Raw genomic sequence first — 286,927 nt, 5'->3', positions numbered from 1 at the left:
TAATATATAAGTTAATTCAATAACACAATCACCGATCCTCACACAGTCTAGGGCGCTTGCTGGTCGCTTCATTGATATATAAATGACTTGAATAACACAAGCCCTAATTACCACACAACCTGGGACGCTTGCTGGTCGCTTTATGAATAAATAAATAAATCTAATAATGCAAGTGCCAACTCCTACAGAACTCAGGGCATTTATTGGTCGCTTTATCATTAAATAAAATTATTTAATAACATAAGCACCTATTTTTTTACAACCTGGGGCGCTTATCAGTTGCTTCATTAATAAGCAAATGAGCTTATTAACACAAGCTCTAATCACCACACCTTCCAGGGCGCTTACGGGTCACCTTATAATTAAATTAATTAATTAAATAATACAAGCGTTTATCCCCACACAACCCGGGCCGTTTACTGGTCGCGTAATTAATAAATAAGTTAATTTAATACCACAAGCACCAATCCCTTTACAGTCATTAGCGCTTACTTATCACTTCGTTATTTGATAAATAAGTTAAATAACACATGTGCCAATCCTTACATTACCCGGGGCACTAACAGGTCGCTTTAATAATAAATAAACTAATTTAATAACACAAGCACCAATTACTATACAACCAAGGGCGCTTATTGGTCACTTTATTAATAAATTAATTCATTTAATATCAAAAGCGCCAATTCTCACACAACCCAGGGCGCTTACTAACTACTTTAATAATAAATTAATAACTCGAATATCACAAGCGCCAATCACCACTCAACCTAGGGCGCTTGTTAGTTGCTTTATTGAAAAATAAATTAATTTAATAACACATGCACCAATTCCCACACAATTTGAGGGGCTCTTACTGTTTGCTTTGTTAATGAATTAATTAATTTAATAACACAAGCACCGATATTTACACAGTCTAGGGCACTTACTGATTGCTTTATTATTATATAAACAAGTTAAATACCACAAGCGCTATTACCATACAACCCGGGGCATGGATTAGTTGCTTTATGAATAAGTAAATTAATAACTTGAATATCACAAGCACTATTTCCCACACAAGCCAGGGCGCTTTTTGGTTGCTTGATTAATAAATAAATTAATTGAAAAACACTACCATCTATTTTAACACAACCTTGGGCGCTTTTTAGTCTTTTCATTAATAAATAAATTAGTTTGTTAACACAAGATCCAATCACCACACAAACCAGGGTGCTTACTGATCGCTTTGTTATTTAATAAATAAGTTAAATAACTAAAGCACCATTACCGTACGAACTGGATCGCTTATTGGTCGCTTTATTAATAAATAAATGAATTTAATAACTTGAATATTTGAAGTACCAATCACCACACAAGCCAGGGGGCTTATTGGTCGGTTTATTAATAAATGAATTAATTTAATAACACAAGTTTCAATCACAATACAACCTGGGGTGGTTATTTGTCGTTTTGTTAATAAATAAAATAATATAATAATACAACCACCAATCTTCACACAGTCTAGGGCGCTTACTGGTCGCTTTTTTATTCGATAAATAAATTAAATAACACAAGCGCCAATCCATACACAACCTGAGGAACTTTCTGGTCACTTCGTTAATAAATAAATTAATGAAAAGACACAAGCACCAATTCCCACACAACCCCGAGCGCTTACTGGTCGCTTTATTTATAAATTAAATAATACAAGTGCCAATTCCAACTCAACCCAGGGCGCTCATAGTTTGCTTTATGATTAAATAATTTAATTTAATAACACAATCGCCAATCTACACACAACCTGGGCGCTTGTTGGTCACTTTATTAATAAATAAATTAATTGAATAACACAAGTGCCAATTACTTCACTGCCCGGTGTGGTTATTGGTCGTTTTTTTAATAAATAAAATAATTTAATAACACAAGCACCGATCCCCACGCAGTCTGGGGTGCTTACTGGTTTGTTTGTTATTTAATAAATAAATCAAACAACACAAGTGCCAATCCTCACACAACCCAGGGAGCTTACTGATCGCTTTGTTATTAAATAAGTAAATTAAATAACACAAGCACTTATACTTACACAGTCTGTGGTGCTTACTGGTCAGTTTGTTAATGAACAAATAAATAAAATGACACAAGCACTAATCTCTTCCTAACCTGGTGCACTTACTGGCTACTTTAATTATAAATTAGTACATTAAATATTTCGAGCACTCCTTGAAGCTTGAAGCTCTTTCTGGCTTTTTTAAGTCTAATAAAGCTTTCAATTAAAACATAAGCACCAATGTAACCAGGCAACCTAAGGCACATATCTGCTTTTTCATTAATTTTATTAGAAAATGATAACTCAATGACGCAAGTGCTAATACCATGCAAATATGACCGCTTTTACTGTTGCTCATAGCTTAAATATTTAAGATAGTGACCAGTTAGCGCGTAGGGTTGCTTGCAGATTGGCGGTGGCGTGATTTTATTATTAAATTTATGAACAAAGGGATCAGTAAGGGCCCCAGACTGTGTGGGAATTGGTGCTTGTGTTTTTTTTTTTAATTTATTTATTAACAAAACGCTCAATAAGCGCCCAAGGTTGTGTTGTGAATGGTGCTTCTGATATTGATTTCATTTATTTATAATATAAATGACCAGTAAGTGACCCAAATTGTTTGGTGATTGGTGCTCGTGATATTGAATTCATTAATGTATTATAAAAGTGGCCAGTAAGTGCCCTGGGTTGTGTGGGGATAGGTGCTAGTGTATTTTCATTAATTTTTTCATCTAACAAAGTGACCAGAAACAGCCCCTGAATGTGTGGGGATTGGTGCTTGTGTCTTTTTCTTTATTTATTGGTCAACAAAGCAACCAGTAAGCGCCCCGGGTTGTGTGAGGATTGGCGCTTGTGTTATTTAATGACAAAGCGTCCAGTATTTTCACCGGGTTATTGGGTTAAATAGCTTAGGGTTTATTAATTAATTTATTATGTATGAAATTCTGTCGTGTTATCTGAATTTTCACGTCTTGCCTTACATAGCCAATTTGAACCTCGCGCTACTTTAGGTGTCACTGTCAATAGCACTGGTATGGACTTATTTAAGTGACTTTGACATGAGAGTGTTGGTGAAAACGTGGTTGGAAAAGGATAAAGATTTGGAACTTGAAAGTAAGATGTCGAGAAAGTTCGAATTGATTTTCGTATTAGTGGTAAGAGAACATAAGAAAGGGAGAGAAAAAAGTAGAATAACTACAGGACTAAACAAAATGTCGGTGAGCAGGAAATTCAAAGTATGGAATGAAAATATAATATTGCAAGAGATTAAGTATGGAGAACAGGAGTGGAAAATTATTGGAGTATACCGTCAAAATGTAACAGAAACAATGAAAATTATGAAAGAGGATATTGGAGAGAAAGATGCTGGAAGTGTATTTTTAGTAAGTAATTGGAACCTGAAAACAGGAAGAAAAGAAGGATGAAATAACGAAAGGGACTGCGAAAGTAAAGAAGTAGAAATAAGAGAATTCAAGGATGAAACAATAAATGAGGAAGGAAAAAGGTTGATTAAAGAAATTACAGTAGAAGGATGGGGAATAGTAAATAGACAGAAAGGGGAAGAAGGAAATTCCACACACGTTGGCAGCAGAAGCGGAACGGTAATTAATTATGTTATAGAAAATCAATAGGCTTTTGGTCAAATTAAACTGATGTAAATCGGTCAAAGAACGAAGTCAAACTATCTATTGATGGAAGTATACTTAAAGGAAGAAAATAAAAACGACAGACGAGGAAAAGGATGACAAAAGAAAAGCACTGAGGGAATGATCTGAAGGAATGATTGACCAGTTGCAAGAAACATGCAAGGATTGAAAGATAAACGAATAAGAAGTAAATGAAAGGTGGAGCGAAATGAAAAAAATTGTAAAAAATCAGTGCCTAAGGTTAAGGAACAGAGAAAAACGTGGAAATTGGAAGTAAAGGAGATGGTTTAACAAAGAATTGAAAGCTAAGAAAAAAGAGTTTAGGAAAACAATGTAACGATGGAGGAAACAGAAAGTGGAAAGATCGTACATCATATGAAAAAAAGAGAATAAAGAAATTGATGTGAAGCAAAAAATATACGGCTGCAAAAAATAAAGATGAAAAATTGAGGAAAGCAACATCGGGAAAAGAAGTGTGGAAGTACATAAACAGATTCCGGTGAAGGAAAAATATATAAATAAGAATATAAAAATGCACGATTGGAGATCACATTTTATTAAAAAGTTGGATAGTCAGAATAAAGGAGTAATGGTACTAATAGAATTTAAAAAAAGGGTATTTTAAGTGGAAGCACAGAAGAGCAAGAAGAATTTAGCCAAGAAGAATTTAGAACACAGATCAACAAGTTGAAACTGAGGAAAGCACCAGGAGAAAATAAGCTGGAAAATGAGATCTGGAAATATATGCCACAAGAGCTAGGGACAGCCGCATGGGAGTTGATTAAAAAAGTATAAAAAGAAAGAGAAATACCAGATCAATGGGAAACTAGAGTAATTTGTCCTGCATATGAAAGGAGATGAAAGTATGCCGGATAATTACAGAGAAGTAAAACTAACTTGCACGGCATATAAGATATACGTTAGTATGCTAAGCAGATTGTTGAGGAAAGAAATTAAAAAGAAATTACCAGAGAGTCAATTTGGATTGAGGGAAGAAAAAAGAGTAATAGAAGCAATTCACGCGCTAAATCATACATTAGAGGAAAGACTGAGCTAACCAAAAGGAAAGGTTTTTGCATGTTTTATAGATCTTAAAAAAGCTTTTGATCGTGTCGATAGGAATGTACTAAAAGAAAGACTAGTAAAGATAAAGAGGAGTGAAAGATTAAGAAGAAGAATTATGAATATTTATAAAGAAACAAGAAATGTAATTAAAGTAGATAAAGGAGGATTAGAAAAATTTTGGACTGAAAAGGAGTGAGGCAGGGATGTCCCTTGAGCCCATTTTTGTTTAATGTATACTTGGCAGACCTGGAGGAAGAGCTGAGAAAAGGGCAAATAGGAGGATGTAGTATAGAAAATGAAAAAGTGTGCCTATTATTTGCAGATGACATTGTGCTAATACTGGACAGGAAAGATGAATTAAAGAATTTGTTAAAACGATTGAAGAAATGAATTGGAAAGAAGAAAATTATCTTGAGTAATACAAAAATAAAAATCATGGTGTTTGAAAAAAGAAAAAAGAAAAACAGAGTATGGAAGTGGGGAAAAAAAGATTTAGAAGAAGTTGACGAAATAAGATGTCTTTAATATATTCTATAGAAGAATGGCACCAGTGAAAGACACATGGAAGAAAGGAAGAGAAAATCAATAATTACTATGAAGAGTGCATGAAGTATAGATGAGAGAATATTCAAAAACAGTTATAACAGGAGAAAGAAACTTTTTACAGCACTTGTGGAAAGTGTAGCACTATTTGGAGCAGAGATATGGGGGTGGGAAGAAGATGAGTGGCTAGAAAGTGTGCAAAGAAGATACCTAAAATAGATACTAGGATTAGATAGTAACACCCCTAATTACATAGTGAAGGGATAGTGTAAAATGGAGATGCGAAAAATAAAAGCTTTGAGAAGAGTACTGCAGTTTAAAGAAAAAATCAAGGTCTTTAATATAAAATTAGTGAAAGATGGTGTAAGAGAAAAAGATAAGGACAAAGTAAGAATGAATACAGGAAGAGAATCAAAGAAATGACTTAAAATTCTAAAAGAAGAAAATGTAAAATAAACAAGATACATGGAAGAAGTAGAATTTAAAGAGGAAATAAGAGAAAAAATAATGGCTAGCAAAAAACAGAAAGAAAAAGAAAAAATAATAGAGAAGACAAAGAATACAACAAGATATGTAGATACATCAAAACAGAGGAAGAACCAGAGTACTTAAAAAAGGATGTGGCAAGTAAAGATAGGAGGCTGATATCCAGATATAGATGTGGAAATGTGTGTAAAGGAAAAGAATACTGGAAAGAAGAGAAAGAAAAGATGTGTAGACTGTGTCACGAGAAAAAAGAGGACCATAGACACATACTCAGGATGTGTGAAAAAACAAGGAGTGGAAAAGAGATAGAAGTTCTAAGCCAAGATGCAAAGGAAATAGAAGTTTTAAGAAGTGTGGTCAGGCTTAGAAAAGTTCTCAAAGTGGGTGATTAATGCTTTAATTGCGAAAACCAAAAAGGATCGAGATAGATTATGAAGTAAACTAAAAGAAGATGTCAGAAAATTTATGAAACATTGAGAAGAAAAAGCAAGAAAGGAAGAGAGAAGAGAGATCAAAGTGAAAAGTGGTGAAAAGTTAAAAGTGGGAAAAGGTGGTGAAAGGATGACTGAAACAGATAATAATAATAGTGGTATTGTGTACAGTCTTGTTCTTAAAAAAAAAAATATTTTGAGTTTTGTTTATGATACTTTACAAATTCAGATTGTTTAATTTAATTGAGTTGTGTATATAATTATAATTTGATTACATTTTATATTGTTTAAAGAAAGAAAAAATAGAAAAGGTAAACATTGAATAGTATCAATCATGTAATAGATGCAAAGTTGTAAGAATTTAAACGGAAGCCCTCAAAACCCGAAAAGGACGGAGCATAAATAAAATAAAATATTGAAGTTAGTTGTAATAGATATGTTTTTTGGCACCAATTTGTATTATATACAGTTGTTGTAGAACCAGATATTTTGTGTCCACAATCTTAAGCTCAGTATGAGCTTGAAGTACCAATTGACCAAAAAGCTTATGTTAGCTTGTTTAAAATGTATAATGGTATTGGTCATCACTTGATGAAGATCCATGTCAGGTTGATTAAATAAAAAGGACTATTAATTAATACGTCGATCCTCACTTTATTCGTTTACTAGAAACGTTATGGCTGTTTCAGTATCACAGTACCTTCTTCCAGTTTTACAACAATACAACACATCTTCAAAGAAAGCAGTTACAAGTTCAGTAAAAAGATAGTTTGTAGAAGACAGAAGAAAAATATACGGCAAAAGAGACTTCATAGGTATTTATTAAAAATTTGTCCATACCGAACTAATGTCTCAACTTCACAACATCAAATTTGCAGTTTTGGACAACAACTTAAGAATTGAAGTGAATTCTATAGTTCGAAAAAAATATATGAAACCAAAGAAAAAAGTATATAATTCAAAACATAAAAAGAATTAACAGTTAAGAACCACAAATATCAATACTCGTGATACAAACATAGTTTTGGATCATAAATTTTACAGTGGATTCATTAATTTGTTAAAAGTTACATTCTCTAATAAGGAAGTGAATTTACTAGAAAAAAGTTTTAATTTTAATTTTAATATTTAAAATACTACAAAAATGAAAGAATTACTAGCAGTTAAACGCGAAACTATACTTTCGAACACCAAACTCTTACCTCATAATCTAATCAAAAACGTACAAAAAGAAAAACATCTGTTATCAAGTATTTTTAAACAACATCCATACACAACCGAAAATAACTATAAACATTTAGCACGTAGTATAGTGAAGTAAAATCAAACGATGTTATTGTGACTCAAGCGGACAAGGGGAATACCGTTATAGCAATAGGTAAACATCAATATAATTCCAAAACTTCTGATTATATATCTTCTGGCAATTTCATTGAACTTAAAAAAAACTACTAGAAAATTTGAACAAGAAATAATAACTTTACAAAAAAATTTTTCTATCCTCTCAAGCTTTCCAAATTACTCAATCATCCAAATAAATGAACTAGCACAAAAATTATATTCTTTAATTAAGCTACATAAAAATAATTTACCTATAAGACCTGTGGTCTTATTAAATAGTTCACCCTCGTATAAAATATCGAAAAAAATTACGGAATTAATATCACGACACCAAATTCATGCCTACTTTTAGCATAAAAAATTCCATAGAACTTATCAGTTAATTGAAAAATTTTAAAATACCACATAACTCAACCTGAATTTCTTTCGATGTGGAAGTCTCTTTCCAAGTGTACCGATATTTGATGTACAAAACATTATAAAAGATCTATTAAAAGAATCTACTTGTAAAAAAACAATTTCAGAAGAAATTCTACAAATACTTGAGACTTGTTTGAAACGGAATTATTTTCTACTTCAAAATAAGATTTTTCTATTGCAGACGGTCTCACAATGGGTGGTCCCATGAGCCTACTTTTAACCGAAATTTTTATGAACCATTTAGAAGGAGATATTATGAAACACAATCTTAGCAGTAAATTATTGTTCTGGTACTGCTACGTGGATAACGTAATTTGCTGTTGGACTGGTACAAATACACAATTAGATATATTTTTCAAACATATTAACTCATTACACAAAAATATTGAATTCACAATAGAACAAGAAAATAATAACAAAATTAATTTTTTAGATTTAACAATACATAGAGTTAATAATCAACTTAAATACAGTATTTTTCATAAACCCACCCACACAGACACACCAGTACGTAACAATTCAACTCACTCACATTCACATCAAATGTCCACCTACTACAGTTACATGTATAGACTTTCCTCCATACCTTTAAGCCTTCAAAATTACAATAAAGAATCAATCATTATCAAACAAATAGCATATGATAATAATTATAATCCTTTCATTATAGATAATATGGTTGAAAAAATAAAGTATAAAATAGCTTTAAAAAAGGCTTCTTCCTCGCCCACAGCAGAAAACAAGTATTTTGTTATAACATACACTGATAGACTATCATAAAAAATACAACAAAAATTTAAAAAATACAGTATAAAAATAGCGTTTAAATTTAATAAAAATTTACAAACAACTATAAAAAGTAACAAAGACAAAACAGAAAAAGAAAATAAATCAAGTGTTTATGAACTTGCCTGTGGACCTTGCGATAAAAAAAATAGAGGATAAATAGGTATAAACACATTTACAATGAAAATTTCGAAATTTCACACACATGTAATGAAAGTAAATAATTGGATTTATTAGAAACATTAGAGATTAATGAATCGAAAAATTCAGACATTTTATTAAATGATATGTTAAATCTCAATAGTTGACCATTACTAAATATGTATTGTATGTAATTGTGCCTATGTTGACTAAGTATGTTTTCGTATGTAATTTTGCGTTGTTGTGGAACTTTGATGAAAAGTCTATATATTTTTTTAATATCAGTGTAGAATATCGTTTAGTTTTGTTGTACACACGTCTGAAGAAAGAACTAGGATACCGAAACGGTCGTAACGTATCTAGTTAACGAATAAAGTGAAGATCGAATTATTTATTAATAATCATTTTTATTTAATCAACCTGACACGGATCTTTATTAAATGACGACCAATACCATTATACATTTTAAACAATATAATTATAAGTTTATTGAAAGTAATGAAACATACGCGTCACAGTATACATTATAAAAAATGTAAATGTAGCGATCGCACAAATTATAATTTAGATATAAATTTAAAACTGCAACTCTCAATTATATAGATAAAGGCTCACCACCACATGTTTTCAATTTTAAAGGATACAAAATTGTTACGTTAATAAGAAACCTGAGTATATTTCGTGGTTCGTGCAATGGAACTAGACTTCTAACAGCTAGTAACACCTAGAGAAAAATTGGACAGCAAAGTTTTTATACTAAGAATCACATTGAATACAAATAAGCATTTATCGTTAAAGTTTATATAATACATAAAATAAATTCTTTTGGTCTTAGCTATTTCTACGACTATTGTTAAATGACATTCATAATCACAATTAAAATTTTTTTTTTCTAGTCAAAAGTTATAGACAACTCTCATGCTAATAAAATTGTTTCCACACATTGTTAAACACAATATTTCCTTTTCTTTTTCACATTACTCTCTTCTAAGTATTTTGTATACGAAGTGTATCCATGGCATATCTTATTTTCGTATAAAATATGTCATTATTTACAAAATAGTAAAAAAAGATAGTAACACAAATGTGAGTTTCTAGAATTAACACAAATTCATAAGTTAATAAAACAATCCCTTAAATAATAATGTTACTGTATTTTGTTCGGTATTTTTATTATATAGGCATAAATTATGATTAATAGTTTGATTTTAATAACTACCATAAAGTGCATCTATGGGGGGCCAGAGGGGGCCATTTGAAATATAAGTAGGGTATGAGGGAGAAATCTTTATTTCCGTAGAATATTTATAATTGGGTTAGTTTAACAGAAAAATTTTGAATTTTTTTTCTTATTTTGAGGGGAAACTAAGGGAAAAATTTAAATTTTTTCGTGGGACGAGGGTGACGAGGGGCAGCAAGGGGTGAGGAGGAGTTGTGACGAAATTTAGTCTTACGACGATACAATATATAACGTAAATCTAAAATGTAACGTATATTGCATCTGAATACTTCGTGTTACAATGTATTACATACAGCATTGTATTTATTGTAAGAAATATGATAATATTGCTTTAATATCTATGTGTTGACCCGTATACTTGATTCATCTCGGATCTGAAATATGACCTATTCTTATGAAGCTTTCAATTCAGAATAGTTAAGGAACAACTATTTAGATAAAAAATTTTCAGAACAGAAGTTTAATGAAAAGTATTGTTGAACTTTATAGTATTTTTGTAACAATTAAATATAAAAATTTAACTTTTACTTATACTATTAAAAATAATTCAAGTAATTCAAATTAAAGAATTTTTTCCTGGTAATAATGACAGCAGGCATTATGACTTATAACATTATATCAATGTCGAAATCAAGGAAAAACTGAGGCAAAATTTTTATTATACTCTCAATATACATTTGGGGTCCAAGGTATGAGCAAAAACATTACCAAGATGCAATGGCAATTATGCAAAAATTCGAAAAATCTGATTTATTCATTTCTGTTACATGAAATCTAAAATGGAAAGGAATAAAGCAAGTTCAAAAAAATTTTTCTAAAGGTACCACTCCTCATCCTCATCTTATATTGAATATTACTGTCAGATAATTGCATACAAAACAAAAATGCATATAAGACGATGTAATCAAGTAAAATATTTTTGGTAAAAATATTTTTTACGTTTTTACAGTTAAATTTTGAAAAAAAGAGGAAAAAAATTCTCACATTATTTTAACCTAACATTATAACAATAAATTATTTACTACTACAGACATTCGCAATAATATTTTGGCAAATATTTTACTTAATTCATACATGAAAGAACAGATTTTAAAACATATGCTTTATGGATCTTGTCTTACCATTGATCGAAATGTTGGTGCGAAAAACATTTCAAAAATTTTTACTGAATGTACTATTACTGTATTAAAAAAAAACGATTGATGGGTAATTGGTTTATTGACAAATAAAATCCTTTGATATTCCTGAGAAATGAAAAGTTGATGACATTTGTTAAAAAATAAAGATGGTACGCTTTATAATGACCCTAACAAGGCAATTTTAACAACTCATAATTGATTACCTTACACCGTAAGGAACAAAATTCTCAGTTCAATTAAAGGAATCAAACACAAGTATTACCGTATAGATTATGCGAAATATGAAAATAGATTGCGCGCATGATGATATGGATATAAATTTTCTAATCGAAGCTCTCAATAACCCACATGAAGGGTTACCACCACACATTTTTAATTTAAAAGTCGATGCAATTATTATGTAACTAAATTTAAGTTCATCCAATGGTTTGTGCAATGGTCTCTGCATAACTAAGTTGTTCAAATATAACATTGAAACAGAAATACTCAGTAGAAAAAAAATCAGGCAATAATGTTTTTATACGAAGGATTACATTAAATATGGGTGATAATTTTTTTTAATGTTTACATTATAGTGAAAACTGTTTTATTTAGTTCTAGCTCTTTTCATCACAATTAATAAACTACAGGGCCAAAGTTTTGATAAATTAGGATCTTATTATAAAAGACCCTAGTTTTCTAACTGTTAACTCTATAAATGGCTTTCAAGATTTGAGAATCCCTATAATCTATGTATACAAGATAAATCTGAAAATAAGCCAACCATTATAAAAATATTACAGGGAGAAATTCTTTACAATTAAAATTTAAAAATTTTTTCTTTTAGTAAACAGTCACAGACAACTCTTGTAGAACTAAAATTGCTTTTTACAAAAGATTGAATAAAAAATTTCTTTTATTTTTTTTTTCACACTATTCTTTTCAGAGTTTTCTTTACACCAAGAGTATTCACTAACAATCCTACTTTCGTATAAAATATGTCATTATTTAGAAAAATACTAGAAAGACTATTAACACTCCGATAAGTTTATAAAATCAACACAAATGTATTATGTTGATAAAGGAATCACTTAAATGATAATTTAACTGGGTGATACTATCATGTTGTTATAAATTATGAGTAATAGTTAGATTCTGACAACTACCATAAAGGGTATCGGAGGGAAGGCAGAGGAGGACTACTTGAAATGTGAGGGAGGGGTCCTTATTTTCAGGATATGTATATGTTAGAGGTGCTTCGCCCCTGCGCGCTTCACGCGCCAACCCCCGGCATCAAATGTTAAAAGTTTATTTTCGTAAATCTTAATTTACTTAAGTTCATTTACATAGCTTTTATTGCATTCTTTTAATGTATTAAAAAATCACAAATGTAAGAATTAGTTTGTTTCAGTATACCTTACCAAGTATAAAAAATTAGTATCTGAAACTTTTATGTACATACTATATTTGTATTGACATGTTTAATAAAATATTATAAAATTAGCTCATAATATTATTTTTCTTTAAAATAAACTATAATAATAATAAAATCAACATTCTGAAATAAATGATATCAACATGTCCAAAAATAGGACAAATGCAACAAATAGTGAAATAATCAAATTTATTTGATGTTCGCGTTATAGTTGATTTCTTTAATAACAATATTTAAAAAATTGAAAATTCAAATATTAATTTGAAACCAAATTAATTTTTTTATGCAATTATTAATTCTAGTCATTATAATACATAGGATTTCGAAAATCTAACAAAAAATTAAATTGGTGGTATCTTACGAAAATCATTTGGGAAACAAAAAAAATATGTCGTAATAATAATAAAAGTATTGATAAAAAAAGAAATTTAAACCAATTGCTTAACAATACTACAACTCAAAAGCACGAATTTAATTTAAAAAACTTTTGATGAATCATATATGCTATAATAAATTGTTATTATTAAAAGAAAAATCTTTCTAAAAATAAAAAAATTCAAATCCTTAAAAAAAAGTGATATTCGAACAAAAGTTGGCAATTCGATAAGTAATACGTTAAACATTAAACACAAAAAAAAATCTTAAGATAACTCAATAGCTAATTGTACTAAACCTAAACAATTCAAAAACTCATTAGATAGTAGTTCATATCAAAGAGATGGGAATGGATTATTCAAAATTTTTCTATTTTTTTGAATGATAGAAACTATTTTCATTCTAAAACAAGATTCATAATAGTTTAAAATATCGTGAAAAAATAAATTTTTTATGTCAATTTCATTTTTGGAAATGAATATTTCAGAAAAGTAAGAATTCTGAAAATTTTATTGAAATATTGAATAATTTAGAAACTTATGGTACGTCAATTAAAATACGAAGTTGTGTGGATATAATAAATCTACACATTACAATTGTTGTTCAAAATTCTATTAACGTATTATATTTTGGTGATTGTTCAAATGATTTAAAATTGAATATTCAATTCTCAGGAACTGTGGACTCAGGTATACTAAAGTTATTGTATTATCACAATAGTGGTGTAGAAAACGAACTACGGATCTAATATATATATACATATATTTAATCTAAAATAAAAGATAAATCTTAGTAAAAATAAATAATAAAACATTTAATAATGAAAATTTAAATGAAATTTTGAATGGAATTCTGAATTAAAATAATTTTACTGATATGTAAAGCAAACATTGTTGTAATCGGTAACCACGAGAACTACTGAATCAATTTTGCTATTCTTAAATATATATATAATAGTGGGGCTTACGCCCTCCTGCCCGCACTGCGCGTCAACCCCCCAACTTTTGAATATTTTATAAGAAATACATTTATATAATTTTTGTGTATTTATTCTTACTTATTCTTAACTTTTTCAGTTATACTGTAAAGTAATTGTTGGAAAATTATATCACCACGTCAAATTTTACGGGATCACCAGAAAATTTTGATCTTTGTGTTTACCCTAAGGAAGTACCAGACACATATCCTACAGAAACGATTTTGAATAAGCTTTCGCATTTCATAGATCCAATAGTTTTTCCCCTATTTTTTCCTTCAGAAGATTTAGGGTGGAGTACAGGTTACTTCAAAAGTTATTCTAAATCAAACAAAAAACTTTCTATGTTGTAACATTACGCAAACAGACTGTCCTACAGACCGGATGATGAAAATTTCAGTCCCTTATTATACGGAGGAAGGTTAACTAAACAATTTTTTATACATTTATACATTATGAATGAGCATAATCATTTAAGTTATTTGAGATACAATCAAAAAAATTGAAAAATAGAGTGTTACGAAGGATTATTAGATGCGATGTCTAACAGTGCATCAAATTTATCTAAAAGTTTTGAAACAGAGGAAAAAATCAGAAATCTTTATATACTACCTTCTACGTACATAGGAAGTCCGAGATACATGCAGAAACATTATCAAGATGCAATGGCTATTATGAGAAAATGCGGTAGACCAGAGTTATTGATTACAGTGACATGTAATCCTAAATGGAAAGAATTGAAGCTTTTACGATCTAAATTTCCAAAAAATACAACACCAAATGATATTCCAAATATTACAGTTCGGTTTTTCCACACAAAATTACAATCAATTTTAGATGACATTATTAAAAAAAATCTTTTTGGTAAAGTATTAGCATACGTTTACACTATTGAATTTCAAAAACGTGGTTTACCACATGCACACTTATTAATGACATTACATCCTGATGAGAAAATCATGACACCTCAACAAATTGATAAATTTATTTCGGCTGAAATTCCTTCGAATAATATAACACTTACAAAATTAGTGATTAAACACATGCTTCATGGCCCTCATACAGATAAAAGTCCATGTATAAATAATTCTCACCAAAAGTGTACAAAAAATTTTCCAAAAACTTTTACAAACCAAAATTCATTTAAAAATAACGATTACCCACAATATATGAGAAGAAATAATATGCCTGATAAAAACACATTTACAAAAGTCTGAACATAGACAAGACTTATGTTGATAATTCACTGGTTGTTCCATACAATAAATTTTTGTTAATGAAGTATAAATGTCATTTAAACGTTGAATATTGTGCATCAATACAAAGCATAAAATATATTTTATAACTACATACATAAAGGTAGTGATAGAGCATACATTAAAAATAGGAACATCAAACGAACTAAATAAAGAAATAGTAGATAAAATTAGTAGTTACGTAGATGCTAGATATGTAAGTCCAATGGAAGCAGCTTGGAGAGTTCAAGAATATCCAATATGTGGTAGAAGTCATGCAGTTGTAAATCTAGCTGTTCATCTTAAAAATAAACAAAAACTCATATGTAAAGAAAATAATATCAAAAATGTAATAAAAAATTATCAAACACCCCTTACAGCTTGGTTTGAATTAAATAAAATAGATGATTTTGCAAAATCACTAAAATATAATAACATTCCAGAACATTACATTTTTGACAATAAACTTAAAATTTGGAAAAAAAGGAAAATTATACTGAAAAATATTGCTATAGGTAGATTAAACATAGTATCTCCAAAAGATCATAAATGCTTTTTTTTAAACTTATTTTAAATAAATTACATAGAGCTACATCGTTTAAAGACGTTAAAAAACATAATGGAATAACGTATAAAAATTTCAGGGATACTGCAATTGCAATGGGTTTACTAGAACATAATTCTGAAATTGAGAATATTTTTAAAGAAGCCATAACAATTATGTTTCCATACCAGTTAAGACAATTTTTTGCTTAGTTTTTGATGTCAGAAAACATTCAAGGAGATGAAATATTGAATGAATATAAAAAATATTTTACGGAAAACTTCGATAATGATAATAATAATTGTGCTCTTCTACATGTTAATCAAATTTTGGTATCGGAAGGTAAATCATGTGAGTCTTTCAGTTTACTGACACCAACCATTAGCAACTATATAAATAATTGCAATATTGAGGAAATATCTTTCAGAAAAAAATGTTCGATATAATGTACACAAATTTAAATGAAGATCAAAGAAAAATTTTTAAAACTATTTGTGAACAAGATAAAAAAGTATATTTCATAGATGGTCCTGGTAGATCCGGAAAAACCTACTTATATAAGACACTCATTTATTACTTTATTTCTAGAGGTAAAAATATTTTGTCAATGGCTTGGAAAGGAATTGCATCTGTATTACTACCAAAAGGTATGACAAGTCATAGAACTTTTCGTTTACCTCTAGACTTCTAGACTTAGATAATATTGAAAGTGCATTTTTAGAATTTGAAACTGAAAAAAAAATTAAGGAAAGTTGATTTAATAATATGGGACGAAGCTCCTATGATTCCGAAAAAAGCTCTAGAAATCGTTGATAGAACGTTGAGAGACTTGTGTAATACAAAACTTTGCTTTGGTGATAAATTAATAGTATTAGGAGGAGATTTTCGACAAATTCTTCCCGTTATAAAAAACGGTAATAGAACTATGATAATAGAAGAAATCATTAAATCATTATTTTTATGGATCTTCTTAAAAATTTTAAGATTACAAAATAGTATCTGTTCTAGTAATAACGAATTTTCAAAGTTATTGTTAAGAATTGGAGAAGGGAACATAGAATCGTTTAACATTCCTAAATCCTGGATAACAGATGATGTCTGTACCAAAATATTTGGTAATTACAGCAACTGTTTTGACAATTAAGTGATACGAACTTCACATAATGAATATTTTTTTTTTTTAAACAATCAGATTTTAAGTAAATTACATGGGCAAACTAAAACTTATTACAGCATCGATATTGCAACATATAAAAATGTTGATAAATTAGATGATAATATTTATATAAATTTTCCCGTAGAAATGTTAAACAACATTCGTGAAGGCTTGCCACCTCATGAACTTAAATCAAAAATCGGTACAATAGTAATGTTAATTCGAAATTAGAGTATATCAGACGGATTATGTAACGGTACACGATTGCGAATTACTAAATTACTGAAGTATAACGTAGAAGGCGAAACAGTAACGAAAGAAAAAATTTGTAGTAAAGTTTTCACTCCAAGAATTTCATTAAATACTGGAAGTACTTCATTATTACCTTTTATTTTATGTAGAAAACAATTCCTATTAGTTTTAGCATTTGCTACGACTATAAATAAATCATAAGGTCAAAGTTTTGATAATGTGGGATTATACTTAAAAAAACCTTTATTTTCTCATGGTCAATTATACGTGGCTTTATCAAGATGCAAAAATAAACATGTAATTTTTGTTTAAGTCGATAGAGAAAATAGTTTAGAGATTGAAAATATAGTTTGGAAAGAAATTTTTGAATATAATAATATATCTTGAATTCATAACATGATTTAATTATTATTTTTTTATGTATAGGTACAATTTATTAATTAATAATACATATCATGAATGTATATCGTATTCATCTATTGTACCGATTTCAGCATTAATTTAAAACAGAATAGGAATGGACGTAAGTCTTCGTGGTTTAATCAGGCTTTATAAGATGACTCATAAAGTGATGCGAAACTTTCATTGTTTCTAATAATGATACTCTAAATTTAACTTTAGTTTATGTACGTAAAAAAAAGAATTGTGTATTAAAGAACTAATTAAGTGATGATGATATAATAATAATAAGCCCCAATATATGTGTATATATTATGTGGTTTCAAAATATTTTAACTCCATATAAATTGGTTTTTAAACGTACTTAGGTGTATAAATAATGTTTTGCGCAACAACCCTCTATGAATCAATTATATGACTTTAAATTTCTTCTTGACGATGAAATAAATCATGGCGATAAGACAGTTTTGTCTAAAAATAGGTAAAGACGGTATGATCACGGTCAGGTTTCCCAAAAGTAGTATGGGGAGGCGCTGGGGGCCATGAAAAAATTCGTGGGGGTCGGTGGGAGGGCCGTGGGGGGTAGGTGGGGGGATGTGGGATGTTTTGAGAAAAAATACTATACAATATTTCCATGTGATTTGGTAGGATTGTAGTAATAGACATTGACAGGGCTGGCAAAATGCAACGTTACAAAATGGTAACAAAAAAAGTCAGCCCACCAAAAACTTTATGCTTACAAAGACACCAAGGGATCCAATAAATCTTAATACAATTGATTGTATTTAAGTTAAGCTGATTATAGTATTGTGCACTAGTCTGTAACTATTTGATTAAATATTAAAACATACATTGTTAGTATCCCATGAAGCCATACGTGGTTGTACCCCCTGGTTTGAATAAAGACTTATACTATACTTCTATACTATACATATAATATTTTGTGGGGGGCGGTAGGCGGCCATGAAAAAATGCGTGGGGGTCGGTAAGGGGCTGTGGGGGGTTTTGAGAAAAACTACGATATGTCAAAATAAGCAAGAAAATAACGGATTCTTACCTTATTTTGTGGGGGGTTGGTCGGGGGCGATGGGGAGCGGTGGGGGGTTTGTGTGGAATGCCCTACTGAGTTAACTATATAATATAGGAAGATACATATATAATTTACTAAGTGATATCTCTGTAACAGTATATTGTATTTTTAACACTACACTTTACTTGATTTTAATAAATTCCATGCATTATTCCAAACTTAAGTCCCTAAAGTAAATGTTAAACATTTTTATTAGCAATGGGCTCTAATTTTCCTACTAATGCAACACTACAAAAATTAATTCAAAATTTGTATTACAAAATTAACACAGGTGAAGACTTCAAACCCATAAGGGATGCGACTGTTGGTGATAATTGTAATAATATTGTAAAATGTCTTGTAGAACAAGATTTTCTGGTTGTTAAAAAAAATTGCTTGAATTTTGAACGTGTCTGCTTTTAACAAAATCTAAAAAATTATTTTAAAAACGATGGTATGCTTCGAACACTTAATTTTCTTAAACCTACAAATGCCTTGAATAGTTAATTTTGGAGTCAAAATTGTAACTTAATTGACGACTTTTAAGCTTATTTTCCGTTTTCAGATATTAATTTTAGATTATTAAAAAAACAGATTTTAAAACTGCTATTACGTTTTGATTTAAATAATTTAACTTTTTGCAATGTTGAAATAGATAAGTTTTGGAAAAAATTATTGATTGACAATCTAAAAAACGGAACAAAATGGAAATTTATTTACTTGAAGCGATTTGTTTTATTTGATATTATTTTTCAATTCAATGTCTTCATGCAATTAATTTTAAAATCTCAAAATGGCATCCTAAACTACTCAACTCTAAAATGTATAAGCGCGATACAACAGTCGATTCAGAAATCAAAATTCGAGAAACTTTTTATAATTTTGGTGTTTTAAAATTTTTTTAACTTCTAAATAATTAAGTTTAAAATATCTCCTGTAATTTGTGTATTTCATGCAAAATTAATTCTTAGTTGTTTCCATGATACCATGGAAGATTTTATATTTATTTATGTATTTTTGAAGCTTTGATGTTAAATAATTAAAGATGGTGGAATTTGTTGCTTTGTTTAGTGTCAATAGCAAATCAAAGTCAAAAAGTAATAGTGAGACAAGAAATTACAATTATTTTAATTATAGATTAGAAATTTTAGTAATTTATTTATTTTATTAAGTTTCTCCTACAATGATAAGTGTAAATTACAAAAGTTTAAATGAGTCATTAGATTTGTGTGACTTTATATTATTATTATTTAGGAATCTAATTTTTTTTACCATCCAAATAAGTTTACTTTAGAAATGTTTCATTAAATAATGTATTATAAGTGTTCGTATACAATAGTTGTTGTTTATCAGAGAAACGTTGATAGTCACTTAAAATAGGCTGCTTAGTGATGCAGTAATTTATTAATTATTAATATTATAAATTTGATACTTATTTAAAGTATTTATGAAGATTTCTGAATCTACGATTGCTTTAACGTAGATTTAACCCTTAGAACTATTTAATTTTAAAATTATGTTTAGTTATTCTGTTCTCGTTTTTCTTTAATTAATTGTTTTTTAAGATATAAATTCAGATATCATAAGGGGAATAGGCCCTTGCGGGATACCACTAAAAGAGAAGTTACAGTAATGATTAATATTTTTGTATTAGGTCAGTTTATTCAATGATAATTATTTTATTCGTATAACTAGTTTTGTATAGTAATATTAATAATAATAATAATAATAACAACAATAATGATAAGAAAAATAAAAGTAGTAATAATAATAATCACAATTATAATATTACTAATCACAGTAATAATAATAAAAATAATAGTAATAATAATAAAAAAGTATATTATAATAGTAATAATAATAAAAGAGGTATTATCAACTAGATGTTGAATAATATTTTTTAAAAGGTCTGGAGGGACGGAGCAAAGGAGATTAATAACATTAAATGAGATTAATCGTGCATTATGTGGGATTTTGAGATCTTTAAGTTTACTTATTAGTTGACTTGTGTTTTTAACGCTATGTTTTGGCTTAAAATTGAGTAAGAATGGAAGTATTTTGTTAAGTGCTTTTGCGAGCAGATAAGTTGGTGGATTAGTGTAAGTTACTATTGGTCTTATTGGTATGCCCTCCTTGTGTATTTTCGATGAACTGTATAGCACGGGCACCGCAGGATTCATAACAGATAACGTATGTACATTTTAATTATAGAGTATGTTCGTGCTATTCTTTAAAACTGACTTAGTATCTTTTTGAAATTTTGTTGTAGGATCAGAGCTCAACGTTTTAAAATTATCGTTATGTATTAAACATTCTGTCTTTTCAATGTAGTCATACTTATTCAAAATGGTAACGGTGTTCCCTTTGTCTGCTTTACATAAAACTAAATCGTTATTTTTGAGTTTTTTTCTTAAAGAAATAATGCTTTCGAATTCTGATCTATTGCTAAATAATAGAACTGGTTTTTGTGTTTTTATTTATTATATCAACGCATTTGTATCTAAAAAGTGAAAGTTCGTTTTTATTTATATTTTTCGATGCTATTTCTGCATTTACAGAAAACTAGATGAAACCTTTATATTTTTAATATTAGGACAGTACTTCAAAACTTTATTTAAAATAATCATCTTATTTTGTGTAAAGGTAACTTCGGATAAGTTCTTGACTCTCGGATAAAAAGAAAGCTTTTCTCCCGATTCCGCAGTGGCCAAAGACCACTCTATGAAGAAGTCCATTCTATGTAATAATAAATAAAAAGCTGGTATTTTACAGAGAAGCGGTGTTTATCAGATTGGTTGTTCCGAATGCGATGCCATATACATTGGCCAAACAGGACGTGCCTTTTCTGAACGTATAAAGGAGCATAAAAAGTCGATTTATAATGATCGCAATACGACGGGTTTTAGTAAACAATGTAACTCTAATGTGCACTTTCTAGATGTAAATAACATAAAGTTGCTACATAACTTACCAAAAAGTTCAAAATTAAATATGTTTGAGACAATAGGCATAGAAATAGTAACAAAACAAAATAAATTCATAACAAACGATTAAATTAATTTTACTTTATCTCAGATAGTAGAAAATGCAATATATAGCGTTTCACAAGGTACATATACACCAACACATATATATTGTAGAATATACGCTTACTGATAGCCGTAGAACAACAACTACATTTATAACACTTGTACTAGATTGAAGAAAACTGATGTACATAGACCATTCAGTGTATATCGAGCATCTGACAATGGCGTAACTGCCGAAACAGCTGTCTGCGATTAGTAAGGACATTGTGAAGCAAAGCAAAAAAATACTTTTTGGTTCAAAATGTTTTACTAACGCCCAAGCAAGAACTTAATTAATAAAATAATAATAATACTAACAATAGTAATACCAATAATAATAAAAAAAGTGCCATGGTTAGGAATCGAAGAGTACCCGGCTACGAGTAATGCGTTAGCAAGACAGCTAGTCCACTCGACCACCGAGAGAGATAAGGAACTACTAGGTGAGAGTACCTAAGAAAAGTGTTGGGTACATCGAACTACGGGAAGGCGAGGGGTTGGTGACTAAATTTGGTCTTACAACTATAAATTATTACATATATATTAGTGGCGCTTCGATCCTCTACGCACTTCGAATGCAAACCCCCCTACTACCAAATTTAAATTAAATGTAATGATTAACCATTCGGTAATACTTGCTTATAACGATTTACATCGCATTAAGATATTAAATCTTTCATTTTCTATATTTTAATAAAAAAAAAAAATATATATGTATATACACACACATATATATATAAACGTGACTTGGACATTTGTAATTTTACAAAGGAAGTAAAACCTTTTGCTTACTATTTTAAATAACAAAGAAATTTTATTCTCATCACTAAATTATACATTTTTTTAAATTTCATTAAAAAATAAAAAAAAATTTTATTTAATAGTTACATTTGTTTTTATCTAAATTTAGATAATATTAAGGACAAGAAACAACTTCATATGAAAGTTAAAAAATGCATAAAAATATAACGTGCGGAACCTAAAAAAGTGCTATTGCTTTAGATTTCAATCAAATAGTTTCTTAATTTGATAATATTTTCAAAAAGGCTAGTGCCGTATTTTTTTTCAATTGAAACAATTCTTTGTTCATTTTTAGGTAGAAAAATTAAAAAACGTTGTTTTGCAAAAGACTTTGATGTAAATAACAAAAGTCGTAAGCATTTTTGTATAAATAAAATTCCTTAATTAGAAAATGAACTTCGTCACATAATGAAGCTAGTAAAATCCAAAATGTATGCTTAATAGCAACATAAAATTATCCTAAAAATGACTTGCTATAAATTAAGTTTTAATACATTGTTTATAGAATGAAATAGTCAATAAAAAATATTTACGAAATAACATGTAATCCATTATTTAATATGTACACGCAGAAAAAAATGGCATTATCGCATGAAAGCGTCAATGCGATAAGCCTGTGCGGCACGCCATGCGCTTTTACTATAGCTGTTACAAGCTAAGCGCAGGCTGTTATGTAGCTATGGTATCGTCAGTGTCTATGCCGTAATGTTATCATGAGACATAAGCCTAGCGCCAGAAATTTATGATTTTAAGGCAGAGAGCCGACACCTTTAACGCATTGACTATGGCTATAGGCAAAACGCAAAGCGGCGATGGAGCTTTGTCCATTGCCGTCTTGCATTTTCTTCTCCCACTTTTTTCTTTTACACTACATGCCCTCTCTGCAGCATGCACGAACTCGATGCCAGCGCAGCTTATAAATACCTATGCATATGTATGTTCAAATGTGTGTGCATATACACAGAATATACACTGCAGCTGATAATTTTGTGCTATATATAGAAATTATATTTATTGTGAGCACTATATATATATACATCTAATTTTGACACGAGTATGGCAAAGTTGCATAGCACAGCTCAAATTTTATGAATCAAGCATGAAGACCATCAGCTGCAGTTTATATATCCACACACTTTTAAATACTCACTCTCTCTCTCTCTCTCACACACACACACACACACACACACATATATATATCTCCCTATATTATATAGTTGTATTGACGAAAGTGAGTTTCAGCCCCCCCCGCTCCCCCTCGATTTACGTAGTTATTGTCTTGTTTTAACGTCATTTTTAATCAAATTATATTTAAGTGAGCTCCTCCCCGCTCCTCCTCCCCCCTCCCCCAATAAAATACTTATTTATCTAATGTTTTACCATCATAAATGTTAAAAAACATACGCAATTTAGTACCTAAGTCGTACCTCGTTTTTAGGGTTTTTTTAAGTCACTGATCATAGGTCTCCCTCTGTCTATTCGCTTTCCCTTACTCACTGTATGTCTCTGAAGTAACACTATTTGTTTAACTTTATTGAACTTTAACATTTTAAATCTCTTTCTGGTCCACGTCTACTTTACCCAAATATAAAATTCTTGATTACTTGAGGACTTTATTAAGTAAAAGACAAAATTCAAAAGGAGGTATAATTAAATAGACAAACACAATTCAGCTTTTAAAACAATAATTCATTCTGTTAGCTTAATGTTGTGACATTTTATGAGTCATTTTAACCCATCTGTTCTTTTAAAATCCTTTCCACATTTTTCACATATTTGTTTTTCATGGTTTTTATCAATACATACGTCTGTTTTAATGTGACGATCTTCAAAGATACATATTTTTGAATTACTGAAAAATTTCTAGCTAAACAATATTTTTAATTTCTGATTTATTCTCAGATGCAATTTGAATTAAAACCATAAATTTCTGGCGCTAGGCTCATGTCTCATGATTACATTACGGTATAGACACTGACGATACCATAGATACATAACAGCCTGCGCTTAGCTCGTAGCAGCAACAGTAAAAGCGCATGGCGTGCCGCACAGGCTCATCGCATTGACGCTTTCATGTGATAATGCCATTTTTTCTTCTGTGTGTATTCTAATATAAATAAGAATGACAAAACTTTGATCGACAGTCCTGGATAATTAGGCAAAAATATTTATGAGAAAACCAGAGATTATTATTTTATTTTTTAAGGAAAAAAATATATCCATGAACTGGACTGGCATTGCATCTGTTTAACTTTTAAAAGTGTGAATACGAACAATTATTTTGTTTAGCTTCAGATTTAACAAATAGTACAACCGATTTAAAAGGATACGAATGGAAAAAAAAGTTGAAAAGTGGATTTAATTATACATATGGGGAGAATCACGTCAACTGTCCCAGCGCCGCGGTGGACGGCCCGCGCGGGCGTCAAACACGACGTTTTCAACTCGTCGTTTCGGTGTCAAAACTTTGATAAAAAAATTATCTAAAAACATATTCTTATGTATTTTTTCCTCAGCTTTCCAGTGGTGGCATCAGTTTTTCGAAAATTTTCTCCCATAACCTCGAAAAATGCACTTGTTTAAAAAACACGTTTTATCTCCATGATCTTCAACTTTTGGAATTTTTTTGATAGTCTAGATCGAAAGATGAGACATTTTTACGTAGATATCGACAATAAAAAAAGAGAGGTTTTTCGTTTTTATAACGTATTTAAACGACGAACGAGACGATGCTAGCCGCGGCGGCCGGGCCACGCGCGGCAGCAGCGCGCCGTCTGCTACCGTCTCTCTGACAGGATGTAAACAAATACACCTAACTGTGACGGTTTGCACTTCGCAAGAAGTTTCGATTAATTAATTAAATATTAGTATTTATTATTTTTATGACTTGAGGTTGTGCTATCGGAAGTCGAAGTTTTCGTAGGTTTTATTATTATTTTCAATTCGTAATGTTATTCTTTTTAACTTTTTTACGTAGGTTATGTGATTACAATAGAGAATCAAAGTGAGCTTTATATTTACGCATTCATCAGTATATTTCAGAAGGGATTTGGTTTTTTATAACTCGCTTTCAATTTCAAGTACTCAAGATGGTGAAATGTTGCAATCCATTGAATATAGATAACCATAACGTCAAGAAGAGTTTGATTACATTTCCACAATCTTTGAAAGAAATATTCCCGCTTGTTCAAAATAATGCTTTGATATGTCTAAAGCGCAAAGTAGAAGCCTGTAAGTATAAATCTGTAAAAAGTGTTCAAGATGAGAAGAATCGTAAAGCAGGCATCGCAGTATTGGAGCAAATTAAGGAGAAATTTGCATCATCTAACGATAAGCGAGAGAGAATCACGTTGCTCACCCTCGCCCCAAAATTTTGGAACCGAAGAGAGCTTATGAAAGAATTTGGTTGCACAGATAGAGAAGCTAGGAAAGCTTTAAATTTAGTTGCAGAACGTGGCATACTCTCATGGCCCGATAAAAAAAAAGGAAAAGTTTTATCTGCTGATGTTGAGGTCTGCGTAAAAAATTTTAACGAGCGTGACAGTGTCAGCCGCTTGATGCCTGGATTAAAAGATTATGTTTCTGTGAAACAGGATAATTTTCAATGTGTTCATGTACAAAAACGATTATTACTTGGAAATTTGAACGAACTATTCATTTTATTTAGAGAAGAGCATGAAAATGTCAAAGTGGGTCTCACGAAATTCGTACAGCTCAGACCTCCTCACTGTATCTTAGCCGGAAGTAGTGGCACGCATAACGTTTGTGTATGCGTGCATCACGAAAACGTAAAACTGATGCTAGATGCACTAAATTTAGAAGAATTAACGAAACCCACGGCAACACCTCTTAAAAATTCCACGGACTGTTTGAACGCCATTGTTTGCGATAATCCTTCCGAAAATTGTTTTTTAGGAAAATGTTTAGATTGTCCGAATTTCGGAAAACTTCGAAAATTATTATTAGATTTACTAGAAGCTGAAGGAATTTTTAAAATCAATTATGACGCATGGACGCAAACTGATCGGTGCACGATAACATCCAATGAAATTCGAGTTCGTGAATTTTTAGATTTACTTGGCGAGAAGTTAATGAAGTTGAAGACACATGATTATTTCGCAAAAAAACAAGCATCATTCGTAAAAAATTTGAAAAATAATTTGGTTGACGATGAATTTATTGTTAGCTTTGATTTTGCGGAAAATTACCCATTCGTGGTTCAAAACTCGGCACAGTCTTTTCACTGAAATAACAACCAGGCTACGATATTTACGTGCGGTGTGTACTATAAAGAAAAAAATGAATTAAAACACAAAAGCTTAGCAGTGATATCGGATAACTTATTGCACGACACGGTTGCCGTACAAGTTTACCAAAAAATTATCGTCGATTATTTAAAAAGAAATTTTAATGCAAAAAAAATTTATTACGTGAGCGACGGCGCATCGCAACACTTTAAAAACAAAACTAATTTTCATTTCCTGTTGAATCACGAAAAGGAGTTTGGGATTCCAGCAGAGTGGCACTTTCACGCGACTGCTCACGGGAAAGGAGGATGTGATGGGGTAGGCGCGAATTTAAAACGTGGAGCTAGAAGGTCGAGTTTGCAACTCTCTTCCGGAAATCATATTCTAACAGCACAAGATCTTTTTCACTGGGCGGAAAAACACTGCAAAGAAACGAAGGTTTTTTTTAGTAGCAAATCTGACTACGAAGAAACTTCCTTAAGATTAAAGGACGAAATTTCCAGTGCGAAACTGATTCCAGGGACACTGAATTATCATGCGTTTATCCCCATTAAGGATAATGAATTAATGTTGAAGAAAACTTCTTTGAGTAACCAGTATAAAATTTTTCCGAAACTGAAAGAACGCAAAATAAGTGTCACTTCGATTACCATGCCTAAAGAAAAAAAGAGAACAAAGTAAAACAAATTTGTTTTTTTTTTACTTTATTTATGTAAATATCTAATATTTTATCAATATTAATCATTATTTATTTCTTTATTATAAAATTGATGTATATATGAATAAATTTTATCAAAACATTTATTATTTATCCATTGTAAACCCTGGTTAACTAATTGTTGTTTACATCGCCACTACTACATTATATATTATATAGCCAAACAGACACACGGCGGACGCGCTGTTGCCGCGCGTGGCCCGGCCGCCGCGGCTAGCATCGTCTCGTTCGTCGTTTAAATACGTTATAAAAACGAAAAACCTCTCTTTTTTTATTGTCGATATCTACGTAAAAATGTCTCATCTTTCGATCTAGACTATCAAAAAAATTCCAAAAGTTGAAGATCATGGAGATAAAACGTGTTTTTTAAACAAGTGCATTTTTCGAGGTTATGGGAGAAAATTTTCGAAAAACTGATGCCACCACTGGAAAGCTGAGGAAAAAATACATAAGAATATGTTTTTAGATAATTTTTTTATCAAAGTTTTGACACCGAAACGACGAGTTGAAAACGTCGTGTTTGACGCCCGCGCGGGCCGTCCACCGCGGCGCTGGGACAGTTGACGTGATTCTCCCCATATGAGGCTTGTATGATTTTACAAAAAAATTAAGAAATATAAGACAAAACGTTACTTGATCTATTTATGTCAAAATTTTCTTAAGAAACAGCTTTATAGATAAAAAAAGAGTTTTTTGTTAAAAATTTACAGTTTGAAGAAAAAGTCATCGGAGCATAATCTTGAAACAAAATTTCTCAAAACCACTTTCGTGTATCATTGTATTTATTTCTGTATTTTAGGGTTTAATTTTAATATTTGCTTCAAAAACAAGCTCGTTTCAGATAATCAATAAACCATTTTTTTAAAGATAAGCTACGACTTATAAGTTGGACATTAAATTTCTAAAATTAACAAAACTCTACAAAAAAAAAAAAAGTACGTATAATTTACCTAAGATTTTTGCTGACTAAAATTTTATCTTTTAATATAGAGTATATTACGTACGAGTTTGCAAAGGCTTCGATTTACGAACCGAGAGGTTTACGGCACGAGCCGAAGGCTAGGGCCGTAACGAGATTCGTAAAGAAGCCTTTTCGAACAAGTTTTGTATACTATTTTTCTTCCTGAGAACCCAAAATCAAGCGGCGAAGGTGCCTATTTGAGGTTAGAAGGCGGAAAAATCATTTGTCTTTTTTTAATTATACTATTTCATTTTTTCTTAAATTATTGACGGAGAAAAAAATATAACTCAAGTTTTTAAACCATAAATGACGATAAATTTGAAGAATGCATCTTAGTTACCATTTATTTTACATACAAAACAATTTTTTTAATTCTTAGCATTTTCCATCACAACTAACCAATTTAAAGTTAAAAAAAAAGAATTGAACTCAACTTAAATAACCTTAATATTTAAATAAATGGTACTAAAGATGAATTTCTAGTATTAAAAGTTATTTAAGGTATAAAAAGTTTTTCTCAATTTTCCTCCAGTTATAATCTCTGCTTCAACATTATGTTTATGTTAAATTTTATTTAGCACTTTACTATCATCTGGTTTGTCATCGCTTTTCTGTGCTGCGTGATCTATATTGTAATATGTTATAGATTTTCTTTTTACTTAACTTCAAATCTCAGTATTAAAAAAATAAAAGTAAAATAAGATGATTTGATAGTTTCAGCAATAATACCGCTCTTATTACTGTTTTTTAAGACAAAAAGGATTTGCCGAAAGCTACCTCCAAAGACTGTTAAGTTATTATCGAATAAAATTTTAGTATTACATAAATTACAATAAGTTCTATGTACTTTTTCCGTGCTTTTTTAGAAATCATGCAGGCTTCGTCTCAAATTATAAGATTTGCTTCTCTGAATATATCTTTATCAGATTTGAATTCTCCAAATGCAACTTATACTTTAGATCTAAAGGTAAGCGAAAATAGTTGCAAAAGCGTAACTGGTCATTACTTTTGGAAGAAGCATGGATGTAATATCAGTACATTCCATGGATAATTTTTTTTTCCTTGAGAAATAAAAAATTAATTTATGTTAACGTTTTACCAAAACCTCTAGGACTATGTATAAAATAAATTTTATGATTTTGATCACATATGATTTGGAAAATTGGTCTTTATTCTCTCATTATTCAACTGACTTTTGTATAAATTGGAATATACTTTTGTAGTGTGATATTTCTTCAAAATTTATTTCATTAAGCATTGCTAAATTAAATAATTCACAAAGTTCATGTTCTGTATCAAATGTTCGATTAATATGTAGCAAAGCACAAGTTTCTTAATTGGCAATAAAATCTTTCCTTAAAATATTTTTATATTTATTAACGATTTAGTCACAATGAATAATTACTGAAAGTAAAAACCATGCAAAAAATTATTTTAACTAATTCAACAATATTAGTGTATTTTTTAAAACGTAATTGATGTGAATGCCATGATCAATTAAACCCATACCAGTTGCAGTTTCCTTGAACGTATTACAACATATTTGATTATAGGTTTTCAAATTTTAAAATGCTGTTGCACCTTTTACTACATTGAATATGAGTTTCAAATAAAATCTTTCGTGATCTTAAGTGAATACAATGTTAAATCTTCTAATAATGGTATTTTTCAGATTTTTTATTTTTGGTTAAAGTTTAGTTTGGTTCTTGAGAATATAGTACTCTAAAATGTCGACGTCTGTTAACGAGATGATTTTTTTTATTACAAAGAATATGACTATGTGCTAAAAGAAATTTATTTTCACGATTTAAATATTCAAATAATTAAATATCAAACTGTATGACAACTACATGTATAGGCATAGATATATTAACATTACCTATCTTCAGGGATCAATGTATAAAACGCCTGTATGGCACACGTTATTTTCTTTTTAAAATTGGTTACATCGTATGACCATTCAATTATTTATAGAAATTCAAAATGTACTTGCTGTTCTATAGGTATATTTTAAATATAGTTTATTTTGCCTGTAACAGTCTGGATAATTATTTTTTATCATTAAAAGAACCTCAGTCAACATGATTATTCTTAATAATATTACCATTTTTTAAATTAAAATAACAGTCTAAATAACTTTAAAGTAATTAAAATTAACAGTATGTAAGATATTTTAATTATTCAAAAGTATAAAATTAGAAAAATCTTTGTATATTCGTTCACGGGAGGTTGGCGCGTGAAGCGCGGGGGGGCTAAGTTTCACTTACATATACATACACGCAAGTATAATTATGTATATCCCTATATTATATGATATTTGTGTAGGGCATTCCACATATCCCCCGCACAGCCCCCCCACAAATAAGCTGAAATTCGACCGTTTTCATCGCCCTTAGACCCCCCACAGCCCCCAGACAATTTTGCCTGTCCCTCCACAGACCCCCCACACCATTTTTCATACATCATGTCATGAATACTTGTTAAATGATAAAACATTAACAAGTGACTTTTAATTTATTACCATAAATATTGCCGATTTATCTATAAAAATCATCAATTAAAGTCAATCAATTGTGTAAAAATCTCTTTCAAAACAATATTTTCTATTTTTGTAATTTTTTGCCTTTCTACTTAAATAAATAAATTATTTTTATCTCTGCATCTTGATAAAGCCACACATAATTTACCATGAGAAAATAAGGGTTTTTTTAAACACAAACCTACATTATCGAAACTTTGACCTTGGTATTTGTTTAGTGTCATAGCAAATGCCACAACGATTGGAAATTGTTTACGATACAAAATAAACGGTAACGTTGAGGAGTTTCCTGTGTCTAAAGTTATTCTTGGATTGAAGACTCTATTTCCAATTATTTCTCCAGTTATAATTTCTTCTTCTACATTATACTGTAGTAATTTTGTGATTCGTAAACATGTTTCATTACAGAGTCTATCTGATATACTGAAATTTCTTAGTAACATCACTATTGTACCAATTTAGAGATTTAATTCATGAGGTGGTATTCCTTCACGAATATTTTTCAACATTTTCACCGGAAAATTAAAATAAATATTATTGTCTGATTTATCAACCCCTTTATAAGTTGCGTTATCTATACTAGAGTAAGTTGTCATTTCTCCAGTTAATTTTTTAAGAATTTTATTATTTAAATAAGAGGTGTTTTTGTTATGCGATGTGAGTATAACACTACTCATCGAACAATTGTAGATATTAGAAAATATTTGAGAACATACGTCATTTGAGATCAAATTTTTAGGAATGTTAAAATTTTTGCTTCCCCTTCCCCAATTTTTAGTAATAATTTTGAAAATTCTTTATCGTTAGAACGGATATTGATTTCTAATTTTAAAATTTGGAATGAGTTCCATAAAAATGAAAATTTAATAGTTTGTTCAAGTATAATTTTTCTGTTACCGTTTTTTATCACTGGGAGAATCTGACGAAAATCACCTCCTAAAATAATTAATTTACTTCTAAAATATTTTTCAGTGTTACATAAATCTCTTAACATTCTGTCTACTACTTCCGATGCTCTTTTTGGAATCATTAAAGCCTCATTCCAAATAATTAAATCAACTTTTCTTTTTTTTTTTTATCCGACTCGAATTCTAAAAATGCACTCTCTATATTATACTCCATACTATGCCAGTCCATGTCATTGACATGATATTTTTATTTTGAGACATAAAAAAATAAATTTATGTTTTGTATAAATAAGTTTCTCCTTACCCTCCAGGACCATCTATAAAGAAGATATTATTTTTTTGTTCGCAAATAATATGAAATGTATATTTCTGGTCATTATTCAAACTTTTATACATCGAGTTAAACATTTCTTTACTGAAATGTATTTTATCATCTATATCTTTTTTTTTACTCTCCATTTTTTTTGGTTTAGGTAAATTAAAGCATCCACATCATTTTTTTTCTAATTAAAAAATTTTGTTAATATGTAAAAGAGCTAAATTATCTTTATTATTAGGCAAAATCTTCTTAAAAAATTCTTTGTATTTATTCTATATTATATCCCTTTGAACGTTTTCTGAAATTAGAAACCAAGCACAAAATTGTCTTAATTGATATGAAAATATAACCGCAATTGCTTCTTTAAAAATATCATCGATCTTTTCATCAATGTCTATTAAAACCATTGCAGTTGCAGTATCTCTAAAAGTTTCATAAGTTATTTCTTTGTATGTACTAACGTTTTTAAACGATGTCGAACCAGTTACTTTATTTAATACAAGTTAAAAAAAATTCTTTCATGATCTTTTGGAGGTACAATGTTTAATCGACCAATTGCAATATTTTTTACCATATTTTTCCTTTAAGATTAATTTTTAATTTAAGATTACTATTTCAATTTTCATATGTTTGAATTTGATTGTTCGAGAAATTAACCATAACGTGAACATGTAATAAATCTGAGAAGCTTTTAATTTTAATACTTGTACCATAAGTCCCATTTTTTGATATTATGTTAATATATTTATCACTAATATTTACATTTTGATAATAATCGTCTCCTCCTTAAAATTCGTGATAATTTTGCGATTTATTTACAACATTATTGATTACTAAGGAACGAGCTCTCATATGGGAATCTTCGTTACTACACAGAAAATAAGAAAAAGTTCTGAGTAAACAATTTCCGTCCTCTTTTACGCTAACTTTTACATTGTTCATTTTAAAAAATAATATTTGGTTTGATTTTAAATTAAATTTTTATAGTACAAAGTACAAACAAATTTTCTTATTTAAAGTGTGGAACACTGTGAAGAAATTATTTCCATTTTTGTCATTGAATCTGAAAATAAAAAATTCTTTCTAACCATTTACATCAATTGATAAAATATAAAATGCATAATGGTAACAAAAAAAATGTAATGTATATGTTATATAAAATTTAAATAATTTATATGTGATTAAAGTGTTTAAAACTTTTCGTTGTTTAGGATTTAATCTTTAAAAAAATAATGTATACCTTTTTTCTCTAAACATAACGGAGAGTTCTAAAAAAAACTCTCAACGTACCACAACAGTACCTTTTGGGTGGTGTGGAAATTTACTGATAAATATATAACTAATGCTTAACGATGTAGATCCAAAACTCTTCTTCCTTACGAAATTCTAGGTACCAACCTCTCCCCACTAACAGATGAAATTTAAAGACTCTCCTTTTAAGTTAATACAGTAGAGGGTTGGCGCGCGGAGCGCGCATGGGGCGAAGCCCCAATAGTATATATATATATATATATGTATGTATATATATATAAAAGTATTTTAACAAATTTGGAGTGAGTTTTAATTTTAAGTCCTTTGTAATCAAAGAAAAATTCTAACATTTAGAAATCAAATTTAGATCTTTTTTTGGGAACAGTACTTGCAGACGTAATAACAAACGACATTTTAAACTTACTGCAAACTGATGAGAGAGAAAAGTGTAAAAAGTAGTGCAAGTTTTTTGACGTTATTTACTCTTTAAAAAAGCAGGCAGCAAAATAAATTCTTGATGTTTCACTCCAATAAGTATGAGCACATCACGAGTTAATTCATTCTTCGACGAAGATGATAAAAACAAGCGTAAGAAGGAAGAGATGCAGGATACTGCGATTATTGACAGTACACCTGCAAAATTTTTAGTTATCTAACGAGGTTTTTGCGCTGCTGACAATGTCAAGTAGAATGATAACAACATAGTATGATGACAACATAGTAATTACAGGTGGCATTTGGTTTTCACAGTTAAACATTTTTAATCTAATGAATAATGTCTTGAGGGATAGAAAAAAAGTCACCAGTGGGCCATTGTAACTAGTTTTTCGTTGCGCTTTTTATTGCATACATCTCACAAAAGCATGTGAGAAGGTAATGAGTTTGAAGCCTACTAGTTGATGACAATTATAAATAAGAATTACTATGTATGAGAGAAAGTTAATATCTTAGTAATGAAGTGGTCAGAGAGCTCAGATACCTAAAATTTACTTATCAACGAGCTGAGGAAAGCTGATTAAGTGGACTTAAAAACCTTAAAAACTTATTATAGATGTTATGGTTATGTTCTCGTTGTTATTAATGTTGTCAGCAAACACGTTTTAAAATTACATAATCAAGAACAAAACTTCGAAAAATATTGGGAAGACTTGTTAGCACATTTAATTTGGATCGATCGCGAGTTTATTCCTCTCAAAACAAATTAAGGTACGGAATACGTTGGATGCGGAATGTCAACTACTTTATGCCAAAATAAAATTTAGTACAGAATAGCGCGCAGACCCACACAAAAGCTGCAGTAGCGACACGCTTCCTAAAAAATATTAAGGAAGAATATGCTGACATTCTATATACGCAATCGTCATTTTTTTAAAGGTTTATTTCAGAATGATAGAGGCGTACAGTCATATGAAAAATTTCTTAAGAAAGATGACGTCAGTCAACTTAACATTAAAAAATATAGCATAAGTAGGTTTTTTTACTTTAACATACTGAATGTTGACTACAAAGTCCATTGTATTTTATGGGTATTTGATTATGCCAACTGATCTTAAGCTGAGAAACTGTCATACCGAGCAATTCATAATACTTCAAAGTATTTGCAGCTAGTGCCGTTACCTATCCACCGAAGTTAACTATAATATTACTTAACACATCGATTTCGAGGATGTTCTAATACACTATACAATTTACAGACAGAATCAGTGCATCAGCAACTCGAACCTGTAATCTAACACTGTTGTACTTTTTAGGAGTTTTGTCACGGGCTAGAAAAATGAATGGGCTTATTTAGGCACATTTAATGAGTAATTTTTTTCACTTGCATACTTAGCAGGGCAGACGGATACTCAAAATCACTTTTTTGGCCAGTAGTGACGGATAACGCTTTATGAGTTCCACGTTAACCTATTCCACTCGGAGCTATCTTGGCCAAAAGAGTCCTAGCTTCTTTTAGCGTAGTTTTGAAGAGGCTGGCGTACCTGAGTAGACACTCAGCTGCTTAAACATAGCCATGTAATATCCTAGAGTTGCTGTAGATAACCAAGCGCAACCTTGTGCGCAGACAAATATCTACTTATGCACTAGCTCTCTCCAAGGTGTAAGAGAAAACGAGATGGAAGGTACGAGCCTGAGCGTAAAACTTAATAGTCATCACCCACTGCAGTGGGGTCCTTATTTAATCCAACCTCAAGCCGAACATTATATTAATACAATAACATATCTATTCAGTGCTCGTGTCATTTCATTACTCTTTTTTCCACATGACACACGACACACTCCTTGTGCAAACGGTCTATTTAAAATATGGACTCATTGTTTTTTTGTGAAACTCAAAAGAGAGTGAAAATATAGTTATCAGGCATTTTGCAAACAAAAATTTTTTTGAATTAAATAAGTTAGAAGGTGGAAAAAGAGATATGAATAGACGAAATAAATACGTATATGAATTAAAAATAATGCTATAAGTAGGACTACAGACAAATATCGAGATTTGCAAGCACCAAGAAACCGATTGAACAGTAACAGTTACTTATCGACACAAAATCATGATCAAAACTGTCGTTTTTATTTCTCGTCCTGGGCTCGTCCTGCAAAAGGGTAATGAAATGGTGCGAGCACTTAACAGATATGTTACTGTATTCATATGATGGCCAGCTTAAGGTTAGGTTAAATCAGGGAGGCAGCTATCCAGTTTTATGCTCAGCCAGGTACGCATTTAATTTCTATACATGTTAGTAAACATCATAGGGGTTTTGAGGTTGATACATTTACTATGCAATTGTATTAATAGAATAATATTAATAGATTACGAAAGAACTATCAGAAACTGTAAAGGAACACTAAACATCTGCAAAGTTCGTCTTAAAAAGTATGCAACCGATGTTGTTTGATTCTTTTGTTTTATATAAAAAACAAAGTAGGTTATAGAAAATTTCTATGCTTATAATTTGTAGTTTCTATTAGTGCAGCTACAGATGTTTATAACATAGTTTTATAAATTCCAAAAATACCGATGTTAGTGTTTTGTAATCCCTTACTCTCAATGTTTTTCAAAAAAATATCACAGTCAATATTTTGTTTACTTTTGTGTTTATTTTTGCTTTTAAGTGATATCGTCCAAAACGTTTGTTGATACAGTTTTAATAAGCTTAAACGAGATTTACCATCTTTTAACTTCTTTAATAACCCCCTTTTGAACAGCTAGTAACATACATTTGTGCTTCCAAATAAAGCAGCTGTTAGTCTATGGTCGACCATCGTACTATTCGCACATTAGAACTGAAAAAACAGAGATTGTAAAAAAATATCTTAGAGAGAGAATCCATGGATTAATCAATTTCAAAGTAACATTATTAATCATTACCCTCTCAGTTTATTTGCAGGCTTTATAGATTTAACAAATTATTGGAGATATTAAAGTTAAGGCGATAGTACCACAAAGAAGTATCACCAAAAATAAGTATTGAGAAAAGTAACATTTAAAAATTTAAACAAATTTATTGTACCTTATAGCTATTGTAATTTTCGAGCATTTAACGATATATTATATCATATGACTATCGCAGAGCAATAATTTATAGACTTTATCATGGAAAATATTGTACCATGCATGAGAAATCAATTAATTATGACACACCAAACATTGTGAAAAATGTTCACAGTTGTTTAAATGGTAATGATTAAGAGAGTAAGCATGAAAAAAATTTTTAGCATACATCGAGCACACACATACATGCAATGAGAGTCAAGTAATCGTAGTAGTGGAAGGATAGAAAGATAAATACGGATCGTAGTACCCCATCCTAGTAAGTGTACGATGACACTGTAGCGTATTAGTAAACTCTCATGAACCCAAGTTGCTTGTAACAGGCTTCTGTGTCACAATAACTACTTAAACCACTATGGATCAAGTTATGTAACATTCCATTCAAAGGTACTGTCAATTATCAGATTTAGATAAGCCTAAAAAGAAAGTAAAATTGATGGTCTGTATCAATGCTGCGTGCTATATGCAACAGCTTAAAAAATTTTTTACCTTGCGTAGGCGAAATATTGATGTTAACCGTCGCAGACCGTGAAACAGAGCTCAGTTCTAATCAGAAGACGTAGAATTCAAATCTTTTTAAAACCTTCATGACGATTCAGCATCACACGAACAATACAATTTAAAATAATTCCATATTCTCTCTATTTCAAGATGCTTCACTAAGTATGTGCATAAGAAATATTGTACACAATTTCGACAGCAACTTGTACCTAATAGAAAATCCAAAAAATCAGCAATTTTAACCATTAATTACTGTATAATTGTTGCACCATGACTGTGCTCGTATCAATCAATAGTAAATAGATCAAGTTCTCATTGGTCGTTTGGACCCCTAACCTAACGTGTCCTCTTTAAATGCAAGAGTAGAAAAACTCTTTGCATATAACAATACTCGCCTTTTTTATCAAGTGCTCTAAAGCAACTGTAGAGGTTGAAGAGCGAGTTCTGTTCTATCTTTCAAACGAATGTGAGACTTAATTCGGCAATTAAGCAGCGTGTTGGAACCGTGCACTTCAAACAAACGTAAGACTTAGTTCGGTGACTCAGCTGTATGAGGAAAGCTCGAGTAAACCAGGCCACTGTAGATTCGCTTCAAAAGTGAATAAAAAGGAAAAAGAATACAAGGATCGTTGACTTGGACTCCAACGTTAAAAGCAGCTGCCTAATTATCGTCATCGCCACGAGTACTTTCGTGTAGGATTAGAATAATCGTTGCGGTCATCTTTGTAAAATCTTGCAACTGCGTGCACGATAGCAGCGGCTAACCAATGATCATAGAGGTAAGTTAAGTTATGGAAATCTATAAATTGTTAAGACATTGTGAATGCGAATCTGGAACTTTATCATTTGTATTATTTGTAGAATTGATTGTTTCCGGCTTTACCAAATTTATTACATCATCAGATGAGACATACCTTGGTTGTTAATGAAATTTATTTTATTAATTCAAAAATTTTAAGATTCAAAATTCCAATTAATAAAAACAAAATTCGAGCTTTAATAATTCAATTAAACACTAAGCAAACATTAAATAGATAACTTACGACAAAGACTTTTACAAGGACATGAGATAAGGAGACAAATAAAATACGCTACTACTGTATTACATAATATACAAATTCAAACAGTAGGTCAACGTCAGCTCGGCGTACGACACATCAAAACCATTCCATACCACTTAGTGAAACCCAACACCATAATGCTGAGTCAACGATTTAAAAAAAAAGTATACTCTAAGTAATAGCAAGTAAGGGCTTTAGACTAACAGCAAATTTCTGATGAATAAAAATTAAATTTATTAGTTTGGGCTTTAGACTAACGTCAAATTCCTGATGAACAAAAACTAAATTTATTAGTTTGTAGATACTGAGACGTTCAGACGTTACACTCGCATGATTTAGCGTTTTATTCAAAATTTAATTAGTTTGCAAAAGAGCACAATTATCATCATCATCATTACAGTCTTACATAAAATATTTTGTATACTCCTGACATGTTTTATCTCCTTGAATATTTTCTGAAATTAAAAAGCAAAAAAACATTGTCTTACGCAGTATTCAAATTGTTATTGCTTCTTAAAAAATACCATTGATTTTAAAATCATGTTTAATTGAACTGCAATTGCAGTATTTCTAAAATTTTTATGTTATTTTATCTTTTTTTTGCGTCTTCGAATGATGTAGCTTCATGTAATTTATTTAAAATAAGTTTTAAAACAAGCGCTTGTAATTTTTTAGAGACACTATGTTTAATTTACCCATGGCGGTATTTTTCATTATGATACTCCTTTTACTTTTCACTTCAATTTTATTGTCACAAATGTGACATTTTAAAAATGTTGACGTATTTTATTGACTTTACAATATCATCTGTTTTATTTGATTCAAACCAAGCTGTAAAGGGTATTAAGTAGTGTTTTTAATATGGTTTTGGTATTATTTTCTTCAAATATGAGTTTTCGTATCTTTTCAGAATGAACAGTTACATTAACAACTACATGACTCCCACAGGTTGGGTATTCTTGAAGTCTCTCAGCTTCTTCCATTGGACTTACATATCTAGCATCTACGTAATTGCTCTTATTGTATCAAATATTCTTTTATTCAGTTCGTTTGATTTTTCTCTTTTGATGTATACTCTGTCACTACCCTTACGTATGATGATATAAAAATATTTTTAACTTTATATCGATGCACTGTATTCAACGTTTATATAATATGTATATTCAATTAACAAAACAATATTGTATAGCACAACCATTGATACATCAACATAAGTTTAATCTTTTTTAGACCTTTGGAAATATGTTTTTTAGAGATATTATTTTTTCTTGCATATTGTGGGTAGTCATTGTTTTTAATTTAGTTATATTTATACAAATTTTTGAAAAATTTTCTGTTTATTTTTTGTAAGAATTATTGATACACGGACTTTGATCTGAATGAGGGCCATGAACCGTGAGTTTTCTTACTAATTTTGTAAGTTTTATGTCATTTTAACGGAATTTGAGCCCAGATAAATTTATCAATTTGTTAATGTGTTATGATTTTCTTATCAGGATGTTTTGTTATAAATAAGTGTGCATGTGGTAAACCGCGTTTTTAAAATTCAATATAATTTTTTTTTAATAACGTCATCCAAAATTGATTATAATTTTGTATGAAACAATCTAAATCTATTTTCAGTAAATTTAAGTAATACAACTTTCAACTCTTATAATTAAGGATTACATGTCACTGTAATAAACGAGTCTAGTCTACCACATTTCCTTACAATAGACAGTGCATCTTAATAATGTTTTTGCATGTATCTCGGAATTTCTGCGTACGTCGAGGATAGTATATACAGATTCCCTTTTTCACTCGTTTTAAAATTTGATGTACTGTTATCTATTGCATCTGAAAAATTTTCGTAAGACTTTATTCTAAAATTTTTTTACTCTATTTCCAATAATTAAAGCGATCATAGTAAATCATAATGTATGAATGTCTAAAAAATTTTTAAGTTAACCTTCCCCATTTAATAAAGGAAATTTTTATCATTTAGTGTTTAAGAGAAAGAGTATTCAGGATACCTGCATATGATGTACTTCGTAATCGCCGCCAGCAGAAGGTTTTTTAGCCCAAAGCTTGTAAAAAAAAAAACTGTAGTTCCAACTCCTACAGAAATTAAAGAACCTTATAATTTGATGAGATCAAAAGTGTTTTCCTCATATTCCATTTCTATAAAAAGTTTTGTTGGTACATACAAAAAGCTACGAGTAGTGAATTTCTGAGTTTGGGATGCTAGTATTACCCCCACTAATTTTTCACTAATGTAAACGCACTCTAAGCCTGCATTGATAACTGTACGAGTGTTGTAATTTTTGTCTGCTTATTAGAACTAGTGAAATCCAGCTACCATCGTGAATAGTGATATCAGTACCTTTACCTAAGAAACTTTCTGCTAGTACTATGTTAAAATGTAAAAATGAAATGAAAAATAACAAGTAAGACTTGACAAAAATCAAACAAAGGACGATTAAAACTTAAAAAATACATTCTTATCCTAAGAAATCAAAGATATTAGAATCAGTGTAAAAATAAGTTATGACACGTAAGCAGATAAACTTTGCTGAATTTTATTGTAATATACTACACACAATAAGCCAGCATTTACGTGAAGAGTGAAACATAATTTAAACACAGACAGCACGTAAACCACGGTTAAAAGATTAAAGGTGAGCTCTCTTAACAGACATATTTTAGGAATGTCTATCAACATACAAAAGATGGACTGCCAATTGCAAGCACAGAGCCTCTGGCACTCACCTACAAATAAAGAGACGTTGAGGGCAAATCTCTTCTTTCACGTAAGCTTTACTACCATTATTTAGAATAAATATTCGATTTATTATATCTTTCTAAATGCAGCCCCGTATTTTTCTCCCAGCCTCCCTTGCAGAACGTTTTTTCTCGAGTAATTCAGAGAAATCCCATAGTTTTTCAAATTTGGTATGAATACATTCCGAATTTATCAGTATATTTCTTCAAATATTACCTAATAACTCAAGTATTTTATTTAATATCCTTATAATACTGTAATATCGTGAATTAACTAAATGATCCAAATACAATTTAATCGTTTCAGTCATTGTTTTAAAAAAAACACGTCAGTAATCTGACTTAACTTTTTCAAAGACTTAGTAACTTTATAATATTTAACTGTTTTATAATTTAATGAGACAAAAATTTGGTAAAGATTTACAGAACAATACCATAATAAAGGTATTTTCAATGCAATAAGGGTCTGAAAATGATAACAGAAAATAAAAAAAAATAAAAAAAGGGTTTATTATTTGCCAATTATCATTAAAAATAAAAATACATTATAACTTATACCTAGTAACCGTGTTTAAAAATAATAATAATAATAATAATAATAATAATAATAATAATATGTAGAAAATTATTCTAAAACGGATAATTTTATAATTATTATTATTATTATTATTATTATTACCATCCCAGTCATCATCATCATTATTATAATAATTATTATCACTCTTCTAATCATTATTACTGCCATTATTATTTTTATAATAATTATAGTTTTTATTGTTTATATTATTATTACTTTTATTATTATTTTCATCATCACCATTTTTTTGTCATTATGATCAACATAATCATTATTATTATTACGTAGCCTTATCGCTTTTCTAATAGGTTTGTTTATAAAAATATATTTCAAAAATCCTATAAGTCATCAGGAATAAAAAAAGGTAATTCAACTCGTCGAAAATGTTGACTAAATAACGTTTCTAAATAACAACGGAGATGTTTATCGACAATTTTCTTTTTCTTCTAAAATTTTTGTTTATAGTTATTAGTGTGCGTTTTCATAACATGAAACCCGTATCATTCAAGAGCAATGGATGCTTTAATTTTTTTATCCTTTTACTATTCGATAAAACAAATAATATTCGAAATAATGTAAAAATTATTCGAATTCGAACAATAAACTAAAAAAAGGTACGTATATAGTTTACAAAATGTATACTTACAAACAACGGATTTTACAGCCGGTATTTCGGGATGGAAAATTTCATCAACCAATTGAGTTACATTATAGATTGTTTTAATGTTTTGCAACATTAAATGGGAACTACATAAAAAAAATCATTTACAGTTTAAAATAACAAGGTCAAGATTGTCATTATAATCTTTCTATTTTAGTGATTCAAAGAAACAGTTCAGTTACACAATTATAATGATATTACAGCCATTAAGCGAAACCTAAATTTGAATAAGAAAATAATGAAAAATCTTTTTAAGATTTTAAAATAAGAATAAAAGACATCAAATATAAAATTAATGTTTTATGAACAGTTATAATAAATTACAAAAATTTATTATTTTACGGAATCAAAATTAATTTTCTGTGAGGAAAAAATTTAAAAAAAAAAAAAAGTTAATTAATTAAATTATTATGATTTTGAGAACCAATGGTATATCTGTTAGTGTTTGTTTCAGGATATTGGGTTGGACCACAAACACTTAAAAAATCTTAAGTGTGATGAATATACTCTGATTTATACTTGTTGTAAGAATTGGGTTTTATTGTTACCTGTCCTCTAAAATTTTACTGAACTCTCAACTCCCACATCCCGTGAGTACGTTATACACATAAGGCATAACGTGTTAGTTGAAGCAACTCAGGTGTATTTTAAGAACATCAATAGTCTCAGATCACGCCAAGGAGCGAGGTACAGTGAAAGAGGTCTGGCAAAAGTGGTTTGAGTGATATCAGAGAGAGCAGAAACTTCAACAACTGCTTTTCTGGTGACACGTTCACTTGAATAGTTTAAGGGATCGCTGAAAAATACTGCACAAAGCACTAGGAAACTCAAAGTAGCAGTATCAACTATCAGTGATAAATTTGAAACAGCTATCAGTCACACAATCAAAATTAAATCTCGTTAGTGTGACCTAACAAACTGTGATTAAAAGAATAAATTTTTATTAAGTTGATTTAGAAGAAAATATAGTATATAAATTTTATACACAACATTTTAATTGACACTTTTCATCCTATAAAAAGAACAAATAAAGCTCACGAGCTGAGAGTAGGAGACGTATGAACGACACTTTCAAAAAACGGTAAAGACCATACTCTAAACAAGTCTGATTAAACAAAAGCACTCATGGGACCGTTTCTAGGTCATACTTAGAAACCCTAGTATCAGTTACATGAGTAGGTGATAGGTTAAGATCCAACTCAGTATTTACGTGAGTGAATAAGAAAATCCAGAATTTCTTCTTCATCAATAAATTGTTCATGGTTAGATAAAAATTTTCGTTCACAATCATAAGAGAATCACAAAGAGCTTCAATGGGTTAGTGGTTAGCATACTAGCCTCCTAGCTGGTCATAGGTTCGAACGCCGTCGAAAATTATCTAGATTTTTTCTTGGGCTTTTTCGATGGGATGAGTACTCAGGATGCCGAAACACCACTTATACGAAGCACAAAACAAATAGTCGATTTTTCTGGTGATGTCCGGACCTTCAAGGGCTTCCTTTCCGAATGAAAGCCAACATCTGGCCAGCTCTTTGGGTAAAGTCAATGTTGGTTATAAAAAGGTCAGTACAGCAAGTTAGATGGTTTATTAGAAAATATTTTTACATTAAACTTGATAACAGCTGGGTTGTGCTTGAGACCATCACTACATGTCCTGAAAATAGTACCCAGTAGCATGAATGACCCAGTCATTTGCAAGGAGCCCGCACGGAAGATTCACATACTTGGGAAAAATAGGATGGTAATTACGGAAAAAAAATACGAAAATGTAGAGATTAGGGATATAGGATACGTAAAAATCCTGCAGTGGGTATATGTTGGAATCTCAATACAATACATAAGACTATCACAAATATATTTTCAACGAAAGAAACTCCAGTATCCAACAACTAAGTTTATTAGAGCAATATTTAGAACAATTATGATAACAGTAATAATACTACTACAATAAATAATAAAAAAAATTATTTTGAAAAAACATAAGAATGACAGTAAATTGTGTTAATGAGTAAGCGATAGTAACAAGATTCTCTCAGAAAAATTCATGCATTTACACCACACTGACGAAGGTTTACCCACAGGCTGTCCTCTAGGGTTGGTCACGTACATCGTTCTTTGACGACATAGAGATTTTTTCAAAACGGACAATAAGACCTGGTTAATGTTAGGAACCGCATCTGATAAAGTTGTACGTCTTGCAAAAAAAGGTGGTTTTACTACCACTAAGGGGGCTACATGGCGGCACGCCAGCCGGTGCTGTCGTATTTAAGGGCTAACTGGGGGTTTGTATGTCTGACGACCTTCCTCTAGGGCGCTTGTTGTGAACCTTAGATAAGAAATCCTCACAGAAGGGCTTCACATTCTCACGCAGCCATAGGTGTGACAGGCTGCGAAGCACTGAAAGTGAGCAATGTCAGTGCTGTCAGCTTCTTAAACAATAACACCGAGATAGATATAGAATATACAAGCAGGACAAGAACGGAGCTCCGTTTTTACAGAACTTAAAATGATAATCAAAGATATGTTTAAAGCGAAAACAACAACCTATACAATAAAGCGATGTCTGTTGAAAATGGTATGAAAGTGATTTAAAATCTACTCGATAAGTTCAAGGACATAGAGGTACACGTACAGATCGAAAAAAGAGGAGATAATCACACTCTCGATTCAATCTAGGTTTATAAAAAGCATGCTGACAGCCATGCAAAACAGGAGCTCTCAGTGAGCAATGACAAAAGTAATGACAGAAAGAATAAGAAGAAAATTCTTGTTAAGCTCGTGAAAGGGCAGAGTTTTGCGAGGGTCCTAAAAAAGACAAGATTAAATTTTAAACCAAAAGTGACTAAAATCACGAAAAAAAAGAGTTACCACAACCTAGAAGAACGATCTTTTCAAATTTAAAGAAGAAAAGAATAAAGAAGCCCTAGTCAGCAGTCGAGTAAAGACCTTGGGAAGGCTAAGATCAATGAAGAATAACCAAAAAAAAGTCACGCTCCCAATACGGAACCAAGATATAATCATGGAAAAAAAATGTCAAACTTATGCTGACCAAGATTTTCAGGTGTTCATTGCAGAGGAGAATAGTTATGCTGCTTAGAGCGAACAGAAGATAACAAAAAGTTACTATAGTAAATATCGTATTGAAGTCCTCGGATAATACAGGTGCTTGGGGTATGAACACATAGCTCGGAATTGTGACAAAAATGACCGCTCTAAACTATACTTTTGATGCGGCAGCAACAACCATTGTAAGAAAGATTGCAAGTAGGAGGCCCGATGTTTTACTTGTAGAACAGAAGGAGCAGAACACGAAGCAGGAAGCGGCGGCCGCCCAAAATTCAGGAAGGCACTAAAGGAGGCTAAAGATATAACGTTTATAACGGGTAGATAAGACCTTGGAGAACATGAGCAGAATTCCTATTGCAGAACTAATCTGCGTTGACTTACTTAAGTCCTAAGCAAGGGGAAGCAACAGAAATCGATGCACATACAAAACAGAAAATGAGCCTACAAAGCAAAGAGATGGCACTATCATATCGGTTTCGACACCTAGATAGAAAACCACGTCAACGTCACGTATGTAAAAGAAGACGGTTAAGATATAAGAAAAATCGTTTCCTTTCACTGATATGCAATGATGTGGCCTAATTCTTAGAATACAGTACGTTAGTATGTCAGATTGTCTGACAATTGTAGTGATGGTAACGAGGTAAGATTTTTGGCATAATAATCATATGACTCCTTCACGTGCAGTTAAGTTAATTGTTAGGTGCAAGTACCTATAGCCACAGCAGGAATATTTTAAGTAGGTGAAAGAGGGGCAGTGAGATCAATGTGGATTAGCTAGTTATGTCTACAAGAACTTCAAAAATTAATTTTTAAAATTCAATATTACTTCTTACAGAATCTAATTCATGTACACTTGTAACAAAAATATATATAAATCGTTTATGGAATGAAAAGTAAAATAAAATTTAAATAATGAAATTAATAATGCATTTAAAGAAATCAGCTGATTTTTTAAACCTAGAATTCAGTTGCACGTCTGTGATTGTGATGTAGGATAGGTAATAATAATTAACTAGATTTAAGTTGATTTAAATGACAAAGACAAATGGTGCGTAATTATAATAGTAAAAATAAAAAGTCTAAAGATGATTATGTTTATGGGCAGTTAATATAAGCGATTAATTATGTAAAAAATGGCCAATCTATTAAAGGTTCAGCAGCTCACTTTGGCATATCAAAAACGACTTTGAAAAATCATTCAAAAAATATTTCAAGCTTACCTGGCAGTATTGCAAAAGGTATGTTAAACTAATTTTCTTTAACTTACTTTATTTTTATTTATTAAATACTTTTAATATTAATCAGCTGACTTGATGAGAGTATTTACTAATCAGCTAGAGGAAGTATCATGTGATTATATTATTGATATAAAAAGACGCCTACAGGGTCTTAGAGCTTAAAAATTAAGAAAAATAGCATACGATTCCGCAGAAAAGTTAAAGATTCCTCATCCAATTATTATTAAGACAGGTGATAAATTTTTTTTATTATTTTCATATGTGTAAGCTACATCTTGGTACTGTGTTTACAATCATGGTAAATTTTTCATTTTTGTGTATGTCAAAGATTTCCTTGCCTTGTATTCTTATTTATTTAGTTTTTATAATCTTAATAAATACACTAGAAAAATTAAAGATGTTGAGTTTTATGCGAGAGCATGGATTATCTAATAGGAAAGCTCATAACACTTTCTTCGTTCACAAAAAAACGTTCATTTATATCTTTAAAGCGCTTTCTCTCAATGTGACTGTTCTGTTAAAAACAACCTGAAAAAAAAAAGAATAAGGAAAAAATAAAAGATTCGTTTAAAATTTACCTTCTTACCTTGTCATATCGTGTATCAGGATCGACTGAGAAGAATCCTATTCTTTCGAATTGATATTTATTGAAAGGTTTTATGAATTTTTCAAAATATTTATCAATGTATGCATACGTTTCTTTTTTGCTTCTGTAATTTATGTCACTTAAAAATCCGTTAGGTACATCGTTTATGTCTTCTGGATTTCTGTGCTGAAACCTAGGAAAAAAGGTAATTATCTTTGAGATTTTAACAATTTTCGTGAGAAACATTACGTACAGTTTATTATAAAACCGAATGCAGACTAATTTGGGTCGCGAAATCCATTGTATGTAGGCCTTTGGTTTGTTCTTTTCAGACACATCCTCTTGTGTAACAATTAAATTAACTATTGAGCCAGCTGTATTTCGTATAACTTTTTTTACTGTTATTACAATACCCACATACTTTAATCCAACTGATTGTTTTAAGGTTAATCTTTTGAAATTTCCATCAGCTTGCTGGAATTAAAGAAAAAATAATCATCTACTAAAACCATAGTACGGAAAAATAAATCAAAATACTTTCAAGTATTCAATGAAAATTGCTTTTGAATAAAAAGCATACAACAACAAGAATCATACTTGAAATAAAAATGCAGTTAAGAATTGGTGCTTGGAATTTATAAAACTGAACACTCTGCACAGCAGAGCAAACTGCACAAACCTGTACTTATAAAATTTGTGTGTAGTTCTCCTAATATTTTGACAAGCTTCGTGTAATATCAAATTAGTTCTAGTGAATGTAATAATTGCTTTATCTACACAATTTGTTAGCACATTTTTACACCACCATTGAGGTAGTGTTATGGCACGCCAGGTTTTTTCTCAAATTCTCAATAAGCTTATTCATTGTATTATTGCATTTGTACAAGAACACTAGTAGCCCCCCCCCCCCCGACTTTGCCCGAGATTCACAGAGTGGGGAACCGTATTGTGTTGGGATGCAATTCTAATTTAAGAATTCTGTTTAAAATGCATACAGTTTTGGTCGAATGGTAGGTAAGCTGTACGAAAGGTTAAAAAAATATAACGATGCTAAAAAATACCGTTTCTTACGCCATAAAATAGTGTTTGACCCTGAGAGGCTGTTAATTTTTACTTTCACACGTTACGATGAATAAAAAAGGCTGTTTGTCAAAACTGACGAGAAACATATAATTAAAAAGTAATTTTTTCTTCATTTCCGATAAAAATATCGTGAATGAAAAAAAATTACTGTAAATGGTGAAGATAATCAGAGCAATAAAGTCCTTTAGCCTTATCTCTCACCAAAATTAATACAAATACATATTATTCAATATATTCGAATAGCTAGAAAATTTAAGTAATCAATGTCAGGGTTACAATCAAAAGCTGATCTCTTACTTGATCAATTCTTCATTTGTCAATTTTTACGCTACTGTTTTAATCTTCATAAATCTTCTACGTCACCTTTTTGGGGCTTAAAATTGTAAACACTTAAAGCTATCGAAGTTGTCCTTCCAATTCGCCCTCTTGCGCCTTAAGGTGTTGATAAAACTTTTATGAGCTCTAAAGGCTACTTTTTTTTAAACTTTGTTACGTTGTTGCTCAAGTTTATTTCTCCTTTACAGCTTCACTACCAGATTCGCCGAGCACAGACCGTGGAGAGGTTTGGTGATTCCTGATTCGATGCTTAGAGTCAAGAGGGTAATGCAGGATTGTAAGTGGTCAGGGTTCTGGGCCTCGCGACGAACAACTCCGATCGTGCATCTGTCAGAAAATGACTAACTTAACAGTGACTATATATCTGTAACGTTTGCGGCGCTTATATACAATTTCACTGAGATTCGCTATTTTAAGATTGGCTAGAATTTATACTGAATAGCTTGAATCTTGATTAACTTTTATAGTTAACAATTAAAAAAACTAACGTAAATTCATCTTCTTTTGTATATTAAGATTCAAGTAATTTAGTGGATGTAAAGGAGATATGTTTTTTTTTTTAATATCTTAAATTAAGAATAATTAGCACTTCATATTTAGATATTTGGTTTAATTTTTAAAAATTCTGATTAAATAAAAATATTTAGCAAAAATAGATGTTTAGTTGCATGAAGAGAGATTTTCTAGTAATATTTCTGTTAAGTAAGAATTAAGTTAAGAAAGTATAAAATATTTGTTACGGAGGATAAGTAAATGTACATGTATGTATACGTATATAATGTTTTGTATGTATGACACATTATGAAACGTAATTTAACTCTACTTTCTGCGACAAAAATTTATTAGTTTAAACATATTATATGGACTCCAAACGGAATATTTTTTTCATATCTATTTATCTGTTACAATCTGTGTAAAGTATATCATGGTCAAAATAAAAAGTGTACAAATTGAAAACAGAAAAAAGTTATCTTTAAATAAATAAAAAATATCCAGTTGGCGCGTGGAACGCACAAGAGAGCAAAACCCCACTAGTGTATACATATTATATTATATATCACATAATATATGTACCCCAGCACTCTGTGTGTCAACCCCTACTATTACTTGTTATTTCATTTTTCAGATAATAAAGAATATGTTCACTTAGAAAATGTGTTGGTGAAATGTGGGGCAGTTCTTGCTCAAATTAAGGTTAATAATCCTATTATCAAGCTTGCTCCAATCATCGAGAGTCTGAGCTACAATTACGAAAATATTAATCTAAGGTTAATGTATACGTATAAACAGTTTTTTTTTCTATCAATTTATTGGATATTTTTAACCCGCAAAACTGTTAAAGTTTAAATCACTGATAGTTTGATCTAATTCAGATGTAAAATGTGAGGTTTCATCATTAAGCTACAGTGTTCGTGAGATCTCTTATCACAAACGATAAGGGAATGCATACTTTACTATCTCGTAAGAAATTCACTGCCTTAATTACATTCATCACATGGATGTAATAGAAATTTCGTACTACTTATTACCGCGCGATTACAACTTTTTCTTTAAGTTATTCTTTTCTTAATTTTTTGTTAACAAAAAAGTCAGTTCTAGGTGCATGACCTGTATTGTACCCCAAAAATCGATGCCCTTGACTTAGCATCGTATCTAATCTTAATCTCTGCTTTCATAAATTTTTTTTATTTATTTTCAATGCGATAAATCGATAAACATGTCATAGTTTTGTAAGAAAATTCATCAACTTTTATTGATATGCACACAACTTTACGTACAAAAAGTTCAAAATAAGTAAATATTCAATTCAAACAGGCTTGATAACAGGGACTTGATAATACATGCATTAATGGCCTTAAAGCTTAACAATACAGCCAAATAAAATTTTTTTAATTGAATCGATAAAAAATAATTATTATTGGTTTTTTAATTCAGAAAAGTTTACACTTGCAAAAAATTAGGTGAACTACTGATGTTGATTGAAACCACAGTAAAATAATTCAGTATCATTTTAACATCACACGAGTATTCTGACAGTTTTCCTTGACTATCAATAATAGGGCCATTTACCTCCCCGTACGATGATGAGAAAGTGTTTTTATCTATCTCCCACTTTCATGACGATTCCAAATATTGATATTTTTTTCATGATAGTATAAGAAGCATTCTTTCATCTTAATCTCCTTCGACATTTAATGAAATACTTGGTATGAAAATTTTTTTCCCTTCTCATACAATCCCAATGGGAATTTTTTAACTGTGTTTAAATAAATCCACTGCTTTATAAAAATGCTTTATAAAAATGTTTTTAATTTTATAACTTTTAACACAGAAAATTATTTTGATTTTATATAATGTACCTCTACGTACAAATAATTACTAAACTTCCTCATGAGCATGTATACCTGTAACAGCACGAATTTTTATTAAAATTACTTAAAGGGCTCTGTAAGTTGACCTCCTTAATAGGACAACATTTTCAAAGTTTGTGTTATTGTATAATTAGGCATTCAATGCAGTCCCTAATTGTAATCATCCTAAGCAATCCCTATTGCACAGGTCACGAAAAGTTCTATCAGCTATTTCTAAAGTTTTCTTTAGAATTATTGACGCTTCGTTCCATATAATTTAATATACCTCTCATAATTTTTTCTTGTCAGTTTCCAACTCTAAAAATGCACTATCAATATTTCTAAAGTCTAAAAGTAATCGAAGAGTTCTGTGACTTGTAGTTCCTTTAGGAAGCAATACTAATGCAATACTAGTCCAGGCCATAAGAACAATTTTTTATCCTTAGAAATAAAATAATTAAATAATGTTTTACATAAATAAGTTTTTCCTAAATTTTGAGGGCCGTCTGTAAAGTAATTTTTTTTTTTTGCATATAGTATCAAAAACTATTTTTTGATCGTAATTTAATTTAAATACATAGAATCAAACATTGCTTCACAAAATAATACTGAATCAGTGTTATCTTCTTGAAGTTTATTTTTTTTGTGGTATACGTAGGTAGGTTAAAAGATGTACATAAGTTGGCTTCTGTTTCTAAAATTTGGATTATATGTAAAATAGCAAAATTACCTTTGTCAGTTTTAGAGTCTTCTCTAAACAATTTATAATATTTTTTCGACATTTCGTCACCTATATTTTTTTGAAATCAAACAACAAGCAAAAAATTGTTTTACTTGATAAGAAAGCATAACAGTAATTGCTTCCTAAAAAACATAATCAATCTAACAATTAAGTGTAACCAAGCTCATTGCAATGGCAGCATTCTTAACTGTTTGATATTTAATTCCATGATTTGATTCCATATCTGTAAATAATGTTGCGCCACGTAATTTGTTCAATAAAAGTTAAAAAAAAACATTAATGATCTTTGTGGAAAGAAAATATTGTCACATTGTGGAAAGAAAATTTTTAAGAAAAGATGCATTAAAAAGGCATTACAATACAATTCATAAAATAGTTAACAAGAATTTAAAAAGCATGTAAATCATTATCAACCACGATAGTAATGTTTAATGTATAATTTTCTTATTTTTTTCAGAATACATTTTTTGATCGGAAGATTTAATGCCAATGTTAACCTTTTAATATGTTGAGATATTTATGTAAATAAAAAATAAAAAATAAGACTGATGAATAAAAATATTTATTGTAAAAATATTATGAGTACTATGGTAGAATTTTTTTTTATTAAGTTGAAGTCATTTGTTATGAACCTTCCTTTACCATTTACCACAGACTAACTAGAATTGATTATTTTCAGTGCCTGCTGGTTTTCCATCTCTTCCGATGTATCCCAAATTTCTGTGTCGTGAGAGCCTCAAGTAGCCGTTGGTCTGACAGGAGTAGGTGAACTACGTTTTTCTTGATTTTAGCGCTTAAGTTACCTTTAGGCTGATGACAGTTTGATGATATCTCCTTGTTCTTCTTTAATTCCTGATGGTATAGCAACAGGAGAATTATTAAAGCCGTATGTCCTTTCTCTTGTTACCCGTTTCATTTTAGTGGTAGATTCAAGCTTACTTCAGATTTGATTGTATATGTTACTAGCTCTATTAGCACGTGCAAAAGATATTTTTTTTCTCGAGAGATTTTGTGAATGTGCTTCAAAAATTTCATACGAGACTGTATTGTCTTATAATTACTGGACACACTGTTAGAGCTGGGGATGTTGGAGCCACTACTACTATTGTTACTAAATGTTTAAGTTTTTTCAACTCTTTGACACTCTGCCTTTCTAAATCTGCGTGATTCTTTATCGTATTAATTTTAAGAAAATTTACAGAATTACACGTTAATTCGTAACAATTTGGACTCAAACGTCTGAGTTTGTACTTATAAGTGTAGTTGCACCCACAGAGCTTTGCACTCAATTGTTTTAGTCGACTTATGGAGATTTTTTTTTATTCGATCCATGTTAAACACTTGTGGTTTCCAGAAACTGTAAATTTTCGTCCGTAAAAATAATGTCGAAGATGTTTTACGGCGGTCTTTACTGCTAAACATTGTTTTTCAAACGTGGAGTAATTCCTTTCGCATAAATCAAGAGTGTGAGACATATAGGTTACAGGGTGGTCTTCTCTTGGTTCTACTTGACTTAAAAAAGGACCTAGAGTCAAATTGGATACATAAGTAGTTAAAATAAACGGTTTGTCAAGATCGACACATGCAAGTACTGGAGCTTTGCACAGGGCAGATTTTAATTTTTCAATGCTTTCTTCTTGAGTTTTAGTCCAATTAAATTTTTGATTTTTTCCTGATAACAGAGTTGATTGGTCTAAACATTTTAGCATAATTTTAAATTAATCGTCCTCAACATCCTGTGTGTTTTGAAAATTCTTGAATTAAAAAAAAAAATGTGTTGGTATTGGAAAATTCTTAACTGCTTCGAGTTTCTTCGAATTAGATTTTACTTTATAACCACTTTTTTCCATCCCAAGATCGTCACTTCCGGAGTTAAAAATTCGCATTTATCTACCTATAATTCTAATCAGTATCTGTTAGTCTATTAAATAATTTTTTATTTTCATTTTATACTTTTCTAAAATTTTAGCAGATATTTTAATTATGTCTAAAAATGTTAATCGTTCTATGCCTTGTAATGCTAATAATACGGAGTCCATGAATCTTTTAAACTTAGCCAGTGTATCGCATAATCCAAATGGCATACCTGAATACTCGTAATGTTCGTATTAGGTATTGAAAGCTGTTCTGTGGGGATGTTATGGAGATACTTCAATTTGATAAAATCCGTTAACTAGATCGAATTCTACAAAAAGTTTTGATCCACCAATTTTTTCTGATATCTCTGTAATACGTATAAGGCAATAAGTAAGCATAAAGAATGGTATTAGGGTGTAACTTTCTATAATCTATTGCGAAATGATGTTTCTTTTTTGCGTTGGGTCTTGGCTTTTTGGGGACGATCCACAGTGGACTATTGTATGGGCTAGAAGAGTAGCAAATTATTTCTTCTTGTAATAACTTATCGATCTGATTCCTAACTTCCTTAAGTAGAAGGTATCGTTAGTTGTCGGTTAAATTTGTTGTATATACAACGAACGTGGAAAAGCATCGCTTTTAATACAAAATAGATGTAAATTTTCCTTCAATACTTGGCAAAATTGATTATAACTAGTCTTATCATGATGATGTTGGCGAATTTTTTTTATAATACACTAAATTTTTTATTCTGTTACGTTAGGGACATCGTCACTTAAATCTGAATGCAAAAAATTTTCCAAAGTCAGCTAAATCAAAAGGTACGAGACGTTAATGAGGGATTTTAATTTCTACTCGCTCTTATTTGGTGTCGACAGACATCATATTTTACCATTGCGTTGCTTATGAATATATCAGGAGTGGCTTTTATCAAGAGCAGGTATGCTTGGCACGGCTATTAATTTGCGTTAAAGGGATTTGTATTAAAACTATCATTCTGGTTGGCATTTTGTATACATGATTTTGACAAAAAGTTACGGGCAATAGTACAAGTTGGTTTGTCAGTGCACGCTGATTTTTGCTCACTGCTACGTCTGGGCGACGAGCACCATTCTCGTTTGAAGAATGGCTTACTTTAAAATAATTTGGTCTGAAATTTCGTTGATTATTAACAGAATTTGACCTCGAGCGAAAGCTAGTGCTGTTTTATGATTTCCGTGGTGTCCAAACATTTTTGTAAGTGCAGAGACAATTTTTCATTGGAAAAACACACGAGCTGTCAAATATACACTGCAGTAGGCTTGTTTAAAAGGGACTATTCAAAAAGAATAATTATTAATTATAGAATAAGATTAGTTATCTGGAGCCAAAATTTTGCTGATTCTTTCACGAGTTGCTCAAAGTTTGATAAGATTGCGTTTCATTTCATTTTTGAAAGAATTTTATAGAAAGATTGGTAAAGCCATTATTTCGATATCGGACAGCTGAGTGTTATACTATTTCTGTCTAAATCAAACGTAGTAGGAAAAATTTCTGTATCATTAGGATTGCAATAATAATGTATATTATCGCGATTGTACATGTTAGTATCATCATATTCAACCTGTTGTGTACTGTTTTGATTAGACTAACAATATACAAAATGTACGTGTCTTCTTTTATAGAGTACTGATATATTTTTTCTTGCTGTGTAGTGTAACAAGGAGCAATGTTCATATGTGAATTCTACTGGTACATGATAGCGTAAGTATTGGGGTATGATATTTTTCCGACTTCTCCGGCTTTTGAAGCTACCTGGAAGAGCCGGCGAAAGCTTTTGGGACGTTTAACATCATGTTGGCCCTAAATTCATCAAGTAGGCCTAGCATAAATGCTTCACGACCAACCATTTCTAGATATAATTGTGAATCAGACTATTGAAGTTCAGGAATATTGTGAGAAGCGACTTTTATTTTTGCTGCTCCAGTGCCTTGGTTAATAAGTTGTGAAATTTTCTAGTGAAAATTACGAACAGTTTCCCCCTGTTTCATCTGAGAACTATTGATGTCAGTAATGTATTAAGCGTAAGTTTTGGGGGGAGAAAAATGTGCTTTTCCGCCTTCGGGTGGTTTGGGGAGGCTGGTACTTCCTCGGGCGAAAAAGCAGTTTTCCGAAACTCGTTCGAAAAGTCTCCTTTACGACCCTCGTTACGGACCTCGCCTTCGGCTCGGGCCGCAAACCTCTCGGTTCGCAAACAAAGACTTTTTAAACTCGTAGGAAAACTACCATATCCGCCCTCGGGTGGTTTTGGAAGGCTGGTACTTCCTCGGGCAAAAAAGCAGTTTTCCGAAACTCATTCGAAAAGTCTTCTTTACGACCCTCGTTACGGACCTCGCCTTCGGCTCGGGCCGCAAACCTCTCGGTTCGCAAACAAAGACTTTGAAACTCGTAGGAAAACTACCATATCCGCCCTCGGGTGGTTTTGGAAGGCTGGTACTTCCTCGGGCAAAAAAGCAGTTTTCCGATACTCGTTCGAAAAGTCTCCTTTACGAACCTCGTTACGGACCTCGCCTTCGGCTCAGGCCGCAAACCTCTCGGTTCGCAAACAAAGACTTTTTAAACTCGTAGGAAAACTACCATTTTAATTGTATATGAAACGTCTGATGTATTTAATGTTAATCCATCTTGATATTTTATTGCTCTAACCTCCAACCTTGAAATGACTTCTTAAAAACATGGGCTCTTCCACATTTAAGATAAGGAACTTAACATTTTCAGTATCTTGCAAGAAATCTTTAGTGGTGTATTTTGAACACTATCTATAAATATGTGTAAAGTAGCTTAAGAAAGCTCCCTCGTGACAGTTCCCGAACCAAGACGAGCTGAATTTAATAGTTAAAAGTCTTCTGAATTCAATGATGTTATTATTTATATCGCTAACCCTGCAAAATTTCGAGCTATTATTAATTTAATGTAGCGCATTCTTACACGTATTCTTATGGTGGAGCTTGCACATACGATGAAAACAACTTAAAAACTCAAATAAATCAACAGTTCTCGTAATAAGAGCGCACACGTTTTGTAGAATAGAACTTCCTCTTTCGAATGACGCCTAGCAAAGTAAGTGTTACCCAGGAAAATTTTGAGATATTCTAATAAAAAATGATCAAGTCATTTTATTTCCACAGGTTAGCCTGTGTTCTTTTGCGTCAGTAATGCCAACTATACTTGAGTTTGCGAGTAAATTTGTGACCTACGACGTGGGTTAGCATTTCTGCATGAGGGAGCCTCTTTAATTGATACGTAAAGCTAAACTATTAAGGGTTAAGTTACGTGATAATTTAAAAAATTCTAGCGATTTTTCAGCTTTCCTTACTCTATGGTATTGTTCCAGAAAACTTTATACTTTTAACTACTTCAGTTACCATGTTAATATCTTTAAGTGTAAAAACCATTTTAAAAAGAATTACGAAAACAGAAAAGAAAACAATACATAAACAAAACAAAAATATGAGAATAAATAAGACAAATAAAAAAATTGTTGTCTAGTTAAATCTTACTTCAAGTAAGACAAAAGGCTTAGTTCTTCATAAGGGATGCCAATTTTTTAAGCCCCAACTTCAAAATAAGGGGCGGAACTCGTAAATTCGTTCTACAAACAAATAAATTTAATTATTATTTGTCAAGAACTAGCAGTGGGCCTAAAAGCTTTATTTTCTCTTACTTACAGTGTACTTTTCTATTAAATCGATGACTCGGCATTGTGATGTTAAGTTTTACAAATCGTACTTACGGAGTGGCGTTAGTGTATCGTATGCAAACCTGGCGTTGACCTACTGTTTGAATTTATTCTTATGTATAATGCAGTAGTAGCGTATTTTAATTGTCTCTGTATCTCACGTCTTAGTTAAAGTACTTATCATAAGTTACTTATTTAATGTTTGTTTGGTATATACTTAATTTATTCATTAAAACTAAAATTTTGAATCTGACCATGGAAATCTTGCAACATTTAGATTTAAATAATGAGCTTAATTAACAACCAAGTTTTTTCTTATTTAATGATTTAATAAGTTTTGTAAAGCCGGAAGTAATCGATTTTATAAAATAAAATAAATTATAAATTTCCAATTTCCTATTTACAGTGTTTTAACAATTTACAGTTTTACTTAACTTAACTAACTTCTATCATCGTTGGTAAGCCACTGCCTGCGTGCATGCAATCGCAAGATCTTATAAGGTTGGATACTTAGGCTACTGCTTTTAACGTCAGAATCCAAGTCAACGGGCCTTCCTTTCTTGTTCCTCTCTGATTCACTTTTAGGAAAGTCTACAGTGGCCTAGTTTGCCCAAGTTTTTCTCACCCAGCTTAGTCACTACACTGAGAAAGAAGTAGGAGCGGCGATGTATCAGCGGTGGTGAGGTTATGCTCTCATAGTTGTAGGGCGTATGTAGCGTCACTTACGGTACAACAGGTATTCCACACTCGAAGGATCGCTTGTATCCTGCATGAGTGGGAGCTGTGGCGTCCCACTGGGAGGACAAAATCGCACCATCAGTGAAATAGACACATAGGAGACAGTTGCAGTCTCGCCAAGTGAGATTGTGTATGCACCGCAAGGGGGGCTCTAGTCTCTCGCTGTGGGACAGCAGCTGCCCCACTCGAGCGGAGATAAGTAGCCCTACTGTTTGGTTAAGCAGAGATCCTTCGAAAGAGTTCTGCTCTCCCACTTCTTTCTCAGTGTATACCATAAAATCGCTAAACACGCAAAAAACTAATTATACTATATAGCTGAAATTGTACACCTGTGTTTATGACGAATGTACCAACGTAAAAAAACAAAAAAATTGATCATTGAATGGACGATGCACGCAAAATTTGAAAAGTCACTTTACTTTTTGAACACACCTCCTATATATTAAAAAGAGCTGGACTTACAGTAAACTTTTGCCTTACTCCCTTAGTCGTCTCAAACTTTTAAGATATTCCCTCACTTGCAATTTTCTTATCTATCGTTTTGTTGTGAGTTTTTTCCATCATCTCTAAATATTTTTTGTTAATCATTACCTTTATCATTTTTTACATTAAAATGCCTTATCTAAATTATCAATTGCCTCTTTAAAATCTATAAATCAAATAAAAACCATTTCCTTTTAATTTATTTATTTGTAATTATTGATACTATTCTGTACAAATATATGATTCTTTGTACTCCTTTTTCCCTTAATCCCGCTTAACTTTCATCTACGACCTTTCATTTTTTAAGATTGACCTCAAACTATTGACCATTAAATTTGTTAGAAGTTTATACCTTATATCTAACAGAGCAACTTTTTTATGATTTTTAATTTCTGTTTCATCCCCAGCCGTATGAATTGGAAAAATTCTAGCTATCTCCCACCTTTGAATCATAGCTATTTTATTGAAAATCCTGCTTAGATTTATGTTAGTTTCGAAATTCATGTTGTTGGAAGTTCCATCTTCAATTCTTTTGTTATAGCATCCTGCCCAGCTGCTTTCTTATTTTCCATTTTTTCCAATGCTTTCTGTACCTTATTTTATTTTTTCCCTACATTTAATTTCTCTCTTGCTTTCAGAAAAGTCTCTCTTTCTTTTTTTCTATCACCTCCTCCTTTTTCTCTGTCTAAATATCTGCCCTTAGAATCATTTTAAAATGCGTCACTTCATCATCTTCTTTCATCTTGTGCACTTTGCCCTCTAGCTCTAGAGCTGTTTCCTTATTTGTCATTACTTGTACATAGGTAATTCTTTAACAAATCGAACACCATTTTGACCGACCCATTTATGATTTGACTGAAACTTTGTTTACGGATTCTACATTGAAAAAACACTTGTTTAAAATTTTTTTTTTTGTTAGTAGAGAGGGTTGAAAATTTAAAATTTCGGTGATTTTCGCTTGTAGACTCATTTTCAAAGATCTATAACTTCAATTTATTTCAAGCAAGAGAAAACTTTTTTTTTCGTTTTTAAGGTGAAAGAATGAAGTTTAGGAAAAAAATAAATAAAAAAAGATTTATAAAAAATTTCACATTGTTATAAGCAATTGAAATGTTTGAATCAATTTGTATGAACAAAACCCACCCCTTAGCGTGTTTTTAAGTATGACCATCGTACTCTATATCCAATTTTTCATCTAAAATTTTTTTTTACGAATGCAGAAACGATTATTACTATTGAAAAAAAATCAAATAAATAAGCGCGGTACCTGTTGTCAGCGCCCCAAGTTACAAAGTATACCTCATATTCTCGCCTTATCCTGTTGTTTTCTGGATTATCTCACAAAATTAATAAATAGAGTTTTATAAAAAAAGTGGAAAAAAATAAATGAACAATTACATTTCAGAAAAATAAGTGATACGTTAAGATTGTAATAAAAACTGCAACACTATAAAAGAGAACATAAGCATAAAACGCTTTAAGCCACTCAATTGAAAAAATCACTGAGTAGTAAAGGGTAACTTTGTCGCACAGATTGGTGAGAGACCGGCCCCAATGCCTAATTGCAATAACAGCTAAAGTAAATAATAGATGGAGCCTTTAAACGAGTCGCAGAACAAGTTATCGCTGTCAGTGGGATATCTGTCAGCGAAAGCATGTTGGCAGAAAGATTCAGAATTTAAAAAAGAAGATTTTTGTCTTGTTAAACGACAGGTATTGTATGATAATTATTTTTTTTCTATTTTTTAAAAATTTATAATGATAAACGATACTATCGAATTAAATAATCATTACATAATAATAACATCACACGACATTTCTACATACTACATCATATATATATATATCATACTATAACCCAGAAAACAACGAGTACCTTGCAACTTGAGGCATTGACATCAAGTACCGCGCTAGTTCAATTGATTTTTTTGCAATAACAATGATCGTTTCTCCATTTATAAAAAAAGCATTTTCAATGGGAAATTGGACGTAGAATACCGTGGTCATACTTGAAACATACTAAGTGGTAGGTTTCATAGTTGACTTTAATTCAAACAACCAAAGCGTTTTCAACACCATGAAATTATACAAAAAAAATTTTTGGATGTATTTTTTTTTTAAATTCACTCTTTTACATTTAAAATAAAAAAAAGTTTTTAGTGGATTAAAATGAATCGGATTTACAGACTTGAAAATAAATCTACGAGTAAAAATTACCGAAATTTTAGATACTGAACCCTCTCAATTGGTAAAAAAAATAAAATTGCTCGAACAGGTATCTTTTATCCTTTTTTTGTCTTTTTTTCATATCTAACTTTGATTCTCTTGTTCTAAGTGCTTCTGGGATTTGGGGCTAGTCTTTTCTGTTTTCGATAAGTTCATCGATTTATTGTAAATCCCTAGTCTCAAGTACCTCTTCGGTTATTTGCTGAATTGTGTTGTTTCCCTCTCTACTGATGCTTTTAATCCTATTTTTTTTAATGTTAGTTTCACCATTTGCGCTTTTAGGAATAGCTATCTCTGTATTTGAAAATTGAATCTCGCATCTTGATTTATTTGTAGTACCTACTTGTAACTTTCTCTATTTTTTATCATATGATTTTACTCGATAACTTTTCCCTTTTTTTAAGAACCCTATCTAGTTCCACTTTTAAACTTTGTACCTCTGCGCATACTGTATTCTTGTCCTCAGTTACCATTGTTAAATTTTTCTTCAGTCCTATTATTTACCCCATCATTGCGTTTACGGTCGATCTCATAAAGGTGTATTTTTTTATACTTTTGCCGTTCTGATGCTTTTTCGGCAAGTCATTTTCCGTGCCCCTCTCTTGCTAACCCTCTGATGCTACCACTCCTTCTGCCCTCTGCTGCTCCTTGTTTAAGTTTATTTCTACAATTTCTGACACTACGAACCATATTACATAACACAAACTACCAGAACTACTCTGTTTCTTATCTTAGTGCCTTTTTTCCCCTACTTCTTCTTTACTTGTTTGTTCAATTTCTTCTAGTGACAATTTCTTCTTTTCTGTAATCTTATTTTCTGCCACTTCTTGGTGCTGTCTAGGATACGTCCCTGTGCCTGGTCCGCTTTGTACTCTGACAAGCGTGTGCTCTACTTTATTCTTCTTGCCCACTGCAATTTCAAACCCAGAACTTTCTGATGCTAAAATGTTTTCCGTATGATTTTTCTCCTCAGTCTCTTCAATTCCCATGATGCCTTTTATCGGTCATCTCTCTCCTCCTTGTTTTACTTATTTTCTCTTGTCCTTTCTCCTTTGTCTTGCCCACGATCTTTTTTGCGTTCCCGGTCACCCTCTTTACCGCAGTTAATTTTCCCATATTTTCTAGAAATATGGGCGTATAAGCTTTCAATAACAGTTCCTGCTAATAATCTCCTTCTGATCTTTTGTTAATGCTTCCTTTTCACTTTTTTCTCACTTTTTCTCACTAGGGGATCACTTGTATGCGTCGCGTCTGATCCATACGTGTTACCTGTACGATAGCGTAATTCAACCATATACTCCTATTTTCTAACATTGTTGATTTGCCATTCTCCAATTCACGTGTTAAGATCGCCTAAAATAGTCACATTTAAAATTTTTTTCTTTTACTCAACTTTTAAATTTTTCTATTTCAATATGAACTTTAACATTATCATGAACAAAAAAAAAGCTTAGCTTAGTAATATCTCTTAAAATGGATCCCGTTGTCATAATCTCATATTTTCTTAGTATAACTTCTGTTTTTTCAACAATTTTTCTCTTCCTTCCACTACAAAGTCTTCTTTTTTTTTTCTTTTTTTATTTTTTCTTATGGTCGCACAATTTTTCTTATTTACAACTTTCATCTAGTTTCCCTTATCAAGCACGTTTGCTACATTTTTTCATCCATATTTCTCGCAGTGCAATAATATCAAGTTCGTACAAGTATTTTGTAGTCATCTTGAAATTTTTTATGTCAGCTATGCACCCAGATTATATTTTAAGGGCCTTGTTTTTATAAGTTTTTATTTTATTTTAAGCCACATTTCGGTACTTTTTTCTGTCCCTTTGTTCTTATATTCCTTTTTTCCATCCTCCTTACGCCTTTAGCCAGAAGTCTCACTTTTTTGTATTCTATGAGAACTCTATACTTGTCAAATAATTAACTTTTACAACTCTATTCTTTTTCAGCAAAACTTCTGTAATAATTTTAAGTCTATATTTCATCTCCTATTTTTAAAATCTTTTAAGGGCTGTCACAATCTTTGAAAGAATTAAAAAAAAAAAAAAATTTTTGCGAATTTTTGTAGAAAAAGTCCTTTTTTTCTTCGGTAAAGAACTTCATGTATAACGCGTGATTAAAAAAAAATTAAGTTAAATACTATTGATTTTTACGCACAGACAAGCAACTGACTCTATTTACATATGCAGAGACATTATAGCATTAAAACCAAAATAACATTCAACGTAAAAAAATTAACCAAGCTTGAGGGGTCCAAGGATATCCGGTCAGAACGAAGTTTTATTCGCATTTTTGTAGACGTTGGCGACGTACAGTCATAAAGTGTAGGATGAAATATCAGTTATTTGAGTATATTATGTATTTGAGTATTAGGTTCGAGTACAGTAATACATTTTTTTGTGTTAGCACATGTCCTACGAAAGCAGAAAAAAAAACATTAATTGTGACTGTGTCAACACAACAGCATAATTATTTTTGTATACCAACAATTAGGTTTTTAATGACACTTAAAATTATCACTATAAAAAATTAATTAACAAAAACTAATAATTATTCCCTAATTTTAAAAATAACTTTTTATTGTGCAACGCTATACTTACGTTTTCTCACGGTTACTTTCAAATGTGGTTCATAGACATGGTAGTTTTTTTTTCTATACTGATCAAAAAAAATTTTTCACCTTCTGATACTATTAGTGTGTTATAATAATAAATAATGAATTCACAAAGACGTTAATTAAGTAAAAAACTTGATAACAAACAGATTGGCGGTCGTAAAATTATTCTGCAAGTAACAAAAGCAGAGATAAAAGCAAAAATCTAAATAAAAAATTGGCAACTAATCACAAGTTTTTAAATAAATAAATGATGTGAACTTCTGATTCGGACAAAACTACTTTTCCTGTATTTCTGGGGAAATTCTATAGGAGAATAAGCAATTTGTTCTTTACTAAAAAACATGCGATTGAATCGTATTTTGTCTTTTCGGGCAATAAACTAAACGGCCACTTTTACAGCCAGTGAAATCATGTACGGTGCAATAGCGCGAGGTGAAGAAAGTGAGAGAGAGAGAGAGAGACAGCTGCCTGCAGCAATGTATATAGCTTAATACACGGCTGTATTACTATAGTAGGGTCGGAAAAAAGTCTTGTTACACTTTTTCGGTCTAGCTTCCATGCGCCCAAAACTCATGACGCGATAAAAGAAACTTCGTTCTAAAAATTGTCAAGCAAAGGCTGTTGCGCGTGGGGCAAAACACTGACTGCCGATGGTTTTTGAATTTCAGTTAGTTACTGTACATAACTATACAATTATGAACATACTATAAAAATATAGGTATGTAACATGCTTCATCAATTAATTAAATAGAAAAAATCATTGTAACAAAAAACATATTTATATAAATTTCTGTGTACCTTTTTAATGTGACTAACTTGTAAATTCAAGACGAAAGATCTCTTGAATTGTTGTCTATTTTTATTTATGTTTGGTGTTGTGAGATGTAAATTTTGTTATTAATTTTAGCCTAATAGGCTGGCATATGAACGAGAAACATGTCACAAATAATTATATTCTGGGACTATAATAAAAGATGTATTCAGAAAGGACGCCACTATGCCCTTTTTTTATTAATAAGTTTTACTTTTTGAAAACACAAATTAACAAAGAAACTTTATTTTTTATTCGCTTTCCAACGCAAGTTTTGGCAAAAGTTAATTATCTGATGAAGATTAAAGGACTATGTAGGTATGTTGGGCTATTTAAAATTGTTTGTTTTTCAAGTTGTTTTTCATACAATTATCTTTTATATGAAAAAATTATAAATATTTTAAGTTTTTATAAATGATATTCCTTGCCTCACGTTTAGAGAAAGAAAGCATTATAGAAGGGTTATTGAAAGATTTTTTTTTTAAATCGACCTTTCGATAGCATCGTAAAATGTTAAAAATTTCTATGATTGAAAAATAGGTATGTTTTAAGTCAGTCAATTTCGAAATAAGGAGTAGATTTTTGAGTTCATTACTAAGGTATTGAGTTATTATGTTCGATGAAAAAAAAGTTGTCCAGGATCATGTTTACTTATTTGTAATGAGCCAGCATTTCAATTTAAAAAATCACAATTCTTAAGCTAAATAAAATACAGGATAAAACAGCCAATATTTTAGAAAAATTAGAAAATAAAGTGAGCTTAACCTCCAGAAAATCAGAAGAATCAATGTAGATGACGTGATCGAAAACAGCTTGATGACTGCCTTCCTTAGTTCCAGCGGGAAAGTCTGGTATGTTCAAAGTTTTAGGTTTGCTGTACGGGTAGTTGCATATTGTCAATTTAAGGGGTTCTATAACGGCCATGTATCGTTTTGCCGTAATATTTAAATAGTCCCTAGCGTTTGCTTCAAGAGCAGAAGGATCGACAATAGATTGTGCTCCACTGACGCCCTGTTGAGCACAAAACTGATTAATAGCTTCAGGAGGAAAACCACGACGTCGTAAGGCTGAAAGGGTAAACAGTCTTGGATCATCCCAGTCATCAACTACTTTTTTTTCTATCAATTTAGAAATTTTTCTTTTTGATATAACAGTATAACTAACATTTAATCTTCCATACTCCCATTGCACTGGACAGTAGATATCAAGAGCATTACATAACCAATAGTAAGAAGATCTTCTTGATTGAAATTCTTTTGTACACAATGAATGAGTAATATTTTCAATGCTATCACAAAGGCAGTGGGTGAAATCATACGTAGGATAAATGCACCAATCATTTTTCGTCCTATGGTGATAAGAGTACTTGATTCGATATGCAACTGGATCTTGCTTCCCTTCTTCAAGAGTAACTTTCATACGTAATGTTGCTTCACCCTCGTCTATCAATCCATATTTCATATCTTGGAAAAGATTTAAGCTTTCTGATGTAGGTCTGTATCGCCAAGGACTTGGCTGTGGGTTGAATCCTTTTATTTGAAGAATACTCTGATGACACACGTAAGCTAAGTCTTTTTCAATTAATTCAATTGCCCATTGAAATAAAGTAATAAAATTATCAGAGGAGTAAGTAATATTCGCAGGTTCATAACCAAGCCATTTTACAATATCTAAGATTCCAGTAAAGAACTTTTTTTCTTCCTTTTCTGGATTTGTGTCATCATATCGTAAATTACAATATCCGTTAAATGCCGCAGCGTATCTGGAAAAAATTATGCAAAAGAATAAATATTTTTCATCAAACGAGAAATAATATGCAGTTTTCTTATGTTATTTTATCATTTAAGAAAGCAGCTTGAATGATGCAGTTAAAAAAACGAATAAATATTCTTGCACAAACAGACCCTTTATACTTTTTACGCAAATAATGTAATACTTATGGTTCTATAATGAGAACTACTTTAGATCTTCATCTCCAAGTTTTCATTAAAAATTAATAATTGATTATTTTTAAATTCATGTAGCTTAGATGTCAAAATGTTCGTTCAAATATTCAGTACATCAATTTGTAGATGCTAATATTTAACATCAGATGGAACTACAACATTGAACGTTAAAGAACCAGTTGACACACCCTAGTAGTACTAGAAAAATAAAAGTTGGAAAATAGTAACTATGCCTAAGGACTAATTAAATAGTTAAATAATTTTCATAAGCCTTACAGTGTCAAAGAATACGTCTTTTTTTTTTTTTTTTTTTTTTTCAAAACATTCAGTTTCGTGAGGAAATTAGGTACCTTTATGAAACTTTTAGTAGGTTGAAAATAGTAGTATTTAGATTACACGTATACTGAATTTTCAATTATCTTGTGTTCCTAATTTGTACCTTCCTTGTTTTTTTTTTCCATACTTATTCTCCTTTTCCCCAAGTATGCGAGCTTTTCGTGCGGGCACCTGGCAAAGTTCCCCTCAGATGACTTGATCATTCATCTTTGTGGGTACTATTTACGAGGTGCCGCAATTTCAGCAAGATCGGGTGGATAGTTTTTGCAAACCGCAGCTAAATGCAAAAAAATGAAGGTATATTGGCAATCCAGCCTAAAAAAAAGTTGTTTACAACGTTAGATGCAATTTTTTGCAGGATCATATTCTTTAATACTTACTCTACAGGTTACTAAAGTATCGAATTTGTTTGCAGTGTGGAAGTTGGTTATTCATTCCTGAACTATCGTTATTTTTAAGAGCGCTTGCAGTTGGAACGTACTTGGTCGACAACAACGGACTCAAGCTTCAGAGAGTGGAAGTGGTTTATGAACTAGCGGCTACGGCGGCTCATTGCTCCTCACGCGCCGTACCGCCGTGCACAAAAAATTCCCAAGCGGATTATCATTTTTTAAGCAACTTCCACATAGCAAAAAAATTTGATACTTTGGTAAAGTTGTAGAGTAAGTATTAAAGAAGAATATGATCCCATAAAAAATTTCATCTAACGTTGTAAACAAGTTTTATAAGGCCGTTTTGCTAGAGTACCTTTTTTGCATTTAGCTGCGATTTAAAAAAACTATCCATCCGATCTTGCTGAAATTTGGTGTGGTTGTTGAAGACTACTAAAGCTACAACTCTGCCAAATTTCAGCTCTTAATGTTAATGCAAAAGAGAGTTATTAATTTTTGTAAATCGGCTCAAAAATGAGGTTTTTGCCTAGAGAAAACCACTGGACCAATTGGGATCGATCGAAGCTTATTTTATTTGTCTTTTTGGAACGCATACTCCTATATTTTTTATTTTTTTTTGTATTTTAAGGGTTATTGTTCGTTTACGACCACAAACCGTGTTTCACCATTTTTGTCATTTTTTTAAAAGTCTTAGCAGAAAACATTTTTTGTTCGATTTTATTACAAATGATTGGCATTGTTTAATTCTCTACAACATATTTTTTTCGAGCTAGTCTAAATTTCCATTGCTGAAAACTTAATTCAATCTCACTACAAGCACACCCTAGCTATAATAAGGTTTAATAAAAGAATCTTTTCCAATAAACCATCTGACATGTTGTACCGATCTTTTTGAAATCAATAGTGACTTTAGCTGATGAGCTGACCAGGCATTGACTTTTCTTCAAAAAGGACTCCCCTAGAGATTCAGACATCACCAGAAGAAATCTACTTATTGTTTTTAAAAGTTGGAAAAGTGAAAAAGGTAGATAATCAAACGAGGCAACGGTTGGCTGTAGAAAAAAGTAGATAGCCACAGTCCAATGTACATATGCTTCAGGAATTCCAAAACTTCATGATTAGAAGAGATCCATAGTATTTTCCTTATATTCTATTTCTCTATAAAGTTTTGTTGGTACATAAAAAATACTATCAATAGTAAATTTCTTATTGTAAGAGAACTGGTATCGAAACCTATAAATTGTTTTTAAGTTCCACTGATGTAAGTTCACTCTCAGCATGCATGAGTAGTTATACAAGTATAGTTGTTATTTTGGTCCACTTATTTATACCAGTAAATCAAAGGTACAATTGTGAGTAACAACACCAGCACAGTTAGTTAATTGCAAGAAGATTGTTGTTGGTATCATTTTTCGATGCAACAACTAAATTGTAACGACAAGATTTGAAAAAAAAAAAAAATAAATAAAATAAAATAATGTTTAAAAAAAATCTTCAGAAATACGGCAACCTCACTTTTAACGTATCAATTACATCAAAGGATCAGTGGTTAAGACTTAAAGAATTTTGCTAGCTTCATTATTCAACAAATTCATGGAAAAAAAAAAAAACAGTTTATGGGTGTACATTAACCTTTTATTAATATTTCTGTAACTACAGCTCAAACCATGATGTAAGAATATAAGGTGTGGCGTTCCGAGGTCTCATTTTCGTGCCGTTCTGCGCCTTCTATCACGACGCCATATTTGAGGGAGATGTGACTACTACAGCGCCAAAAAGTCTGTTCAATGAAACCAAGTGGCCAAAGTTGAAACTAAAATCTGTCCCCCGCATCCACCTCGAAGTGAGACATATATATAGATATAGACATACGTATGAATATACATGTACGTCTATTAATGAATGATTACCTATTTAGTCAGTTTTTCTGTGTGAATATTCACGAATTGTACGTTTGGTCACTGAAACAACTTGAATGAAAATATTGAAATAAAAAACATATATTGTTTCACGAGTTTCTTGATGTTAATATGCTTTATATTTTAAAAGCTTTTGAAATTCGCAGACAGACAGGGCGGCACGATGAAAGCGTTCCTGATTGGTCAATCAAAATAGATGCGCAACGCCACACCTTATATTCTTACATCATGGCTCAGACCCCCCAATATTTGGGATAGGCTCCATAGTAGAATTATCAACTCTATTTTAAATAAGAGTTCTCTCGTACTGCACAAATGCACTATTTTGCAATTATATTTTATATCACCTAAAAAGGCATGGAATAACCAATAATTACAGGGTATGGTATGCAAAGTGCATAGGGAGGCAGAGTCTCATTAATTAGTGCGTGTGTGGATGTATGTATGTGTGTGTTTCTGTTGCATACTCTGAAAACGGCCAATGGCCGAATTAAACGTTTATATCTAGGTATGGATATTACTATTTTACCACACCTTGGTATGGAGGTTTAAAAACGTCCATATCTAAATGTGGCCAATTTTCGGAGACCATATCTAAAAAGGGGAGTATCCAAATTGTCAGACGCCAATTTTAATAAAATTTCGATATGTGGTGAAGTATCCAGAAATATTAGACAAGTGCGTTTTATCGGCTTATACGCAGTTTTAAGGGGTATAAGAAACCCCTTAAGTTCATCCCCAAAAATCGTTTTTCCTAAATATCTCGGCTTTAACCCTATATTTTATTGTAAAAAAAAAAAAAGTGATTATTTCTCATGCAAAGGACAAGTATTTTATATTGTTTTAGGTAGTAGGGGTTGCATCCCTTATTTTTAATTGGGTGAAACCCTACTTTTTTTGTGACAAAAAAATATCTAACAAAAAATTCTAAATTATAAAAAAGCTTAAAAAAAAAAAAATTTTAAAACACAAAATTAAAAAATAAAATTGACATGTTTCGGCATTTTAATGACTGTTATCCTACAGAAAAAAATCGATGAATACATGTTTCAAGTAATCCAAATTCGTTTAAAGTTTGGATATAGGGATTTTTGAGGTCACTGATTACGAATCCGTCGTCAGCTTTTGCAAATTCTAAATGGTGGATCCAATATGGCAGACTCAAAGTAAAAAAAGACTTAATTTCAAAAACATACTGCATACTAAAATTTTTTAGCTTACTGATTACGAAATTTTTGAAAATTTGAAATATTTTATGCTTTAAACCGTTATTGTATAATATCTGAAACCCCTGAACCCCAGATAGGCAGAAGGCCCCAATTGATAAATCTCAAACCCCTAACGCCAATAACCGCAGGCAGGCCGTAGGCCTGTGCACTTAAAACGGCAAAATCCTTAACCTCTAAACCCCAGACAGGCCGAAAGCTGATGAATTTGAGTTATAAAACCTGTAAATCATGAGCCTTAGACAGGCCAAAGGCCTGTGTTTTTCAATAGCGAAATTCCAAACCTTTCATGGCAGACAGGCCGAAAGCTTTTGACTTTAAATAGCAAAACTTTTAACTCCTAAGCTACAGACAGGCCGGTGGCATGTGTTTTATAACCATACATCATGGGACCCTTATATCCCACACAGGACAATGGTGTGTTATTAAAACTGCACACCTTCCAAATTACAGATGGAGAAAAAGCCTATTTTTTGTAGTACACTGGAAAATAGGCTTTATAATTCACTTTTTTTTCTTAAATGTTTAAAATATTTATCGTCTGTATTTATTTGTCTACTTATTTATTTGTTTGCTAACGGGAATCACTTATGTTTTATGAAAATAGTAACAGAAAGAAATTTGTGAATAGTGCCAAGTGAATCAGTGATATTAGAATTTTTCATTTGAACAGTGTTAAGTGTACTGCTTGGCTCACCCAAGACTTATTTTGAGGTCTTGAGTAGGTGGCATTAGCAAGTAGTCAAAATGTGTTTTAGTATGGAATTTGAGATGCAGGAATAAAACAATAAAACCAACGTGCGAGGGTCTTATTGTGATAAAATCAACTCAATAGAATATTAATACACAATAATAATCTGTATTTAATAAATACAATGCCAAATAATACTCCATAAGAGCACATATTTTTTAACAAGAAACAAAGTCAATGAAGGCTTGTTTTATCTTATAATAACGGATTATGGCTCACCAAGCTGAGGACTGGACTCAAGCAGCAAATTGTAGTAAGGTAAGACAGACGAACTGCACGAAGAAACGACAGCTCTGGAGCTGCTTCTGCAGCAAGTTGCTTCTTACGTAAGGTACTAAGGTATGTCTCCGACACAAACCTGAACGAGCGAGAGCAAAGAAGAGAAGATAAGTACGGGACGAAGCCTCAGAGAAAAAGGGGAGAGCACTCACGGTGTCGGGGCGGGAGGCAGCGCTCGTGTGTAACGCACGCATATGCGGCTATGCAGCGTAAGAAAAAACTGGTAGGTTGACTACTACTGCACTCGTAGCACACACGACAGCCTCCCTACCACCAGCCTAGAAAGAAACAAAGTTAAAGCTGCTTGAGATCACCATCGACTTGGTGGCACAGGGTCTTTTTTTCAATAAAAACTGAACAAATAGACCTTAATACATTTAGAGAATCACACTTGATGTGTAAATCAACTTATTTGTTTATTTTTGCACGCAATAAACGGTTAACATCATTGCAATACAATCATCAATTCTATTATGTTCAATGAATCTGCGATGATCTCATTAATAATTATAGAATTAAAAAAGAAAACATATCTTGAACTGCATTAATTGTTTTTGTTGACTCGTATGTAGCTAGTTTAATTCTTGTGTACAATATGTATGTTACATTATGTTAGAATTGTTACTTATCATAACTTACAATTACTCATTATATTATGTACAATGATGATAATCATTAAAAAAATGGATTGAACATAATGTGTTTTTGTGTCACAAGCACGTTATAATAGCCTTTTTACCACATATGTCACATTTTCATAATCAGAGTTGAAACAAAATTCTTTCGGATTTAGTCCTTTCTTTGGCCGATCTTCAATGTAACCTGCAGCGTACCAAGCATATAAGAATGATTTTTTTTATGTGGGACTTGACAGTTGGTTATGCATAGGTGACTGCATTTTATTCATGTTGTTTCTATCATGTAAATTAACATCTTCGCTTAAGAGTTAGACAGTATCTTAAAAAGTACGTATAAAATTTTTCTACGTACGGAAGCCATGCACATTAAGTGGTTGAAATTGACCTATTGTACCTGCAGGAATTTATAATAGTATTAAAGTATTTGTTTCTAGTTTTACTTGGTAAATTACATCTTGGCAGTAACCTCTCAATAAATCTAATAGTAATACACTTGTTGCAGTCATTTTTTGAAAATATACATCTCTGGCCCAAATTTTTAAATTTTTCTTAGTTAATTTACTAGATTTTGAAGTCATGACATGCACGTTCTCAATTGGAAATAAATTACTTTTTACAATTGATCCGGATTCGCTGTTTGTTTCTTGCAAAACCAACAGAATAGGACACAAGTTTTCCTTCAGCTGATATGACTGGTTAAATTGTGTAGGAGTGGGTTGTTCAATGCACTGATAGAACGATTCCTTCAAGATGTTTTTTGTTTTTCAACATTGAGTGCACAGGCACTGTGTACTTCATAATTAAATCCACTTCGGTCTGAATTGTATACTTGCTTTCAACCATATGTCTTCATGGAATTTTTAACAGCTATGGGAAACACTTCTTTTTAATCTAAAAAAACTTTGTGTACTATGAAGAGCTTTTTTTGTATTTACTTAAGTAATCTTCTGCGACAATATATTACATCGATATTTAAATTGCTGCAGCCATTTTTTTGGTGCTTTAAAATCTTTTAATGTCGTTTTTGAAGCTGTTTCTAGCAATTCTATTATCTCTTGCTGCATTAAATTTCTCCAAACATTCTTTCTCAATTATCCTTAAACAAAATCTATTCTATTGCCATTTGCATCAATTTCATCTTTTCATCTATATAGTTGTCTAGATGTTTTCAATTTGTTAAATCGGTGTTCAACCGTAGCAAAACTTTTTATTTGAGTACCACTTGTCAAAAATTCCACAGCTTTTTAAAAATATTTTAATCAATTATTTGTTTTTCTACATATTAGTCTTTTCTACATAGAAATATCATCAGATGGTATAAACTATCGTCAGATTGCAATGACTCTTCCACTTTAACATCCATACCTCTTACTTCTACAGAACTTAAAATAATATTAAACAATACCTCTGCTACAATTTTTTCTTCGTAATTTGTTGATAAATTATTTTCTTGATTGAAATCTTTCAACATTTCTAAAATGAAAACTACATTCATAACGTTTACTATTTGAATCTTATTTTAAAAACTGCTAGTTTTCCTTCCATAAATAATTTTAATGCCGATGTAAGGGTAAAAATTATAAATTAAGAATTAATGAACGATCACTTGAAGACCATTACGTAGAATAACTATATTTCAATATTGCATTTCAAGAAAATTCGTTAAGAAATACGTAAGAATGAGAAAAATATCCCCCCAGGGTGTGGATCGACCGCACAACCTCCCGTCTTCCACACAGTTGTTCTACCGCTTCAGCTACTGAGGAGCCGCATGTTCACTCGCACCGTAGGTTTGGATATGTTCTCATTCTTAATTTTTTCAGCTGTTTTACTCCAAGTTCGATTTGGAGTAGGTATTTTCGAAAATAATTCTAATTTTTGTTAATAAGTTCGAAATTTGATGCGATTTCAAGAGATATACAAGAAATCTTTTTAATACAATTATTATCGTATTTCATCTCATTACATATATACCATATGTAGATGGCGGCACTTTTGTTTTTAAGCACTCTTGAAACCATCCATGCCCTTTTATCAATAACAAGTATACCAAAGATTGAAAATCAACAAACACACATGTGTGTGTCTTGGCTTCCATGAGATCCAGAGCCATAAAATAGATTAGTTAAATTATAGTCGTCCTCCAAGTTAACACTAAATAAGAAATTGATAAGCGATCACTTGTGGATCAGTACGTAGAATAACTATATTTCAATATTGCATTTCAAAAAAATTTATTAAGAAGTACGTAAAAATGAGAAAATCTTTACCTATTCAATCGAGCTTGAGGTAAAACAGCTGAAAAAATTAAGAATGAGAACTTATCTAAATTTACGGTGTAAGTGGATATAGGGCTATTTTGCAAGGCTTAAATGCTCCTGTAAATCGGCTTATAAACAACGAGAATTCACAAGGACTATGTATATTATCTCAAAAAATAGGTGTTTCTCGACAGCAAAATAAAATTTTTTTATCTTTGGTGAAATACTGATCTTTTATTTACCTATTAAAGAAAACCTAAGTTTAACTTCAACTTAACCATCTATAACTACTGCACAGTCGTTTCAGACGGTACATGCAGCCGTATAAGTGTTACGCTTGAATCGTCTCAAGGTAGTCTATTCTCTTTTTCGATAAATAAATTTCATTACAAATTTATGATAGTTGTTCATTTTGTATTACAAACGGATGAAGGTGTCCCTGTGACATGCCTTCTACTGCACTAATAAACGTTTTGTAAGAATTTAACTTCAACAATAGGGATTTTTTAAGAAATCTGGTCTACTTTAATTTTTCTATTTTATATCAAATTTTCAATTGTAATTCTTCAAACATCATGCTTCTTCCGTTTAACTTGCCAATTTTTAAAACTTTTTCTTTATATATTTTAATTTTCTCTAACTCCATACATATTTTTTTGACATATAATTGTATAACACAACTTTGTTTTGCCTCTAAATATGATATTGTTTGTGTAGAGTTGGTAAGTTTTATTATGTTTTCAATTATTTCATCTTTATCATCTGCATCAATAAATCCCAATAATTTGGTTAAAACCCATCTTGCCAATTCTAGTGGTGCTTGTCTTATGATCATGTGGCTAGGAATAATTTTTACTGTATTATTTGAATTCTCTTTCTTGCTACGTATTTATATTCTGGGTACAAAAAGAAGTTTTAAATCTTATTTCGTTAATTTTGTTTAGTTATTTAATTTAATAGAATCAGTATTAAACATATATTTATTCTAACATATAGGAAAAGAGGTGTTTGAAACATTGTTTATTAATTTAAATAAAACATAAATGAAAGAAATTAAACCAGAATGATGAACTGCACTAAAAAAAAAAAAAAAAAAAAAATTTGCCGACAAGTGGGATCGATCCTAAGATAGCAAAAGAATTGGAGCAGCAGCATAAACCGTAACCATCTTAGCTATCGGAACATTGTTTAAGATGGATCTTCAAGTCGCATATGTTCATTGACAATCTCTCAAGATTGTCCTACAGTTCATAACAATTATAATGAGGAAAAATAATAAATTAGTGGTCATAGCCGAACTGCCATCCTTAAAAAAGAAGCTGAACTTTTTTTCAGAATAGTACTGGATTTGAAAATAAGTGTTAACGTACGGAAAAAATAAAAAAAAAGAAATGTTTGAAATCAAGAGTCTGTGCATATAATTATGAGTATTCAGTTCCACGATTTAATTAAATGTGATTGATAGACAACATTAAAGCAAGAGTCAGTTTAATATACATAGGATATACTCGTCGAAAAAAACGTACAACATAGGATGACTTCTTTTAAACGAACCACTGGATTGTCGGTGGTATGCACTAGTGAGAGCTGAACGAAATCGAAAATGTTTAGAACGAAGTTCTTTATGTCACGTACTCGGGGGGCTGGAATTTTAAAAACGACAGATTTGATGAAACGGAAGTGGTTTACCGGAAGTCTCTTCCTCTTAAGTTTCCCCCTTTACCCCGCCGCCCTCATCATCAGTCCCCTACACACTTCCCCTCACCCCACCGTATATCTTCTAACCGTGCCGCCCTACTCTCCTGCATACCTTAGCCCAACATCCCCCTTCACACTCCAAAGCAATTCATTTTTGAACGAATTTTAATTTTATTTTTCCACAATAGTTTTTATTTGACTTTGAATTTTTTTCTTTTACAATTCGAAAAAAAAAAAAAAAAAAAAAAAAAAAAAAAAAAAAAAAAAAAAAAAACACTTTCCATTAGAGAGATTTGAACCCTCGACCTCTGCATACGAGTCGAGTACCTTACCCACTCTGCTACGACCGCTGCTGACTACAGAAATTCGATTTCTTGTACTTCGTATATCGTGTGATTCGTAACTTATTTTTCATTTTCATATGCATTCACTGATAATACATTCAACTAATGATAAATAATTTGTTGAATTATTTTTTAAAACGAAGTTCTTTATATCGCGTGCTTGCGGGGCTGAAATTTAAAAAACGGCAGATTTTCATAAAACGGAAGTCGCTTACTAGAAGTCTGTTGCTTCTAAAAAAAATTTTTTTTCTAAATATAAATTTAAAAAAACAAAAAATATAATCAGCATAAATATGATTATGTAGATTAAATCGAATAAGGCGCTTCATTCCGCATTAAATATAAGTATTTTATGCATTTGATGCATTTGATGCATAAAATACCAACTAATTTTTTTGAAACCTGATGTTTTTTTGGCATTAAAGTAATGCTAATAATAACTGTTATAAGTAAATTATTTAATAAATAAATAAGTTATTGAAATAAACATATACAAAAGAGTTGAAGAACGTATCAATGGTTTTTAAGGGCACTTCTTTCGAATTCGACAAACAAACTATGTTACAATGTCACATAATCATATAAATACAGAAAATTATTAAATCAATAATAAATAAATTATCTAAGATCATTACATATGTATATTTCGAGTTAAATATCATTTTAATGGTTTTTAAGGGCGCTTATTTTGAATTTGATAAATAAATAATGGCAAAATGTCATTAAGTAATAATACAAAAATAGAACAAAACTGTTTAAATTGGCTATACAATTGCAAAAAAATGAAAGTGAGAAAAAAAAAAAATTCAATGAAATGAAATATAAAAATAAAATGACATGAAATCAAAACAGACATGAATCAATTCAATGGAATGAAAAAAAAAATGAAATACAAAAGGTAAGGAAAAAAAAAAAAATCTAAAAATAAAAATAAATAAAACAAGAAATGAAAAAAAAAAAAAAAAAATTAGAAGAAACAAACCAGGGGGTATAAATGGGTCGTGGGACCCACGGTAAGAACGAAGTTCTTTAAAGATGACATGAGTATAAAGACACACAATTTCTCAGGTAACAAGGGGGTCCCCAGACCCACAGGAGGAACGAAGCTCTATAAAAATAAGTACTGAATTCATGTAGTTCACTTAAACAAAAACTTAAAAAACGAATAAAAAAAAATAAGAAAATTTAGTTCAGTACTTGCGATGGTTGAGCTTCGTGAGTACCGTATTCATAAGACAATGTAATTCTTCAAATAAAACTAATAGCACTTATCCTCTAGTGTGATTATCAGTGATTTAACCTTTTCTTGAAAAACATAGTGTTAACTTCTTTTGCTTAGATAGAACTTTCAATATTTTTTTCGATACGCTGTGCGCGGGGATTCGATTATGAACCATCTGTTGTGGCTCTAAAGACCTCGGTTCACACACGCTACTCACAGCATGTGCTGCGTACTCGTGCGAGTGAATGTGTTCGTCAAGGTCTTTGCAGATCCACATTAGATGGCTCTAAATCTCATTCTTCGTGCATGGCGTGTCGAAAAGTTGCATACACCACACATGCGAGAGGTTATGTGACTGACACGAATGCGTCAATCGCCTTCCCTGCGCACTAGTATTGTCATCTACTATAAAGCACGTTCATAAAGTGCTAGGTGTTGTTCAGACATAAAAGTTTTTATTCAATACTAGTGAAAATGACATCTCGTAATTTTGGTTTTTTATCAAATAATTTTTTTACTCAAAATAATGTCTGATTATAAAAGTAATTTATTGTTTCTTGATTTTAGACCTACAGTTTCTGAAGTAAAATAGGTGTAATTATCTTTGGTATAAGTTAAACCCCTACGGGTACTTAAATACTACTGTATGGCTCGTTTCAAATAAAATATTTTCATTAAAAGTTTTCTTGGTCAGTTTCATTTTCTACGTTTTCTGAATGAAATTGACGGTCGTCTTTATTTTCTCTACTATTTTGTTCAATAGGTGATAAAGTAATTTTGTACAGTTCATCGTTAGAGTTGCGTAATTTATTTTTGTGGGACAATTTCTGTTTTGTTTATAGAAAACTTGGCTCTCATAGCATTCCGTTAGCAATAAATATGTACATTGTTTTATCAATTAATTTATTGACTTTACTAGGAGAGATTAAATTTTAAGGAGATGACGGAATCAACTTTATTTGTTTTTGATTCAAGTAAGTGCCATCATAGTATTCAGTAGGGGGTGTAGGTGCAGTTTGTATTTTCTTCAGAACGCTAAAATTTATTCTCTTATTTTTTTTATCGTAACTAACCGACCATAATAACCTTCAATTCCATTCACCAATAAATATGTCTGTCATAATCCTTATCACTATAAGCATTTGTTTATGTATCGGGTAACTTTTCTTTATTTTTATTTGTATGGTTCACTTGATTCTGAACTATTCATCGAAAAGTAGATTGAAGTTAAGGTTTTATTGTAACAAACTTTGAAGTTTTTTTGTCAGAACAGGTAGAGTCTTTTTTATAATTGAAATATCTCAAATTTGCCATTAACGGCATTATCTTATAAGGTAATTGCATGATTCCAATTAAATAATTATTTGTTTATTCCAGAAAACAAGTTGATGGTTTCTTAATGAAAATAAAATTCTATATTTCTTTAATGTAATTAAATAGAATGTTAATTAAAATAAATCATTAAAAAAAAAGTAAGACTAAAGAAGTAAGTGTTTGTACTCATGTCTTATTTATTATGCATAAGCAAAAATCTGCCAAAACTAGGTGACGAGGAAAATTTTATTTCTACTGTTGAACCTTCTATTTGAGATTAACCTACAGCTTGGACTTTGATTACTTTTTGTCTTTAATCTTTGCTAAATCTTTGACTTGCAAGATTTCGTCAAAAAATGATGTATTTTAATGGTATATCTCTATTTATCGTTACACAAGGCACGAAATAGACCTAGAAAGTTACAACTTTTGATAGAGGCAGTGGATGAGGCGGGATTGGGCCATGTTGCTTTCTGCAATTGCGTGACATGTAACTTCTTTTGAAATAAGCTACCATCGCAAAACTCGAACTACACGTGAAATTATTGCACCACGACTGTGCTCGTGTCAGCCGAGGGTGATTAGGTTAAGATCTGATTGGTCGTTTGGATCCCCAACTTGAGGCGTCCTCCTTGAACGCAAGAGTACAAAAACTCCTCGCACATAAAAATATTCGCATTTTCTCTTTCATCAAGTGCTCTAAAGTAACTATAAAGGTTGGAGAGTGAGTTCTGTTACGTCTTTTAAGCAGATGTAAAACTTAGTTCGGTGATTAAGCTACGTGTTAAAAGCGTGCATTTCAAGCAAATGTAAGACTTAGTTCTGTGACTAAACTGTGTGAGAAAAACTTGAGCAAACCAGGCCACTGTAAACTTACCTAAAAAGTGAATCAAGGAGAAACAAGAAAGAAAGTACTGTTGACTTGGGTTCCAAAAGCAGAAGCCTAATTATTGTCATCACCACGAGAGCTCTCGTGTAGGATTAGGAACATCGTTGCGGTCAACCTTGTAAGATCTTGCGACTACGTGCGCGCTAGCAGCGGCTAATCAACGATCATAGAAGTAAGTTAAGTTAAGGCAACTACAAATTGTATGACATTGTAAATGCGAGTCCAAAACTTTATTATGTATACTATTTGTAAAATTAACTATTTCACGCTTTTCTAAATTTATTAAATTATCAGATAAGACATAACTTGGTTGTTGATTAAATTAATTTTCTTAATCCAAAAACATTTCAATCACTCAATTATATGAAACATTTTAAGATCTAATAATTCTAATTGATTGACACATAATTCTTACCTTAACGAATAAATTAAATATCGAGGAAAAATAAAATAGATACTGTATTACAAAGACCTTTACAAGGAGGTGAAATAATAAGACGAATAAGATACGCTACTACCGTATGACATAAGACATAACCTCTATCAATAAGTCAACGCTAGCTCAGCGTACACCATTCCATACGTATTGCTCGGTGAAACCTAACACCACAACGCCGAGTCAACGATTTCAAAGAAAAGTATACTGTAAGTAAAAGCAAATAAGTCCTTTGGGCCGATGGCTGGTTGCCGTCAAACAAAAAATTAAATTTATTTGTTTGTAGAACGAATCCACGAGTTCCGCCCTTCACTTATAGAAGTTCGGATATAACACTGTGACCGATGATTCACCACTTCTTACTCAGGCGTATTATGTACCAGCATGATATTTTTTTTTCTCGAAAGCAGGCACAGTGGATGATGCGAGTTGCCAGAGAAAATATGTATGCATTTCATTACCAAATGCGTATCTTAACGTTGGCTTACTTATCTTCAACTCGGTACCCCGCCAGCGAATAGAGTTAGTTAATAGGGTTAAGTTACTTTAAAGGGGTTTTGTCGTTGCTGCTCTTTTAAATTCTATTTTTTTAAAGCCATACCATTTCGCGCAGTCCAATTAGCTAAATTAAATTGGTGATTCACGCATTAGATATCATTCACACGATTTTTTTCTGAATATGGACACTGCTTGACATCATAAATTTACCTACAAAAATAGTTATATTACTCAAATAATTAGTAAAGCTTATGGATCATACTATGAGTAATGTACCTATTAAATAGTACACGGCGCAACCATTAAATTTTTTAAGACCTTTTACGTTAATAATATCATCTTCTCTAATAATTGCTCGAAAGGTTATAGCTAGAATCCTTGTAGGGAACTTCTTCCGAGCTGCAAGGAAGATCGTGATTAATTAAACTCCAACCATTGATTTTTACATTTGTTCTTAGGCAAGAGTTATGCTCATGAATATGGGTGCTTAAAGACAAAAACTGACTGAATAGAATTTTCTTGTGAAGGTATAATAGCGACCTCTTTGAAAATAAATTCGTTGTGCATAGTTTAAAAGCCTTGAACTTCAATCTCGTGTTTTGACATCTCAACGTTGTGACAATTATTAGTCAACTAAGCCCTCTATCGATATGTGATCTCTTTATATACAACTGCTAGTCACCACTAGTTATCACTCGTATCGCTTTTGCAGAGGTAAATAAGTATATAAGAAAAGTTCAAGCAGCGTGCCATTTATTTGCATGCGTTAAAGCAAGCTGTAAGCATGATGAAGCAACTCTGCGAGAATTTTGCTAATGCCGACGCCATGAAGCGTTTTGTGATTTTTTGTGACATAGCATGAATAGGATGCCAACGCTTGTCATACAGTGATAATATGACTGAGATACAAGATTTTATTGATAATAGTGAAATAGTGTTTTAAAGTATTTCCAACTTTAAGCTGTCTGCAAAATTGTCATTGCCAATGAAAAAAGTTGTTGAATATTGAGTGTCAATATTCACGTTCTTGGCAGCATTTTATAAAATGCTAGAAGTACGAGGATCAGGACTCGATGAAGAATCAGCCACTTAAGATGATGATGAGTCTGTGACATGTAAAGATCTTACTAGTACTTCTAAAAATCGCATAAGAACGGCTTTTATGGCAAATAGTAGGCATTTAGATGTAAAATCCCTTACGTAGTGTCTATTCGCACCGTATATTCACGTACTTACGTGGATATAGTGGACACGCACGCACGGTAGGCAACTCTACTGTCCGGTACTTATAAGGTCCAAGTTTTTTTTCCGAGCGAGCGAAGCAAGCGAGGCGCATGCGTACATGTGGATGTAGGGTGCGAATAGACACAGCGAATTCAGCAAAGTCTGCAAAAAAAATGTTTATTTTAAAAATGCGAAAAATTCTTGAAAAGCAGAATGTTTTAAAAATTAATACAGTATTAGCAGCAGAGTTTTTGATGGTGAAAAATGACACAAAGTCTGTCAAAGTTAAATATTTAAACACTGTCAGATTGTAATTTTCATACAACAAATCTACATTAATGGTTCGAAACAAATGTCAAGAAGCCCATTTTTACAGGCATAAAAGAATTTTAGGAGCGCGATTCTGGGTGGACTCCACGCTCAATATTAAATTTAGTAATAAATGTCAATAAGAACAATGTAATGAGTGGTAGTTCTGACATAGAACTGCCTACTACTATCGAGAAAAAAAACCTTGCGTGAATGTGCAGAATGCAGATCAGCAATGCTTTTAATGGGGCACTTTGTCAGCTTTACGTCCAGTGAATAAAAATGCACAGAGTGTCAAATTATATATATATACAATACGGGAACAGTTACAATTTAGAGGGGATCACCTTTCCAGTGCAGCCTAAGCAAGTTACAAACATTGGAAAACAGAATAATGTGTCTGCTAACGTATATTTTTTGGAGAAAAGTAATAATAGTTATGAAACTTTACCCCTACATTTGACATCAGAAAAAAGGAAGAAATATATTCACTTGCTGCTTTTACAAAATTGTTATATTGATACACAAAGTAAAGAAAAATCAAAAAAAGCAAGAAAAAATATTAACAAAAAACATGGTGATTTTTTAATGCTGAGGCAGTGAATGAAGATGAGGTAGAAGAAGGTGGGGAAGAACATTTAGAAGAAAGCCAAGACAGTGATAATAGTGCTGATAATGATATAAAATACCATTACGTTTGGATCAAAGACTTTTTTGGCCCGGTAAGAAGTTCTATAACAAGACATGAAAATAAAATATATATATTCGTGACCGCTCTCTTCATTACTTCACAACTGATGAAAAGTTCAAAATACATACAATGGAGTGTGTTAAAGTAAATAAGTGTTAAATAAGCTTGCCGAGATATGATAACAAAATTTTTAAATTTGAAAATCATATAAATAAAAATAGTGTACCATTCATAATGTATGCAGACTTTGAGTGTTTCTTAAAACCTGTGCATAATAGTGAGCCTGCAATACAACACCTATAAGTATTAAGTGTTGGATAATATGTAAAGTGCAATTTTGATAACGCGAAATCAAGATACATTTGAAACAGAAAAAAAACTCAAAGCAGTGAAGATCCGGCTACTTGGTTTGTGAAAGAAATGCGAAATCTCACCTTAGATTAAAAGCATGCAAACAATCCAGTGCGAATGAGATCATTAACTAAAGAAGAGGACCTTGATTTTTTCGATGCTGATATATGTCACACATATAAGAAGTCTATTAAAAATGATGAAAAAGTTTATGATCATTATCATTTTACTAAATTGTGAGTATTACATGTATTACTTTTTTAACTGAGAAAATTTTTCTCTGCAAGCTAAAATTCATTTTTTTTAACGCAGATATTGAGACCCAGCTCAGAATGTATGTAATCTCAAATATCATGACTCACGAGCAGTATCAGCAGTTTTCCATAATCTCAGCAATTATGATGCCCACTCACTTATACAAGAACTTGTAACTGGCTTTCCCAGAAGAGTACAAGTTTAACCTCAAACAAAAGAAAAATACATTTCTTTTACGAAGTACGTTAAGGGGACAAGTATAAACTTACGCTTCATTGACTCGCATAGATTTTTGCCGACGTCGTTTGATAAGTTGGGATCTTACTTAGAGTAGTATGATACTGTAGAAAACTTTAAAAATAACTTACTTAAGGCTAATAAATCAGATGCTGCTCACTATTTTACTATTCCAGGCTTCATTGGGATGCTATGTTGAAAAAAACGAAAGTAAGTTTTATGAACAAGAATATAATGTCAATTGTGTTTTAGTTATTCATCAAGAATTTTTTTCAGATTTTACTAGAACTTATTACTGATATAGATATGTTGATGTTTATTAAAAAAGGCATACGAGGTAGAATGAGCCAAATATGCAGAAGCTAAGAATCACTATTTGGAAAATTATAAATAAAATAAAACTAAAAGACATATAGCATATTTTGGTGTAAATAATTTGCATGGTTAGGCAATAACTCAAAAACTTCCTTATGGTAGCTTTCAGTGGATCGAAAATGTTGAGCAACAGCCTCATGATTTTTATAATATTGGCAACGAAAGTGCTTACGAATATATTTTAACTAGTCTTACGTGAGAAAAGTGTATTGTACAATCCGTTACATGTTTGGAGTTTTTATTTATCTCAATGAATCTTATGTAAGATATAACATTTGAAAGTATAGTAAAATATTTCATTAGCACACGTAGTTGATTACATTAAAAGACTATAACAAGTGTTACATAAATTTTTTACAATTTCTGAATTTTAATAATTTTTTAAGTATATATCATTTTAATTCTTTGGTATTATCAACTTAACTGTTATGGGTATTATGAAAGCCCATCCATTAGACAAATATTTGATTTCCTTATCGACAAAGAATTTTTTCAACAAGATAAGTATGAGGATATTTGGTTTTCTGCAGTTCCTGTTCGTAAAAGTCTCCAAAAATTGGCTGATTTTGCTAATCTTTCAAATGGTAAGTTGATGGATTTAGTGAAGCTACTCGTGCTATAGTGAATACCTCAGTCAACCAGTTAGGTGTGTATCCTTTTTAAATACTTGCTTAGCATTGTTTATTCGCACTTTATCTCCTACTTTACATTTCAGTTGTTTTCTCATCCCTATTGTTCTTGATGAAAATTTTTTAAAATTTCATTTTCATTAGCAGCTGACATCCTTTGATTTTATAGCTATCGTTTGATGCTTTCGATTATTATAAGCCATTAGTAACTTAGACAAAATGTCAATCCACTTATATCTGCCACATAAGCTGAAATTTTCCCACATGTCGTGCTTTGGTGTACGATGAATCGCTCATACATAGACACTTTCAGGTGACTGTACGTCGAGTATTAGTTAATTTTGTTATTTGGCACGAGACTTTGAAAATTTGCATTGTAAAATTCTTTGCCACGATCTGTTTGCAAATTACTTGGTACTCATACCTCTGTTAATATTGACTTCATAGCTGTACTCACATCTTTACCAGTTTTATTCTTTATGGGTACAGCCCATGCATACTTGGAAAATACATCTATAACTGTAAGCAAATAATAATAACTTTTATTTTCCTGAGCATAAGGTATCATCTCCACAAGATCAGCTTGCCATGTTTCATCTACGCCGAACATCAAACTTTCGGCAAAGATAGTTGCGTCTCTCAGGTTTATAAAGCTCTTCCACTACTGCTTCCATTCCTAACTATCTTCTAAAGTAATATTAGATATGCGAGCTACCATCTCTGTAACTATATTTATTTCACTCCGCAAATTTATTATTGTTTCTGAGAATACATCACTTAAATTGTTAAATAGTAGATTTATTTTCTCCTGTTCATCAAAAATGTAACTTTTTTCTTCCTGTAAAGTAGTGAGATTTACAGCATCGTGAGATTTAATAGCTAATGCAACATTACAAAATCTTTTATTTTCCAAGTCAACTTGACTATCTGTGGTGAGTTTGTTTCCGACTTAGCTGATCCACGTCCGAATACGTCGATGCTTATTTTGACACTGTAGTAAAATTCATAACGAAGCTCAATATATAATATCAGCTTCACGAAGCTCCTTAACGATTGAATTTATTTTATTAGTGCGACTAGGATTAAAGGCTAATTTTTCTGCCACTAGTTATCTTAGCCGATTGACCAGTTCGTAAGGGTCATCCCAGAAAACGTAATCCATTTTTCATCCTAGCAATTTTAAATGAAGGTATTAACTTTATTTTCTTCTTTATTTGTGTGGGATTAAATAATGGGGCTGTAACATTATTGAATTTATTACTATTACATGGACAAATTGTCTTATTTTTTTTTCATTTTTTTTACGCTTATTTGAAGTTTCCAAGATTTGTTTGTATTTAACTATATTATCTGGTGCCATATGCTTTTTATATGCTTTTTTACAAAAAACTTCATCAATCCATAGTTCATTGGATATTTTTTATTTGAATTTGATTATTTTTTAAATATATTGGCAAATCACTAAGTATATGTGGTCCTTTTTTTTCTTTTCTCATCCCATAAATTCGATCCAGTTCTGGCTCTTTTCTATCAAGTATTTATAAATATGGAGTCATAGGTACATGTTTATCAATATCATGGGCTACATCATCATCTTCGCTATTTTTAATAACAGTATCATAGTCTTTGATGGAATCATTCGATGAAAAAGCATGTTCATCATCACTGTTACTATTAGCTGATTGGTCCATTGTTATATCGATTTTTCTAATTTTTAGTTTAACAGGCTTGAAGGATTTTTTAGGTAAAGATTCAGAGCTAAGTGGCACGTTTTTCACTTTCTTTGTGTCATTGATAATTTTATGAAGCGGGTCAGTTACGGGCTTGAAAGTCTCTCCAATCTGCTTTTCAAAATATTCTCTTCCCGGCTTGAACAATTGATACTTACATCTCACAGCTTCTCTAGCTTTTTCAACCTGCTGAAGAACGTATTTTTCCTGACGACAAGCGTCCATATTGACCGCCGGGTGGTTTACAAAAGACTAATTCACACTTAATAAGTATGAGGCATATTTATAGCAAAATAATCAAATCCTCTTCTATATCGACTATCATCGATATTTCTTTCCTCATCCATCACGATAAATCCATGTTTTCTAACTCTCCAACAGTTTACACATAATTTTTTGAATTCATTGTACGTCATATCAGTATTAACATAATCATTATAGATGTGTTTCAAATTCATATCATCTTTTCGAAATATCATTAAGAGGTTTAAATTATCTCTGTTTAAAAGCTTTGGAACTTGATCATGATCATAGGATTGGCAAAGATAAAAGCAGTCAACGCTTTTGTGACGTCCTATGCAGAAAAAGGCTTTCACATTATCTTGTTTTTGACAGGTAATGTCATCGATTATCATTATGGAGTTTGGTAGTGCCTTATTTGGATATATGACTGATTCATGATCGCTAAATGAAAAATACTTTACACCATCTATGGGATTCAACGATTGTTCTAGAAACTTATATTTTGGCTGATTTAGCGACTTTAAATATATATAAAATATATAAATCTCAATCCGTTGGGATGAGTAATTAAAGCCAACAAACTGTTAGTTTTTTCACAGTTGAACGGACCACGAAAAATAGCTTTTGTCGTATCGGGTAGCAAATCACCATGGCGTTTGATTTTTTTATCTTGCTTAACGATATTATCGAAATTCACGACAGGAAGTTTTGTATTTTGTTCTACGAAGCTCATGTTTATGGTATGCTGACTTAGCTGAGACTAAAACATGATACCGTAGATGGTTTGCCTTTATATTTTCAAACTCATCTGTCATCGTATTTTCTAATCTTTTTTATTATTTTGTTGAGATTACGATAGGAAGTTCAGTATTATGTACCACGAAGCTCATGTTTGCTGTATGCTGACTTAGCTGAGACTGAAACATGATACTGTAAATAGTATGCTTTAATTCTTTCAAGCTCATTCATGATATTTTCTAATCTTGCTTATCAGTTCGTTGAAATTTATGACAGGAAGTAAAATATTCTGTTCTCGGAACTCGTGATGACTGTATGCTAAAATATGAAACTATAAATAGTGCTCTACTTATATTTTCAAGCTCATTTATCGTTAAACCCTTGGAAAGTATTGATCATTCATCGTCGTAATGGTTGTGGACTTATAAACATACTTATCAATAAACTGCCTGTAGGACTGCACGTACCACCATATCAATATTGCGGGCCGGGCACTAAACTAGCCAAGAGATTAGCTCGTAGAGATCCAGGTATCAATCCATTGGATCAGGCTTGCAAACAACACAATATAGCCTATTCTCAGAATCGAGAAAACACTGCCGCAAAAAATACCGCTGACAAGATTCTCGCTGAAAAGGCGTGGCAAAGATTTAAAGTCATGGACGTTAGTTAAGGGGAAAAAGCTGTTGCTTTTACTATTACCAGCGTCATGAAATTAAAATCCAAACTCGGCATGGGATCATTCCCTAGTACGAATTCTGGTCAAGTGAGTAAGAAGAAAATGAAGCCAAAGAAGTCAATCTCGATAGTAAGGATGGTCCTGCTACTTACTGGGTTGCCCATAGACACCGAGGCCATACGTGACGTATTTCGACAGTTTTAGTAACCTATGTTCCCCAATTGATCTAATGCAATACTTTGGTGTTAATGATGTCATATATAATAATGAGAGGTACCAAGACTTTGGTACATATAATTGCGGTCATCTTTGCTCAAGCTTTTTTTGTAAAAAAAAATCCATCATCAGCCTAAATAAACGTATCCTACTACTCAAGTGAAATGAGTCATTGAAAAACTGTGACGAAAGAATCATTAACATTAAATTTATCAAGAACATTATCTATTCTTAAAGTACAATATTTTCCACCTATCGAGTAGTCATCAGCACATAACTACGTTCTTGGTCTAGTATAATTTTTAAATTTCAATTTAATTCCAAATATCGATGAAGGTAATAATAAATTTTACGCAGGCGATCAAGTAGTTCTTTTTCCAACCAGAAGCTACGAAATTCAAGATATTGAGTCATTTTTTATCGACGTATTACAATCCAACGATATAGCTATTAGAGATAAACCAAACAATAAAACTCTTCGCAGTGTGATAATATCTAGTCATACTATGGACTTCAGACCAAAAGATTCTACAGGCCGTCTTTTAGGCTTTACTGAACAAATTCTTAGAGATACCAGTACTCGCAACTCAGATTTACCAGTTGCTACTCTCAAGATTAGGAAGTAATAAATATACAGCTACACTTAAAACAACTCAACTGAAATGCACATAGTATACAACAACATTAAAGTTGGACGGGGCTGTAAAAGAAAATTAGCAGAAGTAAGGAAAATTACTCATCCGTGAGGCGACAAAATTGAAAAAAACTATAAGAATAAACAGAAATAGATAAGACGGATCAGTCATCAACGAACGCCCAGAAAGTTAACACGTCAAAACGTGCAGTTTTTAAAAAAGTTGGGCCTGAAAGAAAGAACTTTTGGTAGCGATTAACTTATGCTTCCGTTTGCTGCCTGCAAATGAAAAAACGTCGTGATGAAAAAGATTCTGGGGATTCACTATGGTATTAAATAAGTCGGTTGTGCACCTCGGGATTCATGCACATTGAGCCTACATTCCATCAGCATTTCATAGCAGTGATAAAATTACCCTCTTAATTCAATATCAAGATTTGTCTCTTACCTTCCCAAAGTTTCATATAAGTTTCTGAAAGTAAAACAACTGAAGATAATGGTACTTTTAAGATAACGAAACTAAATAATAACACCATCTAAAGACTGTTTAAAGAAATATACAGCGTGGCCAGGATAGTAAGAAGTTTAAGCCCAGTCACTTACTTCAAAGCCCAATTCTGCCAGCCACTAATTTCAGCGCCAACACCTACCTATCAATTAACTAAGGACGTTGTATATATAGTGACACTGCAGACGACTAAATAGTAATTATGTACTCTCTTAACCATATATGTATAGGTAGTAGAAAAAGCAACGTAACTTTGGACACTGCATATTACTTACTGTCTGCTTTTATTAATCATAAAGTAAAATAATAACACAAGCGCCAATCCCCAAACGACCAAGGGAGCTAACTGGTCGCTTTGTTAATTAATATAATTATTAAAATGATACAAGCGCCAATCACCACACAACCCGAGGGGCTTACTGGCTGCTTTAATTAATGATAAAATAAAATAATAACTCAAGCGCCAATCTCCACATAACCAGAAGGGCTTACTGGCTGCTTTAATTATTGATGAAATAAAAAAAAACACAAGCGCCAATCCCCACACAACCCGTAGAGCTTACTGGTCACTTACTGAATTCAATAATAATAGAATAATAATGCAAGCGCCAATCCCCACGCCACCCAGGGTGCTTACTGGCTGTTTTAGATATTGATAAAATAAAATAAAAACACAAGCGCCAATCACCACACAACCCAGGGAAGCTTACTGGTCGCTTACTCAATTCACTATGAACAAAATAATAACACATCGTCAATCCTCACACAACCGGGGGAGCTTACTGGTCGCTTACTTGATGTATTATAAATAAAATAACAACACAAGCGCCAATCCCCGCACAACCAGGGGCACTTACTGTTTGCTTTAATTAATGATAAAATAATATCATAACACAATCGCCAATCCTCACACAACCGAGGGAGCTCACTCCTCGCCTACTCAATATACTATACATAAAATAATAATGCAAACGCCAATCCCCGCACAACCTAGGGTGCTTACTGGCTGCTTTAATTTTTCATGAAATAATATAATAACACAAGCGCAAATCACCACCCGACCCGGGGCACTTTCTAGTCGTTTTCATTATTTAAGCAACGAGTAAGCTCCCCCGGTTGTGTAGAATTTGGCACTAGTGTTATTCTTTTATTTTATCAACAATCTAAGCAGCAAGTAAGCAACCCAGGTAGTGCAGGGACTGGCAATTATTCTATTATTTTATTCATAGAAAATTAAGTCAGCAACTGGTAAGCTCCCCAAAATGTGTATGGATTGGCGCTTGTAGTATTATTTTATTTATAGTAAATTGAGTAAGCGACCAGTGAGCTCCTTCGGTTGTGTGTGAATTGGCACTTAAGTTATTATTTTACTTCATTAGCAATGAAAGCGGCCAGTAAATGCCCCGAAAAGTAATAGGATTGGCACTTGTGTGATTATTTTATTTCATCAATAATTAAAGCAGACATTAAGCGCCCTGGGTTGTTTGGAAATTAGCGCTTGAAGTATTATTTTATTTTATCAATAATTTAAGCAGCCAGTAAGCATCCCAGTTTGTGTAGGGATTAGAGCTTGAGTTGTTATTTTATTCATTGTTAATTAAGTAAGCGACTAGTCAGCTGCCTTGGTTGTGTGAGGATTAGCGCTTGTATTATTATTTCATTTTATCAATAATTGAATCAGCTAGTAAGCTCTTCTGGTTATGTGGGGATTAGCGCTTGTGTTGTTATTTTATTCATAGTAAGTTGAGTAAGCGACCAGTAAGCTTCTCCAGTTGGGTGACGATTGGCGATTGTGTTATTAATATTTTATTCATAGTAAATTAAGTGAGCAACCAGTAAGCTCACACGGTTAAGTGGAGATTGGTGCTTGTGTTATTATTTTATTTATAGTTAATTAGGTAAGCAACCAGTAAGCTCACTCAGTTGTGTAAGGATCAGCACTTGTGTAATTATTTTATTCTATCTATAATTCAAGCAGCCAGAAAGCACCCCGGATTGTGTGGGGATTTGCGCTTGTGTTATAATTTTATTCATTGTAAATTTATTAAGCGACCAGTAAGCTTCTCCATTTGTGTTAGAATTGGCTATCGTGTTATTATTTTATTTATAGTAAATTATGTAAAAGACCAGTAAGATCCTCCGTTTGTGTAAGGATTAGCAATGTGTTGTTATTTTATTTTATTAATAATTAAAGCAGCCATAAGCTTTTCAAGTTTTGTGGGGATTGGCGCTTGTGATATTATCATATGCATAGTGAATCAAGTAAGCGACCAGTAAGCTCCATGGTTGAGTAAGGATTAGCGATTGTGTTATTATTTTTTTTATAGTTTATTAAGTAAGCGACCAGTAAGCTGTCCCAAATGTGTTAGAAATGGTGATTGTGTTATTATTTCATTCACAGTCAATTTTGTGAGCGACCAGTGAGCTTTTCCGATTGTATGCGGATTGGCACTTGTGTTATTATTTTATTTATAGCAAATTAGGTAAGCAACCAGTAAGCTTACACGGTTGAGTGGGAATTGGCGCTTGTGTTATTATTTTATTTATAGTAAATTAAGTTAGAAACCAGTAAGCTCTCCTGATTGTGTGGGAATTAGTGGTTGTGTTATTATTTCATTCATAGTAAATTAATTAAGCGACCAGTAAGCTTCCCCGGTCGTGTCAGGATTAGCAATTGTGTTATTATTTTATTCATAGTAAATCAAGACAGCGACTAGTAAGCTCTCCGGGTTAAGTGGGGATTGGCACTTGTGTTTTTATTTTATTTATAGTGAATTAAGTAAGCGACTAGTAAGCTTATTAAGATGTTTGAAGATTGGCGCTTGTGTTATTATTTTACTTCATCAATAATTAAAGCAGCTAGTAAGCACCCTCGATTGTGTGGGGATTCGCGCTAGTGTTATTATTTGATTCATACCAAATTTAGTAAGCAATTAGTAAGCTTCCCCAGTTGTAAGAGGATTGGCGATTATGTTATTATTTTATATAAAGTATATCAAATGAGCGACCAGTAAGCTGCCTGGTTGTGTTAGGATTGGTAATTGTTTTATTATTTTATTCACAGTAAATTAACTAAGCGACCAGTAAGCTCTTACGGTTAGTTGGGGATTTGCACTTAAGTTATTATTTAATTTTATTATTACCTAAAGCAGCCATAAGCTAATCCAGTTTTGTGGGGATTGGCACTTGAGTTATTCCTTTATTTTATTATTACTTAAAGCAGCTAGTAAGCACTTTGAGTTAAGTGGTGATTGGCGCATGTGTTATTATTTTATTCTAAGTAAATTAAGTAAGCACTCAGTAAGCTCCTCAGGTTGTGTGAGGATTGGCGCTTGTGTTATTATTCTAGTTTATCAATAATTTAAGCAGCCATAAGCTTTCTTGGTTGTATAGGGATTAGCGCTGGTGTTATTTTTTTATATTATCAATAATTAAAGCAGCCAGTAAGCTCTTCTGGTTGTGTGGGGATTCGAACTTGCGTTGTTATTTTATTCATCGGAAATTAAGTAGGCGACCAGTAAGCTGCCTCGGTTTTGTGAGGATTTGCGTTTGTGTTATTAATTTATTTATAGTAAATTAAGTAAGCGACTAGTAAGCTCCTACAATTGTGTGAACATTGGCGCTAGTGTTATTATTATATTCATAGTTAATGAAGTAAGCAGCCAGTAAGCTCCTCCGGTTGCGTTAGTATTAATAATAGTGTTATTATTACATTCATAGTATGTTAGGTAAGCAACCAGTAGGCTTTTTTGATTGTGTGAGGATTGGCGCTTGCGTTTTTATCTGATTCATAGTAAATTGAGTAAGCAACCAGTAAGCTCACTCGGTTGTGCGGAAATTGGCACTTGTGTTATTATTTTATTTTATCAATAATTAAAGCAGCCAGTAAGCACCCCGGATTGTGTAGGGACTTGTAACTTGTCTTATTGTTTTATTCATAGCAAATTTAATAAGCGACCAGTAAGCTATTCTAGTTGTGTGAGGATTGGCGATTGAGTTATTACATTATTTATAGTAAATTAAGAAAACGACCAGTAAGCTCTCCCGGTTGTGTTAGGATTGGCACTTGTGTTATTATTTTATTTATAGTAAATTAAGTAAGCGACCAGTGACCTTTTCCGGTTGTGTTGGGATTGGTACTTGTATTGTTATTTTATTTTATTAATAGTTAGTGCAGCCAGTAAGCTCTTCTGGTTCTGTGGAGATAAGCGCTTGTGTTGTTATTTTATTCATAGTAAAATAAGTAAGTGACCAGTAAGTTTTTTTTATGTGTGGGGTGAATTAAGTTAGCTACCAGTAAACCCTTCGGTTGTGTTGGGATTGGCGCTTGTGGTATTATTTTATTTTATTAATACTTAAACCAGCCAGTAAGCTCTTTCGGTTTTGTGGGGATTTTTAATTGAGATACTATTTTCTCTCACAACTAATTAAAGCGGCCAGTAAGCTTCCATCGAATGTGTGGGGATTTACGCTTGTGATATTATTTTATTAATAGTCAATTAAGTAAGCAATCAGTAAGCTCCCTTGGTTGTGTAGGGATTGGCACTTGTGTAATCATTTTATTTTATTGATAATTAAAGCAGCCAGAAAGCACCTCCGATTGTATGGGGATTCAAGCTTGTGTTATTATTTTATTTATAGTAAATTTATCAAGCGACCAGTAAGCTTTCCTGGTTGTGTGAGGATTGGCGATCGTGTTATTATTTTATTTAAAGTAAATTAAGTAAGCGACCAGTAAGCTCTTTCGGTTAAGCGGGGATAAGCACTTGTTTTAAAATTTTATTTATAGTAAATTAAGTAAGCGACCCGTGAGCGCCTCCAATTGTGTGGGTATTGGCGCTTGTGTTTTTATTGTATTCAAAGTAAAATAAATAAACTACTAGTAAGCTCTCCTGGTTGTATAGGAATTGGCGCTTGTGTTATTATGTTATTTTATCAATAATTAAAGCAGCCAGTAAGCTCCACTGGTTTTGGCGGGATTAGCACTTGAGTTATTATTCAACGTTATCAATAATCAGAACAGTCAGTGAGCATCCCGGGTTGTGTGGGGATTAGCACTTGTGTTGTTATTATATTCATAGTAAATTAAGTAAGCGACCAGTAAGCTTTCCCAATTGTGTGGGGATTGGTGGTTGTGTTATTATTTTATGGATAGTAAATTTAGTAAGCTACTAGTAAGCTGCCTCGGTTGTGTGAGGATTTAAGTTTGTAATATTATTTCGTATATAGTAAATTAAGTAAGCGACCTGTAAGCGCTCGCGATTGTGTGGGGATTGGCACTCGAAATCTTATTATGTTTATAGTAAATTAAGTAAGCGACCAGTAAGATTACCCGGTTGAGTGAGGATTAGCAATTGTGTTATCATTATATGCATAGTAAATTAAGTAAGCGATTAATTAACTCTGTAATTAGTAAGCTCTTTCGGTTTAGTAAGGATTGACGCTTGTGTTATTATTGTGTTTTATCAATAATAAAGCAGCTATAAGCTTTTCTGATTTTGTGGGGATTGGCACTTAAGTTATTATTTTATTTTATTAATAATTAAAGCAGCCAGTAAGCGGTTTGAGTTAAGTTGTGATTGGCGCATAGTGTTTCTATTTTATTCATAGTAAATTAAGTAGGCGACCAGTGAGCACCTCCAGTTGTGTGGGGATTGGCGCTTGTGTTATTATCATATTTATAGTAAATTAAGTAAACGACCAGTAAGCTCCCCCGGTTGTGTTGGAATTGGTGCTTGTGTTATTATTTTATTTTATTAATTATTAAAGCAGCCAGTTAGCTTCCCTGGTTTTGTGAGGATTGGCGCTTGTGTTATTATTTTATTTTTAGTAAATTAAGTAAGACCAGTAAGCTTTTTCGGTATTGTGGGACTGTGCGCTTGTGTTATTATTTTATTTATAGTAAATTAAGTAAGCGACTAGTTAGCTCCTCCGTGGGTGTGGAGATTGGTGCTTGTGTTATTATTTTATTTTATTAATAATTAAAGCAGCCAGTAAGCACTTCAGGTTGTGTGGAGATTAGCGCTTGTGTTGTTATTTTATTTATAGTAAATTAAGTGAGCGACCATTAAGCTTTTCCGATTGTGTAGAAATTGGCGCTTGTGTTATTACTTTTTAAATAGTAAATCAAGTGAGCGAACAGTAAGCTTCTTTGATTGTATGGAGATTGGCGATTATGTTATTATTTTATTTATAGTTAATTAAGTAAGTGACCAGTAAGTTTTCCCGATTGTGTGGGGATTGGCGCTTGCGTTATTATTTTATTTATAGTAAATTAAGTAAGCTATAAGTAATCTCCTACGATTGTGTGGGAATTCGCGCTTGTGTAATTATTTTATTTTATTAATAATGAAAGCAGCCAGTAAGCGCTTTGAGTTGTGTGAAAATTTGCGCTTGTGTTATTATTTTATTTTAATAATAAATAAAGCAGCCAGTAAGCTTCCTCGGTTTTGTGGAGATTAGCACTTGAGTTATTATTTTATTTTATTAATAATTAAAGCAGCCAGTAACCGCTTTGAGTTAAGTGGTGATTGAAGCATAGTTCTTCTATTTTATTCATAGTAAATCAAGTAGGCGACCAGTGAGCACCTTCAGTTGTGTGGGGATTGAGGCTTGTGTTATGATCATATTTATAGTCAATTAAGTAAGTGACCAGTAAGGTCTCCCGGTTGTGTGGGGATTGGCACCTGTGTTATTATTTTATTCATAGTAAATTAAGTAAGCGATTAGCAATCTCCTTCGATTGTGTGGGGATTTGCGCTTGTGTAATTATTTTATTTTATTGAAAATGAAAGCAGCCAGTAAGCGCTTTGAGTTGTGTTGCGATTGGCGCTTGTGTTATTTTATCAATTCTATTAATTTAAGTAAGCAACCAGTAAGCTCTCTGGGATGTGTGGGGATTGGCGCTTGTGTTTTTATTTTATTTCATTAATTATTAAGGCAGCCAGTTACCTCTGCTGGTTGTGTGGGGATTGGCGCTTGTGTTTCTATTTCATTAATATCAAATTAACTAAGCGACCAGTAAGCTTTCCCAGTTGTGTGGGAATTCGCGCTTGTGTTATTATTTTATTTCAATAATAATTAAAGCAGCCAGTAAGCTTTCTCGGTTTTGTGGTGATTAGCGCTTGAGTTATTATTTTATTTTATTAATATTGAAAGCAGCGAGTAAGCCCCTTGGGTTGTGTGGTGATTGGTGCTTGTGTTATTTTAATAATTATATTAATTAACAAAGCGACCAGTAAGCTTTTTTAGTTGTTTGGGGGTTGGCGCTTGTGTTGTTATTTTATTTTATCATTAATAAAAACAGACAGTAAGCAATATGCAGTGTCCAAAGTTACGTTGCTTTGTCTACTTCCTATACAGATATGGTTAAGAGAGTATATAATCACGTTTCAGTCGTCTGCAGAGTTACTATATACACAACGGCCTTTGTTTATTGATTGTTTGGTGGTGGCGCTGAAATCGGAGGCTGGCAGAGATGTGCTCTGAAGTAAGCGACTGGGCTGAAACTTTTCACCATCGCGGCTGTTGCTGGAAATATGGTATGAACATAATGATATCAAAATTGACAACTGTAAAAATGTTGGATTTAGAACTTTTATGAAAGGATGGTTGTCTTTTTTTTTAGTCACAGTTTAATGCTTGAAAATGCTGGTTGAATTGAAATTAAAGAAAAAAAAAAATCTATAATTAATTACCATTTTTATTTTAAAGTGTCAATATTATTGAGTATGATATTTGATTTTGTTAAGAATTATCGCAAAGTTGTGGTTAATGCAAGATTAATTTTCATAAGATGGAAAGATGACGTTAGCGACGTTAAACAAGTAGCCAACAATTAAACTTTCAAATAGTATACGCTTATATTGACTTAGATTGAGTGGCTTGTTTCTTTCATAACTGTATTAGACAGACGAAAAATTTGTTTGCCAATGTTATTGCAAAAGACTAGCCTATTTCTATAAGTTTCTGCAACTGGAAGTTGTACGAGTATCCTCTTTCGCCAAAAACTTCTAGGCATGTGTAGACTGTCAATACTTCTAATCAGTTAAAAAAGCCTCGTTTTGTTATTTTGGGCTTTCAGAAAAAGTAAAAAAATGAGCTTGCCTTTAATGCCAGTCTCTTTGATCATTGTAATATCAGCAATGCAAAGCTTTTCTTGAAATCACACAACTATTCTTATGGAAATCTTAATCTTGATATTAATGAAAATGAGTGTTCATATAATATGTGTTACGTCTAAACTTCTATAAGTGAAGGGCAGAACTCATAGATTTGTTTTACAAATGATATAATTTAATTTTTGTTCGTCAAAAACCAGCCGTTGGTAGAAAGGCCTAATTTTCTTTCACTTACAGTACACTTTTTTTTATATCGTTGACTCGGCGTTGTGGTGTTAGATTTCACCGAGCGATATGTATGGAGTGGTGTGCGACGAGCAGGCGTTGACCCACTATTCAATTTTATGTCTTGTGCTATACAGTAGTAGCGTAACTTATTCTTTTTATTTATCTTACGTCCTTGTATAAGTCTTTGTCATATATTGTCTGTTTAAATTTTTATTGATATTCAATTTATTCGTCAAAAAAAGAGAAACGATTTTAAAATTTTTAATCTTGAACTGTTTTGTATAATTTAATGATTAGAATGTTTTTAATTAAGAAAGTAAATTTGAATCCAACCACCAAGTGATGTCATATCTGACAATTTAATAAATTAAGTAAAGCTGGAAGTAGTTGATTTTACAAATAATATAAATTAAAAAGTAAAGATTCGCATTCACAATGTTTGTATAATTTATAGTTTTTCTTAACTTAATCCACTTCTATAATTATTGGTTAGCCGCTACTTGCGCGCACGCAGTCGCAAGATCTTACAAGGTTAACCGCAACGATGATCCTAATCCTACACGAGAGTACTCGTGGCGATGACAATAATAAGACTGCTGCTTTGAACGTTAGAACCTAAGTCGACGGTTTTTTTCCCTTGTTCTTCCTTGATTCGCTTTTTAGGCGAGTTAACAGTGGTCTGGTTTGCTCGAGCTTTTCTCACACAGCTTAGTCATCAAACTAAGTCTTACATTTGCTTGAAATGCACGCTTTTAAACCGTAGCTCAATCACCGAACTAAATTTTACATCCGCTTAAAAGAAGCAACAGACTTTAACTTTTATAGTTACTTTGGAGCACTTGATGACAAAGAAAACGTGAATATTCTAATGTGCAAGGAGTTTTTATACACTTGCATTTAAGGAGGACACATCAGATTGGGAATCCAAACGAACAGTCAGAGCTTAACCTAATTCCTCTCGATTGACACAAGCACAATCGTGGTGCAATACTTACACAGTAATTGATGGTTAAAACTACTGATCTCTTAGATTTTACATCAAGTACAAGTTGCTGTCAAAATTGTGTATGATATTCTTTTATGGACATACGCAGTAAAGAATGTTAAAATTGTCAATTATTTATATTCTTGGATGTACCTCAGCAGATGAATGTTGTTAGATGAGCGCTTTATAAGATTAACGGAGGTTGCACGCGTAGTTCGAGTTTTTTGACAGTAGCTTGTTCCAAAAGAAGTAAGTTATATGTCACGCGATTGCAGGGTACCGCTCAACGTTTGGAGATGGCTGAGCTTTTGCTCTTTATAATTTAAAAACAAAACTTTGTATTTTGAAGTAATAAGTATTAAGTATATGACATGGAATGTCGCACTAACCCCCCTCCCCTTAGCTGATTGCCACCCTCAACACTCATAAAAGCAAAAAAGAGTCGAACCTATGTCAAGTACTTAAAATAAAAACACATTTTTATATATACGCACACACACACACATACATATATATGAGTGTGTGTGTATATATTTCTAGTAATATTAAGTCTTTTGTTAAAAGAATAAGACATAAAAATTATGTTTTACATATGAATCAATACAATTTATATTATCAATTATTTTTTTAGGTTTTGCTGTTGTAAGTCTTTCGTATTGAATTAATTACAGGTGATGTTGTACTGCAATAATGATTGTAGGATGGTTTGAAATTTGGAAATGGCAGCCTCATAGTCACGATTTTTTCTAAGTTCGGAAGGAATGATGTTCGCATTTATTTTCACCGTGATTTATGAGAAAGGTGATCCAAAATTGTTGGTCAGCTCTTTTTTTTCTTCCCTTTGCTTAAGGCATTACATGGTACAGTGATGCGCCTATATTGTAACTGGAGTATATGATAAGGTTAATATGTATCTGTTATATGGAGCAAATTAGTCGCTGGGGGTGTTGATTAAAGTATTTAGAGAGTCGTCGGTTATTTTATTTCTTGATGGCAGTTTTGATTGGTAGTGTTGTGCAGAAAGCATGGATACTTTGCATTTTATGAAGTACCCTAATGGCGTAGATATTTTATGCGACATTTCTGCGGGAACTGTAATGCTTCATTAAAATCAAGTGAGAGGAGGTACTGCAGTGTTGCTATCACGCTTTTATTATGTCATTGTTGATTCTACTTAAGATTGTGTTATGACACTATGAGGTTTATTATCATTGTCCTTTACCATGTTTAAAAAACTTTTTGTAAGCTATATGACATTATTTTTACGGTAGATATTCGTCACAAAAGCGTAATATGACCGTAAATAGTATCTGTATCCTTCGGGGAGCACGTTCTTTGAGTAGGTATAGGTTGCATCAATGGTCTTGCTGAGGTTGCAAAAATCTTGGGCTCTTTGACTGGTTATCTTATGTTTAGGGATATTGTACAATCCATATCGTGGATCTTTGGTTTCTGATTTTATGTGGCCAATTTAAACACAATTGGTAAATTATGAGTATAATGATTACGATGAGTAGATTTTTTCTAAATGCTTTAGCAAGATATACTTTTTCTAGGGATTGTTCTCTTTTATGGTTTCAATTTCTCTCAATTCTCTTCGACATCTTGTAATGACCGGGTATCCTTTGATCCAGCCCATTTTGTTATTATTATTTGCTCTTCTTCCTCTAAATCAAGTGTGTTATTCGTAAAACAAGAAAATACATCTTAAGATAATAGTATGGATAGATTTAGGGTTAACTCAGGTTTGTATATGTAGGTGTAGTTTACTTTTATTAAGCTTATGTCACATCGGAAGACATCACGGGAAGGCATTGTGCACTGCCCACTTAATGTTCAAATTCCGATGCCCTTGAGCGTCAATTCTTGGCGATGATCATGATCACAAATTAGATGAAGTGTAAAAAAATCTCTCGTAGAATACGTATAGACATTCCTGTCTGAATTTTAACTTGGTCGAATAGGATTTTCCCAAATTATATAACATAATTTCACATTTTTTTAGGGCCTCTTCTGTAGGTTTTGTATCATACTTTTCCAGTAATACAATTCTCGTATTCTTCTATAAGATTCATTCATGCCTCTATGCCCACCAAAGAGACTGTTGTGGCATTCTATTAATTTTTGTTGTCTCATTTCGTTTGATAACTAAGCAAATTCTTCAAAACATACAGTTATTTTAATGTTTATATGACTGAGTTCTTAAGAATTGCTTTCGGCAATACTTCTCTGGGCAAATTGTCGGTTATTTCACCCTTTCTGGATACTCTTAACGTTTTTATATATTTTTTTTTTCTATTGCTTTTGTTATGCCCGTGAAACATGGATGAAGATCTTGAAGCAATATTTCATCTTCTTTTCTTTTTTAACAACCAAACAGAATACTAATTTATTTTTATAAGTGGTTGTTAATACGTCGCCTACTTGTATTTGCGTTTTATTAAGTTCGTGTTTTAAAATATAAATAAAATCTAATAACAATTTGTTGTTAGTAGAGTTAAGTGTCAAGTCGGCTGAAATAAACGTTGCAATATTGTCTTGTGCATATGTTAAACATTCTTGTATGCTTAATATTATGAGGTGCTCTATTTCTGTTCTTATCAAAGATCTAATAATAGTGCTTTTTTACGAGTGACTTAGTCATCGCGTTTAGTATTCAATTGCTGTTCGAACATTTCGAATGCGGTTATAGGATGAGTGGACGGTGTCAAGTTACTTTGCTTCGGAGCGTCATGCTGTTTTCTAAATGTATCTTGCTAGTTAGCATTCGAACGAGAAGGTGTATCGAGTATACTACAAAACGCTTATTTTTCTTTTTGGCTTCTTGACTATCTTTTTTTTTAATAGCAGAAACATTAGGCTTTTTTTTATACAGTATCGACATTGTCTCCTGCTAGCGAAAATGCAGCCTTAAAGCGTCTTATATGAAATGAGTACTTGGTGAGCCAGTGTCAAACTTAGTGCGAGGCGCAGTTTTGATTTTTTATTCGTAGAAGTTCTGGAAATTGGTGGTTGTGCTAAGGGGTACAATATTTCTTACAAGAAACTTGCTTTAATACTGACTTTTTGTTGTGACTTATTATCTGTTGTGGTTGAAATAGATAATAAATCTGGTTTAGTGTTTAAAAGGTTAGGAAGAAGCGATGTACCTCTTTGGAGTGTCAGTGCTAGCTAGTTTTCTTCATCTTCCGATGTATTTAGAATCTGTGCTGTCAGAGTCTGAAGTGGTCAAGGGTCTGTCAGGACCAGGTGAACTTTATTTTACTTGAGCTCAGCGATTAAGTAACCTTTAAGCTATTGATGGTCCAGTGAGATATCCTTGCCTTCCTCCTATTCCTGGCAGTATAATGAGAGGAGAATTTTAAGAGCCCTTTTTTCTCCCTCTCGTCACCTGCCTCGCTGTAGTAGTGGATTCAAGCTTATTTGAGTTTTGATTATGTATATCACTGGCTCTATTAGCACGTGCAATAGATGTTTTTGTTTGTTGGGGGATTTTTAAAATAGGTTTTAAAGGTAGCATATGGGACTGTGATATTTTATGCTTACTATATCAAGCTGTAAGAGCGACTACTGCTTCTGTTACTGCTGGATATTAACATTTATCTAACTTTTTTACGCCTTCCCTTAAAATTTGTGTAATTATTTACGGATTTTATTTCATGAGAATCTGCGGGGTTACGCGATAAACCGTCAACATTTAAATTCAAACGTCTGAGTTTGTACTTATAGGTGTAGTTATACTCGCAGAGTTTTGATTTCCATTGATTTAGGCAACTCATGGGGTCTTTTATTGATTCTATCAATGTCAAAGGCTTGCAGTCTCCGTAAACTGTAAATTTTCGTCCGTACGAAGTGTCAAAAATTTTGTACGGCAGCTATTACTACTAAACACTCTTTTTCAGTAGTGGAGTAATTTCTTTCACATTTATTTAGAGTGCAAGACATGTAGGCTACATAATAGTATTTTCCTGGTTCTCCTTGACTTAAAACAGCACTAAAAGCTGAGTTGGATGTGTCGGTAGTTAAAATAAGTAGTTTTTCAAGATCGAGACATGCAAGTACCAGGGCTTCACGCACGGCTAATTTTAATTTTTTTTAGCTCTTTTTCTGAGTCTTTGTCCAATCTAATTTTTGACTTTTTCGTAATAAAAGGGTTAAAAGTTCTGCAACTTTAGCATAATCTTTGACAAATTGTCAATAATATCCCGTGGGTCCTAAAAATGTTAAAATTTTTGTACAATTTATTGGAATTGGGAAATTTTCAACTGATTCAAGTTTTTAAGGATCAGATTTTACTCCATAACTACCCATGCTATGTCCTAAACATGTTACTTAGAAGTTGAAGATTCATATTTATGTAGCTGTAATTTTAAACCAACATCTAATAGTCTAATAAATGGATTTCATACTTTTAGTTCATGTTTCTTACGACGGGGTCATTTTTAATTTTGAGCCAAAAAACACCAAAACTGGACTCTATGTAAAATTTGATGTTTTAGGCTCGTTTTAATGCCCTGTGTATGCGTGTTTGTTTTTCGTTATGCTTCATGCGAGGAAAGAGGAGAGGACGACGGAGACATATAGCTAGTGAGACGAGAAAAGAGAAGCGCGAGCGGGAAAAGCGAGAATAGTAAGAAATGTGTAATTAAAGGACTATAAGTGGTGTTAAAGTTAATACTGTGCGCGCAGGTATATCTACGTGTAAATTTTAGTGTGAATCTGAAGATTGGTGGAAAAATAGATGGGTAGTCGATTAGTGGCGATTATTGTAATTATTGATTGTATTTTTACTGTGTCTTTTGTAAAATTGTTATGCGCCAGGAATATAGGGAGTGTGTGTATGTACGTGTAGTAAGGGGAAAACGAGACGTGTGCGAGATAGGTCGTATGAGAGAAGTAGGGGAAAGAAAGAGATAAAAGAGATTTCAAGGCAGTAGGACATGAGCAGTGAGACTGAGAGGACTTCTTGAAGGGCCTTCGAGAGGAAAGGATATAGAGCGTGTGCGCCATCGAGACGTCGTCCAACCTACGTCCGTCACCAGTTCTTGGCGACCTACGGGAGGCATCATCAGCAATTATGAGAAACAGGATGGCAGTGGGCTACATCGCGAGGACACGACGCCGATAACTTCCTGGAGATGGTGGCCTGGAGGTATTTCGCGTAGTGCGTGGTACGGTAAGCGACTAGTGGAAAAGTGAGGGACATAGTGTGTGGCGCCGAGGTGAGGTTGTTCGGGTGTAGGATGCGTCGAGAGTAAGGGTAAAAATCGGGCGTGTGGATGAGTGTGTGGTTGAAGGTACTGTGGATTTCTTTGAGGTTGCGGAGAAGAGTAAGAAGTGTAAATGAGGGGTCGAGATGGCTAAGCGAGTGAGAGAGTAGGAATAAAGTGGAAGAAAAGAGAGAATGCGTATGTGAGAGCGAGAATCAGAGTGTCCGATGGGAAGACGTTTGGGTCAGGGAAGGGAGTTTGGCAGGAATGATCGCTTTAATCGCGGGTAAGTCGATGCATTCGGGATGACGGGAAACTGTAGTACTGCGCGTGAAAGAGGTATCGAAAGTGTGTGTGGGTGTGCGTATTCGAGGAGTCATCTGAGCCTCGGTAGTCGGCGAGGGGCCGCCTCCCTTTGTCAATAGGACAAGGAGAGAGCGTGCGTATCCAGAGTCACCTGAGCCTTGGCAGTTGGCAAAAGGCCACCTGTCTGTTGCAATAGGACGTAGTAGAAAGTATGTGTGTGTGCGCGTTCGCAGCGTCGTCTGAGACTCGGTAAACTGTCGGGTGAAGCCGACGGCAGGACTCCCTGCGACAATAAGTGTGCGCGTTCGTAGCGTCGTCTGGAATTTGGGAGACCAGCTGGCGAGGCCGCCGGTAGGACACCCTGCGGACAACGAGAGAACTTGTAGTGTGTGTTCTCGTCATCGAGTTTATGCGTAAGGTAGCTTGTAATCGAAGGCGTTGCATTGTGACCAAGTGCTCTCATGATCGAACCGGGATGTCGTTACCTTGGAGCGAGCCATTCTCTAGGTCAAGTACGGGAACTTTAGGTGTGTGCGTGTGCGTGTGCGTGTGCGTGTAGGTGTAGATAGGTGTTCGAATGCGGGGTATGAGAGTGTGCGTGTACTGCGAATTGCAAGTTAGCGCCGGAGGTTGAGTCGATTCTTTAGAAGTGTTCATCTATTGTAAATGAAATGAAGAGTAGTCTGAAGGTGAAATTCGTGTTAGTCTATTTATTTTTATGAGTGTGAAATATTCATATCCTGGTCATTTCCCTCGGAAACTGTGCGGCTCCTGACGGACAGTCTGCGGCGGGGCCTCCTCTAGGTAAGGAGTCTACATCGGGAGAGCAGAGCCAAGCCAAGCCAAGGCGTTCGAAAGAGTATTGGGTCGCTAAGTTTGTCGTTTTAGGTGTCGTATGTGATCGGAGGTATTTTAGTGCGTTTTATCATTAAGAAAACGTCGATTCGGGGCTGAAAATGCAACGTTACATCTTCTAAAGTTTTGGCACATACATTATAATCATGTATTATAATATCATCTAAAAATATAAATAGTTCTGTGCCTTGTAATCTTAATAATACAAATTCCATCAGTCTTTAAAATGTAGCTGGTGCATTGCAAAATCCAAATGGCATACCTGTATACTCGTAATGTCAGTAAGGAGAAGTAAAAGCTGTGTAGGGACTATCTTCTAGAAACACTTTAAGATGATGAAATACGTTAGATGAATCGAATAGTGAAAAAATTTTTGATCCACTAATTTTCTCTAATATCCCTGTAATAGTAGGCAATAAGTAAGCATAAAAGACAGTTTGAGCGTTTCATTTACTGTAGTCCATGACGAGACGATGTCTCTGTTCTGTGTTGGCTCCTGGCTTTCTAGGGACAATTTACGGCGGACTATTGTATGGACTAGAAGAGTAGCAAATGGTTCCTTCTTTTAAGGAACTTTTTTGTAAGGATTTATCGATCTGATCTGTAACTTCCTTGAGTAGAGAAAAAGGATATCTATATTGCTTAGTAAAAACAGATTCATCGTCGGTTGTCGGTATATTATATTGTACATACGATGTACATGGAGCAGCATCACCTTTGATATAAAATAGATGTGAATACTCTTTAACTATTTAGCAAAGTTGCTTATAACTTGTCTTATCATGATGTTGCTGGCAAAGTTTTTCCATAATATATATTAAATTCTTTCCTCCGTTGTTATCTTGGGAATAACGTCACTGAAATCTGAGTCGAGAAAATTTTCTGAATCATCTAAATCGAAAGGTACAAGATTTTGCGGAGGGATCTCAATTTCTAGTAGCTCTTTTTTTAGTGCTTATAAACATACCAGGAGTAGTTTTTGTGGAGCGCAGGTCTTGCTCATGGCTATTAGTTTGCGTTACAGAAACTCCTATGGAAACTCTCATCTTGGCCGGTATTTTGTATACACGATTTTAACTAAAGGTTACTCTTGTAGGCTTAAAACGTTGAAAAGTGGGCAGAAATTCCGAGTTTCCTTTATTCATGCTAATTTTATCTATAATTTCGTAAAAATTATTTTATTTGTTTATAAATTCATCCGCTGTATCGAGTAACTCAAGCCGACATTCTTTATCGTTTATTGTTGAAATTCTTCTTATAAATGGAATGGGGGTTATAGGGCTTCCTTTTAGTATCAAAGCTTTTATAGCATAACAAAGCCTGGCTCGTTCTTCAGCAAGAAAGAAGCTTCCGAATAGTCCTGCCTCACTGAAGAGTATTTCTTGTGATACGACGTAAAAAACGTGATTTTTTATTCATTTCATACTCTATCCCTTTCGGGTTTGGAGGGATTCCATTACATTTCTTACAACTTTGCATATTCTGTATGCTTAATACTATTAAATGTTCATATTTTCTCTTTTTTCTTTCTATAATCAACATAAAATAAAATGTCACCAAATTATAATAACAAATAAAATAAAATAAATTTAAACAATAAAAATTTATTGATTATTATAAACAAAACTAAAAATAATTTTTTTTTCTAAGAACAAGACTATATTCACTACCACTGTTTATATTGTCTGTTACAGTCAACTTTTATCACTACCTTTTCCAACTCTTTAATTTTCACCACTTTTCATTTTCTTCTCTCTTGCATCTTTTTGTCATTGTTTCAATAATTTCTTGGCGTCTTCTTTCAGTTAACTTCATAATTTATCTCCATCTTTTGTAGCATTCGCATTTAAAGCTTTAATTATCTGCTTTTAGAGCTTCTTTTCTTAGCCTGATCACACTTCTTAAAACTTCTATTTCAAATATCTTTAGTATTTGTCTATGGTATGTGTATGGTCCCCTTCTTCTTCTTGACAAAGTCTACACATCTTTTCTTTCTCTTCTTTCCTGTATTATTTCCCTTTACACTAATTTCCGCATCTAAATCTTGCCATCAGCCATCAATCTTTACTTGTCACCTCCTTTTTTAGGTACTCTTGTTCTTCCTCTGTTTTGATGTATCTATATATCTTGTTGTATCTTGAACTCTTCATCTTCTCTATTCTTTTTTCTTTTTCTTTCAGTTATTTGCTAGTCAATATTTTTTCTCTCATTTCCTCCTTAAATCCTACTCTTTTTATGTATCTTGTTTCTTCAAGATTTTTTTTTTAGAATTTTTAGCCTTTTTTTGATCCTCTTCGTATTTTCATTCTTACTTTGTCTTTGCTTTTTTCTTTTATACCTTTTTTGACTAATTCCATATTAGAGTCCCTGATTTTTCTTTAAACTTTAGCGCTTTTCTTAATGCTTTTATTTTTAGCTTCTCCATTTCACACTCTTCTTTTACTATGTAATTTGGGGCGTTACTATTTAATTCTAGCATCCACTTCAAGTATCTTCTTAGCAAATTTTCTAGCCTCTAATCTTCTTCCCACCCCATATCTCTACTCCAAATGGTGCTACACTTTCTCCAAGTACTGTAAAAAGTTTCTTCTTCCTATTAAAACTGTTCTTGAATATACTCTTACCTATACTCCATGCACTCTTCATAGTAACTATTGATTTTCTTTTCCTCTCTTCCATGTGCCTTTTACTGCTGCCATTTTTCTGTAGAATATATCTCAGATATCTTATTTTGTCAACTTCTTCTAAATTTTTTTCTCCCCACTTCCATACTCTGTTTTTATTCTCTCTTTTCTTAAACACTAAAATTTTTGTTCTTTTTTCACTTAAGATCATTTTCTTGTTTTCAATAGACTTTTTAAATCTTTTTAACATTTCCTTTTATTTCTCTTCCCTGTCAGTTATTAGCACAATGCCATCTGCATGCAAGAGGCGCCACACTTTTTCATATCCTATACTACATCCTCCTACTTGCCTTTTTTTCAGCTCTTCCTTTAAGGTCTGTGAAGTATACGTTGAACAGAGTTGGGCTCAAGAAACACCCTTGTCTCACTTTTTTTTCAGTCCCAAATTTCTATGATATTTTTTTTCTTCTGCTTTAATAACATTCCTCGCTTTTTTCTAAATATTCATAATTCTATTTCTAAATTTTTCACTCACCTCCATCTCTACTAGTCTTTCTTTTGGGACATCCCTATCAACACGATCAAAAGCTTTTTTAAAATCTTTAAAGCATGCAAAAACCTTTCCTTTTGGTTTGCTCAGTCTTTCCTCTAATGTATGATTTAGCGCGTGAATTGCTTCTATTACTCCTCTCTCTTTCCTCAATCCAAATTGACTCTGGTAATTTATTTTTTATTACTTTCCCCAACAATCCACTTAGCATACTTACGTATATCTTATATGGCGTGCAAGTTAGTGTTACTCCTTTGTAATTATCAGGCTAACTCTCATTTTCTGTCTTATATATTAGACAAATTACTTCAGTTTTCTATTTATCGGGCATTTCACCTTATTTCTATACTTTTTCCATCAACTCCCATACGGCTGTCTCCAGCTCTTCTGGCATATATTTCCAGACCTCATTTTCCAGCTTATCTTCTCCTGATGCATTCCTTTGTTTCAGCTTGTTGATCTGTATTTTAAAATCTGTTTGACTAAATTCTTCTTGCTCTACTGTGCTTTCACTTGAAATCCTCTCTTATTTTCTTGATTCTTCTAGTACCATTACTCATTTATTCTTTTCATACATATTTTCTATAAAATGTGATCTCCAATCTTTCATTTTTATCTTCTTATTCGTTTCTACTTTCTTTTTCTGAATCTGTTCATATACTTTCACACTTCTCCTTCCGATATTTCTTTTCTCAATTTTTCCTCTTCATTTCTTTGCAACCTTATTTTTTTTGCTTCCCACAAGTTTCTGTATTCTTTTTCTTTGCTTACGAAGTATGATCTTTTTACTTTCTGTTTCCTCTATAGTCTTATTGTGTTACGTTACTCTTTTTTCTTAGCTTTCCATTCTTTGTCATACCATCTTTTTTCTCCTAATTTCCATGTTTTTCTGTTTCATAACCTTAGGTACTTATCTTTCCACTATTTCATCATTTCACTTTATCTTTTATTTACTTCTTTTCCGTTTATCTTTTAATCCTTGCATCTTTTTTGAAACTGATTAATCAGTTATTGAAACCATTCTTTCGGTGCTTCTTTTTTCTCATTCTTTTCCTCTTCAGTCGTTTCTACTTCTTTCTCTAAATATACTTCCATCGGTAGGTGATCTGACTCCATTCTTTGTCCGATATTTATCAGTTCAATTTGATCATAAGTCTCTTAATATTCTATAACATAATCAATTACAGTTTCGCCTCTGCTGCCAACATATGTGAAATCTCTTTCTTCCCCTTTTTGCTTATTCACTATTTCCCATCCTTTTTCTGTGATTCCTTTAATTAACTTTTTTCCTTCCTTATTTTTGTTAACCTAACTTACTTCTATGATCGTTGGTAAGCCGCTACTTGTGTACACGCAATCGCAAGATCTTACAAGGTTGACTGCAACGGTGATCCTTACCCTACTCGAGAGTACTTGTGGTGATGACAATAGTTAGGCTGCTGCTTTTAACGTCAGACCATACGTCGACGGACCCTTCTTTCTTGTTCCTCCTTGATAAACTTTTTAGGCGAGTTTATAGTGACCTGATTTGCTCGAGCTTTTCTCTCACAGCTTAGTCACCGAACTAAGTCTTACATTCGCTTGAAATGTACGCTTCTAACACGTAGCTTAATCCCCGAACTAAGTCTTACATCCACTTAAAAGACGCAACAAAACTCACTCTCCAACCTTTATAGTTACTTTGGAGCATTTGATGAAAGAGAATAGGTAAATATTGTTATGTGCAAGGAGTTTTCATACTCTTGCGTTTTAGGAGGACACCTCAGATTGGGAATCCGAACGAACAGGCAGAGCTTAACCTAACTACTTTTGATTGACACGAGCACAATCTCAGTACAATAATTACACAGTAATTGATGGTTAAAACTGCTAATCTCTTAGATTTTACATGAAGTACAACTTGCTGTCGAAATTTTGTATGATATTCTTTTGAGGACATACGCAGTAAATAATGTTGAAATTGTTAATTATTCACACTCTTAGATGTACCATTGCAAATGCATGTAAGATGAGCGCTTTGTAACATTAACGGAGGTTGCACGCGTAGTTTGAGTTTTTCGACTGTAGCTTGTTCCAAAAGGAGTAAGTTATATGTCACGCGATTGCAGGTGTACCGCTTGACGTTTGGAGATGGGCTTTTGCCTTTTTTAATTTAAAAAAACGAAACTTTGTGTTTGGAAATAATAAATATGAAGTATATGATATGGGATGTCACATTAGTATAAGAATTTTTAAGCAGCCTATTCGGGAAAGATCCAGAACTTATGTTGAATAAAAAAGATTTTGTCACACTCATTGTAATTGACTGCTCTAAGCAAAATGAGAGTTTGAAAAGCACACCAGTAGACGTACGCTGATAATTTGAAGCACGAAGAAACTTTTCAAAAAACGTATTGTTTAAGCACGCATATGAAATTTTAAAAACATACAAGCAGTAAAGTCAGTCTTTATTGTCATTGAGTACGTGGTGGACATGCAGATCCAAACCTACACGCGGTAACTCGGCTCACCATGCTTTTTGTATATATATATTGGTTAACATGAACGTGTAGAGTTGCTGCGTGTAGGCTTGGACCCTTGCCGTGCAGGGCTTTCAGAAGCCTGTCAACGATTATGTGCTTAAAGAGTTGGCGATTCTTTCCCTTCACAAAGATGATGAGCCTCAAGTATTTTTCTTTAAGCCACCATTTTTTTGGCACAAAAAAACCAAATGATAAATGTAAACGTGAAAATTTATGGCTTGAGCTATCCTATTACGGATAAAATTAGTAATCGGGTGATGTTGACTACACAGAAATTGGTAATGTTCTTAGAGAAAATCTCAAGGATGCTAATAAGATTTAATTGGAAATTTAAAGGAAAAGTGGCTTGAAAAGTTTAATTTTCAAGTTAATAGTATAGTTAATTATCCAGAGTTGGAACACTGAACATTAGCTACTGCATGTCCCCATCATAACGGCGCGTATAGATCTGTGTGTCCCACATATGAATGAAAAAATTCTACTTGCATACGGAATGGGAAGATCTCGTTAATTCTGTAGATGTATAATAAAAAAATTAGTGAAATTATGTTTTTGAAACTATGTCACTAATAAATGTATTAAATTATATTATTGTTACTATTTATGTAGTCTTTCCCTTAAAACTAGCTTAAGATTAAAACATTATTTATCAATAATTCATTCCGATAACACACACACACACACGCGCGCGTGCGCGCACGCACACTTCAGCACAGTGTCGGGCATTTGTAAGCGAATTTTAGCGAGAGTACTGCTTAGTTTATCACGCATCATTAAACGTGATGGATGTGTGTTTATGTCATAGTTAGAACGACGTTTTTAAGCTAAAAAATAAAAAAATGGATTTATACACAGATTACGTTATACAGATTGAAGGTTTTCTTGACGCTTCTCGACAGTTTTTACTAAAAGAAGTGGCTCTTGTGTCTTTTATCATGCTAGCCACCAGTAATTGGAATGTGCAGCCCCCGTGCAATTTTTCTGCCTTACCTATGGATGTATGGTGAAATAACAATCATTAGTTGAAGAAAGTGCATGGACTTCGCTGGTTCGAGGGAAATTGTTCCATTAGAAAATCACAGCAGCACTTGTACGCTGTAGCAGAAAATGCACACCGAATTTACGTGTATAAAAATGATACAGTTACGTATTTGGAATCTACCATAGAATGTGCTGTGATTAACATTCAGCAGTATATAATGCTATCACGTCTTATTTTTAGTATGTGGAACACAACAAAGGCGTTAATGTGTGGCAGTCATGAGGCACAAGAAAGTCTACGTGGAAAGAAATTTTGTGAGCTTGGTAAAGCTCATCAAATTTAATTATTTCTGTGCTATTTCGTGGAAATCAGCATTTAATCAGACACGGAATGTTTTACAGACGCACTCAATAGTTATAAGAAGAAAATTTATAAAATGCTTTCCAGTTGGGATATCGTTGATGGAACTAATACGGTCAATACGGATAGTGACTGTTAAAAACAATGACTGTGTGTAAGCAAAGAAAAAAAAAAGAAAACATAAAATTTAAGATAAAAAATATTCAAATAAATTTTGCAGCGTAGTACAAAGAAATCGGTGCCTTCTTATAAGTTAATAAAAATTTAGGTCTAACTTCAGTTATCCTGTGACGATTGAGCAGTCAACATCAAAAACATGGGTCTGTACATTAGCAAACCAAAATACAAGAGCTTCAGTAAGTAGGAGGAGGATGACAAAAATAGCCGAAAACCCCTAACAGAAAAGAACGTTAAGGCATCCAAACCAAAAGTCAAGGGAAATCATTATTCCAAAAATATTCGCTTTCATCTAAAAAAAAGATACATAGAATACATTTAAAAAAAAAATCAATAATCGATCCTTGATAGGACTATCCAAAATTTTATATATATATTTTTTTTTTTGAAGCTACTACAAATATATGTATTAAATTTAAATTCTTGTTATTATTCGAAGCCATTTACATACGATCCTAATAAACTCAAATTTTAATTCATTAGTTGTCTGTATTCTTTGGTATGATACTGCATCGAGCGAGCCAGTGTTGGTCAGTTGAAAGAGGGGTCTACTTTTCGTAATGAAAGAGTATACATTTTTTTCCAACAACTCCATACGCCCGCTCTCGAGAAGAAAAGATTTCACTGAGACGTCTAAATGATGAGTGGTAGAAAAAACATTCGATGATAAGAAATACTCGTTCATGCTTTATCATCTCCATCTCACGATACGCTGAGATTGTTAGAACACCTCTCGAACCATCCTGACGTTAGAGGTCGATTCGCAGCCGCAAACGAAGGCAGTCGTCGGTACCATCCAACATCACAGCTACCAGCATCTGGATCACATGGCCCCCTCCCGACGTTACCACCCGAGTAATCCTCACCACCCACTGCCTGATTGCTTTATTTCCCCCACCACTAAGTGGCCCAATCCCGCTTCATCCACTGCCACTCCCCACGACCCGGTCGTACTATAGCTCAAACCTCTCCCAGCCAGCCGAGCCGCCTGGCCAGGCTCTCCCCCACCACTGACTCTCCTCCACCCACAGCCCAATTATAGCTAGAGCCTCTCCCTCATCACTATCCCAGAGGGGAGCTTTGGGGAGGGAGGGGGCTTAAACCCTAATGGTTTACCTACTTTATTAATAAATTTAAAATATTAAAGGTCAGTTATGCAAAAAGTAGTGTATTCACCAAATACATGTTTTCACAATATTTTCGAATGAATTGAGAAGCAATCACGAAAAGTGTAAATGTAAAGGTTTTTCTTAAAAATCGTCTTATTAAATTTATTTTGTAAATAATTAGTGCATAAAGCGAAGGTGAAGTTTTAAAATACAAAAGTATTTGTGGAACCTAAGTTATTCCCTCGTAAAAATTGTAATTAAAAAAATGCCGAAGTGTAGAAATTAAACACTATGATTCTTAGCAAAAAAATATTCCAGCTCAATTCCAATTATACAGAAATTTGAAATAGCTATGAAACACAGAAAAGTACTTATGGTGGCCGTGATCAGCTGTTTTTCTAAGAGCCTTATAGGAATGTTTTTGGATGTTTCTAATACTTTTAATTCTTCGCGCTTCGCCGTTATGTTCTTGATTATGTCAGTCTATATATATACTGAGAAAAGACTGGACGCTCTCACAGCACAGAGTGTCACAACTGTATAAGCTGTGTCCAAGCCTATTAGCTACCCCGCCTCGCCCCTCACCAACACACCAGCTTATTACAAAAAATCACGTAAAATTTTGCCTATTTTTACGTAATTAAAAAAAATTAGTACTAAACAAAAGCCGCCCTGAACCACCTCTCACCGACCCAAGACACCCCTCAGCCACTCCGTAGAGATGTAAGCCCTATGGTAGACAGTCATGTTAAACATGCCTATGATACTTGGGTCTGATAAGTCTAGTAAGCCTGTTAGAAGTACTAGACATCTGATAGGTTTATTGGACCAATATCGAATTAGTTTAGTAAGTCTTTTGAAAAGCCTTCAATGGATAGCCGTTAGACTAGGATCTTATATTTCTGCCAAGGTATAATTGAGGGTCGAATCGGCTGTTAATGGCATTAAAAGCTGTAAATTTGATATTTTACGGACAAAAACAAGCTAATCTTTTAAGTTTAGCACACTGCGTATTGAGATACTATTTATTATAAAAATAACTCTATAAAATTCTTAAGCTTTTTGTATAAAATAATAATGGAATTAGCTAAAACAATTGGTGTTAAGACCATAGTACTAATTTTACACATTTCAGACAATTTTTTATGTACAATAATCTGATAATGCTTCTTTTTTTTTTCATTCGATTAAAGATTAACAAATAAGATTTTTCACATTGACCAACTATATTGCTGTTAAGATAAATAAATTATCCTACACGAAATTCTTATTTGATCTACATCGTTAAGCATTAGTTATGTATTTATCGATAGATTTATCTGTAAATTTCTACAACACCGAGGAGGGACCACTGCAGCGTGTTTACAGTATTTAAAATAAAATTCTTCTCTATGTTTAGAGAAAAATTTTATGTGGTGCTTCGCTTATTTTAACAACTTTTAATTAATCTAATCATAATTGAAAAAAAACTCATTAACTTATATGTTAAACGTTAATACTACCATAAAATACAAGGTAATTTTATCATTAAAAAATTCTTTTTTTTCTTGTTTTTTTTCTGCGGGTTATCACGACAGCTTATTGGCCTAGACACCAGGACTACCAATTCACCACCTATGTCTGCGAGTGTATTGCCGCACCCAATTCAAAACTTATTAATATGATATCTAAGTATATCATATGGGCAAGTGTAAGTGAAGCACCTTGTCAGTTAAGCTGACACTCTCTGCACTAATGGTTCATCAGGTCCACTCGTCACTGTGTAGCCTTTCCCCGAAGAAGACCCCATATTTCAAGGCGCCCACTCCTCGCCAGTTAAGCCAGCGCTCTCTGCCAAAGCATCGGATGAAAGCTAATTAGCATCCCCGGAGAAGCCCTGTCTCTTATAAACTACTCCTCACCGGTACGGACGGCGATTCCTACCTGGCATGGGATCTGCTAATCTCTACTTATAGCCCTAATACTTTGACACTGTTTCGCATTTTCACAGGTCTGAAGACCTGTGAGGCAAGGAAAAAACCCTGGAACTACTCTGAAGGAACATTCCATGGAAAAAACTCACCCCGAAACAGCCGGGGTTGCTAGAAATTTTTTCCGGTGATGAAAGTTTTTGAAAAAAATCTGCACTCACTGGGAATCGAACCCACGACCCGTAGAACAGCGTTATACCACAAAGAATCATGCTTACTACTGAGACAACGCCACTCTATAATGAAAATTATCATTATACGTTACAATATTTTTTGATCGTATGAAAAACATTTATAACGCAATAAAGATCTCAATAAATTAGAGAATCTTAACAATAACTTAGTGTTTTTAAGAAAAAATGGTCAGAGAATGCACTATTTTTTTTTAAATAGCCACATAAATTTTCATAATTTTACCGCTTTATGAATTTAACTAGGAAATTAGTATTCAAATAGATATGATGATTAAATGCGAAGTACTTACAAAATAAATGCTAGATTTATTAAAATTTCTTTATAAATTGAATACTTTTTTATACACTACATTTTGAATTTCAAATTTGTTATCTTATTCATTTTGAACTAAAATGTTATTCCAAACTCTTGAAAAAGCCAGATATGCTTGGCCGTGTGAAAAAATTGTTCTTTTTTTAAATACATCCGATTAGTCAATTTTTGACCTTGAGCTTTATTTATTATTATAAAAAATGCAGATACTAAAGAAAATTGTTTTCGGTAAAGTATAAATGGTAGGTAATAATAAATTCATTTGTTCAAATTTATTCTTGGTATTAACACTTTGTCTCCTACTTTTTTTTGTTAAACTATTTCTGCTTTAATGTTGTATTTAAATAGTTTATTGGTACGAAGTCTTGTACCATTGCATAATCTATCTGATATACTGAAATTTTAAATTAACATAACATTACCAACCTTGCTCTAAATTTCGTGTTTCCATCTTTCTCTTTCTTTCTCTTCAGGACCTATCTACAGTCAATGATGTTCGGCTTGCCTCCTTCAGCATTTATGGTTGGGCTATCTACAATTGTCTATACTTGATTTTCACACATTAACTCTAGTTCTTTATCAATTGCTCTGAGCCATTGATCTCAATCTAGAGCTGCAACGGCTTCATTGTAGTTTGCGGAATCCTTGTTCGATTCAGGAATCAGGGCGTCACTTTATCTTCAATCTCTGCGATCAAATGATCAACATTACCCACAGACCAAAGCAGCTTATTCAACTTGGTTGTGTCAATAATTCCTGCAAAACTCGTGTCATTAATAGCATCTGGTTGTCTGAAGTTTTCTTGAATAAGTTCTGTATTCTTTTGGGGTTGTTCTCGCTTTCTCTTGACTCCTCGTTGTTTCCCATTTTTAATCTCTTCAAGACTATCTTTATCAAACTTAATAAGCCATTCATCTTATTCAATGTCCATCTTGTGATTATTCCAGTTTGCTATTTTATCTTTCTTAGATATCTCTGAGTAAAAGTTTTTTATGAAACATTACATCTCGACTCTCGTAAGATTTTTTGTCTTCTGGTCTCAGGAAAATATAGCAGGTGGTAGTATACTGTAGTACAGTATAGGTTATAACTAACCAGCACTACTCGTATATCTCGTGGGCTGAATTTATGTCCAGTGTTCCTTTGTATCTTGATACATGCCACACAACGAAATCTTCTGACTCGAGTGACATGTATCTTTAGACTGGGGACGAACTTTTCTAAAGGGGCTATTATTTTATTAGACCGGTATGGTGTGTGACTGTAGACATCCACTAAAGCATCTTAGGCTCAATCTTACATATTCTCCCTAAACCCGGAGTCACACATACAGGCTTAAACTTCTTTGATATCCAAACAAGCTCTTTCAGATACGTTGTTCGAAATTCCAGGGCAGCTCCTATCATTAGTACTGACTTGCTGAACCTTTTTGGTCCATGAGGCAAAGGTATTTTTAATTATTTAACAATCTACAATTTTGTTACACTTCTTTTTGTTACTTGTCCTCTGGCCATCTTGCACTACTTCCATTATCCAGTAAGGACTTTAATAAACGCCAGAAATTGACGACTTGTAAGAGCACGGGTCGAATATATCTAACTTTTTATTATCTAGGTAGATTCTCATGCCTCTCTCAGCAAACCAGCGAAGCAACAGAAGATTTCCAGCGAGCGCCTCATCACATGTTACTATTTAGAACTATCTTGTTTTTATTATTATTACACAAAACACAACCTTCTGCCTCCGCTCTCAAGTCCACGGAGTTATCTTTATTCACGCATTTAATAACTTTTCTTTCACAATCTTTAAAATTTTTGAAAAAAGTTTGGATATAGCAAGATGTTCTGTAGCACCTGAGACTGCTACAAACTCAATTTTATTTTTGTAACAATCATTTTTAGGTGCTTCTTCAGTGTGCATAAAGAGCAGAATTTCGAGTCAACAACAAGCAAACCATTACATGCATTAGATCTAGGCAATTTTATATTATTCTTACCTTTTTTGCCCTGTTACTTGTTATCTGTCTTGGCTTTTTTGTTGTTATTTTTCGCATGCTGCCTATCATCTTTCCGTTGATTATTCAGTCTACCTTTGATATTATTATTTTTATTACTATTATTACCATCACTAATAGTGCGATTACAGTCCCAATCGTAAATCTTATTTAAGTTACCTCTGCATCTTCTAATCTAGTTTTGAACACACCGTTGGCAAGTATCGCTCTGCCTGAGATTTTCTTGGGCAGTCCATCGAGTAGTGTCCATTGTCTTAACATTCGTAACATACAGTGCTGATTGCGGCGTCATTTGCTGTTACGGGGGCCTGCTGAACCTTGAACTTGCCCCAACCTTGCTTGACCCAGCGCCTACCCCACCTTGATTTCCTCAAGCGCCAGTCCCACCTCGGCTTGTTTCTGCACCCACTGATGGTTGTAAGAGTAATCTTTTAGCCTCCTATTTCAAAATATATTGACGTAAATACTCAAAAGATAAGCCATCCTCGCTTGAAACAGTCTTATTGATAGCCAGGAGTTCTACTAGTACCGCCCTTTTTCCATCAATCTCTTAATCTTTTTAATTTCTTTCCTCGAGACTTTTGAAATTTCATTTCGTGAGTTTATAAAGCTATGGGATAAAGTGTTTTGAGAGGTTCTTTTTATTGGTTTTATCTCAAGTTCAGGATTTACGCACGCCATTTCTTTGTGTCAACGATCTAACTCCTACTTTAGGCTATCTTCTGTATCTTGTAAGTTTTTTAATTTGTTATCAATTGAATCTATATTTCTTTTTTTCAAGTCTTTTAACTTGTTATTTTTAGTTGAGGTATCAATCGATTTTATCTTTCTATTTTTCAAGTCTTTAAGCTTGTTATCTTTAGGTGTGGTATCAATCGAATCTATTTTTCTATCTATGGAGCCTTTACTTGGAATACGCTGTTGTTTAGGGAAGAGTCCAATTTTTTTATCAAATTAAACAAATCTAGCGAATCCTGGCTTTGATGTGCAGCTCCTCCTAAAATATCACAACAGCATAGTTCCCGCACGTTGAGACATAAATTTAATAAGTTTTTTAATTTAAATTATCTATGTATGCAACGGTCTCATTTCATCAAGTTTCCCTAGATCGCCCTCAATTTTTTTGTAGGCATCATTTAGCATATTTAAGGCATTTTGATCTAGAAGTAATCAGGAGTAAATAAGCACAGCTACTTTACTTTTATGCGTCCACGTGCGTATAAGGGCAGTAAATTATTTGTGAGAGTAACATGAAAGGCGAGCGTTAGTATATCCGAAGGAAAATGGCATCTGCATCATACATGACAGGCATAGAAAAAGAAAAAATGGCACTAGCTATTTAACGAGCACTACCAGCCACAACGTGAGAAGACGTGCATGCCCAACTCGGCCAAACGCAAGCCGTAACCGTTACGCGTGCCTCCTTTCTCCGCCTCAAGGCGTCCCTCTCGGCGATAACCGACTACATTGGCAACAGCGTATTTCTCCCCTGTCACGATGACGGCCAACCCTATGCAAAAACAAGTACGTGTAAGCTCTCGAGTTCCACGACTCCTCAACAAAGAAATACTAAAAAATAAAACCTCTATCATGCAATTTTGAGTAAACTATCTCAATCGTACTAACTTTAAATCAAATCATAAATCTTTCAAAATATAAATTAAGTACAAAAAACGAACAAAAGAGGAAATAACGTCAGTTAATATAAATACAGAGATTTCAAGCCACTACTACTTACTGCTACTTATTTTCTTTTTAGTTTGATCATTTTGATTACTTCGCATAAGACTCCCAGCGTTATGCTGACATCTTGACCTTGCGTCAGTTCAGCCACTGCACCCTTACGATCATCAGGCCACTCTAGCACCTTCTGGGGCAAACCCTCAACCAACGAAGGAAAGCTTAGATTGCTAGGCTCACTCTCGTCCTTTGTCATACGTCGCTTGTCACCCTACAATATGTTTTCAGTATCCTCTGCCATCACGATTGCACGAAAGAAAAGGACACAAAAACATTGAGAGCAAAAAAAGACGAGAAAACGAGCAGAGGCTTGATCACAGAAGAAAAAAAAATGGCAGTTAGAGATGTCTTAAGCCCGCAACCACTCCACATAATTTTGAGGCTTATACCCTGTTAGCAATACAAGTATAGGTGTAAGGGCGTGCAAATAAAAGTTCAACACACATATTCTGATTTTAGTGGAAAACACGTTTATTTAAATAATCTTGAGTCTGTACAATCTTAACTGTCTTTATTTTTTAAAAGCAAAAACTGAAGGACAGCAAAATCGAAATAATGGACAGAAAGAACAAATGCAAGAGTGTGTTTCAACAGACTGACCGCGCGGGAATGAACCAAACTGTACAATTTTTATGTTACAATGCATCGCCAATGTCTTAACTTCTTCCTACTGCGCATACGCTAAAATTCAGCTACGAGCGCTAAATACATAACTCACATTTATTGATTATAATTTTTTAAATTTAATTACTAAAAATAATTTGCTATATTCATATACTAACTTGACTTTCTAAATATTGCAAAACGTCTAAAATTTGAAAACAAATGTGAAAATTTTTTTTCATCCACGCCTACAAAAACTTTTATAAGAGGAAATAATAACTATCACTAATTTTTTTTTACTAAAATTATTCATTCGATTATAAAAAAAATTTAGTAGAGTTTAAATCACATTTTTTTTAAAATTTTATTCAAACAAAAAACTAAATTATTTTCATTGATGGCATATAATGGTATATATATATATATATATAGCATCCACATCACTTCCGAATGAAATAATTAATCATAGAATGTTACGTTTACTATAAGACTTAAGCGATATAGAAAGTTCGTTCGGGGAATTCGAATATGAGAAAAAATTGAGAAAAGAAGATTTAATTATAATGGATGAGGCTTACAAAATCTCAAAATAAGCCTTAAAAATAGTTGAAAATGAATTGTGTGATTTATGTGATACAAATATCCATTTTGGTAATAAATTAATCGTTTTAGGAAGACATTTTAAATAGATGCTTTTAGTTTTAAAGAATAGTAATAGAAACATGATTTTACAAGAAGGTATTAAATCACTATATTTTAGCTCATTGTTTTGTATTCCATAACTAAGTTTTAACATTCGTTCAAGTGAAAAAATTTTTTTGAAGTTATTATTAGACATGGAAGAAGGACAAATTGAATTATTTAAGTGCTCAATAAATAGAAAACAACTGACGTTTGCTCCAAAATTTTTGATGAGGATACTAACTTTTTAATTATTAACTTCGTACTGACTTCTCTTAAAAAATATACTTACTTTCTTAATAATAAAATTCTTATTATTTAAAAGAAAAAATAAGAACATAAATCAGCATAGATCATGATACGTACAAGGGTGTTAATAAATCTAATAGTAATATTTATATAAATTTTATAATTGAAGTTCTAAACAATACTCGTGAAGGCTGACCTCCAAATAACCTTAATTTAAAAATTGGAAAAATTGTTCTGTTGATACAAAATTCAACTATAGCTGGTGGCTTACGTAACAATGCAAGATTACAAATTACAAAATTACTTGAATACAATATTAAAGCAAAAAATACAACTAAAAAAAACAGAAACTAAACTTTTTCTACCAACAATAACTTTAAATACAGAAAATTCATTGTACGTTACGCATGGTCTAGATTGTAGACAGAGACATGAACTTCATTTAAATATGTCAAATAAAAAGAGGGAAAAGATACTTCCGTCTTCTTGAGGTAGATAAAGCTATGAGCAACGTACATGGTTTAAGTATTCTATAAGCTTATTTGTTGTTTCTTGATAAGTATAAAAATATCATATTACATTCTCATACGTATTAATTATACAATTTATAATGTTATTAAGAATTCAGAAAAAAAAATGCTAACAAATTATAAGTGAAAATGTGCGAACAAATTATACAGAAAAAATAATTATCACATTTAAATGAAAATTTATAACGTGTACTTACTCAAAAACTATAACGGAGTAGTAGATAGTAGCTGAGACGGGCTAAAACCAATATTCATTTTGATAAAAATAATATAAAAATTTAAACAATTTACCTTGTACGAAGAGTGGCTATTACGGTGCTGAGAGAGACTAAGAGAAGGTACTAATAAATTAAGAAAGGAGCTTGATGGGGTTTTTTAGAATTGTAAAGGTAGATAAGGGGACGGAGGGGGGGGGGTGGGCAAACAAAAACTGAACCCAATCGAAAAAACACGAAAACCAATAGAACTTTACATAATGAAGAGAATGTTAGTGAGAGGGGGGGATTCATTCAATTTTTCAGGGAGGCTAGAAAAGGGGTTGAGGGCGATTGGGAGAGAGGACAAACAATAGTTAAATCCAATCAAAATAACGTGACAACCGAAAGAATTTTACGTTATTTAGAAGGGGCTATGCGGCATCTGGGAAATCAAAAAGGGTAGAGGTGTATACGGGGAATGACCCTTAAAAATCACTATTTAATATAGGAATATGTATGTACACACACACACACACACACACACACACACACACACACACACACACATATATATATATAATGATGAAATTAATTGTTAGTATAAAAATAATATGTTGAAGTATATTTTACAGAATTCGGAAGACTATGGCATTTTTCGAAAATACTCGGGAATAAATTTTCTACGCTGGGGTATAATTACTGGTCTGCTTTTAAGGAAATATAAAGAAGAAGCTGCTAATTTCGAATAAAAGTGGTAAAGTTTATATAGACAAAGAGATGTGCCCTTGAATTTTTGTTGGTGAGCTTTAATATTTCTTCTAGTGGCTCCCTTTTTTAAATGAGCTGTCTATCCTGTATGTGTCAATAGATATTTCTAAGCTCTTATAACTATATATGCCCCCTGCGCGCTCTGCGCACCAACCCCCGTAATTGCAAATTAGATTTACGAAGTATGGAAAAATACCCGAATTATATTAATTGTTACTTAAAATTTATATATGTAATAAATGTATATTGATCATAATTAATTACATGAATTTTTAACAATCACTTTTTATTTTCCCTGACTAATAACGGCTATTTCTATGAGATTAGTAGAACACGATTTTCAAAACGATATAATTTTTGAAGAAGCATGTGATGTTATGCTGCCTTTTCAGCTACGAAAATTTTTCGCATGGTTCATTACGTCTGAAGATTTTTTTGGTAATATTATTTAGAACAAATACAAAAAATTTTTCATTGAAGATTGTAAACATGATCAAAATAAAGCTCTTTTACGTTTAAACGAAATTTTTAATTCTGAAAATATGTCTTGTAAAGATTTCAGTTTACCAGAACCAACAGAAACAATGAAAAAAAATATTGATACTGACAATGATGAAAGAATATTTTGTAAACATAAATTTCATGAAATGTTTTTACAACTCAATCATGATCAACGTCGAATTTTTCGAGAAATAATAAAATTAAAAAAAAAAATTTTTTTCATCGATGGTCCTGGTGGATCTGGAAAAACTTTTCTATACAAAAGATTAATTTATTATTTCATATCAATTAAAAAAAAATTCTTACAATGGCTTGGACAGGTATTGCTTTTATTCTGCTTCCAAAGGGAATGACCACTTACAAAACTTTTAGACTTCCTTTGGAATTAAGCACTATAGAAAGTGCTTTCTTCCAGTTTGAGCCAGATGAACAAAAATTACGAATTATAGAAGTAATTATTTGGGATGAAGCTTCTATGATACCGAAAAAAGCGTTAGAAATCGTTGATAGGACTTTAAAAGATTTATCTAGTAGTAATAAAACTTTTGGAAATGAAATAATAATTTTAGGTGAAGACTTTTGTCAAATTCTCCCAGTAGTAAAAAACGGAAGCAAAATTACTATTGTTCAAGAAACCACAAAAATTTTCAATTTTTGGCCTTTATTTAAAAAATTTTATACGTTCGATTGATAAAAAATTCTCTTCATTGCTACTGGATATAGACGAAGGCAAAATTAAAACTTTTATAATTCCTCAGACATGGAAAACAAATGATGTATGTTCTAAAATTTTTAATAATGATGATGATTCTTTTATAAGTAAAGCTATATTAACATCTCACAATGAATACACTTATTTTTTAAACAAAAAAATTTTAAATAATATGGTAAGAATATTAGTAACGTACTGTAGTATTGATAAAGCAACTTACGAAGGAGTAGATAAATCAGACAATAATATTTATATTAGTTTTCCTACAGAATATTTAAATAGTATTAAAGAAATTCTTCCTCCACATAAATTAAATTTGAAAATTAACGCTATTGTTACGTTGATACGAAACTTAAACATATCTAAAGGACTTTGCAATGGTACAAGATTACGAATTACAAAATTATTTAAATACAACATCAAAGCTGAAATAATCACAGGTGAAAAAAAAGAAAATAAAGTCTTTATTTCAAGAATAACACTACAAACAAACAATTCTTCTTCGCTACCATTTATATTGTACAAAAAACAATTTCGATTTACCTTAGCTTTTTCTATGACTATCAATAAATCTCAAGGTCAAAGTTTTGATGCCTTAGGAGTGTACCATAGAAAACCATTATTTTCTCATGGGCAATTATATGTTGCATTGTCTAGATGTAGAAACCCAAAAAAAGTTTTCATCCAAATTGAATAAGAAAACAAATTTGAAATTAAAAATATTGTTTGGAATGAAATTTTAGAGTAACAAAAAAACTATTCTATAGTTCATTACTATTTTTATACTCTCTTGCAAATTTTGTCTTTCATCAAAAAAGCAAATTTCAGTACCGTCTAGTACCCAGATTTATGTAATCATAAACAATCCGTTTTTTGTTACATGTTTTCAGATACACCATCATGGATGCAAAATTTCATCAGTGTGACAAATGTAACTCAAAATTTTATAATCAAGAGTTTCTATCATCGCACGAAAAAATTCACAAAAAAAAATTTTTTGTATGTGATCTGTGTAGCATTATAATATTAGACAAGTAGAACTATTTGCGTCACAGAAAGGAATGCCAAAACATTGAAAAAAATTTTAAGAGTATTAAATGCGAAAAAAGTTTAAAAAGAAATCATCACTTGCAGAGACATTTGAAAAGTCATGAAAAAAACTTTAAAAAAAAATATTTGTCAAAATTGTGGAAAAGGTTATGTAAGAGCAGAGCACCTAAAAACATATTTTAGAGTATGTAATCAAAATAAACATGGTAAGTAAGATAATTGTAACAAAATTTGTTGTTATGGTCAAATAAAATTATATGTGAAAATTAGACCACTTGTAACAGTTAATATACAAGGCTATATACAAGGCTTTACTAATATATTTACATTATGTATGGGGAAAATGGGGGGAGCGGGGGGCGGGAGGGGGGGCGGGGGGAGCTATCAAAAAAGTAGGATTACTCGAAAAATGCAAGAAAATGAAAGAATAACTACCTTATTTGGGGGGAGTGGGGGGAGCTGGGGGGAGCGGAGGGGAGCAAGACCTCGCTTTAACTCTTACGACTATATAATATAGGAAGATATATATATATACATCTTCCTATATAAATTAGTTAACTGGGTGGGGCATTCCGCACAACCCTCCACGCACTTTCCATGTTCTCCCACAACTTATATCATAAGAAGTTAATTAGCCTTCAAGATTTGTTCATTACACGCTGCAAACAAATACTATTTTAAATGAAAATTTAGAGTAAAAAAAAAAAAATTTTACAAACTGCAAACAGTTATAAAAGTATTAATAAAGATTTTTTTCTTATTTGTCAGACTTGACAATAGTGAAGCAACTATTACACTTTAATGTAATGCTTTATAAAAATATGTATTTACAGTTATAAATATATTATCTACTATTTAAAAAATATTGGCGGAAGGGGCTGTATGGATCAATCAGATGAGGCTAAATGGTACGAGATAAGCATAGCAGCAGACGATTTCTATCTTTTTCTCCGACAGACACTTGTCTGATATTTCGTGTTTCAAAGCGGTAAGGTTTATTAATTAAAAACAAACTGATGGTCCGGTCGTACAAAAAAAAAACCAATCGGCAGTCCTCGTCTGCTGAGGTATCGCGAAAAGAAGTAAGTACAATTTCAGCTGGGGAGACACACCGACGTATGAAAAGAAAGTATGGTATACCTGGTAAAACGGTAAAGAGAAAAGCTCGAACTATTAAAGGAAAAACTAAAAAAAAAAATTTTAAGTTGTGTATAAACCAGGTTCTTATATTGTCGTTTTGTTCGTTAAGTATTGTCTTATAAACAAACTTTTCTATTATTTAGTTCAATTGAAATTTTGTGGTTAAACAACAAAAATTTTTAATTTTTTTCATCAGGATGAGGTCATTATTTCAGAAAATTTTTTAATAACTCATTTTTCATTATTTTTTCTTTACAGCCTTTTCGGTGATAAAATAAGACATAAATAACCATTGATAATCACGCTCAAGGCAGCCATATAAAATACATTGGCTCATTCAGCCCCAATGCAAGACCCAATCAGCCCCATACCTGGGGCTGTAAGAGTCGTATGACTTTTTATCCTTTCACCTTATTTTTTTAAAAAGCTGTTTCATATTGTGCAATTAAAAAATTTGGTTTTAATTTATGAGATGTTGAAGAGTATGTAGTCGTCTTTTATTGCATTTAAATAGATAGGATATATTAAAAAAATTATTAAAAACAACGTCCAATGTCTTTTTTTCTCGATGTCTCTTTTGTGTTCTGAAATGCTAAATATACATTACTTTAATAATAATATTAACAGACAACAAGATACAGAAAAATTGAAAGATTGTTATAGGTCTCTCGTTATGTCAATTAAGAAAGGTGACTAACTTTATATACATGATTCGAGGACCCCTTTCATTCATAGTATTAAGAAAACATGAACTGTTTATGTGCGTCTCAAGGAACTGCTTGCGATTCTTATTCGATTGTATTACGTGCGTGTACTATGTCATTTGTGTATGTGCAGGGTATAAAAGCAACTTAGCTTGAAACTCTGACTAGATTACGATTTTACATCCCTTTCGTAAGAGTCAGAGGTATGTTATACATGTAACTTAATTTGCGTTTATTATATTTTACTTAAATTTGTATTGCAAAGAATTTTATTACTCATAGATTTTTGTACCTGATGAGGGCCGGGACGTTGTCCAAACGGCCGAAACGTCGTTTTGTTTTTTAATAAATTCAAAATTTGACAGTACTACCATTGGACGTTGTTTTTAATTATTTACCAACTGTCATTGGACGTTTTATTTGAATAAAAAAATTATTGAAAAAATGTGGCCCATACAGCCCCAGGTTCCCCTAAATATACATATGTGTGTGTGCATACATTTCATTACCATTCGTATAATTTTTTTTTAATTATAATCGAGAGAGAGACATATATATGCATATAAATACATGTATATTAATCTATGTTCTATAGTTATTTGTGTATGATATTCTATACGAGCCCCATAAAACACAACCCAGCCCTATTATGAGATACATTGATAGATTGATTTTTGAAAAAACTAAAATCTTATCAAAGGGGCCGTGCACAAACTACGTTATAAATTTAAGGGTGGGAGGGGGTAAAAGCAAAAACTACGGTTGTCATCGGGGGGGAGGTTAGGGGTAGTAAGCTTTTTTTACGTTACCAACTTCGAAACAAGTATCCTTAATAAAACCAAGAATAAATAAAAAAAATTATGTGCTCGCACTGCGGCCTTCAAGGGAGAGACACTGAGAATATATAAATTAATAAATTGACTTATTCAGAAATGGACTGATGGACGTGGTTTATGAGACTGCCTTGTTTGGTGATTCACTTATTTATGGAGACGTTAACTTGTTAGTTTTGTTACTAATGTTACTGCATTGATTTAAGATTTGAGTAGCGTAACATCTTCAGTCATATAGTTTTCAAAAATTTTAATTTTGCGCCAGTACTGACCAGCAATTGTGCTATTTTTAACAGCTTTCTGCTTTGTGTTCTCGGTTGTCATCGTATCACGTTACGTGCGGAAAAAAAGCTGAGCAATAAAGTATCCTCAAACAAATGAAATTCCATACGATTTGTATTGCCCGTCGATAAAAGATGATCTTAAAAAGAGAATTTGCACTGAATGTGGTCTGTATTTTGCATCAAAAAAGTCAGTAAAAAATTACACGTAAGTAATTTTTACAACATAATTATATTTATGTTTGCTATTTAGTTTCAATAAATATTTATTGTAGGAAAAAACTACACTCAATCAACCTAAGCTCATCATTAGTTCGTTCTCCAAGTTTTAAGAAAGAGACCAGGAGAACTTCTATGTAGCCTTTCCGAAGATACAATTAAATGGGTAGATGTTGATTCCATTGAAGATATTCTGCAGATTTCAGAAAATCCAACATCTAAAATCGCTATGCTGATAATTTCAAATGCCGTTTTGCTGATAACAAAAGAGACTCTACATATTTATCAAAAAAATCAATTCTTATTTATTATAATAAAAAAATTGGTTAGACAGTTTTTCACAGGCGTAAAAATGTAAAGGATATTTAAATTATTTCTAAGAAAATCATAAGTTTATGAACAATATCGAATATTGTTAATTTATATTACATAATTTATTTATTTCTTGGGATTTATTTGTAATTAACTATATTCAAAAAGTAGTAAGTTGCTTGTCATAGTAATATAAAATGAAATATCTACGTTACTTTCCGGAAGGGGAGAATGGGGTACAGCGAATGTCTATGGTTGTCAACGAAGGGGAGGGAGGGAGTCAAAAAACAGCTTGAAATTGGTAACGTAGTTTGTGCACGGCCCCCAAGGAGCATAAACTTTGAGAAAGATTACAAAAAAAAACCAAATAGCCAAAAAGTACAAACATTTACATTGAATTACATACGTCCAAAAAACTACCAATTTATAAAATATTTTATTTACGAAAATATGGTCACAAAAACATACATAGAATCAACCATTAATAGCCAGATGTATGGCTGTAAAAGTTTTGAACTCGAGATATTTGGAAAATTTTGATTTATGACTATACCCAAAAGAATTACTAGATAACTGTCCTAAGCAAATATTTTTAAGTAAACTCTTTTATTTTATTGATCAGATAGTAAATCTATGATTTTTTTCTTAAGAATACTTTTAATAAAATACTAGTTATATTAAAAATAACTCAAGGAAGAAAGAAAAACTTACAATATTTTAATATTATGGATACAGACTGTCTTACACATAAAACTACGAAAATTTTAGACCATTATTATGAATTCTTACATCGTTATTAAATACATCCATTTTAATTAATTAAGATATGATCGGCAAAGGTTTAAAACTGAATCTCATAAAAAGTTATTACATTATTTCTAAGAATTTTTAAACGAAGGGAAAAAATTGTAAATCTCTTTATAATGCTATTTAAATCTATCGGAAGTCCAAAATAAATGTAGAAGCACTATCAGTATAAAATAGCTATAATGAGGAAATGTGGTAGAGCAGAATTATTTATAATAGTAACGCATCATAAATGGTAAAAAAAATTAAAGTTTTATCTAAATTTTTAAAACATGTCACCAAATAATATTCTGAATATTACAGTTAGATTATTTGATTTTAGATAACTATTAATTTTAGACGATATTAAAAATAATATTTTCGGTCAAGTGTTGCCATACGTCTATACAATTGAATTTCAGGAACGTGCTCTACCATATGCACACATTTCAATTACTCTACATTCTGTTAAAAAAATATTACGCCTTAACAAATTGACACAGTTATTTCTATTAAAATTTCTTTAGGTACTGCGGAACGTACAAAATTAGTCATAAAATACATGCTTTACGGTCTTCATACGAAATTTAGTCATTGTGTGGTTTATTCTACTCAAAAATGTATAAAAAAATTTCCAAAACCTTTTGCAAACGTACTACACTTTAAAATACATTTCAAACAAATGGTTATCCGTAATATAAAAAAAACACATATATATGATAAACATATTTACAACCCTTGTACAAAAGATAAAATTTTAGCAGATAATTGAATGGTTGCACGTTATAAAAAAGTTTTATTAATAATATGTGAATGTTATACTAACGTTTAATAGTAAACATAAATCAAAAGCACAAAATACATTCATGACTACATTCACAGAGGTAGTGAAAAGCATCCATTAAAATTCGAAAATAAAAACACAAAGGAACAGAAAAATTTATTTTAAAAACTAGTTGTATTGATGCTAAAAACGTAGGTGCAATGAAAGCAGCTCATGAAATATAAGAATTTTCAATTTATGTTAGAAGTCATATAGTTGTAAATTTGGCTTTCCATCTTGAAAACAAATAAAAACTTATAGTCGATAAAAATAATTTTGAAAATAGTATAAAACTATCAAACGCAACTAATAGCTTAGATGTCATTTAACAAACATAATTATTTTGTGAAATCAATAGAGTATGACAACATTTCTGAGTACTTCATTTTCAGTAACAAACTAACAATTGGGGGAAAAAGAGAAAACGTAACAAAAAACATTGCTTAAGGCATTGCAAACAAAATATCTCCAAAAAATGATAAAAGGTTTTTCAAAAACTTATTTGAAATAAAATAAATGGTGCAACATCCTTTAAAGACATTAAAACATATAAAGAATTTATACCATCAAAAATTAAATACCAGACGTTTAAAGATATTGCAATCACAATGGGTTTCATCGATCGTGATTCTCAAATCAATAATACTTTCAAAGAAGCAATTACGTTCAGGTTTTCTAATTAATTACAACAACTTTTTCTGTGGTTCTTTATTCCAGAAAATATTCAAGGTAATAAAATACAAAACGAATACTAATACAATACTACAGAAGATTTTATTGATTGTAGAGATTGCACTCTTTTCAATATTAACTAAATTTTAGAATTGAGAAAATAAATCCTGCAAATGTTTTCATTTACCTATACTAAAAAGAATTTAAAATACACAAAATTTTATAGATAGAGAATATCAACTGTCATATACTTGCAATTTATGAATGGACTCGTTCTAAATTGTGTACAGACGGCATACCTGGAAACATAAGCAAGACATACCCAACAACAATATTTGTGACCGAGAGGTTGACTATTTCTTCAAAAATACTATCGTGTAGAGTGGAAAAATTCCTACTGACATATGGTCTTTTACTTCAATTTGAGGGAACATTACTAAAGTATAAAAATTTAAAGATGTTTTTGTCAAACATGAGAGAGAGAAAGACAGTTAGCGCGTGGATAAACAACTGACAACATAAGGAGCAGATAATATTTACCTTTTAGCATCCAACCTTAAAGTTACCAGCAGTAGCTGACGCTCTTGCGTGCTCACATAGATATAGTTCTCACTGCTTACCGACTAAGCTCCAATAACAATGTGGCAACGTCGCGAGTTCATGCGGGCGCACTATAGCCTTTCAACCCCATTTAGGGGTAGTTTGAAACGTATTTTCAATCGGCTCCCATTTAAAAGCTATTAGCCCTAAAAAATCAATTCCAACGGGGTTCGCGTCAGAAAAAATCGCTCTACACGCGGTTCTCGGGAAATGCTACCGTTACATATCATGCTGTATATACTGTTCGCTCTTGATGCACACAAGAAAAAGCTAGATACACGATAAGTTTCTTGACCCCCGTTCTTGGTACAACCTAGGCAACTCACATAGGCCCCAGCTAACTAGCTTGGGAGCTCTGGTAACTTTCCAATTGGGTGGATATCAAATAACGTATGTTCTAAAATATTTGTTGATAAATATAGTTGTTGGATTACTAATGTTGTACGTACGTAACATAAGAAGTATACCAGTTTCTTAAATAAAACAATTTGTTGAAAGTTAACTGGAGACACTAAAACCTGATACAACAAAAATAATACAACGTATAAAAAGGTTCATAAGTTAGATAATGATTTTTATAATTATTTTTTAATAGATACGTTTTACACAGTTCAAGAAGATTTACAGCTCTATGAACTATGTACCTAATGGTTATTAATAAGGAATTACTTAATCATTGAAATACAACGTATAAGAAGAAAGAATAAACCGTGGACCTCGTTTGTAGCCCTATTTACCACGAAAAGATAGGAATCGTTTTTTCCTCTTTATTTAAATATGTCAAATATTTCAATAGAGATTATCCTTTTGTCTTTAATCTAGATAATAAGCTACGTACGATAGAAAAGAATTAGTATGCAATAGAAACTTAATAATAATTTTAAATATGTTGTACAGACTACTTCAATACATATGAACGAATGTTTTAATTTAATGTTTAAGTATTAAAAACTTTTTTATAATAAATCAGTATTTGATAGAAATTTTATTTTTAATTGATGATATTTAATGGAACTAAACATTCATCATAAAAGTGACATTTTCGTATATTAGTACAAAATAATTTGATTTCTTATCTGCTTTAGATATGTAAACGATAACAATTTCTTTTCAAACAATGCTTTCTTTTCCCAAATTACTATCATGTTCTATTGAAATACGGATTCCATTGTTATATTTGCAACCTGATAACGTGACGTACCATGCGAAAGCAGTGGTTTTTTCGAATATAATCTAATAATATCAAATCTCTAACCTTCAGATTTATTTATAGTCATGCATAACGCTAGGACTAAAATAAATTGTTTTTTGTATAAAATAAAAGGTAATGATGACGAATTTTCTGTAGTAAAAGTTATTTTTGGTATAAAAACTCTTATTGTAATTTTTTTTCAGTTACAATTTTTTGCTTCAATATTGTACTTGAGAAATCATTTTTTTGTAATCTTGTACCGTTACACGAGCCATTAACTTTACTTAAATTTCGTGTTAACATAACATTCAATCCAATTTTTAAATTAGGCTAACGCATAGGTGAGCCTTCACGAATATTATTTAGAAATTCAATTGAAAACTTTATGTAAACATTACTATCAGATTTATCAACACACTTGTAAGAAGCAAAATCTGGGCTGTAATATGCTTTCATTTCATTTTTTTAACGATTTAGTACTTTCTCGTGAAAACATGTTTTTATTAACATTTTTTTAAACTAGAAGAATCTGTCTAAAACCTTCTCCCAAGACAATTGATTTATTTTCAAAATAGATATTTAAATTACATAAATTATGTAATTTTATTTGAACTGTTTCTACGGATTTTTTGGGATCATAGAAGGTTTGTCTCATTTAATCAAATCTACTACTTTTTTTTTTTTTTTTTTTTTTTTTTTTTCTTAGATATTAATTCCAAGAATGGACTTTCCATATTGTTAAAGTCTAATAGTAAACAAAATTTTCTGTAACTGATCATTTTTTTTAAAAGTAAAATTTATTTTATACCATGTCCATTGCATAGTATTGCTGTTGTGTGGAGGTACATATTGTTAAAGATCAATTTTCGAGTAGAAGATTAATTTTAAGGTGGCTCCTCACTAAATCAAAACACTGTAGTATTAAATGATATTTTAAAGGATGATTCTTGAAGGTGCAAGCAGTTTTTTCCCAAAATTTTAGACCTCGTCACCACCAAAATTTTTGAAAAAAACTAACTGGAAAATAGACTCTGTAACATAGCCTCTTATGGATGGTCGTCAAATTGGTGGCACAGGTTGTATGATATCTAAGAAAAGATACTGTAAAAACTATGTAGCAGATAGAAGAAATCAGAATCTTTCCAACGACATTCAGGTACTTGGACATTACCATGGGTTTTATAGGATATTTTGTGAAAATAGTAGATAACTGTGCAAGTCACGGAACAGATGAAAAGTGTGGGGCGTCTGCTACACCGAAGAGCGGTAGCCCGCGTAGTTTGAATTGGTCAGAAAGTTGTACGTAAAATGAATTGGAGTTGTGGGGAATCGTAATTATAATAAAAATAAATGAGACGCTGAACTAAGAAAATAATTTAATGCGGGGCTGACTTATGTACTTTTTTGACTAATAGATAAAATTAATAGAATATATCACGATAAAATTAGGACACGGTTGTATTTACGCATCACTAATAAATAACTTGTAGATTTTTTCTAAAGTTTTTGTATCTTTGGTCACCCGTGGCTTATTATTAACATTTTCAGAGAGTAAAATGCGGAGACCCTCTTTACCGTTTGTGCTGAATGCTTCTTGTAAAACGGTATTAATAATACCAGTTTCTGCTATTTTGTTTATTATTCTTGAAGACAAGTTGTCTTTGTACTGTGATAAAGTACCTTTATTCTGTACTTTAAGTACTTGTCTTTTTTGTTAGGTACTTATCGTCAGCTTATTATTATTTACATACAAGGGTTATGTTGTCAGATTTGTATACATACGTCTGCTCGGGTCACTGTATTGTACGATATAGGTCAACGGTGTAGATGTGACTAAACTTTTTTTGAAGGGACTATAGGTACCTATCCATTTTTAGTCAAGAACCACCACAGCCAATGAAAAGCTGTGTTGCAGTATGCTTACTCTTCTTGTGGGATTTGTAGTGAGGAGCCACCTTAATCTTGACAAAAATTGCACTTTCTTGTTGCGTCATTTCATTTTCTATCCAACCAAATGGCATTACTTAAATACCCATGTCTTTACCAGAATGAAATGTAACAAAAATGTTTATTGATCTTCATGAATCATAAGGTTTAGAAATTCTGGCGAGATTTACGGCTGGTCTTGTTTTTCGACCAAATTCGTACATCTGCTTTCGGTTTAACAGCGATGATAGATAATGGTGATGCCACATAATCGGGTGACGCTACTGTCAACGAGTACTATCGCACGTATTTTACGGCCAAAGAAAGAAATCACAATTTTATCATTATTATGACTTGTTTTAATATTTTCATCTTTACTTAATATCAGGGCTGATTAGAATCCGATGCTAGGACAATAAAGTGAGGTAAAAAAAACATTTTAGAATGATTTCCCGAGAACAGTATCGAATTCATAAAATTATTAAAAATGTTTTCCAAATTCGTTTGAATTTTTCTTAAATCCTTGGATAACTTTTGAGGTTAGAAACTAGATGAAAAATTGTCTTATAAATTTACAAAAAATTATTAATTAAGTTTACACTACCTCTGTTTTGACTCTTGAACTACTTTACAAAGATTTTTGTACTTTTTAAGCTTTAAAAGGCAAGCTGAAAGAATTAAGTATTCAACTCATGTTTAAGAATTGGGGAATTGGCGCGCAGAGGGGCGAGCCCACATTAGTATACATGAATACGTTAAACAAAATGTATATAAAATGCACAAGTTACTTATGTTTTTGACACATTTAGAGTTGTAAATATTGAGGAAAAGGGACGTTCAGCACTTGTAAATCTCAACTAAGACTACTTGCCATGAAAAAACCACGTCTTCAACAATAACTCTTCATATGCTATCAGAAATCTTTTTGCAATAAGAAATTAAATACATTTGAAATTGAATTAGGAAAAAGTACATAGTTAATGAATTAAGTAGTTTTTTCCAACTAAAATTTTTTTGCAATCGTATTATAGAACTAAAAGAATATGTGAATTATAATTTAAGTTAAAGATGTACGAATATCTCCAAAGAGTAAAGTGGTACTTTCAAGCTATCTAACCGCTTGATATAGTCGCGACTATTCAAGTATAGCCACAGGTGTGAGTCTGGCACTCAGAGAGGCTACATGTTAAACTCGTTCTGATAAAGAAACATTACAAAAACTAATTGCATTTCATTATTTTCTCAGTTTTACCAATGTAACACAAGTAGAAACAGCAATGGTGAAGAAGAGATCCTCGTCAAATAAACAAGACATTGAGAATTATAATTTTCAACCTTTATATTTACAACTTAAACATACGTATCAAACGCATCATAGATTTTATCATCAGAATCTATGGCTTTTAGTATACACATAAATACTTCATACGAACAGAATAAATAGTGGTTTCCTTGCAAGGCTACATTACTGGACATTGGATAATCAAGCCATTTGCTATTTCAATAATCTACTGACTGTTGCGTATAAAAAGTGATTTAAAGTATCATTGTATAACTATAGTTAAAAATTTCAAAATAATTTATACGTACGGAAGTAATAAAGCTGAGTTTCTAAGTTTAATCATAACCCACGAAAATGATAATTAGTTCCAAATTTGTCATTTCAAAGACCTCGAAGATAAAGTATTTTTTCCCGTATGCCTTACATATAAGCAGAACCGTTTCAAAAAGAAAAAGCTATTTTGTACCTTACATAAAGCGCACTTATTCAAACAATAGTTTTTAGTAGCACATCAATCTAGTCATCAAAGCAAGACTTCGATTAATATTATTTAACATATGAACGCCTGAAGCGCCAAAAGCAATAGTCTACATGATTGGTTACAACGTGGTTTGTTAAGTGTAGCATATGATAAAAACGATAGTAATAAAATTTATTACTGCATATTCTCATGTATTTACAGAATAATATGTTTAACCAAACCATTTTGTGTATCATGCGTTTTTTGTGAGTCTAGTTTCGTAAATTAACATTTTTCTATTAAATATAAACTGGCTTAACAAAAAAAATTGTATATGCATATAACTACCACGTGCACAAGCTGCACACGATTTCGCATATTTAAACATCGCGCGTAAGACAACTTACGCACATTGCAAGGCGACTTATGCACATTACAGAGCATGCAAACTTAAGCAGCGTTGCAGGTCAGCAAGTAGGGCACAGAACCTCAAGCAGCGCACCCAGAATAAGTGCAACAAACTCACAGGTTCTGTTCGCCTACTGACAGCAGGAGCTACTTCGTTTGAAAAGAGAGAGTTGCTCACCACGTACAGGAAGTTGTTACCTGGGCTAGAATCGCCATAGCCCATTTATTACTCACAAGAATTTTACCGAAATTATGTGCCTAAACGTTGACCTTTAAACGATATTAAAATTTTGTTTCTCGTATGTAACTATGATTGCCAATAGACTTATAAAGGTAGTTTTGCTAGTGGAGCATACCTTTTGTTGTGAATGGACACTCATCTGTCTACAAAATGGGATTCACAAAATTTTTGTGAGCACGCGTTTGAGCCAGCAAATCACGATGAAAATTCACTTAATTCTGATAATTTCACAGCAACAACTCCTCTTTATAACATCACGGTAGTGGTATATTTACTAGTATCACTGATTACTGTTTAGACGCGGCTGAGTGAAACACCACTTGCTGAGCAACACCACTAATTGAGTTGTTCAAGCTATCCTGGAACTTATCCTCGATCATCTTCATTTAAGATACTAAAACTTCTCGGTATCGACCAGCGTAGACGTGTATTAGCAAAATATTATTTGTCTCAATAAACAAACAGTAATCTGCACTGATTATCTCAGAATTAGAATGATATGCATTTGGGTATAGATTCCGATGCAAAAGCAAAGCTTGAGCGAGATTTTTGTTACTAAGGTAAAAATGGACCATCTACGTATATTTCTTCACAGTGTAAATTTTTATTTTTTTTATTTTTTGTTATTTTATAATTTTTTTTTTTCGGGTTACCGCGACAGCTCTTAGGCCAAGTCACCGGGGCCACCCACTCACCACCTATGTGTGGGGATATATTGCCACACCCATTTCCAACCCTTTTACTGATATTATACCTTATCTATGAGCACAGTGCGAGTATCTCTGGTGAAACACCTTGCCAGTTAAGCTAACAATCTCTGCACCAATGGTGCATCAGATCCACCTAACACTGTGTAGCCTGAACCCGGAGAGGACTCCATATTTTAGAACGTCCACTCCTCGCCGGTTAAGCCAGCGCTCTCTGCCAAAGCATCAGATTCAGGCTAATTATCATCCCCGGAGAAGCTCCATGTTTCCGGGACCCCTCCTTACCGGTAATTCCAGCGATCCCTACGTGGCATATCTCTAGCCCTAACACTGTTTCGCATTCACCCAGGCTCGAAGACCCGTGGGGAAAGAAAAAAACCCTGGAATTACTCTGAAGGAAAATTCCACGAAAAAACCCACCCCGAAACAGCCAGCATTACATAGGAACTTTTCCCGATGAAAACAGTTTCTGAAAAAATCTGCATTCAACAGGAATCGAACCCACGACCCCTAGAACAGCGTTGTATTACTAACAAGCACGCTTACCACTGAGCCAACGCCGCTCTTCTAAACAGTACAATTATTACAAGCTTGCACGCCATTCGTACTTACTATCTCGACATACTGTATGGAGTACTACACTATAAGCAGATGCGTCACAGTTTGAATTTTGTTTTAAAAAAATCAGACGGAGACGGTTTTTCACTACTCAAATTCAACATCTTATATCTTGCATGAGACAGTATGTTGTTCCTTTAAGTACTATGACAATTTCAGCTGGTACTTCGGAAAAGAACAAAGTAATGCAAGAAAATTGCCAAAAATACTATCTGCATAGAAATGTATATTAAATCCTGTATAAGAAAGCTCATGTGATTTTCAATAAATAAGCAATAAAAAATGTTACTTACAATATTAGAAAATATAAATCTTAACCTTATACAATTATTTATCTCTTTTATCCCTTTAATGATATTAATGTAAGTAATTATTGCATTATTAATTACCAAAGTTTCAAGTAAGTGCAGTAGGTTATTTAGATAAAGGCGTTTTGTTTATTGCCTTATCTATTAATGACTCGTCGAGTAAGTGTGCTCTGGCATTTATTTTAATACTTTTGTTACCCATTATTGCTTTTTTCGTTAAGAATGTTACGAAAGTTATAAGTGAACGCTCTGGATAATATATAGAAAGGCTTTTTTTTATTGTTAATGTTCAACATATATAGTCACGCGTGAGCATTATGAGTAAACGTGAGTGATGCGTGGTGACCGTAACGAAAAAGCGTTACGGAAAATATATAGATATACATTTCATACATAGTATGCTATACAGGAGTGTGCAAATGAGAGAGTAAATGGAATCGAAGAACACGCCCGATCTCCGGTTGAACTCGGCTCGGCTTTCTGTCTTTTTCTTCACACGCTGACTGCCACCCTTCTGTCGTTTGTAAAGTATGCTACCCGTATTATTATAGCTATATAAAAAAGTATAAAAGAATGAAATATCATATATGTATTGTATTATACAGCTTGTACATACACCTACACCACACACACACATGTGTGTGTATTTATGTATGTGTGCGTGTGTTATATTATATATGTGTTAGTAAGATTTTCAAATTACACTGGCTCCGAGAATCGAACTACATCTTTAGGATTGGTAGTAGGGGACCTTATCGATTGTGCTATGCAGCACGCTAATCCAATCTTTATTATTATTATTTATGGACACCAACCAAGAAACTTCTGAATTAAAAAATTGATCTATAATTGGGCGTGTTATTTATATTATATATGATTGAGGTCGAACTTGTTTACTCCTCAGGAATTGAATACTTACTATGTTTCGATCATGGATAATGTTCTACCACTAGCGATGCCTGACCTAGCTGATGCCCTATTGTTACCACTTCCGGAAGATCCTAACATGATCTTTTTACTTAAAAACGTAACTAAAACTGATGTTTTGATTGCTCTTTCGAAGGCGGTATCTAGATTGGGTGGTAAAGACGGTATTTCTGTAAATATGATTAAAATGCTCACACCAAAAATTGCTTGCCTATTACAATACCTTATGAATCTCTCAATTAACACATCAAAATATCTTGAGTCATAGAAATCAGTGATTATTATACCCTTTAGTAAATCCAAAGCCCCAACATCCCCATCTGATACTCGCCCTATTGCTCAGTCATCAGAGTATTCCAAAGTTTGCGAGCGTTGTATTGATTCACAACTATCAGCGTTTATTGACAGAATCAACTTTCTTGACCCGTACTAATCTGCGTTTCGACGTAGTCACAATACGCAAACGGCTCTTCTGAATCTTACTAAGGATGTTAGATACGGGATTGAAAATGGTTGTTGTACGGTCGCTGTTTTATTTGATTTTACCAAGGCATTTAATCTGGTAAGTCATCCAAAGCTTCTCAGAAAGCTCCGAATACTTGGTATGAAGGTAGCATTCTCGGGCCTAAACTTTTTTCTATATTTATCAACGACCTGCCTCGATGTCTGAGTCATTTTAAGCACATTCTGTTTGCTGACGATTTTTAAATTTTCTTAACAGTGCCATGTAAGAGTGTAACGGAAGCAATAAGGCTGATAAACGAGGATATCTCTGTCATTGAACGGTGGGCTCGTGAAAATGGTTTGCACATCACCTTGGCAAGATTAAGGCAATAATTATGAGTAGCCATACATTTGTTTCACGTTTGAATCTGGATGCTCTCGATAAGATTAGAGTCCTGGGCCATAAAATTGAGTACGAGACAAAGATCAAGAATTAGGGAGTTTGGCTAAGCAACGATTTATCCTGGTCTGCTCATATTGACCATATTTCCACACAGGTGTATTCCACGCTCTCTACACACGTTACGACAGCATCGTTACTCCCTTACACTGGAACTACGCAAGCATCTGGTGGAATCTATGATACTGCCCTATTTTGACTATGCTGCTGCAGTCTACCATGGTCTTGACGAAACTCGTGAACTGAAGTTACATAGGTTACTTAATGTATGCGCAAGATTTGTCTTCAGAAATATTCCGTATGATGCACATGTATCGCTTTATCGTCTAAAGCTTGATTGGCTCAAACCCAAGCATAGGCGCGAGTATATGTTAGCATCGTTCGTATATAATTTAATAACTCACCAAAATCCAGAGACGCTTGCTCGGCGCTTTACTCTACGGTCGGAAATTGATTTGCGCCACTCCGATAGACGGCAAAATGAGATCTTCTACATTGGTAACCATCGTACTCAGGCTTGGACAGACTCTTTCGTTGTCGCTGCAGCTTACCTCATGAATGGCTTACCTTGCCCTGACTTTGCGCCTGACGGTCTTTCTAAATACAAGAGTGCTATCTTCCAAGAACTATTACGTCATGACACTGGCGAGTGGGAAAATCGGGCCATGACTCTCTGACTGGTCACACTATCACGTGCATATTTTGTTTTATTTTATTCTATACCGTATTATATTATCTTGCTATATAAATATATATATATATATATATATATATATATTTATACACTAATAATCCTTTATAGTTACTGATTATGTTTATTTTACTGAAGATAATACTGCTTGGCTGCTTATAGTTCGCACAATCTTTAATCTTGAATCTTTAATAAACAAATAAGGATAATTCTAAAGATAGGGATAATGATGGATATCAAAATAATTTTTCTCAGTATCATTGCTTAGTGACTTAGTATATACCAAATTATTACTTATTGAAAGTACTATACTGTTAGTTTTAATACGCCACTTTTTAACAGCTCACCCATGGAGTGATACTTTTCAGTTATCATATCGCTATTGTTAAAGAGAGAATTATGTTATTACACTAATCTTCTTAACCTTTAATCAAATTTTACATGTATTAATGAACACTATATAATTATTGTTATTGGAATACTTGGCGAATGTAATTTTGATACTGGCCAGATGGGGTTTTACCCCATGGCTCAATAAATATATCTAATCTAATCTAATCTAATCTAATTTCTCTATTGTGCTTAGTTATTGTTCGCATCATTTAAATGCAAATGATTTCTGTATGTATATTAGTGGCGCTTTTGATGATATACCTGATTTTGTTCATCGTGTCAATCAGGACCTGGGCAATGTCTTATCTGGAGCAATGTCAAATGGACTTTGGGTCAACAAAGAAAAAACTGGGGCTATGTGGCTTGGATCGTGCAACTTTGTTGAGAGACTTTCTCACATGAATGTACCAGACATATTTCTTGGTGGTATTAATATTTATGTTTCTGACACATTGAAGATCTTAGGTATTACGCTCGGCTCTACATTAAGCTTCAGAGTGCAGTGCGGCATAACATCTAATAAATGCAAAGCTGCACTTTACCATTTCCAGAAATGTGGTGCATCTTTGCCCTATGATTGTAAGCTGATGCGAGTCAAATCTTTGATCATTCCATACTTTGATTATTGCTCGGGTCCGTTTTTTACTTTGTCAAACGAGTTAGAAACAAAACTCCGAAGAAGTATTAATGCCGCAGTTCGATTCGTAACAGGTACTCGGAAGCGGGCTTACATCACCCCTGATTACAAGAGGCTTAAGATGTTACCTTACCCTCTTAGAGTTAAGTATCTCACTCTCACTTTTCTGGCAACCATTTTGCAAGCTGGTGAGCCCGAGTACCTTGCAAGTCGACTCGAATTTAGATCTTGTCATAGGCCTGCCACTAAACGAGCAACAGACGTCGATCTAATTGTTCCACGTGCTAGATTGGATTATTTGAGCAATTCATTTTTTGTAGGAAGCGCGAGCGTTTGGAATAATGTTCCTGCAAATGTGCGAAAATTACATTGTCGACCGTGCTTCAAAGAAGCACTTAACAATTATCATATGAGCAAAGTCTAGCTAACGTATGAGTTATTTAGTTTCAGTTGATGCTAGTATTATTTAATATAGTACATTTTTTTAGTTTTATACTACAATTGTTAATTTTTTTTCTTTTATTTTACGCGTTATTACAATTTGGGCACTGTTTTAGCCCTAATATTACTTCTGTAAACAATGTACTGTAATTACCTTTTTGTATTTTGCTTAGGCTATACAGGAAGTCGAGTATGTCTCGCTGAGTCCTTAGCCTACTTAAATAAAGAATTCAATTCAATTCAATTCAATTCTCTCTATTGTACTCATGTAGGTAGGCCTTTTTCATTGCTTTTTTAAATATTTTTGATTGTAGAGTATGATTGATTAATATTAGAATTAGTATCATTTTTAAAACATTTCTTCTCTGTAAACAGAATTATTTTAAAATATCAATATTTGACCATAATGCAAAATATTCCCGAGTTTTTACAATTGTGTTTATTCAAACTACATATCAACCTGTCTTTAGTAAAGAGCCAGCTCAACTAAATTTGCGTACGTGCGCAACTACGCACAGTAAACAGGTATCCGAATCCAAAAACAGACAGAGAGACAGAGAAAATAATACACACGAACGATTGTTAAACTAATGTATGTACCTTTATGTAGGTAGTTACTGTGATAGTTACTTAGACAATTTTGAATGTATAATAAGTAGTGAAAAAATCAAATTTACTGTTTAACTTAAAAGAAAAAAAGTCAAAAATAAGGAATTTTAAAGTATTACATGATTGATGTTCTTTTATGAATCGTACATTTCGTTTAATCTTTTTTTTTTTAATGTTATGTTATTCTACAAACTCTATTTAGTGATGAAAATCAAGTGTTAAAATATTACTCCATTTCATTAGTTTTGTACCCCATATCTTAAATATACGTATTAGATTGTTACAAAAAGGAAGCTCAGTAAAGATAAGATGTCTTCAGGAAGTTGGTACGCAAGCTCAGCTCAATAGTTCTTCTTGATCTTTTTATATTTTAACGCAATATATTATGAAATAAAAATTGTATTAGGACATATAGTAAAGAATGTTTGTATACGAAGGGCGAAAGGGGTGAAGTCAAACTTATATCAGGACATCCATAAGTAACCTTTTCAATTAAAGTTCTGTATATGCAAGAGCACAAAAATAAATATTAAGTTCATCAAAATTTATAAAGGCTTTATTATTTGACCTTATAACTTGCTGACTACCTCTATTACTGTGACATATTAATATCAATAACTGTCAAAATTAGGCGGCAATAATCATTCAATTTATTATTTTTTAATCGTATGGATTATAAAGAAATATATAACCGTAATCGAAGTGTTCCTTAAATATTTTAATATGTAGGATCTAGTGTTTTAATTATAAAAAGTAATTTAAACTTTATCAAAAGCATTTTAATCATGTTTTAAAAATAAAATATTTTTTTTTGAATTCTTAGAAAAAAATTAAATAGAGAGATATTTAATAATAAAATTAAAATGACAGTAACGATTTAATGGAATAGTCTGCAAAATTATGAGAAACTATAAGCTACTTTTTGTTAAAATAGGGAAAAAAAGAGTATTCATGGAATATTAAAGTTAGTTTTTTTTCGGGTTACCACGACAGCCTACTGACCTCGTTACCGGGATCACCCACTCACCACCTATGCGTGGGGATAAAATGCCACACTTATTATGATATAACCTAACTGATATCTTTCTTATCAAAGCATAGGCACTGTTGGAATATTTCTAATGAAACCATAGTCACATCTTACTAATCAGGTCAGCACTCTTTGCACGAATGGTGCATTGAGTTCACTCTTTTATGCATTAAAATGCATCAAAATTCTTTGGAAGTGATGTTAAAAAAAAAAAATAATAGTACCATACCCAAAATTAATGTTGATTGCCTTTGCATGTCCAACATGTAGAATTCCATTAGGCTCTGGAGGAAATCGTGTGATCACTTTTCCTTCAGTTGTAAGTAGATGTTTCTTTAGTAATTCAAAAGTATTCGAGGTGATAATGTAGCCCTCAGTTTTATAGTTTTCTCCAGGTTTATGAAAGTGTATTTTCGATTTAATCATGTCCACAATCTGTGTTGTTTTGGAAAATTTCTTAGTGACCGTTTCAGGTAATTGATCTACACCATGAGCATAAAATGAAAAAATAATTATAATTACAAAACATAAGTTAAAAGAGTTATGTTTAGAATACTTTTTTATCATAGATTTCAAAAAAAATAATTTCTTGGTATGAATGATATAATAACGTGACTTAAATTATAAAAAAATAAGGTACTCAAGGTTTTGAGCATCAGATATTCTCCATCCTAGAAAAATTTTATTATAATAACAGAAGAAAAAAGTATAATTGTGGTGACGCAACTAGGTTAATCTTTAGCGCACTATTAGCTTGAGCAGGAGTTGGTGCCTAGAGAGCTCTTTTGAATAGACGACGAAGGTCCTGCCTCGGTTGCTCGAACGAGAAGACAGCAGGAGCGCCGCGCTTGACTTCCGCAGCGCTTGACTTCCACGGCTCTACGAATATCTCCCATCTCTTTCTGAGTACTACAACATCATCCAAGGGCAACTGCAGCTGAGGAACTCATAGTCAACGCCTCGTTCTGTTCCCTCTTGGCCATTAACTGGAGGGTACACTACGGTCAACATAATCTGCACGAAGCAAGTGAGAAGAGCTCCGGCAGCATGGAAGCTCAAAAAGAAACATTGTTGAAGACGATCTTAATTTAGTTACACAATTATCAGTGCTTATATGATTAATTAATGTGATGAAACAGGAATCAATTTTTGTACGTTAATTTTAAGTTCATTATACTAAGTTACTTATGCAAAGTCATGTTTTCTTATTTTACCTCTTACTCGTACAAATACAACCTTCGCATAGTAACAATAAGTGGTGACCCCAAAGGTGGAAGAAGTGTGTAAAGGTAATTAGCATCTTTTAAAAGTTTCGTTTCAAAAATTCTTGCATACTTTAGTTAGTGGTGAAGTTTTGAGAAACAATTGACAATAGTTTCGTTTTCATAAGCACAAATTTTTTTTCTTTTCTCTCTCTCTATCCTTTTTCATACCACACACCACAGTACATGACTTCCAGCCTATAAACATCCTATGTGCCCTTGGAAAAATACTTAAGTCACTAGCACTTTAACAAATTTGGAAAGTTATTGAAAACAGAAATATTTTGGATCGTTTTCAATTAGGATTTAGAAAGCTACACAGTTGTCATACTGCTATGATCTGAATAGTTGATGATATTGACACAGCGATGAGCTAAAAACAAATCACACTCCTTGTCATTGACCAATTAGAGCGTTCGACTTAGTCAACATCAGCCTACTTGTGAGTAAGCTCATTGCTATTGACTTCTCTGATACAGCTGCAGAATGGGTTAAATCATATCTCATAAACCGAACGCAAGTTGTCCGATTACCTGATGGTAAATTACCTCAAACTCTCTTCCGTAACTCAGATGTTCCTCAAGATGGCCAACTTGGTTCGATACTCTTCTCATTGCTCATCAACGACTTCCCTGAAATTTTTAAAGACGGCTGTTATTATTTATATACAGACGATTTCTGTTTCTACATCCATGAGAGAGCTGGAGAAGTTAATAATTCAATTCTAATGGCAAATCATATTCTCTAAGAGATTTCTTTCTGAGCAGAGCTGAATGGCTTCATCGTCAATGAGAGGAAAACTCGGGCAATTTGGTTTGGTATTAGAGGTTTTTATAACAGGGTACTAGCTGCCGGTAAGCTGCCTGACTACTCTAAATTGCATTATTATCAAACCTAGCGACACGATCAAACTGCTTGGTGTCATGCTTGATAGCTTCCTGATATTAAAATTACATTGTGCTCAGGTAGCTAAAAGCTGCTATTCGACTCTTACTTGTCTCAAGCGATTTGAACGCAGCTAACTAAATGACACTAGATTACTTTTAGTTTACCCGTTAGTATTTTCACACCTTAATTACTGCGCGTCTTTTCTGTATGGTCTCTCAGATACAATGGAAACGAAGATAAACAGATGCCTGAACGCCGCGTTTTGCTATGTTGACAATCCATGCAAATCAGATCATGTCCCTTCTACTTACAATATATACAATGTTACATCTTTTTTTGACATTCAAACCCGAATCCTTTTAACTCAGACAGTTCAATACTCTAGAGCTGCGACTGGCTTACACTAAACTTGACATCTACAAACATTCATTCGCTATTGGTACTGCTAAAGAGTAAAATTCGCTTCCTACTAGCCTGCGGATCAGTTTACCGCTCACCAGGTGTAAAAGTCGACTTTTACAAGCCATTAAGAAAAAAGACCATGTTTTAAACTCCTAGTGAATTAGCTTACTATTCTTATTATATTTCATTCAAATTATACTCTTACATACTTGCTTATGATTATTGTTACCTACCAATGTCATGAAATTGGACCTGTGCGTTCTCTTAAACTTTATCTCATATATTTAATGTGAAGGTAAATTATCTAGGATACCTGGTGTCCAAGGACAGGTTCCAGCTACGGTCAACCAAAATGGCTACCTTCACTTGGACACTGGAGGTGATCAAGGCTTTTCTTTCCTGCAAAAGTGGAATCACCAAGGCAGCGCGCACAAGTTTTCTCCAGCCTAATGCATCCCTAGCCCATCAAGCGGATGCGTCGGATACAGCTATAGAAGCAGTGCTATGACAGCAGCATACTCCAGATGGTGTTTGGCACCCACTTTGATTGTTTTCGCAGAAGCTCGTCCGATCAGAAAATAAGTACTCTACGTACAACAGGAAACTGTAAGCAATCTACTCTCTGGTAAAGTATTATGAAAAAATTTTTGGAGGACGCATTTTTATGATCTACACTGACCATTGGCTAATCACTTTCGCTCAGAACCAACTATCGGCCAAGGCTTCACTGAGACACGCCTGGGAGCTCGAGTACATTTCACACTTTAATGACAAGATCGAAAATTCACCAGATAAAAAGAACATTGTCGCTGACGCGCTCTCATGAACGCTACATATGAACTACGGAAACAAGCGCAGCAGCAGCAAGGCAGCCAACTCTGACAGAGCTCCCGATACTTCAACGGTATTAATACTGTTCAGTTTGGAATTGATATTCATTGTGCTACATTTATATCCATACTCTCTTTTTCAAAATAGCAACGCTTTTCTTATCTTTACTATCTCTTTACATGTAAAATCAAAACAAAGACTTTCGCCTGTGTTAAGCTTATGTTCATCTTTTTTTAACCGCTAGCCATTTCCACTGTATTATTTAAATGTACAGGCCCAAAAAGCTTTAGACATTCAAATTTAACTGTTCTGCGCAACAGTCAGTAAGCTCACGACCGCTGTTACGAACGCTTCTCTCACAGCAAGCATTTGTAAGTAATTTTCTGCCAATAAATGTGTTAATAGTTTTAAGCAACGTGACAATTTATTAACCCACGGATCCCGATTTCTACTCGCAACAACTGTCATCCTAGCATTACTTCCCGGTGCAAACATTTGGTAGCAGAGCATAGTTTCGGGGACCATTTAACCGTCGATGTAGGATCAGGACTTGCAATGTGTGCTGACTCCAAGTTCGGCTGTGACCTAATTGGTATTGGGCGTGTTGAGGGTGTGTGCTCGTGAAAGATTTCACGAGTTCAAGTGTAGTGCGGGCGACTTTCGTCACTGAATCGTCAAGGTGGGCGGTTGTTAACTTAAACACACTTCGGCTCGTTTGTCACGAGCGCTTCACGACAGTATTGAGTTTGCCATGTCGTTGGACTTGAAACCGCTTTACAAAACACAAGGCTAGTTGTTCCAGATAATCAACAACGCACACGTGAATCTGAAAAAGCTAGGCCAGGAAAAATTTAAACGTACTATAATTTAAGGACGCTTAGAGCAGTTGAGAGCCATTTGGGATACCTTCCAAATAAATCACGATAACATTCTCGCACTTAAAGACGATGCTGAAAAAACTAGCTATTTTAAAGTTGATAACTATGGTGCTACGGAGGCCTATCTCGATTCGTCTGCACTTCTTTCTGAGAAGCCGCAGAAGCTTCCTGCGCGATCAGAAAGTGACGAAATTGTACCCTTGGCTGCGCCAAGAAGTCTCCCACCAATAGCTGCAACAACCTTTTTCAGGCAAATTTTCTGACTGGCTAGAATTCAAGGATCTGTTCGGGGCTATCGTCGTGCATGATTCTCGGTTAAGCAACGTCGAGAAGTTGCAGCACTTGAAGACACATGTCCAGGGTGAAGCAGCGGAAATGCTGCGTACGGTGCAAACGGTTGATGCGAACTTTAAAGCTGCATGGAAGATGCTTGATGACCATTACACAAACAAGCGGCATTTGGTCTCAAAATGTACCAGGAATTTGCTTTCTGTGTTAACTGCATCAGATTCCGCAAGAGCTAAAGGCATTACTGAGTGGCACTGTAAATGCCTAAGCTGTACTAAAACAGCTAGACCGCCCTACTGCTCATTTGGATGAACTTGTGGTGGTGCTTATCATCCGGAAGCTTGATGCACGGGCTTTGCAAGAATGGGAGTCCTCGCAGAGCTCTACCACCGAACCTCCTACCTTTTCTGCGATAAAGCTCTTCATCAAAAAACGCATTTCAACGCTTGAAATTGTCAGCGCCACTGCAGAGATATCGACATTTGTAAGTAATTTTCTGTCAATAAATGTGTTAATAGTTTTAAGCAACGTGACAATTTATTAACCCGCTGATCCCGATTCCTACTCGCGACAACTGCCATCCTAGCATTACTTCTTTAGACACAGCAATAATTATAGAGGCCAATGCCTTGAACGATGAGCAGCAGTCACTGCAAGGATGGACTTTACATATATCGTCCAACAAGTGTCAATTAAAAGGCACCTAATCTACTACAACACCCAAGGTGAAATTGTTCGCCCATACCTCCCGGATCCTCTCTAACGCATGGCCTTCAACGTCTGGCATGGGCTTGGAAACTCCAGTGGTAGAGCAATGACTAAAATGCTGTCACAAAAAATTGTCAGGCCAGGTATCACGAGAGATTTCATCAGATGGGCGCGTCAGTGAAAGCTCTGCCAGCGCTCCAAGGTCAGCCACTACAACAGAGTCGCTTTTGGTAAGTTCATGGAGTTGGGAAATCACTTTTAGCACATGCATTTAGACATTTTAAAAATGTCTTTAATCTGCGGACTAAAATGTTGCCTCACTATAATATATAGGTACACGCGATGGCCCATGGCAATCCCACTGGCTAATGTCAAGGCTGAGACTGTAGCAAAGGCGCTTAGCGATAACAGGTCAGTATGTTCTTTAGCATGGACACCACTCTCCATTAGAGGAGCCCAGTTTGAGTCGGAACTTTTTAAAGGATTTTGAAGCCAAGGTCATATATACCATGGCCTACCATCTAAAAGCAGCGCTAAGATGCTGCATACAATCGTGGCTGGACAATCACCCAATAGTGCTACTGGGACTCAAAACGGCATACAAACATGACTTGGAGGCCTGTCCAGATGATTCGGAGTCTCTTTACAGATTTCAGGAGAGTTTTTTGTGTAAGCAACACTATGATCAAACGAGTCTACGTTTGTCAAGAGTCTGCAACAGCTGTTGAGATCAATTCGCCCGGTTCCTGCTTCTAGACATACAGCACATTGTTCGGTCGTTTTTAAGAAACTACAAACTTTGTCGCGTGTTTTTATAAGAGTGAGTAGAATTAGAAAGCTACTGGAGCAGCACTATTCGGGCTCCTACCGAAAAACTTATCGCACAATACAAAGGACCTATATAATCGAAGAGAACGGGCAGAAAAAAGTCGTCTCCAATGAACAACTAATACCTGCCTACCTGGAGGCAGCTCATTTAACCACCAAACAACCCATTGAACAAGGAAATAAGCCTATGAAACAAAAGCATCCTATTCGTCAAAAAGAGTAAATCCATCAAGTTGGTATCAAGGTCAGGGAGCCATCTCAACCTACTCTAAACGATGTTCAACTGGCTCCACCTACTCACTCTAAGCCGAAGCAGCATCTGGGGTCACCGGGGCGCTACGCATATCTTTTATCTCTCTGCCTACTACTACATCATCTATGGGCAACTACAGCTGAGGAACTCAACGTCGACGCCTCATTCTGTTCCCTCTCGGATATCAACTGTAGAGTAAAAAAACTTTGACATATTTCACTTCAAACTGTGTGCTCGAGTTCCGTTGTGGATGCGAGAGAGAGCGGACGTGTCGAGTGAGCGCTCCAGAGAATAGAATATCAAGAAGGTATTAAAACAAAAATAAAAGAAAATAAAAGTACGAATAAGTGTAGAAAGTGGAGAAATAGCAGAGAAGAAAGTGTAAATTGAACAAGTATAAGAAATTTAAAGGATGAAGTGAGATTAGTAAGGTCGTGTCAGTGGAAAGGGAATGGTACATGTGGAAGATAAAGAGTAGCGAGTAGAGAAAAAGTTAGATCACAAACGAAGGTGATAGTAAGCGGAAAAACAAGTGACAAGAGGACAGGAAAACAGTGTTAAAGCAGTGGTGGTGAGATGAGAAAAAATAAAAAGTGCAGTGAAGTGCGAGAGAAAAGTGAGGTTGGTAAAGTATAGAAAAATGAACCGGCAACTTAAGAGAGAGGTCTATAAGAAGGAGTAAGCTGAGGGGTAGATAAGGAAGGTCCCTGGCCAAATAAAAAAGAAAAAAGGTTAACCAAAATACGGGTCGATAAAAAAGATTTCTGTAAGTCGGACACTAGATAAAAAGGATGGATCCCTAAAGGGATAGATAAGAAAGATTCCTACATTATTGATTAAGGTCGTTAAAAAGGATTTCTGCTGGATCAACGTGGAAAAGCTGGTCCAGAAGAAAACTGCGGTATTGACAAGAACCTGGAAATGACCGGAAAAATGACGGGTGTAAATGTGAATACAAGAAGTAATGCAAATGTGAAACCAAAGGAGCAGTCTTTATTAAACTCCACAAAAGAAAGTCAAGAGAATCAAGATTTAAACGACAAGTTGAGCAGATTGGGAAATAAGTTTGACAGTATGATTAGTATTCTAGGAAGCAGAGAAGAAGATTGGAAAGAGGAAAAACAGATGTGGATAAAAGAGAGACAACAGTGGACAGAAGAGAAGAAGGCACTAGAAGAAAGAATAAGCAAGTTGGAATGGGAAAAAAAGATGAGAGAGAAAAAAGGAGACCGAACATTATGATCAAAGGAGCAAGTATTAAAAGAGAGAATTTGGAGAAGAATATGGAAGGATTCATTGAACAAAAGATCAAAGTGAAAGTAAAGGTAGAGAAAGCTATAGTAATAAGTGTGAACGCTGGGAAAAATGTGAGGAAGATAGTTGTAGTAAGGTTGCAAAACAAAGAAATGAAAGAAGAAGTAATGAGTGACAAAAAACATATAGAGAGAGGAGTTTACATAGATAGCGATTTAACAGAGAAAGAAAGAGAGATTCAAAGAACTATTTTAAACAAGTCAAAAGAGCAGAGGAGTAAAGGAAAGAATACAAAAATTGGGTTTATGAAGATGATGGTTGACGGTAAGTGGTTTAGGTATGATGAACGGAAAGAAGAGTTCACTGAAGAAAGAAGCAGGAGGCAAAAATGAAGAGAACAAGAAGATAGAGAGAAGGAGGGTGTGAGAAGAAGGAATGTCAGTATTTGTGCGTGGAACGTTGCAGGAGTGTTAAACAAAAACAGTGAAGTGTGGAAGTATTCGAGTGATTTTGATATAATAGTGTTAGTAGGAACGTGGTTAGAGCAGGACAAGTGGACTAGTGTAGAAAGTAAGTTGTCAAAAAGTTTTGAGTGAAAGTGTATAGCAGCGACAAGAGAGCATAAAAAAGGTAGAGCAAAAGGAGGAATAATATTAGAAATAAGTAAAAGATGGAAAGCAGAAAATACGAAATATTAAGAGAAAATATAATAATGCAGAAGATAAAATACGGAAATCAGGAGTGGAATATCATAGGAGTATATAGTCAAAACGTAGAAGGGACGATGTAAATTATAAAAGGGAAAGTAAAAACGAAGAAAAGAGAAAATGTACTAATACTGGGAGATTGGAGTGCCAGAACCGGGAGAGAAGGAGGACGGATTCATGAAATGGATGGCGACAAGGAAATAAAGGAAAGAAAGTCAAAAGATGATAAAATAAATGAGGAAGGGAGAAGACTAATAAAAGAAATAACAGAAAAAGGATGGTGTATAATAAATGGGCAAAAAGGAGAAGAAGGAGAACTTACATATGTTGGCAGCAAAGGGAAATCTGTAATACATTATGCCATTGGGAATCAAGAAGCCTTAGACCAGGTAAAAGAAATGAAGATAGGATATTTAACGGAATCGGATCATATGCCGTTGGAGGTGTATTTAGAAAAGGAAGCAGAAGTAGGCGTTATAGAAAAAGAAGAGAGGATAACAGTAAGGAGGGACTGGACTCAAGAATTGATCGATCAGTATGGAGAAGGATGTAAGGACTGGAAGTGAAAAGAAGAAGAGGTGGAAGGAAGATGGAAGGAATTGAATGAAAGAGTAGAGAGTGCGGTACCTAAGGTAGAAAAACAGTTCAAAGTGTGGAAATTGGGAGATAGAAAATGGTACGATAATATATGGAAAGGGAAAAAGAGAGATTTAAGAAGAATAATGAAGATGTTGAGGAAGAAGAAAATAGAAAGGAGTTATTATATAGATAAAAAAAGAGAGTACAGAAACTGGTGCAAAGCAAAAAGGAAAAGGTTTGAAAGATTAGAAGAAAAAAAGATAAAAAACACTACATCGGAAGGTGAAGTGTGGAAGTACATAAATAGGTTCAGAAAAAAACGAAGGAATGAAATAGATAAAAAGATTACAGTGGAAGTGTGGAGAAGGTATTTTATAGAAAAGTTAGATGGGAAGGGGGAAGGATGAAGAAGAAATGGGGAGAGAAGATACAAGAAAAGAAGAAGAAAGAACAAATACAGAGGATCAGGAAGAGTTGAGCAAGGAAGAATTCGAGAGACAGATTGCAAGGTTAAAAATAGAAAAAGAACCAGGAGAAGATAAGCTAGAAAACGAAGTATGGAAGTACATGCCTAGTAAAGTAAACGCAGCCCTTTGGAAACTGATTAAGAAAGTATGGGAAGAAGTAGAATTACCAGAGCAATAGAAACGAGGAGTGATATGCCTGATTTACAAAAAAGGTGATAAAGATAAGTTAGAAAATTATAGAGAAAATACATTAATGTGCACAGCATACAAAATTTATGCAAGTTTGTTGAATGAGATGTTAAAGAAGGAAATTGAAGGTAAATTAGCAGAAAGTCAGTTTGGATTTAGAGAAGAGAAACGAGTAATAGAAGTGATATACACAATGAAACACATTGTGGATGAAAAATTAAGCAAAGCAAGAGGAAAAATATTTGCCTGTTTCATAGACTTAAAGGAAGCATTTGATAGAGTGGATAGACAGGTCTTAAAGGAAAGATTGATAGAGATGAAAGTGAACGAAAAGTTAAGAAATAGGATTGTGGGTATTTATTAAGAAACTAGGAATGTAGTTAAAGTAGTTGAGGAGGAATCAAAGGAATTCTGGACAGAGAAAGGTGTGAGGCAAGAATGTACACTAAGCCGGACGCTGTTTAATATATATCTAGCGGACTTGGAGGAGGAATTAAAGAGAGGGCAAGTGGGAGGATGCAGAGTTGGTAATGAGAAAATATGGAGTGTGTCTTACGCGGATGATATAGTATTAATAGCAGATGGAGAAGAAAAATTAAAAGAGATGCTTAAAAGATTTAAGAGGTATACCTGTAAAAAGAAAATGATTTTAAGTAAGAAAAAAACAAAAATTTTTGTATTTGAAAAAAGAAAGGGAAAAAATAGAAGATGAAAGTGGGAAAGTAAGGAATTAGAAAAAGTAGATAAAATAAGTTATCTAGGATATATACTACAGAAAAATAGGAAGAATGATAGACATATAGAAGAAAGGAAGAGGAAAGAAGTAATCGACATGAAAAATGTATGCAGCGTAGGTGAAAGAATATTTAAGAATAGCTACAATAGAAGAAAACTATTTACAGCACTAGTGGAAAATAACAGCGTTGTTAAATGCGGAAGTATGGGGTTGGGAAGAAGAAGAAAGGCTGGAAAGTGTACAAAGAAGATATATGAAATGGATATTAGGACTAGTAGCAATAGTGCAAAATTATATAGTGATGGAGGAGTGTAGATTAGAAAAGATTAGTACAAAGGCGCTTAGGAAAGCGCTAAAATTTGAAGAGAAAATTAGGGAGTCAGACATATAATTAGTTAAGGAATGTATAACAGAAAAATATAAGGACAAAGAAAGATGAAAAATAGGAAAAGAATCGAAAAAAAGTGGAAATGCAACGTGATAAAAATATAAAAGAAACAAGATTAATGAAAGGGGTGGAATTTAAAGAAGAAGTAAGAGAAAAAATATTAAAGAACAAGGAAAGAAAAGAAAAAGAGAAGAGAATGGTGAAGATAGAGAATTCTCGGTACAACAAGGTATATTAAGATAAAAGAACAGAGAAAGAACCAGGATATTTGAAAAAGGATATGCTATTAAAGGATACGAATTTAGTAGCAAGATTTAGGTGCGGAAATAAATGTAGGGGTAGAAAATATTGGAAAGGAGAGGAGGATAAGAAGTGCAGATTATGCAAAGAAGAAGATTATAGATACATATTAAAGAATTATAGAGATACGAGAAATGAGGAAGAAATAGAGAAAATACTAAGCCATGATGCAAAAGAGATAGAGTCATTAAGACGTTTTATCCAAAATAGAAAGGAAGCAAAAAACAAATAAAAGACAAGGAGAATGAAGAAAGTTTATTGTAAAGAAGAGAAATAGATGAATTGCAGGAGAAAGAGGTCGAGAAGAAAAATGGAGTGCAGTGAAGAAAAGAGAATTTAAGAAATTAAAAGGACAAATTAAAGAAAGGAGATTAATATTTTTTTTTTTTTTTTTTTTTTAATTTTTTTTTTTTTGATTTTTTTTTTTTGAATTTTTGAAGGTTATAAATTGATCTTGTTTGTTTTTATGAATGATTATATAGTATAAAGGTAAAGTAGAATATGAAATATGTGCAAATAGAAATTAAGATAATATAAGATAATATAAAAATTATTAAATTATTATGTTAAAAGAATGTTAAATGTTTAACGGAACCCCTTGAAACCCGAAAGGGCGGAGTATGAAATAAATAAATAAAAATGAATAAAAATAAATAAATAAATAACTGTGTGATCAATTAATCTAGAACATCCTTCCCCTAATACAAACTTTAGGTTTATACCATACAAATATATGATGTAAAAGGGTCTGAGTAGCTTTATTAATTCAAACTTATAATCGTCATAAATTATGGACTACATTTGATAAGTCAGCTACTTAAATTTGTAAAAGACAAATTGATTTAAAAAATAAATAAATAAATAAATAAAAGTTTTTCTAGAATTTCGAATACGCAAAGCCAATCGCATCACAGCTAACTGTTGGCATTTATGTTAAAGACAAGATGTGCGTGATAAAATTACGCAAGATTCTTTCAAGACTTTGAGAACGATTGGTTATCATGAGAAAAGGTAATTATTATGAAATCGAGCTTCTGGCTCCATTCACCAGGTGGTTAACCCTTAAATGTCGCTTTCCTACAAGCATGTGGAAATAAATTAATAGCACTGTTCTTTTCTAATCACGGCCAATCGTTTTCAAAGTGCCGAGTGCAGGCGCGATTTCGGAATTGCGCTTAAAGTGAATAAAATATCGTTTATTTATTTGTATTTTTCAATGCATTGAAAAACTTTATACAATACAACAAACTTTATTTTAAAAAATTCAACGCAAATAGACTTATGTCTAATTTATGTGGGCCCGCGACTGAAATCTTCAATTGATTGCTACAGTGACATGTCTGCAAAGTCAAAGGATACCGTCTACTCATCTTCCGTTTCTTACACATGTTTGTGCTTTTGGAAAACCCCTCATGACAGAGAAGGAAAACTGCCTGCTCCCCTCTTTCTCCATTATAAACACTGGCCGCGACAGAGAAGAGAAACCGCCAGCACACCCTTATTCCCCTCGCTAATTCATCTGCTCCACAAGTACCACCCATGCGAGAGAAGGGAAACCGCTCACTTACCTTTCTTCTCACTAATTTTTTTCGCAGCACAAACAAAGAATAATCATCATCATTAGAATCCATTCGGCACATAAGACCACACTGAAGGTGCTCGAAGTAGTATCTTTACTCCATCATCAGCCATTGGCTCAGAATCGACAGGGCATTGTGAGACGTGGGATCGTGTTGACAATTTTCAGTACTAGAAGACGAAATCACAGGGATTGTACTGTTGTTGTGCCGCTTAGTAGAATCAGGATATTGAGGATACGATGGGTACGAACGCACTGTCGCACACTGGGGTCAAACGAAAAAAAATTATTCAAAACCACCTACAGCTCACTATTATGAACCAATTTTGGATTTTTTTTTTTTATTGTAATCTTCAGATGATTTGCAACGATCGCTCTTTGCCCGATTTTCTTTTTTCAATTTTACAAATTGGTAACCTAACCTCTAATGTAGAAAAATCCCATTCTATGCCATAATTATGACTGTATTGTAAAGTTAAAATTTAGAAAAAATTAATCAACCCTGGTGAATGTGTTTATAAGCAATGTCAGTGGAAATTTAAGATTGAAAAATTTTTTTTCAGTATTTTGAGGTTATGTTGAATAAAAAAGCGACATGTCGCTTCACAGGATCTGGAAGTTGAGGTTACGGCGTGCGTGAACGCACTGCCGCTTCACAGGATCAGGAAGTCCAGGTTACAGTGTGCACGAACGCACTGCCGCTTCACAGGATCAAGAAGTCCAGGTTACAGCATGCACGAACGCACTGCCGCTTAGCAAAATCGAGAAGTCCAGGTTACGGGAACGGCGTTTGACCCTCAGGTGTGTAAAGCTGCGCCAACAAGATGAAAACTCTTCGTCCATTCCGTGCAAAAAATCAGTGTGTCGACGTTCTTAGGAACGCGGTTGACTTCTTCATTCTTGCGGGGGGAAATCGAGATTGCTTACAACGAATTCCCAATGGCAACTCTGTTTTTTTTTTTCATCTCTGCTTCCTTTGCGCGACTCACAGGTTTAATTTCTTGGCCAATGCACCAAAAAATGTAGCTAACAAAACTACCACGCACCAAAAGATGAGAGATAAAGGTATTTTCAAAAACGAAAACTTTACTTCATTGAAACAACTAGTATGATCCTTACAGATTTAGTATTTTTTCTGAACCGAGGAGGACGTACGCTTATTTTTAAAGAACAAAACAACTTTTTTTAATATCACAACGCTTGTCATTTTACATTCGAACGCATTATTTATATTTTCCTACACACACTAAACGAAAAAAAACTTTGACATATTTCACTTCAAACTGTATGCTCGATTGATCCGGAACAATATATATATATATATATATATATATATATATATGTATACATCCTAGTAGGGCTCTACGTTCTGCATGCCAAGCCATCACCCTTCAAACAGATAATTCCATTAGTAGAATCTTTTCTACATAAGTTAGTTAATTAATTGTTAAGCAGGCACTAAAAATACGTCTAATTAGATCTTACTAATTGTAGAAAACCACGTCATTTCTTGAAAATACTTGAAAAGAAATGTTATGCGAGGGAGGCTGGCTAAAGGGTATGTGGCTGCTTTTTGAGAGGTATGAAGAATAGACAGCTTATTCTAAATGAAGGCAGTCAGACCCATGTAGAAAGAGTAATCTGCTTTCGACTTCTCTTTCTTTTGGAGTAAGCTTTAAGGCCAGGGGTCTGCTGCTTAGGATAAACAGTCTATCCTTTGCATGTTGATAGACATTTCTAAAATTTACTGTTAAGTGTTTGTTAAGTGAGCACATCCTCAATCTTGTAACTGTACTTTACGTGCTGTCCATATATTAAATTATGTTTCAATAAATTAACGTAAGTGCCACCTTAATGTATATTTTTCATAGAAATGAATTAAGAAAAAATGTATCTATTTATGAATTATAACTTATTTTTAGACTTCGTTTGATGTATTTGATGTACTGGAATAAAAATGTATTTAAAAAGTTTTAATCGTATTTTGACTTTGATAAGTCTTGTAGTCTCAGTTCAGCTGTTGCGTTTTAAAATGGTACCAGCAACAAAATTCTTAGTTAAAAATGCTGGTGTCAACATTCTTAATTGTAGCTGGATTTAACTGATATAAATAAGCAGACAAAAATTACAACAACACTTGCATAATATTATCAATGCAGGGTGATAATGCGTTTACATTAGCGGAACTGAGCGACGAATAATAGATTATGATACAAGCGCCTCTTAACTAAGAGATTCACTGTTGAACTTGACACAATTTGTGAGTACTATGCAATCACATTTCATGTTATCACGGTGGTTTTGCTGAAATTTTCCTTAAGAATAATAATCAAGCATACACAATGCAATACTGCATGACTTAAGCTATCGTAAAATATTGAAAAATATTTTTTTTGTTGGTTGAAACTTCAGTAATCGAATATAAAAGTGAATAGTAAGCAGTCGCTACAGCATGCTTTTCAAACTCACTGCTGTATCGCTACCACGCTACTTGATGTTAAAAATAAACGTGCTTTTCCGAAAATGAATTAAATTATTAAATATAAAGAAAATCATACTTATCGTTTAATTCACTATTTCAAAAAAATTAACTTAATACAAAATCGTAACACTCATAAAGTGGCACTTTGTGAGTACTTATTAAATTTTTATTGAATATATTAAATGTAATATTTTAGTAAAATAATAATAAAAAAAATTTTTTTTCGATCATATCTGAGTAATTTTTTTATTGATTGTCCTGGAAATTCAGAAAAAACCATTCTGAAGAGAACAGTAATTTATCATCTTATTTATTAAAGTAAAAAAATCATATCAGTAGATTCGACTTATACTGCATCTCTATTACTTTCATACAAAAAAGCAGTCATAAAAGCTTTCGTTAAACTTTAGATTTAAACGATAGTCAATACCGTTTCTATCAATTGGCCTGAGAAATAAAATTAAGAGAAATAGATTCGTCGATCTAAGATGAAGCTTAAATTATTCTGAAAAAGCTTTCAAATTAATATCTATGTACAAATATTGAGAATTATATGCAAACATCCAAATATCTGATATGAATCGTTTAACAAAAAGCGTGATATTTAATTTTCATAACAAATACACTTGAACGATACAAATTTTAAACATTTATAAAAAGATGTAAGAACTTATTACATCATAGTACACGCAACACATAAAGGTATCGATAGGTATGATAAGAACATTTGAACGAAATTTCCTACTTAAATTCTAAGCGGTATTAGTTGAAGCCGTCCACTCCATGAACTGCATTTAAAAATAAGAACCATAAATATATTGATAAGAAATTTTAGTATAGCTGATAATTAATTCAATGGTACGAGATTAAAAGTAAGTTAATTACTAGATTATAATAATAAAGCATAAATCAAAACTAAACAAAAATTGTACTTCAAGTTTAAGTTCTAAAAATAGCTTCTTATACACAAAATACATTGTCATAACCGCATAATCTATACAAGAAGCAGTTTCCTTGAGTTTTAGCATTTTCAACGACTACAAGCAAATCTTAAGATCAAAGTTTCGAGAAGACTATACATAAAAAAATCTTTATTCCACTATGGTCAACTGTATGTAAAATTTTTAAATGCAAAAAAAAAAACGGAACTTTTATAAGAATGTGACGTGAATATGATTTAGAAATCAAAAATGAAGTTTGGAAAGAAATTTTTTATTTTGTATAAAATAGAAATAAGTACGTAAAAGTCAAACAAAAATTTGCACTACTTAAACTTAGTAGTTCTAAAATATTTAAAATATTTAAAAATGTATGAACAAAAGTTTTTATTTGTAATAGATTGAAAATACATTTTAAATTTCCATCATTTAATTGGTTTTGACGTGATGGGAGTCTTTCTAATGCTGTTTAACTCTAATGTTTTAAATAAGATCAAAGACTCGGGTTAAAAAATAAACCAAATACTTTTAAGCAAATAATAATTATTATTTATCCTCATAATATTTTAATCACACAGCTAAGGTTAAAGCCTTTGTAAGATAGCATAGGAAAGAGTATCGTACGGAAATCGATCTGTTCCGACTAATTCAATCTAGAATAACACTTGCCACCATGACAAAAAACGTTTAACAGCTGCAGCATTCAACGATAAAAGTAATATTTTCTATATACTATGTGTCAAAATTTAATCGTCAGACAAATTTTTGTTATCTATTTCAACAACATTATACTATAAATAACTAATTCATAAATACTCCGGAGGCCTTTTGTGAAAATTTGGTTTTTCATTTAATATTAAAAAACAAAATTCGGTTTTTCTATAAAAACTACTTTATTAATATTAAATTGAAATATGAGTATTGTTTTATAAAGAAAATAAGAGTTTCCGTCAAGTTATAACTTGTACGTTCAGCTAAGTAGATAGAGAGCTAGATTTTGTACGAAATACGGGTATCTTGACGATTCTGAGAATTGTGATAAATTAAAAAGGGGCAGTGTATTTCTCCTTTAAAAAGTATGCGGTTAAATTATAAATGAATAATATAGGGAGTTATACAATAAAAGCAGTGAGTTTCCATAAAATAATAATGTCTGTGCTTATAGCCGAGCTGATGTAGAGCAAAGGTTTAACAAAAAGGGCTGTTTTGAAGCCTCCATTTATCATGTAAAGGGTAGTGTGGTGCACACTAAAAAGGTATTGGGTTAAGATTTAAGAAAAATAAAGCGAATTTTCCCGGTTTTTGTGAGGCAAATATTGTTGGAGCCTTAACTTACCAAAAGAACTATATAAAATAGGAATATGTACATAGTGGTGGGTCTTTGTCTCCCTGCTTGCTTCGCGCGCCAACTCCCCATCAACAAATTGTAACTTTATGTTTAAAACTTTTTCAGAAAGTTTTTTTTTCGGTCTTTAATGATCTTACTAGCTATTATTTTATTATTTTAATCATTACTATTATAAATTATACATTACAATAATTGAAATAAACTGTATTTTTAATTTTTTAATTTTCTTTCGTTGTATGAAACTTTATTTCTACACATCCACTTAATTCTTCAAAAAATATTTTTTAATGTTTTGATAAGTGTATATGGTCAATCTTAAAAACTTCTTTTCTTGATTGTGTTCATGAATTTTGGGAAAATTTATTTTCACAGTTTAAACATATTTCAAAACTCTTGGGATGAATTATTATAATCATACAATATCTATCACTTCAATACCACACAAAAGGCAGATAGATCAACTTTATAGTTATTAATGATATTTTTCAAGTCAATATACAGAGTTTGTTAACTATGTAAATTGTTTGAGAATTGAGTTTTGACAGTATTCTTAATTGATGAGTTTCCAGTGCGTCGACTTTTTAAAATTTATGTTATTATATAAATATGGAAAAAAGTATTAAAATATATCTCACATGGTATACGTCATAACTTTATGTAATGCACTTATCACCAGTAGCGCTCTTGACTACGAAGATGTTTGCTTTCTCTGTACCCTGTAAATTCTAAAAAAACAATAGAAATTTGTGCTTCAGCTTTTTTTCTTCTTTAAACCATAAAACGGTTGTACCATTTTTGTATTTAACATAAATAAATTATAAATATTTCTTATAAACATTTTAAATAAAATGGTTTTACCCCACAACATTGCCTTTTTCTTAGAAATTATCACTTTTAATTCGTATAAATATGTCATTTTTAGTTTTGCATCATAATACCACCACATACAATACAATAGTCCGTCGGCAAATAAAAATATTTTCAAACATAAATCAACACTGTTAAAACATTATCCTTGCAATTTATCACTGTCATGGCCAATGCTATAAATAAAAGAAAATTGCTTTATGTACAGTACAAAAAGTAACGATAAAAAATAACCTGTATCTCAAGTGATTTGTGGTATTAGAACTCTATTTTCCAATTTTTCTATAAATACTATTTCTACTTCGATTTTGTAGTTAAATAATTTTGTGATTTGCAATTGTGTAATATTGCAAAAACACACATATACTTAAATTTCTTTTCAACATAACTATTACTCGAACGGTCAAATGAAATGAATGAAGTGAAGGACCCTCACAAATAATATTCAAAAACACCATCAAAAAATTTATATGAATAATGCTGTCAGATTTATTACCATATTGGTAAGTTGCGTGACTTATGAAATAGTAAGGCGATACATTCCCCGCTCAGTTAATTCAAAATTTTGGCTCCACCCTAAAGTAATGCTAACGCAGTTCCAGGGTGCAACAAAAGCCACGCGGCATAAGGGGGGTTTTAGTGGATATGGCTAGTCTAATAAAAAAAATCCACCGAGTCTAACACTACTACTGTCCCTGCAGTGTGTCTCAATGCATTCACCCTCCTTCAGCAAAAAAAAAAAAATAAATAAATAAATAAAAATAATAAAAAAATAATAAAAAAAAGAAATAAAAAAAAAAAAAAAATTACTACTACTACTACTACTGCTACTGCTAGTGCCACTGCATTCGCCCTTTAGGATCTGCAAATACCTTGTCGTTGGTGGGGGTGCCTGTCATGGAATGAGGTAGGCTCTGAAGAAAAAGGTGATCATTCGTCTGAATGTATGAGAGACTGGGTTTCCCCGAAAACAAAAGAGAAAACAAAAAAGGGGGAGCTTTAAAAAATGAATGAGAGTATGAGTAGTGTATGCGTGTAGGGACTAGAGCTCGAAGGGAGCTGTTTGGATCCCCGAATGAAAACCAGCCGATTTGGAGGGCCAGTAGAAGATGATCCCCCGTCCAAGCCACTTAGAATCAGCCTGCTGTCTTGATATGGTGGTAACCTTGACAAGTCTTAACCACTCTCCACCCCGTCATGTAGAGAAGTAGGCGGTGGTTATACCATTCTTCTCAGATACATGCATCACACTCTTACTAAACAAACACAGGTATACTCCATAGTCGTTTCGGTTTGCGTGTGGCAGGGTCTCTCACGAGCTGGCGTGGCGGGCCTGACAGCGGATAAAGCCAGACGATGAGGCTCAGGTAAGTCTGGGTAACCGCATCTGATTTGGCTGCACGCCTCATTAAAAAAAGATGTGGTGGACTGACTAATCTAGGCTTACTACCACTGAGGAAGCTACATGGTGGCACTTTAAGTGCCTTTATACGCCAGCTCGTTTTGGCAGGTTGTCTGCACCGGTCGTGGGATTGTATGCCTGGCGCATGTCTCGCTGCATTGACTGTGATGTACCAACATATACATACACTACACACATACACCACTTCCACACTCTCTCTACACAACGCCAGGGCCGTCTCCACGGGTGGAGCTGGGGGAGAGTGGCGACTCCCAGCCGGCCCGAGCAAGTAGCACTTATTTTCAGCAACAAAGTGGACTGCTGCACTGGTTTTCACCCTTTCGAGACACTTATTTTTGGAAAAAAGACTTTTACCAGTCAACACGATCAAAAAAAAAAAACAAAAAATAAATAACGTCAATGTCAAACTTGTACCCCAGGCGGTAACTTCTCTGAGACAATCTGCCGGTAGTTCTGATTCGGTGCAAGCCCGGGTGACTTGGCCCCACGGATGCTGGGGGGGGGGGCACAAAGACGTGGCTCACGGGCAACAAGGGCTGTTAAATGTCCCATCGCCTTTTCTTACAGATGCGAGCGAATAGAAAGCCTTTTAAGCATAGGCAGTGACGTCAACGAGGGTAGTAACGTGACGGTCTTCAGCAACTAGACTCAAAATGAGCATGAATCGATGAAAAGAAACGATTCTGAGCTTGAAGTTAAGCGATAGCAGGAGATTCAGCAAGTTCAATCGGTAACAAGAGAGATTCGAGAGACGCTGTAATAAATGGTCTGAATGCTACGCTTAAACAACTTGAAGTAGCAGAGATGATGAGGGAAGGCGTACTTTTGGATGAAAAAATGTTCATAAACAGGTGGGAGAATTGCTTCGAATCGTTAAAAATCAGGGAACAAAGGCGAGATAATTTCCAACGATATGTTCAGAAACAAACCCTAAACACTGCCCTTAAGGAAATGGAGCGAGTTAAAAAAAACAGGAGCCCACTATACAGCCCTGGAAAACGCCAATAAGCCGTGTATTTAAAGACAAAAAAACAGGCAGAGGCCAACAAGAAGAGGTTCTCCTGAACGACAAAAAAGATCAGAAGAAGAGAGTAGATGCAACGACAACAGTACTGGTAAAGATGGTCAAAGTGCAGATTTTTGCTAATGTGCTGAAGTCAATGAAGGCAAACTTTGACCCAGACAAGGCCAATGCCGCAGTTTAAAGTGTTGTCAGCAAAAAAAAGGAGACGTACTTATAAAAGCTACAGGTGTAGAGGATGCGATTGCATTCTCACAGCAAATTAAAAAGTCGATAGACGGACAGGGAACGGTCAAACTAAGCACCAAAAGAGTGACACTAGTTGTTGGTGGCAAGTTGGGGTCAAAAAATTAAACAACTGGGTCTAAGCAACGATTATAAGACTAATTATTTAGAAGTTAGAAGTATTCTTAGATGTTTTTTTGGGCTACCATTTTTAAATCCTGACTATGTTAGTAAATCTTTTACCGACGATTTAACGAGCATTATGCCCGATGACCCTAGAGTAGTGGATTTCTGCGACTATATTTTAAATAATTATATTGACCATGACGTGCCTAGACCTCCATCAATGTGGGCGAGATTCAAATCTTCCATTAGTAGAACGACAAATAATTGTGGATCATTTCACTTAAAATTTAATAGCATGTTATATTCTTTGCAGATGAACTTGTGTATTTTTGTTGAAGCGATAAAAAGAGTAAAAATTGAAGTTCGTAAAAAAATCAGAAGTTCAAAAATTAAATCGAAAGAGACTGTAGAAAAAGAAACATTTCTACAAGAAAAAATGATGAGTTATAAAACTGGTTTAATATCTCGATTTCTATGTATTAAGGTGATTACCAAAAATATTTTACCAATCTAGTAATTGAGGTTGTATCCGGGGTTGTTGGATATCACATTTGTTTTGTTTCTTAGAAAGTATCAAAAAAAATTTTGCCAGTATAGTCATTCAATATAGTTTAACATTGCATACTAATGTTTACACTCATAATTATTTCATTAAAGAGAAAAAAATTTTGTAAACACGCCAGTACTAACATACATTGTTGTACTGCCAGTCCGTAGCCTGGATAAAGTGTGACGGGAAAAATTATTGTAATTCATCGAATTTACTCCATACAGTCAATCTAGTACGTTACACAGTTTAACATTATTTCCCAAAGGGGAGAACTAATGTGCCATAAAATAGCCGGGACGCAATTCAACCATGAGATAAAATGGTCGGGACGCAATTCAACTTTTTTTTATCAATACGGGAACCAAATCGACCCCTGCGCTGTCTCCAACCTAACCGAGACAGGGAGAGCACAAGAAAAGAGTGCCCAGAGAAATAGACAGAAATTGTAAAGAAAAGAAGAACTAAAGGAACTTCTGACAACGTGGTAAAGCCGGCTGCAGGTAGAGAACATACCTGGAAGAAACCACACTTATGGACCAAGTTTGAGGCGATCCTGGTTAAACCTTCCGAGAGGAAAAAGTACGCCGAAGTATTAGCCCTTATGAAGAAGGTTAATGTAGGAAAAATAGGGGCGGGGGTAAAGGCCATCAAAGAGACAAGGACTGGAGGCGTCCTTGTCGAACTGAGGGAAACCTCCACCGAGAAAAGGGACAAGTTTGCAGCAGCCCCACAGGATGCCACAGAGGGGAGTGAGGACGTCAAGACTCTGGTCCCACGGGAGACTTGGGTAATACGTGACATTGATCCTACGGTCACGGAGGCGGACATTGTGGCGGCGGTTGGGGGCTGCTTTGGCAAGGGGGGGGGTGCCCCGACTTTGTCGTGCAACTATCAGCCGGCAGCGTCAGGGATAACCGTATTGCCTATGTTAAGGTGCCCTCGGCGGCCACTGCGATCTTTAATCAAAAGGACCATATACATTTGGGTTGGGTGAACTGCAGGATCAGCCCAGCAAAGAGTAGGCCCGATCGCTGCTTCAGATGCCTGGGCTTTAGGCATCTTGCAGGCAACTTGCACAAACAGGACTGGGTAATGTTGGAGGTATGGTAACAGTGGACACCAGGCTGGTGGCTACCCCACTAAAGAAGTGGAGTGCTACTTGTGCCGAGAGGTGACCCCAACGCCGGATCTCCACCATATGGCAGGATCTGCAGTATGTGCAGCCCTCAGTGCGGCTGAAGGAGACAAGCGGAAGCAATGGCGCTAATTCTACAGAGCAACCTACAGAGGTTCTGGCTCTCGCAGATGATACTAGACCAGTAATCCCAGGACTGGGGAGCAGCACTGCTCATGATAAGTGAGCAGTATTGTGACCACCCGGAAACATGCTGGTACGGCGACCTCACGGGTATGGCGGCCGTGGTGGTCTGCGACGGAGATAAATTCCCGGTTTCTGACTTCGGAGCCAGGATTGGCTTCACGTGGATTAGGGGTGGCTGTGTTACCTATGTAAGTTGTTACATCTCCCCAAATATAGCGATCGGCATCTTCCGAGAGCAGCTCGCTTCCTTAGAGGATGCCGTGCGTGGGTTTGAGGAGATGGGCGACGTGGTCATTGCCGGTGATCTGAACTCCAAGGCCACCGCTTGGGGTTAGACGCAAACCAATGCCAGAGGGCGGGCGGTGTTAAAGATGGCCTTGAGCCTAAACCTCACCGTGTTGAACGCTGGTAGTAAGGCGACGTTCAGGCAAATAGGGACTAGGGGTTCAATAGTCGATGTGACGCTCGCAACGCCGGGAATGGCAGCACGGGTATCTGCCTGGAGGGTTTTGGAGGACTATTCAGCGAGTTATCATCAGTTAATTTCATTATACATTGGTGAGTTGCATGGTGCTGTGTCATGAGAGGCACTCAGCACGCGAACTATCGGGTGGAATGTTGCGCGACTCAATCGAGTAGCGCTACGCGAAGCCCTAGCCACTGCGGTTGATCTAAACACAATCTCAGGTGCAGCGGAGGCTGAGCGGCTTGTGGGGTCCACTATGCGACGCATTAAATAATGGTGTGACGCAAGTATGCCATGGAAATTCGCTAGTTTATTTTGGAAACCGAAATATTGGTGGACCAAGGAAATCGCTGACATGCGGAAGGAGTGTCACAGACTCCGTCGCGCATCCCAGCGCTTTCAGCGAAGGCAAGATGCGAAGGAGGCGGGATCACTTTACAAGGATGCAAAGAAAAAACTGGCGAGGGCAATGGAAGAAAGCAAAATCCGTTGTTGTCACGAGCTTGTTGCCAAGGTCGACAGATACATTTGGAGCCTGGGCTACCGCATGGTTACCAAACAACTGAGTGGCTCAGGATAGGTGGGGCTTATGGAGCCGTCGTTTATGCAGGACGTTGTCAGGGCGCTTTTCCCAGTTTATCTGGAAGAAGAGCGAACTAAAACGGTCGTAGTCAACGAGGTTTCATTGTTTATGCAAAGGAAACCGTCAGCGGCCCTATTAGCACTGCAGGGACAAAAGGCCCCACGTCCGGATGGAATACCTAATGCAATCCTTAAGATCGTGGCAGCGGAGAAACTATACGTTCTGCTAGATATTTTAATGCTTGCTTAAAAGCAGGCATATTTGGCGGACCATGGAAGATCCAACGCCTCGTTCTTCTGGACAAAGGCAATGGTCCACCTGTGACTCCAGCGTCATTTCGGCTTTTGTGCATGCTGGACGACTCGGGCAAGATACTGAAGCAATTGATCCGAACGCGACTGCGAGAGGTAGTAAGTCTAGCAGATAACCAGCACGGTTTCAAGGTTGGCAGATCAACATGCCACACGTTGACTAAAGTTCTGGAGTGTGTAAAACGGGCATGACAAGCTCCTCACAAGACAAGGAATGCTTGTGTCCTAATCACCCTAGACGTTAAGAATGCCTTTAGCTCAGCAAGATGGTCTGACATAAAAAGGGCACTGTGCGAACAGGAGGTTTCGGCCTACTTGAAGAGGGTTTTGGACAACTATCTCCAGGACGGTGTGCTTCCAGTGGGGGACTTCCAGAGTGTCAGAGTGGCTGGGGGGCCACAGCTTCGAGCTGGCGGGCCAAAAAATGAAACTGGTTGTCCTCATTAGACAGCGATGGTTTGGCGACAATTTTCGTGTGAACGTCGTGGGTGCGGCCATCTGCGAGAGCCTAGCGGTCAGGTACCTCGGAGTGTGGGTTGATTCTCGACTCACAGTCAGGGAACACTTCTAGGAGAACCGAGGAAAAGGCCCTAAAGGTAACAGGGACTCTGTCATGACTGATGCCAAACATCGGTGGGCCGCAAGAATCCAAAAGATAGCTTCTCACATCGGTGGCGAACTCCATCATGCTGTACGGTTCGGAGGTCTCGGCAGATGCGCTGTCGGTGGCATGGCTTAGGAAATGCCTCACATCTGTGCAGCGGGTCGAGGCCTTGCGGATCACCTGTGCGTACCGCACAGTGATTTCGGCAACCATGATGGTGATCGCAAAAACTGTACCCATCGTTCTTTGAGCGCAGAACCGGGTTTATGGCAGGTGGGACAGAGTCGAACGATGTCAGAAGGGAAGAAAGCGTGCAACGCTGGCAACAGGAGTGGAACATGGCTGCTGTAGGTAGATGGACACATTGACTTATACCAGCTCTGCGTCCATGGCTTGGGCGTGTCCATGGTGAGGTTAATTATTACCTCACCCAGCTCCTTCCGGGACATGGACAGTTTAATGCATATCTTCACCATATAGCACTAAGACCAACACCTAGTTGCGATTACTGTCCTGGGGTAAATGATACAGTGGAGCACACTTTTTTCTAGTGTGCGGTGGCACGAGCAGCGGCAGCAGCTAGAGAGCCGATTAGGTAGGGCCGTCAAGCCTGAAAACATCATCGGCGCCGATACTTGGAGGGCTGTTGAAGGGTTCGCCTGGACGGTTCTTAGAGAGAAAAAGAAGAAGGAAGTAACCCTCTGATAAAATTGTGCGAACTTACGCTGCTCTGAGTAGTTCTGCTTATCAGCAAGAGAAAGCACCAAGCACTTAGTGGAGCTTGCAGAGACTACAGCCTACGAAGAAGCACTAGAGAATGGGTGCCGGTCTTCAGGGACCCCTAGGCCTTTTCAGAACTCAAAAGGATTGGTATCTCTAGCAAATAGTGGTGAGCTTGCTGAACTAAAGCCATGCAGCATGGGGGGAGCGGTTTTAGTGGGTATGGGTAGTCTATTAGAAAAATTCCACCAAGTCCAACACTACCGCTGTCCCTGCAGTGTGCCTCAATACATTTCCCCTCTCTCCACAAAACAAAGAAAAACTACCACTACCACTACTGCTTACAGCATAGGTTGAGTGAGGGGATTTTAAATTGACGGCATACCATTCCATCGTATAAAGAAGTAAGCGGCGGTTATAACATTCTTCTCAGATATAGGCATTACATTTAAACTACACTAACACAGGAAAACTTATGAGTTGTTTCGGGCTGAGGGTGGCAGGGCTTTCTTCTGGCTGGTGTAGAGGGCCTGGAAGCTGGTGCCAGACGATGAAGCTCGGTTAATGCCAGAAAACCACATCTGATATAGAAGCACGCCTCGTAAACAAAAAAAGATGTGGTGGGCTGACTAATCTAGCTTACTACCACTGAGGAGGCTACATGGCGGCACTTTTAGTGCATTGTATACGCCAGCTCATTTTTGCGGGTTGTCTGCGCTGGTCGTGAGATTGTATGCCTGCCACTCGTCTTGCTGGGATGACTGTAGTGTACCAACATATACATACACTACACACGATCACTTCTTTCATACTTTTTACACAACGCTAGGGCCGTCTCCACGGGTAGGACTGAGGGAAAGTAGCGACTCTCGGCCGACCCGAGCAAGTGGTGCCTATCTTCAGCGAAAATTGGGCTGCTGCGCTCGTTTTCACCCTTTCTAGATCCTTATTTTCAGAAAAAAGGTCGCCTTTCTAAAAAGAGAGGATTTGTGAGCTAAAGTCGAAGAGAATGCAAGAAATTGAGCAAGTTCAATCTGCAACAAGAGAGATTAAAGAGAAGCTCAAGGCAATTATTGGAAAGTATGGAAACACAGCAAACGCTTTCAAAATGGTCTAAAAGCTGTACTTAAACACTTGTAAGCAGCTGAGTTGACGAGAAAAAGCGTCCTTTTTAACGAAGAAAAGTAACAAGAAATTGGGAAAGTGTATCAATTTCCTGCAATACAGAGAACATAGAACAGATAATTTTCGACGACATGTGCAGAAAAAGACTCTAAACACTGCCCTTAAGAAAATAGAGCAAGTTAAAAGAAACAGGAGCCCATCATACAGCCCTGAAAAACGCCAACAATCCATGTCTTCTGAGAAAAAGGAAACAGGCAGGTGTCAACAAGAAGGGTTCTCCTGAAAGACAAAAAATACCGAAAGAAGTTAGTAGACGCGACGGAGACAGTACTGGTGAAGATGGCCGAAACGCAGACCTTTGCTAATGTGCTAAAGTTAGTGTAGGCAAACTTTGATTCTGACAAAGCCAATGCCACAGTCTTAAGTGTGGTCAGCACAATAAAAGGAAACATACTTATAAAATCCAAAGGTATAGAGGATACGATTGCATTCTTACAGCAAATTGAAAAGTTGGTAGCTGGACAGGGAACTATCAAAATAAGCACGAAAAAAGTGACACTTGAGGTCCAAGACCTGGACGCTATTGTCAAGGAAGATGAGATTAAAGAGGCTTCTGTTAAGACTTTTGGATTAAATAGCCAGGAGCATAAAGTAGCTCTCTTAAAACCAAATACCAAAGGATAGAGGCGTTAATAACGGTAGACGAAGCAACTGCTAGACAAGCAGAGGGTAAGAGTCGGCTTCATAAGCTTCCAAATCCGACGAAGAATTGAAGTAACAAGATGTTACAAATGCCTAGAATATAGACATGTCTCAGGCAACTGCAAAGAAGAAGATTGGTCTTAGCTTCGCTTCCGGTGTGAGAGCTGCAACCACCAGAAGAAGTGAGTGTCCAGGCCTAGCACGGTGCTTTCTCTTTCCAACAACGGACAACAAGCACGAAGCCAGCAGTGAGAGCTACCCTCTGTTCAGAGGATCGCTAGGAGAAGCCAGGAAAAAGGCCCTATCAGGGCGCATCTAAGGCAAGAAAGGCCTTTGGCAGGAGTATGGGCTCATGTGGACCCATGCTGCACTGAGTTTTTTTACCTATCAGCAAGGGAAAGCATCATGCTTATAGTGGCGCTTGCTAAATTAGCAGCCTACTATGGAGCGCTAGACAGGATGCTGGTCCTCAGGGATCCTGAGTCTTTTTTAGGACTCGAGAGGATTGGCACCTTTAGCAAATGGTATGAGCTTGCTCGTTAATGCTCTGACACGCAACGGTCTTCCTGGTGGCTCCACCCTGAAATAATGCTTACGCAGTTTCGGAGTGGAACTAAAGCTACACGGCATGGGGGAAGGGGGTTTAGTGGGTACGGTCGGTCGATTACAAAAAATCTACCGTTTAAACAAACAATATTATATTCACTCGTACGAACTTTACATTATTGTTACTATATGAATAGATATTAGAGGTCAATTATCATGTACTTTTATGTATATTGTTATTATGTATTAAGTACGTCTATTTGCCTCCTGGACTCCAAGGTCATATTGTATAGTCAAATTATAAAAAAGATTTCACGCAGACAATAAAAATGCATTGAAACAGTCAAAAAATCGTGTGGGGGGCAGTGATAAGGGCGGTGGGGGGCAAAGAAAAGTTGTGTGGAAGAACAGTGGAGAACGGTGGGGGGCAGTGAGGGGTTATGTAAAATACCTTACACATTTAACTGTATCATTTTAAAGGATATATATAAATATATATGTACATATGCACTAAAGTTGTAAGAAGGACATAAATTCTACTTACAACTCTGGTCTTAAAACTATTATATATATATATATATGATAATTGTAAGACCAAATTAAGTCTCCAATCCCCACTTGCCCCCTTAAAATTTTAGAATATCTTTCAAGCCTGCCCTTAAAATAATGTTAAAATATTAATATTTCACCTTTATTTTAACTCAATAAAAACGATCCTATTATTTTCTAGACCCCCCCTTGCCCCTCTTGCCCCATCACAGCCCCGCTCACATCTTTGAGGCCTCTTTTAAGTGCCCTCTCTGGTCACCCCTGAGGCTACCCACTATGATTCAATTGTATCTGACAAATTGTATTATATTTATATCGTTATATTTGTTTATTTTTATACTATTTATTTAACATATTGAATAAGTAAAAATAGATGTGAAAATTACATGTATCAAACAAAAAATAGTAATAAAAAAGTTTTAGTTCGTACGTCAATTATAGTACTACATAGTCCATCTTACTGGGTACTTTTTACAGGGCACAGTGATTTTCTCAAGCACACTCAAGCTGTTACCAAGTTCAATTAAATAATGGTTTTCAATAAACTATCTAACTTACTGTACTGACCTCTTTATAACCGACATTGACTTTAGCCGATGAGCTGACCAGGTGCTAGTTTTCCTTCAAAAACTATTATAATTAATAAAACTATAAAGTATTTACTTTTAAAAAAACATTTGGGTCTCACACTATAATAAAATCGATAAATTATATCTAACAAATCTTATTTTATATTTATTTAGTTTCAAAATATGGTTACTTAGATTTGAAAAATAATATTTTTTTAATTTTAAACAATTATAGTGGTAAGTATATTTTTGATTATACTCATAAGGAAGAAAATAGAGTACTATAGAAAATAACGAAAACAGATACGAGTGAGAAAGAAGACGATAGAGAAATTTTTTATGAAACATTAGAGTATGTAGATGGTCGCTATTAAAGCCCTATGGAAGCAGCACGGCTATTGCAAGAGTTTTCTATGTGTGGACAAAGTAATTCTGTATTTAACTTACCAGTACATATTGAGATTAGAAAAACAACATACATTTTTTTTATTCCAAACAATTAAAGTATAAAGTAAATTTTTGATTACATTCACAAAAGAGAAGATAAAGCAGTACGTAAAATAATTAAAACAGATGCGAGTGATGATAAAGACGATACAGAAATTTTTTATAAAATATCAGAGTATGTAGATGGTTTTGGTTTGAATTGAATAAAATAGATAGTTTTGCGAAAAAATTACATACGTGAATATTCCAGAATATTACTGTCTTAATTCAACGCTAAAAATTTGAGTTAGAAGAAAAAGAATTCGACGTATTTTAACAGAATGGCGTCTGAATATAGTGTCACCGGAGAACTCTGAGCTCTCTTATTTACATTCATTTCAAATCAGGCGAATGTAGCTAAATATTTTCAAAGTTTAAAAACAGTTGATAGCATACACTGTAAGAAATTCTGTAGTAAAATCACTATACTCAGCACAGGTAAAGTAAAGACCTATGCTCAGCATAGGAGTTTTACTATCGGTTCGTAAAATGTTTTTCCAGATAGTAAAATTAAATGTCAAGATAGTAATTTTTAGCGAGGCCGAAATCTTTAGAAATTTTCTGTGATCACGTAGTAATTTTACTATCCCAAGCGTAAAAGTCATGTCTTGGATATAAGGCGCACTATCGTATTGTTGATAGTTTCATTTTCACCAAAAGGCTTATGTTATTATATCTTCACGTTACATATATATATATATATATATATATATATATATATATATATGCATATTACTTTCACATTTATTTAAATATCTTTATTACTATGTTAAAATAATATTTATTGTTCTGCGTAGGTTCATAGATATACTGATTTTTATTATAAAATTCCAATAAAAACTTTATTTTTAATATTTCAGTAGCTTTTTACAAACGTTTTCTTGTTAGCAAAAGTTGTTTTACTCATGTAAACACTGAGTTACGTAAATTCAAATGTACTGTTAACATAAAATATGATGGTCGAAAATCTCAACTAGTCGCCACTGTCATCACAATTGAGAAATCTGATGATTTGTAGAGATCCGAAATATTTAGCTATTGGTCTACTAAGGTGTATACTTACGATGTGATAAAATGATACATAACCTGAAAAGTGTTTATTTCCTCGAATGCTTTCGCTATGTATACAATATACATAATACTAACTGATTACGAATTTGTAAGAGCACTGATGAGAGATTTACTTTTAATCCTTATCACAATTGTTGATTACAGAGCGAGAGCACGAAGCACAAACCGTAAATTAGGTAGAAATATGCATATACGTACATTGCAGTTAATGAGAGATTCCCTTACCCCAATCAAGAGTAATATATGCGTGTAACTTTAATACTAGATATTACTTTTACTATCTCGTGTTATTTGGATCACTGTACTTTTACCATCGAAGCGCAATATTACTATCATCTCGTATTTTTTCAAGGGATGCTAAACGTACTGTCACTATCGGATTGTATTTATCATGCAGCTAATAAAATTAATATGCTGAGCATAGGTGAAAGTGAGACCTATGCTCAGCATATTAATTTTATTAGCGGATAGTTATATAAATACATTGCTGGTGAAATTACGATGCTCAAGACATAGTTTTCGCTATCAGATATTATAATCACTGTGCTCAGGATAGTAAAAAAAGTTACTATTCACTAGTAATTTTACTACAGCATTTTTTACAGTGTACATTACAGTTCGTTTAGGGATACTGTTTTTTCTTTAGGTTTAATTGCACACGACTCACAAATATATGAAATATTTGACGAAGCTTGTAACGTCACGCTGCCATAGATTAGTACATTATAAACATTAAACAATAAACTTCATTATAAACATCTGCTAAAACTTTTTTTTCACTATTTACTTATACTAATACTATATATAAAGTATTTATTTCTATGGAAACACTTTAAAGTTGTGAAATTTAAAAATAATATGCGGTGTACAGTTTTACAATTTTCATTATTGTTGATTGACATTGAAAACGGAACCATAAAGTCTTTTGAACTTTCTCAGGGATGAAAAACTGATAACGTTTGTTGACAAATTAATGGGGATGGTAGAAATAGCTACTTTAATAAAGGAATTCTAACAAGTTATAACGAACTTTTGCATATTTTACATAATAAAATTCCGTATTTTATTGTATAGAAAGAATATACTGTCACTTACGGTATTATAGCTACACGTACGTGCACTCTCTCTTTCTTGGGCCTACTAAAGACAGTTGTAGTGGAAGAGAGAAGAGAAATGAGTAGATAAGGTCCTGAAAGAAGCTGGCTCTCTGGTTGGAACCAGCAAGGACAAAGGTCCTACTCACGCGACGCGTTCTTATCTTGTTTTGAATAAATAAAGAAGTTAATGTTAGTTCCTCGACTATTTACATCGTGAGCACCCCAAGACCACACAATCCCACGTAACAGTTTGGTTTTAGAAGTGGGATAGTCATCGTGATCAATTAAAATAAAAGTAAATTTTTTTTTTTCGGGCGTTGTCGACGGTAAAGTACCGACTCTCGCAATTATTAGAAAACACACATAGTGTTGTGCCACGAAGTGAATAAGGAACTGCTACGAGAGGGATCGACGAAACAAGGAGTTGCCAAAGCACGGAAAAAAGCCACTTCCAAATAGGGACCATAGTAAAAGAATACCTGGGACTATAGTAAGAAATCGAGTAAACGAGGATGTTAAGGATTTTAGTCACCATAGTTCTAGCCAGAAGCATATGAAAAGTACTTAAGATTATAAATAAACGAATATATTCATACTGTCCCAGGGTGTTCTGTTAAAACTTTTAGTGTGATACAAATTTATTTTTGCTGTTATACTCATTTTGCGTTTGACATCCTTCTCATAACATCGGTAACACGTCACTAGAGTAAGTTATCGTGTGTCAGACAGATTTCGGATTGTGAAGAAAATTGACCGAGTTGAAAACGAGAAAATAATAAATGAATAAATAATAATAAAATTAGACACTCGATAACACTTAAAATAAAATGGGTTTACCATCGTGGAATAGGAACGCAAGGAATCGTACAGAAATTTATAAGTGTTAAAGCGCTCCCAAACAGGCAGAAAACAAAGGAAAATGGAAAAGAATAATAAAGTATCTACAATAGATAATTTTGACGAAGCGCAAGGTGACGCAATGAGTGTTAGAGATGACAAAATTCTCTCGTATCCAGAAAATGAGTCAGAGTCAAAAATGTTGACCATATTTTTGGAACATAGCCCGAAATCCCAAAAAGATTGGGAAAAAATGAACAAAAAACAGCACTTTTTAATGCTAAAATTTTCGAAAAAAATGGAACCGAGTATTGCAAAAAAAAAAGTTGCCCCAACGACTGTACAAACAGCGGCGCCGAGTTCGGAAAATTTTAATATGGGTAATACTGTAGGAGGTGAGTCATTCTTGAAAGACGCAGGATATGGAGCCGGAAAGGTAATAAGCATCTTTATGAGGGACAGGGCAGTACACGCGGGAAACACACTCGGAAATTTCAATGGACAACGAAAAACACAACAACACACCCTGCAAATATTCGTAGAGTTTATGGCACAAGGATATGGGATATTTTCACATACCCAGTAATTAGGTATTTCAGGACCTGTCGACGAACTGACAGGGGTACGTCACCAAAGTATAGTATACCAGCAAAGGGCACCGTTATTTGATTTCCCCCTGCGCAGCAATAATATACATGGGGAATTCCTTCTAGACGAACAACATCCAGTTCAACCACGTGTGGTACATACCAGCTCCATAGTACACCAGCAAGCCGAGTACATGCAGCCTTCGAATGCACACATCATACTAGCACAGGTAAATATCGCATCAGGAGGCAACCTAATATTTAATGAGAACCCAATTAACTTCCCGCTATTTAAAGAGATGGTACAGATAGCGAAAACAACAGTTCCACGGCCATGTAATAAATGTTTCATAGGGACATTAGGAGGTAAGTTCAAGAGTATAGCTGCAGACCAGTTTTGTGCGCGGCTTTCACTATTTAATACGGTCGATGAATTTTTACTAGCACTCTCGCAACGATTTGGAAGCATAGGGGCGCGGAAACGCTGTTAGTAGAGTTGAAAATGTTAACGCAGTACACAAGTGAATCGATTGCACAATAGTACAGTCAGGCACAAAGATCATGTAATAAAATCATGATGACCCATGACTTAATTCCCCACCTAGGAAAAATGGAGAAAATAGTACTTAAAAACAATTCAGATAGGGAAGTGGACAACAATTTATGTACGGCCTCAGGGCAACATAGAGTTGGAATGTAGCTGGACTTAGACAAGCAACGATAGAGGAAGCTACAGGATAGTAACACGGGACAAGGGCCGTACAATTCCTATGCAACACAGAAAACTTACCACAATGATAAAAGGTATTCAAAAATAGGTGCATTAGCAACCAATGATACACCAATGAAACAGACACAGATTACAAAGTGAGTGGATTTGGCGACGACGATATATGGTGTTCATATTGTAGAGGACACTACAAAGATAGTACTAGGGAATGCAAAAAGCTATATTAAGATGCGCTAACTGAAAACACAACGAACCCTGACAAACTACCCGACAAATTGTGCAAAGAATCTGATGGAGGGGAGAACAAGATTGAAACTGCGTATAATAACTTACTTATGTTACGCGGCAAAATGGTCCCAACTTCAATAGTAATGATAATTGTATTGAACAGACGCTCTAATAATAACTATAATGTTGATAATAAGTATTATAATAGTAACCATAACAACAATAATAACCGTCCTTACATCAATTAGCGGCTACATAATGGTTATGCAATTAATTATAATAGGCCAAACGGAGAAAATCAGAATTTTGATGATAAAAACAGAAGTAATAGTACATATAGGGGTAGTCGTCATAGGGGGCAGTATTAATATTAAACAGGTTACAATAACCAGGACCGACAACGAGGAAACGAGGACATGCATTCCAGGAAGGAGTCACAAGACGCAAGAATAAGTCAACCCTGCGGGAAATTTAAACTTAAAAAAAATTTTGCAATTGGGAGGTATAAAAATAAAATTAGAGCCAGGGACGCTCGAAATTCCTGCCAGAACAAGGCAAGTGGTATATGCTCGTGTAAAGAAAACGAGCGATAATGAATATTAATATTGGTTGGATCCCATTGCAGAAAATGGATAAAGAAGGCGTATTATTCAGAAATTTCATAGCCAAACAGAATAAGGAAAAGGTTTATGCAAAGTGCATTAATACAAGAGAAAAAACAGTTAAAATGTCGTTACCCTAGACTGATTTATAAGAATGCGAAGTTATGTAAGAGGTTGAACCGCTCAGCGTCGAAGGGGCCCGAACAGAAATGAAAGTCGGTTGCCTCTCTAGTTCGCGAGGTCCTACTTAGGCAGCCTACTGAGGATACATGTAGGCGTATCATGGGGCGTGCGTGAGGTACTCATTAGGCAGCCTAAATAATCTACCTTTATCTTACTTCTCGAATAGTATACACAGTTGTATTAGCTAAAATTGCAGTGTAAACTGTAGCGTCAAATTATACACAGGTACACAAGTTTCAAATGTCGTTTTCATTTTTCATTGAGTCCTATACAAATAATTATTGAGTATTCTTATACATATGAGACTGATAAAATCAATCGACATTAAATTTGTTGTCAACTAAACAAAGTTTCTTAAAGTACTGAATTATAAATAATAATTGTTGCTTCAAAAAATTTCAATAAAAACTATTTAAAAACCGTACTAAGATTATGAAACTTAACATCCAACAGCTTGTACACTGTCATTTAGATGTCTGCCGTCAAATCAAGTTCATCTGTCATTCAATTGAATCAATATGTTTTTTTATGAAAGAAAAGTTAACTGCAGTGTGAGCATTTAATTTGTATTCATTACTTTGTTATTATTTAATAGTTCCTCAGAATTAACTCACGAATTACATGTTCGTATTGTAAACTTGATATCAATTGTGAATGAGATATATTTAATGTTACATATATATCATCATTTATATAAAATTTCTATTTATCTAAGGGTTATATTTTTGTAACTACACGTGATCAACAATGCCGCGATAGAAAATTTTCGTGAAAGTTAAGTATGATTCGTTTGAAATGGAGCATGACTTTTGTTTGATTAGAATACAATGTGACTGTATTCTCATATGTACATATCTATACTTATCGATTGAAATGTGGTTATGTTACGTCAATGGAGGCAGCCTACTTAGGGCCTACCAAACGTCACCTGACGCTGCCAACGTAGGACGTCAGATGGCAAGAGAAGCAGCCTAAGTAGACCCTACTGATCACCTACTTACAATTTCCGTTCAGGGGACGACGTGAGGGGTTTGAATGAGGCAAATATAAGGCTGTTCGAAACAAAGTGAGAAAAAGGAAAATTTGATGAAATAAGAAAATAGATCATAAAACAAGCAAGAATACTATTGATTTAATGAAATCGGAGAATTTTGACGGCACGTTAAATAAAAAAAAGAATTTCAAGAGTTGAAAAAATAATGCACCTAAGTGCAACATTGAACCAAAGCTGCTGCAAAAGTCGAATAAAATTAGCAACTAGTCAAGTAGACAAGAAATGGCTTTTGAAAAACATTAAAAAACAGCAGAGGTGGAGTAACAGTAAAAAAAATAGAAGGTCACTTTAAGAATACAAAAGGCAACAAGAATCTTGAGCACCATTTAAAAGGAACCCAGATCTACCTGTACTCTTTTTGTCAAAAAAAGAAAGGATTACGATCAAATTAAGTGACTAAAACAAACAGCCTTCAAAGCTCAACATAATCGACAACTTCATTTTACCTTCAACGTCTCACATAAATCAGTACATCCACCAGGGTTAAAAAGGACACCACATGATCTGAATGCATATGATCCTAATTACCCAGAGATAACAAGGGACACAGCTGTTGATCGCAATATAGAAGCAATACCACGTCAGCAATCATCCTTGCTCGAACGCTTACAACAGCTGAAATACGATCCAGTACCGATGTGTAAACCATCAGAACGTCCAGTGACGCCAGGCAAGTGGTATGTAAGTGTGAGTGAAAAGCAAAAAAACAGTTGACTCATGCATGTAAAGAACTCCTTACCAGTGAAAATAAGCTTCGATAGGTATATCATGTAATTAAAAAAAAAAGAAAGTAAATTAGAAAGAGATTTTTCGAAAAACTTGTAGAAATAAGTAGAATCAATGAATACACTACTTATGTATGAAAGTGTACACTGCTTTGCTTAGGTTGTTCAAAACTTATTGAAAAAGGTCTCAAGTAAAGAGCATTAGCAGGATTACGAATTTTGAAGTATTGTAATAAAAATAAAATTTTATAAAAGTTATAGAATCAAATTCCTTTAACAATATTAGTATAATACTACAACATTTGTATCACAACAAGTAGTGAATCGTTGATTTTAGTAAAAAATAACCAGAACTCTTTTTTGAATAAATAAAAAAATGCTCACAAAGCCGAAGACGACAATACTAACGTCCGAAGCAGCAAAAAGTAAAGAGAGAGCGCGCATTCTCAATGGCACGATGTGCATGGAAAAAAATGTCGCAGTTCAGCAGCACAAGCCAAGCTCTCACGCAGATATTGCTTAGACCCTGGTCTGTAAGCGAAAACAGACTAGCACACGACGCGGACGTCGCCACATTGAGAGGCACGAGCACTCGTGGATCCGGTTCGGGGAAACTAGTTGTGTGTGCGTATGTATAGGCATTTGAGCTTGGGCAGCGTATAAAGCTATGGTAAAAGGCTATTTCCTTCGTGACACATACAAGAACCCCTCACTGACGCCCCACGGACAGAGCAAAGTAATTGTGCTCACCGTCCACCGATTATACAACTGAATTTTCACGTAATTAAAAAATAAAATTTAACAAACATTAATGTTTTGTTTTTATCAAATAATAACAAGGTTCATTTTAAAGTAAAAATATGAACTGAAATGGAGTAATTAAGATTACTTTGGGACTGTAACACTTTTACTGTCGATCAAACTATAACACTCCAAGGTGAAGTCAATAAATATGAACAATACCAGCCTCGTAACCAAAATTTGAATATCAGCGAAAGTGAGCTATTAGATAATTCAGACCTGCTTCTTGATAAAAAATCAAGTTTGCAGACATAAGATATTGGAAATAGTAATAATAGTGAGTTAGACGAAACGATACGTGGAGCCAGTTTATTTTACTCTACTGTAAAAATGGGTAGCGAAGATACTCTTAATAATACTGCTATTAAAGTAAAAGAAGAAAAGATCTCAGACTTACCAGTCAAGTCACCTGTACTTAGACCTGTAAATTCTTTAGTCAAAAATATGGCAGCTCAAACTGTCACGTTAAAGGATGCCCTAAGATTAGTACCTGAATTCAATGAAGGAAATATTTCCTTAAGTGTATTTATTATAAGCAGTGATAAAGTTAAGTAAAGAGGAAAAGCCACAGACGAAATAAGTTTGACCAAGCTTTTAAGAAGCAAGCTAGTTGGAGAAGCAAGTTCGGCTATATGTGGAGTAGTCTTGAAAAATATTAACGTCCTCAAAAATCACGTAAAAACTACTAACGCACCAGCAAAAACTGTACATCAACTATAAGGAGAAATGAGTAAGACATTCCAAAGTGATAATGAGTCAGTAATAACTTACACTAATAGAATACAGGACATACAAAAGCGAACTTTAGAAGCTAAAAAATAAATGTATTGATCTGATCCACCTGCAGCAAGTGAAAATATCGGAGACAATTATGTATTTCGGGTAAATCGTCTGATAACTACGTAAAAGAAAGACCACACGGCAGAAGAATGTAATGCAGTAAATGAAGACACTACTGAAAAATGCAGAATTTGTCGAAGTAATAATCAGACTGAAGAAAAATGTAGATTTAAACAATTAATTTCTCAAATATGCAGAAAAGTAGGCTGTACGGCCAGAGATTTTTTTAAAAGCAATGATAAAAACACTCAAATAATATGCCGATTGTGTAATGCCTTGAAACATGCTGCCGAAATTATACCAGTATAGCTAAAACTCTGTTATTTTGCAATATTTGCAATAAGCATAGGGCATAATAGCGAAAAGTGCTATTTTGCTAGAATAATTTGTGAAAAGTGTGACAAACCAAGTCACGTAGCTAGAAACTGTCCGCAAACTTAAAAACAAGCCAAAAACTCACTACAATATCAATTATGCAATAAAAATGGTTATACTGCTGCAACCTGCAAGGTATACGCATATTGAAAAAATACAGGCTACACAACACAAGAATATAGGAAGAAACAATGCAGTAAGAGTGAAAAACAAAAAAATCAGAGATACGAATGGACTCATCAAGTTATGAGCGCAACTTTATGGACGCCGAACAACCCAACACGCTTAGTAGATCTGAAACACAGGAAAAATGAATACACATCTTACATGAATTTTTACTTAGGTAAAAATTTGGTAATCTTCATGATAGATTCTGGACCTCAACAGAATCTAATAAAACTTGATAGTTACCGAAATGGGATTAACATAGACTGAAACGACGTAGTAGAATTTCATGGGATGATAAATGAAACTATTTTGTCCATTGGAAGAACTATCTAAAAATTATTTGGGAAGGAAATCCTTTTTTATATAGTAAAACAGTTGTTTGCAATACCACCTCAGTCAAAAATTATTAGCTATTATTTTAACTATAAATTATATCTGTATTTACAGCTATAATCAGCTACAATAATAGCTATAATTGACTAAAAAGTAGCTATAATCATACACAAATAACAACTACAAAAAGTAGCTGTTTACAGCTATAAATTTCTAGCGAATTTTAATTAACAGAATTTATTCAATAATCTTTTTTTTTTTGTAAGGTATATCAGCCATGAAAGGTGATATTATCCGTTTAACAACACTAAAAGTGGGAGGTTCAAGTATTTTTAAACAATAAACGAAGAAACATAAAAATGTTACTGTTAAAATTTTTTTCGTTTATTGTTCAAAAATACTTGAACCCCCCACTTTTAGTGTTATTATACGGATTAAATCAACTTATATGGCTGATATACCTTACAAAAAAAAAGATTATTGAATAAATTCTGTTAATTAAAATTCGCTAGAAATTTATAGCTGTAAACAGCTACTTTTTATAGTTGTTATTTGTACATGATAATAGCTACTTTGTAGTCAATTATAGCTATTATTGTAGCTGATTATAGCTGTAAATGCAGCTATAAATTATAGTTAAAATAATAGCTAGTAAATTTTGACTAAGACATGATGAAATTTCGAGAATGGAATATTATAGAGATGCAAAGTGTGAACTGACAGTTGAGCACAAACCCTAGAAATTTCCAAGACAAGTTATTGGTTTTAAACAAAATTTTAGTTGTAATTCAACATCTATGTGACACTTAAATATTAATGAGACTCATGGAGAATTTCAATACTTTAACATATATAGCCCTAAAAAACAGCCATTAGTAGATACTGGATCAGATATTAGCATAAAAAAGACGACTACTTCCGAAAGATTGCAAAATCAACAAGAAAAAAACTAGACTTGTAATAGGGATCGGAAAAACTCAGAAGATAACTCTTAGCTCAAATATTAATTTGTGTGTTATTTATGTAAATTTTCAAGTAGTTGATAATAATTCCCAGCTACCATTTAAAGAGGTTCTTAGTTCAGATTTTCTGACTAAATTTAATTCTAGAGTCAACTTTCTCTATAAAGTAATGATAATAAATAAGGAAAAAAATTTCCTTTTTGATAAGAGAGACAGATGTAGAATTAAATAACCAACAAAATAACAAAATATTCAATAGACAAATGATCAAGAAAAAGCCTTTTAAAAAATACAAGAAACATTATAGACAGCACTGCCCTTTCAACTTACTGACATGAATCAACCATTCATCGTTACAACAGGTGCCTTAGACTACACTGTAGGAGGTATTCTGTTACAAGGAAAAATTGGAAACTATTTACCCATTTACCAATTTACCCATCGCGTGAACTTCCAACGTATTGAGAGGACCCGAGTTTGGATACGAAACGTACGAGAAAGAGTCACTAGCAATTTTAAACTTCGTGCAAACTTTTCACCCACACACAAACTGTCGTAAACTTGCCATAGTCACGAATTACGAATCACTTGTATGGCTTCAAACGGTACACCTTAATGCACGAGTGCAGAAAAGACAGTTCAAATTGTCTGAACACAATTACAAAATAGCTTGCCACCCAGATAGATTCAATCTGCATGCAGACGCATTATCATATAATCCAGAAGTCACATAACAGGTAAATATGTTAACCAAATAATAAAAAGCTTCGTAAAATCTCGAAAACAAAATCTTAAAAGCAAAGGAAGGTATCAAAGACGTTGAATACAAGTCGGTTAAAAAAACACACGCTACTAACCAGTAAAATCGCCAAAAAGGCTTCGGTTAAAGTAACACTAGAATTACAAAATAATACTGAACAAAAAAATTTACAAAAGCAAGTTAAGAAAAAAAGAGGTTGACCAAAGAAAATAAGAAATAACGACAAAAATAAAGAAGAAATCACTTACCACACAGATACTAAATAGTCTAATAATAATAACGATCAAGAAAGTGAAGCTGACGATTTTAATTCTAACAATAATAAGCCTTTACCTGGAAAAAACTCTACTACCACTGGGAACTAAATAAGCTACATTTTACAGAGTGTTAGCAATAGCATCGAAAAAAAAGATTTATTGGAACATAGATAAGATAATATCATATACTTCGTTGAGTATATGATATTATCTTATCTATGTTCCAATATTAGGCAATATGGCAGGCGCCCTACTTGACAAGGGTGCGCAAAGATTACTTAAGGCCAATAAAATACTAGCTAACCAACAGTTAAGATAAGTAAACAATAAAATTAATAAATGAACAAACAAAAAATATTAATTCGCTCTTTGTCTTACAGACGAACACAATTCTTAAAATACTTAGTAAACGTAATGTTAAATAACAAGTAGGAAATAACATAAGATAATTATGAGAATAGGTTAAGATATCTCAGACGCTTTGTTTTAACGAAGAGAATTTAAGATGAACTCTAGTAAGCCAAGCAATGAATAAATGGCCAAGTAAAGGCTGATTCTATTCATAAAAATAGTACCTCTCCTTTTGATTTTACCTTTCTTTTCTGTCTTTTTTTCTTTCTTTTCCATTACCGTATGATTTCAGACCATCAAAATGATGACCCTTGGCTTATCACTCCTAATAACGGCTCATTTAGCTTACGCTATAGTAGGATGTGTATGGCTCAATGGTTGGATGTGAAAGCCCTATTAGAGGTCTAACCTAGCAATATTCCATAAGACATTGTTAATACAACCAAAGGTTATATACAGTTACTACAACTCAATGAGAATCTACAATACTGGAATGTGTCAGCACGACCTACTAATTAAAAGTAGTGCTGCAGTCAACAGGTCAACGACCGCCACTGTAACTTTCGCTGGTTCTGTAAGTTCTGACGGGAAATGTAGTAAAGTGTATTACGCATATCGCTACAGATCATAGAGTAACGTCACCGTAGTTGGTACCCCCAAATACAGTTACAAGAATTCTATGTTCGCATGGATCAACTTGAAGACAAAATAATACTACCCTCTAGAATTCAGTGTTCTGTTAGTGCCAGCAGCTGTACAGATCAAGAATGTAGCAATACCTATCGGCATGTACTATAAAGATAATCTTGCAACTTCAAATTTTACTACGTTTAATTTAAAGGTATTATTAAACGACTAGTGTATGTGAAAACCCCACGGTAAAAATAATATATTCTTTCAAGTTGGATAATGTAACCTTTACCTTGACAATAACAGAAAAAAAGATATTTGTGAGTACATCATAATTAGGAAAAAACTTCCAAAACTTCTAATCTATAAAACATGAAGAGGAGAATCTTATGCTATTAATAAGATAAAAAATTCCGATAACATGAATTTATTTGCATATACAAACTCCAAATTCATTTATTTAAAAAAAAAAGTTTGATTGCAACAGGTATATCAAGCTAGCTATCCAAAATCTTATGCCATACTAGGGATTAGGTCTACAATTTGTCACCAATTTGTTGCTAATTTGTAAAGTCAAAACCGATTTTGTCGCTCATTTCCTTTTTTAATAACGATGGAAACGTTAGCTTGACATCAAGCTAGATAGCCACACGTGCGTATCTCCGGCTAGGAGGTAGATAGCTCCACGGGATTTGCGCGATAGTTTGTCGCTAATCTGTCGCTGAAAGATTAGCCAATTGCCGATTTTTTGCCGGTCATGCAACGAGCGAGAACGCGATTTCTGCCGATCAACATATCAAGCTAGCTGGCCATTATTGCGTATCTTCAACTAGGAGGCAGATAATGATACGACATGGGTGCCAGAATTTATCGCTAATTTGTCGCTGAAAGTCGCCCCCACGGGAATTTTAAAATCTGGAAATTTTAAAATCTGTTGCGGATTCAATTCACATATTTATTTTAAAAGATTTACACGTATTTCAAAAATTATTTAAATATAAATTTCAAGATTTACATGCAATTAAAGAAGATTGGATATAAGGTTATAAGCAAAAATACAAAATTAAAGCAAAAATAACTTGAAATACATTTAACGCATCTTCATTGTCAGTAAAATACAGTTTGGAAAGAAAAATTTTTTAATTTCGACTAAATTACAAATTAAATCAATCCATTTTTTTAAATAGAAATTTTTTCATCATGTCACTTGATTACGTAGGTAGCTAAAAAATAATCGAATAAGAATCATAAATATACTTATCTTAATTTTGGCTAATGTCGGTGTAACACAGTAAATTTACAGGTTTAATTTCATTTTCTGCGTTTATTTTTCTAGTTACCACTGAATTGGTTAAATTACTTACTATAAAATATGATAAAATTATCATGTTATTTTTTCTATAAAATGTAAATTAATATCTCTCTATGGACTAGGACTCAAAGAACTCGTCTTCTCAACTGCTCCGTACAATTGAAATGACGCGAGCATTTGTATATTCACAGTTCCGTCAAACACTGAAGTCAAGCAACGTTTAGCACAGCAAGTACTTGGATGGATAACCGCATCCGTTCAAGCCCCACCATTCGCCTGTGCTGTTTATTCCGAGGGTCGATTAACTGTTTCTGGACTACTGTGATCAACGTGAGCAGGAAGTGTACGGCTAGTGTTAAGTCCCTCGTGTTTCCGTCGTCTACAAGGAAACGGCGCACCGCAGCGAGGAGCTCGGTCGGGACTTAGGCAATACACCAGGCCGTTCCGGGTCGGGTTTTTGCTGGGTTTCCCTGGCCCATGAGTAATTGTTCCTGGGCGAATGCGGAATGGTTTCACTAGGTTTAAGTGGTTAGATACCACTGAACCCTCCCCACAAGGAGACCTCTCATCCCGCATCCTTTATTGTCTCTCCCAAGTGCTCAGTGCCCAGAGCAGTGCCCTTGGATAGGAGCCAGACGTATAGCACTATAATAAAAAAAAATATCTACATATATATCCGGTACAGCGGAACAAAATAATACAGTACATAATTAAAGAGAAAAATTAAAAATGAGAGAGGGAAACTTGAAAATAAAATTATGAAAAATGATTCAAAATAAATAAAGAATAAAATTTTAAAAATTAAGATTCTATAAAAAAGATGACTGTTATTTGATTCATCTTAATCTACAATAGATCAAGTAGTTAATTCAAGTTAATTGTTTTCGACATTAATTTTATTAAATAATAGAAAAAAAAAAAAAAAAAAAAAAAAACCCAGTCAAAGAACCGCTGGCAGAAATTATACCTCTGCAGAGGATTATTAATTATCAGCTATTAGTAGCGTAACGTCCTGACATCAGCTCGTTTGACGAATATCTCACGAATCACAAATGTAATACTTGAATGATTGAATATTAAAACATGTCAGGGCACTACACTTCTAACAGATAATAATTTGTTTTCCTTTGCAGAGGCATAGCTTTTGCCAGCAGTCCCGTGACTGCTTTTTTTTGTTACTGAGGGTAATAAGTATGCCCTTTGGCCTGGTAGACCGCAAAGAGTAATTTCAAGGACGCAAAGTGTGACTTAAGGGCGCAAAGACTCTACCACGCTTAACGTCCATGGTAAGAAATGATTTTATAGTACACTAGCCATTTCAATATACAAAAAAGTAATTTGAATGGCTTGGGCAGGAATTGCTTCAATTTTACTTCTAAAAGAAATGCCAAGCCACAGAACTTTTAAATTGCCTATAAATTTAAGTACTATAGAAACTGCACTTTTAGAATTCGATTCAGATAAAAGAAAAATTACGGAAAGCAAATATTATAATTTGGGGTGAAGCCTCCGTGATGCCTAAAAAGACCTTAGAAATCGTTGATAGATCTTTAAAAGACTTGTGCTATTCCACATATATGCTTTTTAGAGTAAATTAATGATTTTAGAAGGGGATTTTCAAAATGGCTATAATAGAAGACTCTATTGAGTATCCCAATCTTTGACCTTAGTTAAATATTCTACGATTAAACAAAAATATTCGTTCAATTGATAAACAATTTTCATCATGCTTGTTAGACATTGGGGAAGGGAAAATTCAAACTCTAAGAATACCAGATAAATGGAAAACGAACGACATTTGTTGAGAAATTTTTCATGAAATTGACGATTCTTCATTACATAACATTATATCAACATCTCACAATGAATACACTAAATTTTTGAACAACAAAATTTTAAATTAAATGGAAGGCGACACTAAAATTTATTACAGCGTTGATTACGCGACTCACAAAGGAGTTGATTAAACAGATGATAAAATAAATATAAATTTTTTAAAAGAATTGTTAAATAATATCAGAGAAGTCTTCCACCACACGAATTTCAATTGAAATAATTGCTCCAGTTATGTACATAAGAAATTTAAGTATATCAGACGGTCTTCGTAATGGCACAAGATTAATAATAACGAAATTATTTCAGTATAATATAGAAGCAGAAATAATTACGGCAGAAAAAAACGAAGTTTATATTCCTAGAATTACAGGCTCGGTGTAAGGGCGCCGCAGCGTACGGACGTCCCATCAATAGTGTCCGTGCTGGGTGCATATTTTTGGTGTGGCTTGGCTTAAAAAGTGATTAAAGTGTGGTTAAAAGATAGAAAGACAAGGAAAAGGATCCTGAGTAAGAAGGTAGGAGGCAGAGAAGGAAAAAAGGCAGTTAAGAGGCTGGAAAAGTCAGAGTGCAATTGAAGGTTAGAAAACCGCAGCTACAAAGTGCGGGAGAGTTGTAAAGGCAACGAGTACGAGATGGGGCCGACGATAGAGAAGGAGAAAGAAATAGAAAAGGCGACAACAAGGCAGGAAAATGCATCCGAAAGGCTAAACACACTCACGGGAGGTCGTGTAGTTGCCGCTCAATTGAAATCAGTTTTGAAACCTGCACAATCTCAATCAGAGCACAAGGTAAAAGAAAAAGAGGAAAAATCGAGGAAGACGGTTGTCAAAAAGACAAAGGACGACGATAGTGAGAGAAAGAAAGAGAAGAGTGTGAGTTGGACGCAGACAAGGATGGAGGATTTTAAGAAAGCAGATCGCGAAAAAACTGATGACGGTTCAGTGGAAAAAGAGAAGTACGAGGAGTTTAAAGAAGAATTAAAGAGATGTAGACAAGAAAGAGAGGAGATCATAAAGATAAGGCAAAGTTACGCAGAAGATATACAGAGGTTAAAACAAAACATGTTAAGGTTGGAGAAAGAGATAGTCGATGTTAAGAAGAGGGAGCTGCAGACAGCAAGAACATTGGAAAGGCTGGAGAAGAAGTTGGAGGAAGCGTGGTCCGCTAAATGGCAGGAGGTGGATTCTGACGGAGAGAAGTCAGCAGGAGGGGCTTCGAGCATCAGCAGCATCGGGAGATTGTCGATGCAGAGCAGAACGTCAGGCACGAGTGTGGTGAGCCGTTTGTCAGTTAGGAACGTTCTGCGAGTTAAAAGGTTGGTACAAGAAAAAGATAAAGAAGAAAGAGCGAATAATATCTTCAGAAGGGGAGAGAGTGTTAATGGGGGAAGTGTGGGTGGAGAACATGTTTGAAAATGTATTGAAAATTAAAATAAAAATTTTTAGTGTAAGAGTAAGTGGCCCGGTTTTAATTGTTAAGTTGAATAGCTTCGAGGATAAAATTTATATTATTAGAAATAAGCATAGGTTGAAAGAAACGAATATGTATATAGAAAACGATTTGTCCTTTCATGAGAGAAAAAGGTAAGAGCTGATAACAAGGTGGGTTAAAAAGCAAAAAGAGGAGGGTTGGGAGGTGAAGACTGGATTTGGTAAGATAAAATTTAAGGGTATTTGGTATAAATGGAGTGAGAATATGTTTTTGCAAGGTGATGGTGTAAGGTATGCGGAAGCAAGCATTGAAGGGACGGAAGTGGAGGTAGGGGGGGTGGTAAAAGAAAAGGTGCAGGAGAAGAGAGGAGGGGGAGGTGAAAAAAGAGCGACAGAAGGAGGTACAGGGGGAGGTCAGATATGAGAGGAAATCATACAGGAGATTTTTGCATAAGCCAGGAACAGAAGGTGATACCTAATAAGGCAAAGAAAGAAAGTGATCATATAAGGAAAATTATTTTTTGTAATGTGGCGGGAGTTAGTAACAAGGATAGTGAGTTCTGGGACTTTGTAGAAGGTGCAGATTTCGTGAGTCTGTCTGAAACCTGGTTAGAAAAAAAAGGCGGGGTTAATTTGAAAGAAAAACTGTCAAGGGAATTTGTGTGGGGGGCAGTGCACGCGGTTAAATGTAACATAAAGGGGAGAGCAAAAGGCGGTTTTATTATAGGGCTGAAAAAGTGTTTTTACAGGGCAAATTGTGAGCTGGTTGAAGTAATTGAGAATGGTATAATTAAATCAGAATTAAATGGGATTGGGAGGAGTGGGGAAAGGATAAATGTTTTCTCAATTTATAATAGAGAGGACCTGGTAAGGACTTTAGAAGAGTTAGAAAAATTGGAACTGGTAGTAGAAGATGGATTAATAATAGGGGGGAATTTTAATATAAGAATAGGAAACGTGAGCTGTGGTAATATAGAAAGAATGGAGGAATGGGGCGACGAAAGGTGTAGTAAAGATAAGATGATAAGTAACGAAGGCAGACGACTTATAGAATTGATAAACAACAAACGATGGTTTCTGCTGAACGGGTCAATGAAGGGGGATTATGGGGGGGAATACACATATATAGGTGCCAGGGGGAAATCGGTGATTGATTATGTGTTAACAAATGAAAAAATGTTTGAGTTTGTTCAGGGATTTAAAGTAGGAAATAGGATAGAGTCGGACCATATGCCGCTAGAAGTATCAGTAGGTGGTGGGGTTATAGACGGCCAAGAAACTAACAAAGGCAGAAAACAAAGAATTAGCAAAAAAGAGGTGTATACATGGACGGAGGAGAGTATTGAATTATACAAGGTAGGAACAGAAGAAAGTATAGGTGTAAGTACAGGAGGGACGGAGGAGTTGTGGAGAAAACTAAACGAGCATATAACGGGTGCCATGATTAAAAAAGAGTTAATTTTCAGGGAAAAGAAATTAGGTTACAGGATTTGGTGGGACAGAGACTGTAAAAATAAAAAGAGGAAGGCAAAAAGGCTGTTAAGTAAGTGGAAAAAGGGGTGGGTAGAAAAACAGGAATATTTTAAAGCAAGGAAAGAATGGAAAGAAGTGTGCCGGGAAAGGAAAGAGATTTGAAAAAAAGACATGTCGAAGAACTGAGAAACATTAAGTACGAGAGTGACGTTTGGAAATATCTCAATAAATTCAGGAAAAAGAGGGAGAATGTTGTTAATCACATAAAGTTGAACGCATGGGAAGAACATTTTAGGGAGCTGCTAGAAGGCAAAAGAGAGAAATGTGTAGGTTTATGGGAAGACGAACGAGTCAATGGGGATGAAGAAGAGGGCATAAGTAAAGCAGATTTAGAGGTGGCAATTAGAAATTTAAAAAAAAAAAGGCAGCGGGACACGATGGGATACCGAACGAAGCTTGGATCTACGCCGGGTCAGGAGTTAAAGATGGGTTAAGGGAGTTACTAAATAAGGTATGGAGAGGGGAAAGTGTTCCGGAAGCTTGGAAAACAGCGGTAGTACTGTCTCCTTGTATAAAAAGGGGGACAGTAATGTCCCAAAAAAACAACAGAGGAATATCCTTGTTTCCTACGGATTATAAGTTGTATACAGAGATACTAAAAGGGAAGCTGTTAGCAGAAATGGAGGAAAAGAGGGTGCTACCGGAGGGGCAGGCGGGGTTTCGGAAAGGTAGATCGACTCTGGATAATATTTTCATTCTGAATCACATAGTGCAGACGGAAGACTTGATAAGAGGGAGAGATAAAGTATTTGCACTGTTTGTGGACTTTAAAGCAGCATTTAACACGGTAAACAGGGAAAAATTGTGGGTAATATTGAGCAGAAGGGGATTTAGTAAAGATTTAATAAGTAGAATCAAAGAATTATACACTGAGACAAAGGTAAGGATTCGGGGTAACGAGAGGCTTTCGGATGAATATTGGACTTCAAAAGGTTTAAAACAGGGATGTCTGTTAAGCTGGCTCTATTTTGCATATACATTGCCGAGTTAGAAAATGAATTAAAAGAAAGGAACGTAGGCGGAATTTTGATTAATAAAGTAAGGGTGTGGTCGCTAGCATACGCAGATGACACAGTGTTGTTGGCCTTGAACAAAGAAGCTCTAGTGGATATGATAGATACGTTAAGGAAATTTAGCAAGGAAAGAGATTTATGTATAAGTTTTGAGAAATCAAAGGTAATGGCTTTTAACAGCAAGGAAAAAGTAAATAAGGAAGGATGGATATTTAAAGAGGGGACAATAGAGGAGGTTAAAAGCTTTAAGCATTTAGGATTCACATTTAATAAAAAAGGGGACTATTCTGATCACATAAATGGCTTAAAAAGGAAGGGAGCTATTGCGGCCAGGAAAGTGTGGGGATTAGGGAAGAGGTTGTGTAAGGAAGATTTTATGAGGAGGCGGATGTTGTTCAATTATCTGGTTAGGAGTACAATAAGTTACGGGGCTGAAATCTTTGGATGGAGAGAGTGGAAAGTGTTGGAAAGAATTCAAATGGACTATTATCGTTGGGTTTTAAGGTTGGATTTTTGTCGCCTAGATACATCGTATTGAAAGAGACAGGTTTAGAAAAGCTATGCGTACACTTTGGAAAAGTTGCAACAAGGTTTAATGAAAAAATGTACAAGCAGGGGGAGGACAGGCTCACGAAACTGTAAGGAAGCGTATGAAAATGAGACAGGAGGGATGTTAAAAAAGGAAAGGAATAAATTTCCAAATAATCTAGGGTATAGTGAAAAATTAGTAGAGATATAGAGAAGTCAAGACATATTAGTAGAGGATAGGATAGGAGAGGGTATGAGTGATATGAGCAATCAAGTAACGGAAGCAAAAATTAAAAACTCAAAGTACAACCCTAGGTATAAGGATATTATAGGGATTGGAAGGAAGGAGTATTAAAGCAAGCAAATCAGGGGGATTTGTATAAGTCATGTGGCAAAAGCCAGATGTGGGAATCTGGATGGGGGAAATAGGTATTGGTTAGAAAATGATGAAAGGCTATGCGAATTGTGTAAATTTAAGGAAGGGAGTTTGGAACATTTAATGAAAGAATGTAGAATTGTAGAGGAAAACAAGGTATGTAACCTAATGAACGGAGAGCTAGATGTACAAAAAATGTTAAAAAAGGTTAGCTCGTGTGAAATTGCAAAATTATGGGGTAGATTAAGTAATTTATGAGAAAAAAAAAGGGCCGAAACTGTAATAAGCGCTGAATGAATATTCATATGTATGTAGTAGCAAGTAAGATAAATGGATTATTGAAAGTTATTGTATAAGAAGTGAAAAGATTGTAAAATTAGTAAATAAAAATTGGGACTATGATTTAAATAATTTATGTAAAGTGTGTAAAGTATGGAGATTATGTAAACTATGTAAATTATGTAAAGGTAAAAAATCTTAGGATTAAGGTAATGTTACAATTTTGTTTGTATTGATCACTGTACTGAGTCCGTTGGATCTGGACCTAATTGGTTGAAAACTAATATATATATATATATATATGTATATATTCCTAGAATTACATTGCATACCAGCACCTCATCGTCATTACATTTTGTATTATATAGAAAACAGTTTCCCTTAATATAAGTATTTTCTATGACTATCAACAAATCACAAGGACAGAGTTTTGATTTCATAGGATGGTATATTAAAAAACCTTTACTCTTTCACGGTCAATATATGATGCCTTATCGAGGTGTAAAAACATTGTTGGGAAAGAAGTTTTTCAGTAACCCAAAAATATGTAACTTGTCTATTTTAAGTAAGAGCTTTTTTTTATAATTCTTAATAAAAAATACAAAAATCTTATAAAAATTTTGACATCACTACCATATTTGGTTACGAGTCAAAAATATACACAAAATTTTATGTCTTTTAGGTTAGTAATCGTTAACAACCTGAGATATTGTGTCATAGTAAAAATTTGTTACTGCAATTATTCACTCCTGTCCTGACAGAAAATACTTTAAGTTATTTAAACCTTAATTACAGATAAATTAAAGTAAGAAAAATGATAACAATCAAATTAATAATATGTATAATTTGTAATGATAAGAAATCATATTTTTCAGCAATGATAATTTATACCCTTGCAACTTCTGCAACATAAAATTTTGAACACCTGAAATATTGAGAATTTATGAATTTAATTATAGCGAATTAAAGAACGTTTGTAAAGTTTGTGGAATTGCTTTTACGAAAGGAAAAAATTTAGTAAGGCATAAAAAAGGACATAGTGACGAAAGATTATTTCATTGTAAAGAATGTAAACAAACGTTTAAAATATCCTCACGTCTTAACAGACATATGTTGTAAAGACATAAATTATATAAATTTTTAAAATTTCAGAGGGTAAAATACTCTATAAATATATGTATTTTACGGGGGGAGGTGAAGGGGGAGCTCAGGGGGAGCGTAGGGAGCTTTCTTGGAAATAATTGGATCAAAAACCACGTGAAAACCAGCAAATAACTATGTGAATTGAGGAGGAGATGAGGAGAAGCCAGGACGGTCAGTCCAGGTCTCAAAAACCGCTCGTTGTAAACTGACACAAAGATTCATACGAACGAGTTTTAAGTTTTCATAAGTAGCAGGAGGCGGTGGCATCGGTGCTAGTGCAAACTGATCTTTAGAGAGAGAAAAAATATCCACTAGCGGCCAGCGATTTCGTAAGTAATAGAATTTAAGCGCTCAAAATTTAAATTGACTATATGGGCAGAAACGCGAAAATCTAGTTGACTCATAAACATTGCATATTTATAAATCCAAATGAACTCAGTCCGTAAGGCATTGATTAACACTATCGGGGTGGATAAATAATCCTGCATAACCCATTAGGCCTCTTTTTTTATACTGAGGCTTTTAATAATAACATCGAAGTAAAAAAATAATACCACATTACCCAATCGGCCTCTTTCTTCATACTGAGGCTTTGATCCATAAAATCGTGGTGGATTAATAATCCCACATAACCCAATCGATCTCTTTCTTCATACTGAGGCTATTATTACTATCGGGATAAATAACTAATTTCCATTATCCCCATCGGCCTCTTTCTTCACACTGAGGCTTTTATTAATATCATCATGATAAATAAAAAATCCCACGTAACCTTATTGGCCTCTTCCCCCATACTCAGTCTGAATACAGTACATCGTAAGTAGTGCAACAAGCTCGGCATGCCAAGCTGCGGAAAATTTCTCACTCGATTAATTTGGTTACTATATAAGTATTAATAACTATTTTATTCGTCACTTACCAATACTAGGAGAGATTAATGTAATGTTTAGAAATTAGTCTCTATATTTGTTTATGTTACAATGTGGAACGTATCAAAATATGCTGCATTCCGAAAAATAGTGTGAGTTAGTCGGAGATACGCACGTGTGGCCAGCTAGCTTGATATGCCCATCGGCCGAAATCGCGTTCTCCGTCATTACATAATCGGCAAAAAAATTGGCAATAGGCTGACCTTTTAGCAAAAAATTAGCGACAAACTGTTGCGCAAATCTAGTGGAGCCATCTATCTCCTAGTCAGAGATACGCACGTGTGGACAGCTAGCTTGATTTCAAGCTAACGTTTTCATCGCTATTCAAAAAGGGAAATGAGCAACAAAATCGGTTTTGACGTAACAAATTAGCAACAAATTAGCGACAAATTATAGACCTGATGCCTAGTGTGGCATGAGGTTTTCGCCAGCTAGCTTAATATACCTGATTGCAAATCTTCATATAAAGATACTTTGATGTAGCGTTGTGGAATGGACCGTACTGCGCTGCAAAACGCTCTAGCAAAAGTTGATAAGACCTAAGATCAGTTTGCTTACAATGTTATGAACGAACCTAGATACATGGCCACAGTTACGAGGGAGGCCATATATATCATTGAGTGTGCTCCAATATAAGTAGCATTAGCAAGAACTGAAGACTGATATGCTGAACTCCAAGTAAACGACAATAGAACGACGGTGTTCCTCACGTTTAAAATACATATATTAAAAGACATTGTACAAAAATTATACGTGACCATATTTTTCCACAACCATATAAAATAAATAATAAATGGTACCTAGTATCAGGTTTTCTAATAGAAGTGAAAGCACACTTAGCTTTGAAATCTACTACACAGGCTACAGGCTACATGTTGAACCAACCGATTGGGTGAATAGTGGCATTTATACCACCCGCCACCTAAAAAAACTAAGAGATCGCCTTATGTTCCCGATGGACCAAAATTTTCTTATCAACGACTTAGCTCGTGATATGCATGGTCAGTCATCAAATCAAGTTGTTTGAACAAGAAAAGGCAAAATTTCAACAAAAAATTCAAACGATAAAGAGCTGTGAATGCAAAAAAAAAATCCTATACTATTCACAAATTATATACGCTCCCGTATCACCAGGACAGGAATCATTGGGAATCAAGAAACTACTCCATTTTCTCCAATCATTAGTTATGCTACAATTTCCAGCGCCCTAACTACTCAAACAACTTTAATCATAAAAGAACAAAAGAACTAGACTGAGAGAATAGTGGAACGCCCTTTGTCTTCGCACGGTCGGATAGAGTATTAATATAATGTACGTCTACCAACACAGGAAATAGGACAGCTGGTGATCTACTTTGAACACTAGGTGGACCACCATAATACAGCAACAGTACTATCTACACAGTGCAGCAGTTGTCCAGGTATCTAGTGCATGGTCCATTTCAGTTTGTGGTACAGTATGTCCACGACCACTGGATTTAAAAAAATTGTTTCTTTAAACTGTAAGACAAAAATTTTTATTTGAACTAACTATCGTGAAAAATAAGTTTTTATTATTTGTTTTTATAATATTTAATTTATGTAAAACTAGATTGTAAATTAAAATAAATGTCAGCTACCAGTAACATTTACTATAACGTAATAAGTGGCAAATTATAATTAAGAATATGTACTCCTCGAATAAATTGATCAACCTTAAAACAAAATGTACAATTTTTAATATATATTTCGAAGCGACACGATTCATAAACATGCATACGTACGAACGCATACAATAATATACATGTACATAGATCTATGCAATAATACACATCTCTATATACATTCGTAAGCACAAATGCACGTTAATTATACATATGCACGTCGACTATACATTATAAGATATTGTGCTCGGCACGCCAGCTACTGTGGGTACATCTAGTGTACTCGTCAATATACGTCAATGTACCATACTTATCACACATTTCTTGTCCCGCAAGACTGGAGCACCTGGATTTCCACTTTGGGTCGTCTCTTGTCCCAACGTATGTGGTAGCTCAGCCACAACGTCTGAATGATAGAGGGCGTTCTACTATTCTTTTAGTGCAGTTTTTCGCAATTCAGTAGCTTGCATATCTCACCAATACGTATGTATACAATTGGACTTATTAATAAGAGATTGTGCATGACGTATCTTTTTTTCTTTTCTCTTCCTCTTTTTTTTTTACTCTTTTCAATTCCGCGGTTTCATATCAACCTAAACAATATATATATATATATATTACGACGAAGTCGCAAAGTCAAGCACACGCACGCAGAGGTATGGCCGTGGTAAATCCTCAAGTTTATGTGCGCGTGTCTGTGAGTGTTGATGAAGGATTGAATAAATAAAAGAGGGCGCTAGGGCATGATTAGCCAATCAGCAATCGTTGATCGACGGTGGGCGATCGATCAAGGGATTGATGGTAGGGACTGATCCGAGTTATTAAGCAGGTGGAAGTAGCTGGGCTGAGTAGTAGTGAAATTTGAGTCTCTTTGAGTAATTGTTGAAATTCCCTTAGCTCTACGTGATCAAAGAGAAGGATATTGTAAAGTCTTGTGTGGCTCGCGATTTTCTGGGTTTCCTTCCTAGGATCTTGTGTCCAGGAAGAGAATAATAGGGTCTTGGCTGGCTGGTTGCGATCGGGTGGCTAAAAAGGTTGAAGGAGCACCTGGGCCGGAGCCGACGCCAGGCAACAGGGGACCCAAAAGACCGGGGAATCGCAAGCATCAGGGTGAGTACTGTTGATACCTAATCAGTGGTGGTAGTCTGTGCAAGGTACGCGAAACAGTGAGGAGGACGCTACGAGTCCCTCATATCGGGCTAGTGGCTGGTAGGGGCGGAGAACTCGTGGCTAGTTTACTTTACAGTAAAGGAAACTCGGGTCACGAGGTGCACTTCATGCCCTTCTCGAGCATAGTTGGTAGTGACTCCGGGTCGCGAGTAGTGGCTTCGGGGGAAATTAGTAGTGGCTCCCTGATGGGGGATTGTTAGTGGCTCGTTGGTAGGAATTTACTGGCTCACTAAGTGTTGGCTACTTGATTGATTAATAAGTTTTATTAAAAACTGCTGTGCAGGGAACTTTAGGTGGCGGCGTCGGGCTACGATGGTCGCATCAAAGAGGCCGAAGCCGCACAGCTGTACCCGTAGCATTGTACTCGGGTTAGTGGTGTGCGTGTGCTAAACTTTCCAGGTACATCGTTACAATATATATATATATATATATATATATATTAGGGTGGTCGTTGAAAATTAAATTTTTTGACGCCCAAAAAAAAACTTTCTTTTTGACGAAAAGTAGTTTATTTTTCGATAAAATTGCAGTTTTTTTCAATATATTCTGAAGATTCAAATTTTAATCAAAAATGATGAAAACGTGCTTGTAGGATATTAAATTCTCTACATAATAGTGTCTTTCGATTTTTAATAAAGTTAATATAATATATTTTATTTTTCATAACTTAGGAAAAATAAATTTTTTAGTCTTCAAAATGATGATTAAAAAGCGGTTATGAATTAATTAATGAGATTACTCGGATCAATATTAACTTCATTAAAAATCAAAAGACACTATTATGTAGAGAATTTAATATCCTACAAGCACGTTTTTACCATTTTTGATTAAAATTTGAATCTTCAGAATATACTGACAAAAACTGCAATTTTGTCGAAAAATAAACTTTAATTGGCCGGCTGCACATGTTGCTACTTTTTTTTTTTCAAAAAAGAAAGTTTTCCCGTAGTTTTTCGTCAAAAGGACAGTTTTTTTGGGCGCCTGAAACAATTTAATTTTCAACGACCACCCTTATATATATGCGCCAAGCATCAGAGCTAGCACACCGCGACTTACGTATAAAGAGAGACGTAAAATGAAGATAATATGAAATGAGTCAGATGAAGACGCAAGAACTGGTCTACCTCTTTTCCACTCCTTATGTTAACAATTTTATTAAAATATTGTCCGGTAAAATTGAACATTAATTTTCTATCTTTTACTTCTCTGTCTTAGCTATTTGTAAAAAAGGTGACGTAGTTAAGTAAGCTGACGCTCAAGCCAGGATATTTTTATTCATACGTTTGGTCAACGTTTGCTCAATGAAGTTTGACAAGGGCGTGTTGCATTTCCGTGCTTTTTTTTCTTAGCACTCTCACAATATGAAAGGCCATCAAGCCGAAAAATTGCGCAAACTCTAAAGCGACTCACTTTTTACTACATTGACATTGCAGACGAGCGAACGCTGAGACCATCATTGAAGCCATATGATATACCTCAGCAAGTAAGCATATATCTCTAAGAACAAAAAAAAAATATGTTATAGAAGACGAAAAAGATGTAGAAAATCATTCCCCGTCCTTGTCAGATGATGAAAATTAATCCTAAAATCGTATGTACGTCTCTTCAAGCCAGCTTAGGTGTACACCTACAGTCGTAGCCAGATTAGACACACGACTTGATGCACTTGGTTGGTGCATATACACGAGCTGAAGAATGCGGTTGATTCGCCTTCAATTCAAATTAAATCTGGTCATCCGAATCTTGCCTCAAAAGTCACTTTTGTATCTCTTTCCATTCATAAAAATAAAGGTAAGAAACATTTATGCTTGAAGTTAAATTTTAAGCGGCCCCTATAACTTTTTGCATAAAACTATTGCGTGACATTGAATCTGGATGTTGATCGACAGGCAGGTGGTAAAAAGATAAATAAATTAACTAAAGAAATAATTAATATTTAACACTACATTCTGTGCCAGTAAATATAAATGCCGACGGCCAAGCTACTAGCTTCTACCTAAAAAAAATCAATCATTAACGCTACGATGTGTACCAGTTAGTATAAATAATGACAGCTAAGCAACTAGCTTCATTTTTAAGAAATTAATCTTCAAAGCTATGTTATATGTCACTTGTGAAAAAGATGGTGGCCAAACGATTAGCTTAATTTAAAAAGAAAACAACCTACAACTCCAAAATAAATGGCTGGTTGCGTGCTATAAGGGCAAATGCCGATGTCCGAGTAGTAGGCTAACTTTCTTTACAACTATCAACCCTGTTACCACCTTAGTGCTCAGTCTCCAACCTTCCTATCAAGTCATCAGGCTAATGAGCAAAAACTTATGCATAAATATGAAATTTACTGTTACGCTACCTTCGACGTAACATGCTCTAGAGACATCACATAATATAAGAAATTTTAACATGTGGTATTACTTTTAGAGTTCTTCGTTAACCAATTCATTATTAAAACACACCAAGAATTATTTTTAACATAAGAAAATTAGAAGATTCTATAAATAAGTGGAAAATTTCTTCAACAGCTTTGTTGAAATTGAAGAAAGTTAAAAGTTCTACAAAAAACATTAAATATATAAATATTTCTCCGTAACACGTTTTTCACAACAAAACAAGAAGATAGCAAAGATGACATCGAGAAAGGAACAAAGATTAACAAATACATAAAAAAATTTTGTTTAAAAATTCGGAGGAAACTGTTTTTAACATAGGTTTATTAGAGCACTATTTTCAAATTTTTATAATAATTGATGGAGCAGTCACTGTTACGAGAATATTTCATTGCAAGAATTACTTGCGTACTTTTTTAATTTTAAAAAATAATTTAAGTAAATTGTAAAGAAAATTCTAAAATGGTCAATAGATATGAAAATTTTTTTTTCCTCAGACTTTTTGAGTAATAACATGGTTTTTGAGTCATAAAACAATACATGTTACTGCTACACTTCGCTCATACCTTTAAAAAAAAGTGGAGAAACAAATAATAGTATAAATCATATTATTTACAGTAGAAGAATGATGAAACAATAGTAAACATCAAAGCTTGAGTATGAAATTATTTTGATTAATTATCTAGGTAGAAATAAGAAATTTGTTGTTTAAAACTTTAGAGTTGAAGTAAGAAAATACCTAAAGTATATTTTCTGAAATACAATTCAAAAATAAAAAACTGCAAGAATTCGATTTATTTATTTATATTGTAAGGCTTTAATGATCTTAATAAAAGCCTTAGAAACTGTTCATCAAACTTTACAAGATTTATACAACAATATTAAAAAAGGAAAAAAGAAGGAACGGAAGGAAAAAAATAAATTTCGTTCTCGATTACTATCTGAATTCATTAGTACGGCAGCGTCGTCCACACCGACGCGCGGAGCAGTACCTAACGTTCATCGCCGTTTTTCTCTCAAAAATAAAAGAAAGTCTTGCCAGAAAATAGCTATTCAGATGTAGAAAAAATTTGTCTTTCGATCTAGACTATGAAAAAAATATTAAAAATGTCGTCTTTTAGTTATAACACGTTTTGTGTTTTTTGTAGGTTAGAAACTCACTTTTTATAAAACTAATAATCGTATTAAAAATCAGAAGAAGAGAAAAATCAGTTATGTGTTTTTTAAAATTTGAATGAGTTAGATTTAGTGTTCTGACGGTGAGCTAAAAAATAGATGTTTCGGCGCTCGCACAGCACCCTAGAATAGACGACGTAAAACGTCTCATATGCGCGATAAGGTTTATATTCATGCATGTATTATTTATCATATGAAAAAAAATATGTACACCCTGTAAGATCAATCAATTTTTTATATTTCAACATTTTAACAAATCTATACAATTTCATTTTTTTTCTAACGGAAAATCTTATGTTTCTTTTTCATGATGGCTCTGTCGGTAGCGTGTCTGCCTACAGATCTTGAATGCCAGAGTTTAAATCCCAATGGCAGAACGAAAATTTTTATTAATAAATGAGGTTTTTTTCTGGAGGAAATTTGAGCTTCATTAAAAACCTACCGATTTTTCTACCGTTTCACACCTACCGTTAATTAACCAACGTACGGCCAAATACACTTTATAGTATCAAAATAGCCATGTTTGAGCCCCTTAGAGGGCGATGATGAATAAAAAAAAAACGATGGATATAAATAACGTTCTTATATAGTTAAAAATCAAAAATAATGTGCGAATAAAAAGTGTACTAGAAAACCAAAATTTCTTTAGTTTATCTTTTGACCAGAAATATATATATGTATACATCTCAACCAAGTAAATAAAAAATATTGTATACATGTATTTAAAACTCGTAGTGATAAAAAAAAGGTAAGATAACCAAGCAGTATATTTAATGTTAAATACGTAAATTTGATCTATTATTATAGACTTATACAGTTCTGCAAGGGACATGTTGGTAAACGGTATATACCTGAAGCATTAATTACAATAGTACAACACAATTGGGATTAGTCTATGTAATACTATTTGTTATTTCTGCTGTTATAATGAAAATAACTGAAATATACAAATTCATACATTACCGTAAAATAAATCTGCATGGTTTAATTCATCCAATATTTCAAATCTTGGTAACAATACAGCATTAGTCTCTTTCTTTGGTACGGATAGGTCCAGCAGTTGAATATCGATTTCATTCTTAATTGCTTTCCCATCAGCAAACTTTAATGAATTTTTTACTTCTTTTATTAAAAGACTTTTATTGAAATGATGCCTATACGGAAAATAAAACCAAGAATATTAAAAATAAATCATAGCAATTGTTTGGATGGATACTTCGTTTATATACAAAAGATACAAAAAATATTTAATTCGTTGCTGAAATAAAAGATTTAAAGCATGCGGATGACTTTCAAGTTTATAAAAACATTATTAACAAAATAAACAAGATCTTCAGAAAAGTAGTAGTAGTGGTAGTTTTTTTTGTGGAGAGAGGGGAAATGCATTGAGGCACGCCACAGGGACAGCGGTAGTGTGGGACTCAGTGGATTTATTTTAGACCACCCATACCCTTTCAAACCCCTCATGCCGCATGGATTTGTTCTACCCCCGAACCGCGTTAGCATAACTTCAGGGTGGAGCCACCAGGGAGAACATCGTATCTCACAGCATGAGCGAGCAAGCTTGCCACCAATTGCTAGAGGTGCTAATTCTCTAAAGTCCTGAAAAGGGCTCGGGGTCCCGGAGGACTGGCACCCGTATTTAGCTCTCCTTCGTAGGCTGCATTCTTTGCAAGCGCCACTAAATGCGTGATGCTTTCCCTGGCTGATAAGTATATGTACTCAGAGCATCATGCGTCCGCGTAAGCCTAACCTCCTACTAAAGGCCTTTCTTGCCTTAGATGCGCCCATATGGTGCCTTTTTCCTGGCCTCTTCTAGCACTCTTCTAAATATAAGGCAGCTTCCACTGACGGCTTCATGCTTGTTTTCTGTCGTTGGACAGAGGAAACACCGTGCTGGGCCTGGATACTCTTTCTTGCGATGGTTGCAGCGTCAACACCGGAAGTAAAGCTTGGACCTATGTCCTTCTTTGCAGTCGCCTGAAACATGTCCATACCCCAGGCATTTGTAACATCTTGTAACTGCGACTCTTCTTTGGATTTGGCAGCTTAGGAAGCCGACTCTCAGTCTACCTACGTTTTCCACTTGTCTTGCTGTGGGTTCATCTGCCGTAATAAGCGCCATTCTCTGTCCTCTGGTATTAGGTTTAAGAAGCGTCACTCTGATCTCCGAGCTCTGTTGTTCAAAAGTTTTCAGAAAAGCTTCCTCAACCTCTTTTTCATTAACCGTAACATCCAGGTCTCGAACCTCGAGTGTCACATTTTAACTGCCTATTACCATCGCTCTTTATACAGCTACCAACTTTTTAAATAGCTGCAAAAATGCAAGTGCATCCTTAACCCCTTTAGCTTTTATTAGCATGTCTCCTTTTTTGGTAGTGACAACACTTTGGACCGCTACATCAGCCTCGTCCGGGTCAAAATTCGCCTTCATTGACTTGAGCATATTGACAAAAGTCTGCCCTTCAGCGACCTTCACCAATACTTTTGTCGTCGCATCTACTCTCTTTATCTGGCCTTTTTTGTTACTCGGCAGAACCGTTTCTTGTTGACCTCTGCTTGTTCTCTTCTTCTTAGAGAGCAGAGCTAGTTGGCGTTTCTCAGGGCTGTCTAACAGGCTCCCGTTCCTCTTAACTCGCTACATTTCCTTAAGAGCAGTGTTCAGGGTTCTTTTCTAGATTAGCTGTCAGAAATCATCTCTCCTATGTTCCCCGTGCTGCAGAGATTCAAAGCACTGCTTCCAACTCTTCATCAACATTTCTTGTTTAAAAGAGAAGACATTCCTGATAACCTTAGCAGCTTTCAGGTGTTTCAGAGCAGCTTTGAGGCCTTCCTTAACGACGTTTGCCGTGTTCACATACTTTACGTTTGTAGCTCCAAGCGTGTACTTAATCTCTCTTATTGCTGAATGAACTTTATCAATCTCTTGCTGTCGTTTCGCTATTAGCTCAGCACCATTGCTTTCCAAACAGGCGAGGTCCTCCTGGGTCTGGTTGCTAAGAACAGACACTTTACTGCCTATGCTCGAAAGGCTTGCTCTTCGTCCTTTATCCGTGTTTGGTGCTTGTTGTCCGTTGTTGGGCAAATAAAGCACCGTGCTGGGCCTGGACACTCTTTCTTCCGATGGTTTGAGCTTCCACACCGGAAGTAAAGCTTGGATCTGTATTCTTCTTTACAGTTGCCTGAGACGTGTCCATATTCCAGGTATTTGTAACATCTTGTTACTTCAATTCTTCTTCGAATTCGGCAGCTTACAGAGCCTAATCGTGACCTGCCTTCCTCTTCTGCTTGTCTGGTAGTTGTTTCGTCCACCTTTATCAACGCCAGCCTTTGTCCTCTGGCATTTGGTTTTAAGAGAGCTACTTCTGGCTCCTGGTTTTTAAGTTCAAAAGTTTTAGCGAAAGCCTCTTTCACCTCATATTTCTCTACAGTAGCATCCAGGTCTCAAACCTCTAGTGTTACTTTTTTCTGGCTCATTTTGACAATACCCTGTCCAGCTACCAACTTTTCAATTTGCTAAGGGAATGCAATAACATTCTCTTTCCCTTTAGCCTTAATAAGTATTTCTCCTTTTTTTGTAGTGACAACACTTTGGACTGCCACATTAGCCTTATCAGGGTCAAAGTTCACCTTTATCGTCCTTAACACCTTTGCAAAGGTCTGCCCTTCGGCCATCTTTACTACTACTGTTGTTGTCGCATCCACTTTTTTCTTCTGGCTTGTTTCGTCATTCAGTGAAATTTCTTCTTGTTTGCCACTACCTGTTTTCTTTTTCTTTGAAGACATAGTATGCTGGCGTTTCTCAGGGCTGTCCGATGGGCTCCTGTTTCTTTTCCTTCGTTTTATTTGTTTTAGGGCAGTGTTCAGGGTTTTTTTCTGTACATACCGTCGAAAATTATCTCGCCTTTGTTCCCTCCACTGCAGGGATTCAAATGACGACTTCAAAGCGTTTGCATACACTTCTTTTTTATAAAGAAAGCCTTTTCTCAGCACCTCTGCCTTTTAAAGGTGTTCAAGCGCGGCTTTTAGCCCATTCTTAACAGCGTTCACTGTGTTGCCGTACTTATCGTTAATCATTTGTAGCGTCTCTGTAATATCTTTCGTTGCTGATTGGACTTTATCAGCCAATTGCTGTCGCTTAACTATGAGCTTAGCACTATCTTCTTCTAAAGAGGCAAGCTCCTCCCTTGTCTGGTTGCTAAATACTGACACGTTGCTGTCCTCGGTGTCGTTAGTGCCTATGCTCGACAGGCTTCCACTTCGTCCTTTGTCCGTTAGAAAGGGCCATGGAACATTTAGCAGTCCCTGTTGGCCATGAGACACGTCTTTGTGCCCCCCCCCCCCCAGAATCGGTGGGGCCTGCGTCAGTCACCCGGGCTTTCACCTGATCGGAACTGCCAGCGGATTCCCTCAGAGAGGTCACCGCCTGGGGTAAGTAGTAGTAGGGGTAGTAGCAGTGGAAGTAGTAGTAGTAGTGGTAAAAGCAGTGGTAGTGGTAGTGGTAGTAGGAGTTGTAGTAGTAACAGTAGTAGTAGTACTAGTAGTAGTTTTTTTTTTGTGGAGGGAGGGGAAATTCATTGAGGCACACCGCAGGGACAGCGGTTGTGTAGGACTAGGTGGATTTTTTAAATTAGAACCATCAATACCCACTCAACCCCCCCCCCATGCCACGTGGCTTTTGATCCACCCCGGAACCATGTTAGCATTACTTCAGGATGGAGCCACCAGGGAGACCATCACGCGTTACAGCATTAACAAGCTAACTTGCCACCATTTGCGAGAAGTGCTGATCTTCTCGAGTCCTAAAAAGGACTCGTGGTCTCGAGGACTAGTACCCTGCCTAGCGCTTGACAGCGGATAAAGCCAGACGATGAGGCTCAGGTACGTCTGGGTAACCGCATCTGATTTGGCTGCACGCCTCATTAAAAAAAGATGTGGTGGACTGACTAATCTACGCTTACTACCACTGAGGAGGCTACATGGTGGTACTTTAAGTGCCTTTATACGCCAGCTCGTTTTGGCGGGTTGTCAGCGCCGGTCGTGGGATTGTATGCCTGGCGCATGTCTCGCTGCGTTGACTGTGATGTACTAACATATACATACACTACACACATACACCACTTTCACACTTACTCTACACAACGCCAGGGTGGTCTCCGAGGGTGGGACTGAGAGAGAGTGGCAACTCCCAGCCAGCCTGAGCAAGTAGCATTGAGTTGATAAACTTGACAAGTATTTTGATATATTTAACGATTGTCTCATCTGTTTGTATTAATTTTTTTTTTTTTTTTTTTTTTTTTTAATGGACTTAGCCAAAACAAGCAGCTCTAATCTGTATCGTAATTGGTGTATATGACTATTTGTTAAGCCATGAAACAATGATGATTTTTTATAAATAATAAGTTTAATCGTGTGGTTGCACTTTAATTGCTAAAACTAAATCTATTTCATCAAAATCAACTCAAATACCAACAATGGTAATATTGAATGGTTGTAATGCGGGTTTTAGTCTGTGTCATGTCGAAAAGTTTATTTCCTTCCAATTAGGGCTTGAGTAATTTATTTCCATGACAGTGTACATTGTCGTCAAATAGATAATGACAGGTACATACACATGGGACTCAACGAGATGGGATAATTGAATAATGTAACACAGCCATAGAAAAAAGTGGTCGAGAGTAGAGCTTTTAATTGGATTTACGACATTTCTTATCGATCCAAAAGAAAAACTCGTCACAACAGAAATCATAGATGGTCAAATTTTATAATTGTATGTAAAACTGTATCTTTAGAGAAACTACTATGTCAGCTCCGTGGAAAGCAGACATGGACCTTAGCTATACACGAAAAAGGGCCTTTTTTTATCAAAGCCACCCGGAATTTTCCAGTACGACGCGTTTGATATAAAATATTCCAGGTGCATAGACACGGGAGAGCGGACAAAGGGACGCAAAACTGCAACGTAGGGAAAAAGAGAGCAAAAGCCAACGTTGGCCATCAAAGAGCTCGAGTACCGCAGCATTTGAGCATTTCGCGAAGCAGATTTACAAGAGCGCAAAACAAGAGGTGAAAGGGAGGTGGGACAAAAAAAGAATGATGAGCAGGTCCAATTTTTTTTTTTTTTTTTTTTCAAACGACAAAGAGCCACATGGTATTTCTCGTTACGCCGATACTCACCCGCGAGATCTCTTTCCTCCGTTTCTCTTCCATAATATCCGCTACACTTTTACGGTCATGCCGTTGGCTCTTTATTTTCAATTCAAGCTCAGACGGCCAAAAGTGTCGGGAGAAAATGACGATCGAGAAGTTCTCATTTTTCTTCCTTCCCTTCTCGTTTTTGGCCCTTTTCAGCACTTCCTGCGCTTCAACGCGGTCGTTTGTAAATCAAGCTCATTCATTTTTTTTTTCAACACTGGTTCGTATCGTGTGCTCTATAATGCCTTTCATATCGAACGTTTACTTCATTTTTGGCATATTCAGAAAATAATTTTCCACACCCGCAACTTTACGCAAGAGCTTGCAAGTTTTACGCGGAAATTCGACAACGCAAGCGCAGCGGAGGGTTTCTCAGTCTGATACAACGAATAGAAAGTGCTGACTGCGGATAAATGTGAGCTAGAGGAGAGGTTCAGGGTTTTACCGATCGTCGGTACGGTAGGGATTTTGCGCTAACGTCACCTGAGCTTTACGTTCGAGGAGAAAAGCTTGAGCTTTAACGTAGTTGATGCTAGCAACGGTCTATAGATGGCCGAGAACAGTGGCAATAGTACTTATTCTGTGTGACTAAATTAAATATATTAAGTTCCATAGATCTAAATAATAAATATTACAAGTACAAAGTGCATTTTACTACAATACAGTAAGTAATGCTGTGTAAGCATGAAAACGCATACGCACTTATACTTTTAATTGCTGCTGTAAGAAAGTTAAACAAATATTTTACACTATCATCGATACTGTACGTTTGAATTGTTCATTATAATGCTTAGTAACTTGATTCATATACATAAAAAGCTCTGCACACAATCTTATAAAAAAAGTGAGCTTTCAGAATTTTATAAAAGTATCCATTTTTTTTACAGACGAACTATTTTGTTGATCATCACAAATTGTAAAAAGAGAGCTCTTATCAAATATTCCTTTTTATTTCCGTTATCTAGCGCAACACAAAGGTATACGCCTTGAAAAATACACTGAAAATTTTTGGGAGATTTTGATAAGGCTAAGAGAAACATTTTTCAAACTTTAATCAAACTAACACCTGAGTGCTGAGATTCAGGAACGAAATTTTTCACACAATTAAATCTCTTGTTTGCCCACGGATAAGCCGAGCCTTGTGTTCGTACCCTTTTGCAAATGGTAAATGCTTTTTCTAATATAAACAAAAATAAAAAAATGCTGCGGATGTATACGTAAAAGAGAAAAAAAATATGGGAACAAATCCCTTTGACAAAGAATACTGTATTTTTTCTGCCTCTGTCAAAGTGATGTAAATGGATTGTTTTTTTTTTTTTTTTTTTTTTTTTTTTTCCTTTATAGAGTGAATGAGAGTAGTTTGATTGATGGAGATGCACTTAAAAGTATTGTTTCTGATATTTGTTACATCCTGTAAACCTTTGTGCGTCTGTGTGCTTTGGTAAATGTGTGTAGATACAATACGTCACGCTAGGATGATACTTGTTTTTTCGAACCTTTTCAAAATGTCAAAAATACCCATAAAAATATCAGGTATGATGAGAATTCACTTTAAAAAATGTGATTTTCAGATCCAATAAAATGGATTTCTCAACTGCGAACATTGTCGACTTCTACTTGTACATCGATTTTCTTGACATAAAAAAAAGGATAAGCTAGAAATACACGTGACAGACATATAGTTGTATATTTTATTTTTTAAGTTGTGGGTAAATACATCCAGTGCCTAATACTTAAAAAATTCACAATAGCTTTAACCGATTGGTCCTTTTTTGAGTGATTTTTCAAGGAAACATATCTTTTAAAAAATTGGACGTACATCATACATTATGGGGTTGAGAATACAAATTTATCTGCTATCTGCTTGTGCATGTAGTATCTACATAATTTTAAAAGTTTGCGAAACCTATAGAAAAGAAACGTGAGACGTATATGTTTACATTACGTACATTGTACTCATATTTCATGAAAAATTCAAAAAAACATTATACTATTTATAGATTCGGGTAATTTTTATTGATATAGTCTAATATTTAAAACCCTCACGTAGAGATGCAAAAAACACCCTTCCACGGTACAGATAAAAAAATTAAAAAAATTTTCGACCAATAATCGACAACTAAATTTAGTCTAAAGTACCTCTCCTTCCCTCTCTCTCTCTCTCTCGACAACGGCTGCTTGTTCGAGGATTAATTAAGCCCGGAAAATCCGATGTCGAGCTTAATACACCTCGTGCTACACTGTAGCTGACGACTATCGAAAGAGAAGTTTGTGCCCTATATGTATACCACGCCCTAAATGAACCCCCTGTCGGGGCCCCTGTAAATCAAGCTTTGTTTGCAAGCTGCCTCTCTCCGCTGAATTGGAAAAATCATTTTTGACAGAAGCGACAGGGCGAAATCGCCTGCGCCGAACCTACACATGTATTTTTTTATCATCTATACGTATATGCATACGCGCCACCGAAAAAGGAAAACCAGGTCAAAAGAGAGAACGGACTTTCTTTCTCTGGTTTTTTTTCGGTTTATAGCTGTAATATGTATGTTAGCTGGAGGACCAACGTGAAATTTTCGTCGACTAGACAGACCATGCGGAAAATTACTTTTCGAGACGGTGAGGATCGGAAAAAAAATAAAATAAAATAAACGATCAGTCACGCGGATGGAGCACATTTTGCAGATGAGAATTATCGACGCGAGCGAGGAAACCTTAATCCGGCTTAGACAAATTACAACTGCATATTCGCGTGTGTTCTGTAATTGCTAAGGGAAGTATACCGGTACTCCTGAGCTCAAAAAATTATCATTGTTGTTCGGAGTTATGGAGGATTTTATAGATACTATTCAAATGAAATTTTTCACATTCATTATTCATTAAACAGAGTTTTTTTTTCATATGATTTTAGTTGTTCCACGCAATATATATATATAACACGCACGCCATGTGCGCATTTTAATGATTGCTTTGAACTTCCGCACTTTCGCATTAAACAAAAATAAACAGAGCGTGAGAATGAATTTCACGGGTCGATGAAAAATCCTTTCATTTTGCAATGCACAAAAACGTCCGTACGTATATGTACATATTTTCATTTTCGCGACGCCGGTGCTGCACTCGAGAGCTTTAAGTATTTCACACGACGGAAATATGAAATCTTGGGTGAAAAGATAGCCCCGTGCAGGTAAAACCCCGTTATATTTCACGTCCTTCCGCTACAAGACCGACTCAGCGATGGTATTAAAATACAATTGTGCGGCGAGTAAACACGGAATTTCTTAAAAAATGAATAACGGCCATCCAAGGCTTTCGAATACTCGAGCCATTCATCTAGACTCAAGTTCGTGTTAAGGCGCAGTGCACATACAACCGTACAACAGTGCGAGTTTCCTTTATGAAAATCTAATTAAAAAAGTCCAAATGATTTTGCCGCAAAATGGGGTGGAAAAAAAAGAAAAAATGTGATAAGAGATTAATCGGAGAGCAAAGACAAATACCTACATTGAGGGCTGGCACTACAAGCTGGTACAGTAATCTTCTCGTGCAAATTTACTTTACACACGTGGAGGCCCACACGCGCATGGGTGTTGGAGGGGCGCGCGTACGGTAAACAATCCCACGCAAATAAACGGAGGAAAAGCGGAGGGGACGAGAATTAGGTAAGATTTTGAAAGGACCCCGGAGTACGTGTAGTATAAGTAAGCTTTTACGGAAAAATTCGACGGCCAGAGAGCCACGGTACGGAAGTCCACTTGATGAATATTTGCAAACGATCGGTGACACATTTTTTGCAATCAATTTGATAAGACCGAGACTCAAGGACCTCTCGCAAGCTCGAACATCGATATCGCTGTGTACTTGCAAAAGAGAAAAAAATGTTTTCAAACTTATCTTCTTATGATTTTCTTTTTTTTTTTTTTTTTATCAGGTTATTCACTGCCGAGAAAACTTTGTCATGATACGGGATACTTTTAAAACACATTTTCCCTTGACAAATCGAATACAGCAGCTCCCGGAGCTTTTAAGGTCGCATTAATATACCTTGTCGGCGTGGCTGAAAACTGAGACAGGGTTCGTTTAAAATTCAACGAATATCCGCGAAACACGATGGGACGTATACGTACAACGTATTTTTATGAATTTTTAATACACCCATTCATCATCGCGGACAATTAATCGCGACGCTTTGCCGTAATGAGATTAATCAGCGTGACAATGAGAACCATTAATTATATCACCCGTGGCTGCGTATAACAGTTTATTAAAGATCTTCTGAGCCATTCTCCTGAATTTCCTCCTTCAAGCTATAGATTGCGAGGAGGATGTAAGCTGTACACGGAACAGCTACGTCATCAATCTTAACCAAATTACATGGCTGGCACTTGTATGTGCGTGGTAAGTAAAATTGCAGGCGTATAATAGTACCTACGAGGAGGAGCTCAAGGTAAATGCCGTTTTATCTCGGTTTTATCGGACGAGAAAATGCGTTTAGTTTACCAACCAACGACGATCCCCGATTAAAGGCGATGGGCTGGATTACAATGCGGTATACGTGTATACACGTATGTAGGAGAGGGTGCAGAGCCCATCATCGCGCGGTTGGCGGAACAAAATACTTTGTCTCGCAAATTGCCGACTGATGCAGGTACTCCTTCACTTTGCAACCATACATATATATATATATATACACATATAACCCACAAAAGCGTCATAGTCAGCGCTTGGTCCGGTTAATTTTGTTTTCGATCAGTCATGCCATCGACTGATTTATCCTCTTGCTCCCTTTTTCTCCGTCCCTCCCATCTCTCTCTCTCTTTAGGTCAACAATGAAAAACTCGGCGGAGAAAAAAAAAGAGCCAGCCATAAATCTTCGTAGAGTCCAATAGAAGTCCTTCGGACATTCGCGCACAGTCACGCCCGAAATCTTTATTTGAACCCCACTTTGCCTCGATCGGCTTACAAGCGCGCCAAATTACCCCTTACATCCTTGGCTCGTGAAAAAAGGGCATGAAACTTGGTCTCTCTCTCTCTCTCTCCCTCTTGGACGGGCCAGCGAGCCCTCGAACTCTCTCGCATCAATTACGAGGATCGAGAAACAAAAGTGCACGCGATGCGCGTGTACACGCAGCACATCAGTTGCCGCTCGAGAGTTTCGCGAGTCGAGGTAAACTTTTTCCACTCGGCTGTGCGCCGAGCGAGCTTGCCTCGAGAAGTTTTCACCCCCCACCCCCCGAGTACATATATACATACATACACTGCTTAATTTTCATCCACCTGTGCAGTAGTCGCGTGGCTCGTACGTTCGCGCTTAGTGTTTATTATATATATATATATATATATATATATATATATATATATATATATATATATATATACAGCATGATCTGTAACGGTGGCATTTCCCGAGAACCGCGTGTAGAGCGATTTTTTCTGACGCGAACCCCGTTGGAATTAATTTTTTAGGGCAAATAGCTTTTAAATGGGAGCCGATTGAAAATACGTTCCAAACTACCCCTAAATGGGGTTGGAAAGCTATAGCACGCCCGCATAAACTCGCGACGTTGCCACATTGTTATTGGAGCTCAGTCGGTAAGCAGTGAGAACTATATCCATGTGCGCACGCAAGAGCGTCAGCTACTGCTGGTAACTTGAAGGTTGAATGTAAAAATTTTTACCTTAAGGTAAATATTGTCTGCTCCTTATGTTGTCAGTTGTTTATCCATCACGCGCTTACTGTCTTTCTCACTCTCATGTTGGACAAAAACATCTTTAAATTTTATACTTAAGTAATGTTACCTCGAATGAAAGTAAAATACCATATCAGTAGGGATTTGTCGACTCTACACGATAGTATTTTTGCAAAAATAGTCGAGCTCTTTGTCAAAAATATTGTTGTTAGGTATGTCTTGCTTACGTTCCCGGGTATGTCGTCTGTACACGATTTAGAACGAGTCCATTCATAAATTGCAATAATCAAGTACCCGGGAAGTACCCAGCAAGTGCCCGACGAAGTGCCCGCCAAGTCCCCGCCAAGTACCCGGGAAGTACCCAAGGAAGTGCCCGGGAAGTACCCGCCAAGTGCCCGTGAAGTACCCGGGAAGTACCCGCCAAGTGCCCGGGAAGTACCCGAGGAAGTGCCCGGAAAGTACCCGCCAAGTGCCCGGGAAGTACCCGCCAAGTGCCCGCCAAGTGCCCGGGAAGTACCCGAGGAAGTGCTCGGGAAGTACCCGCCAAGTGCCCGGGAAGTACCCGCCAAGTAACCGGGAAGTACCCGAGGAAGTGCCCGGGAAGTACCCGCCAAGTACCCGGGAAGAGCACGGGAAGTACCCGAGGAAGTGCCCGGGAAGTACCCGAGGAAGTGCCCGCCAAGTACCCGGGAAGTACCCGACTGTATTGTACTAGGCGGGGACTTCCGGGGCACTTGGCGGGTACTTCCCGGGCACTTGGCGGGGACTTGGCGGGCACTTTCTCGGGCTCTTCCCAGGTACTTGGCGGGTACTTCCTCGGGTACTTCCCGGGCACTTGGCGGGTACTTCCTCGGGTACTTCCCGGGCACTTCCTCGGGTACTTCCCGGGCACTTGGCGGGTACTTCCTCGGGTACTTCCCGGTTACTTGGCGGGTACTTCCCGGGCACTTGGCGGGCACTTTCTCGGGCACTTCCCAGGTACTTGGCGGGTACTTCCTCGGGTACTTCCCGGGCACTTGGCGGGTACTTCCTCGGGTACTTCCCGGGCACTTGGCGGGTACTTCATCGGGTACTTCCCGGTTACTTGGCGGGTACTTCCCGGGCACTTGGCGGGTACTTCCCGGGCACTTCCTCGGGTACTTCCCGGGCACTTGGCGGGTACTTCCCGGGTACTTCACGGGCACTTGGCGGGTACTTCCCGGGCACTTCCTCGGGTACTTCCCGGGTACTTGGCGGGGACTTGGCGGGCACTTCGTCGGGCACTTGCTGGGTACTTCCCGGGTACTTGATTATTGCAATTTATGAATGGACTCGTTTTAAATCGTGTACAGACGACATACCCGGGAACGTAAGCAAGACATACCTAACAACAATATTTTTGACAAAGAGCTCGACTATTTTTGCAAAAATACTATCGTGTAGAGTGGACAAATCCCTACTGATATGGTATTTTACTTTCATTCGAGGTAACATTACTTAAGTATAAAATTTAAAGATGTTTTTGTCCAACATGAGAGTGAGAAAGACAGTAAGCGCGTGATGGATAAACAACTGACAACATAAGGAGCAGACAATATTTACCTTAAGGTAAAAATTTTTACATTCAACCTTCAAGTTACCAGCAGTAGCTGACGCTCTTGCGTGCGCACATGGATATAGTTCTCACTGCTTACCGACTGAGCTCCAATAACAATGTGGCAACGTCGCGAGTTTATGCGGGCGCGCTATAGCTTTCCAACCCCATTTAGGGGTAGTTTGGAACGTATTTTCAATCGGCTCCCATTTAAAAGCTATTTGCCCTAAAAAATTAATTCCAACGGGGTTCGCGTCAGAAAAAATCGCTCTACACGCGGTTCTCGGGAAATGCCACCGTTACAGATCATGCTGTATATATATATATAATATACGAAAAAGGCTGTTTTGAAAAACTTCCCCGTTTGGTTCCTGTACGCGCGGGGATGTAGAGAGCGAGGTGTCAAGAGGGAGGTTTCTTATCGTCGCCGATCGCGGCTCTCTTTCGATCGTGGCACTCGTGGGGGTGTGCCGAAGTGAAAACAAAAGGGAGAAAAATCGATCGCCAAGAGAGAGAGAGTTGAGTTGGTGTGTTGCGGGGGGTGGCGGAGGTTGGATCCGACAGACGAGGGAGGTGGGAGTCTGGTATTATCGCATTCGACGTTTTCGTGGAGCGCGCCCCCCACGTCTGGCTGTCCGTCTATTCTTCGAGCGAGTACTTCACATGGGAGACACGTGCGGGGGAAGGAGCGAGGCGACGTTATGTGCGTGGAGTTTGAGACGTCTCCGTTGTTGGTCGAGGGAACGATTCACGTGGGTTTTATTTCACGAGGGGCTGTTCGCTCATACATTGGTGGAAGATAGAGTTGTTGTTGTTGTGGTCTATTGTTTTTATTTGTTTGGCACAAAACGAGGGGGAGGGGAGGTCCTTTGGTGCGTTTGAATAGATTTGTACGTGTATACGTGTATACGTGAGATTACGAGAGGTCGTGTTGGTTTTAAAATCTTCCGTTGTTGGGCAAAAAAAGCACCGTGCTGGGCCTGGACACTCTTTCTTCCGATGGTTTGAGCTTCCACACCGGAAGTAAAGCTTGGATCTGTATTCTTCTTTACAGTTGCCTGAGACGTGTCCATATTCCAGGTATTTGTAACATCTTGTTACTTCAATTCTTCTTCGAATTCGGCAGCTTACAGAGCCTAATCGTGACCTGCCTTCCTCTTCTGCTTGTCTGGTAGTTGTTTCGTCCACCTTTATCAACGCCAGCCTTTGTCCTCTGGCATTTGGTTTTAAGAGAGCTACTTCTGGCTCCTGGTTTTTAAGTTCAAAAGTTTTAGCGAAAGCCTCTTTCACCTCATATTTCTCTACAATAGCATCCAGGTCTCAAACCTCTAGTGTTACTTTTTTCTGGCTCATTTTGACAATACCCTGTCCAGCTACCAACTTTTCAATTTGCTAAGGGAATGCAATAACATTCTCTTTCCCTTTAGCCTTAATAAGTATTTCTCCTTTTTTTGTAGTGACAACACTTTGGACTGCCACATTAGCCTTATCAGGGTCAAAGTTCACCTTTATCGTCCTTAACACCTTTGCAAAGGTCTGCCCTTCGGCCATCTTTACTACTACTGTTGTTGTCGCATCCACTTTTTTCTTCTGGCTTGTTTCGTCATTCAGTGAAATTTCTTCTTGTTTGCCACTACCTGTTTTCTTTTTCTTTGAAGACATAGTATGCTAGCGTTTCTCAGGGCTGTCCGATGGGCTCCTGTTTCTTTTCCTTCGTTTTATTTGTTTTAGGGCAGTGTTCAGGGTTTTTTTCTGTACATACCGTCGAAAATTATCTCGCCTTTGTTCCCTCTACTGCAGGGATTCAAATGACGACTTCAAAGCGTTTGCATACACTTCTTTTTTATAAAGAAAGCCTTTTCTCAGCACCTCTGCCTTTTAAAGGTGTTCAAGCGCGGCTTTTAGCCCATTCTTAACAGCGTTCACTGTGTTGCCGTACTTATCGTTAATCATTTGTAGCGTCTCTGTAATATCTTTCGTTGCTGATTGGACTTTATCAGCCAATTGCTGTCGCTTAACTATGAGCTTAGCACTATCTTCTTCTAAAGAGGCAAGCTCCTCCCTTGTCTGGTTGCTAAATACTGACACGTTGCTGTCCTCGGTGTCGTTAGTGCCTATGCTCGACAGGCTTCCACTTCGTCCTTTGTCCGTTAGAAAGGGCCATGGAACATTTAGCAGTCCCTGTTGGCCATGAGACACGTCTTTGTGCCCCCCCCCCCCCAGAATCGGTGGGGCCTGCGTCAGTCACCCGGGCTTTCACCTGATCGGAACTGCCAGCGGATTCCCTCAGAGAGGTCACCGCCTGGGGTAAGTAGTAGTAGGGGTAGTAGCAGTGGAAGTAGTAGTAGTAGTGGTAAAAGCAGTGGTAGTGGTAGTGGTAGTAGGAGTTGTAGTAGTAACAGTAGTAGTAGTACTAGTAGTAGTTTTTTTTTTGTGGAGGGAGGGGAAATTCATTGAGGCACACCGCAGGGACAGCGGTTGTGTAGGACTAGGTGGATTTTTTAAATTAGAACCATCAATACCCACTCAACCCCCCCCCATGCCACGTGGCTTTTGATCCACCCCGGAACCATGTTAGCATTACTTCAGGATGGAGCCACCAGGGAGACCATCACGCGTTACAGCATTAACAAGCTAACTTGCCACCATTTGCGAGAAGTGCTGATCTTCTCGAGTCCTAAAAAGGACTCGTGGTCTCGAGGACTAGTACCCTGCCTAGCGCTTGACAGCGGATAAAGCCAGACGATGAGGCTCAGGTACGTCTGGGTAACCGCATCTGATTTGGCTGCACGCCTCATTAAAAAAAGATGTGGTGGACTGACTAATCTACGCTTACTACCACTGAGGAGGCTACATGGTGGTACTTTAAGTGCCTTTATACGCCAGCTCGTTTTGGCGGGTTGTCAGCGCCGGTCGTGGGATTGTATGCCTGGCGCATGTCTCGCTGCGTTGACTGTGATGTACTAACATATACATACACTACACACACCACTTTCACACTTACTCTACACAACGCCAGGGTGGTCTCCGAGGGTGGGACTGAGAGAGAGTGGCAACTCCCAGCCAGCCTGAGCAAGTAGCATGCTTCTCTGAATTTAGAGTGGGCTGCTGCCTTGGTTTTAACCCTTTTTAATTTTCTTTACTAGAAAAAAGGGTAGTGCTGGCCTTCGCAGGGCAGTACGTCACTCAAATAAGTTGAAAAAATGAAGAACGTCAATGCAAAACAACTACTCCAGGCGGTTACCTCTCTGAGAAAATCCTCTGGCAGTTCCGATTCAGTGAAAGCCCGGGTGGCTGCTGCAGGCATCACAGATTCTGGGGGGGACCACAAAGACGTTACTCTTATAGTAAGGAGAATTATGGCGGAACTGGGACAAGAAAGGGCTGACTGCTGCAGAGTCATCTGATCTCGATCTCGGTGGACGATTCAAGGTAGAATTGAGGTCAAGTTTCGAAAAAGCGCCAATATCGCGTTTGAGGTACTTGCGAGGGCGATAAATGACCCAAAGGCGCTTATGGCTAAGTACCCCAACACGGCGAGGTAGCAGCGACAGCTGTGGGCGCCTTTAAGCGCCACCAGGATCGGCTTGAGGCAGCGGAGGAGCCAGAGATCGGTTCAGAACTGAAGGAAAAAAGGAAGCGAAGGAGAGGAAGAGAAACCCCAAGCCCAAAATTTACGCCAGAAAAGGCCCCGAAAAAGCCAAGACGGCCTGGCTTTTAGCTGCAACCAGAGCACGGCGTGGTTGGCGGCACGGGCAGTGGGAAAAATTGGACGGAGGTCTAGAAAAGTAAAAAAAAAAAGAAATCAGTGAAGGAAAAGGTTAGGGAGGATAAGCCCCCAAGGTCAGAAGCCAAGCCATCGAAGGTCGCTAAGGGATGACGTCAGAGAGCCAGGCCCGATGCGATAATCGTAAAGCCAGCAGAGGGCAAAAAGTATGCCGAGATCTTAGCCCTAATGAAGAGGGTCAATGTGGTCAAGCTCGGGGTGGGCGTGGGGTAAATCAGGGAGTGGAGAAAAGGTAATGTTCTTGCTGAGTTGAGAGACACCACGTCTGACTGCCTTGATGCGTTCACCAACGCGCTAAAAAACGCTGTGGCGAGCGCTGGCGGCGTGAGGACCCTTGCCCCGCGCTTGCCATACGAGATTAGAGACGTTGACCCTACGGTAACAGAGCAGGATGTGCAGGATGCACTTAGAAGCTGTTTTGAGGAAGAGAGAGCCCCTGTCAATGCGGTGCGGCTGTTGTCTGGCACTGTCAGAGGGAATCGGATGGCCTACGTTGAGGCACCTGCAACGGTGGCTACGTTCTTGAATAAGATGGATCAGATAAGGCTGGGCTGGATGAACTGCAGGATACGGCCCAAGTCCAAGGCTGAGCACTGCTTCAAGTGCCTGGGCTTTGATCACATTGCCAGGCAGTGTGGCAGGCCTGGCAGGACCGGGGCGTGCTTGAGGTGTGGTGAAAGGGGGGGAGCCGAGAACCGACTGCAGGGGCGGCCAGTGCTAGAGATGGCCGCAAGGCTAGATTTCATCGTCATGAACTCTGGTAGTTCAGCAACGTTTAGGCGGCCGGCTAACCGGGGCACGATCATCGATCTTACGCTAGTGTCATCACAAATGGCAGCACGGGTGTCTGACGGGCAAGTCCTGGAGGACTACACGGCTAGTTATCACCAGTACGTCAGCTTTGTGTTAAACGAGAAATGTGGAGAAAGCTCGCGAGAAGTAATCCGGAGGCGCGTTACCTAGTGGAATGTGGCAAAACTTAATCGAGATTTGCTGCAGGAAGCCATGCTGAGTGCGCCTCTTGTTGATTTAAGCAAAAAATAGAAGCGGTACGAAATTTTTTTAAGCCAACAAATGCGAGAAAAATGAAGCGATTTCTGGGGTTAGCAGGGTACTATCGACGCTTCATTAAAGGTTACGCGAAAATAGCATAACCACTTTCTTAATTATTAAGAAAAACAGTTGAATTTGAATGGAAAGAGCCACAAGTTTTATTGTTAAAAATTCGTTTTTCAAGAGACGCTTTTTGTAATGAGGTAGTACTTACAGCTCCATATATAGACGAATCCTTTATTGTAACAACCGACACATCAGATTAAGTGATAGGCGCAATCCTTAGCCAAGGAGACATAAGATAAGATCGAAATTGCTGATGTACGTCAAGGTACTTAAAAAGCAGAAAGCTACGCTATCCCACAAATGATAACGAGCTGTTGGCGATAGTGGGCCTCTAAAGCATTATTATACATCGAAAAAGCCTGATATACGGTTCAAAGACGTTCATTACAGTTAAGGGAAAAATGTAGAGAGCGCAGTGAGGAGGGAGCGAGCATGCGGCAGTGCCAGCGACTGTTTTGAATGCATTTGTATACGTATTTGTAGGCGTCTGACACTGTTTTTTTTATTCAAGGGGGTTATCGTGGTACAATACGCGTTAAAAATTTGGTGTCTCAAGATCCAAGCTGATTGATTGTACATCCTTGTCTTACCGTAACGATTGATTTTTTTGAGAGAATGTACTCGCATATGCGCAGTTCAAGTCTAGTCATCTGTTTGCTTTATTTTCATCAAATTTTTGGCAAAATGTGCTACTTTACATTTCAACTTCTCATAAATTACAAAGCTAGGCCTTCTGAAATTTAGGAAAATGTCTCTCAATATAGTCAGCTTCAACATACTAGTTTTTTAACGAAAATCTAAAAAAATTAAACGAGTTCTGTAAGAATACGTATCTTTGGCAGCGAGCTCGCGCCAACCTCTCCATAAGAGCCCGTGTAAAACAGAAAAACTTAAAAATTTTTTTCTTGAAAACTACAAAGCTAGTTACTTTAAAATTTTAATATCTTACATGCAGTGATAAAATAAGTGTCTCATAATTTTTTTAAATTCTATAGAAAATGAAATATCACGATAACTCCCTTTATTGCAAGAAAAACTTGTTGATCTCTCTGGAAATTGAATATAATACCAGTATTATGGTATTGCGTGATGCAAAAAAATTGGACGAATTCTACCAACCATTTTCTCATGAATTCAATTTTAATGTGACTTTTCCATAAGGGTAAGTGTTAAATTGAAGGTATTTCAAAATTCAATACCTAACAAGAGGTGTTGTAAAACAGTCTTAAATTATACATGTGACTTTCTTACATCATTACGAGCATCGTGTTAAAATTTCAGCAAGATCTACAGAAAACGCCATGTGCGATGAACGTTCTTAACAGGATAAAAGCTGAACTATGAGGCTACAAATTTGACATAATACATCAGCCAGGCATTTTAAACAAAGCGCTAAACGCACTCTCTCAAAATTTAATACTGAAGCTTGTACCCGTGGGTGGTTGGAACGAAATAAAATAGTTCCCGTGGACCAAGACGCCGAGGAGAACACCTCGTAAAAATTTTTGCGTAGGTTCCCGAATAAAACCTATAATGGGCGACGCTAATGCATACTTAGTACCTCAGGTGGTAACCTCTCCGAGGGAATCCACTGCCAGTTCCGACTAGGTGAAAGCCTAGGTGACTGGTGTTAGCATCACAGATTCGGGAAAGGCTAAAAAGGCGTCCAAAACGAAAGTGAGAAAATAACCTCCGATAAAAAACACTTACAGCTTCTCATTCCTGCCCAGCCGTTGACAAGACAGACTGCTAAGCACTGAAATCGGAGCGTGTATCGTCAATGGAGCCAGCTTTTTCAGTAATAATACCGAGATGGATCTGGAGCATGCCATCAACTTAAGATCAGAACTAACTATTGAGCAGACAAAGGAGAATATCGCATTCTCAAACCTTGAAAAAATAATTAAAGATATAGTGGAAGCAGCAACAACGACGTACACAAAAACAGCAATGACACGTAAGGTAGGTACAAAAGTGGCATTACACCTACTGTATGAATTTAAAGATAGCCGTGAAGGGACAAAAAAGAAGATGGAAAATCTCCTAGAACAAGGTGATGATAACATAATGAGAAAGACGTACTGATGAGAAAAAAGAGAAAGAATCGCACGCTCTATCCGATCTAGGTTCGTGAAAAGCGTACTGACAAGCAAGCAGAACAGCAGTCCAGAAGCTCTGAAAGAGACTCCGAATCCCCCTTCTAAAAAAAGGAATAAGACCCCGGAAAATCAAGAGCTTATTCCTAAGATAAGAATTAATGGCAGTGACAACAGAAAACAAGATAATGCCAGAAAAAAGGAGGAGAAAATACTCGTTAAGGTCGGGGAAGGGCAGAGCTTTGCCGAGGTCCTAAAGAAGATAAAGGACTGATTTCAAGCCGAAAAAGGCCAAGATCACAGTTAAAGGAGTCACTACGACTAAAAATGAAAACTTTCTTCTCAAAGTTTAAAGAGTGAAGAACAAAAAAGCCCTGATTAGCAGTATAGCTAAGACAGTTGTAGGGCTAGGATCCGTCGAAGTAGACGAGAAAATAGTAACACTCAAAAAATCCGGGACCTGGATCCGATGACCGAGAAGGCTGAAGTCGAACTTGCATTGAGTAGAATTCCTGGTTGTATGCCACAGATAAGAACAGTGACGCTACTAGAAGCGAATAAGAGAGGACAAAAGGTAGCTTTGGTAAACACTGGAGAGACTGATGCCAGATCTATAGAAAAAACGAAGAGGTTGTTAATGAGATTCACAAGCTGCCAAGTAAGGAGACAGGTTGAAGTCCTCAGATGATACCAGTGTCTGGAGTATGAACGCATAGCCCAAAACTGCAACAAGGAGGACCAGTCAAAGCTATGCTTCCAATATGGCAACTGAAATCACCGCAAGAAAGATTGCAAGGAGGAGGCTTGATGTTTAGCTTCGGAACAGAAGGTGCCAAACTACAGAGAAGGTAGCAGCAGCTGCCCAACATTTAGAAAGACACTAGAAAAGGCCCGAAGGTAAGGTGCCTACAAGGTACAGATAGAGTTTAAGAGGACGGAAGCTCAATGACCACTGCAGATCCAAGCTGCGCTGACTTACCAAGTTATCAGTAAGAGGACTATCAGAAATAGAGACAAAAAGGCAACATCACGACGGTGACAACAATCTGATGGAAGGTTACATTAATGGTCAACACTCTATGGCCCCGGCTCGAAGTACTAATGCAAAAGCGAATTCCAAGCCGGGTGTTTCAGGAGATAGGTCTTGCCAGTTTAGAGGGTATTTAGACAATTTCGTTAAGAATATCTTAGGGGGAAATAAATAAGTCTTACATAGGAAACCACTTTTATCGTGTATCAAGGCATTTTAGAAAACCTTGGATGAAAAAAAAAAATTATAATAACAACGATAATAATAGTAATAATAATAATAATAATAATAATAATTACATTAACAATAATGTTGATGCAAATGATAACATTATTAATAAAGTATTAAAAAATATTATGAGGATAAAGCTAATATATCAATATAGAACTATATAAGTTGACGGAACACACTGTCACCCTTCAGGGTGTTATTTTAATAATTATAAATTATTAAAATAACTACTTTTCATTAAATTCAATCGTTTTATATAAATTTGATTTTTAAATGTCGCGCGCAGCTCCAATTTTAAAACTTTGCACCTGATAGTACTACCTACCCCCCGCTAAGTGACAACTACTAGTTTCTACCAAACATCGCAAGTAAAAAGGTAGTTTATTGCATATAAGAAGGGCTGCACGACGTCTTGTGATCATCCGCCCGAATCACACAATCCAAGCCTATGCCAGATTCTCGCTTGACGAGACCTGTGCTACGGTAGCGGCTAGAGTACCAATTAATTTAAATAAAATACCTATGTTTAATACCATGTTAAACTTAGTGCGTTGACTCTCATTTTTACCCACTCTCGCCATCATTATCCACACTACGTGGCACTATTGTCCAACGACTAGAAAAATCGGAGAGTTGATCGAGGCTCTTTAGCGTTAGTAATCGAATCTCATGGCTACGGATTTGTCTCGACCACTGTGAGTCAATGCTCAACTATTTACTAGCAACACGAGCTCCAGCGGTGGCATCAAAATCCAGCAGAAGCACTACCTCACTACGCCTAGAGTCTTCAATCCAGGGTTCTCCCCATGGATTCATCTGTACAGCCAACTTGACTCCTTGGGAGAGGATTCTCGCCCACCCCAACTCCTTTTCGTTGTTCTAAGCCGTTTACACCCAAAAGGCCGCTTATAACATTTGGCGCTCGACGGGGGCGATGTGCACCACCATTCCACGCATACAGTATCTAGCACAGGGTGCTTGTTGCTGCTCGATCTCAACCGCTGATCAATATCCTCGAAGACGACTCCAATCGCCCTTAACTCTTCCGCTCGGTTCAAAGCCCCTACCCCCCAAAAGGCCGTTTATGATAACACATAAACATATACGTGTGTAAATATGTATGAAAAAGCGTTATTTCTGTTTTATGCACGGCCCTTGGACACGCCACGTAAAATATAACAAAAGTAAATTACAACAAAAAAGGCTTATAACACTTGTAGAGGAGGCAAAAATACTAATAAATAATTGAAATACAGACAATCAAAATACAATGGTATGAAAAACGACACATTTATGCGACCTACTTTTTATTATACGATACCCCAGCATGCCATAAAAAAAAAGTTTTTCTCTTTTACCTACAAAGACTAAAATTTACTTACTTATTATCATTATCATCCCCTATTACGTTAAAAAAAAAAAAAAAGTGAACGCATCAAAAATTTTTGTATAGTAAATAAGTGTACACTTAATGTTCAGAAAGACAAAAAATTTTATGGACAAGAATGTTTCGCCCCAAACTCTGCCACCTGTAGCGTTGCTGCTGAAAAGCCATACTGGAATCTTGAATGTATATATAGATATACAAATACATACCTACCATTCTTGCATTAAAAATATGTGTACATGTACAGTCATATACCTTAAGACTGTATGCTAAGCAGCCTCAACTTATTTACTTGTAAATAATGACGTGACAGTCATCATTAAATTTAAAGACGGTCAACACTATACATTTATATATATATATATATATATATATATATATATATATATAATATGCTTATTTTTCTATTCTCTATTTACTAAGGAAATAATAACTATACTGAGTTTCACTGTAAAACAAGGTATTTATTATTTACTTTACTTACATATTTTATTAACATTGTACGCTTATCTGTAAAACAAGAAACGACATTAAAAGCTATTATTTCACAATAGTTATTGTAGAGATATACACTTTAAAACGATCAATGGCAAACTGATTATACCGCGTACGTGGCTTTTCCATCTCTTCAAGTTATCTTGTTTCACGGGCATGCGCAATCAATTCAATTCAAAATAAGTTTTAAAAGAAATTAGGTGATTCGTACTACTTCTTTTACATCTCCCCTCCCCCGGAGTACAATAATGACGGGGCGAAATATTGTCGAATGACATATGGTATTAGTTTTGTTATATGAAACAAATTTGATTCTGTCTTTTTGTGACCTATGTCTATTTTAAAAATAACACTTGATATCTTATTTATAATTTTAAATGGGCCAATTTTTAGTTTCTCTGTTTTTCTACTATTTAGTTTATTACTATTTTCTATATAGACCAGATCGTTAATATTTAAGTTATATTATATTCTGTTGTTGTCAAAAACTTTTTTGTTGTAGTTGTGAGACTTGAATGTATTTTCAAAAGCCGTTTGCCTATCTTTATATAGGTCTTCTATTGTTTTTTTTTTGTAGTACTTCCGGTAGAATGTTTATGTCTTTTCCTTCTAGCAAGTATTTGGGCGCGAATGTTGTTACCGTGTGTTCGGTTTCATTATATATTTTTGTACATTCGTGTGCTATGCTCTTTTATTTTTTTCTTCGTTTTTTCTGCACCGAATTTTATTGATGAGTGTTTGATTAAACCTTTCTTTAAGCCGTTTGAGAAAGGTGCATTAACTGCTGTAAATATTATTGGTATATTTTCTTGATTTAAAAATTGTTTAAAATCTCTTGAGTTTATACCAGGGTATTGATCTGCTAAGACCGTTCCTATTTTTTCATTTTGTGGTATTTGTTCAATTAGTTTAATATAATCGTTTGCAAATTGGGTTTTTGATGTTAAAATATATGCGTACCTTGAAAAATGATCTACGAGCACATGTAGGTATCTTTTTGTTGTATACCTCCAAAACCTCCGATTGTATCTATTGATACAATTTCAAACGGGTGAGTAGCTGGTCCCAAGTGTGACATTAATCCTATCTTAAATTTTTTTCTTGATTTGTTTTTAATGCAAATGTCACAACTGTTGCATAACTTTTTATTGTTATCTGTTAAATTTTTTGCTGTATAGTATGGTTTGATCTTATTTTCCATTTGTTTTATTCCTAAATGACAATATCTAGCATGATCATCCTTTATTAGTTTTATACTCAGATTTTTCGACAGTAAAATTTTATCTCTTGTTTTTATTTTTTTGTAATATCTCATTTTTTTTAAATGATTTTTTTTCTATCTTGTATATTTTTATTATGAAATTGGTCGGTTTTGATTTCTTCCAATTTTATTAGATTAACTGTTTTGTTATAATTTTCTTCATATGTATTTGGTTCTAGCACTGGATTTATGCTTAATGTATCTGCTTCTGTATTTTGTTTTCCGGGTAAATATATTATTTTAAAGTTATACTGTGACAAATCATATGTCAGATTACCTAATTTTTCATCATTCTCTGCTTTTATATTTAATTTTTCCAACGGTTTGTGATCTGAGTAAACCGTGAATGATTTGTAAGCTAACCAATGGTGCCAATACTTTATCGTATCTCTGATGGCCAGGCATTCCAAGTAAATAGCTTTCCTTTTTTTTGGCTTTCGTTTAATTTTCTGGAAAAATATGCCACTGGTTTTTCTTCTCCATTATCTTGTGGTTGTTTGAGAACGGCTTCAATACCTAGCAAACTGGCATCGGTGTATATATATATATATATATATATATTGGTAAGTTAGGATCAAAAATCGACAGTAAAGGTTTTGAACACAATAACGTTTTCATTTTCTCAAATGCATCTTTACATTTTTCATCCCAAATAAATTTCGTATTTTTTCTAAGTAAATTATATAAGGGATCTAATGATATTGAGAAGTTAGGGATGTATTTGTTACAAAAATTGATTTTTCCAATGAATTGACTAACTTGTTTTTGTGTTTTTGGTGTTGGGAAATTTTTTATTGCTATTAGATTATCTTTTAAGGAAGTGACTAAATCATGTTTGATAATATGACCTAAATATTTCACTGAGTCTTGTGCAAAGTTGCATTTCGATAATTTTAGTCTAAATCCTTCGTATAGTATTGCATTTAATGATGATTTTAAATGATCAATATGATCTTCGAATGTTTTAGAAAATATGAGTATATTATCAATATAGTTTACTGCGAAATCATTTAGTTTATACTTCTTAATAATACTGCTTAGAATTCTTTGAAAAATAGCAGGCGATCTTTTCAAACCAAAAGGTAGACAAGTCCACTGGTAATGTCCTTGTTCTGTTACAAACGCTGTCTTGCTTTTATCTTCCATCCGTAGTGGTATTGACCAAAATGCTGAATTCATATCGAATGTTGAGAAGTATTTACATCCTCTTGTTTTGATCATAAGGTCTTCAATTCTAGGAAAAGGTTGCGATTGTGGGATTATTATTTTATTTAGATCGCGAAAGTCTATACATAGCCTTAATTTTTTATTATCCTCTTTCTTAAAAGCTAACTTTTCTTTATTAAATATTTTTATTCTTAATGACACCATGCCTAAAGTTTCTTTCACGCCATTAATCGTCTTTACTTTACTATTATAATTTTTTTGGTTATTTTTACAGTGTAACAATTTTGAGTTATTTGTTGATATATTTGCACCAGGATCATAAATTCCTGGTACTTTTAACGTATTATTGATAATCACTGTTACCTTGATTAATGGCGGCAAAGTTAGTTTTTTGGATCCATTTCTATAAATTCTGTTTCAATTAGGTTATTCTGCATGACTTGTTAAATATTCTTTTATTTGTCCTCCTGTTTGTTTTTAAACCAGCATGTAGATTCAGGGTGAAATCTTATTCCTTCGTTTTCCTTTTTACATATTTTACATGGTTGTTTGTTTTCTTAATAACTGTTTTTGGAGTTTGTGTTATTATCATATTTTTCTGTTGAGTTTGTTTACCGCATTAAATGTTCAAAGCCTCTGATATCATTAAATAAATCACTTGTTTTTTGTAATTTTTTTCTATCTATTTTATCTGCTATATAATTTGGTAGTCCTGTGGCAATAAGGTTAATAAGTGTTTGTGTATCCATAGATTTGTTTATTTCTAGCAATAATCTTTTTTTTTCTAAGTATATTCCAGCATCGATCCTTGTTTATATCTGTAATTAAATGCATATCTAACTGGCGACTATCCTTTATTTGAAAACGTTTCGCATAAACTGATTTTCCAAATACGCCATTCAGAATCCATCGAATTTTTATCATCATAGAGTTTTACCAGTCTATAGCAGATTCTTTCATTAACAATCTTAATATTTCGATTTTATCTATGTCTGTATTTGTCACTAAGCTAGCACATTCACTTTCAAAATCATTTAGCCATTGATGAACATTTGTAACTTTCGTTGAAAATTTCTGTAATATAAATTTTTCTATAAGTTTTAATTTATTCTTATGATGTTGCTGTCTGTCTTCTTTTTTGTTGTCCTTTGATGTTTCTATTAACTCTATCAAATTTTCTTCTGTACTTTAATTTTTTTAGTTTCTTCAATTTTTTCTAACAAAAATCCTTCAAATTGAATATTATCTTAATCAATATAAGTTTCCTCTAATTCCTTGGATAGAGTAATCCAAACTTCTCTTTTTTCATGCCTTTTTTTAAAAGATGTTTTCACTTTTTTGAAAATCTCGCATTTCATGATCTTTTTGTAATTTCCTATAGGCTGTAATTCTTCAGGTATAGTAAAAGTTTGATTGTTTGGAGTAGTAATGGCTGTTATCACGTAAATGTTTGTTTTTGGATCTTCTGGTTTTTCTATGACTGTAAAATGAAAACACAACTTCTCCATAGCGTTGTTTTAATAACAATGATGTCATTTTATAATATGCTTATTTTTCTATTTTCTATTTACTAAGGAAATAATAACTATACTGAGTTTCACTGTAAAACAAGGTAATCATTATTTACTTCACTTACAAATTTACATAGTTTTATTAACATTATACGCTTACCTGTAAAACAAGAAAAGACATTAAAAGCTATTATTTCACATTAGTTATTGTTGAAATGTACACTTTAAAACGATCAACGGCAAACTTATTATACCGCGTATGTGGCTTTTCCATCTCTTCACGTTATCTTGTTTCACGGGCATGCGCAATCAATCCAATTCAAAATAAGTTTTAAAAGAAATTAGGTGATTCGTACTATTTCTTTTACATATATTTAAGACGCCATGATGGCTCTTCTGCAGTGGCACTGCAAGTGGCACAGCTAGTGGCCAAACATTTTAATAATTAGTTACATTTCTGAGCCCCTACGTAAAAATCGTTCGATGCAACAAGGGAAATTATTCACAGTAAAAAAATGATATGGTTTCATTCAGAAATGCAGAAAAAAAAATTTTGTGTATTTATGAGAAAAGAAAACAATCATGTAATGAAAAAAAATAACACTAAGAAAAAAAAATATAATTAACAGAAAAAAGAATAAACAACAACAACATATTTAAAAAATATACGTGCGGGAATTTGTGGTCCACTACAGAGCTGTGTAATTAGTAGATTGTCAAGTATGTGAGGTATGAGAATTTATAAGAAAAAAAGATCTTTAAGCAATTTGGATTCAAATTATGGAGAAATACAGTTGCAATTTTAAACTCTTATTAATCGAGCACTCAACTATAGTCCCTTAATTATCTTATTCATAAGAGCGGCGTTGGCTCAGTGGTAAGCGTGCTTGTTACTGATACAACGCAGTTTTAGGGGTCGTGGGTTCGATTCCCGGTGAATGCAGATTTTTTCAAAAACTGTTTTCATCGGGAAAAGTTCCTATGTAACCCCGGCTGTTTCGGGGCGGGTTTTTCCGTGGAATTTTTTTTCAGAGTAATTCCAGGGTTTTTTCCTTGACCCACAGGTTTTCGGGCCTGGGTGAATGCGAAACAGTGTTAGGGCTATAGGTAGGGATTAGCGGACCCGATGCCAGGCGTCGGGCAGGGATCGCCAGCCTTACCGGCGAGGAGTGGCCCCTGAAACACGGGGCTTCTCCGGGGATGCTAATTAGCCTGGATTCGATGCTTCGGCAGAGAGCGCCAGCTTAACCGGCGAGGAGTGGACGTCCTGGAATAATGGAGTCTTCTCCGGGGAAAGGCTACACAGTGGTGAGTGAACCCGATGCACCATCAGTGCAGAGAGTGTCAGCTTAACTGGCAAGGTGTTTCACCGGAGAGATACTCACACTGTGCCCATGGATTCAGGTAGGAGGCGAGGAAAAAGGTTTAGGTGGTGAGTGGGTGGCCCCCGCGACTAGGCCAAGTAGGCTGTTGTGGTAACCCGGTATAAAAAAAAAAAAAAAAAAAAATTATTATCTTATTCATAAAGATCCTAATGTTTCTCACTTACCAAAACAAAAAAGTCAACAGCAAAAAGAAATAGACGATTGTTTAACTGGAAGAATCTCTTACGTTAGGATCACAGAGAACGGTATGATTGCGTGATTAATCATAAGAATAAGATTGAACCATGATGAGAGGATAATAAGAACTACTGGAAATTCTAAAAATTCGCTTTCTGCAATGAGACTAAAATAAAACTAAACAAAGAAAAATATAATAATTATATATGTGCTGATACATACGTCACTACATATATGAACATGCATACGTATTTTAATGAACATACCCTATTCAAGAATATAATACGAGTCATCAATCTTATAAACGAAGTCACAATATCCTAAGCAGATTCACTGATGGTATAATTCCTTAAAATCTGCAAAAGCCATAAGACATAAGTTATCAAAATAATTTAGCAATCCTGCTACTGAAACACCACAAGCTATCATCAGTGAATGTCAGCTCTACTATGGATTACAACATACACATTATTGTAAAAAAGAAGACACACCTTGACAAACGACAGCGTAAAGGGAGGTCAAGAACTATACTGTTGTTTAAGAAGAGTACATGTACATATATATAACTATAAGTTGTACTAACAGTAGCCTTGAGCATAAAAAAATTGTAATAATAAGAACATTAAGTTAAACATAGTCAGACCTTGAACAATGCATCCTCAACAACAATCGTAAAATACAAATCATGATTGCTAATACTATTATAACTTTTGTAAAATAAATATGCAGAAAGGAAGAAAAATTGCGAATTCGTAGTAACTTAAATATAATAGTGAGTGTATTCTCATTGCCGAAATATTTTCAAAGCACCATGTAATATAAAACATATATAGTTCATGATAAGCGAAATAATACAAAAAAATGGTACATTACGTCACAAGGGACAAAGTACAAATATGAGCGCCCGAAGGGAACGCTTATTGAAGGATGGTGCCCGAGTCGCGTATGATGTTTTTTTTACCGAGGGCGCAAAGTGCAATTTTGTGCCCGAGGGCACAGTTTGCGCTCAGTAAATCACTTTGGGCCCTACGGGTCCAAAGTGATTACAAGGGCGCAAAGTGTGACCCGAGGGCGCAAAGCGGCAGTTGGACTTTGGGACCATGGTAAGAAATAGTAGTTTTCCTACCTCGGGCGTTTTTGAGAGACTGTTGTGCCCTCGGTAGGCAAAAATAGCATTCACCACATAAGCTCCATCTCTCCGGGGCAACCTTACGAACCCTCGGGCCTGCTTTGCAGAACCCTCGGGCCGCAAAATAGCCCCAGAGGCGATGGCGCTTATCCAACGAAAATTACCATTTCGTATTTCTGGGGCTATTTTGTGGCCTGAGGGTCCTGCGAAGCAGGCCCGAGGGTTCGTAAGGTTGCTCCGGAGGGATGGAGCTTATGTGGCGAATGCTATTTTTCCTACCGAGGGCACACCAGCCTCTCAAAAACGCCCGAGGTAGGAAAAAAACTTTTCTCATAAACGATGATATAACGACCGTATGTATACAAGAAAAATACATTATAAGTAATTGTGTAACATATGTGATCAGAAAAATTTTGAAACTATATATTCTATAAGGGAAGTGCGCAAACATAAGCAAACGTGTATACACGTAAGATCCAGCGAAAATAAATCAGTAGAAGAAACGGGACAAAGCGCTTCAAACCACTCTTTTTCCTCTTACTGGAAATATTATATAACACAAACAAAATGACACGAACACTACCCTATTACAAACATACAAGTCAAGAAGAAAATTGCCGCCAAGGATGTCAGCATCACGGCCTCGGACGTGCTACGTACAACAGTATATAAGCTATGCATCCATGTGCCTCTTTTGGCCTGGGCCCTAAAACGTAGGAAAATAGACAAGAGAAGCTATGAAATAAAAAGTGCGATACGAGAGACAGGAAGTTGGGAAATTAACTAGAGACACGAGAGCAAGAGGACCAGGCCGCAAGACTAAAAGACACGCGAGACTTCCCTTACAGATAAAAAGTTCTCATAAAATTACTTAACTATGAGCCACGCATTCATTTATGATGCTTTATGAACCGAGAACCTAACATAACACCGTATTCACTTTTGTTTTTGTGTTTTTATGATAATAAATATAAAGTGTACATTAAAAAAATTGCATACAAATAAAGTTCATCAGATTTTTCTTACATTTCATTCAAGAAATTCTTCATCTAATATTACTTTATATATGCTGTATTTTTCTGGTAAAAATCATAAAGTACCAATTTTAGCCATTAACCTAGAAACAAGCAAAAACTAATATTTCAAGTGAAAAAAATGAAAAATACGATGAAAAATAAAAACTAATTTTACAAAATCTTTAAATATGCGCACATTTTAAAGACTTAATTTTTAATAATAAACGTTTAGCACATAAACCCCCCGCTAACAAATTATACTACAAGCATAATCTTCTTCAGAATAAGTTTTGTATTTTCATTTTTATAAGTCTTCAAAATAATTTGATTTATCGTCAAGTACGTGTAAAGTTTCTTAAATTGGATCTTACCAGATTCTAAAACTTCAAAAACTCAGAAATTAGTATATTTTAGCAGAGCAGCTCTACTATGGATTAATAAATATTCATTCACATATTGTTTATTTTTTATTTTTACAGTAAAAAAATAATTATTTATACCATTTTCTCATTTTTTCAAAATCTTTAAAAATTAAAAAAAAATGTTTTGAGCTATACAAAAACAATAATTAATTTTTATTGCGTACTATTATTTTACAGTTTTTCCTTTGTGATCACAGTGATTCTTTGACTTAAGAACGTTCATCACATAGTCAGCGGGAGAAAGTTCAGAGAGGTGAGAGGAGCGCAAATATATTTGGCAACGCTGGCAGTTATTTTTCGTACTTAGATATACTTACACTCACGCTTTCACCCATACTTGACTTTTTTTTCTTGTATTGTTTGAAAAAAAACAACTTATGGATCTTTTTCAAAATCTAACAGATTTATCTGAAAGCAATATTTCATACAAACAAAAATTGAGAGATTTCTACAGATCATATAAATGCAATTTTATGTGATTTTTCGATAAGGTTACAATTTCAATTGCGATTTTATTCAAATCAACCATATAAAAAAAAGGTTCTGTTCAACGATCTGCAAATTTTTGTGAGTATTTCTTATGCTCTCTTAAAAATACTTTTAAAGGTTGAATAATATCTGTCAAAAAAATCTGTCTGATAAATATCAGAGAAAGCGGTACTACATGATTAACTTCACTTTTTAGGTACAAATATACTTCGGATTTTAAATATGGACTAGGATAACATATGAAGGAAGAATTAAGCGTATGAAATAGATGTGAGCGTGACACAAGATAAAGAGGCCTGCCTACATATTGTTTGAATTGTATTGTGCCACAATTTATTGTTTATAATCGTTCAATTATATAATATTAAGATATTAATTGAAACTACATCCAATTAATGTAGCTATACACATTTCAACGATAATTGCACCACTTTTGTACACGATATCGTTTCATATACGGTATATTTATTATGATAATTATTTTGTCTGACACACAATTTCATAGAGGTGTAACTTTATAGTTGGATACCTAAGCACCCACTGTCCACTGGTTTGTCCAATTATGCTTTGCAAAAGAATTTGTATCTTTTTAATCACATATAATATTAAAAATCGTAATTTAGTCTTCATTAAATTTATCATACATACAAATTAATATTTGAGTACAAAAAACAATTTTTTTATAATACTGTTTTATTTTATATTAATTTTTGTTAGTGTGGTTAAACTGAAATTTTTCCATGATTTGTCTTCTAGTTGTAAGATTTCGTTTATAAATAAGAATGAACGATTTTTGTATTTATTTAACTTTAAAAGGCGAACTGAAAGAATGAAGCGCGCAGGAAGGTGAAGCCCCTCTAGTGTGTACATAAAAATAAAAATAAGGTTAAGCAACTTTTACAATCACTATTTTTGCACTTAGCACCAACTTTTTAAGAAAATCAAATTACACCTAATACGTATTTTAAGCTCACAATCACTTTTTAACTTTAAGAAATTGTGAAAATACAATGTAATTAATAAAAAACCATACTTTTCTGTCCTCACCCAGCTAAAGAGAGGCTGTTTATGTATTCATGGCATCACGACGGCTCATTATTAGAAATTGTTTTGGGATCAACGAGATGTATTCAATTTTTTGCAGTTTACATAATTTTTTTTAACTATGAAAATGGCACAAAAAATTTTTGAAAAAACTTATTTTAATTAATATTAGAGGTCTAGGTTTACAAAATAATCGATCTGAAATCTATGAGAAATGCAAATTGTGCTTCCTTAAAAAATATGATAATTTTTGCCGTATTTTTTTAATTTCAGACAGCATTTGAGGCAATGATAAATAGAAAAAATACATAAGTTATTCAACAAAATATTTCGTTTGAATTAAACAAAAAATTGTGCGTTTTTACACACAAATTGAATTATTACATATAAAGTCAATTATGCTCATCGTTTAACTTACAATTTAAAGAAAAAAAAATCGTAGTAGAAACGTAACACTTGAAAATTTGTACTTAGTTAACACATATTTAATGAAATGAATTTTTAGTTATTACATAAAAAGATTATGAGACCAAAATCTACATAATTATGTTGTAACTGTTGTTTCATATTATATCCCTATTTATGCAATTTTTTAAAAAAACGTTAATTGAGTATAATATTTTAAGACAATCAATGCTTTTTCACTTGCATAACACTATTTTATTTAATAAAAATAATTATATTGTGTACTTGTGTACAAGAAGTATATAAATTCCTTGTTGAAGTTTGGTGCCATAATACGTACAGTTCAGAAGATAGGTTATGTACAACTTTGTCCTTTTTAATGGAATTATCTTAAAAATTGGTCAATTATTGTATGTAAAATAAAATTTTTCTCATGAATTCATAAAGATACATAAAATATACAACTACCACAATTTTTTAATCAAGTAAGTTGTATAAAAAATACATGAATTTTCATATTCCATGAATAGGGACGTATTCCACGAATAGGGACATTTAGCTTATTAGTCATGCAACAGTACAAGGTTGAAAGTAACTTCACTTTAAAACAGGAGAAAAATTGTGCGCTGGGGTTTTATTTTACAATCAAAATAACTCTTACTACAGAGAGTATACCGTCATTCCCATTTAATTTAAACAGAAAGCAGTTTTTTTAGTTTCAGAATTTTTAATGACTGTTGATAAATTTCGAGATCAAAGTTTCGGCAGCATGGGTGTATACTTAAAAGAATCGTTACTCTCTCATGGTTAACCGTATGAGGAAACGTATCTAGATGCAAATATAAAGATGGTATTTTTATATGAATTAAATACAAAAATGATTTTTAAATAAAAAAAATTAAGTTTGGAAAGAAATTTTTACTTAAACCTAAAATTTATAGTAATTGAACCAAGTAACTTTACTATATTAACAAATGTATAAATAAAAGTTGTGATTTTTAATAGATTAAAAATTAGTTTAAAAATCACATCATTTAATAAGTTTTTTTAATAAAAGGAATTTTTCGTATGCTATTTAATTTTTATACATTAAATAAGGGCTGCGGAAACGAAAAAACACTAGATACTTAACATCTCTCATCCATATAATATTTTAATCATATAACTGAGATTCAAGCTTTTCAAATAAAGCATGGAAAAGAGTATCGCACGGAAATTTGACTATTCTGGCCAATACAGTCTAAAAAAAAATCGTGGTTGCCAGCACGCCGAAAAACATTCAATAGATGCACCACTTAACGACAGAAGCAACTTTTACTATGGACTCTTAGGAAAAATTTATTCTTGATATGAATTTCTGTTAGGTATTTAAATTTATGAATTATTCATTTATAAATACTGTGTGCAGCTTTTGTAAAAATTTATTTTCATATTTAATATTAAAATACATTATTAATTTTTCTAGGAAAACTGTTTTATTAACGCTTAATTGAATGTGATATCGTATTAGCTTATGAGATGTAGAGAAATAAAGGTCTCACTAAAAATGTATTGGGTTAAAAAATCAGAGAACAATATGGCTCAATTTATAACAATAATAACAATAAATACTGTCGTAAGGGTTTCTATCAAGTTATATCGTGTATGTTTAGCTAAACAGATAAGTGACAAGATTTCGTATAAAAGAAGGGTGCTTAGATGCTTCCAAGCATTGTAAGAATGAAGGAGGAGGTACTGTGGATCTAACCGAAAAGACGTCTAATTAAATTATGAGAGAATCGTATAGGAAGATGTACAATATAAGCATTAAATGTTTTTATTCAACTATACTGTGTGTGCTAAGCAAAGCAAATGTGGGGCAAGGTTTGATGGGGGTAATTTCTGATGCTTCTAAATGTCATGCATATTTGGAGGGGGGGATGTAGAGCACACTGAAAAGTATTGGGTTAAAATACAAGAAAAATAGAACAAATTTTTCCTTATTTTGTGGGGCAAATATTGTATTGAGACAAGTCATGTACAAGAGGGGGAATGAAGCCTGACCTACCAAAAGAAATATACGATGTAGGGAGATATATAATACTCTGCATCGCACAGTCAATTAGGGCAAGAGCCACTGCTGAGCTATGCGATTTATCCTATTAGTTTTTGCATATAAGCCCAATAGATAGTAAATATATTACTGCTTTTAATTCGGTGCTTACTCATCTTGGCATGTCATAAATTTTCCGGCAAAAAACAACAATACAATCATACCTCAGTCACCAAATTTTGCCCCATGTAAATTTACCTTCTTCGTAAAACTGCAAAGAATGATGATAAGAGGGAGATTTGCAACAATTAAGGAGATAAACACTGCATCTCTGGAGGAGCTCTGGGATATACCGAAGAGTTCTTATAAAAAGTATTTAAAAAATTGGAAAAAGCGTTGGGACAAGTATATCGTATACGAGAGAGATTAGTTTGAAGGAGATGGCTTGAATATTAATAAATAAAAAACTATTTTTTCCTACAAATATAAAGTCACCTTACTTTTTAAACACACCTCGTACTTCGAAGAAACAAAACTTAAAGTAAGAACCAACCATACAATTAGCATGTTATGGGATTAAATTTATAAATTCAATAAAAGCATTCTTATTCATAAGTTCAGCTTGGCTGTATGGAGCAAGACGCAAAACTATAATATCTTGACATCATTCCATACATAACAAATTAATCAATTAACCCTAAGCTATTTGGCCCAATAAACCAACGAGCCCATCAGCTGTCTCAAAAATTTACTGGTCGCTTTATTTATTGAAAAAATTTTTAATATAATGCTAGCGCCAATCACCACACCACCCACGGCGCTCACTGGTCACTTTATTTATTATTGAAATAAATAAAATAACGCAAGTACCGATCACCACACGACCAGAGGCACTTACTGGTCACTTTATTTATAAATTAAATAAAAAAATAACACACGCCAGTTACCACACAACCCGGGGCGCTTATTGATCGCTTTATTTGCTAATAAAATTAATAAAACAACGTAAGAGCTAATCACCACAGAACTTAGGGCACTTACGGGTCGCTCTATTCATTGATAAAATAAATGAAATAACGCAAGAGTCAATTACCATACAACCTAGGCTGCTTACTAGTCGCTTTGTTGATTGATTAAATAAATTAAATAATTACATGAGCTAATCACCACGCTATTTTATTTATTTTATTGATAAATAGAGCAACTAGTAAGCGCCCCAGCTTATTTGGTGATCAACGCTCGGTTTATATTATTTATTTTATTAAAAAACAAAGGGACCAATAATGCCCCGGGCTGTGTGGTGATAGGCGCTTGTGTAATAATTTAATTCACTCAGTTAATTAACAAAGCGATTAGTAAGCACCCCGGAATGTGTAGTGATTCGCGCTTGCGTTATTTTGTTTGTTTTAGTAATAAATAAAGCAATCTGTAATGTCTCGGGTTGTATGGTGATTAGCGATCGTGAAACTATTTTATTTATTTGATCAATGAACAAAGCAACCAGTAAGCAACCTTGTTTGTGTGGTGATTGTCGCTTGTGATATTTTATTTATTGAATTAATAAGAAAAGTGGTCAGTAGTTCCTCGGGTTGTGTCGTCATTGGCGTTTGCGTTACTTTATTTATTGAATTAATGAATACAGCAACCAGCAAGTGTTCCGTATTGTGTGGAGATTGGTGACTGCGTTATTTTATTTGTTGAATGAGTAAACAAAGCTACCAGTACGCACGCGTTTTTTTTTTTTTTTTTGTTTATACTATAAATAAAGCGACTAGTATGCGTCAAGGGTTGTGTAGTGATTGGCGCTTGTGTGATTATTAATTTTATTTAATCAATTAGGAAAGCAAACAGTGAGCGCCTCAGGTTATATAGTGATTGGCACTTGCGTTTATTAATTTATTTAATTAATAAATAAAGTGATTGCTTTTGCCTTAGATTATGTAGTAATTAGCACTTATGTTATTTTATTAATTTTATTAATAAAAAAAGGGAGCAGTTAGCACCCAAGGCGATTTGGTTATTGGCTGTTGCGTTATTTTATTGATTTAATTAATAAATAAAGCGACTAGTAAGAGCTGTGGGTTGTGTTATGATTGCCGCTTGCGGTATTATATCTATTAAATTAATAAATGGAGTGACCAGTAATGCCTTGGGTTATGTGGTGATTGGCACTTGCGTTGTTTAATTTATTTGATTTATAAATAAACCAACTAGTAATGCCTTGGATTATGTGGTGATTTGCGCTTGCATTATTTTATTTATTTTATTAATAAACAAAGTGACCAGTTAGTGCCTCAGGTTGCGTGGTGATGGTCGTTTGCATTTATTTTATTTGTTTTATCAATAAATAAGTGACCAGTAAGTTGTTTCAGACTGCAGATGGACTCGTTGGGTTATTGGGTTAATCAACTTGAGGTTAATTTATTTATTTATTTATTATGTATGGAATGCTTTTGAGTTATTAGGGTTTTGCGTCTGGCTATATATAGCCTATTTGAATTTCGCGCTACTTTGGATCCCATTTTCGGGAGCCCTGGTCGCGAGGCCGACACTGTAGCAGCGCGGCGTAGGATTGGCAGATTTTTGCCTGGCATGGTACGGCGTGCTGCCGAGGTCAAAAGAAATGAGAGCCTCGACTGTAACGAACCCGAGCGCACCCATCCACAGATATCTAGACTCCTAGTGCCCATGACACAGATCGTGCCGAAAAGAACGCCGTTGTAAGCAGCACTGGATATTCCTTGGTAGGTTTGAATACCTTGTATTGGTGCTGTGTGTTTTTTCTAGTAAAAAGTCGTCCTTATATACCCTGCCTAAGGATACAGAGCATACTCAAGTCCTCTTTACTACGAGTTATTTAATATCGTATACAGTTGATTCATATGGTTAACAGCACGAAAGCAAGTCACGACGTTAGAAATCGTCACACGTATGGTGTGCTGATAATTTACATGTAATCGTAGCATTTATTTAAAGTTATACGCTGCATTGTTACCTTAATTGAGCGTTTTTTATTCTAACTGCCTTGTGTAATGTTAATCAAGGCTACAAGAAAGTAGTAGCTTTGTGTACAACTTTAATAGAAAAAGCCATTCATACTCTAGCATATCAGGGCCGTAAGCCTGCTGTGCGTGTCAATATGCGAATCGATATGTATGCATAAGTCACCTTTTATTAACACAAAAATTTACACACTTTCTCTCTCTCTCTCTCTCTCTCACACACACACGCACGCACGCGTGCGCGCGTACACGCGCGAGTGGATATGTGTGTGTTGATAAAAGGTGCAGACAATTAAATGTATAAAAAGGTAATTATGAGGACAAAGTAGGAGTTATGTAAACGTCTGCATAATCCTACCAAGATTTAACATAAATCTTAACATGCACATAAAGTCTACATAAGTTACTTTTACTGAACATGTGTATGTAGGTGTATATGATTATATACTAGAGGGGCTCCACCCCCACAAGCTTAGCGCGCCAACCCTCTATTGGTAAATTATAATATTTCAAGTCAGCTTTGAGGTAGAAGGCAAACGGTTTTAAATAAAACAAAAATTTTTTTTAAATATATTAGAGATCAATCATCATGTACTTTTATGAGTATTGTTAGTATGTACAAAGTCCATCTATTTGGTTCCTGGGTGGTGTAAAAATTTAGTAAAAATAAAAAAGTAAAGCTTAAGGGCATATTGTAGAGTGAAATTATAAAAAAGATTCCACGCCAACAATGGAAGTGCATTGAAACAGTCAAAAAGTCGTGTGGGGGGGCTTATATAGCAATATTCATTGGGATAAAATAACGTAAAAACAAACTGAATTTTCCCTTAATTTGTGGGGGGTGGTAGAAAGCAGTGAGGGGCTTTTGTGGAATGCCGCACACATTCAACTATATAATATAAAAGGATATATATACGTAAACATTTTTCAAAAACTTCAAATTTGTAATGGAGTCTGAATACAAAACTTGCATACAATATGCTTTTTATCTTCGTTTATAATCATACTGCAACTGTTTGATACCATGCAAATGTAAATAGTAACTTGAGTATATATGTACGTAATTGAGTATATATATATATATATATATATATATATATATATATATATATATATATATATATGTAAGTAAGTCCATACGAAAAATTTGGTACTTTCTTGGCTTTTTTTTTTTGAGCAGCTAAGGAGTAAGGGTCCTGTTTATAGCTGAACTCCAAATGGTCAAGTTTTAAAAAAAAAGTTTTCACTTCAGAATAGATTACAAACCTTTTTATTTTTTCATGAAATAGATTTTGTAGCTGTTTTATAATAAAAAGACTAGTTGTTACAAAATCTATCGTAAGAGAGAAGGGTCCTGTCAAATCTTACCAAATTTTACTCAAGGGGAGGGGAGTTGAAAAAACAGCGTACCAGCATTTTAGAGACATAACAAAAAAATTCTAGGAAATACAAAGGATGTATATAATATTGGTATTGTTCAAAACATGGTGAAAAATTTTTAATCTGTGGGTTGTCTTATGAAAGCAGTACAAAGAACACGTAATATAAAATGATATGATCGGAGAAACCTTTTCTTGATTGTTTTTGGGTTCTGTATAATTTATCCATGCATCAGATCCTAAACTATTATATTGTTTTTCATGCCCTGTTACAGTAAGTATTTTTAAGAAAAATACTAGGATTAGGCTGCAAGACTATCAAGGGGCTTATTGAACCAGATATTCCGTTAAGGACATTTATTTTCAAACCGTCATACAATTCTTTGAATTATCCATCCATATCACAGTGTGTATTTATTCATTTAAGCAAAATTAAGTCATTTGAATATTAAAATACTCTTGATAAATTATTTTTTCTAAGTGGTAACCGAATATAAAGTTGATGTACATTAATATTACGAATGTAGCAGTAAAACAACATCCATTTTTAAACATAGAATTTGATAATATTAGTGTTTATTAATAAAGTTTACCTTTTATGTATAATTTCATCATAATATTTTCTAATAGCACGCTCAACTTCTTCTTCTATTTCTCCAGGTGTAGTAACAATATTTATGCCACAGTTCTTCTCAAATTTTTTAATATCAATACCACTTTCAAAATTATTTAATAGAAACTCTAATGCATACTCAACTTTCTGTATCGTATTTAATTTATTATTTGCTATGTATTCTGCAAGAAAAGGAGTGTAATGCAGAATCTGAGATTTCATTTTACACGCAAGATAATATATTAAATTTCCATTGACTGATTCGACATCTCCATATTTTGAAACCTAAAAAAAAGGTAAAAAAAATATATCATATTTTACAGATTATTTCACAGGGCTTGCTACTTTTTTCGATAAAACCTATTCTCATCCTTGCATACACCTTTAATAATGGGGGAAATAATTTGCTTTCAGTTGTTTTAATTGAACAGAATTTTTTTTACACAATGAAACTTTCACTAAGTAATCCCCACGAGCCTATCAAATTTTTCAGAAGCCTTTAAGTATAGCAAGAGAAATGACTCTTAATTTAAGTACAGTAAGCATGTAAATTAAATTTTTATTTTCAAGAAGCTGATAGTTGCATCTTAAAATAAAAAGAGCCTAAATAAAAGCGAAAAAAGCACTCGTCACGCTCACATCACGCTGAATGGGGAATTTTTTTATGAGCCTTAAAAGTTTCTTCATCACTATTAACCGATAGAAAATGTACTTGCATCGTTTGTGATAAGAAAAAGTCAAATGATTAATATTAAAACAAATTGTCGCGCACTTGAGTTTAGTACGTTTATTCAAGTCAGTGAAAATGCACCACGTTTTTCTTTTATAAGCCAATAACAGTGCTCAGTAAGCAGAGGCTTGCTCATTAGGCATCGCCGCGTGATGTTTAGGGCAGTTCGCACTCAGTCGTTGAGCAAGGTACACGTACCTTTGCTAAAGCATACATACACCTTTTAGGCCTTTTAGAAAAACAGACTTACACGTAGCGTCATATTCCGACATCATCTTAACAATCATCAATAAATTTTATTGAGCTACTCGATTAAAAATGTCTTAACCTCAGTTATTAATTTATTGAAATGTTTCTAGAGAAAAAGGTGTTTTTAGTTTTACAGTATTTTTTTAAAAAGTACAAAACTCTTTGTATAGGTACTTTAAGTTAATATTCTTTTGTACCGAATATCAGTCGATGCTTGGGTACCCAAGTATAAGGATTTACTTCTTTGATAAATAACATAGAAGTGTAGATATACATTTTAAGAAAAAATGTTGTAACATCAGAAAAACAGGCTTAAATTTATCCTTTCACTTTTTCTAAATATACTGAAACAGCAGCAATTCTACTAATACGCCTGCACACGTGACCTCAGGCTATGCTGAGCACTAAATAAATTATGAGGTAGAAGTATGAAATAGAAGTAGCATTGAGCACCACGTTTTACAAAGAAAGAAGCCTTAATAATATTATTACAATAAACAAATTATATCAATACGTCAACACACCTTCCCCTCATTACTCGAAATAATAATTAAAATAGAAAGGTACACAAAATGTAAGCCAACCTTGGTAAATCAAGCTTATACCGAGGCAAACCTTAGTCCAATTTTTAATTTACAAAAACTTGGGCTACACCACTAATATATGCAATACTGCAAACCACCTTGTAGAGCCAAAAATGCAACATATTTTATCAAGACAATCATACTGATAGAGGTTTCAGACAAAAACAGCTATGCCAACTGTGCTCACATACACGTCATCCGATTACCTACTGCCCTGCATTCTTCAGACCGAGAAATTCGGCGGGTTAAGTTACTACTAGCGCTGCGTGGTGGCTTAACTTAGTACCCGAACCTCCTGCACTACTAATGTTCAAATGCGTGTGTGCGAAGCTGTCAAGTTGTTTATTATACGAGCGAATAAAAACAATAATTTTGAGTATGAGTAACCTCATTTTGCGCGATGGATTCGTCAAAAGTTACTGGATGCTAAATATTTAGAATTTCGTCCGTTTTTTATGCAACAAAAAAATATCCAATTTATTTTTCGCCAGAGCTTTATATTTGTAGACCATACTTTTTATAAACTGTATATTTTGATAAGTTAGTTATGGATGTATGGACTGTCTTCGACGTCTCGACGGTTTGACTGCTCGTTGTTGACTAAGTCCTGGAGTATATCTGAAGCCAATTATATAATTTTTCTGATTGTAAATAATCTCCACTATACTGAAGGTTTTATGTGCAACCTTACGGTAATAACTTCTCCTCGAAAATTGACTTAATTACAGTCTTGATCCACTATACGTAGTTGTATATGATCAATGATACGCCCAATAATCGGTAAATAAATTATTTGTGAAGGAACTTCAATGATTTTATATCCCGGTGGTACAGCAGGAGAAAATTCATGAATCATGTGTACTTTGTGACTGTTTATGTATGCTCCACTTGTGATGTTACATTCAACTCTTAATGCGTTTATCGTTAGAATAGCTACAGGTAAGTCTGAAATATGAGTGGTATTATTTTTTAGAACTCTGAGTGAAATCTAATAGATAGCCTATTGAATCTTTGGGTCTCAAATCAATAGTGTGACCGCACTTGATAATACTTTGAAGCGTATTATTGTTTGGCTTAATATCGAGAGTCATGTTGTAAGTTTGTAATACCTTGATTAAAAATGACCTAATATCTTCGATCTCATAACTGCCAGTTGGTAATACAATAACTTCATTGCCGACAAAAATTTATTGAAATTTTTATCGATGTTTGGAATTGAGTTGAATGACAAAAGTTCTGCTAAGCCAAGAACGAACTTGTGTTTTGGCGATAATTCGATTGGTGGAAATACTGTGCTTCTAGGATAGAAGACGTACCAGAAAGGCTGAGTGTTAACGTTTCTTCCATGACTGTCATGGTGTAACTAAGTTGTTTTTTATTATGTAACAACGTTATACTTGTTTTGAAAGAAACTTTATGCATGAATATCTGCAGTTGTATAAGTTAAATTTTTTTTGATACAGCTTATGACCATATTTAACTTTATCAACTTTCAAATACAGCATTAACTCAACAGGTGGTTATAGATCTCCTAAACTGTCAAAGTATACAACATTATTACCGAGTTTCCGATAAGCTACCCAGTAAGTTCCAGGCCAATTCCTGCTATTCCATTTGATACAGCACCAGTTTCACTTAAACAAACAAACAAAGGAATCAAAGGTAAAGCTCCACCAATTTGAACGGAAGGACGTAAGACGCGTGGAATTGTAATATACTTTTTACCACCAGGTTTTTCAACTACACTACAAGCCCCTTTCAAAGCACTACTGATAACTTCTCGAGCACTTTCACTCTTAGTATTCATATCCTGTGTGCAGCTTTAATAACTGCACTTAAAGCACTACCTTATTTTTTCTTTTAACTGTTTTTTTTTTTTTTTTTCTTTCTTACAATATACTTTGTTTGCTTCTGCTTTAACCCTATACCAAATTTTCTTTTGAGCTTCATAGCGCCCGTCACCAGAGCACCTGCTGCTTTTTCACCAATACTCGAATCTGATGCTTTAACTTTTTGCCAAGCCTTCTTAGCTAAAATTTTATCTTCTTTGTGTCAAGCCTTTAAATTTTGTTGATTTTTTTTAAACGCTATATTGTGTTCCTTGCACGCTGTGTCCAGAGGATGAATTTCTAAATCGCGTCTATCAAGACGTTTAGTAAGCTTAATACCTGGACCGCAATACTAATACCCTAGCAAATGAAGCTCTACTGGTAAAGCATTTATGACTTCATTTACAAGACCGTGTCCTCTCTTACGACACATAATGATTAGTCTTCAGAAGTTGGATTATGACTAAGCGTTCGGAAAAAATAAATGATGCATTTATAGTAGATATATTCGTTGCAATAAAGAACTTTATAAGCGTTGTACTATTCAATTAAAATTTTAGTTGTAACTGTTTATTTATACAATGCACACATGAAGTTTAAAGAGCAAGCGAAAAAACTGCACGTTCCTCATTTCGACGCTTTTATAAAACAAGAAAAGCAATCGAATCGATATGGCAAACTACTCCCCGACAGTATACGCGCTATATTTTGTGGTCCATATCATTGTGATAAAACTAGTAGCTTATTAGCTTTAATTGTGCATCCAAACGGAGTTAAGTTCGAAAATGTGTATGTGTATTCAACGTCACTACATCAGCTAAAATACAAATTTTTAAAAGAATTATTGGAGCCTATAAAGGGTGTGAAATACTCACCTTTTAGCGAAAATGAAACAGTAGTCTCACCAAATGATGCTTTACACGATTCTATAATGATTTTTGATGATATAGCTTGTGAAAAACAAGATAATGTAAAAGCCTTTTTCGGCATGGGTGGACACAAAAATATGGACTACTTTTATCTTTGTCAGTCATACGCTCAAGTGCTGAAACATCTTGTAAGGGATTACGTTAATTTTTTAGTTTTATTCTGTCAAGAGGAAGTCAATTTGAGGCATGCGTATTTTATACGATTATTATGTAAACTCAGACATGTCGTACATTCTATTTAAAAATTCATGCTCTAGCTGCTGGGATGATAATAAACCCGGATTTTTTGTTATTAACAAAGATAGACAAATAAATAATGGTCAATGCAGAAAAGGTTTTGATAATTTGGCTATACATTTAGGACACATCTAGGGCAATATTTACAGCCTGCCACGAGACATTAGAGCATCATTATGTATCAATGAGCAAAAGACGTTCTACATCAGTTAGTGAAGCCAAGAAAAGCTGTCAAAAGACAGTAAACACTGTTTAAGTTTGAAAAAAAATGAGGTAGAAAAAGTGCTTAAAGAAACTTGCAAACCAATTACAGATCCCCTCATGGAAATTACTACCTAAACAAAAAAATTTAAATCAGAGAGATTTATTAGATTTAAAGTGTGGAGTACGAAAAGAAAAAGAAATGTACAGGCTTGGTGATTCCCATTCCCGAATAGAATTTGAAAATAATCTTATGAAAATAAATAATTTAAATTATACAATGAGTGTTGGATTAATAAAGCTACTCGGCAAAAAATATCCTAACGAATCTCTTATAACACAGAATTATTTAGAAAAATACTATATAATATTAGAAACTTCAAATGTTCATAAAAAAAGATTCAAAAAAATGGAGCGATACGAACTCATAATAGCAATAAATTTAATAAAATTATTGCTTTAATTTTTAATCTCGTTATTAGTAAAAAAGGTGGATCGTTGCTACCTCTTTATAAGACGACTTCAATACTGCAGCAAGTAAGTTGTGTACACTTGGACAATCCTAATGAACAAGTAGATCGTTTACGATTATTGACAGCTGAAAAGTCAATAGGAAATACAAGTCATGACAATGAAATTATATCAATCATCGAAGAGCTTCGCAAGGCAGGGTGCAGATATAAATGTATGTAATTTTTGCTTTGGTATCAAAATGAGTGTCAACGTATTCAGTCGAAAAGTAGGTAGAACCAAGGGCGGTAGCCAAGGTCCTCCTGGTATTGGATACATACTTACCCCAGATGGACCCACCGAAACAGCCTTAAGATGTTTTAAATTATGCTTACTTGATTGAAATAATTTAAAGTATTGAAAAAGAAATAGATAGTTTTCAAATTTTTTTGTACAACTTACAAAAAAATTCCTATTCATTCAAGCTGATCCAGCAAACGTAAGCCTAGACATTTAACAACTGGAGCAAATTGTTGAAGAACTCCATAAAGCAGCAAGGCGTAATTATTCTCGCTGAAAATTCAACATACATGGTTTAGACGAGACTTGGCAAGCAGACCTTGTTAAGACACAACCTTACGCTCGTTAAAACAAAGGGTATCGGTATAAGCTTACCGTAATAGAAGTATTCTTCAAGTACGCTAGGCTTTACCAATAAAAAAAAAACTGGTGAAGAAATATCAGCATTGATGCAGTCTATATTGAAAGAAGGCAGAATACCAGACAATTCGAAAACCGATCGTGGCAAAAAGTTCTACAATTCAAATTAAAAAAATTTAATGAAAAAATATGAAATAAATTTTTACTCAACTTGTAGCAATCTCAAAGCATCTATATGCGAGCGATTTAATCCTACTTCAAAAGACTTAATGTGGAAAAAATTTATCTTACAAGGCAATTATAAATAGTTGCATTTTTTAAAGACATTAATTAAATGGTATAATAATAGCAAAAAAATCAAAAAATTGGTATGAAACCAAAAGATGTGAATTCTGAAAACGAAGTACAAGTGTCAAATTAGTTTTAAAAAAATGTCAAGGTAGTAGCAAACCAATGCAAAAATTTAAAGTAAGTGATAGAGTTCGCATAAGCAAGGCCAAAAATTTATTTGAGAAAAATTATACATCTAACTGGTCAACAGAAATATTTATAATTATGCATGTGGCAGCAACAAATCCAATGACGTATTATCTTAAATATTATCATAATCAACCCATCACTGGAGGTTTTTATGAGCAGGAACTAGACAAAACAAATCATCCTGATATTTACCTTGTTGAAAAAATATTTCGAAATATAACAAATAAAGTTTTTGTTAAGGGGTTGGGGTTTGATAAAATCCATAACAGTTAGATCAACAAACATGAATTAGAAAAAAAAAAAAAATCTTAATAATCTAAATTATTTTTTTGTATTAAGAATATGTATTTTAATATTATAAAAAATTTAACATTATAAAAAGATTTTTCTAATATCAAAAACAATATATTTATGATTAAAATGGAGTGTAAAAAAAAAATATTCATAAGATGATTCAAGAAAAAATTTTATTTATTGAATTCATCCTTAAAGTACAAAATTATATGTAAGAAAATGTCAAGTTATAATATCCATTATACGTTACACTAAGCAAAATTATTTACCGCATCTAACAGTTTATTTAACAATTTATCATTTTCATACAAAGCGTTTGATGTTTCATTAGGTAGGAAAATTTGGAATTCTTCGTCCAACTCAGCTACAATTCTCGGCCCATGTTTAGTATTTATTTTCTTCAGCTTCGTTACCAAGTGTCGATGCCCTTGACCATTTCAATCACTTTTCTGGTAGGCAAAAACTCGCTGTTTGCAATTTTGTTTAAAGCGGCTAGATCTACCTGTAATAATACAAACAAATTTTTTTTTTTTTTTTTTTTCTAGAAATTATATCAGAAAAAAAGATCAATAATACTTCAAAATATGTAGGAACCACAAACTTTATTTTTGATTTCTTGAGTTTAAAGTCCTTTGAGTCCTCCTGTTTTTCTTTTTCGAGCTCGCTGTTGACAATCGATAACGCTCTCTTGATGTTGGTGGCCGGTGATGCTTGATTCTTGTTGGTTGTTGATGATGCTTGCTTGCTTGTAGTTGACGAGATCCCGCTGTTGTTGATCGACCTGTGCTTGAGACGTAGCAAATATTAGAATAAATTCTAAAACTTGATACGGCTCCTGATGTAGGACTCCCCCCTCTCTTACAGCGTTTTTATCATACAGCGTAGTTATCAACTTTTTTTAAGTTATACTTCTGTAGGCGCGTTCTGCCCTCCAGAGTAAATCAATCATTTCAGATTAGTGACCTTGAAAAAAAGTGTTACGAAAGTGGATTTTGCTTTGATTCTCCTCTTTCGCCCTACCCCAAGTTTCAACCCCCACCAACAGTTTACAAGGAGATTTAAACCCCCGTCTTTGTGCACATTGGGCAAGCCCTCAACCCACTCTGGTATGAGCGAGCCTGGCATAGAAAAACCAATTACTTTATTTTGTCTAACAGTTCGTAACGTATTTTTAATGTGAATTTTCATTTTTTCGCTGTGAGGATTAAGATCAGCAGTGCTCCAGCGGATTTTTCCCAAGACCTGAACGGGTCGTGAGCAGATTGTTGTAACGTGATAGATACGGACTTGGTAACAGAAATATTTATTGCAATTGATTGAAAACTCGTGGCACTCTGCACTTTAAATGTATGAAACTTAGTGCAATAAGTTATTTATGAAAAATTTAATAATTGGCTGACAGTAACTCTAGTATGTCTTTCCTTAAGTTACAAAAAGCAAAGTGTACACTGTGTACAGTCGTCGCCGTCGTCGGCACAGCGGCTGCAGTCGACAACCACACACAGAGAGACACACACGTATATACACATGTATACACATGTATATGCATATATGCCAATAACCTTTTTGTGTCATCCACATCGTCGCCCTTCATATGTGTTCGTGATACACAGCATTGTGATGAGTTAAAAAATTTTTTATGGATAACTCATTACACAAACTTTTATTTATTATAAGTGCAGAGTACCACAAGTTCTCAATTAATTGCAATGAATACTTGTCACCGAGTCCGTACGTATCATGGCACAACAATCTTCTCACGACACGTTACGGACTTCGAAAAAATTCGCTAAAGCACTGCTGGTCTTCATCCTTACAGCAAATTGTGAATTCATTCATTTGGTTGTATTTTCCATTAAATAAGCAAGTTATTTCACAAAATATATTTTTTTGGTACGTTTTGTTTTCTAATTTGGAACATTCATTTATTTATCATCAATTTGTTACTTTCAGAATTAATAAATTATTTTTTATACAATTTTTCGCATTTTTACAGATTTTTCGTAATAAAAAAGAAGAAAAAAAATTTTTGTACTCTATAAATACAAAAATTTATTTTCTTTATTCACAATTTTTCGTTTGTAACTGAGAACAAAATTCAGAGAGGTGGCATGAGCACTAATATATGCTGCAACTCTGAAAATTATTTTTCTCATAAGGATGAACTTACATACACGCTCTTACACATACTTGGTGCCTTTTTTTTGTGTTCATGAAAAAAAAAGAACACATATATATCTCCTAATATTATATAGTTGTATTGACGAAAGTGAGTCTCAGCCCCCCCCCGCTCCCCCTCAGCGCCCCATAGATTTACGTAGTTATTTGCTTGTTTTTACGTCATTTTTGATCAAATTATATTTGAGTAAGCACCCCCCCCCCGGCTTCCCCTCGCTCCCCCTCCACCTCCTCCTCCCCCCCAAAAAATACTTATTTCTAGAATGTTTTACCATCATAAATGTTAAAAAATATACGTAATTTAGTACCCAAGTCATACCTCATTTTAAGGGTTTTTTAGGTCACTGATCATAGATCTCCATCTGCCTATTCACTTCCCCTTACTCACTACATGTCTCTAAAGTATCATTATTTATTTAACTTGATTGAACTTTTACATTTCAAATCTTTTTTTGGTCCATGTTTACTTTACCCAAATATAAAATTCTTGATTACCTGAGGACTTTATTCACAAAAAGACAGAATTCAGGAGAAGGTATAGTTAAATAGACAAACACAATTAAGCTTTTAAAACAATAATTCATTCTGTTAGCCTAATGTTGTGACATTTCATGTGTCGATTTAACCCATCTGTTTTTTTAAAACCCTTTCCACATATTTTTTTTCATGGTTTTTATGAATTAACAAACGTCTGTTTAAATGTTACGATCTTCAAAGTTACATATTTTTGAATTACTGAAAAAGGTAATGATGATGAGGTGCCAGTATTCAATGTTATACTAAGAATACAAACTCTGCTTTTTTTCCCGTCATTATTTCTGCTTCTATATTATACTTAAATAATTTAGTTATTTTTAATCTTGTGCCTTTACAAAGACCGTCTGATATACTTAAAGTTCTTATTAACACTACTATAGCATTTATTTCCAATTTTAATTCGTGTGGTTGAAGACCTTCTCTGATATCATTTAAAAACTCTATTGAAAAATTAATATTTATGTTATTATATGTTTTATCAACTCCTTTGTGAGTCACGTATTCTGCTGTTGTGAACTAATTATCAGTATACATTGATGAATACACGAGTAATGTCGTTATTTTGTCTACTCAATCTATTAGTGGGGGGTTGGCACGCGGAGCAGGCAGGGGGGCGGAGCCCTACTAGTATATATATTTGGAAATGAAATCCGTTTATCTAGCAGTAATCTTCCATACAAACAAAAAAATGAGAGCTTGATATGGATCTTATAAATTCTATTCAATGTGATTTTTTCATGATGTTACATGTCAAATTGAAAATTCTTTAAACTAAACATGTGAAAAAGGGTACAGTTGAGCAATCTGCCATTTTGTAAGGATATTCCTAATTTTCTTAGGAAGTTATTTTGAAACCATCAGAAGATTCGATGAAAAAGCACAGTTTTGTACTGGCCAGCTGCCATATTGTTTATATTGTATTGTGTCATAAAATATTATTTTTAATTGTTCTGTTATGAGATATTAAAATATTTATTGAAACCACACCCAACTAACGTATAGGTGTACTCATTCCAACGATAATTGCACCACATTTGTACATAATACCGTTTCATACGAGGTATACATATATTTATAATTATATTGTTTGCCATACAATTTTATAGAAGTATAACTTCTTACTTGGGTACCCAAGCACCCACTATCCACTGGTTTGTTTGAACCTGGTGGTGCTACATGCTCAGTACAAAATGGTACATTTTTGTATGGTACATAATGTACATACATTATGAATTTTTTAGGATATCCCATGTCTACTTTAAAGATGTAGCCAATTTTAGCATCATCCTCTACAGTAGAAGTATCGAACTGATCAATATTTTCCATCCACTGAAAACCATTTTGTGGTAAGGATTGAGTTATAGCCCAACCGTACAGATTTTTTTACGTCGTAATACATAATGTATTTTTCGTTTTTACTAGGTTGATAGCCTTTTTTTCATGTACGAATTGTTTGCTTTTGCATATCGATTACAACACTTACTAATAACACCCCGTATACCTCGCTCAATAAATATAAGCATGTCAATGTCAGTTGACAATTCTAATGTCCCCTGTAACGTAGATACCGTACACAAGTTTTTATTTTATTTTTTTCCTTAAATAATACAAATTACATTTATATTTTTCAACATTGCGTCCCAAGTTAGACCAAGTGTTGTATAATAATGTACAGGGTCTAGTTCATACGCTGCAAGACAATTTTTTCGGAAGGGTTCAAATACTTCAGAAAGAAGCAATACATCTATTTTCAAGTACAAATCGGACTATTGTCCAAGCATTTCGATATTAAAAGCACTCAAAACTTTTTTTGCATGTTCATACTCTTTATCAGATGTATGGGCTTGATAAAAGTTGCTGTAAAAATTGTCTTTCGAAGGTATACTGGCTTCTTTGAGTTTTTCGAAAGAGGAGACATAATCATATAAAAATAGTCATTTTCTATTTAATAAGTTTATCTGGTCTACTGTATATTTATTGTTGTCTAAGAATATTTTTTCCAACGTGTCATACTTCTCTAGATAAGATGACAACTTGTCGAGGAAAGAAGCCATAAACTTATAGGAGTCGATGAAACAAAGATTAATATTAGTTCCTTCGATTATTTCGTAAATGAAATATATTTTTCCTTCGTTTGTGGTAAAAGCTATACTCTACCGGGAAAGCATATTGAGAGTTCTTTTATGAATAAATGAGAATCGAATCCGCTGAAATTGTGAAATATGACTGGTATAACTAATGAATCTTGATAATTAATGTTGCATTCTCTGTGTACAAAGCCTCAATATCTATAGTAAGAAATTTTTTTTTTTTTTCTTGTAAAAAAGACCATATTTTATACAGTAAGAAACAAATACAGTAAGAAACATACAATTATACATAATTTCCTGGTAGATGACAGTGATCTTTCACTTTTGTATCAGTTGAGTTGAAAGATTTACTGCAAATATGACATTGAGTTGCACTTTTAAATTCAGCTTGTTTGTTAAAGATTAGATTTATCATTTCCGATGGATTTTTGTGAATTTTCTCTAATTCTACAGCTAGAAAATACAGATTTTTCACGAACCATGTAGCAGGCGTTTCGATATCTTCTTTACTTTGCCTATAGCTGTTATACATCGACTTAGAATCGTCATAGCTATATTAAAAATAATAACCAATGTTAAATGCTTTATGATATTGATATGCATACTTAGTTTTAACAGATTCTAGTAAACCTGCGTGCACAACGAAAAGTGCGTAGGTCTTGTACATAAAGTTTTCAAATTCTAGTAAATGCTCACTTTTCATTTTATCGGGAAGTATTATTTTAGATTTATTGACGTTTCTATAATTAACTTCGTTTACGCATTTAAATTTTGCTTGATGCAAAAGTAGTGAAGGCAGCGATCACATATAAATGTTCTACGATTATTTTCAGACAACTGTTTGCTCACCAAACAGGATAAGTTTTTCATTCAAACACAGTGAAATTTATATTGTGCATTGACATTTTTTTTCTGAATTTCATTTCCTTTAATGTCAAAGCTTTCACCAAGCAAAAGATTCACGTGCTTTTTTTTCACTTGTTAAATGACTTGGTAAAACATCATAAATATTATCTTTTTTTTTGAAAAATATAGATTTCTTGAAATATTGTTCTGTTTTTCAAACTTGGCTGTATTTCTTTTATCTGCTGGAAATTTAATACCATAAAAATTATACTAATTTTTATATGGAATGTAGTGAGAGACACAAGATGTGTTTTACTGCACTGAATACAATGCTGACAAGATAGCCCATTTAAAACATTGCTGATCATTATTTTCTATGTTAACGCAAGCTTTTTTATTATTTATATAGTCTGGAAGTCTAATGTAAGAACTTTCTTTCATAGGACTGTATTTATTGATATTAACAACCAGTTTTAGTATGCAGTGCAAGATCCAACCCGATTCTTATTCTTGAAAATCTTCTGAATCTTAATCTATTGGGTATCGTAAATTTTCATCAAACCACTTACTTAAAAATGTTGTTTGATGAATTGCATGAGATTTTGTGTTAAAATATTTAATGTCAAAACTTTCTACATCATCTTTTATAACTAAAAATTTAGCAGCTAGTACTGCGTTTACTTTTAAACTTTCATGATCTTTCAAAATTTCTTGAATATATTTTAAAAACTGTATTTCAACGTCTTTTAAAAAATTTTTGAGGTCTAAGTGTTTAAAGTTCATAATGAGTGCAATCCTCATTAAATTTTCAAAAGCACTATTTACGTCATTCTAATAAAGAGATATATTTTCATCAGAATTCCACTTACTGTTAATTCCAGAATTTTTTTCGTTATTGAATGTTCTAGCTGCTATTCTTGCGCCTTGAACTTTTTCAATAGTGTTTCGTTTATTTTTGAATGAATCTGAGTTGTAGAGCATTACGTTTGTACAAATTTGTATCTAAACTATTGTGGCTTGTATTTTCTGTTTATCAGATGTAGTTAATTCGGATAGTTGACTGAAACTTTTAGGTTGTTTGAAAAGTGTGTTATCTATATCAGATTTTTTACTAGCGTCTTATCTTTTGTTTCTAAACTTTTTTTTTGGATATACCAAATTTTCTCAGCTGCATCTTTTAAGTACTGTGCTGTAGATATGGTTAGGTTTTTCTTCGAACCACTTAGAAGGTTGAGTAATAGGAAAGTGAGATTGAGGGATTATTTACACAGTTATATTTGGTATTAAAAGACAAGATTGGTTAATATAGGAGAGTTTTGCATAGTGAAGGAACACTATGAGCCATGTGTAGAATTGCACATAGTGCCCTCAAAAAAAACAACAAAGAACCCTCGTTGTCAATAAAACAGCAAGCGACTTTTTTGTTTTTTTTTCACACGTAGAAGCATGCTAAACCAAAAATTGTAATAATTTCAATTTCAATTTGTATTCTTTATTGTACATACAACTATATAAGGATAAAATATTTACAGTAATTAACGTTACAAAATATTCACATTGTTATAGAAATTGTTATTACCTAAATTATAAAATATTTTTCATAGCTATATTACACAGCCAGCTTCGAAAGAAGCTCTACTCTAAAAAATCCACTTTAATACGTAAGAGCTACTAGCATCTTCTAAAATTTTCTTCCTGTTGGTTGATGCCTTTTTAAGCTGTTTTTGGAGCCTTTCTTCTTTTAAACGCTTCTTTTTGACTGCAGCCTTACAGTCTTTTTCTTTTTTCAAGGCTGAGTTATCTTTTTTTCATCATTCTTTCTCTTTCCTTAGCTCTTATCTTGTTTTGCATGATTCTAAGTTGAAGTTGAGTATGAATTTCAACTTCTCGTTCCTCCTCCTCACTTAATATTAATACTTGTTTTCTATAATAACTTTTTCTTCTTCTTTATTTAGTTTTTTTTTATTTTCTTCTTCTTCTTCTTTTATTTTTCATTCCACTTATTCATTCATCGCTTCATTTTTCAAAAAAAGTGGTTTTATTTTAAATCTTCTTCCTTTGCTGATTACTTCATCCTTTACAACTCGCAATCGTGGTATTTGCTTCGGCGGCGTTGTGTGTACTGTTGCTGGTGTTGAAGCGAGCTGAGATAGTGATGGCATTGGTGGTGGAGGTGTTTTTAACAGCGGTAATGGAAGTGGGGCTGGTGATGGTGGTGGTGGTTGTTGCATCAACCACCGTATTATAGGGCTTCCACTAGGTAACGGTATATCCGCTACATTTGGTATATAAGATGCTGCTGCTGCTGTAGGAGGTCGCATTTCTGCAGCTTGTTGTTAGTGTTGTTGCTATTAGCGCTTCTGCTGCAGCTGTTGTTGGTAGCGTTGCTGCTGTTGGTGGTAGCGTTGCTACTGTTGGTGGTAGCGTTGCTGCTGTCGGTGCTAGGGTTGCTGCTGTTGGTGCTAGCGTTGTTGCTGCTGCTTGTAGCGCTGCTATTGGTGTTGGTAGTGTTGCTGCTGCTACTATTACTGCTGTTAAATTTTGTGGCAGTACCTTTTTTTTCTCCAAATTAGTCAAAATATTTTGGTGAATATGAATGCGGATTTTTTGTGTCATTATGTACATCCATAAAATTGAAGACAAGAAATTCAGTTTTAATATTGCTTTGTAAAAAAATTTTTTTTTTTACTTATGAACTATCGAATTAAAATGGAAAAAAAGACTAATTAACTGTTTGATAGAGATACAGCTATTCCTGCAGCAGGTCGGGTCGTCTGGGGTTTTGACGACCTTGGTTCAGGATTCACCTTCTTCGGCTTCTTACAATTAGACTTAGACACTTGCACTGCATCATTTACGGATGCCTTCTTAACCATCTTGAGGGTGAAAGAATACTGAGAGTTTAGAAAAGTATGATTTCATGTAGGGATGGCAAATCAATTAATACAAACCATTGAATTATCTTGTTAAGAGATTGGAGAGAAAAACTAGTTCACACTGCAAGTGTGAAAAATTTTCATAAAAAATTTTTTCTAAACGTATGAATTGGCGTAACACTAGTCATTCACTTGAAGTGTTAGGAAATACCTGTTATTTAGGCAGTGTATTTTCTAAACATTACACTCAATACAAATAGAAGAGAGGTAGAAAGGGCTAAGAAAATAAGTTTTGCAATAACAGTGTGAAAAATATTCACATCAAGTTTTTCCAATGTAATTTCATGCGACGACATTTGGTATTTAACTAAATCGCTAAGGGTAATTTGCGACTCTATTAATTTGAATTAATAATTAAAAACAACGTCCAATGGTGGTACTGTCATATTTTAAATTTATTAAAAAACAAAACTACGTTTCGGCCGTTTGGACAACGTCCCGGCCCTCATCAGGTACAAAAATCTATGAGTAACAAAATTCTTTGCAATACAAATTTAAGTAAAATATAATAAACGCAAATTAAATTACATGTATAACATACCTCTGACTCTTACGAAAGGGATGTAAAATCGTAATGTAGTCAGAGTTTCAAGCTAAGTTGCTTTTATACCCTGCACATACACAAATGACATAGTACACGCACGTAATACAATCGAATAAGAATCGCGAGCAGTTCCTTGAGACGCACATAAACAGTTCAGTTTTCCTAATACTATGAATGAAAGGGGTCCTCGAATCATGTATATAAAGTTAGTCACCTTTCTTAATTGACATAACAATAGACCTATAACAATCTTTCAATTTTTCTGTATCTTGTTGTCTATTAATATTATTATTAAAGTAATGTATATTTAACATTTCGGAAAAAAGGCGCTTTTTGTAATTTTGTTCTATGTCTAAAATTTTAATATTATCAAAATTAAAATTATGTGTAAATTCAATGCTACGTTGTGATAGTACCGATGTATTCTTTTTTTCTCGATGTCTCTTTTGTGTTCTGTCATTCTTAACTTTACAGCTCTCGATGTTTGACCAACATAACAGCAGTTGCAATTCGCACATGGTATGTGGTAAACAACATTTTTTTTATCGAGTGGCTCAGTTACATCTTTTCCAAGTGAAAAGATCGATTTTAATTTATTGCTCAAACTGTTTATAAGACCAACGTGAAGCTTCTTACAATAATATTTAATATGACTGTGCAAGTGGGGAATATACGGTAATGATAAGATTAATTTATGATTACTTTTATTTCTGTTGCTATTGTCGATCATATTCATGCTTTTTAAGGTATTTAATCTTTTATTTACAAATTTGTCAATAAATCTTTAAGGATAATTGTTAGCTAATAAAAATTTGTTAATCAATTTTAAATTATAATTATGAAATTGTGTGTCTGCTAATTTAATAGAAAAGTCTACTAGTGTGTAAATAATACCTATTTTGTGTTGTATTGGATGGTGGGAAAGAAAATTCAAGTATCGGCTTGAGTGTGTGGGTTTTTGGTACCAATTAGTTAGTACTGTGTTATTTTTTTGAATAATAATCTCGAAATCTGAGAAACTGATGCTGTTGTTATTGTTACATGTCTCAACAGTGAATTGTAATTCAGGACAATAGCTATTAAAAATGTTTTTGGTATATTTGATATATTCAGTAGGAACGCATATGAGGATATCATCCACATACCGTACGTACAATGGAACATCAAAACATAACTTATCTTAACATGAAATTTCAAGTAAACGCATTACGAGATCACACATCACTGGACTACAGGGACTGCCCATTGGAGAGCCAAAAACTTGTTTGTAAAATTTTTTGTTAAATTGAAAAAAAGTTGAATTAAAAACCAATGACACTCCTGCGCAAAATTCATTTAAAGAAACATTGATCTTATTATTTAAGAATTTCCAAAAATGTTTTATTGCATTTGTGATTAAGGTTTCACTAGTATTAGTGAATAAACTAACTACATCTAGACTAATGAGAGTGTAACCAGGTTGAATGATAACTTCTTTTAATTCATTTTTTAATTCATAGCTATTTTTTATGTGTGATTTTGCCAGCGGAATATTATTAATCGAAAAATCAGAAAGAAGTTTAAAAAAACTATACGTAGGTGAATTCAATGTTGAAACAATAATACGGATAGGAAAGTCTTTTTTGTGTATTTTTATCAGTCCATAGCATTTAGATAAGTCTTTTTTATGAATATTTTTATCAAATTTACTTAATTCATCAAATTCATCAAAAACACCGTATTTATCCCACTTGCTTACAAAATTTTTAGTATCTTTTATTAATTAGTATAAAGGATTTTTTTTTATTCGTAAATAATATTTATCATCACTTAACAATTCTTCTACTTTATTAATGTAAGTTTCTTTTTCAATGTACGTTGGATAGAAAGTTTGATGCCCTTTTGTCACACGAAGAATCCGAGCGCGAAGGAGTATACGATACACTTCCAGCTACAAGTGTCAGTGACCCTTGCCTGGTCCGGTGCCCTGAAATTGTCAACAATGAAGGCACAAGTGAAATAAAAGAAAACTGGCTATGTAACCTTTCTAATACACCGCTGCCAGATTGTGTATCAAGCATATCGGAATTAGGCGATAAATTTAATTTTGTTTCTAATACAAAAAAATCTGATTATTTGTATCTTTTTAAGAATGCTGAACATTTACTTAAATATTCTGGAAAATTTGAGACTGTTGAAAAGGAACTTCATAACATTATCAATAACAATAAACATAATGTATCTACTCGTCTTTTTTTAAATGATGGAGTTCTCCAAGACAATTTAAAGCGAACACGAGCCTTCCTTAAAAATAATAAACGCATTTTAATTACTAAAGCAGACAAAGGTAATGCCACTGTTGTCATTGAAAAAGGAACTCACATTAATAAAGTAGAAGAATTTTTAAGTGATGATAAATATTATTTACAAATAGAAAAAAATCCTTTATACCAATTAATAAAAGATACTAAGAATTTTGTAAGCAAGTGGAATAAATACGGTGTTTTTGATGAATTTGATGAATTAAGTAAATTTGATAAAGATATTCATAAAAAAGACTTATCTAAATGCTATGGACTGATAAAAATACACAAAAAAGACTTTCCTATCCGTATCATTGTCTCAACATTGAATTCACCCACACATAGTTTTTCTAAATTTCTTTCTGATTTTTTGATTAAGAATATTCCGCTGGCAAAATCACACGTAAAAAATAGCTATGAATTAAAAAATGAATTAAAAGAAGTTATCATTCCACCTGGTTACACTCTCATTAGTCTAGATGTTGTTAGTTTATTCACTAATACTAGTGAAACCTTAATCACAAATGCAATAAAACGTTTTTGGAAATTCTTGAATAATAAGATCAATGTTTCTTTAAATGAATTTTGCGCAGGAGTGTCATTGGTTTTGAATTCAACTTTTTTCCAATTTAACAAAAAATTTCAGAAACAAGTTTTCGGCTCTCCAATGGGCAGTCTCTGTAGTCCAGTAATGTGTGATCTCGTAATGCGTTTACTTGAAATTTCATGTTAAGATAAGTTATGTTTTGATGTTCCATTGTACGTACGGTATGTGGATGATATCCTCATATGCATTCCTACTAAATATATCAACTATACCAAAAACATTTTTAATAGCTATTGTCCTGAATTACAATTCACTGTTGAGACATGTAACAATAACAACAGCATCAGTTTCTCAGATTTCGAGATTATTATTCAAAAAAATAACACAGTACTAACTAATTGGTACCAAACACCCACACACTCAGGCCGATACTTGAATTTTCTTTCCCACCATCCAATACAACATAAAATAGGTATCATTTACACACTAATAGACTTTTCTATTAAATTAGCAGACACACAATTTCATAATTATAATTTAAAATTGATTCATAAATTTTTATTTCCTAACAACTATCCTCAAAGATTTATTGACAAATTTGTGAATAAAAGATTAAATACCTTGAAAAACATGAATATGATCGACAATAGCATCAGAAATAAAAATAATTATAAATTAATCTCATCATTACCGTATATTCTCCACTTTCATAGTCATATTAAATATTAATGTAAGAAGCTTCACATTGGTCTTATATACAGTTTAAACAATAAATTAAAATCGATCTTTTCACTTGGAAAAGATGTAACTGAGCCACTCGATAAAAAAAATGTTGTTTACCACATACCATGTGCGAATTGCAACTGCTGTTATGTTGGTCAAACATCGAGAGCTGTAAAGTTAAGAATGACAGAACACAAAAGAGACATCGAGAAAAAAAAGAATACATCGGTACTATCACAACGTAGCATTGAATTTACACATAATTTTAATTTTGATAATATTAAAATTTTAGACATAGAACAAAATTACAAAAAGCGCCTTTTTTCCGAAATGTTAAATATACATTACTTTAATAATAATATTAATAGACAACAAGATACAGAAAAATTGAAAGATTGTTATAGGTCTATTGTTATGTCAATTAAGAAAGGTGACTTACTTTATATACATGATTCGAGGACCCCTTTCATTCATAGTATTAGGAAAACATGAACTGTTTATGTGCGTCTCAAGGAACTGCTCGCGATTCTTATTCGATTGTATTACGTGCGTGTACTATGTCATTTGTGTATGTGCAGGGTATAAAAGCAACTTAGCTTGAAACTCTGACTAGATTACGATTTTACATCCCTTTCGTAAGAGTCAGAGATATGTTATTTATGTAACTTAATTTGCGTTTATTATATTTTACTTATATTTGTATTGCAAAGAATTTTGTTACTCATAGATTTTTGTACCTGATGAGGGCCGGGACGTTATCCAAACGGCCGAAACGTCGTTTTGTTTTTTAATAAATTCAAAATATGATAGTACCACCATTGGACGTTGTTTTTAATTATTTACCAACTGTCATTGGACGTTTTATTTGAAGAATTTGAATTTTTGTTGTTACAAGTAGATGAGATATTTATTTGCAAATTGAAAAACTCGTAATAATACATGTGCAGTATGTCTGATTGTTAATGTACCTGTAGCATTCATCCAAACTTTCGTAGGTGTCTCATTACATATATCTAGTGAAGGAAGGAGCGCACATGCTATTAATACAGAAAAACTTCACTTATTTAAACTATAGAAAATTTTTAAAAACTTCCATTCATCCACTACAGCACACATCATTTGGCATATACACATGATGATGAATAGGCGAACACTGTCGCTGTTGATAGTAGATTACCTACCACAAATTTTCACAAAGAAATGATTTCAGCAAGAGCTGGGAGAACGCCTTGTATGTTATGGTGATGACACAGTCTCTTAATACTCTGGTTATTGGGGCTGAGGGATTATTTTCCGCATAGCTCGTCAAATGGAAGCGGTCAGCATCCCGACCACATGCGAAACAAAATATAATTTTCTGATGAAAAAAATTAATCTGGACTCGCATACGAAACAAAATATGCACTATCCATTTGTCAACGCAAGTAGCGCGCGCAGACAGAGAGAGGAAGAAATATTTCACATTTTCTTCCATTTTTCTGGAGAAAAAAAAAAAAAAAAACCATGAAAAAACACGTACCCGGTATGCGCTTCACGTGGTTTTAACCAGAACCAGCTTAGCCTGCCAACTGATGCCCTATGGCGGTGAGAGCTACCCCTTTCTGCCAGAAGTGCCAGAAACAATAGTATTCAAACTTTAGCGCTACATTACAGAAAAAAGAATTTTCAGCTTAAAAAAAACACTCAAGTATAAAACCAATAACAAACTAGAGGCCCAACGCCTCAGTTTCACCCGAGATTCATTGAGTTGAGCACCGAAGTTTGTTGACACGCAATTCTAATTTAAAAAATTTTTGTTTGGAATCTATGCAGTTTAAGTCAAATAATAAGCTGTAAGAGAGTTTGAAAGAATATAATGATGCTAAAAAGTACCGTACGTTCCTCACAAGGTACATCAGTTAAAGGGCGGTTGATTTGCACTTTCTTACGTTATAACAAATGGAAAGAACTATTTGATAAAACTGTAAGGATTCAAGACTGACAAAAAATATATAATTAAAAAAATTATTTTATCTGATCTCTACACTTAATTACCAGAGCAAGAAAATACTGGAGCCTAATATTTCCATTTTTGGCACAATAATAAATACAATTACATATTAATCTATCTATTGAAAATTCTGGAAGATTCAACTAATAACTGTCAGGGTTACAATTGAAAGCTAATCTCTCACTTAGTAAACTCTTATTCGTCAACTATGACACTGCAATTTCAATCTCGATAAATGTTCTGCATCAGTTTTTTAACTCCTAAAATTGTATACATTTGAGGTATTTGAAGCTGTCCTTCCAATTTACCCATTTTCGACTATAGGCATGGTTAAAACCTTTGTGAGCCCTGAGGGTGTTTTTTATCAACTTTGTTAGGTCATAATATATTTGTTGGCAAGGTAACTCAACGTTTAATAGCCCTCAAAAGATCCAGTGAGCTTAACTCATTCTTCACTGGTTTTTAGCAAATGTGACTGTTTTTCGAGATCTTCAGGTGGTCTTTTCTGGCCTACTGTTGTAGCACCCAACTGTTCAGGAGAAAAAAAACTGCTGAAGAGTTGAAGCTAGATATAGTGCTCTTTCCGAATATCTCCTGATGTTACGCCAGAGACCTTGGTGTCCAAAGCACCTTTTGCAGAGCTTAGTTGTTTTGGTGATCTAAGAAGAAAAGATAGATTAATAACGCTTGCCTGTTGGAAACTGTCCCGTTTACTCAAACTTATTTCTCCTTTATTGCTTCACTGTAAGGTTTTTCCAGCGCAGATCTCGGAAAGGATCGATGATTCCTGGATGAGTGCTTAGAGTCGAGAGGATAACGCAGGGTTGTAGGTACCTGGGGTTCCTGGAAATAGTTTTAAGAATAAATTTTTTGGCAAGACAGTTTAACGTCAGATGGCCCTTAATGGAACCCATGAGATTGATGGAGACCAGTGAACGTAAAGACTTTATAACAAGGAATAGTGGTGATACTTCCAGTCATTCTTATTATTATTATTATTATTATTATTATTATTAATATTATTATTATTATTATTATTATTATTACTATTATTATTCTTACTGATGAAGAGCCAGCTGCGAATAGGTGGACTCTTACCCTCGAAGTCTCTGCGTACACGGAGATCATGCACCATTGGCTGAAGAATATCTCATCTTCGGGAAGTTCCCCGGATAACCAACTGCTTACCGCTGTTAAGGAAAGTAGGCCTGGAGAATATCTTTTCTGTAGGTATGCCACGGCCGTTGGGACAAACCACTGAGGAGGAGGCTGATGAAATTTCCAGCCAACGTGGCTGCCTGAACTCCTCAGGGTTGTTTTCTCTAGAAGGGTAGAAGCTTAGATGGGTTGTTCCTTTCGTATTTTGTGACTCCCTTGCTGCAATTACTAGTCTTATCAATCACTCATTTGCATGCCGTAAATATCTTACACCTAGCCGAAAATCCATTGTTGTCCCGCTTTCCACAGTTGCGCAGCCAGCCAGTCCTCCCAATGCGCGTCTGGTCGCGAATATGGCACATTTTGCAAAGGTTCAGTACGTCCATGTGGCATAACAGATGGTGGCTTATTCGGAGGGCTGAAGACTTCTTTCGCCTATGTAATCGAGATTTTAGAGGGGCCACAGTACTCAGTCGGCTCTCCATAAAGGGGTAGTGTCACAAAACTCAAAAATATAAAAACGCCTTGAAAAAATTTGTATAAGCTAACAATTATATGTAGAATAACATATTAAAATTTCAGACATCCTAGCTTTACCGTTTTCGAGTAATAAGTTATCTATTTAACACATACTCTTATCAGAAAAAGAGTATTTTACAGATTGCGATTTTGCTGAAATTGAAATATAATATAAAATAGTATGTTTTAAACGTAATACTTCAAGAACAGCACCCGTAGCTTCACCGTTGTTTATTTATAACAAATTAAAAGTGTATATTTAAAGATCTGTGAAGATGTTGCAACGGAGATTTCACCACCAACTCAATGTTGAGGTACAATATAAGCTCCGAACGTATCTATACTTATACGTATAGGTAGGGGAGACCAGGGAATGACGGACACCTTTTCTTCAATAGCTAATTACAGCTTTAATTTTAAAGTAAGATTAACCAAAAAAATTGATTTGTAAAGAAAAGAAAATCTAGTTATCACAACACAAGCAAATTCTATAAAAATAATAAAACTTTTTGTTTAAGAACGGCACAAAACAAAACCTCTGAAAACTGCTAGTGGTGCCCCACAGTGAGGTACTTTTAGCAGGGGGTGGGGTACTACTAGCCTGATAAATCACGATGATTTGTTAGGGTAACTCGTAACATGAATTTTGAAAAAGAAGTTTTTTTTATTGAGTACACATAAAATTGAAATAAAAAAATGACGAGAGCATGTATACATATTACAAATATTTTTAATCACATTGAAGTTGTTACTTTGGAATTATAGTTTTAATTGATATTTAGTTCTCATCCCAGTTCCCTTGGTTACTTTTTTTTTGTGACGCACCATTTGTAAAATTGGCCTAAGCAATTAACATCTTAAAAACTAAATCACCTTGTGTATCACGGTGTATCACTGTATATCACAATGTTTACATGTCTGGATAAGGTTAGGAAATCTGTTTACGGTCGGAAATAACCGATAATATAGAGAACTCCCGTGCTAGTAGCACCCCGCCCTAAGGTGCCGGTCATTCCCCATATAGAACACGTTATTATTTTTTAAATAACTTTTTTTTCATACCTTCTAGAGCAAATTAAAAAAAAGCATGTTGAAGCTCAAGGTTTAATCTACAAAATAGACATCATTAGATAGTTTAAAACAGGTTCGTTTGTATCGAGTGTGTGCGATTAAAAATGCGAGAGCAGGCACTCTATGAGATAAAATATTACATGTTTTCCATTAAACTTACGCTGCATTGTTTAGTGTTTTACTTGGAGAGGGAAAAAGTAATCGCATTAGAAATTGTTATTTACAAGGTTTGAATTGAAAATATTTTATCATTTGAGAGAAACTGAGGTGCTAGAGTTACCTAGTAAGATTGTCATTCCCCGGTCTCCCCTATACAGAGGGTTTTCACTTCATGCGGCGTTGCTACATTTATTTTCATTTGTCTGTTTCGGAGCACATAATCTATTTTAGAACACGCATTGATTATACATTGTGACACTACCTCCTTAAGTTAACGGACGATGTTCGTCTTGGGATGGAGTGCGGAAGGGTCATGATGCTGGTGCTGTTCGACTCCAGACGTGCATTAGATTTTATCAGCCACTTAGTTTCACTAAGGGCTATAAGCCGAATGGACTTTCCTGCGGACGTCATTGGATCGTTTCATTCGTATTTGTCTGATCGATCGCAAGCTGTTGTTCGGCTGGACGGAGACTAACTCAGACTGATTTTCTTCCATGCACGTCGGGTATGCTTCAGGGATCCTCTTTGAAACCAATTTTATTTTTCATATTTTTAAATTCTATTCTGTCAGTAGTATCTTATAGTACTGGTATACTTTTCACGGATGATCTACAGGCATATTTATATGATACAAGCTTTTGGAGCTCCCTGGGACTGTGGGTAGGTTTAACGAATATATTGTGATGGTTGTGGCTTGGACGTTTGAGTTTGGCTTCCAGTTTCATTTTTAAAAGATACAAGCCATGCTCCTGTTTACTTATGAAAAGTTGATGCGAATCGACACTAACGCGCTACCTCCCTTGCTGGCTAGTGGTAGAGTGATCCCGTTCGTTAGTTTGTTTAAGGATTTGAGGGTGACTCTGTTAAGATATCTCTTGTAGTACGTCTACGTTGCATCAATTAGTTCAACGTTCGTGGGGTACTGTATTGTCTTTAATATAGAGGGGGGATACCCTTTCACCTTGGCTTAGAACTACTTTTGCCACGAGTCTCATTGTGTCCCATTTCGATTATGCTTGTTTAGTTTACATGGGATTATCAGGGTATCTGGTCACCAAGCTTGATTGCTGTGCAATACCGTTGTTCGGTATATCTTCCGTCTGAGGCGGGATGCATCACTCTCACAGCATTATGAAAGGATGGGTTGATTGCGGCCGAGTTTCAGATAAGAGAATTTTCCTGCTGTATTTGCCTACAAGCTGTTGGCCTCGGGTGAGACCTCGTTTTTATTTGACCTTCTCCCTTAGTTTACGGATGAATTCCGTCGCTCCACGAGTCATGACTAACCGACGTTTATAATTTACGATAAAAAGACAAGGGCTACCAGTATGTTTGGACGCACGAAGGCAAGATTTATGTGCGCATGAGGGACGGATCTGAAAGGATCTCAATTATGTCTGAAATTGATCTTCATAAATTAATCTGTCTAGCACGCACGCGCCCAGTGGTCACTATTCCATTAGCAAATGACACCATCCAGGTTGTCTACATTAATGTTAATTCTCTGGCTAACCATCTCCTGATAGTTCAAAAAGTTCTTTTTGATCACAAAATTGATGTTTTCTGTACATCTGAATCTTGGCTTAATCCCGATCAAAGCTCCTTCCTTTACGACATTACAGGTTACAATCTTGTCCGGAACGATCGCAGGCTGAAATGTGTATCAAAGAAGGAAAAGCGCAAATATATGCTAGGTGGTGGTGTTGTATGCTACATTAAATACGAATTACGTTATAAATTACTAAAAGCGCAGCAGATTAAGCACATTAATGAAACTCAATTTCTGATTCTACAATTAGCAACTCCCGACCTCCATAAATTACTATTAGCTGTTATACATCGACGTCCGAAAGGAGATGTACTAGGGCTGTTTTTGAGATTTTTGACCAATTATCTAAATCTAATATTTTTAATAACTAATTAATATTTCCATTTGTATACAGTTTTATGTATATACAAATATACGTATATATCGTGACTTAGTTTGTCTTTATAATGTATGGGACAAAAAACCGAGTGCTGTATTATGGATGTTTCTTTTTACTTCATCACGAACACGAACAAATACATAATAAATTCATTTATTTGATATGTAAATGTAACTTACAAGATCAGAGATGGCCATAAAAATTTTCATAATAAAATTCTGTTAAAAATAACAAAAGGAGTCACAAGTAATTTTTTTGTATATGTGTTAGTCTTACTTGTGTATTTTTTCTCGAAAAAGGAACGCAGAGAAGTACTGCTCTTCATGAGACCTTGTGCTGCGCTACCCGACTATATAAATATGTTGATTGAAAAATCATCCAGAAAAAATTTTTGTTCAATTTCTCTGATACTTAATAGTTTTAATAATTATTTAGCAATATTTTATGTGATTTTTGATTAGGTTATAAAAGGAGTGATCCTCTGTGAAAGTGATAATCGTAACACTTTGTTAAACTGGCATAAAATAACAGAGTTATTTGATTACCTTTGAATGATTTTTAAATATATCAATAATAGTTTTATATCAATCTACACAAGGATGAAATGTTAATAAACATGTACACCATTTGTTAGCATAATATTGTTACAAAAATTAATTTAAATTGAAGAAAATCTTCTAACTAATAAATTAACCAAGAGAATTCGTTACGCAACGTAAACATAAAAATAAAATGAAATTATTGAAAAAAAGTTGATACTTAATAATATCGAAATAAAAAAAAAAAACCGAATTAAAAAAAAAAAAAATATGCCGTATCAGAGATTCGAACCCTGGAGTAATCAGTGCAAAAGTATACGTTGCGATACTTAGCTGCCTCGACTACTAGCACTCTGTTTCTTAGAGTTCTCAAAGTGACATATATTGATAATGAAGCTCTAAGGTTTAAGATAAGTTTTAATTTTTTCTCTTTTGGTAATTATGTTTTAGTTTAAGTATCTCAAAGCAGAATTGTTATTTTTCTAAGTACTTTGATAATTACTTACTCCTATTGAAAGGTTACATGTGTCAAAGAACAACATTTCAATTCTAGAAAAGTCCGACTAGAAAAATTCTAGGAAGCAGGCCAAAATTCAAAATAAAATCTTTTTCAAGGGAACACATCAAGACAGCGCATCGGTAACATATGAAGGTATACATGCATGCGTAAGCTGCGAGATCCGAGGGCAGTAATCCTAAATGTGAATGGCAAACTTGCGGGAAATCCAAATTGGCTGTATAGAGCGACACGCAAAACCCCAGATAACTCGACGAAATTTGATACACAATAACTTAATAAATTAATCTAAAACTATTTAACCCAAAAACCCGACGGGCCAATTGAATAAATTTAATAACTAACAACGTAAGCACCAATCCCCACACGACCCAGGGTACTTATCGGTCGCTTAAGTTATAAGTAAAATAAATATAATAACGCAAGCGCCAATTATCACACAACCCGGAATGCTTACTGAACGCTTTGATTATTTAGAACGAATAAAATAATATCGCAAGCGCCTATCCCCACACAACTCGGGGCGCTTACTAGTCACTTACTTCAATTATAATAAATAAAATAATAACACAAGCACCAATCCCCACACGACCCGGGGCGCTAACTAGTCACTTACTTAATTTATAATAAATAAAATAAAAACACAAGCGCCAATTCCCACACGACCAGAGGCGAATACTAATCACTTTAGTTATTAGTAAAATAAATATAATAACGCAAGCGCCAATTATCACACAACCCGGGGAGCTAACTGAACGCTTTAATTATTTATATATAACAAATAGAATAATGCAAGGACCAATCCCCACACGACTCACGGCACTTATTGGTCGCTTTAGTTATTAGTAAAATAAATATAATAACGCAAGCACCAAACACCACACAACCCAGGGCGCTTACTGGTTGCTTTGATTATTTATAATAAATAAAATAATAACGCAAGCGCCTATCCCTACACAACCAGGGCGGCTTATTGGTCGCTTTGTTTATTCATGATGGATAAAATAATAACGCGAGTGTCTATCCTCACACAACCCAGGGGACTTACTACTGGCTGCTTTAATTATTGATAAGATAAATATAATAACGCAAGCACCAATCACCACACAACCCAGGACGCTTACTGGTCGCTTTGATTATTTATGATAAATAAAATAACGCAAGCACCAATCCCCACACCTGGGGCATTAGTTGACTACTTCAGTTGTTAGTAAAATAAATATAATAACGCAAGCGCCAATCACCAGATAATCTAGGGCCCTCACTGGTTACTTTAATTGTTCAAAATGCCTAGATTACGCAAGCGCCAATTCATACACAACTTGCGGCGTTTACTGGTCGCTTTACTTATTTTAATGATTAAAATAATAACGCAAGCGCTAATCACTACACGTTCCGGGGCACTTGCATTATTACATTTATCATAACTAATTAAGGCGACCAGTAAGCGTCCCAGGTTGTGTGGGGTATTGGCGCTTGCATTATTATTTTACGAATTGTAAATGATTAAACCCCGGGTTGTGTGATTATTGGCTATTAGGTTGTTATATTTATTTTACCAATGACTTAGGCGACCGATAAGCACCCCGGGTCATGTGGGGATTGGTGCTTAAATTATTTTATGTATTATAAATAATTGAAGCAATCAGTAAGCGGCCAAAGTTGTGTGGGGATGGGCACTTGCGTTATTACATTTATTTTACTAATAACTAATGCGACCATTAAGCACCCCAGGTTGTGTGGGGATTGACGCTTGTGTTACTGTTTTATTTTTTAGAAATGATTAAAGCGGTCAGTAAGCGCCCCGGATTGTGATGTAATTGGCGCTTGCGTTATTATATTTATTTTACTTATAACTAAAGCAACCAGTAAGCGCATCGGGTTGTGTGGGGATGGGCGTTAGTGTTAATATTTTATTCATTATAAATTAAGTAGGCGACTAGTAAGCACCCCGGGTTGCGTGGTGATTGGCGCTTGCGTTATTATATTTATTTTATCAATAATTAAAGCAATTTAGATGGAAGAGGTCAATGTATAGTAATTTCACATAATAATTAAAGCAGCCAGTAAGCGCCCCGGGTTTTCTGGGGATTGGCGCTTGTGTTATTTTATTTATCATAAATTAAGTAAGCAACCAGTAAGCGCCCTGGGTTGTGTTGGGATTGGCGTTAGTGTTAACATTTTATTTATTATAAATTAACTAGGCGACTAGTAAGCACCCCGGGTTGCGTGGTGATTGGCGCTTGCGTTATTATATTTATTTTATCAATGATTAAAGCAATTTAGATGGAAGAGGTTAATGTATTGTAATTTCACATAATAATTAAAGCAGCCAGTAAGCGCCTCGGGTTGTCTGGGGATTGGCGCTTGTGTTATTTTATTTATCATAAATTAAGTAAGCAACCAGTAAGCGCCCTGGGTTGTGCGGGGATTGGCGCTTGCATTGTTAATTAACAAATTTTATTATTCATTTTAGCTTATGAGGCTGCTGATTGGCCCGTTAGGTTATTGGGTTAAATAGCTTGGGATTAATTTATTAAGTTATTGTGTATAATATTTTGTCGATTTATTTGGGGTTTTGCGTCTTGCTCCATATAGCCAATTTGACTTTTCCGCAAGTTTGCTAGTCACATTTGGGAGCACTGGCCAAGAGCTCAGGCAGGAGGCAGCCAAAATATGTATAGCTATACCCATGATAAGTGGTGTACATACCTTTCAGAGGTTAGTACACTGCAATATAAAAAAAAAAAAAAAGCTATACCCATGTGTACGCACATATTCCTTTTCCTACTATGAGGTACCCATCGTACGCACATTTTGGTCTTCTCCTCCACTGCCAAAAACGTACGTATAGTTCGGCTGGTCTGCCGCGACGGTGGGCTCAAATCAGTGAACGTCTAGAAATACAGAGTCTTGTCCGGGGAAAGGCTAAACAGTGGCCAGTGGACTCGATGCACCATTGGTGCAGAGAGTGCTAGCTTAACGGGCATAGTGTTTCACAGGAGATACCTTACCACGCCCATGATATGACATACGTGCGGTATCAGGGATTGATAAATGGTTGCGGCAATACGCCCCCACACATAGGTGTGAGTGGGCGGCCCCGGCGACTAGGCCAATAGGCAACCACCGTAATCCGAAAAAAAAATATTTTTCAAATTATGTACATACTCCTTCCTTACAAATCATAACAGGTACAAACTTTAACCCGTATAAATTTTAACTTATTTAAATCTCGCGCGACAAAGAGAGACTGTATGTCTAATACTTACGTGACCTCCTGACCTTACGGACACGACTCTTTATTTGTTTCCATCAGAAAATTTATCGCTGAATTTTTCCACTACCCTCAATTTTAAATGTGCATATTAAAGACGAAGCCTTCATCTACAAAAGGTATATACTCATTCTCCTGGAACAGTTTATTTTGACTTATTATGAACGTAACACAACTTGTATTTCACGCAGCCCTTTAAGAATACATGCTAACAGTTACAACTTTAAGCTCAAATATCTCAACATTTCGATCCATATGGGGTATAAATAAGGACAGCATTGGATTCAACGAATTTTTTTCAGACAGCTCAGAATACAGTCATAAGGTATATGACTGTATCTTTACACATATTTCCAACACAAGAATGGTAGATATGTATTTTTGTATCTATGTATACATTTGAGATGCCATGATGGCTCTTAGTGAGCTTTGAGGAAATGAGGAGACACCGATGAGACCGCTGCTGATTGATTGCCTTGACCAATAAGATTAACGTAGCCCACTCACTTTCTTTAAGGTCACTAATGGCTCTTCAGCAGCAGCGCTGCAGGTGGCAGAGTTTGGGAACAAACATTCTCATATTGTTGCAGTCGGTAATTAAGGGGGCTCCTTCACGAAAGTCCCCAAACAGAGATATATTATTTCTTGTAAATAAAAGTCTACTGAATTTAATGGTGGTCTAAATTATATTTCGAATGGGTCAAAATTTTGAGAAATCCGAGCTCAAAGTTGTAACTATTAGCACGTGTTCCTATGGGGCAGCGTGAAAAACAATTTGTTTTCGTTTATAACAAACCTAAATTAAATGTCCCAGCAGACTGAATATATACGTTTTGTAAATGAAGTCTTCCTCTGTAATATGCTGTATTAAAAGTTGTGGATAAAGGACCATTTTAGCGAGATATTTGTGATGGAAATAATTAAATAGTGTCCGGGAGGTCAGGAGGTCACGTGGGTAGCAGACGTACTTGTCACGACATATATATACCATATACCTATATTTTACATAGCTATACTACACCAACACAGGTGGTCTGGTCTGGTGGTGTACTTTCGTATGCACTAGACTGGTCAAAACAATAATTAATTTTTCGTACAAAGTTAAACTACACACATAAATATCATTTTTCCCACTTCATACGTTATTAAAAATATCATAATGATTTTCAGACACATTTGTTTATTGAAAAACAAAACTTTATTTTTTGTTTGTCTTTGACCTCAGCAGTAGTCGTAGGAGCCCCCTTAAAGATGGTACTAAAATTAAATACTCAAAAAACAAGCAAGAAGTATGTCATAACGGAGTCCAATCGGCAACCAAATCTATTTTAATAACAAAACAAGAGAATAGCAGATGTATTTTCTCTGCATATATTTTTACTTTAGATACAAACATCCTGATAATCGGACTAAAGATCTTTTTCAAATTTTACTCTAATATTATTTAAATGTCAAACAATAATAGTTCAGTTTTACAGTAAAAACTCTGAATTTTCTTTAGCCATAAGTCTTAAACAGAGACGTACACTACATACTTGCCATTAGACGCCATGTGTAACAAAAAAGAAACACGGAATTTGAATTAAGGTAGAAAATCCATCGTCACTAACAAATCAAACTTTTCTTGAATTTGAAGTATGTTGTACATCGAATAATTTGGTGTTATCAAAATTTTTTTAAAGTTAGGGTATACACTAGGTGATTATCTTTGGCGCGAACCAGTAACACCATCTCCTGGATTTTTCATTTGAATAGCGGTGGCGTCGAAATGTGTGTGTCATAGCAAAGCCAATAGAAAATTACATTGTTAATTTGTAAATTTCAAATAAAATATAAATTTCAGAGCTAAAAATATGGTTGTTATTTTAAAATCAGGTATTCCATAAGTATAAACCAACGTTTTTCGCGAAAAAAGCCTCTCAAAAGATTGTGGACTTGCTGAAAGTTTTCATGTGTTAGTAACACTTTAGAGAAAATTTGAGATGATCAGACTCGTTGTTTAAAAGAACGGATTTTAAAAGAAACCCCTGGTGCTGCAAGCAAAAAGTCGAATACTAATTATTATAATGTTTGAATAGAGGTATACAAAACTAGGTTGTATAAATGTTTTGTTTACATGAATTTTTTTTTGTCAAAAAATAGAAAATTATTTGTGCAATTTTTCTCACAAAATTATAAAGTATGTTTTAATCATTGTTCTAATAAGCATTTACTGTTATATTATCATACTTTGCTAGCTACATAAAGGCCGGACTAAAAAAAATTCTTTATGCAATTGTAAAGCAGAATTGAGTCTGTAAAAACATTAAGCAGCTATATGCAATTAGATAACTTTAGAAACTAGTCATTAAAAAATTAGAGAGCCAATGATTTGGAATAGGCCATCAGATCAACAGTTACAGAAATATTAAAAAGGTTGTAAATTAAAAAACTTGTTTCAAAAGAGAAATTCTTGTTTTTGAATTTGTACAACCAACAACACACAACATTAACGATCTCTTATCTGATTTTTTTGTTTTTTTATAAAACATTGCATCCATCGATATTTTAAGGCTTTAACAACAGCAGAATCATTTGTGATGCAGACAACAGACTTTTCTCTTTGGCACTTTTTTTCACGCGAAATAGCGGAAACAGTGTACGAAACAATAGTACATCCAAATGGTTCAAACTAGATTTTTCTCCTTAAAATGTGTAGTCCCCCGTCCTAAGCGTCTACTTTTGTATAAAAAGTACATTTTTGACCTCATCACTACCTAATTCATTACCAAACTTAAAAATACAACGGTCTATTTAGCGTGGCTATGCATAAGCGTACTCGCTTGTGCGACACCGCATTTTAAATTGACTGCCAACAGCTGGCGTTGTCAGCCTGGTTACATAGCGTATTAGAACTAGTTTTAGAGATATTTAAGTTCGAAGTGCCTTTTTTAACAGAGGTTAAATGGGTTATCCGAATAACAGCTTTGAAGACGTACGTAGCAAATCAAACTATTTTTATAAAAAATACTGTACAATTCTTGAAAATTTGTACTTTATTTTGGTCCTTTTGAACTATGGTGTGACGGCACTAAATAAAAATTAGTTTATTGATTAATATTTTTTCCGTTTCAAAAGTATACTACCATAGCCTGTAAAACTGTCACAATACGGTAAATGACGCACTTCACTCGCTTGATTTACTCGGTCCACGGATTTTTTACCTTAAAATATCTCTGACACGAGACATTGAGATCGTCTCATTTTTCTGCAGAGCATGTAAGTATTATTACTCCAATCATAACAAATTCAATTTTTCTCCAGATCCCTCAATGTTTTTTCATGATCCATGTTCATTAAGCCCAAATTCACTTTAATATTTGACACGAAACTTCTAAAACTAGGTCAGAAACTAAGTTAAAAAAAATAATTTACAAGAATTTTTTAAATTATACCAATAGCGGTATCATGGTATTGTGGATTAGAAAAAATGGTAACTGTGTAGTTTGCGACTCCTTACGAGAAATTAATTTGAGAACTTGCAGTACTACCAATCTTATACAGCGCGGGAACTTCCAAATCACTAATGCGGTAAATTTAAATGTTAATAACGAATCGAAAGAAAATTCCACTTCCACCTGTAAAATTTTTTTTCTTATTGGACCATGGTTCACCCACAGTAATGGTTTAGCTGTGTTAAAAACAAACAAATCCTATCAAGTACCGACAGAAGAATTACCGACCGCATATTTACATTCAAATTAACCGCCTTAATAATTTAGAATTTCCTGCGTTGTCATGTTGGCAGCATTGCGAGTTTTGCAGTAAACTTCTCGTACGGATAGACCAGTCGAAAATCTGTTCAACCTAAAAGTTGATATCCAAAGGGTCATTTTGGATATTATATGCAATCGAACTCGTAGATTACGGGAAAAATAGTAAAAAACGTAGATTCTTAGTCAAACTATGTAAAATAGCGGCTAATAGTTTATTTTGCAAATTTCGCGTAAATGGTAAGAGATAGGATGTAAATAGAAATATCAGCGTGTAGAGCGGAAAATTCTCTATCGATTTGGTCTTTCATTTTTTTTTTGACCAGCGCAAAATTTCGAAGTAAAAAATTCTGAAAGTATTTTGGCACGTATAACTATGAGAGTGAGTGAGACAGAGTGAGCGATCACACTAGCAGACGATTGCAGGCACGAGGAGAGAGCCGGTGCTATATATGTAGCTCTAGTAGCTGCGACGCACTCGATCGCCTTCCGGCTGAAATATCCACTTCAGCTTTTGGCCCGAAAATTTTCTAAGTCTTAATAACATTAATACGGGGAAAAAAAATTTGTTCTCCAGACATGATGTTTTATATACATTATCTACGATTTCCTAGCGAATAAACATAGTCTCCAGTAACATTTTTTTCCAAATTAAAATCTTATTTTTCTTATTTTATTGGTATTAAAATTTTATTTCGTTGTAAAAAATATGTTATGTAGACCAGTAAGCATCTGTTAGAAACTGGCTTGATTTGCCATGTGGAGTCGGAGCTCAAATTTTTACGGGAATACCTCCGAAATGTTGGTAGAAACCAGAATTGCGATATGCTCCCACCCCAAACGTTGTGCTACGCTCGGTATAAACAATATAGAGAAAAATGTGTCGTTTTGACCCCTATTTTTTGGCCATTTAGGCCAAATATCTTGGAGTATATAGCGTCTACGTGAAAAATGAGAAGAAACAAAATTGTTCGTGAGAAAATTTCCTATCGGATAAGGATTTTAAAAATTGAAAAAAAAATTTTTTTGTTGCAAAAAATCCGAAATTAAAAAAAAAAAAAAACGAAAAAAAGTGCAATTCGAAAAAGTTGGAAAACAAACTTGAAGACAACATTATATTCGCTTGAAAATACTGTCAGGAAAACTTCAAGTTATAATAAAAATAATGGCGCAAAAACCAGCTCGGTATTGTTTTTTGTTTTTGCACAATAATTTTGCAATTTAGGTATCTCCAAAAAATATCGAAATTTTAAAAACGTTGCTAAAGGCATAGAGATATTAGAATAGAGTGCGCTTATGCCTGAAAACTGCGTCAGACGGTGCGAGAGAGACAGATGCGAGAATTTCCCTCCGTCTCTCTCTGTTTTCCAGCCATTCAGCGCTTGGAGAGGGAGAAGAGCCAATTACAGCGATCGGCTAGAGAGAGATGGAGAGAGATTCTCGCATCTGTCTCTCTCGCACCGTCTGACGGGCTAACTTACTGGCAGCAGTATATCTTGCTCACTCTATTCTAATATCTCTATGGCTAAAGGTTAAAAAACAAATTCCACAAATTGCTGATTTTTTAACGTATAGTAGATCATTAGACCTTTCAAATCCATTTTGAAAAATTTAAATCGGATAGTTAGGAGAGCGTACAGAATTTTTTTAAATTTGCTATTTTTTTTTTGCTTATAAACAAATTGAATATCTTCGCGAATTTCCCAGTTTTTGGATTTAAATTTTGTAGGATAATAGTATTTGGCAAGACGCTCCTCCCAAAAAAAAAAAAAATTCAAATTCGTTAATCCATTCCTAAGATATAGCTAGTCAAAGTCAACTCAAGTTTAACAATAAACAATAGCAGCTATCCAACTTATTTTAGAACGAATGCCCTCGTTTTGTCCAGTACTTTACTAATTAACTTTAGGCATGCTGAAATATATTATTATTTAACGATAAATGCGCAATTCAGTTGATCCTTTTGCGAAAAAAATTGCTGCGAGGTGGTGGTGGGGGGCGACCATCAGACCTTGCTTCAAAAGTGAACCAGCAATCTTAAAACGAACGGGCGCTTCAAAATTGACAAAATCTCGGCTTCTAATGAACGGATTTGAACGTTTTTTTTTTTTAATCTGGGGTAGCATTCAACAACAAGTTCAACTGTGATATTTGTATTTGCGTAATATATTAACAATATGCCTTTATTAATTAACAATTATAAATGAGCTGGTAATTTAGTGCTTTACGCCGGATAGAAATTTTTTTTTTCTTTAAACAACATTAACAATCTTTATGAATTATAAAAACCAAACAGTACCATGTTTAGAAATCGTTGTAATAAATTGTTTAAACATTTTTATTGCAAAAAAAATTTTGTTTGGGATACAATTTTTTTTTTATTTTCAAACAAAAGAAATCAATTGATTTTTATTTATATTTTTCTATGTCTTCGTAATAATTTCATTTTTTGTATACTTGGTTTTTAAATCAAACTTATTTGCCCGCCTTTATTCTCTCTGCTCCACAAAAAAATTGTATCCCAAAAAAAAGTTTTTTTTTGCAATAAAAATATTTAAATAATTTATTACAACAATTTCTAAACATGTTACTGTTTGGTTTTTGTAATTTATAAAGATTATTAATGTTGTTTGAGGAAAAAAAAAATTTCTATCCGGCGTAAAACGCTAAATTTCCAGCTCATTTATGATTGTTAATTAATTAAGGCATATTGTTAATATATAACGCAAATACAAATATCACAGTTGAACTTGTTGTTGAATGCTACCCCAGATTAAAAAAAAAAAACGTTTAAATCCGTTTATTAGAAGCCGAGATTTTGTCAATTTTGAAGCGCCCGTTCGTTTTAAGATTGCTGGTTCACTTTTGAAGCAATGTCTGATGGTCGCCCCCCACCACCATCTTGCAGCAATTTTTTTCGCGATAGGATCAACTGAATTGCGCATTTATCATTAAATAATAATATATTTCAGCATGCCTAATGTTAATTAGTAAAGTACTGGACAAAACGAGGGCATTCGTTCTAAAATAAGTTGGATAGCTGCTATTGTTTATTGTTAAACTTGAGTTGACTTTGACTAGCTATATCTTAGGAATGGATTAACGAATTTGAATTTTTTTTTTTTTTGGGAGGAGCGTCTTGCCAAATACTATTATCCTACAAAATTTAAATCCAAAAACTGGGAAATTCGCGAAGATATTTAATTTGTTTATAAGCAAAAAAATGATAGCAAATTAAAAAAAATTCTGGACGCTCTCCTAACTATCCGATTTAAATTTTTTAAAATGGATTCGAAAGGTCTAATGATCAACTAAACGTTAAAAAATCAGCAATTTGTGGAATTTGTTTTTTAACCTTTAGCAACATTTTCAAAATTTCGATATTTTTTGGAGATACCTAAATTGCAAAATTATTGTGCAAAAACAAAAAACAATACCGAGCTGGTTTTTGCGCCATTATTTTTATTATAACTTGAAGTTTTCCTGACAGTATTTTCAAGCGAATATAATGTTGTCTTCAAGTTTGTTTTCCAACTTTTCCGAATTGCACTTTTTTTCGTTTTTTTTTTTTTTAATTTCGGATTTTTTGCAACAAAAAAATTTTTTTTTCAATTTTTAAAATCCTTATCCGATAGGAAATTTTCACACAAACAATTTTGTTTCTTCTCATTTTTCACGTAGACGCGATATTTTCCAAGATATTTGGCCTAAATGGCCAAAAAATAGGGGTCAAAACGACACATTTTTCTCTATATTGTTTATACCGAGCGTAGCACAACTTTTGGGGTGGGAGCATATCGCAATTCTGGTTTCTACCAACATTTCGGAGGTATTCCCGTAAAAATTTGAGCTCCGATTCAACATGGCAAATCAAGCCAGTTTCTAACAGATGCTTACTGGTCTACGTAACATATTTTCTACAATGAAATAAAATTTTAATACCAATAAAATAAGAAAAATAAGATTTTAATTTGGAAAAAAATATTACTGGAGACTATGTTTATTCGCTAGGAAATCGTAGATAATGTATAAAAAACATCATGTCTGGAGAACAAATTTTTTTCCCCGTATTAATGTTATTGGGACTTAGAAAATTTTCGGGCCAAAAGCTGAAGTGGATATTTCAGCCGGAAGGCGATCGAGTGCGTCGCAGCTACTAGAGCTACATATATAGCACCGGCTCTCTCCTCGTGCCTGCAATCGTCTGCAGTGCTCCCGAAAGTAGCACTTAAAGTAGCGCGAAATTCAAATTAGCTATATGGAGCAAAACGCAAAAATCCACATAACTCAACAGAATTATGTAACATAATAAATAAATAAACCCCAAGCTATTAAACCCAAAAACCCAACACTAATTAACGCAGTAACACGGAACGCCTACTGGCCACTTTTAAATTTAATGCTTTATATAATAACAAAAGCGCCAATCACCACACAACCCGGGGCGCTTAGTGGCCACTTTGTTTATTAATTAAATAAATAAAATAACACAAGCGCCCATCACCACACAACCCGGGGCGCTAACTGGCCCCTTTGTTAATTAATATGATAAAAAAAATAATGCAAGCGCCAATCACCACACAACCCGGGGCGCTTACTGGCCGCTTTGTTTATGAATTGAATAAATAAAATAACACAAGCGCCAATCACCACACAACCCGGGGCGCTTACTGGCCACTTTGTTTAATAATTGAAAGAATAAAATAACAAAAGCGGCAATCACCACACAACCCGGGGCGCTTACTGGCCACTTTGTTAATAATTATAATAAATAAAATAACAAAAGCGCCAATCACCACACAACCCGGGGCGCTTACTGGCCACTTTGTTTATTAATTAAATAAATAAAATAACACAAGCGCCAATCACCACACAACCCGGGGCGCTAACTGGCCCCTTTGTTAATTAATATGATAAAAAAAATAATGCAAGCGCCAATCACCACACAACCCGGGGCGCTTACTGGCCGCTTTGTTTATGAATTCAATAAATAAAATAACACAAGCGCCAATCACCACACAACCCGGGGCGCTTACTGGCCACTTTGTTAATTAATATGATAAAAAAAATAATGCAAGCGCCAATCACCACACAACCCGGGGCGCTTACTGGCCGCTTTGTTTATGAATTGAATAAATAAAATAACACAAGCGCCAATCACCACACAACCCGGGGCGCTTACTGGCCGCTTTGTTTATTAATTGAATAAATAAAATAACAAAAGCGGCAATCACCACACAACCCGGGGCGCTTACTGGCCACTTTGTTTAATAATTGAAATAATAAAATAACAAAAGCGGCAATCACCACACAACCCGGGGCGCTTACTGGCCACTTTGTTAATAATTATAATAAATAAAATAACAAAAGCGCCAATCACCACACAACCCGGGGCGCTTACTGGCCGCTTTGTTTATTAATTCAATAAATAAAATAACACAAGCACCAATCACCACACAACCCGGGGCGCTTACTGGCCACTTTGTTGAATAATATAATAAATTTAAAATTTTTAATTGTTGTGTTATTTTATTTATTTAATCAATAAACAAATCGGCTGGTAAGTGCCCCGGGTTGTGTGGTGATTGGCGCTTTTGTTATTTTATTTAGTATATTAATTAACAAAGTGGCCAGTAAGCGCCCCGGGTTGTGTGGTGATTGGCGCTTTTGTTATTTTATTTATTATAATTATTAACAAAGTGGCCAGTAAGCGCCCCGGGTTGTGTGGTGATTGGTGCTTGTGTTAGTTTATTTATTCAATTAAACAACAAAGCGGCCAGCAAGCGCCCCGGGTTGTGTGGTGATTGGCGCTTTTGTTATTTTATTTAGTATAATAATTAACAAAGTGGCCAGTAAGCGCCCCGGGTCGTGTGGTGATTGCCGCTTTTGTTATTTTATTTATTCAATTAATAAACAAAGCGGCCAGTAAGCGCCCCGGGTTGTGTGGTGTTTGGTGCTTGTGTTATTTTATTTATTCAATTAATAAACAAAGCGGCCAGTAAGCGCCCCGGGTTGTGTGGTGATTGGCGCTTGCATTATTTTTTTTATCATATTAATTAACAAAGTGGCCAGTTAGCGCCCCGGGTTGTGTGGTGATTGGCGCTTTTGTTATTTTATTTATGTAATTAATAAACAAAGCGGCCAGTAAGGGCCCCGGGTTGTGTGGTGATTGGCGCTTTTGTTATTGTATAAAGCATTTAATTTAAAAGTGGCCAGTAGGTGTTCCGTGTTACTGGGTTAATTAGCATTGGGTTTTTGGGTTTAATAGCTTGGGGTTTATTTATTTATTATGTTAGATAATTCTGTTGAGTTATGTGGGTTTTTGCGTTTTGCTTCATATAGCCAATTTGAATTTCGCGCTACTCTGGGTGCCACTGTCGGCAGCACTGATCGTCTGCTAGTGTGATCGCTCACTCTGTCTCACTCACTCTCATAGGTATACGTAACAAAATACTTTCAGAATTTTTTACCTCGAAATTTTGCGCTGGTCAAAAAAAAAATGAAAGACCAAATCGATAGAGAATTTTCCGCTCTACACGCTGATATTTTTATTTACATCCTATCTCTTACCATTCACGCGAAATTTTCAAAATAAACTTTTAGCCGCTATTTTACATAGTTTGACTAAGAATCTACGTTTTTTACTATTTTTCCCGTAATATACGAGTTCGATTGCATTTAATATCCAAAATGACTCTTTGGATATCAACTTTTAGGTTGAACAGATTTTTGACTGGTCTACGGAGTCGTAAAGTACACATCCGCCGCAAAAATAGAATATTAGTTCTAATTCCATTAAAAAAATGGTTTGCTTAAAGTTTTAAAAGTATGATTCAAGTTTACAAGACATTGTTACAATTAATTTGAGTCCTAATTAACTTGACTGATTTTGATACTCTTACATTATAAATAAGTTATGACTTGAAATCAAGAATAAAAGTTTTTGATTTTCCAATTTCTTTCATTTAGTATATATTTTATATTTAACAGACTGCTAACCTATTCTAAATATGGCTGCTTATTCATAAAAGATTAGGACACAACCTACTACCAAATAATACTTTTTAGTTGTAATATAATTTATAGTCTTGAGTCCATAGTATTTATCAAGGTTAAAGACGTTTAACAGTCAATTCTAATCGTTTGTTTTGTAAGTTCTCATTTAGTAACATAGCACAATATACAATACTAAAAACTTATTTTTAAATTTTAAATAAAGGACTTAATCAATTTTAGTAAAAAATATACGATATAGATAATAGTACACAAAATGTATTGCTTCTTAGAAACATGCACAACCATAAATACGTAAGTCAATAATTGCATGTTATTGGTGTTTTTTTCTCTGACGTATAATTATATACTTATTAAAATTCAACATCAAAAACAAAGCTTGTTTACTGAAACCTAAGTTCTGGAAAAGCATGTCAGACATTACATTGGAAAACGTATTTTACCAGGTTATCAATGACGATAGTATTCAAATTATATAAGAAATATTAACATAGAGTGTAATTACTTAGATTACTTAAATAATATAGTTGTTCAATTATTTTTAAGAAAAATTTATGACATGCAACAATGATTACTTTTCCAACCTCTTTTATTATGGTCTCAATTTTTTTGGTGATATGAGGATTTGCTAAAGTTTCTTTAGCTTTTTGATTACTCAGTCCGATGGACATCAATAAACGTAAATTTTGCTCCATTGATACTATACAACAATAATAATGCGTTAACTTATTAAAATTTTTAATTCTTCCACAACACTCACATGGAATTTCATGGACACTAACTAAAGATTGTTACGATCCACCACTACCAGAGCCTGTATCGATGTGTAACGGTCACGGTGTAAGATAAGACAGGTGGTGCAAAGTACCACCTCCAACGGGTTGCAGTTTTGTAGCAGTACCGATTACACTCGTCAGATGGCGTATGAATAAGAAAGGTATGGGGACTCTCAATGTGGTAAAAGGTGCACCAAAGTGTAAATACAAACTCTAAAATTTCTCACAATTTTGTTTACGATAAGTTGTATCACTTATTACGTCACTGGCTTTATTTGTCGAAAACTACATGAAAAATTTGAAAAATGCACCACATGTCAAATTACTTTAAATAGTAATCCAGGAAACTCTGTTAAACCAGAAGCATAATAAATTAACTTAAAAAATAGGGGAGGATCTTTTTATAGAAAGTAGAGAAATAAAAATGATCGAAATTGGTTTTAAACTGATTTTTTATTCATTAATTTATTGCCTCCATTGTATCTTATTCCACGTATTAGTAGTAGATTGTAAAGTTTGTAAATAAATAGAGTTACAATTATATTACATAGTTTTTATATCTATATCTTGTGCTTTTATGGATTTTGAGTGATGCCATGAAAAGAGAGAAAAGAATGTTTCATGTTCCATCCCAGGAGCACGCCAGGACTCATCAGCTCATCACCTCATCAGTAAATCTGATGATGTGCTCCCTGCCTTTGACACCTATATTAGTGGGGGTACTCTAAGCTCAACTTAAACGTCCTTATGTATTAACCAATATGAAATCTGGACACTTGCGGAAGGGTCAATGTAAGAGGTCGGTCACCTAGTGGATGGTTGAAGAAGGACGGTGTAGTAGTATACATGTGTGTGTGAGAGTCAGTTTTGGGTGAGGTGAGGAGGATATGATTTTGCATTTTTGTCAAAATAGCATAATTAACACTTAAAATTTTATACTATATTAATGTGTTACATAAAGGTTAAATAAATTTCATGAAATTATTCACAGGCATGAATGCATATAAAATATAAATTTTAACTTATTTACCTGTACGCGTTCTGTATAATGAACGGCTGTATTCATTGAAGCCCAAAAGTTGTCTGCTGATAGCTCGAAATTTGGTAAGAGAGAGCACGAAGAAGCACTGAGCTCGTTAAGCCAGGACATTGTGCTGTGAGAGCACAACCGTTGGACTCACGTAGCCCCCCCCCCCTCGAGCTTCTGCAGTTCAATGCTATGCCGTACTGTACAAGCCCAAACTACAGGCTACGCCGCGCGCATGGTTGTGCAGTCTCAGTTGAACGCTGTTTTAAACTCGTGT

General features: G+C 34.1%; 1 protein-coding gene across 3 annotated transcripts; it reads right to left on the bottom strand.

Moving 5' to 3' along the window:
* Window positions 1-47,144: 47,144 nt before the first annotated feature.
* Window positions 47,145-285,657, bottom strand: GlnRS (Glutaminyl-tRNA synthetase). 3 transcript variants are annotated; one of them, XM_089596798.1, is made up of 9 exons: window positions 285,432-285,657; window positions 243,575-243,879; window positions 203,982-204,119; window positions 157,033-157,079; window positions 144,350-144,602; window positions 65,224-66,220; window positions 47,750-47,970; window positions 47,497-47,689; window positions 47,145-47,438 (listed from the first exon to the last, which is right to left on the bottom strand). In XM_089596798.1, exons 1-9 carry the CDS (start codon window positions 285,540-285,542, stop codon window positions 47,388-47,390), a joined length of 2,316 nt encoding a protein of 771 aa, XP_089452924.1. In that variant the 5' UTR covers window positions 285,543-285,657; the 3' UTR covers window positions 47,145-47,387. The 3 variants fall into 3 exon arrangements, with proteins under 3 accessions (XP_089452924.1, XP_089452922.1, XP_089452923.1); XM_089596796.1 differs by lacking the exon at window positions 157,033-157,079 and having other exon boundaries at window positions 203,929-204,119; window positions 285,423-285,657; XM_089596797.1 differs by lacking the exon at window positions 157,033-157,079 and having other exon boundaries at window positions 203,929-204,119.
* Between the last annotated feature and the right edge of the window lie 1,270 nt (window positions 285,658-286,927).

This window comes from Copidosoma floridanum, unplaced genomic scaffold (genome assembly GCF_036245765.1).
Source record: "Copidosoma floridanum isolate Cflo_tuat_1 unplaced genomic scaffold, Cflo_Japanese_pri ptg000030l, whole genome shotgun sequence".
Taxonomy (NCBI): domain Eukaryota; kingdom Metazoa; phylum Arthropoda; class Insecta; order Hymenoptera; family Encyrtidae; genus Copidosoma; species Copidosoma floridanum.
The sequence above is the reverse complement of the archived record's forward strand: the minus strand, read 5'-3'. Positions and strand labels throughout refer to the sequence as shown.

Excerpts from the sequence above, each read along its gene's own strand:
- GlnRS (XM_089596796.1), bottom strand. The coding sequence starts at position 285,542 with ATGGAGCAAAATTTACGTTTATTGATGTCCATCGGACTGAGTAATCAA. Across the intron at positions 204,120-243,574 it reads GATGAAATTATACATAAAAG|GCATCATTTCAATAAAAGTC; the intron begins GTAAACTTTATT and ends TTTTCCGTATAG. Across the intron at positions 47,690-47,749 it reads ATTCGGTTTTATAATAAACT|GTTTCAGCACAGAAATCCAG; the intron begins GTACGTAATGTT and ends CTTTTTTCCTAG.